General features: G+C 36.1%; 8 protein-coding genes and 2 long non-coding RNA genes across 18 annotated transcripts in view; 5 read left to right on the forward strand and 5 right to left on the reverse strand.

The window, feature by feature from the left end:
• Positions 1-1,673, reverse strand: part of LOC147759877 (uncharacterized) — a 5,368-nt gene extending 3,695 nt beyond the window's left edge. The window contains exon 1 of the long non-coding RNA XR_015331134.1: positions 1,569-1,673. This is a non-coding gene — a long non-coding RNA (uncharacterized LOC147759877). The remainder of the gene's footprint in view (positions 1-1,568) is intronic.
• A 31,613-nt stretch (positions 1,674-33,286) lies between these two features.
• On the forward strand, positions 33,287-42,209 carry LOC106160935 (CTD nuclear envelope phosphatase 1). The gene is made up of 7 exons (XM_013537739.2): positions 33,287-33,540; positions 36,400-36,466; positions 36,792-36,910; positions 37,388-37,459; positions 37,778-37,894; positions 38,716-38,827; positions 39,201-42,209. Exons 1-7 carry the CDS (start codon positions 33,442-33,444, stop codon positions 39,344-39,346), a joined length of 732 nt encoding a protein of 243 aa, XP_013393193.1. The 5' UTR covers positions 33,287-33,441; the 3' UTR covers positions 39,347-42,209.
• Positions 41,713-45,046, reverse strand: LOC106159641 (uncharacterized). Its single transcript, XM_086995661.1, has 4 exons — positions 44,965-45,046; positions 44,274-44,461; positions 43,514-43,666; positions 41,713-43,238 (listed from the first exon to the last, which is right to left on the reverse strand). The coding sequence occupies exons 2-4, from the start codon at positions 44,458-44,460 to the stop codon at positions 42,454-42,456; spliced, it is 1,125 nt and encodes a 374-aa protein (XP_086851787.1). The 5' UTR covers position 44,461; positions 44,965-45,046; the 3' UTR covers positions 41,713-42,453.
• A 442-nt stretch (positions 45,047-45,488) lies between these two features.
• On the reverse strand, positions 45,489-92,560 carry LOC106159656 (zinc finger protein castor homolog 1). 3 transcript variants are annotated; one of them, XM_013535986.2, is made up of 13 exons: positions 92,398-92,560; positions 76,495-77,758; positions 64,786-64,884; positions 57,673-57,802; positions 57,245-57,332; positions 56,740-56,904; positions 56,196-56,412; positions 55,754-55,891; positions 54,892-55,353; positions 54,371-54,611; positions 53,947-54,069; positions 53,541-53,661; positions 45,489-53,224 (listed from the first exon to the last, which is right to left on the reverse strand). In XM_013535986.2, exons 2-13 carry the CDS (start codon positions 77,693-77,695, stop codon positions 50,960-50,962), a joined length of 5,250 nt encoding a protein of 1,749 aa, XP_013391440.2. In that variant the 5' UTR covers positions 77,696-77,758; positions 92,398-92,560; the 3' UTR covers positions 45,489-50,959. The 3 variants fall into 3 exon arrangements, with proteins under 3 accessions (XP_013391440.2, XP_086851781.1, XP_013391442.2); XM_086995655.1 differs by lacking the exon at positions 92,398-92,560 and adding an exon at positions 80,862-80,942; XM_013535988.2 differs by lacking the exon at positions 92,398-92,560 and adding an exon at positions 78,448-78,638.
• Positions 92,537-99,342, forward strand: LOC106159658 (leucine-rich repeat-containing protein 23). Of its 2 annotated transcripts, XM_013535992.2 has the most exons (9): positions 92,537-92,815; positions 93,145-93,257; positions 93,581-93,834; positions 94,509-94,639; positions 95,027-95,163; positions 95,478-95,554; positions 95,760-95,914; positions 97,682-97,742; positions 98,659-99,342. In XM_013535992.2, exons 1-8 carry the CDS (start codon positions 92,720-92,722, stop codon positions 97,703-97,705), a joined length of 987 nt encoding a protein of 328 aa, XP_013391446.2. In that variant the 5' UTR covers positions 92,537-92,719; the 3' UTR covers positions 97,706-97,742; positions 98,659-99,342. The 2 variants fall into 2 exon arrangements, with proteins under 2 accessions (XP_013391446.2, XP_013391445.2); XM_013535991.2 differs by lacking the exon at positions 97,682-97,742.
• Positions 99,343-99,767: 425 nt separating this feature from the next.
• On the reverse strand, positions 99,768-116,578 carry LOC106159659 (phosphatidylinositol 4,5-bisphosphate 3-kinase catalytic subunit alpha isoform). The gene is made up of 21 exons (XM_086995656.1): positions 116,449-116,578; positions 115,087-115,147; positions 112,880-113,268; positions 112,496-112,705; positions 111,778-112,031; positions 111,176-111,293; positions 110,719-110,837; positions 110,187-110,378; positions 109,774-109,909; positions 109,041-109,210; positions 108,511-108,626; positions 107,917-108,001; positions 107,406-107,674; positions 105,718-105,874; positions 105,238-105,347; positions 104,767-104,888; positions 104,241-104,319; positions 103,758-103,928; positions 103,495-103,612; positions 103,152-103,303; positions 99,768-102,675 (listed from the first exon to the last, which is right to left on the reverse strand). Exons 3-21 carry the CDS (start codon positions 113,223-113,225, stop codon positions 102,408-102,410), a joined length of 3,192 nt encoding a protein of 1,063 aa, XP_086851782.1. The 5' UTR covers positions 113,226-113,268; positions 115,087-115,147; positions 116,449-116,578; the 3' UTR covers positions 99,768-102,407.
• Positions 116,579-116,739: 161 nt separating this feature from the next.
• Positions 116,740-163,413, forward strand: LOC106159638 (zinc finger protein 385B). Of its 3 annotated transcripts, none has more exons than XM_086995660.1 (5): positions 116,740-116,899; positions 127,468-128,177; positions 131,237-131,481; positions 136,195-136,361; positions 153,682-163,413. In XM_086995660.1, the coding sequence occupies exons 1-5, from the start codon at positions 116,881-116,883 to the stop codon at positions 153,951-153,953; spliced, it is 1,413 nt and encodes a 470-aa protein (XP_086851786.1). In that variant the 5' UTR covers positions 116,740-116,880; the 3' UTR covers positions 153,954-163,413. The 3 variants fall into 3 exon arrangements, with proteins under 3 accessions (XP_086851786.1, XP_086851785.1, XP_086851784.1); XM_086995659.1 differs by lacking the exon at positions 116,740-116,899 and adding an exon at positions 124,847-125,220; XM_086995658.1 differs by lacking the exon at positions 116,740-116,899 and adding an exon at positions 125,687-126,267.
• An 11,467-nt stretch (positions 163,414-174,880) lies between these two features.
• LOC106159654 (ephrin type-B receptor 1-B) lies at positions 174,881-281,723 on the forward strand. 4 transcript variants are annotated; one of them, XM_013535981.2, is made up of 18 exons: positions 174,881-175,070; positions 220,022-220,098; positions 257,628-258,312; positions 262,967-263,125; positions 266,325-266,532; positions 266,778-266,902; positions 268,862-269,067; positions 269,949-270,027; positions 270,508-270,658; positions 270,965-271,032; positions 274,283-274,330; positions 275,516-275,656; positions 275,800-276,047; positions 276,193-276,291; positions 276,525-276,638; positions 276,912-277,106; positions 277,420-277,562; positions 277,875-281,723. In XM_013535981.2, exons 1-18 carry the CDS (start codon positions 174,950-174,952, stop codon positions 278,146-278,148), a joined length of 3,141 nt encoding a protein of 1,046 aa, XP_013391435.2. In that variant the 5' UTR covers positions 174,881-174,949; the 3' UTR covers positions 278,149-281,723. The 4 variants fall into 4 exon arrangements, with proteins under 4 accessions (XP_013391435.2, XP_013391436.2, XP_013391439.2 ...); XM_013535982.2 differs by having other exon boundaries at positions 270,965-271,026; XM_013535983.2 differs by lacking the exon at positions 174,881-175,070 and adding an exon at positions 218,856-219,130.
• LOC147759878 (uncharacterized) lies at positions 175,649-177,069 on the forward strand. The gene is made up of 2 exons (XR_015331156.1): positions 175,649-176,049; positions 176,584-177,069. It is a non-coding gene; the product is annotated as an uncharacterized LOC147759878 (long non-coding RNA).
• A 777-nt stretch (positions 281,724-282,500) lies between the features above and the next one.
• On the reverse strand, positions 282,501-286,339 carry LOC106159646 (uncharacterized). Its single transcript, XM_013535971.2, has 2 exons — positions 286,018-286,339; positions 282,501-284,259 (listed from the first exon to the last, which is right to left on the reverse strand). Exon 2 carries the CDS (start codon positions 284,155-284,157, stop codon positions 282,676-282,678), a length of 1,482 nt encoding a protein of 493 aa, XP_013391425.2. The 5' UTR covers positions 284,158-284,259; positions 286,018-286,339; the 3' UTR covers positions 282,501-282,675.
• Positions 286,340-288,358: the final 2,019 nt, after the last annotated feature.

Below are 288,358 nucleotides of genomic sequence, written 5' to 3' on the forward strand. Positions count from 1 at the left end.
GAATTTGAGAGAGTTTTCAGTTTTGGCATCTAATGGCCGCTACTCCCGTGAAAATGCACCGATTGACCCCAAACTCACAAAGATGAAAGAAAACCCTAAGGGTAACACCTGTCCATAATATTATAAGTAAGATCTGTGAAGTTTCTGAAAATCGGCATAAAATAATAATTTTTTTGCAAAAAATTCCCATTTTTAGAAAATTTTGGCCCGTTTGACCTTGAAATAAAGGTCAAAGGTCAAATCCAAGGGCATATTTGAAATCTCCACATATGACTTTCGGTCAGCCATCTGTAGAAATTTTTCACATAATTCCTTCGGTATGGGAGATATTTAGCATTGAATTTTCAAAAATTTTGACAAGGGTGCATTATAACGAGTGCCACGCCCAGGCCAATGCACCGACTGAGACAAAAAGACCAGGGGGTTCAAGTTGAGATTATATGTGACCAAAATCCAAGAGATGGGGACACAGGTCCTTGCGGTCTAGGAGGAGAAGCGGTAACGGTGACTTGTATCCCACGCCATCCTGCGGAGCTGCATGAGCCGGCGGAGCCGCAGGAGCCGGCGGAGCTGTACGAGACGGGTCGGGACTATAACCATGAGTACCGCCAGCGTACACGCTGGTGGTACTAATAACTATACCAAAGACACTGTGAAGTCAAACTTCCCGTTAGACCGCCATGATGGAAAATGCTGAGTGGAGGCAAAACTTTTCCAGTCAAAATAACTGAGCACCTTACTTTAACAACAAAGTTACCACTTCAAAGCCACCCACCATGGTGAGAAGAAAATTGATGACCAACTGTCAAGATAAGTCTTTTAAGATTTAAACATGAAAAAGGTAAAGGCCAAAATGGTACATTTACCCATAACACTAGAGTAAAAAATTGGTATTCTGAACAAATCAGGTTATTTTTTTCAAGAAATATTGGAGCAGTATCCATGCAATATATACCACGCCACGGCCAAGATGTTCAAGAATCTAAACACACCAAATTTCTTTATAATCTTGCATTTGAAAAGTACAAAAAGCGGTAAGGCTTTTGGCCGTAACAAGCGTAACACTTTTTGATCGGAACTCATGAAAATTGTCAATTGTCGTATCCAAGCTAGACCACATGTAAAATCGCAAAAAAAACAATACTGCTCAAGCAAGTGTGTTGCACACATAACAATTAGTTAAATTTTATGACTGTCATGTGACACAAGTTTCAAAAAGTAGGAGGAAAATGTCTTTTGGAGTAATTTTTTTTCGAAATATTAACAAGATGGCGGCTTAAGCATCTGCTTGTTATTCGGCTACTGAAAGTGCACCTAAGTTTTATTCTTTGCTATTGCCACAAATTACTTAACAATTGCAACTGTATAAAGACCAAACTTTCTTCATCTGATACTATATTTATAGGCACTTGTTATGAGTGGGAAATATTTTTCGTGCAATATTTATTCTTCACACACCACCTCGCGAGATCAACGTGTAGCTGGACACTTACACAGTGAGACCCTACGACATAAAAGTTGCAATTTATCTTCATATTTCGTGTAGTTATGCATTTAAAAGCACTTACCTGTTTTTTGAAAACCTTGTCCAACGTAATATCATATAAATTATGTATTTCTCTCATTTTTTAGAAACTTGGGACTCCGTTTCTGTTTCTGTCCTCAAAAAATCAACAGACGAAGGCACAGATACTAACAAACGAGATTTAAACGAGATAGCAATTAAGCGTAACAGAGATAGGCATCCATTGTTCTCTGGGTTCTATTCATTCCGACCAATGAGAGACCGTATTACGGGCTCCGCCCCCACGCGTGTAATCTCCTTCTGTTATAACTCCTTGATTTTGCTTAATTTCAATATGCCCCAAAAGGCAAGACATAACCTTAGAGAGCAGAAAAGAGGGGAGAAAGAAGAAGAAAGAAGGGAAGAACAGTAGGCAAAACTGTATGTCATCACAAGCGTGTGAGGCAAGCGTGAAGCAAAAGGGAACTACTTTCGCAGTGCGTTACTTTCTCTTCAATAGTGGTGAGCGCCTGCCACATACGCCGGAAGCAAGACTAACTCAAGAAATGAGTACAATTTCCACGGCTATTGCACCTTGCGTCCCTAATTAAAATTAAAATCGCTAGGGCAGAATTTTTTATTTGTGCATTTTTCAGCAAAATTAAGGGCATTTTGGCAAAATCCCCATATAACGCAATGTAATAAACGTAGCTTTTTTCGGAACGCCATCTATCGAAAACGAGCTGGAGTACCCCCAATTTTTTTCATATCTTTTACTCATATGGTAAGAAGATTTTGTCTTACAATTTTTATCAAAATTGCTTGGGCAGAAATATGAAATCTGAAATATGAGAGAGCGTCCTTAAGTGCAAGTAGTACCTGTATAGACATTTCGTGAAATATTATGCCTCCTCTGCGTCCATGACTTGGCACATTCAAGCACTGTGCTTCAAGGTGTAGCCATCTAAATTGAGCATCTTGAAACCCAGGGCCCAGTTTTATAAAGGACGTTTAGCACTAACCAGTGTTTAACTCTAACCAGTGGATAAATTCTCCTAAAACCTGTAAACTATACGGCGGATAAAATTGTGTTTTATAAACAGTGTTTAAACAGTTGGTAAGTTAACTGACCTTTAAACAATTACTTTATCCAGTTTTTAACTAATTGGCTGTATGAACACTGTATATGCAACACATGTTAACCATCTTTTAGTTTATGGGTGTTAGGAGAATTTATCCACTGGTTAGGCTTATCCACTGGTTAGTGCTAAACGTCCTTTATAAAACTGGGCCCAGAAGTCTGCGGTATACTGTTTTTGTACATTTGTAATAATCTTGTGGATGGAAGGATGAGAAACCCACTATCCTTGAGAGTGCCATATGCTTTTAGACTTCTCGCCTATAGGGACAAACAGAGGCATATTATTCTGAAATATGACACACATGATAAGTATTTTGTAATAATACACTGATGTAATTTATTATGAAGTTGTTGTGTAATTCTAAATATCATTTAAGTTTTAAAATATACATGAGGATGATGATATTGACATTGTTTGCAACAGAAACAAGGCAGCAAAGCTGTCAAATGTACAGACAAAAAGCAGAAAATAACAATGCACAAAACAGGCTACGGTAATTCTCCAATCTATACGAACGCCGCTATAATTACGAACGAAACGTTTTTTTTTCTGAATCTGAATTTTTTTTACTCCGTTCTGTACGAACGATCCCTAAATCACCTTGGGCACAATTTAAATTTTCCGAACGCAAGAAAGTGTGCCCAATTGAAACTCGCCCCATGATTCGTCAAAGCGGGTTTTCAGACCACCGTTCCAAACAAAGGAACTGCCACTTGTCAGGAGAGATTGTTATCATGTATTTGTGCTGTTTTTGAATGAGACAATAGGAGGACTCAACCTGCCTGCCAGCAGCTGCAGGCCAGTTTTAAAACCCTATTGTTATTTAGAAATTATGAAAGTATCAGTACACATAAATTACTTATATTTCTGTTTATTATCATTTCTTAACTTCTGCCGGCCGACTGGATCATCAACATCCACCATCAGTGTTTCACCGATAACTAGTTTCCAGTAAAATCTATAAACGTGAAACCCACGCACAACAGAAGAGTATGAGAAATCCATAGTCAATGATCGAGTTTTTCATTTGTTTTTGGTAGTCATAAGGAAATTAATTTTCTAAAGAGGAGTTCTGTCTTGTATTCATTTTTCTTATTCGAGTTGTGATAAAGTTCATGCTTTTTTGTTTGTTTGTTTGTTTTTCCTTGTTAAAGACCTTGTCTCATGAACAACTATTAGGTAAACCTTACTGATATTGGTGATTGTGAAAAATAAAGGTGCCGTGTGACTTTATACAAATTGGCCTGCAGTTCTTCTGTATTTTTTCTAATTAAGTTTACATTGATTGCGTGCAAATTAATATGCTGTAAGAGACTTTCATAAATAGACTTGAATTGAGCAGATCTTATTTTTTATAATCAATGTATAAGTGTTTATTACCGTCAGTGATATCTACTGTGAGGAGTTTCAAGTATTTTGTTTTGGAGGAAGAAATTTATGTAGGCCTAATTGGGGGGGGGGGGGGAGACATTATTAATATTGCAAATTTTCTATATGTGAAATCATATAAAAAGTAAACACGCAATAAATAAAATATGCAACTGGATGAGAAAATATTCTTGTCTGTTTTTGACAGAAGTTGGGAAAAACGATGTTGTCCTGTCTAGGTAGAAACAGTACAGGGAAAAACGATGTTGTCCTGTCTTGGTAAAACATTACTGGGAAAAACGATGTTGTCTTGTCTTGGGAGAAATGTACCTCTTTAGTATGAAGAAATTGTTTCTTAACTTGAATTCCCGACTTTTGTTTAGTTTGTTTTAATTCTCTGCAATATTGCAAGAATAATTTGTTTGTGCTAAGAGCTGATCACAGTGATTTAATCTGAAAGTAATGCTTACACTTAGCAATGTAGGTAAGTCGAGATAACTTACGGTACAGCCGTATTCCATTCGTGTTTTAATGGATACGAACGCGTGGCAATTTTTAGTAGACTGAATTTCAAACCTTACGAACAGAATGATTATCTTCCAAAAATAATTAATTTAAATCGTTCGTATATATCGGAGAATTATCGTACTGTCAATTCTGATGCAAAAGTACATTATGATTAACTGCAAATTCAAAATTTTAATTATGCTCAACAGCTAAAACCAATGCAAGTAAAATGTGTAACAAGCATAAGGCTTGAGGTTCAAGTTCACACGTTGGAAATGCCAGAATGAGAAAAATGAAAATTTCACACAAAATTGCATAAATTCTATAACAAATGATAACCCAATTGAGCTGGCTTTCTAATTTGAACTGCCTGCATGCAAATCCTAAAAATCATACTTGTAAGTTAAAAATAATAATAAGTAACACAGTTTCCTTTTCATAATGTTTGTAGTAGCAGTGCAAAAAGATTTGTCAATTTTGATGTAACATTTCATAAATTACAGAATAATTATCACCAATTTTAATTATTGGCTATAAATAGCATGGATACAGAAAATTTGATTACATTCGGCTTCATGTCCATGGGAGCTCTGAGTCCCACAATGAATATACCAACATGATAAAAATGAATATTTCACTTAAATGTATAACTTCCAGAAAAAGAAGCCAATCAGACTGCTTTTCCAACTCAGGCTGCACTTTAGTCCTGTGTTTCTTTTTGGAAAGTTTGACAATCATAAGTAACATGGTTTTCCCATAATGGTCATCATGGCAGCAGCACCCAAAATCGTGTTTTCTTCTATTCTGATTCAATATTACATAATAGTTAACAGCATAATGACCGTCAATTTTTAATAATAAAATAAACGTATCATGGATTTTCAGAAAATGTAACAAGCATGGGTCTTCAAGCCCGTGGAGGTTCTAAATCACACCTTGAAAATGCCAATATTTGAAAAATAAAATTTTCACAAAAAATTGTTTAACTGCCAGAAAAATTTACCAAACAGACTGCATTGCCCACTGAAGCTGCATTTTAGTTCGTCACATATATTTCTTTCCTGTAAGTTTGAGAACAGTAAGTGACAAGGTTTTCCCATAATGGTTACCATGGGAGCAGTGCCCAAAATAGGGGTTTCATCAAATTTTGATGCAACATTACATAATGTTTAACAGCATAATGACCATCAATTTTTGATAATAAAATATAAGTATAATGGATATTCAGAAAATGTGACTAGCAAAGGTCTTCAGGACCATGGAACTTCAAAGTCACACCTTGAAAATGCCAAAATGTAAACAAGACAGCACTGTTCTGAAACGTTTTTTCCCCATTTTTTTAAAGCAATTTTTAACATAAAACAAAATTAACAGTTTACTGCCATTTTTATATCATCAACTAAGAGTATTGATGAGATGGGGAAAAATATCAATAGATCAGTGTTAAATGTCCAATTTCCTCCATTCTGAGATTCTGAACATAGTGAATGATTGAATCTGACAAACTGCAATGATATGAGTTTATTTCCATTTTTGACACTTTATTACACAATACACGATAACAAGTTTACCATCATTTTTACAAAATCAACTAACAATGTTGTAAAGATGCAGGAAATGTCAAACAAACACTTTTATCTTATTAATTAAATAATGAGACTGTTAACATGCCTAAGAATTGAATCTGAGGAAATGTGAAAAAAACAGCATAACTTCTAAAATAATGGCCCGATTATGCTGATTTTCGAACTCAACCTGCGTTTTAGTAAGATTGACCACTCCTGTGAGTTTCAGGACAATTGGCCTATCTGTTTTTCTTATATTGTGTGTTTACAGTGTTGCATATATGTTGAAAAGTGAAAAAAACAGCATATCTACTAAAACAGTGGCCCAATCATGCTCATTTTTGAACTTGACCTGCCTTTTAGTAAGATTGATTACTCCTGTGAGTTTCATGACAACAGGCCTATCGGTTTTCCTTGAAATGTGTTAACAGTGTTGCATATATGCTGAAAAGTGAAAAAACAGCATAACTTCTACAATAATGGCCCGATCATGCTGATTTTCGAACTTGACCTGCGTTTATGGTTATTCATCAGCTCTGTAAATATAAAACCAAAAAGTAAAACTGTCTTCCACTTATGGTGTTAACTCTGAAAGTGCACGGCGATGGCGACGAGGACGGCGACGACAGACGCAGGCGATGGCAATATGTACAGACACATCTGTGTCTGTACATAAAAACACAAACAACGAATTCAACTATGAATACAATATATTATAAACAGCTAACATACACTACATACACTAATACAAACATGCTGCATAAACTTTAACATTTATCAAATACCCTGTGCAGTTTAATTCTAACCGGTTCGTAGAAAGTTTGAAAGCACAATGTCACCGTTTTCAGAGATCCAATCTGCAGAACAGTCCTTCCGATAGTGTGCCTCTCTGTCACTAAATGAGTGTCGTGCTCCTAGGAGAATTCTATACTCTTGGGCCATCATATTGCGTTGTAACTTGTGTAGGATGTGATCCAATTTCACTGTCTGTCAATCCGCACGTGCTACGGTATTGCGCACAAGTCACTGTCACGAGGTTTGTTCACTTCAGTTGCTCAATGCAACATACAAATATGCTTTAACAATGCATTCATGGAATCGTGCAACTGTCCCATGGCTTTTTGGCATTGTCCATCACAAAGTACAGTTAATAAAGTACAGTTCTTTTACTGTAACAGTGCTACACACTGTCCACACTCACATGTTGCATCAGTTCATGTTCTCCGGAGTCTGGCACTTTTAAATAGCAGTTCCGCACTTAATTTACATTATTCAAGTATGCAAGCACATACGGTAATTATCCATATAAATTAAACAACGTAAATTAGCTTAACTAAAATAATAAACACAACAACATCACACACATCATGGCTCAGGCGAGAGAATCTGAGATTTCCTGTCCCACTGCTATTTATGGTTAACTTCTTCACCACCCGGGTGCCAACCGACATGGAATCTGTATTTTTCATTGAAACAACCTGGCATTGGTCAGACATGTAGATAGTGAAACCTGCTTCTGTAAGGGCATAAGTTATGCCACTTGGAAAGTCTAGAATTTCATTACTTTTTTCCGAATCAGGAATTTTTTCCAGCCCTCGGATGCTTCTGTATTTCGTACCATTTTCAGTTTGTCTGACCCACTTTGGCAGTCCTAATGCTCTATTAAAATTTTTACCAACTTTTAAACTAGAAGATCAGAGAGGCGATACCGCCTCTGGATACTGTACCACCAGCTAGAGTAAGTGCATTCGTATGGACCCCCCCCCCCCCCCCAAAAAAAAAAAAGGGACACCACCACCAGTTTTGTGCTTAACAATCTCTAAAAAATGCAATCAACAAGAGTTCTCAAAATATGAAAAAAAGCGAAAAAAAAGCGAAAAAACATAACTAAAAATGGTCCAATCATGCAGATTTTGGAATTGACCTGTATTTTCCTAACACTGATCACTCCTATGATTTTCTAGACAATAGACCTATTGGTTTTCCTTGAAATGTGGTATCATTGTTGCAACCGTAGTATGCTGACAAAAGAGAAAACCTAGGGGCAGGTTTTGAAGATATGACGGGAAAGAAAGTATGCAAAGTTCAGTTCTTGGTGAAAAAGTAGGTCAAAGGTCAATTTCAAGGTCACAGTTAATGACTTCCTATTCAAGTTCAATAGTAACCATGGCCATTTCTTTGCCAATTTTGGAGACATAAAGGCCAGAAAAAATGCAAGGTGCAGCTCATCATAAAAAGTAGATCAAAGGTCAATTTCAGGGTCTCAGTTAGATTGCCAGTATGTGACTTCCTATTTAAGTTCAATAGTAACTATGGTCGTATCTTTGCCAGTTTTGGAGATATAAAGTTCAGAAAACTTGCAAAGTGCAGTTCATAATGAAAAGTAGGTCAAAGGCCAATTTCAAGGTCACAGTTACATTGCCAGTATATGACTTCCTATTCAAGTTCAATAGTAACTATGGGCGTATCTCTGCTAATTTTGAATAATTCACATTGTATTATCACCACTGAATATCGCGTTGTACTTTTTTATATAGCTCCATGCCTAAACAGTATCGAAAACAAAAAAGTGGACACAACTACCAGTATTGCGCTTGGCAAGTTCTACATAATGCAAAATTCAAAAGGTCTCTGGCATTTACGGTTCCAGAATTAGAGAGTTTTCAGTTTCGGTATCTAATGGCTGCTTCTCCCATGAAAATGCACCGATTGACCCCAAAGTCTCAAAGACGAGTCCCTGTTTGTAACCCCTCACCATAATATGAGAGCTTAGGTCTGTGTAGTTTCTGAAAATTAGAAAATTTTGGCCCGTTTGACATTGAAATAAAGGTCAAAAGTAAAATCTCAGGGCATATTTGGAATCTCCACATTTGACCTTTGGTCAGACTTCTGTAGTAATTTTTCCCATAATTCCTTCAGTTTGGGAGATATTTAACATTGAATTTTCAAACATTTTAACAAGGGTGCGTTTCAACGAGCATCACGCCCATGCCAATGCACCGACTGAGACAAAAATACCAGGGGTTTCAAATTGAGATTATATGTGACCTAAATCCAAGAGATGGGGACACAGGTCCTTGCGGTCTAGGAGGAGAAGCAGTAACGGCGACTTGTATCCCACGACACCCTGCGGAGCAGTACGAGACGGGTCGGGACTTAAACCATGAGTACCGCCAGTGTACAGGCTGGTGGTACTAATAACCTACAGCATTTGCTCCATGTTGGTTAGCAGTTTGCTCATAAGATTTATAAATACTACACAACTTCATGGGCTGCATAAGTGGTCTATGGCAGTTAGCTATAATCCTACAAGAAAAATGTATATATTTTAATCATAAGCAGTTATAATTATCAGTGTTAATTATTTTTTCATTATCATTATTTTACATTTAAAAAGTGAATAAAGATGCAATTTTAGAGTTAAACCACTGATACCACTATATATAGCTGCATATATTTATTCAATCATGAAGCATGTGTAATATTAAATCCTTAGTTACTAATAATGAATATTCCAAGAATGATAATTGATATATTTTTTTATCTTTGGCAATTGTTTTTTATTCATTTATTTAAATTATTATTATTATTTATTTTTTTTTTGGGGGGGGGGGGCTAATGCCAGTGTGCTTTAATTTTGTAATATTTACTTCCTTTACCTCTTACATTTTCTTAAAATGAGATAGAGATCAGATGATAAAAAACATTTTTAAAAAATCATAGAAGGATAACGTTTTAAATTTGAATTTTCCTTTTTAATTATCGATATTATTATCAATATCAGCAGTGTAATAAAAACCCATGTTATTTAAAATATATATAATGATTGAAAAACCATTATACCGATCAGACAAAATAATCATCTGTATATTTTATTTACTTACCATGATGTAGGAGGAAGTACGCTCAATTCTTCTGATCCCTTTTCTGATACGGCTGACATTTTGACGCATACAGTTGTCAAGCAGATTTAAACATGACCTCTGTTGACTTCAACGTCAATCAAAAAATATGTGTCCAATGGCATGGCTTTTTTTTCGTAGGCACGGTGTAATGTGACCTCTGCGGTTATGTCACTTCCTGGAGAGGACCGACTCGAGCGTCAAAGTGAGAATTTGGATTGCAGTTTGATTGTGCGTATGCCATGCACGGAATTTACAAACGAGTGACGGGGTGATGTAGCCGGCAGTATTTGCGGTAAGCATGCCAAGTTTTAGGTCGCTCCGATGCCCAGCAGTATTTTATTTCGATTATTATGATTAAATTTCCGGAATCTTGTTTCACAAGCTTACTCTATTTTATTGTCTCTATGGAGGTTTATGGGGACTTAACCACATTTGGTTTGAATGCTTTAACCACTTTTTATAGTTTATTTTTGCATTGTATTAGAACAATGTGGCAGTCTAAGGTTGTTCTAGGTGGTTTTCAAGTTTATGCACCCGGTTTTAAAATCATTTAGCGATTTTACGACAATCGTTTACTATCCAATCAAGGTGACAGCCGAGCGTGATGAAAATCAAGTCTGCAATGTCGATAAAATATCCATCAACTATACATTTTAATTTAGTAAGTATAAGGGAATGTGCAGTCTTAACACCTACTTGTTGGTGGTGGAAGTATTTTCTGCCATATCTACTGAAGTCACTTCTGCCCCATATTCTCGAGTCCCTTCTTCCCCAATTTTTGGAGTCGCTTCTGCCCCATTTTTTGGAGTCGCTTCTGCCCCATTTTTTGGAGTCGCTTCTGCCCCATTTTTTGGAGTCGCTTCTGCCCCATTTTTTGGAGTCGCTTCTGCCCCATTTTTTGGAGTCGCTCCAACCTGTTGCTGTTCAGCCATCCTTGTGTTCTGTAAAATAACCTCAAGATACTTAATATATAGTACAAAAGTGCATCACATAATTATAAATAACCATTCCATTAATGATTGTTTTGTCATCTTTTATCTTATCAACGTTTTTAAACAGTTTTATATGGTCTAAAGACTGTGTAAAACAAAGCAGATAATAAAATCGTGACGTGCGTGTGTGTGAGAGAGAGAGTGAGAGAGAGTGAGGAAGAGAGAGACGTGGGAAGAAGCAAGAGGGGGGAGGCGTTGAATGCCTTTCAAATCCTGCGTTCGCTTTCTGTAATGACTTCTCCACTCATGTGGTATCGGTTACATATAGGAGAAAACGGCAAATCGGGACAGTAAATCTTTTACATTAATATTATTGTTACTTTCTTTTTTTTTCACATTTAACAATGATTTGTAAAATAAAATGGCCTCCTAGACATACAGTGTATCTGTTAAATGCCCCACAACTTTTTTCTTTTAAAAAATATATATAATCTTGTAGAGAAAGGAAAAAAGGTAAAGGAGATAAAGCAGAAAACCTTAGAGAGACAAAGTGTGTGAGAAAGGGAGAGAGAGAGAAAGAGAGATGTGTGAAGAAGCAAGAGGGGGGGGGGGGCGTTAAATGCCTTTCAACTCCTGCGTTCGCTTTCTCTAATGACTTCTCCACTCATGCGGTATCAGTTACATTTGGGAGAAAACGGCAAATCAGGACAGTAAATCTTTTACGTTAATATTTTTGTTCCTTTTTTCCACATTTTAAAATGATTTGTAAAAATAATTTTTTCCTACACAAAAAGTGTATCTGTTAAATGTGCCACAAGTTTTATTTTATTTTTCAAAAAATGTTATTTTGTAGAGAAAGGAAAAAAATTAATTGTGGACTTAAAGCAGAAAACCTATTGAAAGATCAGAGAGAGAGAGAGAGAGAGAGAGAGAGAGAGATGTGTGAAGAAGCAGGAGGGGGTCTTAAATGCCTTTCAACTCCTGCGTGCGCTTTTTCTAATGACCACTCTATCATGTGGTATCAGTTACATTTGGAAGAAAACGGCAGATCGGGACAGTGAATCTTTTATTTTAATATTTTTGTTACTTTCTTTCTTTTCCCCACATTTAAAATGTTTTGTAAAAAAGAAAAATGTCTCCTAGACAAACAGTGTATCTGTTAAATGTCTCAAAAATTTTATTTTCTTTTAAAAAATATGTTATCTTGTAGAGAAAGGAAAAAAATTAATTGAGGAATTCAGAGCTTATCCACGAGAGAACCAGCCCAGGGTGGCAAGGTGGGGGTCAGCGGATTTCAACCAAATTTGTTGTATGGAGGCATATTAGGAAGTTATTCATGAGTTAGGAAGGAATCCCAAAAATATCCTTTCTTCAGAGAATTATAGCCTATTATAGGTCATGGCTTATGTGGCCTCTTTGAGACTCCATTTTTACCTTGGAAAAATAATGATATATTTTGTGTAAATTAAACAAAAATGGAGAAAACTAAAAAATATTAGACCTTACAAACATTGAAAACAATCATTTGGCTTGTCACAGATATACAGGGTTACTACTTAATATTGAATATTATTTTTTGGCGAGTAAATTTTCTACAAAATATTTAATTTCTCTGTAACTATTTTAAATTCAAAGCTGAGGTGTCACTCCATGTGCAGCCAGGTGTGTTACCTAATTACCACACAACTCTCGAAACAATTGATGCATGCAGTTGCATGTTCTATGGTCAGAAATGTGAGGGGTGGTATTTTCAGCAATTTCTGCCCTTGTATAAAAACGCATGGGTTTGGCCAATCTTTGGAGTGTATTTAGAAAAGCAACAAAGGGATCGCTCTGAAACTTGACAGGTACCTTAGAGAAGATATGATTCGACAGCTATGCAACGCAGCTTGCTGTGGGATTCTTGCTCTCAGAGAAAATGGCCAGAAACGGACAGCCATTGCCAGGCAATGCAACATTTATCAGGAACCGTTAGTAAAGTCCTCCAAAGAAATGCTACAACAGGGGCACCTACTCCAATACCTCGACCAGGGTGTCCGCGTATCACACCAAGAAGACAGGATCGCCTTCTCCTTAGAGTTCGCCGTGCTAATCGTACAAAGACAACCAGTGTCCTCAGAAAAGAGTGGCAGAATGTCATTCAAACGCCCGTTTCAAGGTCCCTCGTGAACAAGAGATTACTGCAAGCCGGTTATTTTGCACGAACACCAGTACTGAAACCACTGTCAACAGCATATCATATACAGCGACGTCTGCAATGGGCTGGGGACCACGTGCGTTTGCAGCCAAACCACTGGAATCACGTTGTTTTCGGTGATGAGGCCAGATATGGATTTTTTAGGGTTGTTGGTCGAATCCGTGTCCACCGACGTGTACGAGAGGCATAAAACAATGATTGTGTACTGCCTAGGGTGCAAGCAGGGGGCGGTAACGTCTCTGTTTGGAGAGCATTTCATGTCAGTGCCCAGAACCAGTTGGTTTTTCTAGGAGGCAACCTCATCCAGGATTCCTACAGAGGCATTCTACAACTAACAATGCTTCGATTGGTAAGAGTCATCTTCAGGAACAAATTTGTGTACCAAGACGACTGCGCAACCCCACATCGAGCCCGCAGAATCACTGTTTTTCTTCAAAACCAATGGGTTCAGCAATTGCCCTGGCCTGCAAACTTGCCAGATATGAACCCAATTAAAACACTTTGGGCAAAAGTAACTCACAGAATTAATAGCTATGGTCATCGGCCAGTAAATAGAGATGAACTGCAACAGGCAAATATCACTGCGTGGAATGATATCCCCATCCAAACTCTAAAAACGTGTCACAGGGTAAGCCATGTAGGATGAGGGCGCTGCAAGCGGCTGCTGGAGCTCATACCCGCAATTACTGACTTTTCATGATTTACTGTAGTCAGTTCTTTGACTGTGTAACATATCACTGTACGGAGGCTATAATGTTCTTTAATATCTTAGCTTAAAGTTAATACTGACAACAAACTGTTGATATGGTTTTCTGGGGGTGTTCCTTTCTTTTGAATGGCATCTTATGTCAGATTTAATATCATCGACCAAAATATCTCACAACAGAAGACTGGATGTTTTTATCACTCAGTGACATAATTTTTTGATGAATCAAGCCAAATAAAACTTAATCAGCACTCAAAAGTTACAATGATAAAAAATATTCCATATTAAGTACATGTACCACACATCGCAGCTTAATTTCCATAAATAATAAAATCATCATTTAGTCAGAAACATTCTCGCAATTAAAAAGATTCAATATTCTTATTACCCAGAACGGTATATTTATTTTAAAGGAGGCTAGCTGCGCATATGTGGAACCCCCTTCGAATAATCCTGGATCCACCTCTGAGTTGAACTAACATACGGTTTCATTCACCTTACATAAGGATGCATGGCTCCCAAAAACAACCAATTGTACGACACGACAGATATCTGATACATCAAAGTTTAATTATTTGTTTGGGGTAAGCTGAGTCAAGTCCGTGACAAAATTCTTTGAAGCTTTGCAGGAAAAATTCTTCCTTTGTTTCTCTAGCTCCTTCTTAAACCTGGTGTCCAGGCAGAACAATTGTGCCTATACAATTGATACAGAGGATTTGTACATACAGGTGACTTTAATAAGCAGAGGATTTTCTTTTATATTCCGTAAAAAATACACCAAATTCATATAAAATCATATCATGGTTGGCCAAAAAATTGTACGCACAGTGCATCCGTGCGTATGCCTAGTTACGCCCATGACATGTGTTACTGGGAATCCACGCTCCACCGATGCTCGGTTCGTATGTACCTTTAATAATAAAATCATCATTTAAGTCAAAAATATTCTCGCGATTTAATAAATATTCTAATTTACCCAGATCGGTATATTTATTTAAAAGGAGGCTAACTGAAATATAGTTTTATTATTTGTTTGTGAAAATCGCCCATGTTACCCTGTTAGGCCACACTTTTTTATTTTTATGGATGACATCCTCTGGGGACCCCGAAATCGGTGCGAGAGGGCGAAAAAAAAACGGTCCAACAAAAAAGTACTGCTTAAGTAAAGGAATGCTGTCAGTACACAGCTGGAAACACTAATTTACAACAGAAACCCGTATCAAACTAACAATATATCCATATCCATGCTCTCAAAATATTAAAGCATTGGGAATACTCCGTAGAAAGGTAAATAAAAAGTCATGAATTGACATGCTGCATATAACTAAATTTATTTAAGGTTTCTTCATGCATTTTGTTTGTATAGCAATCAATAAAACCAATATCAAACAAACAGCGTTTCTTTATTTGTACCTTCAGAATATTAAAGCATTATGCACACTTCACAGAAATGTTAAAAAATGATGCAAGGAGGTGTTTAATACTACCAAATCTATTAAAGGACATTTCGGTCGATGCAATTTTGTCTACGTTGACTCACACGAAGCAGCCAAACTGTCGGGCGGCTTGTCCGACCTTCAGCCCATCAAATACCTCGACGCCCTTGTCGACCCTTTTTTTCGCTCCAAAAAAGCTGGTAGGCCAATGTGCTGCTTTGGACAGAATGTCACTGAAACTTTCCGGGCGATAATCGATGGCCGACGCCAGCCTTTCGTATAATTTTAAAAAGGTGATATCTCCATGCCTAATATCAATGGCATATCAATCCAAAATGACAGGCCCTGTTCTCTTTATGACTTTAAATGTCGTTTAATTTGAAAGTAATCCTAAAGATGAATTTGACGGCAAAGCGGCACATTTCAACGTGGAGATAATAAGCATGCGCAGAAAACGACTCCAACAACCGACTTCGTTGGTTTTTTTTTTTTTTTTTTTCAGAGAACGGACAAAAATCGGTGCACGCGCAGGATGTCATCCATAAAAATAAAAAGTGTGGCCTTAGTTTGGAGGTCTAAGCTGGATCAATTCGTGTTTAGATTCCTGTGAAGCTCTGCAGGAAAAATTCTTCCTTTGTTTCTCTAGCTCCTTAATAAACCTGGTGTTCAGATTTTATCTAGTACCCCCAGGTCTGCGGGAGCTGCTCTTTGAACCTAACGCACAGGTAGATTTTTACCTGAGATAAATATCGCTAGCGAGAGTGCGTTCGATACTCGCAAGACAAAGACAAGACAAAGGAGGTTCCAGTTAGATGGATGATTAAGATATGACTTGTAAAGGTAACAGCCATTGTTTACCTCAGTTTAATAAAAGTATGCAAGACGGGGTGTCAGCGGTTTAATAAAATAAATTGAATTTCACAAATAACATGGACCTCATATGGAATAATCAACAATTCAATTCAATTCAATTCATTTTATTAAAGTCTAACCCATAGATACAATTAAAAAACAATAAAAATTAATACAGAAATTAGGCAGTTCTATAGAGAGCTATGAGAGACTTAAAAAAAACTAATTACAGTTTAAATACATTAAATTTCTTCTTAATCCTAAGAAAAGGCTACAGGCTTTGGCAGTGCTAAAAATCATTTTTGGATCGTCAATCAGGAAAAGAAATTTGCTTTGTTCATCCAATAAATCAAAATCCGGCTTAAAACATTTAGCAGTTCTAATAAAATCAGTACGATGATCATTAAAAAATGGACAATTAATTAAGAAATGAATCTCATCCTCAACACAACCTGATTCACAGAGTACACACGTTCTCTCCAGGATTGGAAGTTTTTCATACCGTTCAGTTTCTATTCTGAGTGGGGCCACCCCACATCTCAGTTTAGCCAATGCCCGCCGGTGCTTGAGCGATAAAGTTGGTTTCTTAACGTATTCACTAACTACCAAGTCTTGCTTAAACAGTCTGAATAGCCTCAGCTTATTTCCACCTCCATTTCTACGTGGGGTATCATCCCATAGCTTCGCCCACCAAACGGAGTGACATTCAAAAGCTACACTCTCCCTAACACAATTAAGTGTACTAGCCTTCGGTATATCATTATCAGTTAAGTATAGGTGGCTTACTCCCATATCACTAAATTTACCTTTAACCCTAGTTATCCAATTTTCCTTCCATTGTTTGATACTGCCTAAACTCCATAAAAACACCTTTTTAGTCAACCTATTACAATAGGTGGGGCGTCACAAGCATGCTCTTGAATTATTGATTATGGCGTCGAAAATGGCATTGCCCACCACCAGCTAAGACTGACAAATGAGTCCACGAGGCTAGCAATTACCTGAGCCATAACATCGTGCTGTGCTTTAAGTATCAGACAGTAGGTGTAATAGATGGATGCACCGACTTTTTCTTTTTCTTTGTACAAAACTATCGAAACCGTGATTAAGTAACTGTTTGGATGACGGGGCATGTAAGGGGAAAGGAGTTCTGTATGCATGTAAAACTTAAGCCTGCAAGCGGCATACCCATGATATACGAATGAAATTGATATAAAACGTCTTACCTTTCCGCGCTCTTGTACTCCTATCCTCTTAACTAGATAGATCTTTAAAAAATAATTTTGTCAACTCTGCTGTTTCATAACTGGTTCCCGCGAAATAAGGCATAAGGGTGGGTCTCACATTAACTCATTCCATAAAGTCTTAGTTAAATAACAACATTGGGTATAAAATCACTTACCTCCTTCAATTAATTAAACTGCGAAACAGGTTTATAAGTTGAAATTAAGCAACTTACCTCCCCCGAGAAGCGTCTTTTCGCCTAGTTTTGCCGACCTGTGTAACTGGGTGTGCGAGCTGGTTAGATTATCTTTCTACTAAGGTGTAATTAATGTGGAGTATCGATTCTTAAACAATATCCCAGTGGCACTTGCGCGGTCTTTTGTTAAAGGACAATAGTCATAAAAATCCATTTATCGAATTCTGAAGATCCAACACTTAATCTATACTCTACAGTAATGTTTTAATCGATCTCTGTCATTTAAAAATTATAAAAACAATCTATTAGTAGACAAAAAGCGTTTTAGTAAACCTCACCTCAATATGTATAAATGAAGCAACAGATCTGGGTCACGTGGTACTGTGACGACAATGAGGATAAAGGTCTACATATATTTATAAAACTCAACTGAGCTGCAAGTGCATGCAGACAGAGAAGTTTAGGAAAGTTGTGTTGAACGGAGTTGAGCAATTTTCGTTATGCCTAAGTGTGTTAACGTTACCGTGGGATTCACCAAAATTGCAGCACTTGTTCACAATCTTTTCTTTGTCTGTGACGATCTTCCGTGACTTAGTAATTTCGGTGACAATAGTTGCGATAGTCTTTCAGATTAATTGTCATCAGTTGGCAAGCTTACTAATTGCTAATGCATTTTAAATGCATTGTAGGTGACCTAGAGCTCGTTAACAATAAAACCTGTTAATTATGCACCGCTGCACTTCCCAAGCCAAGTAATAACAGGTATCAAACTCGTCTTGGTGGGCTTTCATATTTTTCAATATATCTCATTTGTTTCATGGGAATATATTATTGGTATTTGTAAATGACGTTAAATATCAATATTTTTAACAATTGAGTTCAAACACGGTCGCGGACATCAATAAAAAGTAATTGATCTCATGATCTTGATGCATGCGTATGCCCAGGCATTACTTCCTTGGAGGAAAACGTGTTGAGGAAAAACAGAAAAAGAGGGGTATATTAAAGAAAAATTGGGAACTGCAATAAAATGGTTCGTAATCCTTATCCGTTTATGCTCTAAGGATTTGTTTCTGAAGGTTATTTCATCTGACATATAAAATAATTTAAAAGATTTATCATTTTATAACTTGAAAAGCAAGTTCTGCGTCTGTACGCAAAACTTTTTGCATATTTGTAAGCTTTCTCAAACCCAAAAACATGAAGCAGATCAAGGTAAAAGAGCATTGTTTGCTACTAGAAGCATGTAAAAAACCATTACTTTCATGCGTTTACTTAATGTGCAGTTTAACGAACGTTAGTTTATTTTGAATTATGCATGGATATTTAACCTGGTAAGGGATATAAGAAAGGCACATACGAATTTTTAAAAGAATGTTGGTTGTAAAAAAGAACGCTACTGATTACTAAGTTCATTGTTCATAACTTGGTATATAATGAAACGCGGTAGATACCCAATTCTTTTAAGTATGAAGCTACACTTTTTTAATGTTGATTTAAATCCCCTCTTCCAAAAATTGTATTATAACAGCGTGCTATAAAGATATACTCAAGAAAAAATTGCTTGGGTAAAAATTGGGTACGGAATGAACTTGAGACACTTGGTTTGTCATGAAGTTTTCATGAAAATATGTCAGATAACTTTATACTGCCCTTGAAAGAGTAAAGATTGAAAGATAATTTAAGAGAAACTTTGACGGGGAAAATATCCACAAAGAGTGAAGGGCTACTGCACCAACATCTTGTTGAAAATTTTACACTGCGATTCTATTTTAATAAGCAAAGGAACCAATTGCCAAATTTAGACTTTCATCACATAACAGGGGCGTAACCAGACCTGCAAAAATTGTACGCACAGCGCCGAGCACTTTCATTGTAAACACGATAAGTGGAAGGCAGTTTTACTTTTGGGCTTTATATTTACAGAGCTGATGAATATTCATAAAACACAGGTCAAGTTCGAAAATCAGCATGATCGGGCCATTATTGTAGAAGTTATTTTTTTTTTCACTTTTCAGCATATACAGGTATGCAACACTGTAAACACATTTCAAGGAAAACCGATAGGCCTGTTGTCATGAAACTCTCAGGAGTAATTGATCTTACTAAAACGCAAGTCAAGTTCGAAAATCGTCATGCAGCCTGAGTTGGAAAAGCAGTCTAATTGGCTTCTTTTTCTGGAAGTTATACATTTTCAAAGTGGGAACATGAACTCCCATGGGCCTGAAGCCTTATGCTTGTTACACATTTTACTTACATTGGTATTACCTGTTGAGCATAATTAAAATTTGATGTTGAATTTGCAGTTTAACATACTTTTGCATCAGAATTGACAGAAGCCCATTTTGTGCATAGTTATTTCCTGCTTTTTGTCTGTACATTTGACAGCTTTGCTGCCTTGTTCTATTTAAATTCAAATAAATGAATAATTTGGGTAAAATTGGTCTTCCACTTTTTTTTGTGCATTTTTCCTTAACTACAAGATTATTTTGTAACAGTTGCAGCATTAAAAATTAAAATAAATAGCAATCTGAAAGAAGAAGTAATTACAAATGATAGGAATTTTGGATTAAGAGATTAATTGATTAGTTTGTCAGTCAATTTATGTAGAATCTGATAATATGATTGAAAATACTGATTGAATTCTTGGCCTTGCACTGGGCAGTTTTACATTTGTGCCAAGTGGTTTTTTGGACTCTATTGTACAGTGGTAAAAGTTCTTCAATTGCCATGAAAGTTTTTAATCAGACCCTATATGGTGCTGCCATCTGCTGTTGCTATCGGCAGACAATTAGTTTGCCTTTGTTTCTGAGTGAATCTACCGTCTAAAATCACTATTTCTGAAAATATTTGCGTTTTGCTGAGGGTAGGCTAGGCAATGCACGGCAAACTTCTTAGTAAGTGTGTACAACAGAATTTAAAAAAAACCCTAGTGATATTTGGTCGGGAGTTTCTTGAAGCATAGCACAGCGTTGCTGTCTATCGGCATCAGGCCGCTAGTTTGTCAATTATCACGAATTATTACCCACGGATTGCAAACCCATTCATTTTCTTATGGCAATCTAGCAACTCATTAAAAATGCACGCATGCGCAGTGGGTTAGGCGTGACGTCATGCAGTGCATTTCTGGGGATGCTTAAGTCTTAGTGATTAACGACTTACTCCCTTCCCTGTCTTCCCTAACATACACGTTGACCATGAGTTGCTTGTTTAGTTGTTATCCATATTAAGAAACCCTTGGAACCCAAACTTGTCACAAGCATGCTCTTGAAAGTGACTATGGCGTCGACATATGGCATTTCCCACCACCAGCTAAGACTGACAAATGAGTCCACGAGGCTAGCAATTACCTGAGCCATAACATCGTGCTGTACTTTAGTATCAGACAGACAGTGTAATAGATGGATGCACCGACGTTTTCTTTTTCTATGTACAAAACGATCGAAACCGTGATTAAGTAACTATTTGGATGACGGGGCATGTAAGGTGAAAGGAGTTCCGTATGCATGTAAAACTTAAGCCTGCAAGCGGCATACCCATGATATACGAATGAAATTGATATAAAAAGTCTTACCTTTCCGCACTCTTGTACCCCTATCCTCTTAACTAGATAGATCTTTAAAAACTAATTTTGTCAACTCTGCTGTTTCATAACTGGTTCCCGCGAAATAAGGCATAAGGGTGGGTCTCACATTAACTCATTCCATAAAGTCTTAGTTAAATAACAACATTGGGTATAAAATCACTTACCTCCTTCAATTAATTAAACTGCGAAACAGGTTTATAAGTTGAAATTAAGCAACTTACCTCCCCCGAGAAGCGTCTTTTCGCCTAGTTTTGCCGAACTGTGTAACTGGGTGTGCGAGCTGGTTAGATTATCTTTCTACTAAGGTGTAATTAATGTGGAGTATCGATTCTTAAACAATATCCCAGTGGCACTTGCGCGGTCTTTTGTTAAAGGACAATAGTCATAAAAAATCCATTTCTCGAATTCTAAAGATCCAGCACTTAATCTATACACTACAGTAATGTTTTAATCGATCTGGCCTTTATTCAATTGATAAAGGCAACAGGCTCATAGCAAATACATCACAAAGTTACAGTTCGACGTTTCACATCAGTTTTCTCTAGCAATCAAACCATGATAAATAAATCTAGCAAGGTTGTTCAGAGCATCAGGATTTTTTGTTTTCATCATTGCAATATAATAATTTGAAGATGTATTATTATTATTCATATTAGGAATGTATCGAGCTCTCAATTCCTCATAACGAGGGCAAACTAGTAAAAAATGCTTCTCATCTTCAATTTCATAAATATTTTTGTCTAAGCAATATTTACACAACCTATCTATTTTTTTTTTTTTTTGTAAATTTTCATGCCTACCAGTTTTTATTGCAAGTCTATGATTTGAAGCCCCGAATCTTGAAAATGCTACTCTGTATTTCCGAATATTTACATCAAATAAATATTTTTTTTAGGTCCTAACAAACTCTTAAACAATGCATAGTTTTCACAAAGTTTTGGACTATTGTGTATGCTTTCAATCCAATTTTGTCTAGCGCAGTCCTTCAGCCTTAGTAAAAATTGGCTTACAAAGGTATTTATATCACCCATATCTTGTGCAGGCCCGTAGCCAGGGTGGGTTCGAGGGGTTCGAAAGAACCCCCCTTGGTCCACTCTGGGTAAAATTTGACCAAGGTACATGGGGATTATATGGTAAAAGGTCCAGGTTTTCAGAAAAGACCCCCCCCTTTCAAATTGCTGGCTACGGGCCTGTTGTGCTATCCATGCATAACCAAAACCATACATATAAATTATTTGTTTCACTTTCGTCTCCCAGTTAGTCCTTCCATGTTCATCTAGTGCACGCAACATATTATAGCAAGCTCTGGGGTACCTCTCTGGTTCCATCCTAATCAATTTCAGCCAATACTTAATACATCGTATAGTGTAAACTGGATACAATGATAATCTACCAGTTTCTCCGAGAACCACGACCTTTGAAGTCCTTGAACTCAGCCCCAATAATTTTTGACAGAATTTATGTTGAACTATTTCTATTTGTTCACAATGCTCGAAGCCCCAAATTTCAGCTACATAGCACAGAGTTGGTACAACAACATGATCAAACAAATATAGCGACTGAGTCAAAGGGACGTCAAATTTTCTGATAAAGTATATCAGAATATTCATGGCTTTTTCTCCTTGCTGAGCTAGGGTACTCTTAGCTTTGCTCCAGGACAAAAAATCTGAGAATATCAGCCCTACATGTAGGTACTTATAATGGCTAACAATTTCTACCTCCTTATTATTTAGGAACCATTTTTCATGTTTATTTAAATAACCCCCTCGTCTGAATACATGTACGATGATCTTGGTTTTATGTATGTTGATCATCATGTCATATTTTTTGCAGAAGTTTTCTAGTTTTACTATAAGCTTTTGCAAGCTACCAACCGTGTCACTTATCTCTACGGCATCGTCTGCAAAGAGCAAATGTGAGATGTTTGGTGCATCTTCATTTACAAAAATGCCTTTACAGCTTTCATCATCTCTTAACATATATACAAATTCATTTAGAAATAAAGAAAACATAAATGGACTTAACATGCAGCCTTGTTTGGTGCCTATGGTACAATCAAAATAATCATCTTTCATCTGTATACTTGACTTCAATTGTTTGTACATATATATATATAGATTGAATGATTTTGACTAACTTTGTGTTAACCTTGTTTTTCAGTAAGGCATATATTAATAATGTATGGTCAATGCAATCAAAGGCTTTAGCGAAGTCAATGAAAATACAACAGCATCTTCCTCTATGTTTTGTAAGATATTTCTGTATTAGGGCTTGCAATGTGAAGCAATTATCAATTATCAATTGTACTATAGCCTTTCCTAAACCCACTTTGTTCTTCACAGAACTTACTTGTATCTTCTGCCCATTTTATTAATCTTTCATTCAGGACTTTTGTAAATATTTTCCCCACTACGTTTAACAGAGAAATACCTCTGTAATTATTTGGATCATTTTTGTCACCTTTTTTTTTATAGATTGGGCATATAATAGCCTCTCCCCATTTTGCCGGGAAGACACCAGTTTGCATAACTTGATTATATAATAAACATAAACAGGGGACTAGGATGTCATTATTTTTAAATATCTCGACCACTAAGCCATCAGATCCTCCTGATTTGTTATTTTTCATTTTCCTCGTTGCAGCAATTGTTTCTTCATTTTTTATTTCGTCATCTAAATGATTGATTTCTTCTTTTTCCAGATTATCAATCAGCTGTTTAGCTTAATTTTTGAACATGCTTAGCTGTTCTAATAAAAGCTGAAAATATTGAAGCCAAGTGTCTGCTGATATGCTATTTCCCCCTGCTTTTGAAAACGTATACTCTTTGAGGCGATCCCAAATTTCATTTGGGGAACTAGGGTCTTTAAACAGGTCCTCCGTTGTCTTGATTTTAAATTGCATTTGAGCATGCTCACAAATTTTCTTGAATTTATTTCTGCTTATTTTATATGCTTGGAAATCTGCATTAAAATTTGTATGCCTAAACACATTCAATAGCTAATATTTTTCTACTTTGGCTTTTTCACAATTTTCATTCCACCCATTTGGTTGCCTTTTCAAATTTTTTTCTGCTTGCAAGACATACAGTCTGCTGCATAGTAAAGTATATCACACAAAATATCAACAGCTGTTTTTACGTTTAATTTTACAGTATCATGAAACTTTTCTATCATAGTTTGTGTATTTGCATCTAATAGCTTTTCTTGGAAAACCTCCGTAAATTTTGTTCTCCATTTATAATGGGTTTAGTATCATGTATATTTATAGGTCTTGCGCCTCTAAATGATGCTGCAATGGGGAAATGATCAGATAGGTCGCTTTCCAACACTATAAAGTCGGTTCCAGATGGAAACAGATCAGTGGGTACAATTACATAATCAATAGTGCTTTTACCTTTATGAGATACAAAAGTGAAGTCTCCCTGAGCATATCTGGCACTTCTACCATTTAACACATGTATATTAAATTTTTTGCACAAGGACAACAAAGACGTACCAAAATAATTTTGCCCGTCATCTTTTGATTTACGATTTATATCAAAAGCGTGTCCGTCATAGTTTTCACCTAGAGGCACATATTTACTGCTATCATCAATTATAAAATCTTGTCTATTCCCTATAGACCTTTTTCATGTTTTGCGGAAATACGAAGTGCGCATGACAGGAACCGCACGCCACAGGGGTCATGGTAGTCCTCTGCTGTTTCCAGCATGGCAATGCTAGGTGTAGATGACGTACAAGGTGCGCATATAAAAAGGTCGTTTGAAGAGTGCACTGCTTTCTGTCAAACTAAAAGGGTGGCTGAAGCACAGAAATGCGTAAACTGTAGGCAAGAAAACAGCTATTTGGACGGAAAATCAAGCAATTAAATGTTTTTTTCTCAGTTTAAATACGATGCGCTGTACAACTAGACTTCACCTAAGCGTCCGATCCTTGGCTGCACTTCAATAGTGATGACGAACTAAAGCTTCAGAGTTCTTTTAAATGCTTCCGATAATAAAGATATGCGAAAGAGACTCGTTATTTTTTATATATTAAATCAAAATAGCCAGTAGACTCGTACACAGCTTTCAAGAGTGTGGACAGGTGCGTAGGCCTACGTCTTCACAATATTACATGTATATATGCAAGCTGTTGCGATATCACCTCATTTACCGGCAGTATCAATTTGTTACAAATGAAAGAGTTGTATGGTGACTTAAGCCAACGCATCTCAAACATTGAGGCAAACTTGTAAAAAAGGCTGACGGAAAAACTAGAGGGCACTATTGAGGGAGTGCGGAGCGACTTGAATGAGCACATGAGAAAATTCAAACGCGATGTTGACAACAAAGTGAACGAAATAAAACATCTCCAGACAACAAAAAACTCAGAGGGTAAGAGGAGGTTCATTATAAAAAACTTACCCGAGGGAGCCAGGGAAAACAAAGACCCACAGGCCCTTAAGCAAAGTGTGAATTCCCTTATACAGTACGGGTTGAATATCAAACACGTCCTCCTTGAAAAAGCTGAACGAAAAATTACAAGAAGAAAGGGCCCAGGCATCGTTGTTGTCACAGTCTCCAGTGTAGAGCAGAAAAATGAAATTTTGAAAAAACAAACGGAAACTAAAAAACAGTAAAGATTATCACAGAGTGTATATTGAGGAAGAAATTAGTGAGGGGGAACAGAAAATGAGTTCAAATTTGCGCACCATTCTGAGACAGATAAGATGTGAAAAAGACTAAAGATTAATGAATGGACGCTTAGTCAGAAACGATTATCATCAATCTCCAGCAAATCCACGCGAAGGACAAAGACGGTGGCGCCAGGAAGACGAAGAATGGTAGGGGTGTTTAACGCTCGGTTTTTGGAACTGTGACGGGTGGGCAAGGAGCAATATAGATAGCAGCGCGTTTCGTGAAACACTCGTTAAACAGCTAGATTACGATATCTTTGGCCTCGCCGAAACATTCTTACAGGGAAATGATGAGTTACAGATTGATGATTATTTCTGGAATGGTAAAAACCGCACCAATCTGCATATGAATGCGCATAGAGGATCGGGTGGAGTCGGCTGTTTAATACGGAAAAGATTGTTATCAACCTACGACGTTACAGCACTTGACTCTGAGATGGAAGGAGTTATGTGGTTGTTTTTTAAAGCAAAAACTGAAAGGAATAACTTTTGCTTGGGTGTATGTTATCTTCCCCCAGAGAACTCGACACGCAAAGTTGACCCTGAAAAATATTTTTCACAGCTTGCAACAGATATATATGGTTACCAAAATTTGGGAAATATAATAATTTGTGGTGACTTCAATGCGCGCTGCGGACTAGATCAAAACATTATCGAAGGTGCAGATGAAATAGAACCACGTAAAATTTTAGATGAGCATACGAACAGCCATGGAACACACTTTTTAAATTTACTAAACAGACACAAACTTTTGCATGCTTAACGGTAGAATAGGCGAGAATGACTATACAGGCATATCGATACAGGGGGTTGGCTGTAGTTGATTACGTCATAGTGCCACATGAGCAATTAAACTACATAAAAGAGTTCAAAGTTAGGCGTATGTTAGATGTAATAGAAAAACTAAGACTGCAACCTCCTTCTTCCATTCCCGGACACTCCATTCTCGAATGGTGTTTTATTGACCCAGGTATCCCTACAGCGAGCAAACAAGAATGGCACGGCTATGACAATATACAGCCTAAAAAACGTCATAAACTTGATGAAATTCCGTTCTCTTTCATGAATACTGCAAATGCAATATCCCATTTGCAGAACGATTTACATGCCACTGACATTTCAGCTGCTTACAAGGCATTTACGGACCTATTGCAAAGTGAAATGGATGAGCATCTAAAATGGATTGTCCCCACAAATAACAAAATAATTAAAAGAAAGTATAAACCATATTGGAACAATGATCTGCAGAGTCAATGGAGAAAGGTGATATCAGCTGAAAGGGAATGGATCAGATGTAAAAATGAAGTAACTAAGAAAAGAAGGTTAAGAGAAAAATTTTGTGATCAAAGGCGATCTTTCGACCGAAAGTTAAAAAGCTACAAGCGTAAACACCAAAAGGATAAACAGAATGAAATTAGCCGACTCTGCGCTGAAGGTAAACAGAATTATTGTGAATTCTGGAAACAAATAGGAAAGTTGGATATAAAGAGCCAGAGGCGCAACACGGTTCCCTGGGAAGTTGTTGATGATAAGGAAATAATAACTGACAAAAGGCAAGTGCTTGCTAGATGGCAAAGAGACTACCAAAAACTCTTTAATAATGTTTCACCCGACAGCTTCGATGATGAATTCTTAAATTCGGTCATCGCCGCGGAAAACGATGAGAGGTTACACTTAACGAACACGTCATACGAAATTCAGCTTAATGGCCCTATCAGACGAGATGAAGTATATAACGCTGTGATGGGATTGAAGAATGGAAAGTCGGTTGGTTACGACGGTATTCCGGTACGACGGTATTAAAAATAATCAGAGCAGCGAGTTGCTTTTCAAAATAATATCTGCATGCTTTGAAAAGGGTGACATCCCAGACATTTGGAGAACCGGTATAATAACACCCATCCCCAAATCGGGAGAGAATGACTTGCGAGATCCGATGTCTTATAGGGGGCTGACTTTAATGTCAATCCCCAGCAAAGTTTATACAGCAGTACTTAACTCCAGACTCTGCAAATGGCTCGAAACTAACAAGAAGCTAGCGGACGAACAGAACGGCTTTAGGCGCAACAGTAGCTGCCAAGACCACCTTTACGCTTTGTACAGTCTCAGGCCCGTAGCCAGCAATTTCAAAGGGGGGGGGGGTTCTTTTTCTGAAAAAGTGGACCTTTAACCATATAATCCCCATGTACCTAGGTCAAATTTTACCCAGAGTGGACCTTTTTCCAGCAAAAAGGGGGGTTCTTTCGAACCCCCCGAACCCCCCCTGGCTACGGGCCTGAGTCTAGTTAAAAACCGCAAACTTGCCAAACGTCCGACCTTTGCGTGTTTCGTCGATGCGCGCAAAGCATTTGATACAGTAAACCGTGATTTATTATGGCACAAGCTAAGAAAAATTGGAGTGAAAGGGAAAATACTTGACGCAATTAAGTCATTATATCGCGGTAACAAATGCATGGTCAGAGTAAATGATATGTACACGGATGAGTTTCCGGTGCTCAACGGTGTAAAGCAGGGTTGTAACTTATCGCCCACTCTATTTTCTATGTATATTAATGACCTGGCAGATGATATCCGAGGTTCTGGAATAGGAGTTCATTTTGAAAAGCATACCATTGGAATATTAATGTACGCTGACGATATTGTGCTTTTAGCGGAAACAGAAAATGACATCCAAAGACATTTGGATATTTTGCATCTATGGTGCAGAATATCGGTAAACCAAGACAAAACACAAGTTGTGCACTTCCGAACAAAAACCACTCAATGTACTGGAGCAACTTTCAATTGTGGGAACATTGTTGTTGACGTTGCTGAAAGGTATAAATACCTAGGTTTGTGGTTCACTGACCATTTAGATATGCATTTTACCGTATCAGAGCTAACGAAGTCAGCAAGCAGAGCGTTATTTGCTCTACAGTCTAAGTACTTTCTTGTTGGTGGTATGTGATTTGAGGTGTACAATAAGTTATATAAGACATTAATTGAACCAGTTATGTATTATGGGAGCGCTGTTTGGGGTTTATCGTCTTTTCCCAAGCTAGACTCGTTACAAGCTAGAGCTGGAAAATTCTTTCTCGGAGTGCGTAAACACACTACAAACATTGCTGTAAGAGGGGAGATGGGTTGGCCCTCAAACTTAACTAATCAACGTACGGAAGTCTTAAGGTACTGGAATAAACTAAAGACATCGGATGAAACCACACTAATAACAAAAATCCACAAATGGTCACTTTTCAAACCTCGCACCTGGGAAAGTAGAGTGTTGTCGCTTCTGTCTCAGATGGAACTACATACGGAGGGAGACCTTGTCAACATTTCTTTGGCCAAAATAGCTTTAAAAACCGCGGATGAAAATTTATGGAAAATTAAGATGTGGGACGACAAAAAGTGCATAAATGGCAATAAACTACGAACATATAGAACATTTAAATGTGAACTTGTGACAGAATCTTACTTGCATAACAACTATCTGACTAGAGCACAACGACGGACTTTTGCTTCACTCCGCTGTGGAAGCGCACCCCTCAGAGTGGAAACTGGGCGTTACTCTAATACACCACTAAAAGAGCGCATATGCGTTTATTGTTCTTCTAAAGAAATAGAGAATGAGAAACATTTTTTAAAGATGCATACAAAGTCAATTTTTTGTCACAAAAACCAACCAAATGCCAGCATATAGTTTCAAGTAGTATAACTAAGAGAATTACCAAAAGGCATTGTTTAATTTCACCCGAAAATAATGTTTGAACAGATTTTTCTGCTGGCATTCTAAGCTGTATGTCAATGGGGCAAGAAAGTAGGTCACGGAAGTAGGTTAAATTTACAACCATAAATTTAAAGAAAGGAGCAGTCTAAAGGTCTTTTATGGCTGATCGAGTGATCTATTCAGTTTTTCCCTTGGCATGTCGAATTTATTTGAGTCATATAAGAATCTAGTAGAAGTGGTTTACATGTGTTACTGGAAATCCACACTCCACCGATGCTCGGTTCGTATGTACCTTTAATTAACTGCGAGCTCTATAAAGACATCAGAGAAGAGCTTTTTAGCCTTGCAAATCAAATAGACGAATATTTCAATGTTTTTAATGACTATGAAAAGTTTATATTTCTTATGCGAAACGACCAAATACAATTTTATACAGCGAAAAAAGTACACGCAATGATGTGGAAAAGAAGCAAAGCTTACAACAAAGAGAATGTTTGAAAAGTTTTATTTATAACATCCTTTTTTATGTATTTTATTGATAAGTAACAATTTTAATGAACTTTTATGAATGTTTAATGCAGTAGCACAGCTTTTAGTCTCTCATAACTCTTAGTAGGGTGGGTTTTATTTATTTAAAACGTGAAAGGTTAATAAAATCATTATTATTATTATTATTATTCGTTACGATTTTAGTGTCTTGTTTGAAGGATGTCTTAAGAGATTTTTGAAGTGATAAAATGAAAAGATTCCCTGCATTGTTTGACTCGTACCTACTGTGTATACAAGTAAAACTGACACGCAGATTGTTCGTCGGTGAACTGATTAAATCGTTTGGTACCTGATAAGGCATCAGGTGTTAGTTGTTCAATTGTTCGGTAAGGGGGGGGGGGCGGCCACAACTACGACCTTTCCTCTGTAATTAAAACCTTCTTATTATAAGTTTTGAATAGGTGAGACAGGAATTCTCGACTCTTTCCCAGACGATAATTAAAGTTTACCGTGCAGTGGACCTTTTATCATATAATCCCCATGTACATGTACATGTACCTAGATAAAATTTTACCCAGAGTGGACCTTTTTCCAGCAAAAGGGGGTTCTTTCGAACCCCCCGAACTCCCCCTGGCTACGGGCCTGCCGTGTCTTACTCTAGCATATGTAGAAAATTTACGACAGGTAAAAAATGTCAGACTTTTGGACTGACAAGTATGAAAATTTTGTCAAACTGAAACAAAACCGTCAGGCAAAAACAAAATTATAGCAATAGGCCGAATTATTTGATTTTTAAATGTTTTCATGCGTATTTTCATCGTTTTCAATCAAAGACAATAAAATCATTCAGATAAAGTGTTTTCCACACATTTCATACTTTTCAACTATCTAAGACAGTTAAATATACGTAGGCCTACTTTGATACTAAGCATACAGTATTTGTATTACTTTACAAATAAGTTGTAAGATTATTTTTATTATCCATTTTGTCTTTACCATACATGTATTATGCACGTGTAGCTTACAGAAAGGCTTCTAACGAGTTTGTTGGGAACTTATTAAACCTCAAATGTCGATCTTGCTTACTGTTATTGTAGCAGCGGGACAAAAAGCACGTAAACTCAGCCATAGTTTTTAGCACCGCTGTAAGTGTTTCGACATAGCAGGACTCCCCTACCCACAATGCAATTTCCATTTCCAGAAAAGATTAAAAAGGTCTATTCTAGAGTTAAAATCTCCAGCACAGATATCTTTCTCAGATAATTCAATCATACACTGCTCTAGATTATAAACACCATTTGGTTCAGGTAATGATTCATACACCCCATTTCCATAGATTTTTAGATCGATCTATCACTGTGGTAAATCTCACTTGTTTACTGTCAGCTTGGCCGGCTTTTCAATTTCAATTTATTAAACCTTTAAGCCCTACGGCTCATCAGAATATAAAACTGTGACAATATAAAGTTATATCTAATCAACTACCATGACTACAACAACTACTACAGATACAAACAATAATAATAATAATAATAATAATTCATCAGATTGACATTAATCTAAGTTCCGATGCACATTTTAGGTATTTTCCCAAATTGTTTAATTGTGATACATTGTTAAGTGATAGTAATTTTTATTAATTTAAGTGTTGTAGTAGGCTCTGTTCTCACAACTTTTAGGTCGATCTATCACCGCGGGGAGTCTCACTAGATTACTGTCAGATAATCCCCCTTAAGTGTCCGTCCCCGCCTACTACAAGCTTTAAGGGGTAATTAACTTTCGTGTCCGCCCGGCTGACAGCTATTTAGCGTGAACCCCCAGGGAGTTAGGTCGATCCAATGTAGGTCGATCTAATCTATGAGAATGGGGTGGTATACTATTTGCAATATCACGCCTATTAAGAATTCTATTTATGTGGGATATTTTCCATGACAGCAAGTTTACTGTATTTCGTTTTTTTACACCATGCTCAGTCGTGTCGGTCTGCCCTTTTCCTATATTTGTGGGTCTTGGGCTTCGGCCGAATTCCTATACTAGGCCTGGTATCCCCTCCATTCCAAAATATTCTGCGAGTCAAAGTCATATGTAAATTTCTTGCCATTTATGATCAGTTTGTCATGCACGATGTAGGCATTTTTTCTTCTTCTCTAGCTTTTACCATATATGTTCCTAGCTTCCATCTCATCTCTTTTACCTGTTTTGTGAAGTCCTGTGACACTCTAAGTTGTTTGTTTCCTTTGAGTTTTTCCTTTGCCTTTCTCTGGACAGATTCACGATCTTTGAAATTAAGGAACTTCACAATTACTGGCCGCTGAATTCCCCTTGGTCTGTTCAGTCGATGTGGCATCTTGCTAATTGTTTCAGGGGTTATTCCCAACGACTCCGCGAGAAATGTTTTTGTTTTTTCTTCGACTGCCTCCCACGTTTCCTCAGCTTCTTGCCCTGGGTCCTGGATACCATGAATAATAACATTGTTCCTCTTCGATTAGCCTTCTGTGTAGTCCAATTTATTTTCAAGTTGTGTGATTCTAGCTTTCAGGCTGCTATTTTCCAACTCCATATAGTAGGCCTATTTACCAGGCGTTCAACGCCTCTTCATGTTATCACCAATTTGTGTTGCAAATACGGATCTGGAAGGAGTTTGCTATTTGTTTGCTAGACTAAGCAGACCTACATGTACATTGTTAAACCACCTGTTTCTTTCATTATCTTTCTTTACAATTGTAAAGAATGTGTTTCAGTAAAAATTCACTAAACAATCTCAAGAAACCTCATGCGCGTACGCTCCAAAAAAGAAAGAAGTAGTCTTTTGGTTGACAACGTTATCATTAAAAATTCCTGTATTTGTACTTTATTTTCATAAGATCGATAATATCAGATAGCTTCCGAATTCATAAATGGGCCTAATATCGAGGTGTATCGACTTAAACAACGGCTGATTTCATTTAGAGGAAGCAAAACAATTCATTTAGCAGAAATATGCCTATTGGGTGTATCATATTAAGATAGTTAATACTAAAGTGAATCAAGTTCTACAAAAGGTTCACGTATTATTTACTTAAACAAAACCCCTCTCAGAGCAAACTTTTGTATTGTTGATATTCTAATGCTGCGCCAACTATTAACAACTGTCCTGATCTGCCGTTTCCGACATTTTCTGACCTGAATTGCCGGTTTCTCCTAAAGCAAGTCTGCGTCCTCTGGTATTTGTGGGGTCTGATACGACACATCCGCTCCAGTCTGTCCTGTGCCTATGAAGCGGAAGTAGGTTTAACTGCGCAAAAACTGGTGCGCAATTCTCGGTAGACTCATGGGAAAATTAAATGGCGGATCCGGTGCACGTCGGTAGTAGCTGACAAGAAGCAAAAAATTGCAATTTCTCCAACAATCTAGCTGCCCACAATTTTATAATTGGAGCCTCAACGAGAAGTGTTTTAATGCCACACGAATGTACACCTACTTTGTTATGGGCCTCAAGGGATTCGTGTTATTCGCGGCGAAAGTATGGAGTTTCATTTGCTACTGTATACGAAGACAAATTCGATCGGTAAGTGAAATAAATGTCGTGCTTGTCCCGAACGTCGCATGCATGGAGTGATTTCTGCTGACATCGAGTGATACGTATGTAAAAGTAACAGTGCCGCAATTATGTAGCGTAAGTTCAGGTGTTGTTTTTCACTGAACTGAAACTTGACCTTATTCTGGTCAGTGTCATTTGCAAAACTGCAACGCGTCAACGATTTTTTAACGCAGGCGGTTGCCATTGGTCGAACACGTAGGGACACTGATGATATGAAGATAAGACAAGGTGATTAAATGTGCCCGTGCTGCGTGACTACTAGCCATTAAATTTAGTCAACGTTTGGGCTGTTTAAAAATTGAGCGCGATTGACAAACTCGGACAAGTGCTGTTACTATTACTAAGATGATGTGCGAAGATGGTGTGCTTGGAAGTCATTAAATCATTGTACACGAAAAGTTTGCTTTTCAGCATGTTGTGCTGACTTTCAACTTGAAATAGTCATTTATTTTTTTAAAATTAGTATTTAATATTTGACTAGAGTTTACCAGAGTAAACAAATTCCACAAGATAATTGACCTAGCATTTAAAAAAATTTTTTTTTTGGTTTATAGTTTGGATAGTAGATGTGGGGATAATATTGTGAAAAAGTCAGTCAAAGTTAAATACTAAAAATACTTTTTTAAAGAAAAAAAAAAGTAAAATGTTTACCCATTTATAAAATTACAGTGCAATACTTTACAAATTATTTTACTGATAGCTCTAAATGATTGCCTAGCCTTAAATCCACTGACTTTACTGTACATAAAACAGTCATTGGTTTAATTATTTTGTTAATTTTTATTCATTGTCAAAAGTACAGGAACAGTACAGTAACGTATGACTGTTGTCAAGCCCTGAATGTACATTTGCTGGTATATTCACTTTTCCCTACTCCCTTGGTTAGTTCTTATGTAGAATGTACACATAGTGGAAGTTATGAAGTGATTTGTTTGCACAGGCTGGCCCATGTTGGTGATGTGCATATTTACAGAGTGCAGCCAACCTTCTATTAATAAAGAGCTTCAAATGTCTGGATGATGTGTGAAACATTAACCCGGGCCCCTTGCAGTTTTAAAGGGGGGGTGGGGTGGGGGTATTTTTCTGAAAAGTGGACCTTCATATCCACAAATATTGCCCTGAGTGGACCTTGTCCTGGCAGAAAGGGCCATTCATTGGATTGATTAATAGACAAAATTAGCAAAAGTAAAGTGCATACTTTATTTAAATTAGTTCAGATCATTTATCTACCTTGCCTTGTCTGAAAGCACCTGAAAAGTTTTTGAAAGACAGATGCATGATGTGGATTTTTAAAATTTACTACTCTCATTTTTCATGCTCAATTTTTACAACTTTTAAGATTTGAATTAGATTAAAGAGCAGTATATATCTTAAATCCCATTTTTGTGTCTGCAGACAGTTTAGCGCATATATAACAATTGTATCATTCAGCATCATGACAAAAGTTTTAAACTCACAAGTCAGTGGGGTTGTATATCCTGTTGTCAGCTAATTGAGGCACACATGCAAAACTTAAAAAAACTTTAATGTTGTTTAATTTGTTTTAATTTATGTATTGAAATGTCATATTGGTTTTCAGTATCCATCAATATTTTTTTATTATTATCTTGTGATATTTTCATCAGATTCATCCATTATGTCATATTTATCCAACATTTTATGGGTTGCCACTAAGAACTCAACTTAATTAGTATGCTATGAATATACACAAGCTCATGACAGTGACCATAAATGATTAAGTGGATGAGAATTTACAATATGTTTTACTGTAACGCATTCTTTTCCTTTTTCTTTGCTACTCTGGCTTAGAAAAGAGTTGGCAGTTTGTTTGTTAATGAGAATGATAATTTGGAAAGTTCTTCACAAATGTTAACGAAACTAGACAGTGAATTTAGGAGCGAAATAAGTGACTACAATTTTAACCTAACCTAGATCTCTTTATACAAATATTAAATTGTTTTATTGCCTTTTTCCTTGGTGGAGGTCTCCACTCAAGCTCCCAGGTGACAATTATGTAACACTTGTTTAACTCAAATACTTATTATAGAACACTTGTTTGAAGCAAGCTATAATTACATTGCACAATTATTACCTTTATATTGGATATGGAAAGCATAAATTTCATAGATTTAGATATATTGATTTTCAGAAGGCACAGCTTATGTCACTTATGGATTATTTCATACCTGTGTAGGACTTCAGAGTGTGTGTGTGTGTGCGTGTGTGTGTGTGTACATGTGTGATTGGTAAGTAATGGGAGCTGAATGGAAATATATGTATATATATTTATATATATTATCTTTGGATTTATGAATTCTTTATGAGGGTATTGGTGAAAAATGGAATAATGCTGTTTTGTATCGTAACATAAATCAATGAAGTGTTGTTTACATGTTTTGGATTAGTTGATAGATGGGTATGTACTGTGTGTGTGTGTGTGTATATATATATATATATATATATATATATATATATATATATATATATATATATATATATATATATATATACATGACCTCAATTGATCAATGGATATAAATATATCCGTGTGACCTCTATTGATAATTTATCTTTGGGTTTATTGACACAATCAATTATTCAGTTATAAATAGTTACAGCTTTACATGGCCTATTTATATATAATAACTTCTAGTACAACACTGAAAAACCGATTATCCTTCCAAAACCCAACAAAGATATTTTCGACTCCTCTGATACTAACCTATTATGTGATACTACCTTTACACATCTGCTCTGGTTTTAAACTCTTCTCTGTGATATTGAATTATTCAGTCATGTTATTTCTGTGGTATTGATCTATTTCAGGTGATACAACACCAAACAGTTAGATATGAGATCCTTCCCTTGTCTCCACTGTCAAAACACAGATTAAGTAAGTATTTGAAGACTGAAAAATAAAATCCCATTAGCTTTGTATGTGAGATCCATTGACTTAATATATATATATATATATATATATTTTTTTTTTTTTGGGGGGGGGGGGGTTGAATACAGAAGATTTCAGATTTTGTCCCCCTTTCAGAACTGTAAATGTGGGTCTATAATTTATTTATTTATTTTTCTGTAAAAGATTTCCTTTTTTATGATAGCACAGTGGCAAAAGTTATTTGCTTTGCAAAATGAAACCTGAAATCTTTTTAAAGGCCCTTTATCACCCCTTCCTGTATAATAATATGTGTATTTTTTCTGCATTGCAGGTATAGTGAAAAGAAAAACGTTGGTGTTAGATTTAGACGAGACGTTAATCCACTCCCACCATGATGGCGTACTGCGACAAACCGTTAAGCCTGGAACACCGCCAGATTTTGTACTAAAAGTATGTGAATCAGATTTAGATTTAAAAAAGTATTAATTATTTTACGCTTGTTAAATCCCATTTTTGTGCCTGCTGGAGTTTTAGCACACAATTATATAACATTTGCATCATTCAATATCGTGACAAGAAGTATGTGAAGCAGTTAACCTTTTGACAAGTCATCTGAGATAAACATTCTCAGTTATTTTTAAGCTCAGAATAAGTAGTGCACCATTTTAACTCACTGGAGAAAAAGTTTAATTAAAATGTGTTTGGTTTTGATTTGTGATTAAATTTCAGGTACTGTAATATTTGTAAGCAGCACTGATTTGGCATGGCATTGATTTAAGAAATAAATGATCATAATTATTAATTCAAGTCATGTTGAAAATTGATATATCTACAGTTGAAGTTGCTTTTTTATTTTTGAAGTTTGAATACAGTTTCTTATGCTGAAAACTAACTCCAAGTGTTGACATTGTATTTTTATCATTGCAGGTAACTATAGACAGGCATCCAGTTAGATTTTTTGTACATAAAAGACCACATGTAGATTTCTTTTTAGATATAGTAAGTAACCATCTACCTTCTATCCGACCCTCTTATTAATCGATGGCAAGCAATATTTCTATGTGTTTAAGATATGCTACATGTTAATACTCATAAGCTTCAAATATGTCAAAATGATGTCAACACCATTTACATATTCTGTCTTAGCGTAATTTTGAATGTTTGTTTATCTGTGTCATCCATTATCAAGAAGTGTAAAATCATATCTTCACTAAATAAAAAAAATGTTAGTGCACAAAAAATATAATTGTGCTGGTGGTACATTCCCCAGAAGGCGGTTTTCAACTCTCTGACCCCTGTTATTTCCCTATATTTCAGGTCAGCCAGTGGTATGACCTGGTAGTCTTCACTGCAAGTATGGAGATATACGGGGCTGCAGTAGCAGATAAACTGGATCAGGGGAGAGGGTTTTTAAAAAGAAGATACTATAGGCAGGTGAGTAGACGGGGGTAATATGGGGTAAGGGGGTTCAAAAGACATTTCTTTAGGCAGGTGAGTGGAAAGGGGTGTGATTTGGGGTAAGGGGGGGGGTTTAAAAAGAAGATACTATAGGCAGGTGAGTGGAAAAAGATGTTATATGGGGGAATGGGTATTAAAAAGATGCTGCAGGCAGATAAGGGAACTGGTGAAATATGGGGAAAGGGAGGGATTTTTTTAAAAAGAAGGTACTATAGACAGGTGAGTGGACAAAAGTATAAGATATGGATAGGGGTGTAATATGAGAAGATGGGTGGAGGTGTTAAAAAGAAATTGCTTTCTGCAGAGCAGTTGTCAGGTGTACCTTATCAACATGGTGGGTAGAAAGGAAGATACATTGAAAAGTGTCATGTCATGAATTTGAAAACTTGACTGAGAACTGGACAGGGTCGTTGCAGCTGTAAGAAGGATCTGCAAATTGAAAGATCTTTAGAAGTAAAACTGAGGGGTGTGTTTCCTTGTTGGGATTAATCACTTACAGCTGGGCATTTTGGTTAAGGTTAATACTAGTTATGACCGAACAGCATGAAGTAATGATGTTCTCCAAAACAGTGTTTTGCCAGATATAGTACATTATGTAAGTAGCAAAGCATAATAACTGTTGAAAATGTTGGATTATAATAATGACAAGGTATTTGAAATTTTTATAATAATAATGACAGTTTTAGATACCACTCAAAGTGCCTGAGTCTTTAATAAGCATAACTATGTGCTTAAATTCAGTGTGTTTGAGACATCTGCTTTCAATTATTTATTATAATTTTTTTTTTCAATTCCAGCATTGTAATTTAGACTATGGTAGCTACACGAAAGACCTATCAGCAATAAGTAATGATTTGTCAAGTGTGTTTATACTGGACAATTCTCCTGGAGCATACAGAGCATATCCAGGTGAGAAACTAGGTCATCGTGACCCAGCTTGATGAAAAATAGGTCAGGTTGACCTGATTTTTTTTTACAAGTGGGGAAAATGACTTTGACCCTGCTTATACTTCAAGTCTCCCATGCATGAAGTATACAGAACTTTTAAAAAACTTTTCTCTCTTGTCATTTTAGATTTAAAATGAATATTTCATTATTCTTCCAACACCCCTTTATTTTGCCCTTTTAAGTCAAATAATAACATTCCCTGAAATGGCTTGGAAATAATGTTTACATGTTGTTTGTAATCTTATTAATTTATATGAACTCCACATGTCATGTATTAAGTTTTGCTGAACTGTTGTGTAATTACATATCTTTGTATATCGTAATTTTCTTGCAGACAATGCAATACCCATCAAGTCATGGTTTTCTGACCCGACAGACACAGCACTTCTCAACTTGCTCCCTGTGCTCGATGCTCTCAGGTTTGTCAGTGATGCGCGATCAGTGTTGAGCCGGAACTTACATCTACACAGGCTCTGGTAGCACCCAATGTACCGAGGTGGTACAAATATTATATATAAAATAAAAAAGCATAAAAATTCCTGGCTTGCTCTGCATCAGCAACAGCGGGACTGTACTTGGAAACAGCGTGTGGTTTCATAATTGCGGAGCAGCTGGGTTTTTCAGAATGAGGCTGCATTGCCTGGAGCAGAATGTACGATATTGAATTCAACTGAAGAATAAGTAAGCATGCAATGCAGCACAACCCTGGGTGGAACTGACACCGATGGAGGGTTTGATATAAATAATAGTCAATATGGCTTGCCACGTAGAAAAAAATGGATTTGAAAAAAAAAAAATCCTTTTGCTTCATCCTTATATTTATGGTGAGATGCTACATTGGCTACTTTATTGCACTATTTTGAATATAAAAAGATGAATGTAGCAAGAAATATTAGTTACAGGTCATTCCATAATATTTTTTCTCTTGATTAAATCTCCTCCCCCCCTCTTACAAAATCTATTCTTCCATTTGAGGCTTAAGAAATAAAAAAAAAACAATCAAAAACCTATCAGAAGCAGTTAAGTTTTGTCTTTATTTTTTATTTATTTATTTTGAACAGATTGGCTAAATCTGTCAAAAAGGCCAGCAGTTACATTGGGGGTTAGAGGACAGGGCGCAATGGAATGACCCTCAGTTGATTGCTTTTAACAAGCAGCCTTCAAAACCCATGGCAAGGTGTAATATAGTATTAACTAGTAGTGGACATGGCTAACTGCAGAACAGGTAAAGATGTAGCAAGTTCCTACCAGTAGAATTGTAAAATAGGTATAAATATATAAATATAAATGTAGACAAGTATTTAATAGTGAAACAAAGATTCTGAACACATGGTACAGGAGGAGGATGTCGCTGGGCTATTTGCACTTTTTTTTCTGTCACTTAAATGCTCTGCACGTTCAAGTGTCAAAGAAAGAATTTGTCAATTTGATTAAGTAAATATGTTGCATTTGGTCATTCTTTAAAGTGGACACGGGTTCATATGTTTGAAAAAATTACGTTTTGCTTTGAAGGTAAATTATTCCCAATTATTTCATAAATCTAAAGTGAAATTATTACTTTTTTCTACAGGGAATTATGACGGGCACTGCATTTTTCTCTTTGCCAAAATTACATTTCTGGCAAGTTTAATTGTTGAGCCTCATTAATGCGTCATTGTTTGTGAAAGAATCAAAAATTCATGGTACTGGACACTTCATTCCCCATGCCACCTTTCTCTCACCGTTTCCATAGTAAGAAGTGAATATTTAAGCAGTTTTGATTGGCCGTCTGGTGCTTGCCAAATTGACCAATCCGGTTGATGTAAAACATGCTGCTGCCCTTTTGGGGGAAAATTTCCCTTTTTGTTCAGTATCTGATAGTTATATATCACATTAAGAATGCCATTGGTCATATATGATGATAATAGTTTAGTTTGAGATAGATATGGTGTTTTTTTAGATGATAAAGTAGAATATCAGTAAAACTGAATTACAAGACAAGTTTCTGTTTTTAATTTGGGCCGTCTTTGAGCCCACATTGTCCAGAGATTGCAGCATTAATTTTTGTACTTAGATAAAATATGGTAAATATCAAATTTATTTTTAGACGAAAGTAGTAAAAGCTATTTTGGTTAATTACTTATTAATAGTAAAAGTGGATAGGAAAGTGTATTGTCAGTTAAGATTTTTCACATTTTTTTGACAATATCTGACTACAGATGTAGTTTTAGTCCAATGTTATTGATATTTATACTTTCTGGCTGCTGTGTACATGACATTCAAATATGTTTTGAAGTGGCAGTAAAAAAATTTTTTGTGAAAAATAAATTAAATGCTGAACCACAACAACACATTGCCATAGATTACCCATTTGAAAATTTTATGACACATTAAAAAAACAGATTCCAAACAATTATACACACATTTTCAATTATTTTGTGCAATCTTAATTCTCACAAAACAAGTGCTAATATTTCAGCCTAAGTTTTGAACTTCTCAACTTAATGAAATATAAAAAAAGACCATAGGAATGAGAAATAAAGTTGTCAATAGTAGAATTGACATATGGGCAAATGATGGCAATACAAAGTGGAAAAGTGTGTTAACTTTTTTTTTTGGATTGGGGGGGGGGGGGGGGGGAGGGGGTGACGTCACATGAACTTTTGTGATTATTATAATAATTGTAAAAACCAGTGAGGGACAGTTAATGACATAGCATGTCTAAAACATTGGAGAGTTATAACTTGTTTTTGTGTGCTACAGGGCAACTGTGTCTGCAGTGCTTGCAAATTGTTGCCAAAATTTTATCCTTGTTTTCTGTTTCAAGTATCTAACTTCATAAGAAAATCAGGACATTTTGAGGTGCATTGATAATAAGTAGGTGGATAACAGTTAGTGTATTTATTCATTAGCGATACAAATACCTTGCTGTCAAACTAAACACTGTAGGTTTTACATGTTCTCCACTTAGTCCTGTGTGGAGATTTCTTAGTACATTACAGGAAGCTGGTTTGTAACAACAAGAACGTTGCCACTGTCCACATGTGACAAATATTACAGTTACACTTTAAATGCCATCAGATCAGTTTCATAAGTATAAACAAGATGGCCACCATATTCAAGATGGCCACCTGGACATGTGCTATATAACCTGCCTGTAAATTTCAAATAAGTAATTTAGTGATACATACAAATATATGATTTGTGTCCAAGTTGTGACATAATAACTGCTCTGCCCAGCAGACCAGTAGAATACTAGGTTGTTTTATGTGAGGAGCAGAAATGTAGCATAATTTATAACTGCTTCATTGTGAAATTATGTACAGAAATGAACTGAATAAATACATTTATATGAGAAAGATGAGTCGGTTTTAGTTTGTTCTTTGAAAAAAAATATTTAAAACGATGTATATGAAATGAGTGAATTCAGTTTGTAATTGTTACCAGCAGTAGCAATATGTTTACCATGAATATTACACATCTATCTTCATATAAATAAATACAAGAAAACATTTTGCACCAAAAATTCTGAACCCTGCAGATTAAATTTACACTCAAATATCCACATTAATCAATTCCAAAGAGTTCTCAAAATCCCAGTTCTCCTTCTAAAACAGGTTCCCTGCAGTAACACTGTCTTCATTACTCACAAGATCTCCACAAGAGGTCTCCCCGGTAGCCAGCATCTTCAAGAAAGGACAAAAAAGTATGTGCCTCCTCAGGCTTGATCTCCACCGAAACTCTTTGCCACACTGACAGATGTACCTACGGCTCCCATGCATACCTTGTTTGTGTTCATTCAAGGTTTTCTGTCTTTTGAATTCTTGGCCGCAAAGATTACACGTGAAACTTGCCGTCTCTGATTGGTTACACTCTCCACTGCTCTGGTGCTGCAATAACGCTGCTTTCTGCTCGAATTTTTTGTTGCAAAATTCACAGTGTAGAGGTGCCTCCACATTACCTGTTGTCTCATGACACCTCATGTGTACCTTCAATGCTGCTAGTGACGCAAATGCTTTGGCACAGGTGTCACATACACACTTCATCACCTCCTGCTCCTGTCCACCATGACACTTGCTTTGGGTATTTATTTCACGCAATGTTAGCTTTTCTGATTCCTCTCCCACGTCACGACTGTTTCCATACCCCTTATGCACCACGATTATGTGCTTTTGCAAAGTTGCCTTCTTCCTGAACTGTTTCCCACACAAAACACAATGGTGTTTCTTGGCAATTTTTCCATCTTTTGATGGAGGGGATTTTACTGACCTTGACCTTTGACCTTTAATGGACTTCTGATCTGAAGATTTAGGAGTTTTTGAAATGTCTGCCCACATGTTGCCATCATCTTTTTTATCATGGAATGAAACTGGTGTATTGTCTCGAGGACTCTCTAAAATTAGACAGATATACTTAGAAAATTTCATGTCAAGTTCAACCTGGACAGGTATCTACTTCAGTGCTCCCTTTCACAAGTTTTCGCCCAATTGCTTTTTTTTAAAAATCCAGTTTACTAGTTGAGTCAGGTGCAGAAGCTTTGCTGAGATGAGTCTCGTGTGCATTACACAGACAAAATTATCAATCTCTTATACCAATCTCTCAAAAAGAGGTATATAGAGAGCAACAATCCCACCCACTGTGATAGGGTCCTAACAAAATCAAACATACCAAAGTCTTCCTCTGTGGTGTCAGTATGAGCAACATGGTTCAAGGCATCTCTAAAAACTTTCTGCAGCTGGTCTGTGCTAAACACAAGATGTCCTTGCGAAAACGAAAGACTGGACAAAACTCCGGAAGGAGAGGATGCTGGGGCCTCTGAATCTGAAAGCAGAATATTATAATCCTAGACAAAAGATAAGTTAAAGAAATGGAGAATGTGTGTGTGTGTGTGTGTGTGCATAAGTGTGGTGGGGTCCTTATTTCTTATGACCTTCAATGTAATTCAAGTTTTAATACATAATACCTAAAATAGATGAAATTTAAATAATGGGAGGGAATTTCCAAGCTCCGAAGAAATTCAAATTGAATTTATGTAACAAAATAATCGACATATTTTATGTTTTTAAAATGTTAATAAATTTTGTCGTAATTGTGCCATAAACTTATCAGCTTACTGGCCATTCTGACCACCACTTAACCAAAAAATTTCAATAAGACTGGACATTTTCCTCTGTTGCATCAATGTCAGTAATAACAAGACACTGGGTCTGTCAAACTTCATAAAAAAATTTAAGAATCATCATGTAAAAGTAACATTTCAGAAAAAATTACTATAAGTAGAAAGCCCTGCTAAAAACTTACAGAAAAAATCTGTTATCCTTGTCGGACTACAACATTCACACATTCTGAAAAATCTACCAGTCCAAACAAAGTTTTACTGGCCATGGGTACAGGACCAGGGTATAACGCCACACACTGCACACCTTACCTTCAATATCCTCCTTATGAATATCCTCATCTAGAGTAGCCACTATCAATTCCTTATCTCTGTGAATATTGAGGACACCCTTGATCTGTAGCCTGGAGCTGAACACCAAGTTCTCCTTGCACCATTTTATAACAGTCTTGGTCAAAAGCTCAGTGATCATTGGCAACCTGTCTACTTGACTGGACATACTGAAATAGTTGAATTCTTTTAATGGAGTTTAAATTTTATTGCAGTAGATCTATTAACTAAATGGTACTAGTAATAATTAAGTTATAGCCTCAGTCGGTGTAAGGCTTTGTGTGTTAAATATAGTAATTAAGTTATAGCCTCAGTCAGTGTAAGGCTTTGTGTGTTAAATACAGTGTATGTAGCAGAGCTAGTAAAACCTTACACTGATGCATGTTTGAGAGAGAGAGAAAGAGAGAGAGAGAGAGAGAGAGGCACAAGCACTGTGTTAAAGGGCCCTTTGCATCTACGTAAATAACAGGGGCAAGTACTATGTAAACAAAACTACAGCCAGGTACCCAGTACTGTACATTCATACATGTACTTTGCCCCTAGCATTAGTAATTTACTATTTTAAGTATGCTACAAATTTATCACAAATTCATATCCCTATAACTTAAATAGCTACTATCTTATGCTATTAATAACGAAGCAGTATAGCACGGTAATTTAGCTCAAGTATTACTTGCAAGTCCAGTTGTATCACATCGAGTTTGGAGTTCTGCTGAAATTGACAGGTGTACTAACTGGCAATCGATACAACATAATTACTATACGCAACAGGACAAGACAGCATCACACGAAATGAAAAGATCAACTGTATATTTGTTGATTTTTTTCATCTTTATCTCGATTAAAACGTGTGTAAATGTGAAGTTTGAAATAATCGATTTTTAAATAGAAGGCCGGGTCACCAAAAGAGTCAAAAAGATACTAATTTAAAATGTTCATTACTTTTCAATCTGAACACTTTTTCACAATAAAGAAAAAAATTTTGATACAAGACAATAGACATACGAGAAATTTGTTTTAGTAATCCTTAGTACATTAATACGATATGTGCCCTCTGCACCATGCCCAAATTCAACTTCATCATATTCAATTATATATTTGAAAATAATTTAAAATGCTAATTAAAAAAAAAAAAAAAAAAAAACATTTTCATTAATGAATTAATTACTAGTACACAAACAACACACAACAACAATATAAACTTGTTTGTATAATGCTACATTTTATTTGCATATTATAATACAGTACTTTCACCCAAGCTTTGCATAAACTTCTGTTTCATAATACTGATAGATTTGTTTGGTCTTGAGAAATGTTTCATGTTAAAAATTAAAGAATTATTCCATACGACTTTCATGGTGAATCTATTACACTTTATGTCTAATGCTGTATTTTAAATTGAAAAAAAAAAAAAAAAAAAAAAAAAAAAAAAAAAAAAAAAAAAAACTGCAAATTCTTCAATACAGAACATACACTTATACAAATCACAATTAGATTTAACACTGATACTTCTATAGGTAAAAGAGAAAAAAATGTCACAGCAAATCCACAGAGATCAAAAAGCTAAAAAAAAAAAAAAAAAAAAAAAAAAAAAAAAAAAAAAGATCATTAAAAGCAGTTTTCTTACATGCATAAATGATACAGAATCTATTGCATAAACCAACAGGCCTATCTTTTAAATCATATACATAACAATATCCTGCATCCTTCTAATGTCTTAGGGTCTATTCCCACAACTTTAGATCGATCTATCACCGCGGGGAGTCTCACCAGACTACCTTCAGATAATCCCCCTTTAGTGTCCGTCCCCGCCCACTACAAGCCGTAAGGGGCAATTAACTTTCGTGTCCGCCCGGCTGACAGCTATTCAGCGCGAACCCCCAGGGAGTTAGTTCGATCCAAAGTAGGTCGATCTAATCTATGGAAATGGGGTGTTAGGTCCCGAATTATGTATCTAACTATTATCCAGAAGGAACATTCGTGACAAAAAGTACCCACAAACTTAGGCAACCAACAGTATTTATAGATTCATGCATATTCTTCGATCATCTATGAGCCCTATTATATAGTGAGAGCCTTACTACATGGACACAATTTCAATAAATTACAATATGGTAAGAAACACAGTGAACCAAACTTTTTGTATACAGATGAATCCTTCACTAAAACAATAAAATGTGAAATTTCTATAAGCCTAATTGTGCCAAGTGCCTTAAAACAAGTGCAAAAATGATGCAATTTATATAAATACCTATTGACCACTACTAAGTGAAATAGTATAGTACAGAATCTTGTTGTATCTTACATTAATATTCTACTCGTACATGCAGCCATGAAATATGCCATTCCTCAACAACAGCAAAATACCACCACCAAAACATGGCAGTCTGTGGAATGCTTCAACAATCAGAATGTCGTGATTTGCAAGAGGTGGGAGAATACATGTTTTGCATAAGGTAGGACACCATGTTGCATGAGGCGGAGTTGAGTGGCATGAGGCAGGACACTGTGTTGCATGAGGCGGGACATTGTGTTGCATGAGGCGGGACATTGTGTGGCATGAAGTGGGAGATTGTGTTGCATGAGGCGGGACATTGTGTGGCATGAAGTGGGACATTGTGTTGCATGAGGCGGGACATTGTGTTGCATGAGGCAGGGACATTGTGTGTTGCATGAGGCAGACATTATGTGTTGCATTACACAGGAGCATCCCCAAAAGAAAAATATGCCAAGAGAATACAGCTTTATGTCACTTCACTCTTTAGAAAACAGGTTCTGAACAATTAAAAACAATGCAAACAAATGTACACACTTGCATTCTCATTTACTGATACTGATGAACTATACCTACATAAGGTAGAGAATAATTTCTTAAACTTTTGTTGGGATTTAGGAATAAATATTAATCATAAACTTAAACGATGTACAATGTAAATATGAAATTGCATCCTTTCAAACACTGGTTCAACATCCAATCATTATCATTGTAAATACATTCTCCTCCAACATTATTCTTAATTCACTATGCTATATTAAATCAGGCAACTAAATATGTAAAAAAAATGCATTTCAAGGTATTTTGACTTGGAGCGATATAGTAGTAGCTTTCAGCAATTCAACTGTACCAGAATGTTTTGAGAGACTGACAACTCAAAAGCCTGACTATAACATCAAGTTAATGGAATCAGTTTAATGGAGCCCAGCAGCCAATCAACAAATGCTCTTGTCGAGAGCCTGAGAAATAAAACTTTATTGAGCACTACGATATTAACAGATAAATTTAACAGGCTCTCGACACTACTGTTTTATAAAATATGCATATACAAAATAAACTGAGTTATAATGTATGTCCCCTGTGGTGTAATTATACACATGGCAGCTCCCTCTCAAAACATACTGGTATGGCTGCATCCCTTAGATATTATGTGTGATGTGAAAAGACTCTACTTTGTAAGACGCATTTCATGGTGATAGAAATTTCCACAAAAAATTAGTAATTTCGACATGGTGCATCTTAGAGTGAAGCCTTCTGGAAGTTGGTATTTACCAATGATATGACTTGGAAAAATCGTAAGACCAAGTAAGGCACCTAAGATTTAACAGTCAATTAAGAATCCTTAAATGCCCTAGATATGAAGGTACCAGTATCTCGGCAACTACAGGCCTTATAAGCAGATTAGGCATTACCATAATAAACAACCTCTACTTAGATATAACAAAACTATTTTTTAATATCACTTATACACAAGGAAACATCAATACTTCAGTTCTCTCTCTCTCACACAGTATTTCATCTACTGGTACCAGTATCTATCAAAACAATTATTCTTATTAATTCATACTGTGCATGCTTGAAATTGAGTATACTACAGAAAAGCAGCTATAAGATTTTTCATCGACCCTATTATATATAAAATGCCATATAACTTACAATGAAACTTTTATGCAGTTTAAAAAAAAAATCCATTAGCTATATAAGTAAAACAAATTCTTCCTTTTTTGGACTAATGGTATATAGATATCTTGAAACAGTTGCTATATACATGTATATATATATATCATGATATAACTTTTCTTAAGAATTCACAGCCAAATGAGCAAATATACATTATTATCAAATAAATCCATTATCTTCAAGTTCCTTATGCAATAAACACTTATCATTCATCAGTATACACCTTGCATCACTACTCACGTAATGTACATTAATTTAATCAATCAACTATTGTTTCTGATATTAAATATATTAAATAATATGTACATAAGCATGTCTATAATCAAACTGTTATCCTTATTAGAGATCATAATCATCATTGCATCTTAAAAAGTTCATTATATTTTTATTTACTGTATTCTACCTAATGTTTATGCACATGGATATATATTCCTGACATACAGCAGAGGCACTCACTGTGTGAAATAACTGCATGATCTATGGTGTAATTTCTTTCTTCGGTTACTCATTTAAAAGAAGATATTGACCAAAGCCAACAGTTACAGACAATAGTTAATTTTTCGAAAGTTATAAATTGCTAAGAAATTAATATTTAAAACAAATCAAATGATAGAAAAAAAATTATTTAATGGAAGAGTGACCACAGACAGAAATAAACTTGATATTTTAAATTGGCAATAATCTCTGACCACAATTAAGCATAAACTTCATGCAGTTTGAACATTATCATTTCCAAAACATACAGCAAAAACACACAATCATCATTCACACATATTCTAACCTCAAATCTAACAGCAGTCAGCTTTGCAGTGCACGGATTCAAAAAACGTTCTATGGCAATTATCAAAACATTTACAATACCAAGAAACAGCTATCAGCAGCTAGACCCAAAATCATTCCCAAAATCATTTCATGATGTTTTAAATTTGCTAGTACATGTGCAACCTGTTCTTTTAGTTCAAGATAAATAATATTGTTTCAAGGTTTAACAAATACGTCCTGTTGAACTGAAAAGTTATACAAGACAAATTCACATGAAGCACTAAGAATGGTTAAAACTCCCCCAATTTGCTTCTATTGGTGGTTACTTACAAATCCCTTTTTTTAAAACATGTCTTTATTCTATTAAAAGATCTGTAATTTCAAGCAAGGACAAAGGCTGTAACCTGTCACACCAGAACTGCTCTTAATGATCAACATTTTTGAACCCTTCTTTCCAAAGAATGTACAAAAGAAAGAAAAAAGTTCAGGAAAATATATAATTTTGCTTAAATTCTGAGGAATCACCTTTTTTTTTGCGGTCCCAAAGATGTTTCTGATTTTTTTTTTTAAATCTCCACACATACTGATTATATTTTTAGACTCTGGAATGCTAAAAACATCCCCTTAAACACTTAATTTCTTTCTGTCATTGGCAAGCATGCCTAAGAGAGCAGATACTTGTTATATTGCCACGAATCTGGATTCTAGTATTCTATTTTAGAGATCTTCTTACATATTGCAACAATGCTTTTAAATGGATGAAAAAAGCATTTTTTTCATGTCTTTCAGTATTGCATAATTACCACAGAGAAATCACTTAACTTTAGCAGCAATATATAAAAACTAACTTGCATCTCATCAAAAACTTTCAGGCAAATATGACCTCAATCATCAATATACAGGCATATATCATAAGCCAAACAGCAGTCTAATAAAAAAGATTACATAGAAAGTAAAAAAGAAAAGAAAAATCTCTTCATTACAATAATTATAATAATTACAGACCACTAGGGACTAACTCTTCACCTCTAAACCTTCCGAGCTGTAAATACACTTCTAAAATCATCACCAGACATTTAAAACACCAGGAGAAATAACAGGCATAAAGGCTTTTTTTCAGTGATGTGCCATACAAAACCTCAGACACAGAACCTGTATCAAAATATATCTTCTGGAAAGAATATCTCCACCATTAAAATCCTACATATAAAGTGTTTGCATCATCCCTGACATTCTAAGTATAATGTATTGAACAAACTTGCAAGCTTGGGAAAAGGTCTGTGCAAGATGGGTGTAACTCCACAAATTCAATGTCTTCATCCAATAATATATCATAAATTTGAAAATAAAATATACTTGTCACATATTCACTACTAAGTATATGAAACATCCTCCCCCTTGCCTCTTCATCTCTTTCCAGAACCATTCAAACCTCCTCCATCCTTTCTTTATTCCCCATCTTTCTTTTTACCACATGGTTTGATGTTGGTGCTTACTAGTCCACAAGACCAAAGTTCAGTTTTGCACGATATGCCTCCTCACTGAAGCACTTCTTCCATCTTCCTATCCTCTCTTTTTATAGACTATCTTGTGTGCTGCCATTAGAACAGTTTCAAATCATACTGCATTCTCTCCTTGTAAAAAAATTCCCTCTGTCACCACTAGCACGTTCTCCACACATCCTGATGAATATATTATGGCCTCCTGCTGAAATATGTCATGCCTTAATTATGATAAATTCCAGATATTCCTCTGAACATCTCACGCACACCATACTATGAGTTTCTTTCGTGCAGCACGTTATTCCATATACGCTGAAAGGTCCACCCAAAGTGCAGATTTGTCAAGGGAAAAATAGGGCCTTTTCCTGTGTGCATTTCTTTCAGCACTACATGAAGCAGCATGTAATACTACACGGCCAACCATTGTATAAGATATGTGGAGGGAAGAATTATGCCACTTCATGTTTGCGTTTGTGCTGCGCCATCTGGCAGGGACTGAGAACACAGTGAGAGCAACCAGCATACACGCAGTGGTAATGGGTCTGCTTCTTGCTATGCGGACAATTGGCCACATCACATTCTGCAGTCTGAGAGATTTTCGTGAACCCCTGCGAGGCAAACTTCTCCATCTTAGAATGCTGTTTCCTGTGGGCTGAAACTTTGCTCGTATCTGTGCAAATGAATGGACAACGCAGACAGTGGTAGTGGGATGACTTCCCTGCATATTGGCAATCAGGACGTCCGCATTCTGAGGTTCCGCGATACTGCTGGAACTGGCCTCCCATTATGGCGTCCACACGCTCGTGGCGTATGCTGTGCTGCACGATGCGGGAACGGTCGGTGAATGCGAACGCACAATCAGGACGGGAGCAGTGAAAGTGGGTCAGGTTCTGGCGATGTGCACACTGGGCGTGTCCGCAGTCCTCGGAGTAATGGTACCGTTGGAACCCGTCTGGTAACGGATCGGTTTTACTGGGCACTGGGTTAGAGTGGGATACCTTCTGCTGCTTTGGGGCCGGCTCATCATTGGTGATGAAATCCTCCATGTGGGTGGAAATTCTCTTCCGTCCTGACCGTCTGGAGCTGTCTTGGAGAGACCCCCCGGTGGAGCTGATGGACAAATCGAGCGATTCCTCCTGCGGAGTATCTGCTGCCCCATTGCATTCTGGGACACCACCTTTTGCCTTGGAATGTGACTGACCTGACTTCTGCTGTTCATCGTAATTGTGCTGGTTTTGTTGGGCTTTTTCTAAAATGCTTGTGAAAGCTTCTGGTTTCAAGGTGAGTGAAGACGAAGCTTCCACATCATCTCCATCTTCCGCCTTAGCGTTCCCACCAGATGTTGCTTCTGTGGTTGCTTCATTCCCATTAAAAGTTACTGGAACATTCTGATTAAGTGCAGCAGTGGGCATTATGCATATTTGCTGGTCTTCCTCCAGTTTCAACCCATGTTTGGCAATGTGCACTTTCAACCTGTCCTCATAAGAGAAAGCCTGGTTGCACTCCTTGCAGTGAAAATGCTCACGCTTCTTCAGCTTGCAAAATGGCCGTCCACAGTTCACATTCGCTGGGCAATACATCTGCACCTTCATCATGTCCCAGTTGTTCTGAGGCATGCTCTGCATCGCTTTCTGCTGCAGAAGTAGGGCCAACGGTAGGAAACCCTGAGTTGCCGAGGCAATGGTGGCTTTCTGCTGCTCTTCTTGACTCGTTGGGCTAAGAGTAGGCGATGTTGTTGATGAAGACGCCAACTGCTGGGGAGCTGCCATTAGTACCGGTTGAGCTACGGCAATTGGTCCTGCCGAAGTGTAGATGATTTGAGGCATCATGTGACTGATCATCTGAGTGCCCATCATGCCAGCAGCAGTGTTGGGAATGCTGACAGGCATGCCCCCACTGGTGGGAAAGAAGGTACCTTTAGCTTTGACAATGTTCTTGGCCTCATTATCTTTTTCTGGGGTCAGCTTGTAAGCCAGTGCCTGATTGGCTGTTACAGTTGATGGAGGAAACGGCACACCCTCTTTTGGAATTGGGACTTTGACGGGTAAGGGAGAGGAGCCTTCTGCCTGCTTGCTGCCCTCTTGGTGTTTTTTCTCGTGTTGTGCCATGGTTGTTGGTCTCACAAACGAATAGTCACAGCGTGAGCGTGTGCAGTGGAAATGCTTGTTGGCACCGTTATTATGACAATGTGGACGGCGACAGTTGATGTTGCGATCAAAGAACTCGTAGCCTTCGAGGATGTGGATGTAGTTGTGAAAATCGCGGCAATGAAGATTCAGCACGTCAGCCCGGTCACTGGCGTGATGACAACGCGGTCTAAGGCAGTGGTAATGAACCTTTTTATGAAACAAACAGAGATGATCTGGGCAGGGCTGAGCTTCATCGAACTTCATAAAGCCCTTAATGACCTTGGTTGTTGCATTAAGGCTTTCCAAATCCTTCTCTGTCAGCTCTGTCTTATCATCGACATAGGTGCCCTCTTTCAGCTCTACTTTTGGCACCACGGGGATGTGGGTTTTTGGATACTTGGGAGGTCGACCTCGACGGGTTTTGGGAAGAGTAAAATGGTTGAAGAGGTTCCCGCTGTCCCCGCCTTGGGATGAAGAGGGTTTGGACTTCCTACAGAGAACAGCACTGAGGTATTCGTGTTCCCTGTAGTGGGTAAGACGGGCAAATATGTCTCCTGTGCTGGAGATGACACGCTGACAGTTAGCCTAGAAGGTAAAATAGAAGAAAAAATTCTATCAGTTTTATGTTATTTTTAGAGATATGATATTGTGAGGCAACCACAAAATCAGTTTGAGACACAAAAACTGGCCACAGACCAATTGCCAGTCAATTAAATTAGAAATAAACACTGTAACATCGTGTAGATTTGTTTAGTTGAATTATAATAAGAAAAAACAAATTAATAAATATAATCAAAATTTCAATAATTACACAGAATGCTCTGCATCCCAATTTCCCTAATTACAGAAGGCAACATGGGGTTCAGAGAGAAGAAAAAAATAATTTGAATATTTCTCTTACCCAGAGGCAATGATAGTGCTTCTCCTTCCTGGCGTATGGACACAATTCCTGGCTACACTGCTCAGACTCATTGAACTGCATATATGTGAGATCAGAGATTTTGTCCTGCTGCTCATGGTTTCTTTAAAATAAAAACAAAACGTTAATGTTATATGCAGAAACAGTTAATTTCTTGAAGGTACTCTATACAGGATTTAGCTAAAGTTGAAAGATAAGTACAAATAAAAAATATGACTTTGGGCAATTTAAAAAAGTGTACAGTAAATGTACATACCTTAAAGATACTAACAAAAAGACTACATTTCTACTCAGTAGTTTGAAACAATATCTTCCATTGTGTTAGTTGAGAATACTAACACAATGTAGCAATTGTATCGATTTAGATTGTGTTGGGTGATATATTTACCTTGCATGCTCCCTGACACCTTCCTTGGACCTAAATACCATATTGCATCCAGTGATATTGCAGTGGTAGTGGTCTTTATAGAGATATTCACAGCGGGAGTTACATGGGTCATTAGCAGTATACCTGTATATCATAACATACATATTTTATTTATCATTATTACTATTTCTATAAATATAAATGGCATCACCATTATTAGCATTATAACTATTATTTCTAGCTTCTCTTTTCCCCATTTCGCTCTTTCTCTTTATGAAAAAAATTTCTTATGTTGGAATTAAACCTCAATCAAAACCATTCATCACAACATACACACATGCACAAAAAAGATGAAATGACAAAAATTCAGGCAAAAATTCATAATACTCCTCTCGTCCCCCCCCCCCCCCCCCCCCCCCCCCCCTTTTCATTTCTAATTTCTTACCTGGTCAGAATGCCTTTCCACGAATCATCTTTGACATTATTCTTGGTCACCTGGAGCTTGGTGGGGTCAAAGGTCATCTTCTCAATGGGTGATGCCTCCCCGGGTGTTACTTTAGCTGCCATGGAGGTATTGTGGGTAGGCGTGGATGAAAATGAGGCTGACTCCGTCTTTACCGAACTTTCTGTCTTCTTTTTCTCAAAGGTTGGAATTGGTAAATTGAGGGAATTGTTTAAGTCATCACCTGTAAAATAGTACAAAAATTATTTACCAAATTTTACAAATCTTAAGATGGAATAAGTCTGATTATAGAAAGCCAATTTAAAGATATATAATGTTAAGTTGAATAAATTTATTTCAAAGGTGTCAGTAGTTCAGGTAGATGATTATAGAAAACGTACTGCTAAAAATGAGAGAGAGAGAGAGAGAGAGAGAGAGAGAGAGAGAGGAGGAGGAGGGAGGGAGGAGAAAACTGATATTAAGGTAGTAAAAGAAGAAAACCACAATACATATTTTTTTTTTACCTGTAATGTCTCCAGCACTTTTGGTCAGGTTAATTGAGGAATCTTCTTCTTGTGGCGAGTTGGTCTCAGAGCGAACACTCATCATGGAATCTTGGGTATCCATATTAATCTGAAGATCTGACCCTATGGAGGAAGTGGTAGAAAAATCCAAGGGGCTAGATGCTCCAGAGGGGGAAACTCCCTTCACTGGTGTATTTTCTCGTGACAGTTTCATCTTAACGAGATCATCAATGTCCACATATTCCGCCTCCTGCTTGATGACAGGAAGTTGGAAGTTCTGCAAGGTGAATTGTGGGATACCACTTGTAGGCATAGGTGCGATGGGGACAGGTCCCACGGAGACACGCTTTTTAAAATGTTGCTCCTCTTTGAAACGCTTGTAGGCATGTTCGAAGTCACGACGTTCATGCTTTCGCTTGTGGGAATAAAGTTGTCCAGTGGAATGTAGTACATAGTCACAACCTAAAAATTATTATGAAGCATTGAAGATTTGCTAAATAAATACTGACCAATGTGTATTGGAACAAAAGTAAAGTAGTACTGAACGAATCACAAGTTTCTGACCTGGACTTATTTTAGCAAGGCATGCTTCAGCATAGCATATTGTCTAAGATATTGTAATTTGGCTAAGTAAGATGTTAAATAATTTATTTAACCTTTTCAACCAAATAAATAACTTTGTGCAAAAATTTAATTTGACTCAAATTATCAAGCTGTTTGGCTTGAAGAAATTTTATTAGTGTGAATAGAGCCTGGGTCAGTACAGGCATGCAGTAGGAAAATTTTTTATACTGGGGTTAACATTTTTTTTTTTTAAATATGTATTTGTAAAAATTATTCTTCACAAGAAAAATCCACTCACCAGGTCGAATGCAGTGAATGTGGTTACTGACTTTGGAGTACTTGCAGTTTTGGAATGTGCAGTGTTCATATTTCATAAACTTCTTGAATCCATCCTTAGAGAGAATTTCATCCTTCTGGTGATATGCTTTGTGTTTTTCTGAAAAGAAAAAAAAAATTGAATTAAGGCATTAACATGTATTTATTATTATTAGATGACTTAGCCATGCTTTAAAGAAAACACATGGACAAATACACAAAATGTGTATATTTCTGTACCACATCTAAGCAAAATGGAGACCCAGTATGTGTTCTCTCTGCCATATCTCAATCATGAAGTAAATACGGTAAAATTTAATAATTTAATATAATATTAGCTTGAGGAGGTGAAAATCTTCATTCCAAATGAGGAATATTCCAGTCTATTATCAAAGGAGAGCTATTGGTTAATTTTAGCTTCTTACCCATATCAGCCTTGTTTTTAAAGGTGAAATTACAACTGGAGCGGCGGCAGTGGAAGTGGGTGGTACGCTGCCCATAAAACTGACAAGATGGCGTCCCACAATCCTCTGTGGCTCGAAATCTCTGAAATCCTTCCTGAATGATGGCGGAATCTTTGCGGTGGTAGTTGGCATGCATCTGAACATCCGAGGTGCTGATGTAGACTTTGTTACAGCCAGACTGTTGAAAAATTTTAATGAATATAGAATTATTTTAGACATGTATAGATATCATTTGAACATATATCTTGCATGGCATTGTAACACAAACTGGATATTGGAATAATTGCATAATTCTGTAGGAAAATTGAAAGAAATAAAAGCAAAGAAAAAAAAATCAAAATGCTGGTTTTGGAACGTGGCATGCAGTTATATCCAATAGGTGACTGTGAAATTAATTAAGTTTTATTGAAATCCCATTTAATACAAAATGAGAGAGAGAGAGAGAGAGAGAGAGAGAGAGAGAGAGAGAGAAGGGGGGGGGGAGAGCAGAGGGGCCATTATTCACCTGTATGCAGTGGTAATGAGTCTGCTTGCCACAGTGTGTGCAGTTGCCAAACTTAGCGAAGCAGTCATCCATGGGACTGTAACGCATGAAACCATGCTGCAGGGAGTCATCTCGCTTCTTGTGCCACTTGAAATGGCGGATCATCTCTTCTTTCTTGATGAAAACCTTGCGAAAGAAGAGATGAAAACATTGCAATTATTCAATTAGGAAAAACCCGTTTTCAAATTGATGATTCCATTTTATCTCTAAAGAATAGAACAATATACTGTTTTGGAGATGCCATTAAAATCCTTAAAGTAGAAATGAATTCTATTGCTTTATTCAAGAACTCATGGCAAACAATTTTCAAGCTTAGAAATATAAATGTGCTAGATGAGACGTCAATTGTGTTCTGAGAAAAAGAAAACCATGCCAAGCTTAAAACATCTGCTCTCTTCAACTAAGAGCCACACCCCCGAAGAGTGCTCGCACATGTGCGAGTAAGGAGGGAAAATTTTTCCCTCACCCTGAAACTGCAGTCCACACAGTGGTAGTGTTCCTTGTATCCCATGTCTTGGCAGTGGTTGCCTCCACAGTCCGCAAATGAGACAAACCTGTAAGGCAAAAGAAAGAAGGCATTATTATCAATGCATTAAAGTGTACTACATGTATCTAGGTTCTACTGGCTGTTTTTTTTTTATATCTGCAAGCATACTGATTTAGCAATACTAAATCAAGTCACACACCCACATGCACGCACGTGAATGCATGCAAGCACGAACCCAAACACACATAAAAAATAGTGTTCATCTGTTTTTCTTTATTTTGAATCAATAATTTAAAAGTTTCCTTTACAAAAATGGACTAAAACAATTATTATAAAAATTAATTTAAATGAAACAATTTAATAAAAACCTTTATTTATTTATTAGTAAAATTGTATCTTATCAATACCTCTTGATATACTTGCTGTAGTCGGGGAGGAGTTCCCCGGCCAGTTTGGCGGATATGGTCTGAGGAGAGACATCTGGTGAGAAAACAGCCTTCACGTATTCGGCACTATTGGTGAATTTCTTCAAAGAACCTGTCAATAATACAACACGATACTTACAACAGGAGATAATATCAAGAAGCATGCTTTTACCATTTAAGTTATTTTTCAGAGATTGCGATACTTGATAAAGATGAAAAAAACAAAGCCGTTAAACTGATAGAAATCACAATAGATATTTTAATGTCATAGAGGTATAGCGACTTTTTCATCTGAGGAAAACAGAAAACTACATTTTCATCTGTATCACATCATCTAACTAAATATGGGCATAATATGAATTATACATGGTAAATTTAATAAAAAAATTTTGACCACAATAAACTCATATTTCAAAAAAAAAAAAAAAAAAAAAAAAAAAAGGCAAAATTGTTTTTCATGAAAAATCACCTACAACATTCCCACCATACTTCCTTATCTGGAAAGTTCTGAGTCACTACAGGATATTATTCAGAAAAAAAAGGAGATAATTTTCAAAAATGGCTTGTCCATAGCAATAATGGTCCCTTTTGGTCAAGTCATACATTAGTCAGAGTACTTTATACATAAATAATCATAGGAATTGTGGGAGGCAAGGAGATAATGAAAACACAACCTTTTTAACCTGAGCGTTTAACTTGATACCTGATGCACAAGATAAAACACAGGGAGGCTCATCAGTTCTCAGTCAGGATTTAAATATTGAAGCATTCAGGCTTATACAGATATTTAAACAAAATATAACATGAGATGTTGTTATATAAATATCAGATGTCATTTTTTCAATATCCATTTTATTCCAGGGCACAGTTTTTACTTGGAGTGACACTTATATAGGCATAATTATAGTTTTTTTTCTTTTAAATTTCATTATTAGTAACATGTTCAACAACACGTTTATATTATGATAAGTGCAACAATGTGTGTGTGTGTATGCACACGCGCGTGCATGCATGCATTCTTAGCTTAACGAAAATGAACTAGACGTACCTCCCATCTCTGAACCAATATGCAACCTTGACCAAAAACCATCTATCATAAACGCATTGGTCATCATTTCCTCCACATGACCACGCTCACACAAATGTTGGTTTTATAATAAGTTTGATCAGTATTCCTGGACACGAAAAACACAATAAAACAAAGCCCGCACTGTCGAACACAAATCAACCATTTCCTGCTCAAAAACAACAAACTTAACATATCTGACCTTAATAGGCTAAATCCCATCAGGCCCCCTCCCGCCCTGTCATTATATAATGTAATAGGGGAAAACTGTGACAATGTGCAGTTTTCATAATTTATGGGACGGAGCAGGAATCTGTACTTACAGAGGGATGACATCTTTTCATTTTGGCGGGAAAAGTGCCATATAACGGATTTTCCTGATGTAAATGACAATTTTCCCATACTTTTAAATGGTTTATGAATTTGTTCAGATATTCAAAGTTAAGTGATTGTTTTTTTTTTTTTCATGAGTGGTTTTTGCAATAATCTCTTAAGAGATTATTATGGAGGATAGCCATCTATGAATGTCTACGTGGTCAGATGGCAAGCACAGATTTCAGAATAATTGTGATAACCATGGTTCTGGTGTTAAAATAGAATTTATTAAACTTTTATGTGTTGTTTACAATGTATATTTTGAGGAATTTTGAATCTCATATGAAGAGATGTTAGCTGTTTTCATATATATATATATATATATATATATATATATATATATATATATAGAGAGAGAGAGAGAGAGAGAGAGAGAGAGAGAGAGAGAGAGAGAGAGAGAGAGAGATGGTTTTGCCCAATGCATGACGAATTCCAATGAAAATTGATTCTTATTTTTCATTAAACTTGGTGGGTGTTTCCTCATAAATGCACCCCATTATTCTTTTAAACAATAAAACCTCTTACTGTCTTTATTAAATATTTTATGATTATTGTTTTCAGACAATAGGACGAGGATATTAATCTTTTTGGTTTATATCTACAGCTTATTGTAATCAGTGATTTTTTTAAAAAAAAAGTTGTTCTTGAACTTCAAAACACTTCAAGATATATTTTTTTTGGAAAATTCCATGATATGACTAAATGAACGACATTTTTTTTAAACATTTAGCTTGTTTAACCAGCAAACTTAGCCTAATAGATAAATTACTGACAAATACGGTTACCTCTTACACTTGAAGATTTTTTTAAAGACAAGTACCCTTGAGAACAAAGGTTCTTTGAGAGAAAAAAGTTCTCTGGTGCAGTTTTGAAAGATAAAAGGACATAGTTAGGTAACCCTGAGGTGACACCTTAATGATTCCCAACTTCTTGAGAATATTAATTCTCTTTTAAGATAAATGGCCTGTCTTATTAACCAGAGGTCAAGGGTCTTACCCTTTGGAATGGCAATTCTTTGAGAAAGTTTGAAATATGCCTAAATACACTGTACTTTGTAGCCCAAATGTCTAAGGTGACACAATATCTAAATTATGGGGAACTGTTTAAGAGGGACTTTTAAGAGTTAAACAGTGTATTCCGGTGCTCCTTTAATTATATACCAGCAAATGGTCCTTTTCCAGTTCAATTTTGGCTCTCTTAAGTTTCTGTATAAAACAAATTTGGGGGTAAAAATATTTAACTACATCAAAAACCTAAGTCATTCATTCAATGCTGTATTCTTTCATTCATTCCTTCATTTTAGCCAAAACTGTCCATGATTAAGCACATGCACCAGCTTATGTTCCAGCTATCACAACTTCACCCTGTGATAAGTGAAAACTTACAAGATCATTACCATCTCCAAAACTGTCCCTCTAAAACAGTTCCCCATAATTTACAACAAATCTAGTCAGGTTTCACTTCAAAAGAATAATGATAATGATAATTATCTTCAGGGCTGAGCTCTCAGGCATCTAGGCATCTACGTAACGATCTTGATTTCCATTGTGAAAGTTGTCTTAATTCATGCAGATGAAGAGAAGCATGAAACTAATGAAATTGTAGAAACAATGGAAAACCTGTGTTTTACCATTTTATGAAATCCCCATTATTTTTCCATTGCATGACTACTTTATGTTAGGAAATGTGGAATGTCTTTTGTTTTACAAAGTATTTTTCTTTTAATATGTATCCTTTTGCTCCGTCTGATGTGAGAGATAAGACTTACAAAAGAAAATAAAAAGATGAAATCTTGACATTAAAATATGCAGGCCACTTTTAAGGTGATTGACTTACAAAATAAAAATTGTCCAGCACAGGGTACAATTTCTTACTAAACCTCTAAGTCATAAATAGTTTTTTGAAAAAAAATAAATAAATAAATAAATAAATAAATAAATAAATAAATAAATTAATTAAAAAATAAAGAAAAAAATTCTACATGATATATCTTTTAAAGCAAAATGCTCAATGAAAAATTATCACTCCAAAAATTTCTTCAACTTTGCTTACAAAATAATAAAAAAAAAAAATTGCGCAAGCATGTGTTCATACACACATGCCCGCGCGCACACACATACACACACACTCAAACAAAATGTATTTAAAACCACTTCACACATAAAAAACAAAACACAAACAGCTGCCAGCTTTGAAGCCATCAAAAAGAAGAAAACCAGATTTTCCTGCATTTTGATCCAAAGAGCAACCCACAAAGTCAACAAAGGTGCTTTTGATGATTTCAGCCCAGGTGGCATATCTTTTTTTCACTCTTCTCTTTCTTTTTCTTAAAAAAACAAAAGCATCCATCCCTACATGACAAGGGTGACTTGTTAAAAAGAAAGCTTTACTCTTTTGAAGAATAAAAGGACCTTTATCTAAAATACCTAGTGGAAGACAGTGCTGGGGAGTGAGAGAGAGAGAGAGAGAGAGAGGATGAGATTTGGGAGGGGGGGGCAGGGGTAATTCAAGGTCCGTTTCTTAATGACATCATCGCAGTCATTATTCCTCAGACCAGCAAACCTCTATCTGTACTGGTACCAAGTTGGATTGAGTGTTTTTAAAACATTACATGTCATTGACTTACCTATACCCATTTGCTGTTGTTTTCAAACATTACGTAGCTACGTCATTAATAAAATACTATGTCATTATTTGTAGTTGTCATCTTAACATAAATGTGCTAAGATCAAGTTCAAGTTTGCTCACAGGAGTATGTGCATGAGCATGTACATATGTAAGCACGAGTGTCTGTGTCTGTGACTCAAAAGACTTAATTTGCAATCTGCATTACAATCTTTAGTATTCATCTACACATCAAACAGTCTCCATCTTTTCCACACAAACCATACCGTATCTATCATACATTTCATAAATGACAATTAAGGGTTGTCTCTTCCTACTTCTAACTCTGTACCTTAGAGGAACCAGAGTCATGTATGTATTTAAAAATACATATAAAAGACACAGATTCCTGGCAAGCAAGACGTCTCATTCCTATTGATCCAGAGTCTTCTGATCCACCCTAAAACTTATGCTAAGGCATTTTGATTAATTTCTAACAGAGAATGAGAGGACACCCATTTTTTTTTTTTATTTTTCTTTTTGGGCACAAGGATCCTGCAGTCGTTTGCTCAAGATGCTTCCTTATTTTAACATGAACATCAAGAATGAAAATCATGAAAAGCGTCAAATATACAGATTCTTATCCACCAAAATATCCAGGGCCCACAAAGAAGGTATAATGTTGTTTTTAAAAACTCTCATTTCTGATGACATGTTTATTGCTCTGTGTCTTAGAGCAAATTGGTGCTATTTGACTGGGGCAAGTTGGTCATGCAGGGAGAAAAAAAAAACATGTATTAAAGAGAGAAGCGAATCCAATTTATTATCAGTTGGCAAGCAAAACAAAGTCAAAGGGCAGAGCATTATCTGCCGATGTGCCAAATTTTGGGTTTACGACTTTTTCATCAGTGGAAACCATGCATTCCAATGGAAGAACACAAGTAAGGGTCATTGACAGTTGTTATTATGAAATTAATAATGGAAAAAAAGTAGTTTGTGTCCTTGACAGTTAGCTAATGTTTTCAGTGATAGTTTTCAAAGCGAACAGAAAATTTGAAAAAAAAAATGCCTTAAATAGTCAAAACTACATTCATCCACTGGCAAAAAAATAATAGAAAAAAAAATAATAATAAATGATAATAAATAAATAAATATGCAAGAATGCGCCAAAATGCCTAAATCATTTGAAGCTTATGTTGGCATCCAGAAATGAACAAAAATTCAATCTAATAGTGAAACAGATGAAGAGATCAGACAACTCAGTAAGATAAAACATTTTTGTATGAAAACTCAAGCTGTGAACCACCTTAAATTAATTACAAATTTTGTGAAGAATTTAGGAAATAACACCCTTCCTTTAACTGAGCATCATAGGAAATTCCACAATCTTTCTCACATTTCGACTTGGAAAAAAAACCTTTTGATACATGTCTAATCAAACAGTAATAAAATAAATATAAGTGGGAAAAAGTCTCTTACAAAAACAATTATTCTTCACTTTTAGTGCACTAATTATCATTCCTTAACATGTCTTTGTCTGTCTGTGGCCTCAGAACTATGTTTAATGTAAAAATATTCATCATAAAATCTTACCTTTCTTTGGCATTTTCGTTCTTATATCACCTTATACAAATTAATGAAGCATGTAAGTTTCTTTCATATCAAATGTTTCCTGTCATAAATACTTGAATGAATCCTAATATATGCATAGTGGTTTTAATGATGTTTTTAAGATTATTTTAATGTTTTGACTCTTAATCCAGAATATGTAATTCTTGGCTTTTTTAAGGAACTTAAAAAGTTCTCAATCAATCTATGACCATGAGGATTAAGAAAAATCCCCTTCTTCTTAGAAAAAGGAAATAAAACCAACCATCTTCCAAAACTGACCAGTTTTACTCAACTTAATGTTATCACATTCATAAATATCAGAGGAATAAACGAGAGATATAATACACTTTATATTAAAATATGATGCATTTATCATTTATCAAATCACCACAAAAATAGCTCGCTTCTCCCAGTGATCACGAAAGAAGAAATAAAAATGTGACACACACCCATTTGTTGAATAAGCTTGCTCAATTTCTTTTTCAAAACCATTTCATGCAATGTGCTTTTATTCATGTCATTTTACCCCTAAAAAGTCCCAGACGCTGTGAATGATGTCTTCTTATCTCTAATCGCGTCAGCAAGAAGACAGTTTCTATGCAAACCATCAAATTTTGTCCAAGAATGCAACTTAAATTGTCATATAAAACAAATTAGGGGGTTTTACTCAAATAACTTGAACATACATTTTCTTCTCCCATAAATTCCTTGGTAACCCTGTATATAATCTACATTCCCTTAAACGAAAAATGGACCTAACAAACTCAAAGTCACTTCAGGTTAGAGAAGGGTCTATTTTGATCAGACATGGGGTTGGTTTCGAAGCCTTCGAAATACTTAAAAAAAGCACCTGCTGTAATTTGCTGCTTCATTCTAGTGCCATGGAAACAACAGCATGAAGACATTCACTTTAATTCTATCTTCTCCTCCAGCAAACCTTACCAGGCAACAAATATATAAGGCCTGCCACCAAACTTTGTACTTATAAATGATTTTTTTCCACTGAGTATTTCATCTTAACATTTATATAAAAGCAATTCAGAAAGACACTTTTTGTCCTTTAAAACTGTTTTTTTTAAAATCCCTATTGGGTTATTTTAAATGAAAGATGGAATTCCTCATCCATATTTAAAACTGATAAACTGGAAAGGGGGTAAGACATAAAATTACACAGAAACTGGTTCTAGTGGAGGGTTGGACTGATGAGTGGCCAAGGGGGGTGGGGTGGGGGGTGGAATGCTTTCACTCACCCAAACCAAAACTCAATACAACTGGGATGTGGTCAAGAAGGGAAGAATAAGGGTCATGAAGACCTGGCATGGCAACTTTTCTGACCCCCCCCCCCCCCCCCCCCCCAACTGTCCATGGAGGTTTGTGTGTTGGACATGAGAGAATATCAATACATATGTATGTGTGTAAAGAAGGGTGTGGTCACTTACCTGAGCTGGAACTGGCCGGAGAAGCGACACTGGACTTCGGGGTCGGACTGGAAGAAGGGGTGGTCAGTTTAGGCACTGGGGGGCTGCCCACTAGGACACCTGTAAATATAATATACCACTTTATATCATCATACTGGAATAAGTGCTTATTTATAAAACATACAGCATAATTGACAATAATATACTAGAAATTAATTGTAATGTAATGTTAACATTATGAAAACTGCTTTTTTCTTTAAGCTAAGTGAATAGCCCCATGCATTCTTTACATTTTCTCTTTGTATACAAGTGCAAATGCAATTGTCACCTTTTATTCTTTAATTACTCAGGGTGTAAAAATCCCTTAGATATTTATCCACAGGTAATAATAAGATAATATGATGATTTCAGGTCACAAAAATGTTGTATAATTAACCTCTCTAACAGATGATAAAATACACAGATTGCAAAAGGGCAAATAAAAAGCCCTCACCAATCTTAAAATCTAATGGTTACATGATCACCCACTGATCAATGAAAACATACATTTTGCATGAATTTGACACGTAACCCTGGCAACCTTTTTATAACAAGCCAGACAATGAATAATGGGCAGAACTCCACAGAATGATCATCACATCGATACCAAATCCATTGATTATACAGCAGGGACATGAATTTTATATGAATTTGTTCTGTAACCATGGAAAAGTTTTGGCCTGTCCCAGAGATTACATAAGCCATTTCTAAAGGGGAGATTGATTTTGTACAGTCAACAGAGCATGGATATTATAAACATCAATAAAACACAAAAGGCAGATTAAACCACGTTATAAACTCAAGCTTTCCTCTTCAGCTTTAGTGAACAGAAAAGTCTATGGAGGAGGGTGAAGATAACTGCCTCACTTCATTGTTAAGATCTGTGATGATTGTTTGTAAATGCCCATATTGTTTTTGTCTAATGATTTGAGTAACTCACTGCATGATAAGTTACAGAGGAAGGATATAATAGAAGAGAGAGAGAGGGAAGGAGAGACAGACAGACAGACAGCGCCAGACGAGAGAGAGAGAGAGAGAGAGAAAGAGGGAGAGGAATGGAGAGAATGATCTTTTCTCTTAGTCTGGTCTTCAACAATCTCAAAAGCAAAAGAAAAACCTCGTCAACACTCTCATTTCAAAGTATATTAAAAGACATAATGGACAATATTGTGTGTTGTACTCTCCTTTTAGTTAACATGAGAGTAATACTCATGAATCACCCAAGGCATGCTATGCCAGTAACCATGGCAACACAATAACTACATGCGGCCACGTTTTGTCAAGATGGTTTCTTTACAAGGGCAAAAGAATGACAAATGTAGATCATTTTTGATCCTGCTTTAAGTTTCATTCTTCAGTGCACTCTATTAGTCCCCAGAGAAGAGCACAGAAACGCACTTCCCTTCTAAGAGGGAATGTGTACATCCAATAAATAACAGGCAAAGTTATGGCTCTTCTTCCTTCGGAAAGTTGTCTCCGCCTACAAGCTGACATTGTGTTATTTCCAGTTGTTTCTGATTGTACACCACAAAGCAAAGTTCCATTATCAATTACTGCTTACAATTTTGCTACAGTCAAGAAGGGCAATCATACTCATCTTGATCTTATTAGACTTAGGTACTTACAAAATATTACTAGTAATCTATTGGTGGATGTGTTTCATAAACTGACTGAATGATGTCATAAAAATTTTCAGAAAGTTACTTATGTAAACTAAAAAAAACCCCAAAAATCAATGACATCATTGACAAGTAATGCTCAAATTCCTTCAACAATACCTTGACATGGATCAAGCTTTAACAATAATATCATGGACAATTTTGTCATATTGGAGACCCCCCTTCCCACTGAAACTCTCTCCACCCCAACAAACATTCATATCTCACTCACTATCTACCATCTCTACCTATTCTCTCCATTTTATCACTCCAAATTTAATCAAAATTGTCCCTGCTCTTGAGCCCTTATGACCTCCCAATCCTCTTATTAAAAATAATACTTCCGTTTCCCTCTAAAACAATTCTCAATCATTCCCAAATATTGATAATTTTGTCCAATTAACGCCTGTTGCTACCCAATACAAACTTGGTGTCGAGGACAAGATGGTGTTTTGTCCTCCATATGAATTGATTTTTGGAGAGGTCCTTGCTCGGCGGGGGTGGAAATAATGCAGTCATTCTTGAATTATTTACTTTTTTGGGGCAGCGACATGGAAACAGGGCCAGCTATTATAGAGAAACATGGAGAGGTGCTCCCAAATATTATCAATACAAATCACAGTATCTAGGCATTATTATAATCTGTTTGTCATGATTCCTATTGACAGTTACTGTGATATGGCACACCTGAGAGAGTTTTAATGGCAGTTATGGGGGGGAGAGGCGTCTTACTGAAAATTATAAAATGCTCTACTTTTTTTTTATTAAGAATCATGAATGAAAATGAGAATTTTGCATGATATTATGTCATTGATCAAGGAAAAAAAAAGGATTTGGTTTCAAGCAATATTCAGTTGAATGAATTAAGTCGTGAGTAAGCACGGTTAATTTTTTTCCTTTCGTAAGTGTTTTTTATCCCACAAACTGACCTTTACTCCAAATCAATTTGTAAAGAGATCAATGACAAAGTGGCAAAGTTAATTCACAAAATACTCTATTACATTCTTACTACCAAAACTGTCACAGTAAGAACAAGACACAGGTAAAATTTTACCTGCCATTTTAAATAAATTGTCACTTAAAACTTTCCTTACCAAAACATGACTCCCCTGTTGCCAGGTGTAATGTTTTGAATGCACTAAGATCTAATATTTACCCAAAGTCATGGTTTCTGACCCACCAGCTTTTAATTGTGGTGCTCATAGCATCCTTCTTTCTTTAGGAGCTTTTCTTTGCTTGGCATAAAATTTCAGCAAAAACTTGTTTGTTTGTTTTTTTTTTTCTAAAAAGATGCATTTACGAATAAGCAGTAAGTCAAAATACTTGGCTCTAAAGCGTGTAATTTATACTCTCAGCATAAAATATCACATTCTTGTCGTTTTACTTATATAAAAAACCTTCACAAAAAATCTAGGTGCACTTGAACCAGAAGTGGTAATTCTTCTCAACACATTTAATTCCCTTTTTTGAATGATGGGGAACTTTGTTGAAAGTCACAATTGTGTTTTGACCTTGTAATATGTGTTTTAGCAATTTCACCATTACTGGTGTCTGAGCAAATTTCTAAACATAGAAAGTCCTTGAAAATTTGCACTTCATCTGCACCTAATCAATATTTTCTGACTTTAACATAGTATTAAGAGGTCCAAGTTAAAATTTATATTTTTTTCCTTACATAATTCATAACCATAATGAGAGTGATGTTTTCATATGGTACAGATTATTCATATTTATTTCCTTAGAGCCTAGATCCAAATATGTGTACTAGCCTTTACAATGTAAAATTCAAGTTAAAGAAAAGGAAAACTGATGAAAAAATTATATGTTTCTAGCTTAAAGTCACTCGATTAATTATAAAAGCCATAGTCATAAAAAAATAATAAAAAAAAAAACATGTCAGAGACTTATAAATCTGAGTTATAAAATTTCCTGAAAAAATTCGTCTTTATTTCTTTTTCTGTTTTAAAGCCCAGGAAAGCTTTATTGAACAACAGAAGTGGAAAAGCATTCCATTCATTGGTGCTGCCACTTTTAAAAATATTGCTCCTTATATGTGACAAGTCTGACCTTGAATGGTGTTAAAAACAGATGGTCAGAGGTGTCTAACTACTTTGGTGGGGCAGCAGCCAGGAAGGGGGGGGGGAGGGGGGGGTTAAGTTGAGATGAGCTGACAGTATGGTGGCTCTTGTACAATTAAAGCTGACATAAGATAACTAATGAAATTATATCTTTAACATTTTCACTTCGCATGTTAATATTAAAATATCTTAAATAATTCAGGCTTAACTGACAGACTGTTTTATTTTTTTCATTTTGCCTTTGTATGTAAATCCATTAACAGTTTTGGTATTTATGTAAGCAATTACTTATATATATATATTTCAAAATTAGTTTAAAAATAGTAATAATTGTAATTCTAAGCTAATGATCTAACACCTGGCTATATGACCTATTACTCTTTTTTATTAGCTTTAGGGCCAAGGCACTACCTTAACATTCTCAGATGCCATAAATAAAAATAATTCTAATGAGGACTTAATAAACCCCACCCCAAAAGTATTTTGCCAAAGGGTCTTCCATTAGAAAAAAAAACATATAAATAATAAAAATATGAAAAAATAATAAAAGTCTAAAATTCAGAAATGAAACAAATTTGAACTTTTTAATAATCTAACCAGAATTTATCTAAAATGGCAAATATGCTACAAAAGATAAATAGCTTTAGTTGTCTTTGCATTTTCTTGTTCTCACACAGCCATTCCTTGTGTTTCTGCCTTGTTGTGTATAATTTATTCACTTCAAACAATACTCTGTAGTCCCTTCCCAGTGAGTTAAGAGCAAAGACATTGTACTGAATGTGATAACAGATCTTCATCAAATATGTGGAAATACAGATTAATATCCATTATATATAATTATCAATAATATTTACTATACTGCTTCCTACAATGCATTAGAAAATGAGTTTTGAATGCATCATACCTAGCCATAAAACATCCCCCAAAGCCCTACCTCTGTATATCATATATAATGCCAAATTCTCTTGATCTTTAACCACTATAAAAGTGATTATTCAAGAAAGTTTTTTTCCCAAGAAACTCAACTTTCTTCAGGCTGGAAAAGACAGGATGTTGGGCCTATTAACTTGGGATATGCAGGCATCTCATGCACTTCACGCACAGATGTAATGACTTTGTAGCAAAGAGCTGAATTATTATATCGAAAAGAATTTATCTTTTATTACTTTGTCATTGCTGTATGCCCTCAGCAAAATTAGAACAGCCGATTATGGATGTAATGAAATTTTCAGCAATTTCCACAAGCAAAGTTCACACCGGAGCAGGCTAGTGAAGGCAGCTGTTGTTTTTGAATAAAATGCTAATTTCATCTATCAATTTCATATCTTAAATGAGTACACATGGTCAGTACTACTTGCTAAGCCAAGGCATTCCAGGGTAAATTCAAATTTCATGTATCCTTAATTTGGACTAAAAACATTTCATACATATTATCATTTGAAAAGTGTGACCAAATGACAAAATTACAAATTCTGCCTAGTTCTGAATCCCTTTAGTGTGTGGTTTGAAAATTAACCAAACAAAGGCCTTTTTGAAAATATTTTAATGGACTGAAGGCTCTTATATATAACATAGATTCTTTTAATGGCACTGCACCCACTATCCAAAACTGCACAATTAGGACCCTGTTATTTTATCAATGGAATCTGTCTAATGACCTATTCATTCTCTTTATTACAGCCCAAAGAAGCCTTTTCTCTTCCCCCTAAATCTTAGTACATCAGGCAATTATGATGGTTTTTGAATAAAATGTAGATTTCTTGAATTTTTGGCATACAATTACAGCCTGTAAGTCTTGGATCTTAATGGCCACAGCTTAATTATACTGAGGACAGCTCATAACTTTTAGCATAATGCTCAGAGATTGTAATCAGAAAATATCTATTATATGAACCTTTTAACATATTAAAATATGTTACTTTACAAATCTCATAAAATCATCAGCAATTAGGACAAAAATGTATAATATAATACAAGGGCACATTGTAATTCTGTTCAGCTAACCATCACACTGACTTAATTATTATAAAAGTCTTCCAGATAAAATAACTTTGACAGAAGAAAGTTAACAATAACTGAACATTTTGGGGTATTTTGTCATGGGTTCATTGAAAATCATTAAGTTATTTGGATAAAAAAAATAAAAATATGTAGTTGAAGGAAATAAATACTGCTGCTTTTGTTCTCATGTTCTCATTTCTTCCATCTAGTCCGTTTATCCAATTTACCTCCTGTCTACTTGTTCAGCATATTTCCGGTAAAACTGAACTACCAGAAATCATTGGCCCATAAAACCATTTTCTAGACCATTTTGCCATTGTACCACCAACAGAAACAGTCGAATAATTACAGCTACAGCCTTTATAACATGGTATTCCTCCTTAGTATTCATTTCATTACATTTCCCATTACATTGTTCTGATCATTTTTTCTGTTTGTAGCAGAGCAGTCAGGCTGTGTTCAGAACAAAAGATATCGTACTAGCAGGATCAATCTTTTCCAGTGGAGATTTTCGATAAGGCCCAGTCAAATGTCATCAGGTTTACTGTCTGGCATTCCCCTCCCCCTCCCTCCCCCTGGCAAAGCAACATGAAAAACATCACAGACCACAAAACTTTTCTGACTCAAGTACTTGAAGTTACGAGGGGGTGTGTCAGACAATTAAGCTTTTGACATTGACTATGCCTTAGTGAGAATCCCTGCTGAGATCGATTGATCTTGCTAGTATGATAACTTCTGTTCTGAACACAGCCTTAGTGCAGTGTCAACAATCAACATGGTAAAGAATGCATAAAAAATATGGTCAGGAATGAGGGGGGGGGGATTATGGGTTTATGGTGAAACCTTAGATGTGCATGCATGCTGTCGTTTATGGGACGCTAATAGGTTCTGATTAACGGGATGTTATGCTGGTTATATTTTAGAAATGATGAATTAGATTACAGTATAGCTTTCTGAGGTAGTTATCACCAGAAGTGCCATCAACACCAGATTTCAATAGTTTTTTTTTTATTTTTCATTTTCAGTAATTTGCCTATTTCCACTAGAAGCATGCTGCCCTGTAACAAACCTACATGCATGTGAGACATGTCCATCCATGCATGTTCTTATACTAAAAGCAATTTCCTTTTTCAATTTCTTAAATTTGTTTTCATTCTTAAAAAAATATTAATTGGCTTTGACATCGATTAATAAGAAAATACCCAGTTTGGCCTTGACTGCTGCAGCCAATGAAAATCTCACTTGAGCGAAAGCTGGACGTTGAACCCAACTGTTACCCTGGTTCTCAGTCAATGATCCTGACAAGTTTACATTTCACATTAACCCCATTGCTCTTTACAACAGCAAAGGTTAAGTACAAGTTAGGCAGTACATTTTACATTCTTTCTTCAAAATTCTCTCCCCTTAATTTCTTTTGTTATTTTCCCCAGTAGATGATCGTCCTGAAAAATGTTTCATTAGAACATAATAAACACTGGATGATTTGTTTTGAGCTGTGGGAAATATGGTAGATGACTAAGTAAGGGCATTTTAAAGTGTGACAGGTAGGAGGAGGGGGGGGGGGGGAGGGGAGGCAGCGTGAAGGGGGGGGGAAGAGATCATAAAACTTAATGACCCATACCATAATCTATATTCCAGGGTAGCCAAAAATGCCTTTACATTCATAAATAATGTTGACTTACATATAAGTAATACACCCATCCATCCACTCCCTCTCAATAAACACAAGCACACTTAGAAAAAAGAAAAAAATTACCAAACATAGATGAAATAAAAACACTAAAATTCAGACATAAAAGCACAGCCTAAGTTCTTTCTAGAAGTCCATAAAAAACTGTGGGGTAAATGAATAATGCTGTACATACTTAAAAAAAAAAAAGAAAAAAAAATACCAAGTACAGATGAAATAAAAATCACTGTAAAAGACAGTACATGAATGAGCCCAGGTAAAACCCTCTACGAAAGTTACAGTTCTGGACTGTGTACCAATCCATTACATCTAGTTATCACGTACGGGGTAACTGTTTCTTCATGTGACGACAGCTCTTATCACCACCCCTATCTAGTTGTACAGCGGCTTGCCACCAACTCGGGTCACTTGCGGTTTCTTTGAAATAAACCACTCAATATTTTTTATGTGAAAGCCTGTCTCAAGCTTTTAGGTAAATGTTGTCATGAAATAGGGTCTTTAGGAAGTATAATGGTTACATTTCTTGGATATAATAGTTTATTTTAAAATGTTTTTTCTCGTTTTTTTTTCTTTAACTTGTTTTTTTTTTTTTTTTTTTTTACAAATCTAGTATTTGGTTTGGAGAATAAAGTTTTTAAAAGATAAAACAATAAATAAATTTAAAATAAATAAATAAAACACTGTCTTCTCAATAAACTTAGTCCATGGCTCAAAGGACCAAATTCCCCATAAATTACCAGACGTCCTCAAGGTAGTTTGCTTACTCCCCCCCCCTCCTCCTCCCCTCCATTAAGCTCCTGCTGCATTTTCGCTTTTACAAGGTGCTCCAAAAGTTTGAAGGATTACAAGCAGTGGTATGTGTAACAATTTCCAGTTTCCCGCCCAGTGAAGTGGAGACTAATACATGACATCAAAAACTGTCTAAATCTTTCTTTTCCTGACTCGCCCAAATCCTTAACCCCATTTGCTGTTTTTAATATATATTTTATTAAAAAAATAAAGTCTTTGTTCACTTGCATACTTATTATCGTGAGAGAGAACAATAAGTCATTATAATCTTCCACATTTTTTTTATCTTTTACACTTTTTTAAAATGAGTTAAATCTGTGAGTTGTATGCTAAACCAAGTGACTGGAGAAGTACTTAATATCTATAAAAACATTCAAATCAAGAAGAAACTATATTTTGTTAAGACTTACACTGTTTAAGATTTGGTGTTGGCCATTCACGACAAGACAACATGGTATTTTGAGTCAATATATCAATATGTGTTAACTGAACTTGTTCACAGAATATGAATAAACAATTTTTTTTTTTAATAAAGAGAAAAAACACGACTTGTTATTTCAACTATAATAACGACTTTTTCTTTGGAAAAACATCATGAGCACTACTCGTACTAGACAAAACATGGGAGAAAATGATAAATACATCATTGCATCACCATAGAGATTTGACATTTTAGATCTCCCAAAAAAGCAGTGCTTGCACTGTTGATATTATGGCCTACTTTGTGTAATGTCACAACATTACAAAGGTTGGGTGCTCTTTGTAGTAACAGAATACCACTAGAAACAACAAATACAGAAAATCAAACAGAACATCTTTTTTCCCCCAAAAAAATAAAAAAATAAAATAAAAGATTTACCGTAATTTCCTGAGAAACTTTTCTGTTTCTTACTCGCACAAAAAAAAGAGGACTTGGTTCTCAGAATTGAAAACCATTATGAAAAAGAAATTTTAACATGACTGACAGTAATGGACAACAAGTAGTTTTTCGTCTGATGGACATGGTATAAGTATTCCATTTGTTAAAATAAAAAGGGGAAAGGGTAGCATGTATTTATGTGTATTTATCGTACATCTGTTGAGGACTGTATGTGCTTTTCTGCTTAACAACATGATGAAGAAAAATTGCCAATATACAATGTAACATTGATTATTCCACTGTCACTGTGCACAATCACAGAATGGTTGTCTTTGTGTGATAATAAAAAGAATACAAAAATTAAATTTGGAAGAACTGCACTTTTTGCATGTACTTCATATCATAGCTTCATACAAAACACTTCATTTAGGTTTCTGCGAGTGCTATGGTGTATACTGGTATGTGAGGCCATACATGCCAATTTTTCCTTTTTTTTTCTAACTGAAAGTAAATGACAAAGTCAGCAGACTTAAATTCAGGCATAACGCAAAAAAAAAAAAAAAAAAGTCAGCTGACTCTAATTCTTAAGAAAAAAAAAACATTTACATTTTTTTCTGTTTACATTTTGAAAACCACCACCACATTTAAACTGCGGTCTCATGTAAATCATCCAAGTTTAAGTGGAAAAACTGCAAAATAACTCTCAAATTTTTCTTGAGAAATACACCACTTGTCACATACTTAACTGCTGCAAAAAATGTTCCCAAATCCCACAAAAAACCTATGAAATAACTCAACTAATGTATTACATCAGATAACAAATGTTAGAACCACATTTCTGTGACCGCACACACTGTACGAAAGTGCAGAAAAGATCAATCACAATAATAAAAGCGCTGCAATGGATTTTGCACACTGCCAAATCTTTATGAGGACAGGCAAATGGATTTGCCATTCTTCTGGCAGAAAAAAAAAAATGAGCGGTGAATGGCATTGAAATCAGTTGTTCTAAGCCAGGGATATCTAAGTAAGCAGATCAGGGGATATTTTGCATAAACGAAGTGTCAAAAATTAACATTAGACTGCAACTGAATAATTTTGTACCATTTTCCAGTGGGTAATGATAAAACTGTTGTCCTATTGCAAAAATGAAAACAGCAACTTAAGGGGTGGGAGGTGGGGTGTCAAACTTTTAATGCACTCTAATCACTTCCCACTCGTTTCTAAGAAAAAACTAAGAATCCCTACTAGTATTTAATATGTCACATGTACTTTTGTATCATGTCAAGTCTACGCTACATCTATCATAATTACGTACACGTTAACTCTAAGTCAGTATCTTAAAGCCATACTGTTTAGACTTGTAGTGCACGAACCACAGTTTAAGTCAGTTAAAGCACTGCTCGCGAAGCTTTATGCAAAACAGAGGGGATAATCGTCTCAACTCCATCCAGTCAATTAATTACATACTTTGTTTTACGCAAAGCTCCCTGACTAGATCATACTCTATCTAAGAGCGCATTCAGAACAGCAGACTAATAGATCCGCAGATCAAATATGGCGACCCACTAAAAAGTTTGCCACTCAGTTCCCGAATAGACACTGAACAGATTCCCTGCTGGGATTGCGCAACAAGCATACAAGTGGGTCCGCCATATTTGAGCAGCGGATCTGTTAGCCCGCTGTTGTGAATGCGCTCTGATACTCATCACACTATTTCATTCACTAGGATTAGCCTGTCTCACCATGATCATAACAAGTATTGACCCAATCAGTTGGATGTGTAATTGAGTGGCAACACTTCTCATTATGTCCCAGTCAGCTCACACAGCCACTTTACAGGTGGCATGGAGAGATGAACTGGAGGGTTGATAGATTTCTATGTACATGACTGAGGTTCAAGAAATGGGAAGGGGGGGGGGGGGAAGAGGTATGACGGTTCATCAGATAGACTGACTGACAGACTGATAAAATCATGGATTAAGCACCAAAAATAGAAAGAGGCAGGAACTTAAAAATATGAATGCCAATAGAAAAAGTCAGAAAGATAGAATAAATGAAAAAAGGCATACAGAGAGAGAGAGAGAGAGAGAGAGAGAGAGAGAGAGAGAGAGAGAGAGAGAGAGAGAGAGAGAGAGAGAGAGAGAGAGAGAGAGAGAGAGAGAGAGAGAGAGAGAGAGAGAGAGGCAGAGGCAATGACCATAAGAAAGACAGAAAGGAGAGAGATGAAATGACTGCCACACATTTTTTCTACACACGGTAACACACCCATAATTTTCTTTTATCATTTGCCAGAAATTCATTTCGAACATGATATGCAGGTACTGGACTTAAATATGTTCAATACAGCAGTGACATTATCATACAGAATTATCATATTGGATATGGCAAAAGAATAATTAGCTATTAGGCTGTATTAGCTATTAAATACACAATGGAAACTTTGTCTTCCTAACTAGAGAAAGTCACAGACAGAAAACGAATTATTTCTTGCCCAAGTAGGAAAAATGAAATAGATAATTGGAAAAACAAAAAAAAGAAAAGAAACAAAATGCGAATCAATAATAATAATAATAATAATAATAATAATAATAATAATAATAATAATAATCTTACCTGAAGGCACTGAAGAAATGTTGGCAAACTTGGAATATATGGTTTCAGTCAAGGCAGATTTACTCAGCATAGCATTACTGGGTTTTTTGGACGGGCTTGTCTTGGGTGATTTCACAAAGTGACTTGTCTTAGCTTTCTTTTGGTTGCCATGGGTTCTCTGCAGAATTTTTCCCGTGCTAAAATTCTGAAGAGGGACACTATCAGCGATGGACTCGGCCTCTTCTTCAAGTCCATAAAAACTGAGCAATTCGTTCATGGTGGATTCTGCATAGTTCTTCAGCGCAGCTGCATCAGCGCTGTTTGACAACACCGCTTCTGAGTGTTCACCACTGCTGCTACTTGCATAGTGTTTGTTTGCATTTTCATTGATTGCCGGGGAAACTAGAGAAACTGTCTCTCTAGGATCACCATCCACGTCTCCATTGATAAGGTCACTAGTAGAGTCGTCCATAATGTCTTCTACTCCCTCCTCCTCTCCCTCCCCGCCATCAGAGTAATTCATAGAGCTGTGGCGCACAGAGGCGAAATCGGCAGACATATTGGATGAATTGCACAAAGATAAATCAATGGCCTCTTGAGCGTCCCCATTCATCATAGAGGTCCCTGCAGGTTCTATCACAGTTGTTTGTTTCATATTGCTGCTGCTGGTGCTGTTATTATCATCATAATTCAATAATCCCATCGCTGCCACCGTTGTTGCACCCCCATTGCTGCCAATGTTAAAGTGGTGGTCCCGATTTCGGAACCCATCAATCTCTGAACCATCAACAGTACTGGTTTCTTCAGCAGATAGAGATTGGAAGTCTATATCCTTGTTATTGATGGCATACTCTGCTAGTTCATCTTTAAAATCTTCCTCCTCATCATCATCCTCCAACGCGAACACATGTACCTGAGCTGCAATATTACGAGGATTTGCATTTTTCCTTCGCTTCTTTCTCGATGAGGACGCCGTAGTGGTTGGTGCAGCGAGTGGAGAGGAATTTATATTAACATTTGGCACAGAAGAGGCTGAACGAACCTCCATTGAAATACTGCTACTCCTATTTCCCATTCCGACTTCATGGTCTCCACCACTGGCAGAATCTTGGGAGGTGACACCTGTGGACAGCTGGCCGTCACCCTCCATCTCGTCCTCCTCTTTGACACTGGTGTGCAGTTTGGCACATATGGCATCCAGTTTCTTCAACTCTACTGCCATTGTTATCTTCACCTCTTCAACTCTCCAGGTGCCGTATTGTCATAGTAGTTGCATGCTATTATCCTGAAATTTTTGAAAAAATGGATACATTAGCATCTGGTTTGCATCTTAAATCAGTGGGGTTTAATTTGGAAGGATTTGCATAAAAGAAAATTTAAGTGGAATATTTCTTTAAAATAAGTGATGCCTGGTGGAAAAAGTGCTCATTGTTTCTGCACACCAGTTATAAGAATTGTCGTTTTCACTTGACTTCAGTGACGTACAGGCATTCTGAAAAACACAACTTATTCAAGCTGTTTTACAGAAAATAAAAATCAGCTGCATCAAACCTTTGTTGAATTTCATCTAGGTTCCATTTTTTGCACTACAGAACCTTACATAATACTTCAAAATCTGTTGTTCTATGTCCCAAACATTCCCTTTCAATGCTACCTTTAACTTAATGCTAAAATTCCCATATGTATAATTCTAGGCCTGAAGCAAATATCTTAACTACATAACAACCATTTAAAACAGTCTATTTCCCATTCCATTCTCATTTATCTCTGTTACCTACACAGGAAACATAAAAAATGATCAAATGTTCCAAAAAACTGGAAAAAATTTGCCCTTAGCAAAAGAAAAAAAAAGTGACCTATGTTTTTCCAAGTTAACTTTTCCTGAATGTATTACTCGTATTCTATTTATCTATTTCACTTTTATATTTGTTTATTTTTGGACGGAAAGAGGTGGAACTATTTTATATGGCTTACCTGATATGGCAAACTTAAAAGAAATCAAAATAAATCACTATAGTTAATTGTCCCTCCAAGGGCCAGTAGTATCCGCAATAACAGGGTGTATAAAATGTACACTCTCAGCAACTAATGACCATGGTGTGACCATCTCTCCCTTATATCTCTTTTTTATGTAAATGCCACAAATTGTACGACGCACACGGAAAAGCTACATTTCATTCAACGTTTCTCTAACTGAGTATGCATATTTGGGTTAGAGGCATGATAATAATGATCTATTTTTCATGTTAATTTCTCAAGTTGTAAGACAAAAGATGAAGGCAGCATTCCTTTAATATATGTCACTATGGTTTAAGAGGACTGGGCATATCTCTTATTTATGCTAATTTTTGGGAGACATATGAGGAAAAAGAAAGACAATAAAGCAGTATGAAAAGATGAATTATAAGATATGGCTTTCATTCAGAAAAGATAAAATTGTGATAAAGAACAATTAAATGTTTTACTTAAGTAGCTTTTAATAACTGGCTGTAGAATTTCACATGGACCTAATAATTTGAAGACCCCGATTTACTGCACTTTAATAAAAGTATTTAATAGTCATATTGACAGTAAACATGACTAGAAGTCATAACATTTTGAACAATATAGATATTTTTTATGAAACATAACCTTGTTGAAAAAAGAAAAAGATTGCAAATAACAATCTTGACATTTTTCGTCAGAAACTGACAAAAAAAAAAAAAAAAAACTTAAATCTAAGCCAATTTAAGTTTTATGTTAAGATCACCTTGACACACAAATCAAAACTGAGAAAAATTACAGTTACCAAAATAAAAAAAAAGCTACTTCATCATTATAAGCCAGTTAAAACTCAGTAGCCTTGGCACCTTTTCAGTGTGTGGCATGCATGGATAGGAAGGAGCCAGTTAAACAAAACTACAGCCTCTATTCTGAGGCTCTATTCCCATAGATTTTAGATCGATCTATCCCCGCGGGGAGTCTCACTAGATTACTTTCAGATAATCCAACTTAAATGTCCGTCCCGCCTACTACAAGCTTTAAGGGGGTAATTAACTTTCGTGGCTGCCCGGCTGACAGCTATTTAGCGTGAACCCCCAGGGAGTTAGGTCGATCTAAAGTAGGTCGATCTAATCTATGGAAATGGGGTGTAAGGCTCATTGGTCTAAAATCTTGGATCAAAAATAAGGCCTGCTTTAGGGCCCATTCCCATTGAAACTATGGATCACTGTAGATCGATCAAACTGTTAATCAGGTTTCATTCAGTGAATCCCAACAGAGTTGGTTTGAACCACCTGGTACGACAGTTTTATTGTGAACGGACCCTTAGACAGATAATGGAAAAGTGACATAACCACCTTCTTTGTGTTGAGATTTTAATGCCTTTTGGCAAGAAAAGATCATTGTTCTGGTAGATATTATGCAGATTCCTACCAGATGTAGAGATATGCTGGTCCATCTTTATTGTGATTTCACATTAAGGGAAAAATAATGCAGCTCAATGGGAAAATCAGTTTAAACACATAAAACTTGTACATGTATTATATCTGGTGGAAAATTAATATTAAAATTATACAAGTGCACTGAAAGGTATCTTGGTTGAATAAAGGAACTTCTCATTAAAGGGAGAATTATGGTTGAACCTATCATAATTCTTATGGAATTGTGATTTCACAAGTAACTTTCCATTCTTTCATTTTAATGAATTAAAATTCCATTAAGCTCAGTATAACACAGGTAACTGTCCAACCATCAATGTTTTTGGACTGCTATTTTTCTGGTTTTTTTTTTCAGAATTTTAGCTTTGAAATCTATGGAGCCCAAATGGCATACTGTAGTATTAAAAAAAGAATCTGGGACTCCTTTTTTCAAAATCCTGACTAAAGCCCTTGTTGAGCTACCCATTCCCTCACCCATAACTGTAATTTCAAACTAGCAACATGCCCAATTAAATAAGACTTTTTTCTTATTTGTATAGATAATTGAATTCTATTCATTCCCAACCATGTGATTTTAATAATCCTTGTTCAAAAGTCAGGGGAAGCACAAAGAAAAAAAAAACATAACATGTTTGAATACAAGATCATGTACACATGAATCATGGTACAAACTTCTTAAACGGATGTTACCATAGCAACCCAAATCCTCTGATGTGGAATCGGGGGGCATTTAAATTAACTACAAAATGTCACATGCATATCTGTACGAGTTGCTCAGAATAAAAATCATTCTCATTTGTAAGTTGTGAATATTTTTTTGTCAATTTGTGACTGATGCACATTAAAATTCTGGTAATGATTTTTTTTAATTCAGAAAGCTGTCTCCTCTGTTTTTAAACAGTGATAATATACATTATTATCACACACCTTTACCACACAAAAAAGGAAAAAATGTTATAAAAACAGTACCTTCTAAGTGGACCAAGTTCCTTCTATATTCCAAAGCTCAGCAACTCATATAGATAAAATCTGATTATTATCACAAAACACAGGGAAGACATCTGTGTATCCCATCATATTTATATAGGACCTCCACATGTGCATATCAGGTTTTCTGTAATAATTCAGAACTCCAGAAAAGAAGCACTTATCGCCATAAGAGATATGGGTGGGGCAGGCTATCTAAAACATAATAATATTAACAGCAGGGTACAAGCCTGTATGTAGCAATTTCAAAAGTGGGTAAGGGGAGTATTTTTTTTTTCCTGGAAAATATAGACCTTTTTATTTTACCCAAGATGAGAAATGACCAAGTCATAGTAAGTTATTAGTCAGATTGGGCTAAAGGACGGTCCTCTGAACCTCCAGACCCCCCTCCCACTTGCCTACAGGCCTGAGGGTGTGAACTCTGGTACTTTGGTGGGTGGGACTCGCTCTCGCTCTCTCTCTGTGTGTTTGGCGGGGAGGGGGGGGGGAACTTCTGGACTTCCAGCTGACTCTGTGACTGCATGAGTGTCACCCTGTGTAACTGAATTTGAAAGATAACACCATCTTTTATAAAAACTTGTCAAGGCATCTACTATATTTCGTCTATTATGTTACTGGAATAATAAAAAATATATTCACCAGATGGATCTAAAAAAAGTTTGAAATTGTTAGAAACCCCAGGGGGGATTATTAAATTGCACGTATATAATCTGTATATAGGTACATATGTATAAATAGGCACATCCCTACCATGCTTGAGGGTAAAGGAAGAATTTTATTAGTTTTGTCTCTAATGCTGGAAAACAGAAATAAGTCATTTCCTACATAATAAATTGAAAATACTGAGCCATCTGGGGCATAGCTAACAACACAACACTTATACAAACATCAGAAACATATCACACAGTGTGAAATTTCACAAGCAAGATCCATCCATACTCGCTGTTAATTTTTATATATGGAAAATATACTACTATCCATTTGGTATCCATAGGCTAGTAGGCTAGGAGAGGAAGAGGAAGAAGAGATGCTGGGAGGAGGAGGGGGGGGGGGGAGAAGAAGAAATAAGAGATGCTGGGAGGAGGAGGAGGAGATGCTAGGAGGAAGAAGAGGTGTAAGAGGAGGAGGAGGAGAAAGAGATGCTGGGAGGAAGAGGAGGATCAGGAAGACTCAGAGGAAAAAAGAGGAGGAGGAAGAGGAGGAGATGCTAGGAGGAGGAGGATGCATTACGCTAAGGCAGCACATCAGATGACATTAACAGAATTAAAGCACCTCCCTTGCCAGCTTAGCCTTGGCCTTCCCATTATAAAAGCCTTCATTGCTTTATGAGTTAAAGATGTTAAAGATTCTTATCTGACCTATGCTGGCTGGTTGAGGGAAGAAGAATTCTAGCCTGGTACTGTTCACACTGGCACTAAACCGGTCATGAACCTCCACTAGAACAGAGTCCACACAGAATAGTGGATCCCATGGCCAGATCTGTGTTCCAGGCCTGTGTTCAGCAATTTCCAAATGGGTGCTTTTTTTAAATGAAAAAGTGGACTTTTTCACCCCATGATTAGTTGATGCGACTTGAGAAATGGCAAAGAACCTTGATCAAAATTTGAAAGACTCAAAATTTGAAGACTGGACCTTTTTGGACCAAAAGGGTGGTTCTTCCTACCCCCCCCCCCCAAATAAATAAAATAAAATAAAATAATCCTGCCTGTGCTCTTTCATGGTGGGTGCACAGCTTGGTACCAAGCAATCAGCAGTTGATGCGAGCAAAAACAGTTTATGCAGTTAGAAATACAAACAATTGCCGGGTTAGGCTTTCCAAAATCAACCCAAAGAGAGGAAACATGATCACTATGATGACAAAAAGTAGATGGCCGAATAAAAATTTTGTCATTTACCTTGGAGTCAAATATTATACAAATTAAGATCTAAGAGTAACATTTTAAATCGAAAAGCCACAATAATTATCTAGATTTGAGTCAAATGAAATTAGAGTAAGTAGGGTAATTTCCCAGTCAATGTGTGACATCTACATGAGAGAGGGATCTTACTCCTACAAGTGCCCCCCCCCCCCCCCCCCCCCCTCCCCCAAGGGTGCCCTAAGGCAAGCCATACACTACATTGGCTATCAGAAGTGGATCTTCAACAACACCAGTGTGAACACTTTCCCGGTTATTTAATGGGAGATGTTTTATGGGCATAAAGAACAAACTATCGCTAACCCCCATGGCAAAATGGTATAAATTCTGCAGTTTTTGGCTAGGTTTGTGCTGCATGTGACTGATTCAGACTTAATGTCTCTGCTTTGTGATGCTGCAGTTCTAATAAAAGTAGTAGTCAGCTAAATCTGTGTAATAGGATACAGATTTATTTTAAACACAAATTGTTGCTTAATGGTATCTGATTTTCCTTTAAAGATTTAGATTTTAGGAAATATAACTTGTGCCGAGTTTTCAACAGTGTGTGACTGAACAAGAACTTTCTGGGTGATAAAAAAAAACCCCAAGACTTTGTAAAATCATTCTTTCTACAGTTAAGAGTGTTTTCGTTCTTTTCAAGAAGTCAGGTTTACTGCAGTATACTATAAATCTTAAAGCATATTACCCCAGAAAATCAGTAACCCATACAAATACTTAGCAAACAGTTAATAGAGAGAAATAAAAATTACAGAACGCTACATTTATTTGTGTCTTATTTGTACGCATGCTGTTTCACTCATCGTTTATTACTGAAGTGGAAAATGTGTTGAGGACACGCATGACTTACTAGCAAAAATCTTGGATATATGTGTGAAGAAAAAAAGCTGAACAATATTACTGTCCAGAAGAAAGATAGCAAAGTGTGTAGGAAGAGCATGGAGGTTTTCAAAGGAGAGAAAAAGGAGAAGGGGTGGGCAGGGGAATCAGGTAGTGATAGAAAAAACAAACAAACAAACAAACAAAAAAACATACAATAAAAATTTGACAACATTTTATTTTAAGCTTGAGTTCTTGGTTTTTGGTAACTTACGTTTTGCTTTAGTAATTTAATTCTCTTTCACACAAGTTAATTGTATGTCAAAATTGTCATTCTGTTAATCATGTTATCTTTAAAACTACATTACTTTTCTTAATGCCATGTGTGTCTGAACTTTGGCCAGGTGCACACTTATAAACTGTTGAGAGGTTATTCACCTTTTGAAGCTATTGTTTTGTGCAATTAATCCTATTCAGAGCATAGGAGCTTTATAAAACAAGATGAATAAATATTATCATAAATGCAACAAAATGCACTAACTTTTGTCATTCATATTCTTCTGCAATCATTTGAGGGGGAGGTTTTAAAACACCTCTGAAGTACATAGAATTCCCCCCAAAAAATATGTTACCTCTTCATAATTCTCCCCAATTTAACATACCCTGAGAAAGCAAAAAATCTAATGCCACATTTAAAGTGAATAAAATTCACCAAATTCTTGATCAAATGGAGGATTCAAAGCCATTTCCTCAAGTGATGGAATGAACTGTTTACTTAAAGTGAACAAAATTCAACATTTCTTCCCAACGCATCGATACATCTTTATTTAACCACATTTTCACACAAACACAGACACAAAACTGAAGGTTACCAAAATTCCACATTCCCTCATTAAACACAAACACGCCTTTATTTTTCCAAAAGTGAACAAAGTCATGAAAATAATGAAGAAAAATCCCTTATTCACTGCCTTAACATTGGGCATATCGTGAAGTGTGTACCTTTCTTTACTTTGAGCCCTTTTAGGCTGATTCTCAAACTGTTGACTTAGCATATAGTTGCACTGCTAGTTATTGGGCTGGGGGTTTAAATGTGACCAAACAAATCATTCATGTTGCCATAGCAACAGCTATATAGACTCGCCAAACACAAATAGAATGTGTAGTCGGTTGCTACGAGTCACAGGTAAAAGCTTTTTGCTATCCCAATACAAATGCCTTGCTTTCGTCCAAAATTAAGCACGGTCAGAATAAAAGGTGTTTTGTCGGTTTTTCAACACAAATAGTGTTGGTTTGGGTGTTATTAGGTACTGGTTAGAAACAAAATAGAAGAAAAGGTGTCGCTTTCTCCATTTAAAAAGCATGTTGCAATTAAGCATGACAGACACAATGGTACTCTCGCACATTTTTTAACTCGGTAATAAAAGCAGGTGTGTGCCTTTGGAGTGTCGACTTGTAAATGAGAGAACATATTTCCACTTCTTTGGCCAAAATTGAGAATGACGATAAAAGATGTTTTGTGAATTTTCTGAAATCTGGCAACATGATTTCGTCATCATTCATTTGCAGACTAGAAGTCTCCTACGATGTCACATCTATTAAGTACTTGATGAGATCAAAAATCAGTCTTGGGTTCTTTATCAGATGATTTATATTTTCTATCTATTCCTTCACAACAGCAAGCCCTAAATATGCACAAGAGATTAACTCATAGTTGGAGAAAACCGCCACAATTTCAATAAATGCAATTTTTTTCTCTTTGTTTTATTAAATTACATTCTGTGGAAATATTTTTGTTGGAAATAGTAAACAATACTGCCCTATTAAAGTGCAATAAGAAGAAAGGGGTTTTATCCCTGGGACAGCTTTTTTTAAATCATCTGTGTTTAAATAAAAACAAGCAGAATACAATGTATAAAACATATTGCGAAAGGTAATTTTTATGAAAAATTGATCAAATTCCAGGTTACCTTGGCTCTCTGATTGCACAATTTAGTCTGATATTCAACTTAACACAATAATCCCCTGCTGAACAGCCTAATCTACGAAGGAGAGAAGTACAATTATCCTCACCATGCCATTAAAGCCCAAATTATCCCTAACTTATGATGGTAACTTCTATATTCTCATCACATATCAATGCACATTTTTTTGGTATTTGTTAGTTACATTGGAGGATCATAAAATATACCAGGAGAGAAGGAAGCCCTGAAGCAATTCACGTTTGTATTTTGACATATATTATGCTAGAATTGATCTCTACATGAAAAATGTGTAAATATAAGTAGTCGGGTTTCAGGGTATTTCATTACAATTGGATGATGTGTCTCATAGCTGGTAGCTGCAGAGTTAGGATTAGGTGATTTTTTTTTATTTTCTTTGTGCTGCAATGGATTGAGAATGGCAAAAATATGACAATTGTACAAAATAATATAGAAAATATGCATTTGGTGGCTGAAAATTAAATAAGAGAAGCCCTTAAGCAAGAGAGAGGGGGGTAAGAATAACTGATAATATAAAGAGTGATATATTGGGAGAGAGAGGGTAGTTGGCTCTAATTTGAGTTCCTGGCAGACCTGTTCTCTCTCTCTCTCTCTCTCTCATGCACACACGCACATACACACACACACACACACACCATTCTGATAGCTTTTTTAGATCATATAAAAAGAACCATGAAGAAATGATGTAATAATGGTCCATGAGAATCATTTATCTAAAATATTCATACAACACATGGCTCAGCTAGTAAATACATCCATATATTCTGTATGACTAACCTTAAAACTCAAGAATGTTAGGTAATAAGTAGGCCAGGCAGAAATAAAAACCTAATCCCAGCAAAAGAATAAGTGCATATTTGTGGATGTAACCATCCTAATCATACCAAAACTATGTTTTCCCTTCAGATACAGATGTCACCAATACAGTATAATACAGCTACATGAATGTTATTCAGACTACTAACATTGCTAGCTCTGTGAACACTTTTTAGAGGACAAGCCCTATTAAAATAAAGATAGCTAAGCACCGTGATTACTTTATATGCCATATAAGTTTTTATTTTAAATACATATCTGAATTTGGGTAGCAACACTGCTCAGATATGATTTGCATTGAATGAACAATATTTTACCACACATTTTACTGCATAATTTCCAGGCCACTCAGATAAGTTTTGTTCAATATAACCGAAACATAAATTGTGCTACCATCTAATAACTACCTATAGTCTGTACTGTTGGGCGCTAGCCCTTGGCAATTGCCTACTAGTACTATAGAAGCAATAGCCATTATGGACTAGTAAAAAAGTTAAAATTTTACATAATACTGACGTAGTAACCCATGCCACTTGAAGACCATTGGCCTAAAATGCTTTTGACAGAGACTGCAGCATTGTGCTGATCAAAATTTTGAACATATTTCTTACCACTTCTCACCTCTAGAAAGAGATCAATTTAGCTCTCAATTGGGCCACGTGTGTGTGTGTGTGTGTGTGTGTGTGTGTGTGTGCACGCACATGTGTATGCACATCTGAGTGTTTGCATGTATGCATGCACATGTGTGATGGGAGACTGGCTCTAATTTCAGTTCCTGGCAGACCAGTGTTCTCTCTCTCACACACACACACACACACACACACACACACACACACACACACACACACACACACACACACACACACACACACACACAGTTTTGACAGCTTCTGTGTGTGTAGGCATGCGTTCACATGTGAGTGTTTGCATCATACAAGGCATCGTGCAATCGGGTATATGGCACAAATGAGGAACAACTCCTACCAGCACCTTATCCTTTCACAGAGCACCTGTGACAATGTCACAGAGCAGCTTATAACAAACTAAGACATGAAACCTCACTGAACCAAGCACTATCATATTTCATTTAACCATGCCTCGGAGATGGTTATCTTTACTCGAGCGTTTTTTTTTTTTTTTTTTCACTTCTTTAATCTGATGAAATTATTTGCTGGTGTGTTGATTGTAAAACCTGGTGGAATGAAATAGTAGTAACTACTTCATGGATTGCAGTTAATTAAAATTGATTAGCAATTATCACCAAATCATTATATTTAATTTTAAATTAACTTTTTCATTAAATAGAATTAACACGACCGGTGTTTATGAACCATGATGAAAATGAATGAATTGTATACAAAATGTGATAGACAGACTAGCTTATTATATAATCATTCTTATTTTGACCTTGAAAAAGTACTTTTTTACATTCTTCTTAAAAACAAAGGCTGCCAACTGACATGTGTGCCTATGACTAATTTCATATAATGACAAAGATCAAGGAATTTGTTTTTTTTTTCTGAAATTGCACACCCAAAGTGTTAAACATGTTTCACATTTAAATCTGTGGGTTCTGCCATACTTGTACTGTATATATATATATATATATAGAATATGATTTCTGTAAATACCTGATCTTTAGAACTGATACCACACATACTAGTAAGACCAATATATTTCCTCGTACAGTCACTCATCTTTGACAATTTCACTTTATTCTGGAAGACACACTTTTGGGAACAATCCTATAACTTTCAATTGTAAATTTTTGTTTTTCTTTCAAAATTTTCGAAACTTCCAATTTAAAAAAAAAAGCTGTTGAAAGGTGGGGTATTCAGATTAACCAAGTATAAAAGGATTGACATCACAGAAAAGCTAATATCATCTAAAACTATTTCACTGACCCCCACCACCATCAAACCTAGCGCCCCCCCCCCCCCAAAAAAAAAAAAAAATTAAGTATTTGAGAGTTATAATAATTGTTACCAAATTTACCCAAATTTACAATATATAAACACAACCATAGAAACACTTAAAAGCATGACATCAAACAATAACAAGGTGTATAGATACCCATGTAAAAGGTATCTTAAAGGCGTGACATGTACAATATACTTAACATGGGAGTACAGGAGTTTTAAGATGTTCATTTCTGTGTTGACATATCACTATCTCCAGACACACAGTACCTCCCATACTGCAATAAGGTAACCAAGTTGAATTATGGAATGTTTTAAATGACACTGAACAAGTCCCAAGGTTATACCTTTTTTTTTTTTTTTTTTTTTTTTTTTTGGGGGGGGGGAGGGGGTGCAGGGTGTGTGTGTGGATTTAGGACTCCCAAGTAAAGAAATGGGGATCACTTTTAAAGCTTTTATACTGCAGTGAACTAACCCGAGTTGAACAATGGATATGCTTTGAAATAAACAAAAATGTCAGGGTTAGGAGTAGATTCTTAACTTGGGGGGTACATGGGTAGAAGTCCGACAAATTAGTCTTCAACATAAAGAAATAGGCATCATCTTTACATAATCTGTGAGTCATTATGCTAGAAAATGGAGAGTAACTTTTCATGAAAGTGCGTCAAGGACCCTTTAAAATTTGTGTTAATGGAAACAGGAACAGTCTAGCACTGTTGAAATACTGATAGTTGTGCAAACATCATTTAAATGAGCAAACTCATGCATGTTTCTGCATTGAAATATCTTCATTCATCCTCTGTAGTACGTGAGGGAGTATTTTTGTGTTCATTTATTTATTTATTTAGAGAGAGAGAGAGAGAGAGGTTACATAACCATAAATTATAAAAAATACAAAATCTTATTTAAAATCTTTAAACTATACAGAAAGACATACATTGGTATGCTTAATCACCTACAAACAGTCACTTAAGTACAGAACCTTTCTTGTATTTAGGGAAAGAATGGGACTGCTTATGGGCTAACATGCTCTTTAACTGCACACCTTTAAATCACCACTTAAAAATGATTACAATATCTTCACTCAGTTTATAATGGGAGCTTTCACAATTCCTTCCAAAGTGGTAGAAAACACATACACTGTTCACACTGATTAATATTTTCAGCCTTATCTCTGTGCAGGGCCTACTGAAAACTCTTTAAGTTGTACACTTATACCTTTAAATCACCAGTTTCTGTATTGATTAAAATACCAACACCTATCTTGTAACCACGGCAATGAGACAGGTACAACGTCAACCCGTTCAAGGTTCAATTCGTATCAATGCCAAATTATTGGGTTTCCATGTAAACAAAGCACCCATTGTCCCCCTGCTTATTCGAGCACTCCATTGTAAGGGGGGGCTTATTTGAACAGTTGCCGTGGCAACACAAATATGGAATAACAAGGACGGTGAATAGAATCAATGACGGGAGCTTAAAACCAATTTTCTATGCCAGCAGTTTTATTTGAAGAACAAAGCTGACTTTCCTATTCGCAGTGTTCGATATGGCTTTAAGATGAATAGAATCACATTTAATGGACCTTTCTAAAGGAAAAGACCAAAAACTTTTACTTTTAATTCTAAAAGGCTCAAAACTGTTGTTTTGACTAAGTGAGATGGTGGGAGCCCATGTTTTAGCGGGAAATAGAGCAATGGCTTTTCATTCAACACTACCTGCTGGAATTACATTCATAACTTTAGATTACACAACACTTAACTAAGGATTTAAAAAAGTTATTTATTACTTTTCAGAATAATGGGGAGAAATCAATTTGTCAGTGATATGAGGAGGGGCAAATTTTTGGTCATTTATAATAATGCTGCTGTGAGCCAAACCAATTTTCCAATCAAGAATGACTGACCGATACTCTTGTCTGAATGTATACATGAACCTGTGGCAAACCTGGCTCTCAACTATTGATTACCTTAATCAATTATGATACACATGTAAATTGAATCGAGCAGTGAAGTAACCACTCAATTATATTGACATCAAAGTGTGAATATGATTAGTGCAAGTGGCATCTCTCTCTCTCTCTCTCTTTTCCTCTCTCTCAATCCTGCATAAAATGAATGTGACATGTCTGACAGTATCTATAGCCATTATATTAAAAGAAACATTTGCATCTTTCTTTTGTCAAATTTGAAGTAACACAGATATGTTATGTGTTTCCCAATAATAATTTTACTCTAATTTAATATTTACCAATACCATAATGACATTTTTCCTCTATAGGGTATGTTCTTATTTCTTAGCACTTACCTTTTCTCATCAGACTTAAAGCTGTCCATCTATAATTTCAATATCTTAATTCATGATTATAATGATATCAAAACAAGAACCTCTTCTCTGAAGTGGAACTTCTCTACCCCCCCTCTTACTTCCCCTTCCTCCCTCCCTCCCGTCCTCTCTCTCTCTCTCTCTCTCTCTCTTTCTCTCTCTTTCATCTTTTCTGTCATTCACACTTCTGATGAAAAGACTATTTCAGCCAACATTTACCTTTAGTTGCAAAACATAACAAAATGTAATAATGTGAGAAAAATACTAGGGACAGCTTGTCTACCACAAGTATTTAGTTTTTAGTTGTGACAACATCATATCACTGGATGCTTAAAAATTATATCAGCTTATCAGGTCAAAGTCCTTCATTTTTAAATAATAATCTGAGAACAATACTGCCAGTTTTGAAAATATGGCATTATATGGCAAAGTTAAAGATGCTTAATTTCAATTTGGTCCAAAGTTCTTACTGCTCACTAAATGCAATTATGATAATGACTAAGCCATCTAAATCAAAAACTTTAATATGGTTAAATATGAACCAAGATTAAAAACAGCATCTTTAAAAATTATAAAAATCTTTCATTGCATGTAAGATGTATTTCATTGTAGTCTACATCTTTTATGTCAGATTCTCTTTGAGATGCCTTTTTTTGTCAGAAATAATAAGAATATATAACATAATCTTAAACAATATCAGTGACTCAAACACCAATTAGTTAACAAATAATTTCAGTAAATTGCAACTTAATAAATTCCGGAGTAAAACTGGCATAAAATGCTATCACTGCTTAACAGATATAACAGTACTATAGGTTCATGTAATATCTGTATAAAATCTTTTTTTCTTTTTTTTTTTTTACAAAAGTAACTTAAAAAGATTTTTTTGAAACCTCACCTAGGCTAAAATAAACAAAACACTTGATCCCTGGTCGAACTTTATCATTTTTCTGGCCCATAATGATAAATCTGAAATTAATGTTAAAATATCCCAACACAACTGCTATTTATTGCCTTTGAACCCAAAATCTTATCACAAGATAGAAGACCTTATTGCATCTGGGCCCTTCACACTAGGACGACTGTCAAATTTGTTGGTTCAATATAAACGTTTAACCAGGACAAATTTGATAAGAAAAGTCTCAAAAGGCCCATTTTTATCTCTTCTCGTCAGCATTCCTAACTGCATTAAAAAAAATCCAAACTTAAAAAAAAGAAGAAAAAAGAAAAAAAAATGATATCAACTAAAAAGCGTGCTTGTCAATGAAACCATGAATTAAAACAGCATAAAGCACCTGGGCCACTTAAAAGAGAATGTATTCTACCTACACTGTCTGTATATTTCTATTATTCAGACTACCCATCCTAATTTTGGATAAATTCATTAAAAACTAAGAAAACGTGTAAAAATATTTAATATCGATCAATGGCACAATAACAGTTTATCCTATCGCATTAAATGGGATTGACAAGGTCAAAGTAGTACGAAACAGCGGAAAACGGCCCGTGTCGGTTACTCATAAAAATTAATCAATTTGGGTCGAAAAGTGCAAAAATCGCCCCAAAGTTTAATCGGACTTTTTCGGCTTCTGTTCTCGGTCGGTGGCAACTGTCTTGGATATTTGGGGCTCTTATTGGCACCTGTTTGCACTAATCTACTAGAGAGGTAGTCTCACTTCACACCTGATTTTAATTTTGATGATAAAAAAGTGAGTTTACTTACTAGCCCAGGTGAAACACTCGTACCCATTCTCACACAGCTTTACTTCTGCTACAGGTGAAATCTCGCAGATTCTCGTCAAACTGATCTCCAGCAATTTGGAAATTTGTCACACGGTTATTGTATAGCATACAAACGAAGAGTTTAGAACTTATTGGTAAAATGTGGTAAACAATGCTACTTTGAGGTCGATGTAATCTTTCAAGCTAATATTTATCCCAGGGCACCTTGTGGTAACTAAGGAAACAGCCGCCATATTTGATCATCAACAACTTGGGAATAAGTGCTTCTCGTCTGCTACATATCAATTTTTTTCATTTACAAAATGTCGGACCAGGAGGATTTTGGAGAACAAGAGCAAGAAGAGGAACAAGAAGCAGAAGGGGAAGAAGGTGAAGAAGAACAAGTAGAGGAAGAAGAGGTGAGCTTGATAACCGAAACTGAAAGGAACGTCAGTGCAAATTGCCACACTGATCGAAAACACTCACTGCTTATGCGACTTGATGGTCAAAGTTTCAATGGAAATACTGTAATTTGAAACTATAGGATTTCGGTAGATTTGATAATTCATTCCTGTAAGAGTCCTTTTTTCAACTAAGAAAAAAAAAAATCAGTGTATGTCTGTAATTCTCACGTATTTCTGGCGTGCAGTGTTGTTATTACTACATGTACAGGTATATATTAGATTCTCATAGTATGATTTACGTTAATGCATTTTACTTCATTCATCATTATATATTTGCCATACAGAAAATTGAAGAAAACCCACTGACACAGGAGATCATCGCAGAATCACTTTCACTCCTTTGTAAAACTGGAGATGGACTTGCACATGCATATGTCAGAATAGACCTTCATGATAAGTAAGTTTTCTGGAAAATTGGCTCTCTGACTTAGTTATGATGCCTTGATATCCATATCCCATGCAGAATTTTAGAATACATGACTCTGTGTGAAAAACCTTTCATACATGTAGCCTTTATAAAGTAAAGAATTTGAATTGATATCTACCTAATGAAAACCATGGTGTACAAATTGTATATTAAAGACAGAATTTCATATATAAGTATAAAGTGGACAAAACTGGTTTCATACAATTTTCTCCTCTGTCTTATAAATAGCCCTTTTTATGTCACATATATGTGTAATTTTCTTTTTCTACATGTATGTTCATTGATCATTTCAGGTCCCTTTCAGACATCAGCATCTTGAGTTCTTTCATTCATCTCCGATACATGGATATATCTAAAAATAATCTCAAGGACTTAACCCCTCTCAATTCCCTAACACATTTGCTGACACTGAAAGCGGATGCCAACTTGCTCCAGAGTGCTCAGATGGAGGAGTTGCCATATCTTCAAGTGGCTAGTTTCAATCAGAATAAGATAAAAACCACAGAAGGAGTGAATCACCCACTTCTGGAACAGTTGTCTTTATCGTGTAAGTGAAACAAGGTCTCCATCATGAGGGCAGCTTATTTGTTTATTTATTTATTTTTTTTTGTTTTTATCTTAGTTTTTTCATTTTTATTACGGAGGGGTGTTAATGCATCTAATGGAAATTACCTCTGATTTTTTTTTTTTTTTGGGGGGGGGAGGAAATTATGAACATTACTCCTTAATGAACAATACTCCTGTTTTTTTTTTTTTTTTTTTTTTTTTTTTTTTTTTTTTTTGCTGGGGGGGGGGAGGGTAGATGCACTTAATGAAAATAAATTAATTAGAAAAGATTTTTTTTAGATAATTTGCCTTTAATTGATTCAGCTGTTAACATCAACATTATGAAAAGTATTAGCAGCCCAATGTTAACAATTAAGATCAACAAGCCATGATTTGCCAATGCACCTACATCCAAGAAGAGACAAGCTTATAAATAAAAAGGGCTGGATACAATAAGGGGAGGGGCAAAAATAACTACCTTTTGGTTGCAAAAGGATCGATCTGAATCAAAATCTGATCTAGGTTCTACACCATTTTTCAAGTGGGGTCAACTAATTAAGGTAGCAATAAAAGGTCCAAATTTTCAGAAAAAGACCTCCCCCTTCTGAAATTGCTAGTACCAGGTCTGGTAAAGATTTTCTTTATGTTATTGACCTGACTTATGTTCTCTTACAGTCAATGAGATCACATCTATCAGTGGTTTTGACCCCAGCATCCTAACCAGGCTTCACACCTTGGAGCTCAGAGGGAACAAACTCAAATCTACAGAAGGGCTGTATCTGCCGAATTTGAAAAACCTGTTCTTGGTAAGTAACTTAATTCATGGATGGAATAGTTTTGCTGCATACTTTCCTGTTGCTCATGCATTTCGGTTTCTGCTTTGTGTTCCAAGATCCAGAAAAGCTTGTGAGAAAAACTAAGTTAATTTTGATTTATGTAAAAAAATGATATATTTAATATAAGTATGTACATTGTATGGTGAAAACATGAACTATGAATGAAAAAATATAGAAACTAGGCAAGAAATTAGATAACCAGAGTTATTTTGTTGTCTGTATTGTTACCCTGAAGCTAAAGCTTTGTATTGTTACAAATTTAAATCAAAAATTGTTTGAGCTTTCTTCATGAAAAGAAGCTAGAAATAATGTGGGTTGTTAAATTGTATTTGAATTTGTAAATATTTATTTCTTCAGGGTGCAAACTTGTTGACAGAATTGACAGGTTTAGAGAGGCTAGAAAACCTGCAGACTCTTCATCTGAGAGACAATCAGTTGGAGGCTCTGGATGGTTTCGCTGATACAAACAGACGTTTACAGTACATAAATCTACGGTAAGAGCAGGTGTCAGACAAGGGAAATAATTTTATGAAACTCATGTAATAAGTTTGGGAAGAAAAAGGGTAGAAATTGACCCCAATTTTTAAAAGTTTCTGTACTCCTTGGAGTGGGCACAATCTCACAGTTAATTGAGTGCCTGAAAACTGGAACTCTTTATGCTTGCCCACCTTATACAACAAACTTCATTATTAAACCCTAAATATTCTTGATATAAGCAGCAATCCCATTTATATCAATTAACTCAAATATATTTGTTTTAATCATAAATTCATCTGATTTTCACGTTTTGTATTTGTCTCCTCTACAGAGGTAACAATATAGCAAGTGCAAAAGAAATGAAGAAACTGCAGAGTTTGCCAATGTTACGAGCCATTGTGCTGACAGGTATGCCCTTCTCCCTCCCCTTCTCTCTCTCTCTCTCTCTCTCGTTTACACATGCCAGTGCTTGCATAAACACACACACACACACACACACACACACACACACACACACACACACACACACACACACACACACACACACACGTAGCCAATAACGTGATATTAGATATCATTTCTAACTTCAACTTTAAAACTTGTCTCTATACAGAGAACCCATGCGAAGATGATGAACAGTGTAGGATAGAGGTCCTAGTTCACTTAAGACGGCTGGAGCGTCTAGATAAGGAAGAATACAATGAGGATGACAGAGAGGAGGCACAGCAATTGGCAGAACAACGGCGACAAGAGGAACTTGCAGCAGATGTAAGATTTAAAAAAATTTAATGGCCAATTTAAAATTGCTGAGCAATTATGTCATTCTTAAGGATACCTTTTGAATTCTGTTTTGCTAACAAAAAGCTCTCTGAGACCGAGTACAGCAACTGCTGGTCCAACAAAGTGTGGTGTTATCATATTGATTGTGGTAATTGTGCCGATGCTGTCGCAGCTAACACATTCTTCACACCTACACCCAGGCTATAGACACTAAATTGGAACTTTCGACAAAAGTTTTCTAATATTTAATATTCTAATATTTATTATCTTTTCTTCAGTGTAACATTTATGTGTTGATATCATAATGACCAATTATCTACTTGGAAATTGCATTCTCTTTTACAACCTCTGATACAAATTTGCACTAAATTAAGTAGCTAGTTGTTTCCTTCCTTTATTATATGCATGAAATATTCCTATCCACATTTTAAAACTGAATATTTCATGCTGTTTAAATTGATTGATCTTATGTTGCTTATTTCAAATTTTTGGACATTTACAGTGGTTATGTACTATTTACTTCATTATTACAAATGCAGAAAATGCAAGTTCCAAGCTCTCTCATTGTATGTAAAATCATGTTTTAACTTGATGACTACTCATGAACTTTTGCAAGTACATGTGGTTGCTAAGTTACTGTATTTTTTGTACATAAAAAGAAATCCTCCACCTGGTTGCTAAGCAACCATCTGGATTGCCAGGTGACTAACTCACTGTTACAGCCAAAGCACATTTATAATCTGGAGCAATTTATTCCATATAAAATATTCACTGTGTCTGAGTTTTGTTTTCATAGCACAGGATGAAATTGTCTGAGAAGCCTTTAGCAGCAGTGCAGTTAAAGACTCACATAGACTTTTAAAAACTTTGTCCAGTGTTTGGAAGCAAAACTCCAGATACATGTCACGCTAATGTTGATCAAATGCTTCACATACAAAAATGTCATGCTGTAGCAATAATGTTTCAACTCTATTTTGAATTTTAAGGTTCTTTTGAATCCTTACTTAACCATATACGGTTATTTGGAGTAGCTATTATCGTGTTTGGGATTTTTTTTTTACGGAAATATGTCTAGGATCTGCAAAAATATTATTTTTGAAAAATCTGTATGTTGTAACATTATTGAACAACAGTATCTTGCACATATCACTGAGGCCAGGTTGATGGAGTTGTTCTGGTTTAAAAAGATGAAAGTTTCAACCAATGAGCAAAATCTGCATAATAAAATAATTATTCATTTGGCACTCTAATCACAAACTTCCCCAGATTATATAGATAGTAAAGATTTGGGGGGAGACAACTCCCAGGCAAAAGAAACTTAAATATTTGTGAAAAAGTAGATTTGCTTAAAAAGATTAATTAATTAATTAAAAAAAATAATAAAAGAGAGAGAGAAATTGAGAATAGTGCTCTCTTTTATCACACAGGCCTCAGTATATTGTTTGCTGCACCATGTTTGTTCTACCCTGAGATTCACAGCTTTGTATTTAGACTCACTTTCAAGTATTGAAATTGATAGGGTCAAAGCATGATACAACCTGCAAAACTCGGGGCACATCCAGTGTTGGATTGCCTGGCGTAAGCAGTATAGTATCACTCAATGTATAGTCAATGATGTGTTGTCATTTTGTAAAGAAGATTGCAAAATCTTACTGACTGAAAGCTGTGAGACTCGGGGTAAAATCGATGTTGTATTGTCATGTTTATGCACTACTGTATCACTGACTGCACGCTTCCTAACTCTTCCGCACACAGGATACTAAAGCTGATGGGGAATAGATAACACTACTGTCACTGTGCAAGCACAAGCTATCAGGTTAAGTATATTCATTTTGAGGATTTAAATTGACATCCACAGGTGGTTCCAGATGGTTAATCTCTGGCTCCAGGCAGACCCCTTGCCGAAACAAAAATTTGTTATCACCCTCCTTTCCCCCCCCCTCCCCCACCCCCCCCCCCACCCCCCACCAGAAAGAAAAAAAAAAAGGACATGAAAATTAGTTATACAAAACCCTGAGGTCTACAGAGCAATGCAGTACAATTATCTTTATTTGGCCTCCTCCTCTCTCCTAAAAATCCTGGAACCATCTGGCTGGATATATTGTTTGTGGGCACTCATTATTTATCAAAACAAGGATATTTTACTTCTAATTGCACCATATGTAACTTATGTAAGTTTTGATTTGCCTGAATAATGTCTGTGCAGTTTCTTCAATCTGTAGCTATATGAGAGTACAGTATTGCCTTCAATATTTTACTGGCCATTTGGTCTTAGTTCCTACTAATATAAGGAGAGTTCGGATATCTAGCTGTTGATTGAAGAAACTGAACGGACTACACCATGCAATTGTTTTAATTCTCTGCCCGGTTTTAGCAAATTGCTCCAAGTGTTGAGTTAAATGTTTTTTTTTTAATTAAAACTGTTACTAACACCAGTATGGATTCATAATGAAAGGTTCTGATATTGGAAGCTGAAAAAGATGAAACTGTTCTGAATCTCTTTTTGAAAACTTGTATTTTTGAACATAATCAACAAGTATTTAGAATTATTTACTTCACCATGTAATGTTATGTTGATGGTTCTTGAAAATTTTCATCATTACATTGTACATTTTTTAAGTGTATTTTGCAAATTTATAAAAAAGGTTTTTGTATGGAGCATTGAGAGTTTACGGGGTGTGCCATATAAGTAATTATGTTAATAATTATTATTGTCACAATTATTTTACCAGGTTGGTGATGCAGAGATGATTGAGGATGAACCAGATGATGCGTGAAGACAATGACAGTGGTTTCTTAACATTGCCATTGAAGAACTGAAGACTGTTTACACACGAAGAAACTGGATTGCTTCAGCATGAGGAGTCTTAGTCATCTTTCAGTGGAAATGTGGACCTTTTCTCATTTTCCGTCTTTCTTTCATTACTCTGGGCAAAAAATATTGTTGACATAGAACAAAACTGAATTTTTTTAAATTCTTATTTTGAACTCTGGTACCAGCAGTTTATAGATGTAGATGCAAAAACATCTTTGGAATAAGAGGCCTTGGTTTTCCGATTTGCATGGCATGTGAACTTTATAAGGAGAATAACAGGAAAGAAAAGAAAACGGTCATGTTAATATTGTACAAAAATGCATAAAAAATGTATTTTGGAAACTGACCTTTTACTTTCAGAGTAAACAATTGCAATGAACTCTGGAAAAATTTACCCTCATTATTTTCAAAGAAAACGTGAAAATAATTTAGTCTTGAAAATCAAAGTTATGAACAGAAAGGAGGTTTTAAAAATTTTTGTATGGCTGTGGTATTATGATAAGTATTTTTTGCGAGAATTACGGAAAAAAAGGCACTCTTTTTTATTCTTGTACAGAAATGTAAATATTTATATATTTGTGAAATAAATTGTTTAAAGGTCTTTTTGTACCAAAGCATTGACTATTGATCAATTTTACATAATGCTGAACAGTAAAGTCACTACCAATATTGTAGTAAGTACTACAGGTAACATGGAAACATAGCTAGGAAAGGCTTTCAGTCCAATGCAGAAGTCCACTGCCTGAAAACGCCAATATTTGATAAATTAAAATTTCACAGACAACTGCATAACTTTCAAGAATGATAATCCAACAAGCAGGCTGGTGAGCAAACTGAAGCTGTATTCAAGTCCCATTAATCAATTCTGTTAGTTTAATAATACAATTTTTTTCCTTATCATGTTTATGAGGGAAGTGCATGATAAGGGGGCAACAGACACAGGTGATGGCTACATGTCCAGACACTGTGTCTATCCATAAAAAGTAAGAAAAAGATATATTTAATGACCTGATCAGACTTGGTAACTTCGTTCCACAGTTTATTTCCAGCACAATGTCATTTTTACACAGATAAGAGTATTCTTTACATGTTTTTGCTATTGTCTCTTTGCTTTCAGGTACTATACTGCTTTTAAGTATAGCAAGATAAATAAAAAAAAAAAAGATATTTGATTTGTTGATCAGACTACTTACAACTAATGACTAAAATAACTAGACAGTAACAATGGCAAATATACAGACACCCAGAAACAATTTGGGCAAAATATGCAACAGGCTTTTGAGCATCCACTGTGATTTTGTTCAGAAATGTAATGAAAAATTTGTTAAAAATACTTTTGGCCAATGCAATACCAATAAACAAACTTAATACAAAATAACAAATATAACAAGAGGAAGGTTTACAAACAGTTGTGGTGTCTTTGAAATCTATGCACAACAAAAAGGAAGACAACGATGCAAAAGTATGCATTTCCTTAAATACAATAATTTAAAGGCCTTTTCACAATAAGCATGGCATCTCAACATTGTATCACACCACAGGGGACTTAATTGCTTGAAGACGTTTGCTGCTTTTTTGGCAGAAAATCTATCTGTAATCCTGGAGGATGAGGGACCCATTTAAAGATTTGCTTACAAAAATGCCAAGCTACTAAGCAGTCACAGAACGTTCAAGTTGGAACACCAAGATAAAATGCATGATGTGGAAAGACCATAAGTTAAAGCTTTTTCTCATTTTTAGCTCAGAAATGCCGATAATCCACACAAGAAATCATCTTCAACACATGTTCTAAGATTATTATGAAAATTCACAAAATTTGTAACATGTCTTCTCTAATCACAAATACAATATCGAAAACTGATTCTCTTTCAATAAGCCATAAAAAACATCTTTAACAAAATACAGAAATAATCAACTAAATGCATGACAACAATTCACCAAAATTTTGTGACTCAAAATCCAAAATTGCACGAATATTTATTTTACAGAATAAAGAGTACAGTACAAAACTGCCATGGAAACCCGAAAAAGATTTATGTAATCTTTATAGCTGCTCTTGAAATAAATGAAGCATAAATAAATGAGCTAACAGCATCTAGTGCATTTTACGGCCAAATATTTTCTACAATAATTATAATAACAGTTATTACAATAAAACTTCAACAAAATTCCACCAATAATGCAATTTTAAAGCTTTTTAAGCTGCACATGGACAGATAAATACATCTTCTTGTTTTAAGTTATATGTTAAAAAAAAAAAACTTATGGACACTCTAATAAACAAGTAACAGGATCATCAAAATAACAATATCCCCAACAACAACACCCATTCTCAGCTACAATACCTTGGTAGATCCAGGCACTGAAGAGCTATCTAATGTAACATTAACTGGTGAAATTTGAGGTATTCTTTTTTTTTTTTTTTTTGCTTCTGTGGGTCTCAACGTACATTCTTCCCCTTTTGGACCTAGGGTTCTCCACAATTTCTGGGAGCCCCTTTCTGTTACTCTTATTTTTTCTTTTTTTTAATATCTTAAGCATATCAGGTCAGTAGCCAGCAATTTCAAAGGGGGTTCTTTTTTTTGAAAAAGTGAACCTTTTCTCATAAAATCTTCATGAACCTTAATCAAATTTTACCCAGAGTGGAGCTTTTCCAGCAAAAAGGGTGGTTCGTTCGAACCCTTGAACCTCCCCTGATTATGAGCCAGCATATTGTAGTTTTCATACATCAGTACACTAATATTGCCTCAGTCAATATAACAATTGGTTAAATACAAATTCTTTAATCTGATGATTTTGAGGGATGATTTTGAGGGCTACCTCAACGGAAAAGGTCTATAAATAATGCACTCTCCCATGTTTGTTTGTTTGTTTGCTTTCAAATATACAATTTCAACCTTGTACATCTCCATCAGACCTTTTTGCTATATCAGGTCTTAATAAATCAATAAATAATTTTATACATTCACGACATTATCACTTTACTTTTATCAAACAGGTAATGCTGTAATAATCTGACATGTGAATGAGCAAAAAAAAAAAAAAAAAAAAAAAAAAAAAAAAATAGAAATAAAGGTATTTAATGAATTTGAAAACATGATTAGCTCAATCCACTGATAATGGTGCACTTTTCATCAATTCAAATACCCACGTCCACATTTAGAATGACAGTGCTGAGGTCTTATTGTTTATCATTCTTACTGTCGACATATATATTACAACTCTGCATGGGAAAAATTCAAGCCAACTTGCAGGAGAACTTTTTATCCTGCTCAGATTCTGCTGAAAGTACATTCCATACCTTGATGTCTACAATTATAATTCAAGACTCAATAAAACATGATGAAAATTTGCTTCTCTTGTTTCATCTAAGAGGAAGCCAGTCCCTTTCCCATCATACATACAAACCTAGATCAGACTTTTGTGTAAAGTAACTGCCATAAGTACATGGAAGGATAATGAAACCCTGTTTTAAATAACAGCTGGTTCTTGTACACCAGAACTTGCTTATAATTCTGCACAAAAAAAGAGTTTGTAAGCACATGACACTTTTTAAGATTTAACAGCAACGTCTGATGGTTCAAGACATAGAAACCAGCATGCATGTCATCTAGGCACCAACAACTTCACAAATTTTAACACAATGACGATGTATAGGCAAGCAAATTATGAATTCCTGTGCTTCAAGTAGTGGAAAAACCAGTCCATTTTCGTTGTCCAGGCACCGCCATGAGCCTCGTTCAGGTTCTGCTGGAAATACTCGATGGCCTCTTCCTCAGATTTTTCCACTGCCAGGGTCTTTCGCAAGTACCCGATATCATCAGGAGACTGAAGTTCGGGAATCCCACAAGACAGCATCATGGAGAAGAGAGTAATGAAGAGCTGAGCGTGTTTCCTCAGAATAATGTAGGCCTTCCCACACAGCTCTGTGAATCTGAGAACAAAAATGAGTAGTGTGAGTTAGCTTGTAATTGATTTAATAATCAAATTTTAAAATCCCCTTTCTGTATAACGTGAAGAAAATCAGAAGGCACACATATCATGTCTTTCACTATCATTTGCAATGTAGTTATGTACAAGAGATCATTCCAAATTATATAGTAATCATGTCGTAGTTTAGAGTTTTGTATTTTAATATAATGTCACATTCTTATATCCACAAGTTCATTTTCACCATTACATGATGGTGCAAAAGATACCAGGCCCATAGCCAGCAATTTCAAAAGGGGGGTTCTTTTTCTAAAAACAGTGGATCTTATACCATGAAACCTCTGTGTGCCCAGATCAATTTTACCCACAGGGGACCTTTTCCCAGCAAAAAAAAGGGGGTTCTTTTGAAACCCCACCCACCCTTTACAGGCCTGGATACATTAAATATTGTCCTGTAACCACGCTTGGCTATGATCTTACTTGCCAAACTCCTCAGTTTTCTCAGGGTTATCAGCACCTTTAGCTATGACATGTATGAAGTCTTCTGTGAGGACGAAGGGTACCCTCTCCCTGTTGATCCCAAATTTCTTCTTCCTATGGTCCAGAAAATGTCCAAAGTCTATATGGAATACCTGGAAAAATGATAGTAGAAATGTATAATTGGTTCAATTTCAAGATACTTTGTTACTTACAGATTTTTTCATCAGCTCCTCTTTTGCCATGCCTAAACTTACTTTAAACATAATACAACATATTGCATCAATTTATTCTTTTTTTATTTTGATTTTGCCTGTCCCCTATCCTAAAGACAAAGAACACTCACCTGTCCCTCCTCATTCACCATGATATTATCAGGGTGCCTGTCACCTATCCCTAATACAAACGTAGCCACACAGTACCCTGCACAAGACTTGGTGAAGGTTTCTATGGCCAGCTGGTATCTGAAATCCAATATAGTTCAGCATTATATTATGTAACTTATATTCTTATCAGGCATTTCATTCATTCATCTACTTCTTTTTTCTTCCTCTCTCTCTCTCTCTCTCTCTCTCTCTCTCTCTCTCTCTCTCTCTCTCTCAGACATACTTGTCCCCCTTGTTCTTCTCCTTGATCCACTTGTGTAGCTGGGAGCTGTCCAGCTGCATGGCCGACTTCTTGCCACGCTTCTTCTGAATTCCCAGCACAGTCTTTGAATTCCTCACGGCTTCTATCATCCCCACATTGGACCCTGTGGACAGGCAGCCATAGGGGCTCATCCTGAAATAGAAAACAAGAAATCTGGTAGGTAAATGTAAGAGAGTTAAGCTAAGTGATTATGAAGAATGACCTGGCTTCGCACAACAACAAACAACACACCTCAGCAGCAATTTTCACAAATAGAATCATGACCCAAGCTTTAGAAATGATTTCTATTTTTTAGCTGCACTGTAACCAATGGAGTAACTATCCAGTGCAAAAATCGATAAAAAAACTGACATCTTGACAAAACAATACCCTCACACTAATATACTATATCCCTGACAGGGAGATGATGTCCAGTCAGAGGATAATTTGCCAGATAGGACCTACCTCAAATCTAACCCCTCCTCCTGCCATATATTGTCCATGATGCCAATGACCTGTAGGGTCAGCATGTCCTGGCGCAAATCTGAAATGTAGCAACAGATACTTTTGTACACACAGCTTGTATAACAGCAAAGCAATAAATGCATAGTCCTCCTACTAAGTCGGCAAATGTTTTTGTAATTATATGCATATTCTTACAAAAAAGAAATCTGCTACCAGGAAAATCAACAGATCTTTTTGCAATTATCACATGAACTTTATTCTTTAAGAAAAGAGCCCTAATCTACAAATAAATTTAGTGTTTTTTATCGGTCTTACATACACACTGACATATTAGATGTATTATGCATATTATAATATATAGTATTGCATTGTGATGTATTGCATCAAGTGGAATTGTAATAGCTTTGTCTTGTACTGTGCTGTTTTAGATTAAGGCAGTTTCCCTTTTTTTCCCCAAACATACTTTTTCTTAATTTTTTAATTCACCATGCTCTACTTTCAGCCATAATGAAAGAAAACTACTCACCATCTCCATTTTTGAAGATGATTTTCCAGTCCTTAAAGAGGAGATCAGCCATTGGGTCCGGATTCTTCCAAACCAGCCACACAGGGCGCTTCTTTGATGTCTTCACCTCGCAATGTTCTATCCTGCAAGATTTCACACATCAGTCATGAAAGTTTAAGATTTATTTATTACCCCATATATCCATAAAGAAAGTCAGATAAGCCTTTGGTCTATTCAGTAGACTTTAGTCAACTTTGTCCACCAGATGTCACTGCTCCCCTATCTCTCATGGAAATCTAAGAGCACATTCAAAACAGCCAATCCGCGGACCAAATATGGCCAAGTCACTATGACATGCCAAGATTATGCTGAGTCTATTGCTAAAAACCTAATTCTGATACAGGTTTACGGTATTGTTATGGTAATTGTGTAATAGTTTATCAGATATTTGTCAGTTGTTGTATGAAGATATATGAAACATCAAAGACTTACTCCAGATCTCCCAATATTTCACTGTTATTGAGTGGTGACTGGAAGGACTGCAGGGCCTCCAGGTAGTCCATTTGTCTAATATGGTCTAGTAACACAGCTTTCTGTTGATCCTGAAAAGAATTCCACATAAAAATTCATTAACTTTGCTGCAACAATTCATTAACTTTGCTGCTGCTCAAAATTTTCTTAGATTTTATATTAAACAAGGAAAAATTCTAATTTAAAAAAAGTGACTAATAGATGACTTTCTAATTTGACTTAAGAAAACTGCAAAAGTTTTTTTTCGGCTCTTTTCCTTTTTTTCACACTACAGTGAGCAGGGTTGAGACTGCAATCTGGTAAAAAGTCAAAAATTATAGTGTGGGGTCCAGGGGGGGTGCCAAGGCCAATGAAATATTTGACTCCAAAAAGTCGGAAATCTGCTGATAGTTGGAAAAAATCTCATCCCTGAGTGAGGCCAGCTTGGCCAGTCAAACCCACCTCTCTCTCATTCTTCAGTTTATTGGTCAACATGGTTAGTTTGTCCAGAGCTTCCACCTGTCTGACCAGTGACTTGAGGTATGCTCCACACCCGCGACAGAACGCCTCTAACATCAGCCCAAAACGTTGCCGCGTCGCCACCTGGTACAGTTCCGACCTGGAAGAAAACAAGAAAAAACAAAAGTTTCAGTTCGTTATTGATTTGGTCCTTTGTGTCTGTACATAAAAAAATAGGAAAAAAAAAAAAAAAAAAAAACACATGACATCCTGTTATGGAAATCATATAAGCAACTCACATGGTGGGTCTAAACCTGATTAATCTGCCTATATAATCACCTCTCCAGCTTCGACATGGCAAATGTCGACGTGACAAGTCACGCTGACATGTCCTCCATTCTTGGCAAGGTCACTTTCACACCATCTTAAAATAGCTTCTGAATCAAGCTTTTTTTGAAATCTCACCTTCCTGCACCGTACTTAAATAGTGCATGTAGGTCCCAGGAAATCATACAAGCAATTCACATTGTGGGTCTTCTCCTGATAAACCTGTATGACAGGAATGGTAGTCTTAGGAATAGAAGTCTGGGGTCCCATATGAGAAGTCCAGGTAAATATTTGAAGTATTGGGGTTAATTTATGCGATGAACATTGCCTGTACAAAGTAATGGGGAACAGACTACAGTTCCTAGTGGACTACCATTCCTGTCACACCTGCCTATATAATCACCTCTCCCACTTAGACAAGGCAAGGGTCAACCTGACAAGTCGTGCTGACATGTCTTCCATTCTGTGACAAGGTCACTTTCAAACCAGCTTTTTTGTACTCTTCTCCCCTTCCTGCCCAGTACTTCAACAGGGCATGTAGGCCCAAGCACAGTCACTATCTTTGCTAAATTTCTCCAAACATTCACAAACAGTTCAATATCAACCAAGGCATCCACATCTGACTAGACATAAACCATCATTTCTAGACCAAAAAAATATGAATTTTCTCTTAGAAAAAGGAACAAAAAATGAATATCTAAAAAATTAAAAAAAAAAAAAAAGAAAAACACCTGTACACCCTGTCAAGGAAATCATATAAGCAATTCACATGGCTTGTCTTCACCTGATTAACCTGCCTATATAATTAATTCTCCCACATTGAAATGGCATATGTCAACCTGACAAATCACGTTGACAAGCCCTTCATTCTTGGCAAGAAGGTGACCTTCACAACATCCTAAAATAACCTCTGAATCTAGCTTTTCTGTTATCTTCTCACTTTCCTGCATTGTACGTCAACAGGGCATGTAGGTCCAAGCACAGTTAGTCAATATCTTTGCTAAATTTCTCCAAACCTTTGTAAACAGTTTAATATAGACTAAGGTATCTTCCTTTTTTTTATGATAACCAACATGACTTGACACGTAACATCATTTCTAAATCCCCCAAGAAAGGGGAAAAAATAGGGGGAAAAAAAGGAATTTTCCCCCCAAAATGGGAGAAATAGGCCAATGTTAAAAAAAAAAGGAATTAATAAGAACTTGATGCCTGCATTACAGGAAGGGTCCAAAATCATTCCAGTTAACAGCTTCCTTTTTAATATCGTTGTGTCATTGATGTGCCTTTATATAATTTCAACTGAAGAAACATTACAAACTTTTATGTTGTTTAATATACTAAGACTAATAAATAAGAGCCCTTACTTGAGGTGCCAAAACAGAAAATGTCCAATATTCTGATTGAGCAGCGCCCTCTTCAGTAGAAATCTGGCCAAATCATTGTCTAAATACGGCTCATACTTGAGGACTTGAACCAACTGAAGCAAGTAGCGTGAAAGACAGTCGTCATCCAGCCCCTGGTCTAAACATTTCACAGCAAACCTTCTGACGTAGAGATCATTGTAGGTGAAGTCTAAGAGCTCTAATGCAATTTCTGGCGACACAACGGACCACTCTCTCAGCAACATATACAACTGCAAAATATAGCAACAAATTTACAACTAATACATATTTTCCTTGTATTTTGTTGCCATAATGCTCTCAACAGACAAATTCTGTATCTGACGTATGAAATCATGTATGGAAAAGACATTAAAAACTCAATTCACAAATTACAAAGTGCTGTCTATGTAATTTATTATAGTCCTAAATTTCATGCTATTCCTCTTTTTCAAGTCATAAATAATTGTCATAATATCTAATTTAAAAGCCGTACTTGTGCCACATCTTTCCTAGAGTCCCATTTTACAGCTGCCAGTAATTTTGGTAGAGAGTCCGGGTGATTCTTCTTACAGAAGTTCCTGGTGGATAAAAAACATTAAAGATAATAAAAAAATTGACAATCAGACATTCAACAGATGGATGTAAAGTATATTGATATTATTGAATCTTTTGACATTGCACCAGTTTTTTTTTCCTTTTTCTTTTTTTTCAATAGTCATTTGTCATTTATTCAATTGTCAATCTTAGCATTGTTAAAACAGCAAATAGCCAATTTTTGACATATTAACTGTAACATCAAATTAGCTTTAAGAAAACATCCCATAATTTTATACTTATAAAGCAAATATTTCACCGAGGGGATTTTGTAATACCTGGCAGGAAGAGCAATTTTTCCATGCCATATTCATACATTTCAAACATCACATGTGACCCCGAACACTCATCTATTATTGAAAATGCAACAGATTATGCACATCTTACAATAAATGAAAGTTAAAATAATAAAATAAAATAAAATAAAATAAAATAAAATAAAATAAAATAAAATAAAATAAAATAAAAATAACCTTGATAATATCTCACTTACCTCATTTTCCAGAGCAATTCTTTCTCCTGTTCAGAGATCTCAGCCAGCGGATCTCTCTTCAGGACCTCGATGAGGTCTTCCTGTAAGTTCTTGTCCATGTCTGGCCATGTGTTTTGCTGGAAGGAACGAAACATATCACAAGAAAAAGTCTTCAATATAGACACACACACACACACACACACATACACACACACACATGCATGCATGTATGCATGCATAGACACAGATACACATTTGCTTTGTTCACTGACTTTACACAGAGAAGACGAATGTTCATCAGTATAACAAAATATATGCTGTTGTACAGAAAAATTGTACTTGTAGATTCCAACTTTCCCTCTGTTCACAGTGCCATCTAAACCAAGGGTTTCTCTTGCAATTTTTAATGTTTTATCACAAGATCTCCAAATTGGCATAAATAAATGAATCATAAAATAAATAATCAAGTTTTTTTTTTCTTTACTCGAATTTGGTAACTTCGAGCACTTGGCAACTATTTTATACTTTACAAGCATATCCAGAAAACTCACAGGTATAAGAGGTGCCGTCGTGGAGCCTCTTGCGTGTATGGAGTCTGGATTGAGATTATTGATCCAGCGCGCATATTCCTCAATCTGTTGCTCTTTGGGGAATGACACTGGCATCGCAAATCTGTCAAATTCGATCTCAAGACAAGCGGAGTCTTTCCTAGGGTTTGGCCCTGAGACAAAAATGATATTGAGCTAAAGCGCATTCAGAACAGCGGACTAACAGATCTGCGGATTAAATATGGCAGCCCACTAAAAAGCTTGCTGTTTAATTCCTGATTAGACACTGAATAGATTTCCTGTGAGGACTACACATCAAGCATTCAAGTGAATCAGCCATATTTGATCCACGGATCATCGACAGCCATGTTGCAAATTTTGATGTTATCTTGGGAGGACTTATACATTTAGGGTTTTGAAATATATAATACTTCAGACTTTCAGAATATGCAGACTTTCAAAAATATATTCTCTTACCAGGAGTCCTTATTGGATTGAGCGTTTCATCCGTGTCTGTACATAAAAAATGTGTTTTCTCTTACCAGGAGTTTCTATAGGATTGAGCATTTATCTGTGTCTGTACATAAAAACTATGTATTCTCTTACCAGGTGACCCTATAGGATTGAGCATTTCATCTGTGTCTGTAAATAAAAACTGTGTATTCTCTTACCAGGAGTCCCTATAGGATTAAGCATTTCATCTGTGTCTGTACATAAAAACTGTGTATTCTCTTACCAGGAGTCCCTATAGGATTAAGCATTTCATCCAGACCGTGTGGTACAGGCCACAGCTGTAGACTGAGTCTGTCACTCTGGAGACGGTGATTGAAGTCAAACAGGTTGATATTGCCCCAAGCCAAAGGGTAGTGGACCTGAAAAATAAATATCACATTAATATAATGATGATTACATAGATGATAATATTAAGAAGAAAAAGAAGAAGAAATTCAAAAATATTAGTATAAATAATGTCAATATGTTAGAGATTTATAAAGGGCACATTAACTTTTAACTTATAAATTTTTCACGACATATTCTGTTACACCTATACAAGATATGAATTCTGATGACATGTTAGTTGAGTTAAAAAGTGTAGTTGTCTGATGATGTCAGTGTTTGGTAACAGGTGCAATTCCAAAAGTACCATACCTCTTTCTTTTTGTGCTTCTTGGCTTCGAAACAAATGGACATGCAGAGTCTCGCACTGCGCGGTATGTCTGGGATGTATAAGTCGTAATCCAGCCATTCGCTCCAGCGCGGGTTCGATGACGTGACGTGCTCGGTGTCCTTTGGAGGACACAATGGCTCCGTGCCGTGGTATATTCCAGTTTTTACAAATATCTACAACAGAGTCATTATATCATTCAGTTCATTAAAATTTGCCAGTCACAATAGAAAATCTGTACACTCTTTTTGTCAAGGATGGGAGAACATTTAGTAATCAATCTTTAGCATGTGTGTGCCCCAACATGTCAAAAAGAAGTGCACATTAATCTTGGATAATTTTTTTTTCTAAAATGTGATTTTTTTAAAAACCTAACCATATATTTAATCTATGCATGTTTCAAGAAGCACTTGAATCACCAATCTCTATGTCTGTCATTGAAGGGAAATTTTTTCAGTGATAAAATTAAAAATCCAACTGAGAAAGACGCTAAGGTAAGTTTATCCTTTTTCTCACCTTGCCTAATTCCTTAACACTGACATTGGTGGCACAGTTAATTTTGATCCTCAACATGGCTTCCACCTGCCACAGTGACATGGTCTGCTGGTTATTGATGTCTTGTAATGCACTAATACCTAGAGAAGATAATTACTAATTAACGTCATCATATAATAAGTTAACCATGCACTTATTCCTAGAGAAGATAATTACTAATTAATGTCATCACATAATAAAGTTAACCATCTTATATTTGGGGATTTGCTGTGTGATAAAACTACATATTTACCTGTCTGATATTATCAAAAACATAATCACTACTTTTGATGACCCTATGTTATTGTTAAGTAATGTCAGTCGTAAATGCATGACAACCTATGTCAGCGCAAAATTTTATTTGTGCATCAACGAAGTGAAGAACACTGACTTATATGAGAGAGAGAGAGAGAGAGAAGGGTGGTTACTGTAAACATACCTCTTTTCACATATGATGGCACAGTATAAACATTCTTTGGCAACGAGGCATAGACCCCATCTTTGGACATCAACATCAACTGCGGAATTTGGTTCCTAGCTATGCATTTCCTAATGTGCTGTGAAAAAGAAGAAAAAAAAGTCAAACAAGTTATGTGCACCAGCCTCTTCATGTATAGATGTTCAAATTAATGGATAATGGTAAGAGAATCAAAAAAGTTTGCTCAAATATGAAAATGAATTTGAAAGGCTAAAAACAGCATACAAGGAATTGACTTGTTTGTGTTCTTACCTTGAAAAATTAAATCAACAATCTTTGAAATTCTTGGAATGAGTTAATTTTCTGATTAGCAGGTCTTGTAAATATAGACCTGCTAATAACTTTTAACACTTTTTTTCGTTGGTAATTAACACCTAAAGCAATTAGGCGATGTTTTCCAATTCATCAGCACATGTATCTTATATACACATGCCAGATTTAAATAGCATCAGCAATTTACATCCATTAGTCTTTCTGGGTATTGTTTCACCATCAAAAAAATCTCCCCTCAAATTTAACTCCACCTCTTCCTGTCAATCATTCTGCTAACCACACCTACTCACCTTATACTGACATATAGGAAACTGTTCCAGAAAGAACTGATCGCAGCCACACACTTTGAGCACGTAGTGCCCCTGATATTCCTCCACGCACTTCTTCTGCTCCTCGGGGGACATGTGCATGCTACGCGTCTTCTTGCGAATGGCCTCTGCAATAACCATTTCTGGGAATTCCTTGTACAGGACTTTTACAGTGTATTTCTGTCGCTCGCCCGTTGCGGACACGACCCATATACAAATGATTATGTGCTCAGCATCTGAAAATCCATGTATTAAAAGAAATCAATTTGATCATAGTCAAAGCACTTAACAACCGAAGAAATTTCATTGACATATTCTGATAATTCAAGGAAACTGACATTTCATAACACATAAAAAATGGTTATGTGATGTTGGTGTAGATCTCTATCAAGGACAGCAAGTCTGTCAGTGTTTTGGACAATCTAAGCACCTAACAACTCACCTTTGTTAACTCTTCACTAAAACAAGGATGAGACTGCCATTAAGAGAAAAAGTCGGAAAATATGGCTTGGGGTACATGGGGCCTAGACCAATGATATTTTTTGGCTTCCAAAATAATCATTAATTCCCTGTTAGTCGGAAAACTTTCAACCCCGCCTTAAATATTCTGGTTACTCTTTTCAAGAACTTCTGGACATTTCGAGCTCCTCAAAGCTCACCTTTGTCCCGTACTGGCTATTGCATGTACCCTGAAACTCACCTTTGTCAATCTTTTCCTTAAGATGTTCTGGCAACTCTGGATTGCTCACTATATCAGGGGGGTACACATAGATAGCCTGTGTGTGAAGACCTTTGCTGTCTCTCCTCTCCACTGCCTCGTGACACACGTTGAGGACGTTACGACGAAAGGTCATGACCTCCAGGTCTTTACACTCGTTGAATTCGTTGACTGATATTCCTAGGGCAAGACCTGAAAAACGACAAAAGCCAAACTTAAATATCTTTAGAATTTTTATCTACCTTTTTTTTTTTTTACAATATCAACACCACTTAGAGTAATAATTTTACTGTAAATATACATTTACTTACTCAATACAGAAAACATAATAAAAAAATGTGAGCCAGACAACCACGCAATACTAACTAATCTCAGAATTAAGCATCTTCTCTGCTCTGTTTCCCTTGGGCTCCACAAGCTTGAGTATTGGCTGAAAAAGTCGAAGGTCACAAAGCCTCCTTGTCTCATCGTAAAACTCCTCCCTCTCTGCATCCTGGGTAATACTGACAAAGATATATGACGCAGGGTCTGACAATAGGTAAAACAAGGGGTACTTTTTAGCCTCTTTCCAGAGATCCCCCTTGATGCTCTCCAGTGTGGCATCTCGATTGCAGCGCAGACAGACTATAATCCCCGTTGGAAGTAGGCAGTCCACATTGATCTGGGTGGGCATCAGGTGGTGCCCCCATAGTTCTCCTGAACTCGGTGGCATGATGGAGTATAGGGGGTTGGTCAACCCTGGACCACAGTTGTACCTGGGGAGAAACAGAAGAAAACTGTTTGAACACATTCAGAACAGATGATCTAAAGACTAACTGATACGCTGATTCCTCACATTTGATCATAATATGTTGTAAATTTTAATACTGAGTTTCAGTATCAAACCCAGGACTCTCCTACATAATACAAGTAGTCTACTGACTGATACCCTGAGTTTCAGTATCAAACCCAGGACTCTCCTACATAATACAAGTAGTCTACTGACTGATACCCTGAGTTTCAGTATCAAACCCAGGACTCTCCTACATAATACAGGACTCTCCTACATAATACAAGTAGTCTACTGACTGATACCCTGAGTTTCAGTATCAAACCCAGGACTCTCCTACATAATACAAGTAGTCTACTGACTGATATCCTGAGTTTCAGTATCAAACCCAGGACTCTCCTACATAATACAAGTAGTCTACTGACTGATACCCTGAGTTTCAGTATCAAACCCAGGACTCTCCTACATAATACAAGCAGTCCACTGACTGATACCCTGAGTTTCAGTATCAAACCTGAGACTCTCCTACATAATACAAGCAGTCCACTGACTGATACCCTGAGTTTCAGTATCAAACCCAGGACTCTCCTACACAATATAAGCAGTCCACTGACTAATACCCTGAGTTTCAGTATCAAACCTGAGACTCTCCTACATAATACAAGTAGTCTACTGACTGATACCCTGAGTTTCAGTATCAAACCCAGGACTCTCCTACACAATACAAGCAGTCCACTGACTAATACCCTGAGTTTCAGTATCAAACCTGAGACTCTACTACATAATACAAGCAGTCCACTGACTGATACCCTGAGTTTCAGTATCAAACCCAGGACTCTCCTACACAATACAAGCAGTCCACTGACTAATACCCTGAGTTTCAGTATCAAACCTGAGACTTTCCTACATAATACAAAATGGAGGAGAATGACCCATGTAACTCTGACTCTCAGGGAGAGGTATATTTTACCTGACATTATAAGCAAATGGCATTACTGTCATATATCCCAAGTCAACAGGCGTCCCTTCTTTACTGTGTTGAAAAGAGACTGGCAGAATCAAGTTCTACAGAGAAGCTTAATCTGATACATGTTGCCATGGAAACAGAATTTAAGACTTCATCCTGTTGAACTTTTCCCGCAGGTGTTTTATAATCAGCAGTTAGAGAACATTAGCAAGCAAGGTGCTAATAAATTACGAAACCTAAATACAATATTCAAGGAAAATCACTCATGACAACATCTAATTTGTTTTCAAGATTTACAGATATTAAAAAAAGACAATAATCTAACTTAATCGTCTTTTTCAGAAAATACAACCAAAGCCATTTTGTGAAATAGAGACCAATTCTGTTGGGCCCCTATGGGGATTCTTTTGCACTGAGACTACCTTTCAGCCAAATCACTTATTAAATATTCTTCACCAAATGCATAATTTTAACTTGATAATAACCCTTGCCTATTAGCATCTATAAAAATACTTCAATCAACAGAAAAATGTGTTATAAACAGGAAATTGCATGTAGATCCCTTGTTCATAATTTGCCATAAGCTCAAAGGGGGCCATCTCCCAAACTGAAAACAATTTTTTTTTAAATAACTATTAAAAGTGTTGGCTTTTCAACTTGGAGTACAGACTTTTCAATGGTCAGTGCTACAGAATCTCATATGATATATTTTTTATTTTTATTTTGCAGTACTTATATTAACTTATGCTCATGAGACAGAGAGAGAAAGAGAGAGAGAAAGAGAGAGAGAAAGTGTGCATGCATGTGAACACTTGTCACTTGTATTACATATCTTACCTCTTTTATCTGATAAAGATGGTACCGTTTTTTCTTGGAGATGTTCGCTGAACAAATTATCCTAGAAGTTAAATGAAATTCCATTTCTAAATCAATAGCACATTATAAATATTAAGTTATTTTGGAAAAAAAAACTGACACACAGTATTAAGATTTAGGCTTCATTCACATGCAATGTCTATTTTCTAAATTCTATTCTCTATTTGCGGTATGTCTTATGATCACGGTCTGTGCCCTGAATATCCCGCGGCGCAATTACTGGCAGCACGAGCCAGTTACTATAAGTTACTATAAGTAACTGGCTCGCGCTGCCAGTAATTACGCGGCGGGATATTCAGGGCACAGACCGTGATCATAAGATAGCGCGAATAGAAAATAGAACTTAGAAAATAGACATTGCATGTGAATGAAGCCTTAATGTTAAAACATTCTTGGCTATCAACTTGAAAGGCCACATTGAAAACAACTTGAAAATGCCATGCTTGTCTACCATAGTGAAAAAAAATTTTTTTTTCAAAATCACAATACCAAATACCCAAGGCACAGTCTATTATATAATGACAGCTTCAGAAGATTTTAGCTAGAAAAAAAAGCTTTATACCATACTGTATATAATCAATGAAATATGTCCCATATACTCTCTCAAATGACACCAATAAGCAAATTATATCAAATCAACCAGACGGTAAGTTCTGGCAGGCTTTATCAAATTCCCAATTTTGTTTATTTCAAAAAGCACAATTTTCATGAATGCCCAGAGGCTTGACACCTGTCCTGGGCTATGCTACACTGTCCCATTTTTATGTTTGTACTTCTTACAAGATATCTACATGAAATCAGGAAATAAACCATCCTGTGCTACACCCTCAGGTTGGGTTTTACAAATAAGACTCCAGGCCATTGAGCTGACATTCTTAGATAGACCTCCAGTGGTAGACTATATGGTAGGCTAGTATGGTATTCTAAAGTCTTTTTATGTGGTCCTTAGGTTATTGACAATCAAAGAGACAACAGGACGTAGAGTCGAGATGACAAATTTCCCTGGTAATCATTTTGCAGGGAAAAAATAGGATTGATTTTAACAGAGACCGAACTTACAACTCTACAGGGCACTTGTCTATCAAATAAAACAGAGCACCAAAGTTGCATTTCAGGTATGTGTGACAAATACATAAATTTCATTTTCCCAGTAATTAATTCAAACCTACAAAAATATAAATATAAATCCAAGCAAAATGATACATGTATCACTTTCACTGAGTGAAATATGAAAATACGGTTTATTTTCAAGAATTTCATTCTTCATTACTGCTTCTTAAATACAAACAGATATGCAGCAGATTATCATGAATGCGTACTCACCTCTAGAAAATTGCTTGTTCCATTTCATTATCAACTTATCAAAATAAGGTAAAATAAATACAACAGGGTAATTTTTTTGTAACAGCTACCTCCATTTTGGCTTCGCAGTGAATCTATTTCTCATTGCTGATTCGCTAAAAATGTAGACGTAAGGCATACATTATATATTTCTTTAAATATTATCCTCATGTGACGTTTTTATTTGCTAAAGATAATTTTACAGGATATAGAAATATTAATAAAACGCCATAATTCCCTAATACGTAAAAAAGTAATTTAACCTACTTCTTGGCCAATGAAATCTCGCTCATTTTTGATCATTCAGAAATGCCCTCGATACGCCGTGTGTGCCCGTGACACTAAGTATGTCTGCTCGATTTTGTACTGTTTTCATCTCAAAACAAGGGATTTACTGGCATTTGTAGACAGGATATGGACCTGGGTCATCAAGGTAAAGTAACCTTTATTGACAATCTATTGACTGTTGTCTTTTATTCTATACATCACGTTTTCAGTGTTTGTATTTTTCCGTGTCGGGAAGCACGTCTATGCTTTGGCCGTGTACTCTATTTTTAGCTCCTCGCGCTCTAGATTGCGGCGGCGCTTTGATCAGCGCTTGATTGGTTTGTTTTCAGTTTTTGTTTTCTTTTTAAATCAGACTAGTTAAGGATACAGTCTAATTTTTTTACAGTAACAGCAATCACAGCAAAAAATCTTGTGGGGTCATCAAAAATAGTTGCCAGTGGTCTGTGTTCTTTCTTTTACTAAAATGCATTAAAGTAATTTGATATCGCCTCCATATATTCGTATTAGAAATATTGTATCAAAGTCTGAGTGGCATTTGATGATTCAGCTTCGCTTCAGAAAGAAATTTTGATCAATGAAATTGCAGGGGAATTTTCTTACCATTAAATACTAGTAGTTGTATCCTATTTGATGTAGATCTATATTGCTAAATCTCAACTTTGCTATTAACAGATAAAATTAACTTATTAAATTGATCACTTTATAGATGTGAGCTAAATTCAGATTTAAGTTGAAGTTGAATGTTAAAAAAGAAAAAATCATGTGGAAAATTCCCCTTTTACTGTATGACATAAAAAATGTTGATGTCAGCTCTGTCTGAAGCGGGTTTAAAATCAATATCCAAGATTAACAGACCTGAGTATTAAAAGTGGAAGAAGCCTCTGAGGCATAGCTTTATACTGGTAGGGCTGATACGTATTTTATTGTGAAGTGTGAGTCTGAAATTTCTTTTCTGTTTGACATAAATGAATAAAACATAATTTTGGGTTAAATCAACAATACTGCTCAGAGTTTATATTGTAAGATTATATAGCTAGTATGTATGTAAAAAAAGTGTTTTTCTATTTACCTGTATGTTTTTTAGTTAACTGGCTGACAATATTAATGTCACAGTAAAAAAAAATTAAATATACTGTTCACCTATACTAACAATGCTTACGTAAGAAAAAGAATGAGGGAAGTTATTTTTAATCTCTTTTGTTATGTTAATAAAAGAAAACATGAAAAAAATTAACTCTTCCTTCAAGTTACAAGAATTCGGACAAAGAAAAATGTGCGTAGCTGGCACGTACTGGTTGTCAATTTTAAATATGATGAATGATTTTTTTCAACACGATCCTCTTGGTTCAGGTGGTAACTCACAACCCTGTATTCTGCTTTGACCTTGATGTATGATAATCAGGGACATCAACTTCGACTTGTTATGATGGTAGATATTAAATAGGTCATTTCAGGTCATTGTGTGACCTCATTATAATTGCTGTGCTAGGTCAACATATAAGAAGGGCGCGATAATGCTGATAAAATTGTAGCAACTATTGGGGTGGATCGCTGATAATTGTTGTGGAATAACGGAGTTGCCAAGTACCCATGTTTGTGCTTATTTTCCCTGTTAAATGAATTGTAAAATAAGAAAGTCCAATTGTATGCATTCTTTTGAATGAAAGATGGAGAGATTATTACTTAAGCCCATATTGTACTGTTGCATAATTTTTTTCAAGCTGAATTGATATCCATTTAGAACTTTTTTTCTTTTGGAAACACTGGTGTATATTGGATGGTATATTTTAAAGCAGATAAACTGAACTTGTTCAATATTATGTCATATTCTTAGAATCTTTGTTCCTTTCTTTTTTTACTTTTTCATATAAAACAAAATGTTAGTGTATTTATCATTTATCAGGTCTGAAATAGAAAAGATAAGCAGCTTTGAAGGATTTTTTAAATATGTAAATATGGCTATGGGACATTTTCAAACATGGATAGTATACCCTAAATCAGTTTAGAGGTATCAGAAATGTTATAAGAACCGTTTCTTGTACATGTAACAATGGCAAAGACAATGGTTGTTCTTAAGAGTAAAGCTGTATTCCCAGAGCTTTTAGATCGATCTATCCCCACGGGGAGTCTCACTAGATTACTGTCAGATAATCCGGCTTAAATGTCCGTCCCGCCTACTTCAAGCTGTAAGGGGGTAATTAACTTCCGTGTCCGCTCGGCTGACAGCTATTTAGCGTGAACCCCCAGGGAGTTAGGTCGATCGAAATTAGATCGATCTAACCTCTGGAAATGGGGTCTAAGAGCGCAGTCAGAACAGCGGACTAACAGATTTGCATATCAAATATGGTGACATACTAAAAAGCTTGCCGTTTATTTCCTAAATAGACAACAAATAGATTCCCCACAGGAATTACACATCAAACATTCAAGTGAGTCAGACATATTTGATCCACCGATCTGTTACTCGGCTGTTCTGAATGCGCTCTAATGAAATTCTGAGAGAATAGGTGTTTGTACATACCTATCATTCTCCTAAATAGGACAGAGTGCCATTAATTAATTTAATTCTCTTAGCTTGCCAAAAGTTTTGACTCGTATAAAACATGACAGGTCCCTGAAATGGTGATATGTGCAAAGTATTTTCTTCCTTGTTAATGTTTCCCCCTCCTATCTGTTTTGCACATCTCTTTATGTTCTATGTAAAAGAGAAAAAGAAGGTAGCCTAATTTACCTTGATGAATATTATATTTGTAATCATAATTAATACATATTATTATTATTATTATTATTATTATTATAGCAATAAAAACAAGAGAAGTACCGTTGAAATAGAAAAATGAGACATTAAAAGAAAAAGATAAAAAATAATATCAAAGCGTTTTTAGAAAGGAAAAAGGAACTACAGTACATTCCACACATCGAGAAAAATACCTCAGAACATTCTCTATGCACATAGAATTTTAATGAACATTGAACTCAACAAGGATCCTGTTCTCAGAGGTACTATAGTATAGATGTCAGTTCTCTTTTCCCTTCTGCCAGAGGAGCCATCAAATCACCTCCAGGCTTGATTGATCTCAGTTGGTCAGTTGATGACCAGTGTGTAGGTTTTGTTTTCACTAACCATGAAGTCCAGATGGTCAGCCTATGTCCACTATACATATATCCATTTGAGTACACATGCTGGCAGGCATATCTGATTGATTGAGCTACTGGTGCATGTAGATTTTGTTAACTGTAACTGTGAGGCCATCTTTAGATGTATTCACAGTGAAACTCGATCGGCTATCGTTCCAGGTAGTTCAAACTTACTCTTCATGGACTCGCTGAATGCAATCATCTGAAAAGATTAGCATATTCAAAAGATGCACATACCACGTCTTGTTTTGGTAATTTATGACGTTCAGTTAAGGACTTTTTGAAACACTTATAGTATACCTTTAACTGCAATTTACCACTTTTATGTAATTATTATTATTATTATTATTATTATTATTATTATTATTATTATATATGTACATCTTTATTGTTGTATAATGTTGTCAGGTATAATACTGGTAGTTAAATAATGTGTTAAAATGACTACAGACAGTATTTTACATGGTAAATATATTATGGAAAAAGCCTTTATTTAGAAGTTGAAGTCTGTAACTTCTGTATGTGGTGTTGCAGTCTTTTGCATTGCTGTTTCATTGATTTAGGAATTTTTTAGTGTGCACCCAAGTTTATACCTCATGCATCCACTGATGATCCACGCTCTCTTGCAAAGCAACAAACATCTACTTTTACTGGAATTTCGCCCATGGCTGAATTAATAACCATGTATTTTTACTTTGACCTTCTAAATCTACATCATCCTGCTAATGGCTGTAGGAGATCTCTGCCTCTCTCTGCAAACATGGGGTTGTTATTCCTATTTTCGAAGGCGTAATCAACAGGATTAAGTTGTTGAGAGGGCCTGCTCCCCGCAGTGGGAGACTTACTATCTGCTCTAGAAGTGTAATATTTCCAGGTGAAGTGGGAGTATAATGGAGACTGTGTTTAGTGTTTAGATTGAAGGTATGAGGCTGTTGACTCCTGAAAATGGGTGCAAGGTGTTGTTAAAGACTTACTAGTAAGGGTCTAGAAATGGTTATCTGTGGCTGGAAGGAGAAATGATTCCTTTTTTTTTTTCTAATTTCCTATTACCTCCCTCTCCCCCCCTCCCTGCCTTTATCTCTCTTGATCTCTCTCCCAGTACTTTGTACGCTACTGATTTAGCTCAGAAATTGAATTGTCTAAAGTATTTATCGTATTTAAAAAGAAAACATTTTACTATTTTTACCCCTTCGATGTATTTTTTGGCAGTGTGCCATTGGTTTACTTCCAAAATTGAATTATGTCAAAGATTAAAACATAACAAATACCGGTAAGTATGCATGTACCAGAATTGTGTCACATTGTTTTAAATCGGTTGCTCTACCTCATGCATAGACCATGTCATTCTCTGTCAGAGTGTGGGTTCTTTTTTAGTCAAATATTTAAGAAATTATAATTGAATCAAAACATTTTTATATTAAGGAAATTATTTAATAGGGATTATCAGTTTTGGTCATGCTTTTCTTTTTTTCTTTTATAATAAAGTTCACATGAATATGCTACTAATTATACCGGATTGTTGCCTCAGATTTGCCCCACATCTATGAAGGTAGAAAGAGCAAAATTCTTTGACTCCTTTTTTCCTGGCCAAATTTCAGTGTTTGCTGGGAGACGTCGTCATGCCTGGGATTAAGCTGCTTTCATGGGTTTTAACATATATTACATGCGGGTACACAGCATTCAGTGATTTATCAGATGGTGTTTTGCTTGCTAATTAGGGATTCTAGCTGTGACGTAAATGTACAAAGTAACATATGGAATTTAAGTCCATGCAATACTATTCAAAGTGTGTGGATGGAGTGTTTGGAATAACAAGTGAAGCCATGCCCTTGTTATATATAAGTAGTAGATTGTGAATGTGTTAAATGATTATTCAATGATCAAATTTTCGGGTTTTTTTATAATCTTTTTATGTATTTCCTCGGTAAAACTAAATTGCACTGTATTGCCAGCAGATAAAACTCTTTATTGAATGATGTCACTGAATTACATTAATTGGGCTATATTATCTGTGATGAAATAAAATTGTCCCTCCAGCCCCTTACCCTCCTCCCCCTCCCTCCCCTCTCCCATAAGCACCATATCCTTTTTCTTTTGGTGTCATAGTTGATGCAAAGGAAATCGTCATAAAACAAGAATAATTTGCACATAACCTTCCAAAAGTATGTGCAACGGTTCACAACAAAGTTTATTTCTCTTTGTTCTTATTTATTCCATACCATCTTGCTGTAAATATATAAAGAGCGATGAGACAATAGAAGAATGTGCGATCATCATAATAATGTTATTAATAGCTATAATCTTAATATATAATAAGTATAATAATAATAATGATAATATTCATAAAAGAATTAAACTATTGACCACGTACCTGTAAATACATAAAGAGCGATGAGACAATAGAAGAATGACAGAAAAAGGCGGCGACGATATTTATAAGCGACGAAAGGCGGGAAAGATGACCAATGGGAATGAGAGAGTAAGATGACGCCCACGTGACAAAACAAAAGACGAACACGAGTAAAGAAAATACATTCATACGGCTACATATGGAATTTTAAAATAAGTTTAGTTAATCGGCTTTGTGATAGGCATTGTATGTGAGGTAGACAGAAATGTACTGTAATTGATTTTGGACCAAGTTTTCCAAGGATTAACTGAGTGGAAATCATTATGGAAATCATTGGGTATTGCATTTGTTTCTTTCATTAGAGAAGTCAGTTTTGCCCTACTTTATGGCATGTTTTTGTGAAGTTGAGATATGAGAAACTCACCACAGAAATGTGTCTTTTAAAACATGAATTTATCTTGATAGTCCAATATATATCTACCCAGGTAAACATAAGAAAAAATTGATTTATATCTTTTTTTCTGTCTTATATCACAAAGTTCGTATGTGTTTTATTTTGATATATACTTTGATGATTTTATAAGTGAAAATATTCACCTCAGCATTGGAAAATTTTTTGTAACAAGTTTTTTTTCTATTGCCATTTGAATAATTGAGCAGAAAGTATTAAATGAGATATAGTTCTTAAAGATACTCTGTCATCTCAAATTTTTGAGCCCTTTTGATGAAGGTGCATTAGTTTGGATGGATTTTGTCTACAAGAATACCAAAAGGATACATGCAATGTAGGAACATTCAGATATCTTTCCCATACACAACATCAAAACTAAAGTTTTACTGCAGTAAGTTAAAGTAAATCATGAAAACCACCCCCCTTTATCTGGAATTATTGAACCAAAATTTGATTCGTAATTGCGGACTCAAAAAATATTCATCGTGCCAGATGAAATCAATTTCAGTGTATTGGTTCATAGGTTGTATGAGTACATTCAGTTCTTTTATGTTAAAGATGAAAAATTATGAATGAGCTTACTGTGGGAACCTCAGTATTTTTCAAATCATTCACTCCCATTAAGGTTTACTATTGAACACTTTAATACGTCAGCCATATACTAGATAAATAGATCTCAAAGAAAGTTATATAGCAGTGATTGTAAACTGTGAGGACTGCTTTTTAAAAAGCGCCTCCATAAATTTCTTTGGGAATGGTTTACATAGGAAACTACAGGTACATAAGCCATTCACAGGGTTGTTTGTACATTAGTCCTAGTGAGTAGAGCGAGTCAACAAAGAGTGAATTAAATGTCTTCTACGATCAATGAAGTGGTGTTCATTGGGTATAGGAAATTTCCTTTTAAAAATTAGGTCAAGGTTTTTGCTTACGTCAGAGTAGAGCATTGTACATGCAGGTGATTTTTTTGTTATTTCGTTTTTTATGTAGATCATGTTTCAACATTTTACATATTTAGATTTTTTTTTTTTTTTTTTTTTTTTTTTTTTTTTTTTTTTTTTTTTTTTGAGATTGCATGAGTTTTAAGAAATAAAAGTGTTAATTGAAATAGGACAGAAGGTGTTGTTTTTTTCCCAGTTTATCTGAGTTAACTGGTCCAGAATAGTTGTTATCCTGTATTGTAAAAAGAGAGGGTTGTAATAACAGAAAATGAGAATGATATAAACAGCAGCTGTTAAAACTGGATGAAAACATGCTGAAATGTACTATATCATATTTTTTTCTACATTATTATTATTATTATTATTTATTTTTTTAGTTGGTTGGGGGAGCATTTTTGTTCTCAGCTCATTAAAAAATATTTTTCAAGTAGCTCATGATGCTTAACTTACAAACTTTTCACTTCCAGTCCACATTTCAAGTTCATACTTAATTCAAAGTTGGTTTGACTCCATATCATTCATTTTGTAACATGAGCATCAGGTGAATCTGTTAAAAACGCACAGATCTTATAAATAATTCAATAGAGTGAACCAGTATGACAAATGCTATATTAAGCTTTATAGTTGTGTTTATGTATTTTGATCTTAGATATTATATATGGAATTCAACTTATTATTTTGGATGCTGTACATTTTTTTTCTTGTTTATAGTACATACCCTCATAGCTATCATTTCTTTTATAATCAGACAAATTTCACCTGAACTAACCCCATTTTTGTAAACATACCCCTCCAGATCATCAAATGCCTATGTAGGGCAGCAGTATATGTTTGTTGCATTGTGGGGTAAACAATGTATAATCAAAAGGTGAACCAGCTAAATCCAGTTTTTGCAAGTTCTTGGAGTTAGGTAGATATATGTAATGGTCAATTAGTAGTTTTATTCCGGAAAAATCCAGTTCCGACTGCCAGCTGCCAAAAGCGGGTCCCCCTAAAAATAGGTATTTTTGTTACATAACATCACCCCTGTCAGGACGCCAATTATGTCATAAAAATGTGGGGTGCACTCTTTGTAGGTGCCTGGCGTACTTTGGAAAATTGGAGATACAGTTGAATGGTATTAGCCAATTTGATTTGTTCTTATCTAGTAGATAAACAATTAATGGGCCAGGCTTGCCCTTATGAGTGCTTGGTCGAATACAAATATGTATATATGGAATATTTGTATAGAATTAATCAGGCCCGTAGCCAGCAATTTCAAAAGGGGGGTTCTTTTTCTGAAAAAGTGGACCTTTTTCCATAAAAACGTCATGTACCTAGATCAAATTTTACCCAGAGTGGACCTTTTCCCAGCAAAAGGGGTGGTTCTTTCTAACCCCCGAACCCCCCCTGGCTACAGGCCTGATTAATGCATACAAAAGTGATGGTTTTCAATAATGTATCAATTTTTAATGGTGATGAATGGAAGGTTATATTTCAACCTGCATATTTGAATGACAGACTGTTCCTGAGCCTTCAGATACATGTTCTTGCTGTGCTAATCTTTACAGGAGTAGCTTTGGTTCTTATCTTTCATATGTTGACAGGTAAATTTGATTATGAAATCCAAATGAAAAATCACTTGAAAAACGATAGAATGTCAATAATTTGAGCCCCTGAAGTTTTAGTTATCTTTGATTTTATTCATTAGTATACCTAATGATTTGTCAGTAAGAATATAGAAAAGCAAAAATATTTAAATAGAAAAGAAGAAATATTTTTATTTATTAACTTATTTAATAGTAATGACAAATCAGAAGAAACTTTCACAATTTTCTGTTAATTTCTCCAAGTCTCAGCTACTGATTTAAGGAAGGGGGGGGGGGGGGGAAACAGGTTTTTTTTAAAGAGATGGGCAGGTGTGACCTGTTCAGGCTATTTGTTTACATGCACAGGTGATGCAACGTGACTATTCTTCAACTGAGGGACTGTTGACATTCTTATTAGTTCTACCAGCACATGTGCGTGTGCTCATACTCTCATAGTGGCTGGATAGTTCCGGTTCAGTTCAGTCCCCTAGATCCAGTCCCACAGTGACTCCTATAGCCTTGTACTAAACAACAGTTGATGTAGTACATGTGGGATTACACTGCAAAGCTTTTTAAAGCCACAGTGCTCTCTATCATACTAGTTGTCAGTACTTGTAGAAAGGGTGTTTTGGAATATAAGAACCGTGATGTATAATACAGATTCACAAAGGAATGAGCATATGCCAGGGCATGTCCTTAATGGAATTGATAATAGTCTTGTAGGGAATGTAAACAGTGGCGTGATAGGACGCAACAAAAACCATGATGCTGGAAGTGGTTCTTTGATTTCATTTGAGGTGAATCGAAACTGTTACTCCCCTCTACAAAGCAATGGAGATTGTGAATTAAGAAAAGCTATTGCAAACTATATAGATCATCTGGATAGGGAAAGAAACAGAAATGATTATTGCTGGCCTACAAGGATGATTAACTTTGAGTTTGTTAATCAAGGAAAGTATTCTTCTTACATGGGACCTGGAGTGGCATTTTCTCCCAGGGTCTGTGGTGATCAGACTGTCAGCCTGAGACAAGCCTACAGTGGTCCTGATGTTGGAGAACATGGGGGTTTGTGTTTGTTAGGAAATACATCATAGAGATAAGATTGCTGAGGGAAAATATTAGAGAGATTAGATTTCTGTCTTGGAATGAGGTCATGGGTGGGTTTTTGTGAAGAGATGAGCCAAAAAAAAGTTGTGAGGAAAAGTGTTCTTTGTGTAAAGGGACTTTCATATTTTTTTTTCTTTTTTATCAAAGAATTGTTTAAATGCTGAATTCATAAAACAATTGTTATTACTCCATTTATAAAATGCTGTAATGCCCTATCTAAATTAATAAAACATAGAAAAAATTAAAATTTATATTTTAATTGATTTGTTAGATTTAATATTTATGTATAAGTAGCATCCCTGTCTAAGGGCTCTTTCCCAGTGAAACATTTGTTCCACTTGATTGATTGATTTAACTCCAAGGGGACTCTTGCTGAATGCAATCAGATTAGCATATTTAATTAATACACCTCCTGTCCCTTTCCAACTTATATAATCACCAGCTTTTCTGTATTCTACTCAATGCCAGGAGGAGGCATGTTAATCTGATTGCATTTAGCGAGTCCTAATGGTGTTGGATCGATCTACATATGTAGAAGTTGAATGATCATTTCATTGGGAATCAGCCCTAAAAGTAGGCCTCATCATGACAGGGGTTTTGCTTCAAATTTTTATTTTTGCAGATTGCATGTCACCTTATTATATAATTTATATATATTTTTGTCATTCAGTTGCTTGATAAAAACTAGTGTGTGCATATTATAATTATTCATGCTATCTTTGTTGCACTTGTCCTGTCTTTTCTTTTATATTATTGTGTATATTTGGAGATTGTATATGGGACTTTGACATGAAAAGATACTATTACTGAAATAACTAGGGACCTTGAAAAAATGTTTTCTTGCACTTAATGACCATTTCTCTGGTCACTTCCAACTGCAGAAATACCTTGTGTATTTTTTAAGACTTATGTTTCTTGTCACGAGTCTAGAGAATGCCTGTATATGAATAATAAATGTATTTTTGCATAGCGTAGAAGTGCAACTTTGAGCAGGGGTCGAAAGTTTATTTCACAAAAAGGATACAAGATGCATTTGATCACGAGGGTCCCTTAAAGGAAAAAAAGTGAAAATTTAAGACACTATAAATTCTTTGTATAGTTTTTTATGACAATATGATGTACAAAAATTTAATGACGACTGATATTTATATATTTCAGGATATCACCCACCATTACAACCAAATCAGCATCACCCGAGACAGCCCTTCCACCACGGTACCAACTTTCCACCACCCCCACCTCCACCCCCTGGGGTTCAGCAGACCACCCCTCTGAATTCACAGTCAGCCCCAGGAGGAGATTTTCTTGGCAACAGACCCAGCATTGCCTTTGGAAGACCGAACCTCAATCAGCAAAATTTTTCATCTTGTCATGGGCATTCTGGGACAGCTTTTACAGACAATAGGGGGAGCCACTTGCAGCCTGCCAGTGCTGGTAACAATGGTGGGAGTGGACGGAATAATAATTCAGATAAAAAAGCAAAACTGAACTTAAGTTGGGATAAAGTTGTGCCTAAGCAGGCAGCGAAAAGAAAATGTTCGGACTGCGAGAATGTTAATATGACTCTAAGCATGGATGAACAGCAGAGGGAGGATGCGTCCAGCATGGAGAACATCGTCAAAGGATTAACGCAACCTCTTTTCTGTAAAGTGTGTTCCGTGAACCTGAATGCGCCGTCCCAAGCCAAGCAGCATTACCTGGGTAAAAATCATGCGAAAAAGTTACGCATGTGGTTAAAGACTCAAGAGGACGCTGGCAAAAGCAATTTGAGCAAGAACGTTGGTACTATGGTAACTACGATATCATCCCTTTCGGACTCGGACAGCACTAATGACAGTACAGATCCTGGATCTGAGTGTTCTAGACAGGTGTGTGTGGTAATAAACTCTGTTATCAAGAGTTACTAATTACCTTTTTTTTTCATTAAAAAAAAAAATTAAATGCAATCTGCTCTTTTTCTTTTCTCCCTGTTCCCATACCTAGATCGATCTAGCTGAAATGACCCATTTCTGAGAGGTTTCTCGCTTAATTGCATTCAGCTTAAGCAGCTCTGATGTCTAGCATGCCCACTGAAGCTGTTAGGGGGTAATTAACTATTGTTAAGCATTTTAACTTCACTCCAAAAATGTTTGGGCAACCTTAAATATATTTTATAGCTAAATTTGTAAATCCTGGAAAGAAAAATACCTCACACCATGAATGTATTTCAAAGTACAACAGAAATGAGAACCAGCATAGATCTATTTTTCCACTTTTTTCCAAGTTCCGAGTTATTTCATTATTGATGACTAATAGTCAGCAGAGGATGACACAAACATGGTAATAATTCACAAGTTTCAAGCACCTTTTATCTCAATATTTTATTTTTTTTATCATCACTTGAGGTGCCAAAAAGTTGGAAGAGATTTTTTTCCTTCTTCTTCTTCTGACTCTCTCCAAATGGGCAATTTCCTTGTATGTTTTTGTAGGTCTGAACCCTATGCTGGATCTTATGCTAATTTAAATGTATCATTATTGATTATTAATATCATTCACTCACACAAAAGCACCCTCCAGACCTAATGCATGTAAGTCTTCAATATTTTTCCAGCCTCTATAAGCAACACATAGTTTTTGGAAATAGGATAACTTAATTTTGCTCTATTACCTTACATCAGTTATGGAGAGACATGAAAATAAAAGAAAAGTGAAGCTTAATATTAGGATAATGATTTTTCTAGGAAAAGGGTTTTTAAAATGTTGTATTGATAAATAGCTCTCAATAAAGTATGAGAATACTTTTATTTCGTTGTAATGAAGTATGAAAATACTTGTATTTCATTGCAATGTATATTTACTATTTTTTTTTTTACTCTTATTTATAAGACAACATAACTGGTGTGACATTATTAATAAGAATTGTAGTGTACCTGACTTTAATGATTTAGACTTGTCTTGCAATTTTCAATTTCTGTGATGTGCAGAGGAAGACAAGAAACACATACAGTTCAACTTTTGAAATGAAAAACGCCCTTTGTTGATAGTTTTCACAGAATTTATACTCAAACAAACATGATAAGATCAAATTAGAAATTTAAAGAGATAAAAACCATGATATATTAAGTTATATGCACTTGCTTGCGACCTCATTTCAGTAATCCCTGTTATAGCAATTAAAGTTGCCATTAAAGTAATTAAGAGTTCCCCACAAGAAATAAACCAATTTATGTTAAATTAGTTGCAAGGCATTTTAGCAAAATTAAAAATGAATCACATGGATTTAGAAATTTTGAATTTAATTAAAATTTAAAATTAACTCACAGGGAACTAAAATGAAAAACTTGGATATGAATTAGAGAATAGGTAATTAAGGAAATAAAGCTAGTAGTATTTAATTTTCATTGACATATGAGCACGATATACTAGTGCATTCACCCAGCTTAATGCATTTCCGTGGAAAAAAAATTTTTTATAAAGAAGTGGAATTTTCCTATTAGTCCTAGTGTGTAGGCAGTTTACAAATTGAAGAAATGTCTTCTATTGATTTTCAAAGCTAGCTGTACTCATGCTTTAGACTTTTTTGCTGCTGTTATGTTTTTGTGAACCAAATGAACAGGGCATGTAGACAGCTTTTAAATTTGCTGCCTGGGACCATTATCAACCACTTTAGATACACAGCTGGTATGGAAAATAATGCAGAGCAAGTATAGTTAATTGAAACTACTACAGAATCTTTTAGTATGCTCTCTCTCTTCTCTCTCTCTCTTCCTCTCTCTCTTTCTCTCTCTCTCACACGCGCACACACACATACACACACACACACACACACACACACACACACACAGCAAATCAGTCTGAAAAACAAATTACCACATATTAACTGGATAATTTTAGTTGAATTGAAATTAATACTTAAGTAACAATACATTTTGCACTTTTTCCAAACCTGAATTAAATTATGGGATGTACACTGTTTGCTAAAATTAAACTATGCTAGTGCGGGGCCAGATAGAGAGATCACCAGGCCCCTGTGGGCATCAGTAATCCCACTACTAGCTTAACAGACAATTGGATTATGACCCCATTTCCACAGACAACATAGGTCTATGCGGATCAACCCAACTCTGCGGGGACTCTCGCTGAGTGCAATCAGCTTAGATGAAAGACAGGTCTCCTCTTGCTCCCAAGGTACTTAGATAATCACCAGCTTTTGTGAATTCTACTTAACACTAGGCGGTGGTGCGTTATTCTGTTAAACTGATTGCAATCAGAGAGATTCCCTGCGGAGTTGGGTCGATCCACGTAGACCGATGGTGTCTATGGGAATTTGCCCTTTGGCAATGTTGTAGAGATGATTTGATTATTCAAGTGAACAGATAAACCCTGTGATGTATACACACTGAATAGCAACCTGATAACCTGCTGGTATCTGTGTGTTGTTTTGCTGAAAGATCATCCTGTGATATGAAAAAAAAAAGAAAGAAAAAAGGGAGGGGGCAGTTTTTTAAATGCTCTGTCCACAAGCACTGTTATTTATTTATTTGGATGAAATTAGTTGTTTGTTTTCCTTTAAGATTTTTCATTATGTTCAGTTGCTGTTAGTCGATTGAAAAATGTTTAGTCCAAGCAATAGCTATTGTATTAAAATATATACGTTATGTTATTTTGTCCAATTAAGCAAATTTGTTCTTATCATGCTCCTTGTAAATCATTTTAGACACATTTTTTAGAAATTAATTGTACCGTAAAATATTTCAAAAAAAAAAAGGAAAAAGAAACTCAAAATCTTTTCCATGTCCTAAACAACATCAGACAATTGCAGAACATGGAAATAAAAAATCAACTGCAATTAAAACCATAGCATTTTCAATGTCAGATACATATAGGTAGTTTGTGCATTACATTACATGGTCTTTAAGAAAAAATCAATTTTTTTTTCAATTTTCAGTCATCGTCATCGTCCTCATCTGTATCATCAACAACAGCAGCTTCAGCATTAACAGTGTCCTCGGCATCTGCACCACAGTCAACCCAGGAACTTAATCCTGACATTTATTGTAAGATTTGTGAGGTTTCCTTCAACTCCCCCAAGCAAGCAGAGCAGCATTACCAGGGGAAGATGCACGGGAAACGACTGAAAGCGTCTCACGTTGCAACAAATCCTGTCAGTAATGAAAGTGCTGGGAATGTTAAGTAAGTAAATGTTTGTTTTTTAAGAATTTTAAAAGTGGAATTTTTTTGTTTCCTCTTTGTGCCCTTTTCAAGTCCCTGTGTTTGTTTGAGAGAGAACAAGCTAGTGTGTGTATCTCTGTGTGTGTGTGTGTGTGTGTGTGTGTGTGTGTGTGTGTGTGTGTGTGTGTGTGTGTGTGTGTGTGTGTGTGTGTGTGTGTGTGTGAGAGAGAGAGAGAGAGAGAGAGAGTGAGTGTACATGAGCATGTACTGGTATACACCTCTAAACATCTAACTGTGAAAATACACACCAACATAAAAGCTTGCATAAGAAGATGATACATGCACAGGTTTCTGAAAAAAAAAATCATAATTAAAAGATTTCAATTAAATCTGTTTCCCAAACATATTTGTTAACAGTTAACAAATCCATTCGTTTCCTAAATAGCTTTTCCCTTTGGTTGAGGTTCCGAAAAATAATTACTACTGCTCTAAATAATTCAGTGTTATTTTGTCTGATGACTGGCACGGGAGAGCTTTCCTGAGAAACCTGTACCTCAGGATAATACTCTATAAGTGCTTTTCCTGCTCATTATTGGTGTTTTTGCAGGAGGAAAGAGCAGGCTCTTCTAATCACCTGACTTATTATATGGAAAGTTTGCTCATTGGAATCATTTTATTGAAGATCATGTAAGGTTTTTTTTTTTTTTTTTTTTTTTTCATACTTTTTCTCATAAACACCCAACTAGAAAGATAGAATATTATATTTAAAAAAGTATACATTTCTCTGTTAAAAATTTACACACACACACACACACACACTATTGATAAAAGAAACAACACAGTCAGAAAAAGGTGATGGTTTTCATGCAACAAAGTTTTGTATTTGATGGAAAAGATAATAATAAATGAAGAAATAAGAGGCACTTGCAAAGGTCAAAAAGTCAGACATCCAGGTAAGCTCCTGCCTTTATGTGGTTAATCAAGATTGGGCGACTTCTTTTCCTGCTTGTAAAAGTGTATGTACACAGCTGTATGTCAGAAGGGCTCCGGATCAGCAGCTAGAAGCTAGAATATGTTAGAGGGCATTCCCAGAGATTTAGATCGATCTTACTAGATTGACCCAACTCCCTGGGGGTTCACGCTAAATTGCAGTCAGCCGACCGCGCATGGAAGTTAATTACCCCCTTACAGCTTGTAGTAGGCAGGACAGACATTTAAGCCGGATTCTTTGACAGTAATCTAGTGAGACTCCCCACGGGGATAGATCGATCTGAAATCTATGGGAATGCGCCCTTAGTGATTCCTGCTTTGGTGAAATACCAGGGAAGACCCTTGTATCACAAGCGGAGGCTCTGGAGGTGCTTTTGTTTTGGCCCGTGACCACAGAAGCCACTGCAAGCTGCCGGAAACATAACCTTATAACTGCCTTGGTTTTGATCATGGACTTCATCTACCTGGGAAAAAGGCCTTGTTGCCTTTCTACTATGATCTCAACTACATGTACATAGGCCTATATATGCATTTTTGTTATGGTGTTTGTGTAATTTTTGCTGGCCTTGTTGATTTGATTATTTATTGGGAGTTGCTTTCATATAAGTTTTAAAAGCTATAACAATATCTTTATAGAGTACTTTATAGAGTAACATCTGAACACAAGATGGAGAATTGCTAAAGCAGCCAAGAAACCAGCCAAACTAGTGTCTGGAAGCAAAAAAAACTCTTGAATTATGTGACTATAACTAAATATAACTGATTTACATGAATAAAGATAAAGTGCCATGCAGCTGCATACGCATGCACCAGGAACGGAAATCATTGTTAGTATAGAACGTGCAAAAATGAAATACGTGGTAACTTTTTTCCTCCTTTTTTAAACCATAAAACAGAGAGAATTGTGGTAAAAATTAAGACGTATGTTGCACATTGATTTCTAATAATCGCCATATTCATAATAAAATACCAAAATAATCTGACAAGGTGATTACACAGGGGCTGATTATCTCATAACACCAGGGTTGCCAACATAGTTACATGGATCTCGTACATTTTTCATTATCAGTTACCACTGTTTTTAGCACTTATCCCATCGTAAATAACATATCATATAACGAGAGTTCTGGTAGCTCATTGTGAGGGAAGTGTAATTGGAGTCCAGGGCCCTGTTTCAGAAAAGTGCTATACAGCTCAAAAATTGGTCTAAGCATTTGGACCAGTGATGTCTACGGCAGTTTAAGATAAATACAGAGCAAGTGCACATAAAGGGATAACAAATCTTCGTATGAGATTTGAAATTCCACAATAAATACATTGTAAACAACATACAGAAATATAATAAATTTCATTTTGCTGCCACAATCATTATGAAACCTGTGCTTGTCATTGGACCACATGTACGCTCATAGATGGCTACCTTCCATAATAATCTCTTAAGATATTATTACAAAAAAAATGTTTAATAAAAACTAAAAAAACAATTGACTTACTTTGGATGACAAGACTGATATATGAACCATTAGTAAGTATGGGAACATTGTTGTTAAACCCCCAAAAATCTGTTTTATGGCACTTTTTTTGGGTGAAATTAAGAGTTGTTATACAATTATGTATTGTCTGAGACATAAGCAGGTTTTGACTAAGGTTTTTACTCTAAATGCTCATAGTTCTTGTAGCTCAATTAGGTACAGCAGATAATATATTTTATATCGCCGAACTTTCTTTATTAACCCTCAAAGCAATATTATATTTAGACAATTTTGCACAGTCGACTATCCAGTTTTAGCAGTCTGTGCTTAGCCCAAGGACATTTGTGAAACAAGGTCCTGATGATGTGAATGGATGATGCAAGCATGAATGCTATTTCTGTGCCTCAGTGATAAAGATGAATTACACCTATTACACAGTGCAGGAATGGCCGTCATTTTTATCACCTTGATGAGCTTACAGCTGCCCAAAAATATATGTTCACTGCTAGGTGTTTTGGGGTTCATTTGGTATATTTACATCATCTTCATAGTGATAATAATAATAATAATAATAATAATAATAATAATAATAATAAATATAAATATAATTATTAGATTAGAAGGAAATCAGAAATAATGTAAACCATCCAAAGTGGTCTTGAATTTTCCTCCATTTTTATTTCACTATTTTATTGATTTTATTTATTTATTTATTTATTTATTTATTTATTTATTTATTTATTTATTATCTGAATTTGGTCAGAGCACAAGGTTGCTGTATCTTTTACATCGATTAGCTAGAATAGAAAACGGCACTAGATCAGATGCCAGGCGTCTAAGAACTCTGCACCTGTCTCATGTGAAGCACACATGCTAGATGAGGTGCTTAGATAAAGCGTTATGTTATAAATACTCTGGGAATATATTTCTGGAACACTCTGTAAAGGCACGTGAAATAATAATGATGGTTCGTGAAGGGGGCATGGAACTCATGATAACATTCTGAGAATTTTTTCATGTAATGGCATAGGTAGCGAGAGCGGTAATTAGATTAGTAGTCTTCTGTTTATATTTTTTGCATGGGGAAATTGGTTTTGTGGTTCATGAACTTCGGAATATAAAGGATATATTTTTTCCTTTCTTATTTTTTTTTTAGACCAGTAACCTTTGGAAATGTCTTTTTGCATTTGAAAGGTTTTTCTTTTATTTTTGTGAATTCATCAGGTGAGAATATTCAGCATACAAACAACTTTTTTTCAGCATTGGCACAGTGATTATTATTTATTTATTTATTTATTTATTTATTTATTTATTTATTTATTTATTCAGCTATTTTAATCATTAATATTAAAATTTGACTAGTTTATCATGGATTTGGTAAAAATGTTTATATGTAAGCATGATTTGGTAGTTTTAAGGTGGTTGGATGAGGGGCAATCATAATGTTAGACCCCATTTCCTTAGACCCCATCGGTGTATGTAAATTAACCCATCTCTGCAGGGACTCTCTCCTAAGTGCAATCAGTGGAACTGTATGACACGCCTCCTCTTGCTTCCAACACACTTGTAATCACCAGCTTTTCTGTATCCTACTCAAGGCCAGAAAGAGGCATGTTTATCTGTTAAGCTGGTTGCTCTCAGCTAGAGTCCCTGCAGAGTTAGATCAATCTACGTAGACCAGTGGTGTATACACGAATGGGCTCTTTGATGCATTCAAGGGTGTGTTGCACTGCCATCAACTTCTCTTACATTCGCTGATTTATGTTCTGATTGCGCTAGATGTGACATTAGACACATTGTGTCTCAACCAAGCAGAATTCATTTGACTCAGGATTGCTGGGCAGTGAATAAAATAATTTTCCAAAGTGTGGTATGATGCGGGAAAATCTCTTGAGGTTTAGTCTCTCTATTTAAAACAGATACAGGGATTCATTTGAGTGTTTAGATTGTTTTTCTGGTGTTGGAGTTGTTAATGAAAAAAAAAAACTTTGACAGTATATTACCCATACTCATGAAGGCTGTCTGTTAGAAGGTAAGATAATTCAAAATGTACTTTTGCTGAAATTTTCAGGTGAGATATTTGTACTCAGAAGGGCAAGAATTGTTACATTCATCAACTGAAACAGGTTTCCCTATCACACACACACATACACATACACACACACACTCTCACACACACACACACACACTTTCTTTTTTCCCAAATAATTTTTCACTGTTTTTTTTTTCTCTGTACTCTAAACCTGTAGTTTAAATTCTTCATCTGTTCCAGGCAAGGTTCAAAGTTCATCTGTTTTGTGTGTCACATCCACGTGACGTCCCAGGACCAGCTAGACTGTCACCTCCAAGGCGCCAAGCACCTGGCCAAGCTCAAGATGCAGGAGAGATCCCAGAATGCATTGCAGGGGAGGTGGGGCGGGGCAGCAGAGAAACCATCAGGTAAGTTTTTTTTTTTTTTTTTTTTTTTTTTTTTTTTTTTTTTTTTTTTTAGGTACCAAGATACTTATTGAAATTTTGAAAATAGTGCATGTGTGTCCCAGAATGCATGGCAGGGGAGGTGGGGTGAGGCGGCAGAGAAGTCATCAAGTGAGTTTCTTTTTATTTACAAAGTTTGCCAGGGAAATTTTGGAAATGTTGCTTGTGGGTTTTTGAATTTGATGAACTGATCATTAGTGGGGGAGAAGTGGAAGTGAAATTAGGGAGTCAAGCAGTGCATTACATAGGGTAATGGCTTGATCTTTTCAGTAGGGTAAATTATCAATTTTTCAGATACATTACTTGCGGATCATTAGCTAGAATGCCATCTGCTAGAATGTATACCCTTGGTTAAGCTTATCTTGCTCACTTTATCTCAGAAATTACTTTTTTATTATGTACAGACACAGATGTGTCTGTACATATAGCCATCATCTGCGTCCGTCGGCGCCGTGCACTTTTACCGATAACACGATAAGTGGAAAACCATTTTACCTTTTGACTTGAAACTTGCAGAACTGATGAATATTCATAATACGCAGGTCAAGTTCGAAAATCAGCATGATCGGGTCACTTTTAGGGAATTTATGCTGTTTTTTCACTTTTTTCAGCATATATACAGCACCGATAACACGATAAGTGGAAAACCATTTTACCTTTTGACTTGAAACTTACAGAACTGATGAATATTCATAATACGCAGGTCAAGTTCGAAAATCAGCATGATTGGGTCACTTTTAGGGAATTTATGCTGTTTTTTTCACTTTTTTCAGCATATATGCAGCACCGATAACACGATAAGTGGAAAACCATTTTACCTTTTAACTTGAAACTTACAGAACTGATGAATATTCATAATACGCAGGTCAAGTTCGAAAATCAGCATGATTGGGCCATTTTTAGGGAATTTATGCTGTTTTTTCACTATTTTCAATATAAATACAACACTGATAACACAATATAAGAAAAACGGATTGGCCAATTGTAATTATACTCACAGGGGTGGTCAATCTTACTAAAACGCAGGTTGAGTTCGAAAATCAGCATAATCGGGCCATTATTTTAGAAGTTATACTGTTTTTCACATTTCCTCAGATTCAATTATTAGGCATGTTAACAGTCTCATTATTTAACTAATAAGATGCCTAAAAGTGTTTGTTTGATATTTCCTGCAACTTTACAACATTGTTAGTTGATCATGTAAAAAACATGGGAAATTTGTTATCATGTATTGTGTAATAAAGTGTCAAAAATGGAAATAAACTCATATCATTGCAGTTTGTCAGATTCAATCATCCACTATGTTCAGAATCTCAGAATGGAGGAAATTGGACATTTAACACTGTTCTATTGATACTTTTCCCATCTCATCAATTTTCTTAGTTGGTCATATAAAATGGCAGTAAAATGTTTATTTTGTTTTATGTTAAAAAAAGTGTTAAAAATGGAAATAAACCCATTTCAGAACAGTGCTGTCTTGTTTACATTTTGGCATTTTCAAGGCGTGACTTTGAAGTTCCATGGGCCTGAAGACCTTTGCTAGTCACATTTTCTGAATATCTGTGAAACAAATATTTTATAATTAAAAATTGATGGTCATTAAGCTGTTAAACATTATGTAATATTGCATCAAAATTTGAAGAAACCCCTATTTTGGGCACTGCTTCCATGATGACCATTTAAGGAAAATCATGTCACTTACTGTTCTCAAACTTACAGGAAAGAAACATGGGACTAAAATACAGCTTCAGTAGGCAATGCAGTCTGTTTGGTATTTTTATTTATTTATTTATTTATTTTTTTTTTTTGGCAGTTAAACAGTTTTTTGTGAAAATTTAATTTTTCACATATTGGCATTTTCAAGGTGTGACTTTGAAGTTCCATGATCTTGAAGACTTTTGCTTGTCACATTTTCTGAATGTCCATGTTACTAATATTTTATTAATAACATTTGATTGTCATTATGCTGTTAAACATTATGTAATGTTGCATCAAAATTTGAAGAAACTCCTATTTTGGGCACTGCTCCTATGATGACCATTTAAGGGAAATCATGTCACTTACTGTTATCAAACTTACAGGAAAGAAACATGGGTCTAACATACAGCTTCAATAGGCAACGCAGTCTGTTTGGTAAATTTTTGTGGCAATTTAACAGTTTTTTGTGAAAATTTAATTTTTCACTTATTTGCATCTTTATTTTCTGTTCTTTGTCTGTACATTTGACAGCTTTGCTGCCTTGTTTTACAAAATCATTAGCATTTGATATTTTTATGATCTTGTGTGGAATTTGCAGAAGCTGATAATCAAGAGTACTCATTGTGATTATCATAAGATACAAATAGACATTGCGACAATTGAGATTTTTTTATTTTACAAAATAATTAGCATTGGATATTTTTATGATTTTGTGTGGAATTTGCAGAAGCTGATGATCAAGAGTACTCATTGTGATTATCATAAGGTACAATTTGACATTGCGACAGTTGAGATCTCATCCCAACACATTCTGCTCAACCAGTTTTGCTGGCCGCCACAGCAGCTCTGGAATATGTTACCCTCTACCAGGGCCAGAGTGTTTCCTCTAATGTTATTGTCAAGTTTTTGGACTAGATGCCTCTTTTTCCTCCCATTGCAATAACTTGCAATTCAGATTTAAATTGTAAAAATAATTACAAAGGTGGCTCACAACGAATGTAATTAGTATAAAAATCCCCAGTCCTTTTAAGTTATCAAAATTGATCTCTTTCTTATCTGATTTGAACACGAATAAAGTAATAAAGCTTTCCCCAGTATTATTAATCAGCTACCTTTTATCACAAATTGAAGATGCTTATCAAGTTATTGTACAAGAAAGGGATATTGGCGGCGCTTTTGATCTGTGTGAAAGGACCCAGTTGTTACATTCTTTCTGTAAATGTCAATATTAAGGGCAGTCCAATCTTGGGGTCCATCGATTGTTGGTGTGTGTTAGAGCCCATTCAGAATAGTGGAACAACAGATTCGCAAATCAAATTTGGTGACCCACTAAAAAGCTTGTCACTTAATTCCCATTTAGACACTGAATAGATTCCCCCACAGGGATTACGCAACAAGCATTCAAGTGGGGAGGCCATATTTGATCTGCGGATCTGTTAGTTCGCTGTTCTGAATGCACCCTTACTGTGAGAATTAGAGGTTGAGGTTTGGTTTGTGAAATGACAAACTATTTTAATGCTGTGTTTCCAATGAGTTTGCACCAGAGGTCTGGGTGCGAATGTGTTTGGAAGGTGTGTTTATAAATTGTATGGTTGTGCTGAGAAAAGGGAGAAGGTATATTTTCTCTCTCTCACTCTCTCTCTCTTTCTTTCTCTCTCTCTCTCTCAGTTGAGTTTAAAAAAACAAAGAGTTCTTCAACAAAGTCTCTAGTAGAGATAAAAACTGTACTCAGACCAGGATTATCTACAACCAAAATTTGCCCTTGATATCCTAAACATTAGGTTGCCATAATGCAAAAACAATAGGGTTATCCTCTGGGTCTCTTTAGACAGATATCCAGTCCAAAATACACCTTGTCTGAACACAACTTGATATATTACCTGAGTGGTCCATTTCCTTATCACCATTCCATCGCTCTATTACTGCAGTAATTGCTTGACCACTGTCCAGTATCTATTGCTTGACCACTGCCCAAAGGTGGCTACTTTGTGGTAATGGACAGAGGCCACCATGGTGAATTTAACAGATAACATACAAGGTAGTGACCATTAGGGCTGGACATTGATGGTAGTATGGCCAGTATACTCTTTGATGGTCAAAATCTAGGGGCAGGAGAGGATGGTAAAGGGAGGGGGTGTCAGTTATTTATTTATTTATTATTTTATTCATTTATTTATTTTACATTATGTAGCTGTGAAAATTTGTATACATGTTACATAACATAGTTTGGTGGAAGCAAAACTGAAAAAGATTGAAAAAAATCTGAATGAAAGAGAGAAATGAGATGAATAAATCATTATACTGAATCACCTGAGCCTTACAAAGCTTCAACCTTTTGGCGAATTTATTAAAAGATAATTATCAACATTAATAGATCATTAACATCAGCAAATTAAACACTCATAGCAGGGATGTTGATACCACTGATTTTTTCCCTTGTTGTTTTATCCAGAAATATGAATTATCATCCAGTGGAAGACCCCACCTGCCATAGTTAGTACACACCGTCTGGACTGTGCTATGGTCTGCTTAGTGGCAGGTCACTCTTGATAAATCTCAAACCTAATAACAAGAGAAGTTATTTCATGATCCGCTGCCTCCCTAAATGAGATAACAATTTCATAATTAAGAATAAAAAAAGGAGTCTAGCTCCACCCGTCAGTCTTGATTAGCCGTCTTTAATTACGGACGGGATCGTGTTTCTTTTTAATGACAGAATAAATTCCGCTTTGAAAAAATCTGGGAATTTGGTTAAGGGGTAGAGGTGTGCCGGGAGGGCTAGGTGTCCAAAGCCATTAAAGTCAACAGATAATTGGCCAGGCAGAGTTTAAGACCCAGTGTTCTTTGAAGGTCTGGGTAATCAGTTTCTGACTGTAATGTGCTGACATCTGGTGACAGACTTGGAGTGGATTGTCTGGGAAATTGGTGGAGTTTTCTGAATTCAGAATAGTAGCAATGGGCTAAATCTGAATTCTACTTTGCACCTTAGTTGGTATTGAGAATTAAGTTAATAAATTACTGGAGCAGAAAAAGGCTGAGAAAGTATAAAGCTGGAAATGCTTGTATCTTGAAATGCTTGTACCTTTTTATAAAACAAAGGAGAATAGAGAAAATAATTAAAAATAAGAGCAGTATTACTTAATGTGAGTTCTTTTTCTGAGTGAATGTAGCACATAAACTGGAGATGCTTAATGAGGAACAGTAAAAGTATGCTGTTCAAGTTCCTCAGAATTCATCCATCTGGAAAATAACCTGTAATTAGACATTTCTGAGAGAGCATCTGCTCTTTACCTTTTTTTAAAAAGAAATATGATGCATGGCTCTCTCTCATAGAGTATACACAAGTAGTATGAAAGAAATTGGTTAAAATGGGTCTCTAGTGGTTGATTTTTTTCAGAGACAAGGTGTTACTGGGAAGCCAGTAGCACTGGTACCCTGTGTTTCAGAGTACTGAAGAGACTGTTGCCATACACTCTGTCATATTTATCATTGCTTTGATATTCAGGGTACAAATTGAATAGCATCTCTTGGAGATTCCTATAGAATTTTAATTTAGTTTGTAGTTTTTTGAAAGATTGTCTGCCATCCTGGGAAGCCACCTCTCTCTCTCTCTCTCTCTCTCTCTCTCTGCCATCCCTTGAAGGTATTCTCCCCCTCCCTCCCCTCCTTTCCCTCTCTCTCTCTCTCTCTCTCTCTTTCAGGTTTCTCCCAGCTTTCTTCCGCTTTTGCCCCAGCTACAGCTGTTGTGTATGTTGGGAAACCTGACATAACTGCCAAAAGGAACATGAAATTGTATGTCTGGGATTTCACTTGGACTCTGAGTCTCTGACATGGAGAATCGATGATCCATGATTTCTAAACCTTAGGCGCCTTTAACCATGCTACAGCCCTGTATACTGAAGGCTGGCATTTTAAGAGTCATGTCACTTTGAATGTGTATATTGCATTAAGTGTGTGTGTGTGTGTGTGTGTGTGTGTGTGTGTGTGTGTGTGTGTGTGTGTGCATGCATGAAAGGGGTGCTTGGAAATGGACTGGGTATATGTACATGTAGAGTATCCTCTTTTTTACAATTTCATTTTTTGCAATATTTGATTTTCACTAAAATCAATTCAAATTTTACAACCCTCGTACCCATTAAGTACTCGAATTGCCTAACTCGTACATTGTGGAACATTGTGACTCTCATCTCAACTAGAATTCACACACACACAAACGAGCACATAAAGTACACTTTTTCAATATTGATAAACATTGATAAACCATTTGTAACACTTGGATTTCGCACCCTCATGTTAATCGGCTCACTGTGATGAATATCCCCAATCTAAGCCAGCTAATACTGGAAAATGTTTGAGGTAACTTGTAACACACATGTATCAGACCAGGTGCTAAGTGGTCCATTTTGGTAAATATTTACGCGGGTAATTAATTGCTGTCGGACCCATGTTTTATCAAGGTTATAATTTTGTCTTTCACCCCAGAATCACCCTGAGTATCTGAGAGCCAATATGGCTGTCTTGTTGCTTTGGGCTCTGTATGTTCAATGTGTGCAGAAATAAATAATTTGCATGGGTCCCAATAATTTGAGATCTCCATGCATGTGTGCTGACACCTACCTGTACATATTAGTGCAATGCACATATGTAGGCATATGTTTACATAGGCTCTCTGTTTCTCTCTCTCTCTCTCTATCTCTCTCTCTCTCTCTCTCTCTCTCTCTCTCTCTCTGTTATCTGTCACTTTTATCTTAAAAGATACACAGCTGGTATGGAAAATAACTCACACAAGTAACTGACGCTTCTACATGTCCTTTAAGTGTGCTCTCTCCCTCCGTTTCTCTCTCTCTCTCTCTCTCTTTCTCTCTCTCTCTCTCTCTCTCTCTCTCTCTCTCTCTCTCTCTCTCTCTCTCTCTCTCTCTCTCTCACACACACACATACACACACACTACCATGAACCATGGTCCCCAGGGTGTGTGTCCCTTGTGTTGGACCTCCTAATGTATCAGGGTGTGTTTGTGAACATAACAGTCAGTCACCTGTGTAGGTGGCACAGACTGGTTTAGTCTGGTAAGAGAGAGCTTTAGTCAGATTGCTTTTTGATGCCCTGGCTGATTGTTGAACATGAAGTCCAACTTAGCCAGCTAGAGCTTTGTTACAAGATTTTAGTAAAAAAAATTACTAATGATTTTTTTTTTCGTGAAATGGGGACCTGCTTTTATTAGACAATTAAAAAAGAAACCTGTGTAATTATACTTTTTTTAAGCAGAAATGTTCGTTAGCTTGGTAGTTGAATATTAATCAGCATTTTTAAACACTAGCTGGAAAAAAATTCCAGCTTATGTTAAATAATTAGGATTTATATACTTCTTTTTTTTTCTTGTCTTTTGCACATGTACATGTTAATGACAGGATATAGGAAGAGGTGGCTTAGATTTATTTACTTATTTATTTTTATGTGAACAAATTAATGTCATAACCCATAAGTTTTTCAATCAGTTATTTTTCTCTAACTGACCTGCACTTACAAAGTATTACATGTGTAAGCTTAGAGCTTGAATATTTGTATTGTATCTATAGATATGATGATTCTTGATAATAGTTCACAGTTGAAGATAGAAATGTTTGCCAAAACGTTAAGCTGAGATAAGAATGAATGCATGTTAGCTTGAGGCCAGAATTTAATTTTTAAAAAGTTACTATTAATATATTTGAAAAGTCAAACAGAGGCACCACATAACTAAAAATAATTGAAAACTTTTGACAAGAAATTTTAAAGTATTTGGAAACTTGTGCATATACCACATAACAATAAATACTTGTAAGTTTTTGACTCAAATTAATTTTTTTATTTTCAAAACTCACACATCCCTACCACACATACTTATAACAAATGACCCCACCTTCAATAATTGTCAACCTCGCTCAAGTATCCATCTCAGTATTTTAACAATTTACCGCGCCGCTCGGTTATCAAGGTGTTATTGCTCGAGCATCACAGGGTGACTCCCGCTCTCGCCACCAACACCAACCAATTATTGAACAGAGCAAATAATTTCTACCTATCTTCTCATATAGCAACTATAAATTATTATAAGGGTAATATTGTAGAAATCATCCGAAACCATGTGATAAATCTTGTTAATTAGTCATGAATAAAGGATATAGACATTACATATCAATATCAGGGCGAGTGGGGTGTCTTGAGACAGTGCCATAAGGACACTGGATATACCCCAGGGGATTAACACCTAGTTTTCAAGTAGGCAGGTTTACACAAAAATAAATCTGGTGCGATCCTGATGCGAACCAAGTATGGTGACATTAATTTGCTTGGATGCAGTAAAACACAGTGGGTGAATAAATAAGAAAAATTTTAATATGCTCATTTCTTGTACAAAGTTATTAACTGACAACTAGATATAAAGTAGCCAAACATTTGCTCTTGTTTTGAAGCTTTGCCCGAGGTTGATTCAGTTTGTTTGGTGTAAACCCCACCTAATGACATCATAGGTGCAATGACATCATTACTTAGGATTACAGATTGAGTCAATATTAAGTGGGAATGACGTTAAATTTTCTATGATTTTAAGTGCATCTTTATGGATGAAATGTATTTGTATCAGATTATGCTGTTACATCACTGGGTGTTATAGGGGTATTATATTGTTCTATGGGTCAAGAGGAATTATGGCACGGAAAGTGTGTATGCTGTAACAGCTGTGACTTTCTGCAGTTCATGGGAATAAGATGAAATGATTTTGTAGTCCATTGGTTGAATTTTGCATGCTTTCTTTATTTCATATCCAACCTTCTCAGATCTCTCTCTCTCCTCATACACACACACACGCACGCACGCATGCACGCACACACACGAACATATGCGCATACACGCAAACATGCATGTGCACACAAACATGCACACACATGCATGTACGCACACATACCATGTACACGCACACATACATCAGCCACACATTCCTCAAATGTGCTGAAGTAATTGCTACTCGCTCATTTCCTTTGTACATCACCATTTATCAAAGATGTACACAGGATCCCCAATGGGCTGAGGAGATCATAATTATTGTGTTTAATGCTTCATTTTGTGCCTAATGAAGTGAAAGGACTCCTGCTGTCAGATCTGAGGATTAGACAGACAGAGACAGATTTTGTGGGGAAATAATATTTTTTTTATCTAAAGTGTGTTAAGATTGTCCTGTTGAAAAGTTTTTTGTTTGTTTATTGTATGTTTATTTTAGCATCTAGATATTTTATTTGGTAACTGATTTAATTACTTTTGAATTAATTCCGTTATGATGACACGTTCTTTATTTATTTATTTATTTATTTATTTTTATTCTATTTTTCATATTTACATGTGCATACTTACCTTTGCGAATGCACATGCTTAATAAGTCAAAAACCGTTGGCTGTTTTTCAGTGGGTTGGAAAAGGTCACCTTATTTAGTTGAGATAATAAAGATTCAGGATGATAAGTTTTTTGGTAATGAGTCATAAGGATTGCTATCCTTGCATCTGGTTGAACCAATTTGTTGTCTAATTATCTGTGTCTCTTATCGGCTGATTAACTTGACGGGACGCGGGGCATATTGTATTGAAAAACAATCTTGAGACTGGATCTTAAAATTTGACTGACATGGCCACATGGTGTGGCATTTTTTAAACAAAAATATATTCACCAAAGATATGCATGACTCACATAATCAGCTGCTGTTCTCCTTGTCAAATCATATTTTTTTAAAGAAATTAGATTTAAAAAATAATTAGCTTTATATGTATCTTACTTGCGTATCTCTCTTTAATTGAATTTGGCCACTGATGAGGTTTTATTGCAGTTGACATACATAGAGACATAGACTTCTCTCTAGGTTTCGTCTTTTGATAAGTTTTGATATTTTTTAAAGTTTTTGCAACTAACTTAGTCATTTGACTTAATAAAATTGATTTTTATATGGGAATAGTTAAGATTTTTGATAGGCAGTTTTTGTTTCCTCATTTATAACATAACGCTGGGAAAAATAATTCTTGAATATTTCCTTTTATTATATTCTCTCTCTTTCTCTCTCATTGAAGATAGGTGTCAGAGAAAGGTTAAAAATTAGTTCAGGTGGCTGGGGTTCAACCATCTGTAATAACCTCAGAAACTGAGCTCTTTTCTATTTTTGCACCTAATATTATGTATAATATTTGCTCTTAACTGAATTACCCCAGTGTAGCGAATATCCCATGAGAAGGCCATATTTACACAGAGTTGACAGAAACTAACCTGGGGCAAATGTTACACAGTAGAGATATAGGAACAGAGAAATCCACAAAGCAAATACGGCACTAGAGAGATAGGGAGGGAGAACAATGGGGCGAGGCTGAACACAATGGCGGACAGGCACTACACTGCTTGTGGCGGTGACTGGGGTCTTTGATGTCATGAAGCTGTCTCTACGTGATCGTAAATCATGTGCGTTTTACGACAATGGATATTTGTGTGGAAGTTGAAGGATTCAGCTTTCTTGTTGTGGAATTACTCTTGCAGTTCATTGGTTCTTTTTAGAAATTGTAGCTTTCTTCTTTTTTTAAACCCCTCCAATGTTGTGTAGTGTCAGAGGTCTGAAGTCATTTTTTACCTCCTTTTCACAGGTTTTTCACTCCTCAAGAAGCATCGGTTAACTATGCGAGACAAAAGGTCTTTGATCTGAAGAGAATGTATTAGCTTTTTTTCTTCAATTTTGATTTGGAATTTTGTTGAAAAATTGGTGATAAATCAGATATTTAATGATATGATTAGATACTTGAAGATATTCAAAAACAGCATTTCACTGCTCATTTATTTTAACCAGATGAATTTTTGTCTGAAACTGAACAAAGATAAATAGCACTTTTTCAGACAGGAGAATTTCACCTATAATTTGGTAGGTATTATTGATATCTTTTTTATTTGTTAACATATTTTAGATACTTATAAAATGCCCTGCTAGACATACCTACACTGTAATTTTTAAGGCACCAAATTTTTTTGTATCAGCTCGTGTCATCACTCATTTTCTCACCTTTCTGCACATTTTATTTTCTCAGAAAAAAACCCATCTAGCCAGCGATAGATTGAATTTTAATGGTGGTGAACAGTTGACAGCCTTTTGTATCTAACCAGACTGTTATTTTATTGGGTGTCTTTGAAGGAAATTGTGTCTCGTTTGGATTGAATTTTATAGCATTTGGGTGTCGCCACTAGGTGGGGCACAGAGTATCTTGCATGTCGCATTCAGTTAGGAGTTTTTGTCCTCCTCTTCCATGCTCCTTAAGTTGATGATATTTGGCAGATTTATTCTTTTTTTTTTTTTTTTTTTAACAATCGACAGCAATTGAAATAGTGCCCAAGAATGAAAAATGCTCTTTTCATCGCAGAATTTTTTTTTTTTCATATGATGTACAAATTTTTTTAGTTTTGACTGAAATTGCTTTTACTTTTTTTTTACTAAAAAAAAAGTTTGCTTTCCTCCCTTTTCACATAGATTACATGGTCCAAGTAGAAATTTTTATTTCTCGTTTCTCTTTATTTTCTTTTTCCTTTTCATTGACATCAGTTTTGTTTAAGCCTAAAACATTAATGGTTTATGTTTTGCTTTTTACTTCCTCAAATTTTTGTAATGACTTTCATCAGGTCTTAGTAATTTTACATATTTTTCTTCTCCTGGTATTGAGGATAAAGAAGCAAGTTGGCTTCCACTTTTGCTTCTGTCTTTAAACTTCTGTTCCAGAATACCAATATTATCTCTTTGCCACTCTGATTATGGTCGTTTATTCTACAGCTAAGAATAAAGAGACTTTGATAATCTCTTTTAATTTCAGTTTACAAGTTGTCATACACTCCCTTTTTCTAACTTTTGGCCGTGGATGACTTTACCACTACCCTGTGTGACTTGTGCTTAGAAGTTTCTTAACCTCTTCCCAGGGACTTTAGACACAGACCACTTTCATGTTACTGTTTGAAGTCTCGTTTTGTCCATTTTTTGTGGGTTGGTCTGGGAAATTGTTCTATCAGTGGGACACTTGAAGAAGATATTTGGTGGTTTGGAGGTGTAACAGATGAAAAAAAGTTTTTCATTTACTGGAACACTTTCAAATATTAGGCACATACCTGTAGCGGCGTCTCTGAAAGGCGCTCTGAAAAGCAAAAAAGTGAAATGAACGAAGAGGGTAGTTAGTTGGAAAAAAATGAACACTGAGATGATTGTACTCTTGCCAAAATCACCATGTGACAATAGAAAAATTCCAAGTGGAAATTTGGCATATGAAGACTGGAGTGATTTTATGCAGTGACAGACATTTAAGAAAATTTGCCTGTGAGGTATTACATAGGGATACACGATCCTAGGCTTAAAGCACTTTAAAGCTGCAAGATAAACAAAAAGATGGCTTCTTTGAGAGAAAAAAAAAGAACAACAAATAATCACTGTTGTAATACAACCTCAGAAACCATTCAGATCTCGTTTGTTTTTTCAACGTGTCTTATCTTATCAAACTGCAGGGTATTATTTTACCAACGAGGCATCATTTTTGGTCTTAACAGGATCTAGCCTTGTTTGTCAAGCAGGGAAAAATAATTTACTAATGCACAATTCATGTTGGAGCTGTCGTCCCACTCCTGTGTCAGATTTATAGGCGTAGAATGTCTAAGCTCTTCCTAAATTGCTACAGGGAGGGATTTGTAAGGTTTGGTGTCTTCAATGTGTAGCCCCACGATGCATTTTTTTCCAGAAGGAAAAATTAAAAAATAAAAAGACAGCAGCGAAATCATTGTAAATTGGCCAAAAAAATGTGTCTTGTTCTTTATTTCCTTTTGTCAAAATCACTTATTTTTATCGACTGGCTAAAATTTCACATGTTTGTGTTTGCCTGCAGCACAATATACAAGTTACAATGGTATATATTGTGGAGGCTGAGTACTTTCTATTGAGAAGTGGAGTCAAAATGCACAACTCGTGCTGCCAAAGGGGTAAGAAGGGTTCGCTAAGCATGCGTGAGATTGGTGAACAGTGTCATATCTTAAATCCCCCCAAGGTGAGATTGTACTACGCCATAATGGAAGGGTTATGGGTTGAAAAACCTTTGCTGAAAGATTTATAAGATGTATGTAAATTGTTGTTTAAAATATGGAAGACTGGAAAAAATGTTTTGGTTCAGCTAATATGATGATCACTTTGGTTTTAAACTACAAATTGTACTTGCAGTAGAATTATCTTTTAAAAGGATCTGCATTAACATCTTCCCTAATACATTTATTGAAAAAAAATGTTTTGATCTAATTTAATCTGGGGAAGTAAGCTAAAGGATTGATTTTGTTTTGAATGTTTACACACTTAAAAAGAAAAATTACATCATGAAACTCCGCAGGAATTTAATTTGGCAAAATTGAATCTTTTCCACCTCAAACAAATCGTACATGTAGATTAGATCAAATACTTCACACATTGTACTCAGAGGATGGACACCAAAATGTATTCTTTGCACAAAAATTCTCTGTTTATGAACAAATTTTCATTTGGTATCAACAGCTGGTGAACAATAGAAATCCCGCAATTAAAAAATCATCCGTCAGGATTGGTCATGACAACACACCTGGTGAAAAGATGCAGCTAAAAAGGACAATCAAACCCCAATATATCTAAATATACTTTTAATAGCCCTCTGGGATTAAGCTAGCTGTCGTGGCCCTCAGGGTTATAACCTAGAAGGTATCATGATGGCGAAAAGAAGAGGATTTAGATCGATGAGATGATTGGACTGGTATCTTAATCTCCGAAAGAGCATGTGGCTTAAGATAGTTCTTTTCAGCTTTGTATTTTTTTTCTGTAATTTAAGGAAAATTGGTTTAGAATTTGTAAGCTTGGCTACAGAATAAGGGAATAATCTGCTAACAAACCTGTGGTTCATTTAAAGGCGGGTAAATTAATGCAAAGGACACAATGGATTAAGGAATGGGTGTCATTCTTAATAGATATATGTACACTGTGCTTCTGGTTTATCCACAAAATCTGTAGCAAAATTAAACAGTTTCAGCATTTGAAAAAAAAAAAAGATTTGTCATCTCAAGATGTGCATGTAAAATAATTTAATCAAATTGTAACCCTGCCCCCCCCCCTTTACCCGCCATATCACTTACCCAGGGGCAATTTGTCTGGGCATGGACCCTTTTAACACATAACCCTTAATTCCTACAGTTAATACACAAAGTTATTATCTTAACATAGCCTCAAAAACAAACATGTCAATACCTCTCAGATCTGAAGACCACGATCCATGGTTCTTCTTTAATTAGAATATGGCTACTATGGCTACCCTTAGGATGTGAGATTACTGGAAACAGCAGAATGATGCTGGTAATGGAGCTTATAAAATGATAATTGTGATGCTTTTGTAGATATTCATTCCAGTATTAGACATGGGTTCTTTTTTCTCAACCTCGAACAATTTTCAAAATGGGAGTTGAGTGCTCTCAACACTCTCTGGCAGATTATTGTTTCATGATTTGCATGGCGGTGCTCATAACCCACTCTCGCCACAACACCAACCAGTTATTGAACCGAGCAAATAATTTCTCCTCTCCTACCATATTAGCAACTATAAATAAAGCTTGGGTTTGTCTCCAGGAACCTCAGAAACCCAGGGTGAATACTACAGACATGATGATGACATGCACTTCACAATCCATGTGTTTAATTTGACCCGAAGCACTCTGCACTTCTTTACTGAAATGTGAATAATAAGCATGATGTTGAACACGGTCATGATTCAACAGAAATATGATTTTAATGAAAGACAGCAATGAATCAGATTTGTTAAGTATAATTTCCCCTAAAGAGTGGAAATGGGTTGTTTATGATGTGTTTGATGTTAATGGGAGTAAATGGGCTGTCTTTGTCAGAAGAAGAGGGCACCACTTACAAGATGTCTGAATGTAATCGTATGATGTAAATTGATTTTAAAAAGTTGAGACCTTGAAATTGCTGTCTATACACCATCCTGACTTATCTCATTGACTAAAAATGGAAGTGAACTTGCAGTCTTCTAGCTATACTGAATTACTGACTAGGCAAGCAGCCATGTCTCAGTATGACAGACAGACAGTCAGACACACCTACACAATGATCAATTCTGTTTTATGTACACACACACACACACACACACACACACACACACACACACACACACACACAGGAATACAGGAAAAGCAAAGAAAATATCTCTCTCTTTCACACACACACACACACACACAGAGAGAGAGAGAGAGAGAGAGAGAGAGAGACAGAGAGAGAGAGAGTGAGATTTTGGAGCGATTAGTGGATCTCTCTCTCCCTCACACACACACACACACACACATACACACAGAGAGAGAGAGAGAGAGAGAGAGAGAGAGAGAGAGAGAGAGAGATTTTGGAGCGATTAGTGGATTGGGAGCTAGGGTAGAGAAGAAGGTGTATATCAAATGATGAGTGTACAGATACTAGATCCTGGGTTTACTCAACATTGCAAAATGTGATTTGAATTGACATATTTCTTAGGCTGTCCTTTTAAGGACCCCAAATGGTACAAATGATCTTTGAAAATCATGTTGAAATGTCACGTATTAAAAGATGTGTTAAGTAGCGAAAGTCATCAAAAGACGAAGTGATACTTAATTTTGTTTTATGTGTAAATTTTTTCAAGTCTAGTTTTTCATAAGCCAGCTGGTCAAGTGCAGGGAAAAACATTCAATAGTTATAATTCAAGGTAATAAAGTAGAACTGTTTTGAACAGTATTTCCTTAGGGCGAAAAGAAATGCAGCTTGAAAAAAAATTCATCTTCTTTGAAGTTGGGTATCACGTGCTGATAAATCTTGTAGACAGTGATGGCAAAGCACAGAAAAAATAAGGCTAGGATTTTCAAAGATAAACTCTTCAGATAAGTGTATTATAGTTGAGAGATCCCATTAGTTCTTCACCTTATTGAGTAGTTTCTAATGAGATCATCACAACGGCAACTGTAAAAACTTCATCACCATTTTAACATTTGCCGTAAGCTATTATTGGAAATTGAATGTGAAAATAAAATCTAAAAATTTTACATTTAATGAATTGAATGTTTGTCATATCAAATGAGAAATAAGGAACTTTGTAGGAAGTTAATATTAGTGAAATTATCAATAGGTTGTTGTTTATTTTGAAATTAGTTTTTGTGTTTTTTTTTTTTTTTTAATTCAGTAAGATGAGGATATTAAACCTTTTCCTGCTTGTGCTAGTAATCATAGCCCTCAAGATCCAATCATCTCCCACCACCCAGAGTTAATGAACAATATCCCAGTTGGAAAATTAGTCTTGACTTGTTTATTTTTTTCTAATATTCTCCAATAAAAAGAGGATTGTTTGTGGACTTTTTGGTGTTTGTTTTGCAATTTACAAAGTCCTTAGAGCATGGGAGGTTTGTGCTGAGGGCATTTTGTTTGAAATAAAGAATTTTTGTGAGTTTTCTTAATGTTTTTTAGCGATATTTACTTTGTAATTCATGTTTTGCCAAGAGCTTAGCTTGTCTAAGTTGAGGAGTTTCTCTTCTACAACCGATGGTTTATGTGATAGGGAACTTGCTTTAGATTCCAATCTTTCTGTTTTAAGTGTAAATTCTTCAATGACTGCAATGAAAGGGAGATGAGGAAAAAAAAGTAATTGAAGGACCCTTAAAAGAATTATCTGAAGACGATTCACTTACAACAGCCAATTCAATGTTACCCATTCATTCATCCCAGCGCTGTAGGTTGTGTACATATTGGATTCAGAGAAGGTGTCTTTTGATAAGTAACAGAGTGCATAATTAGGATTTTATGAGGAAGCAGTTATTAATTTGTTTTATCTTTATAGTGAAATGAAGCCAAATTCCTGGTGCATTCTTTTTCAATAAACCGTCCCAAAGGAGAAGATTAACAAAATAAAAGTGGTGTATGGGATAAGTGATAGGCATTTCCACAAAACCATTGTCTGGTATCCAATGTGGGAAGGTGAACTGGGGTTGTCTTGGCCTGAGGTCAGCTTAATCCAACATGACTTGTGCCTTTGTCAACCTATCTGCGAACCTTGAAGGAGCGATTACTGTTTTAAAAACTGTCAAACGATGAATGTTTGTTCAAGTTCTGAGAAGAATGCACCTGATATGTGGTAGTTGTGGTGGCAGCGAGTGGGATGAAATTGTTAAAGAGTGATGTGCATTTGTGTTAATGTATTTGCATTGCATCATGATGACACCATTATAAATAAATCATCACATATCTGACTTTTTTGCATATTGCTAATTTTATTAGTTTTTTTAATCTTAAAAGATGTTAAAAGACATAAGAACAGTTGCCACCTCTGTCAATTAAAGTGCATTCTCTGTATTTTAACAAGTAAAATTTCATTGTGTAGCAATTTTCTTATATGCTGCAAGTGCTGTTATGTTTCACACTCAACATTAGAGTCACACTTGAGCTTTATCTGTGTAATTATGCAATATAAGGTGATGTATTTTGTGATCATCAGAAATTTAAATTATTATGATTGATTTCAGGTTTCTTTAAGAACCTACTTCCCCCAGGTGTGGGTAAGATCCACATGAGTGAAAGCCAGACAACATCATCGTCATCATCTCAGTTTTCTCCGCCACCGCTTAAGAGGCCACGTCATCGAGATTTCACAAATTATCGAACTCCCAGTGGAAAGTTTTACTGTGGAGCCTGCAATGTTACCATGAACAACGAGGTTCAGTTTGCTCAACATGTGGACAGTAAAAAGCATAAGGCGAACAGTGCTGCGATGAGGAGCTCTGCTTTAGAATGCTAAAGACGGAGGCCGAGATATGGTGGCAGTGCTGGGATGCTAATTTCTGCACAATTGCTCCATCTGTAGTATCTCTCAGTGAGAGTTTTTGAGGATTTTGCAAGAAGATGGCAGAAAGGTTTGTGATGGTAAAGAAATTTCCCAGAAATATAAGAAAATTCCTGGGACATTTGCCGGATGGGTGCGTAAGAAATCTGCTTGAAAGGGTCTTCTTTTATAAGTTGCTCATAGCGTGAAAGAAAGAGTGAGTCTTTCAGATTTTCACTGCCTTGGGTTCTCCAGTTGCTGAATGCTTTTAAAGCAAGCACTGGGTAACATGTTAAGTCTTTGATTTGACCTGGTTGGAAATCAAACCTACACCTACTGAGGTCATTGCTTGTCTCTTGGCCACTGTCAGCTTTAAGGTGATGTACGGTAAAAACTTGAAAATTTCTCTAATATTTGAAAATGCCTGAATCCAACATGGCCATATAAGTTGAAGAACTTTTCTAAATTATCGACAGGTCCATTTTCAAGTTTGACAAAATTTTCTAAGTGAAAAAAAATTGTCAGCATAGAATCATCTTCTGAAAAAATTTTCAAGATTAAATTTTCAATTTATTACCGTATATAAACTGTCCAGATACCATAGCGTGTTTGTATATGTTCTGCTTTTTCCCATATGTTTGCATAAGTGTGCAATGAATGTATAGTGCTATCAGTTTCAAGAAGCTATATAACACATAGATATAACTAGTGTTTTACATTTGTCAGAAAGAAAAAATTAGGTAAGGTTTTTTTTTTTATTATACTGTTGCTCATTTCATATAAATTTTGTATGACCATTGATATTATACCCAGTTGTGTATTGTTATTATCCAAAATGAATTCTAGCGACTTTTGGCTTTTGTTAAGGTTGATTGGTTATGCTCATAAAATCTGAGAAAATACTTTAGAAAAGCTTTCATTCCAGGTATTAATTGCCTTGGCTGATATTTGAAATATTGCAATGAAATATTAGAGGTTTGGTGGCCATAGTTTAATTGGAGGCCATTTTGGGGAAAAAAGTTACATGGTTTTATTTTGACAGTTATAACTGTTGGACTTTCTCTTTATGTAAATGTATGTTTTCAATACTTCAGGTCCTGTTATATACATATATTGTTTTTTTAATTAAAATATTATATAACTGAATATAGCATTTTATCAGCTTCACCCAGACAGGACTGAGGATTACTAACAAATTTTAAATACCAATTATTCAAGGGATTTTATTATTTCAAGATCACATAGCTTCTTAATATTAGTTGCTCAGAAAAATAAATAACTCTCTGACTTTAAGCCATTTACCATTTTGAACGTCCTATTTGAAAAATATTAGGAGTATACATGCAGGTAAACATTATTTTGGGAGAAAACAATTTGGTTTGAATTTGGTGAGAAGTATTAGTTTTCTGATAGACAAATAGTCATTCAGATCAACTGATCATGAACAGATAACAGAATCCCATGTTGCAATTGATTCTGCTCATTTTGAGGTAGGATTAAAACAATTCATTATTTCTGAACACTGCTTATGTTAAATAATGTTGCCCAATAATTACCTTGTCAGCAAGCAAAAAAAAGAAGGAAAGGGAAAGAATGAGGAGAGAAATTGGACTTTAATTTGTACACCAACCAATAACTCATTTTGTTTATGAACATTTTAATTAACCCTCATTTATTTCTATTAAAAAAAAAAGCTCAAAAGGTTTGTTATTGTGATATCTGGGTTTGTATTTATTTCCATCATTTGTGGCTCTGAAATTCACTCAGCATTAAATGTTATTAACTTATTGGGAAATAACAAATTAAGAGAGAACAGTCTGTCCATTTGAGATATTTTTAGTCACAAACTAAATCCCAAACTATATTGTGTATATTACACATAGTGTATAAAAGTGCCTTAAAAAGGATAATATAATAGTGAGAATACTAAAATACTGTTGCAGTTGTAGGTATTTTAATATTACACATAGATATTTAACAGTTTTAATGTGAGCATTACACAAAATTATTGAGAAAACAATGTTTTGGTGATCTTGCATGTAAAATAGATGTGTTATTACGTTAAGATGTAGTGTTGGTGTTGCTTTTGTTGCATAGCAACATTGCTTGTATTTGTTGTAACAAATTTGATGTATGAAAAAGCAGAAGAGGTAATATTGTTGTAACAAAAGTTTTCACCTTTCTCTGTAGGTAGAAAAGTTATAGTAGTACAGGAATGCACAGCTTTGAACTTGGCTTTTTAAAACTTTTAAATGCCACGTGGATATTTTTTTCCTCTGTTCTACTGGTTTCACAATATTAGAACTTTAAGGTAGATCAAGTGAAATTCATACAAAGTTGGAGTTGCTCTGTCAACAAGGAGACATTTTTATGATTTGGCTGTGATTAAAATCAAAATGGATTGAAACAGGGGAAAGTCAATGACCGAGTCAATCTGTAGTAACATTTGGTGGTGCTTGCCAAGACTTAGTTCTTACAATGTTAGTATCTGATTTGTTGTCTAAGCATTATAATTCTTACCTGATACTTAAATATTTGATGTATCTGAACTATCTATATGTACCTTTTTTATTTTGGTCATTTTTTGTTACGCTGCAAAATTACAGTTAAGATTTTAACAGTGTTACAATAAAGTTAATAGATTAATAAAAATAAAATAAAATTGGGTAAAATTCAAAAATCATCGTGCGGTATTTTCCAAGTGCACATATTGCACCTTTGAGGTACCGTGCCTCGGATATTTGCCTTGAATCTGTTTCCTTCTGGCCTAGCTGTGGTTTAACAACAGAGATGCGATGAAATAACTGCCTCTGCTCAAAAATGATACTTGGTACATGAAGTAAAAATGTGAAAAATGCACGCAACCTTTTACTCAGCTTACGCGAAGTAAAGAAAAACAGCCTAAATTGTATATGCATCTACTGGTTGGGTATGGATGAGTTCAGAACTCAAGAGGGCAATTATCTATAAGTGAAAGAAAATTCTTCCCCTCTCTCTCTCCCCCCCCCCCTTCCAACCCAATATTTGAAGCTCGTGTCAACCTTTGCAAGCCCACTGTCACCACCACAGTAGGCTATTTTGAAACTCTTCTTTAGTCGTTACAGGAGGCAGATGTTGCACACGGGGTGATAGATGAGGGTTTAGGATCTGTTTATTCGTCCATGCTGGTTAATTCTCTCAAATAAATTGATCCAATAGTGTTTTAGTATCATGTAATCAGATCCTTAGTCGTTTAACTTTGATCACGTTTCGACACAACTTGTCGCTTTGGTTACAGCCACAGGTGGAATGGAATCGGAAGCCAAGAGATGTTACACTTTGGTTTTATTTGTACACAATTTGTAATGTCCCAGTCCATAATATAACAGCCGGGGAGTTTTTTCTTTTCTTTTCTCTCCTTTGATCATGGTTTTGGAACAAGCTTCCTTGGTTTCTGATCTTAAAATATAATGCAAATGAAACAGAAAATTCAGAAGTGGTGGCCAATTTGGAAATCTGATTTTCGCTTTGATCATATTTCCTTTCAAATTGGGAGTCCTCTTGCACTTACCCCCTTCCATAAAAAAAAGAAAAAAAGATAAGATAGTCTGTGCCACTACAGTATATCCTATCCTTCACTGATACTGGAGAAAAGGGTAATTAATTTTCACAGCGAAGTTTTTTTTTATTCCGTCTCCTCTCTTGCAAGGTGAGAACCTAGGGCACCTTGTTCGTTGGTTTTAGCTGCAGGTTTTAGATTTCGGTGCTGATGGTTTGCGTGTTGTGAAGGGAGGAGTATTCAACTATTGTAAAAGGTGCTGACTTGCCAAGGTATATGGGATACTCTTGTGAACGGAAAGTTGTTTCGTTGCGGCTGTTTTTATGTCGAGTTGTGATATACTTTGACAGTTTTTGCCTTATTTTTTAAGCCACAACCTATTGTATTATTTTTTCTTTTTTTTAATTTCTTTTAGACAATCAGTGTAAGTTCTGTCTTAGTGACAATCTATTGTGCTTTGAAGGGGAAATAATGCCATTGTTTATAGTGATGTTAATTAGTTGTTTGTATTTTTTTATTTTTTTAAAGATAAGCTGCTTTATATTACAAAGATACTCTTACAGTCTTTTTGTTGGAATTCAGTCAACTTCAAGGAAGGTAACTTTTTTTAGCCTTTTTGGTGCTGTTCTTTTGAATTTTTAGGGGAGAAATGTTATCCGTCATATAATAAAAGTTTTATCGAATCCTCAAGGTAGAGTCGTTTCAGTAGAAGAATTCTATTAAAGCTGTGGGAATGAGCCTTTTTAGTGTCTCTCTATTGTATTCTCTTGACAAGTTGTGTCAGGTTTACAGATAGGTCAACAGAATTAATCACGAGTGATGGGTAGGATAAATACAGAGAGAATAAATTTACTGAACTGTGACGCGACTTTTCAAGACTTTCAGGGTAAAGGTATCTTTTTTGTTGCCATATTGCTCCCCATTGCTCTGACGAGATCACTCTGGCAATAAAACTTTTCTTCTGAAGCTTACTTTATGTCTGATGGTCTATATAAGATACGACATTGTTGATTGTTTATCATCAATTTATTATAGTGATTTGAATGAGGAAGTTGCTACAAGTGTTATTAACCTACATACGTGATATACAATTAATATCTGCCCCTCCCCCCCCCCAAAAAAAAAAAAAGGAAGGAAGGGAATATTGGACAGATAGAAGATCTGAAACCAAATTTTAAGATTTTAAAGCAGTGATGTTTTGATTTTGTAAGGTGGATTTTTGAAATAATGCCATTATTTAAAATATAATTAAATATGAAATAAATGTAGAAAATTTATTTATAAATTTATTTTTGTCAGGTAGTGACAGATACAGGAAATAAATCAAAATAAAGAAGTAGATAAACTGCTATTTTCATTTAACTATTATTATTTGTTTGTTTGGGAGGTGCACTTGTCTAAACATTAAATTTACCAAAGGTGTAGGAGTTGAATGCAGCATTGTAGCAGGCATGCTATCAGCTAACTTTTTAAAGATCTGATTCCAAAAATTAAATTGACTGCAAAATGATTAGAATTACAGGAGCCAAAATAAATTGGAAGAGACCATCAGCTGCATATGTTTTCATCTTTTTTCCCCTCATATCTTAGGAAGGAAATGTTTATGGAATTAGCAGGCCTACTTCATACCACATCAGGGCTTGGTTTGGAATTCCACTCTTTTCAGATTCGTGCTTTTTGTGGAGAAAAATGCTTGATGTCTGGAACTGCCTGTTCCAAGATGAGATCAAAGTGTCAAAAACGATTATGTTTTTTGGTATTTTTCCTCTCTGTAGTTTTCTCCTCTGTCATGACATTTCATGCGCCGTTTGCTGGTGATCCGGTGTGGATAAACGGAGTGGACACATTTGCACGTGTTATTACATGCTTCTGTAGAAGTGAGTGAAAACTTCTGCATTAAGGGGAGCTGATATATACTCTGTATGTGGTCTAATTTTCAGGATGTAACTGACCAAGCTTGACCAAATCTTGCAACAACATATCTTCTCCGTAGCCAGGGGGTTTGGAGGGTTTGAAAGAACCCCCTTTTTGCTGGGAGAAGTTCCCCTCTGGTTAAAATTTGATCTAGGTACATGGAGGTTCTATGGTAAAAGGTCCACTTTTTCAAAAAAAAGAACCCCCTTTTTGAAATTGCTGGCCACTGGCCTGACTAGTCGCTTATCCTCCACAAAATTCTTTTTTGTTCAATTTTTTTCAAATATCTCCTTTATCTGGGATAAAATATTTTTAAAAATAAGGTTCATCTGCATAGTGCTGTGCAAATAAGACAGAGAATTATAATAGTAACTGGAAGATGAATGATTTAGGAATGATTTAGGATATAAGGCAGTGAGAGATGGGGTGTGGGGGGGGGGGAGGTTGAACCAAAGCACAAATTACTCAAGTTACCACATTACCTTTATACCATGTACAGTAGTCTTTGTTTAGACCTCTTTTCATATTATTGTTAAGTTTCTGATCCTATCCATGGAAACCAGAAACTGCACTGTATTCATGACAAACTAAAATTTATAATAAATTTTTTGCTAGTGTAAAATGTTTAGATTGGAGAGAACTTAATTAGCTGTAAAAGACAGGGAAGAAGGGGAAACTGAAAAGAGACGTACTCTTTTATACACAACTCTTTAGAAAGCTTTGTCCAGATCATGGACAAAAATAATTATATTATGTCCAAGTTCAGATACATGTAGATGATTACTATGACTGTGACAAAATTTATGGACAGCAAAAAATTTTCACAGTTCTTTTTAAACGTTATTTCAACTAAACCCCTACTGTTATTATATTCTTAAACTTAGAATGACAATTAACACACCTGGCCAGCACATTTTCTTAACTCTTCTCCATTTTGCCATGCAACAGACTTTTGCCATATGCTAGTTATAATAAGTGTGAGGCTTTCTTCACACCTTGCTCTTAGAGGTGACAAAAATTACCAAGATGTCACGCCATCTTACCTGTTACTTTTGTTAATAATGTCACCTGTTCAGGTAAACAGAAACTAATTAGCTCTATATATGTCCACCTGGGGAAGGTTACACAAAACAATTTCAGACTAAAAAATTGGCCTTAACTTTAAATAAATTTCAGTCTACTTTGGAGCAAAATACATCTTTAGTATTCTATGGTATTGGTTTGAAACATAACTATGGTTCTCTCATTATGAAAAAAGGGCCATATTTTAATTATTGGGTCAGTTTAAAAAGTAAGGTACAATTTTGGTCAAAAGTTTAGACCAAATTTTGGTCTGAAGTTCCTTTTTGAAATTGGTCCCTGGTATGCTTTTATAACATATCGTAATTCTTTATAGTTTTATACTAATAACTAATAAGTATTTTCTAGATTTCCTTTATTCTATATTTTATAACAAATGTCCGTCTTTAGCCATAGATCTTCAACATCATATGTTGTCTTGATTTGAATTGAGGGTTACATAAATTAATCTTCATTTATAATTTCTTGTTTTATATCTTCTAACAAAAATATTACTTATGAATAACTTGATATACTTAGAAGTATAAAAAATATGTAAGAAAATGATATGTGACAGACAAAATGGAAGTTCACATGCAAAACATGCAAAAAAAACATTTTATGTTACATAGCTTAGATTCCATTTGCAGTTACATGTACATGTATGACAATCACTGTACATATTCATAGGAATTGTAAGAGGTTAAAGATAATAATCGTTGCTCAAGACTTAAAAGTAACCTTGTTTCAGGTATAAATATTACCCGGTGACTTAAGACTTAATAAGTTAAGACCTGTCCAACAAGAAGTTAAATAAAATTAAGCCTTAATCAAGTTTTCAAACCCACCACAACAGAGATATTTTGAAATCGAACTTTCCATTCGCTTTAATGAAGCTAGTTTTCTGTGAGTTTACAACAACTTTTCTCAACCCTGGATGAAATGTGCTTACTAATAAGCAATTACACAACAAAAATTTCAATCACAAATGATTTTTTGAATGTTGTACAAAACAACACGTTTCAAAATTAATCTCTTGATAAAAGAACCACAGTATACTCAATGTTGGCAACATTCCCATTTCTCTTGGGGAATTCATTGGATTTCCTTCATGGAAAAAATGACGGCTAATGTCCAGCAAATAACTGACCAAGCTTGACTGAAGTTTGCAACAACTTTCTCTCTCACCTGCCCAGCCAGTACAATAAATTGCTAATAAGCTTTGTTCATAAGTAGCTACCAATCTAGGGGCCGCTGTTAAATTCATAATAACAAAATCCAGGTTCGTTGGGCTCATTTGGAGCCAATAAGAACCATCGCTGGGGCTTGTTTAACAAAAGATTTTTAGACTGAGAATTGGTCATGACTTTAAATCCAAAATTTTTGTCTGCTTTGACTTAAGATAAATCAGAAGTAATGCAATTAAATGAAATGAATAAATAAAATATTTTGTCTGTTTTGTAACAAGAGAGTTGGTTCTATTGTCTCAGACCAATTCCTGTCAGTAATATGATTGAGTTTGAACTGAAGTACAGTTTAGGTACAGATTTTAAGTCTTAAATTTTAGACCAATTTTCGCAAGAATGACATTACAGGCACGAAGTTTCTTGTAGAGAAGATAGAATATAAGGGGCGGAGGCAGTGAGGCAGATGAGAAAGAAAAGAGAGAAAAAGTCTATCCATAAGTGGGCGACATATGTACAAGTGTTTTAACTAGTAACGATAAGTGCATCCTCAGTGGTGAAGAAAATAATGAATCTGTATTGTGAAGAAGAGGTGGAGATAAATTGGACTGGAGTGACATCTTTAAGTGGATGGAGGAGTCATTTTCTTTTGTAAAAAAAATTCACAGCTTGTCACTGTCAACGAAATGTTAATTTGGTAGGATGGGGTAAAGACAGAAAATATGTGTTTTGTGAAAGCTTTTAAATAGCAATTTACCTAAAAATGATAAATTAGTTTAATTGCGCTTGCTGGCTAGAGTGGTATATGACAGTACGTAAGATGTTGAGGCTATAAATTATACTAATTAGTAGATGTTTCAGTCCTATTTCAAAGATTTAAAAAAAAAAACAGATTAGCAAGAACATTACATGTATGGCACTTTTCTATGGTACTTACATTGATCAACAGCTTCTTCAGACCTAATAATTCTCATGATTTCATCAGGCTCATCCCAATGTACAGACTTCTTGCTACCTAACAAAGGCTTGACAGAATTGTCTTTTTGACGATGTTATCATTATATATTTGAAGTTGAAAGTGGTTTATAAGCAAGAATTATTATTGTTATTGCATCTGGAAATAATCAAGAGCATTTTTAAGGGAGTCTCCCACTTATTACGCCCTGAGTTTCAGGATTTACTGGAAACAAACCAATATAATTGTATTGTGCTTATAATGGGAGTAAGTTTCCAATACTCTCTAAAACTCAGGGTGATTCAAACCCTTCATAATAATTCATTACAGACCTTACTGCTCTATTGAGGCTATAACCTACCATGGAAAAGTGCATAGGGGCCAACACAGAATCCCCGGGGGGTGGCTGGCTATATGACAGCACTATAAAAGGTCAATAGTCCCTGAAAGGCAAGGCACATATTGTGAGTAAGATGTCTTGTGTTATGTCTATATAATAGCTGATTATCCACTCTGCCATCCTAGGGTAATGGCCATTTAGTGGAGACACTGTCAGAAAGTGATAGACTTCTGTTGTTGCTGGCGTGTTTTGGGTTTTTTGAATGGAGGAATATAGGTGACATGGTCAGTCTGACAGATCCAGGGTTTGCTGTAGCCATTGGAAAGTGGGATGGAGGGGGCACACTGATAAAATCAAAATTTTTCTCACTTAAACTTATCCCCCTTCCCTTCAGTAAGTAGTAAGGATTTTGCTGAAATGGGTGAGGGCTAACAATGAGCCCCCCCCCCCCCCAAAAAAAAAAAAAAAAAAAAAGATATTTTTTTAATCGTCACACTCATCCTAATTTTTTTTATTGTCACACTTCAAACCATAGTAACATATATTGTCTGTCTGTTTATCAGTTTCCCTACATTATAGATATTAGAGAAGTATTAGATATAGTTTCAAACGCCTTGTTGTTGCATGTATCTTCTCTTTTATCTTTGCAGCGGGAAGTTATCTCCCCTTTAAGCAGTATTCATTTGTATACGGAGTTTCGTTCACTCTTTTAGATACACACTTTTGTTGTTTATTTAATAAAGGGGTTGACCTTTTCTGTGAGATACCTTGGAGATTAAAAGGTTACCGTGGCAAAGGTTGCCATGGTTGCTATGAAGGACCCAAATGGTCATTGCCATAATGATTTTAGATCTTCTCCTCATATTAGGCATTGTAAAAGTGCTGAATTAAGCAAATACAAGCCTTATGCTTATATGTGTTTGTTGTGAACAGTTCTGTAAATAATTCCATGTTGTGAATAGTATGGCACTAAACATGGAAACAGTTACCATGGAGATTGTAGTTATTTATTTGCCATAGCAACTGAAGATATCGCATGCCATGAAAAAAAAGCAAATTTTCACTTGTTTTAGATACATGTATTAGCATTGATAGTTTGCCTTTTTAAAATACTTATCTTTTCTGCATTAAAAATGCTGTATTTGTTCTTGAGTGTTATTCATTAAGTGAAGTATTGTTTGTGCTTAGTGTGATTTATAATACTATGAGTAAAACAAAATCTTATTTTCTCAAAAAAGAAAAAAAATTAGCAGATATGTGCATGAAAGATGTATTAGAAATTAAATGTTGAGAAAGTTTATGGCGTTAATGACATTATTATCTGTATCAGAAATTGGTGTAACTTAATTAGGTCACAGTGACCTGCTAAAAATGGGTCACATTAACCCAATTTGTTAATAAATAGTTAAAAGGTTGTAATGACCAGAGTAGGTAATTTAGAATTTTTTTGCCTGACCAAAACAGTTTAATCTCTATGCTATAAATGGTCATCATAAGTTTTTTTTTTTTTTTTTTTTTTTGGTTTCCTTCTGAGAATGATAACCCAATGTTATTTAACTATTCAGTGGACTGCCTCTTAAATATACTAGAAATACAAGGCAATACAGCAATATTTTACAAATAAACAATGTATGGATGCTGCATATATCTATATATCCAAGATATTAGCTGTTTTAGAAGTCCTTTTGTAAATTCTAAATTATCTTTAAAGATAACTTTATTGTACATCTGTAAGTAGCAAAATCAGATTTTGAAAAATTATAGTGTTCTACATGTAGATTTCTAGTCCTCATTTTAGGTCTTCTTCGTTCGTTGTAGTTTTACATCTTAAACGATATAACATGTTACAGATAGTTGAATTCCCATGAACTGTTTGATATCTACATAGACCTTGATATTTTTTCGACAATTAAAGATTTTCAGGTACAAAAAGATTTTTCCATCTAAGAAGTATCAGCCAGGGCTAGAGCATCCAAATATTCCCATTTCCATAGAATATTGACTTATTGTATTGGTCAATTTTAAACCAATCATAGAATAGAAATATTTTGTGAGCATATTGCAATACCATTGCCATATAATATATGTATGAATTTAGTGCTATAAGTGTCTTTACGGTGGCTTCAGCAATGAAAATAAAAAAAAATGACTTCTCAAATACCTTATCGCCTTTGTTTTTGTATATTTTAAACTGTCATATGATAAAATCATCATTTATCTAAACATGTATGTTCATTAGAAGAAATTGTTGGTACAGCTGGAAATAACCCAGAACAGTTTTTTCCCAATTACTTGTCATGATTCTTCATTTTAGTACTTTTACTGTTTTTTTTTTTTTTTTTTTTTTTTTTTTTTTTTGATGACAACAAATCAAAATAAAATACTATTTTATCATACCATTTTTCTCATTTGTTTTATAACTAACTTTTGTCCCTGTCATTCCACTCCATATCTCAATCCCACTTTTTCTCTCTATCCTATTCTGTCTGACCTATAAGTACCTCAAGAATTATGAGGGATGTCATTTGTAAATTGAAATAAAAACTTAAAAAATATATGTTGTGCGTGTTAATCAAGTCATCCTTAGGTTTGTGTGAACTCCTTCGCATACTTGCACACATTTTTCCGCTTCTTTTCTTCTCTCTCTCTGTCTCTCTCTCTCTCTCTCTCTCTCTCTCCCTCTGTGTTTACCTATTATTAAACCACCGCGACCTTTTCTCCAATCACCCGCCCTAATAACCCAGTATCATTTTCTCCTTGTTATCCCACCACTATACTGGTGCACGAAATGTTTTCGCTCCAATCACTTAAGAGCTGCCTTAAAAGAAGAAAAGAGAGACAATAAAAATCAATTCTCTTCGACAAGCGATACTTAGGCGCCTAATGTACCTTTTCAGCGAGACTGAATATGCAGCTATGCGAATGTTTGCCCTGGAACGAAAAGAAAAGAGCAGGGTCGGTTCTCGTGTTTCAAGGAGACAAAAATACGGGGAAAAGAAGGGGTATCTGTTACCTTTGGTTTTTTAATCGATTCTTCTTGTTCGCAAAACCGGTAGATTTGTTCTCCACAAGAGGTTTTCAAGCTTTGTGTTAACTAAATAACTATTGGTGGAAATTTTTTGAAGAAAAAACATCTTGAATTGCGCTCCTCCGACCCCTTTTTACAACATGAGTTTGTTTGTTGCACAATTAATGGTTTGAGCACGAGGGACGAAAACATTGCCAATTGTTCTGGGGTGACATTTTAACTAAATTTGATGTTAGCTAAATAAATATGGCTGTAGAACCATAGGCGCGTCTCTCATCCCTATAGAAAAAATTCCCCACCCTCAAACAACCTGAGCCGAGTTTGTTCTTTCTGTTATTCTGTTAGCCTTTTCACGCCTGCTTTGTTATTTTGTCTGTATTGCTCACCCTTGGTCTACAATGCTAAAGTTTACCTCGCCTAGCGTCCATGTTTGCTCGTTTTTCTGTTCGACAGATTTTTTGTTCATTTGTTGTTACAACTCTGTATCACGGAGCATATTCGATCCTGTTTTTGAAAGCCTGTATGAACACCTGCGTCTCGGGTTTGATCACGAGTCAGAGCCGCTCAAAACCATCAGAAATGTCTCGCAGTACGACAAGCTGTATCATGTTTGTATTTGTATCTCTATTATGGATTAGTACATGTCATTATTACATAATTGTTTGGTCAAAACCTTTGAGAAAAACATGCTGACACCGATAAAAATTGATCTTTGATGATATGAAAATGATAGTGAAATAACATGAAAATCTGATTTTCTTTTTCTGGAAAACTATGAATTTTCAATATGACGAAAGTTATTTGGTCAATGAACACAAAACAAATTTCATAATAGAAAATGTTAGGTAAAAATTGACAATTTTCATTGCTAAAATAGCGCAAAATGTAGATAGAAAGAAAAAACAAAGTTGACTAATTTTTTATGCATGCCATCTACGAATATCCATTTGGCAGTCAATATATATATACCCCCCCCCCCTCCGCCTGTTTCGTCCTTAAACGTCTGTTTTATAGCTTCTCAAACTAACACCAATATGACAATGTTATTGTTTCTTTGAAATAGAAAGAAGAAAACATTGCCATAACTGCCACTGCAGCTGCGATCACATTGAAATTTGGGGACGCTGTGAGGACTTTCGCTTTGGGTGACATTACATTGTCATTTATTGTCATTTATTGAGCTAGTGCAGGTGATGAAATATCCAGAGAGCAAAGTGTCTTGTTTGGAAAGAATTTGTGAGATTATTTTTGCAATTTCGTAAAAAAAAAAAAAAGATGATTGAGAATTTCATGCCATCGGTTCGCCTAATTTTCTCTTTGAAAGTTTTTATCAGTTCAGTAGCTAAAACTATATTTAAACACACACACTATAACTATAACTCCAGTTATACATCCATGGTGTTTTCAGCCGGTTCAATCTGAGTTTTTTTTTTAAGCTTGCGGCTGGGAGCGAAGATGGGGTCGGTTTGTGACACGTCAGGCACGGTTGTCACGCGGTTTTGTCTTGGTGACACGATGACAAGGCAGGTTCCCGACGAGGGGGTGTGCGTCACAGAACGCCTCGGGGCTCCTGGCGGTGATTCAACGGGGATGGCATGTACAGCAGTACAAAACGTGCCAGGGCACCGTTTTTTAGTATATATCTGTCAGAGATAAAAAGCCTCAACGATAAAAATTAAGGAACACAGGTTGTCTTTGTTGAATTGACCAAAATTAACGGTACAAAACGCTCTGCAGGTACCGGTTCTCTTTTGTGTCAATGACAATAAGAGACACTAATTATAAAGCAAACCCTGACTATGGCTATTGGAAGGGCTATATTATTTCTTTCCGCCATTTAACTACAATACATAAGCTCACAAAACCGTGACATAGGAAAATATCATTATTTTTAATAATATATGTTAAAACACTGAAAAAGATTCCTCGCCGCACAGAAAAACCACAAGCCGGGCAATCACACTATTCACGAAGTTCGAGTGTCAAATTAACAGTTGTAAAATTCAGTCAGCCTTTTTTATGTACAATTTCCGTCTAGCGTAGAGGCTAACACACAATAACCATACATAAAACAGTCGTTTGTCTTCACTGCACTTTTCGTAAATAAAAGCAGACGACTCATCATCATTGAAGAATTTTGTGTAAAGCACATGTTCAAATAAAGCGACGCCCAAAATTTAGCGTAAAAAAGGGTGTACTTATCACGAAACCCGTGTCTAGTCTGATAGTCGGGTAATTACTACGATAGCTGGCGACACTTCATTATGTAAAACTTACATAAAATACACGACTGCGTTCCAAGATATTCGCGTGAGATAACAAGCTTTATCTCCGTTCTTTTAGTGACTTTTGACATTTTGTAATTTTTTTTGTAATAACTTTATTGCTTCAGCTCACGCAAACTGAACATTTTGAAGACCTTCACTGCTGATAAAACCACTGACTATGTAACGTTAGAACATTGTGCCATTTTTTTCATTTCTTTCTCTTCCGTTTTATTATGAATTATATCTGAATTGGTTTTCAAAATTCCACCCCATAGTTTGATTCACGTGTAGGCTAATACACGAAATATAACGAAGAGGAGGGAGTTTCTACACTTAAAGAACGCGAGATATTATAACAATATTAACATTGTTTAATTAACCGTTTTGAATTTAAGCCAATCAAAATACATTTGAATAGATTTTAAGGAATTATTTAGCTTTCTCTTGCTTAATTAGAATCCCGTTTAACCTCTGTTTTGAATAGCTGTAGAAATATTCTATTATGAAAGGTATATATGCGTCTATTAGTTACATCCTATTAAGTTACCCAGTCACTGGCTTTTTCTCAGATGTCTGACTGTCACGCACTAAAACACGATGCCTTAACGGGGATTGCATTTCACTGTTCAAAAACACGACATCTGCATTGCTGTCAATTTTCACAATATATGGTGGTGTTCTCTCGCCCTATCGTCTGCCCCAAAACAAAAGCGCCAAAGATTTTATTGATTCTAACAAGGGAATGCGACATCGGCTCAACTTCGAATTTGCGCCTTTTTCTGATTAATTAGCAGCTTTATGTAACCAGACCGTGATTTTCACAAAACAAATCTAGCGCGCCTTTTCAGAGTTATTAGCGACTTCGAATTGTGATTTTTACAAAAACAAGTCAAGTATCATGACGTCCTAAGGCGGTTCGAGGTCCATTACGATCCAAACTTCCCATAAATCACTGCGACTTTATTCAAAAGATACAAAGGCGTCGATATTTGTCCAGGAATGTTGGGGTTTTTGACGCCTATCTAGTTTCTTAGGCTTGCGTAATGCTTTTTGAGTCATTTCATATCTACATTAGTCGATGAATAAGACCCATGAACAATATTCAACGACTGTTTAATGATTCAAAGGGATTGTTTCGTGAATTATGAGCTAGCGACATATGCTATTTCAGCGGAAATTAATACGCAAAAAGCGTTTGAATTGTAAGCGCGTTCGACTCCGTTTCCATAAATTTTCTTATACTGATATATACATGTAGCCATGTTTACATGTCACTTGTTTGTTTTTTGGTATTTTTTTTTAAATCACAAGTCTCTAAAGCTTATGTATGGATCAAATAAGCAAATATATTTAAAATATTCTTCGTTTGTAACAGCTACATCAGGAAAGTTCTTATTGCCGCTTATTGTTACCTGTTAACGGCACCAGGGCAAGATGCACAAATTTGCTGAAAAAAAACAAAAAAAAACAAAACGAAAACAGACCTATGCATTACAGTATATTTGCACTGAATGCAGAGTTCATTGTTAAAGAACAAAATCGTTGAGCAAAAAACTTTTATAAGGTTTTCCCACCTATAACCAAGATCTTTACTTCTTCCTTTCATCCATCCCACCAAATTCTTTACACATACTTCGAAACACATTCGATATTGATTGCTACTGTCTTATAGATTGTTATAACAAATTTAAATGTTAAAAAAATGCCCTGCAGCGATAACTAATTTCCAAATTTCCTCAGTCCTATCCGACTACAAGACGCCTTAGAACAAACCCAATGCATTTCCGGAAGAAATCGAAGTCGGCAAATGTCCAGTTTCCTCTCGTAGGCTACTATCACTATGCACTAGCTCGTCGATATGTTGAAAACATTTCCATTGCTGCCAACTCTTCACTGAAACCGGTTCTACATGTGTCCACACTTGCTCACAGAAAAAGACTCATCTGCCTGCCACTGTCAGTTTTACCACAAAACACACTGTCAACACAAATCCCCCTAAGCGTCCATCTCCTGCAATTAAGACGCCACCCCCGACGACCTTGATTGCAATTAAGTAATTATCAAACAATCAATTAAGTGGCGTTATCTCTTGGTTACCTGACATTACCTCGTTAGTTAATTGTCCCCAAACTAATTGTCACCAGCTTGATGACAAGATGATGACGGGTGACAGGATCGCCGGACCGTGGAGGGAGGATGGACTGAAATGAGAGCAGTGTCTTCAGGAGAGGAGGGGAGTGGGGTGAATTGAATCCCTTTCTGATATGATTTTTATCATACTTTAGCAGCGGGCATCTGGTAGACACATTTTTGTTGTGATAGTATATAATTTCTTGGGTTATAAATGTAAAAGCTCATTAATTATATCACTTGAATCAAAGTTGCTGCCACGGCCACTCTTTATTAAAATGAACAAATCAGTAAATGAAGAGTGGATAAGCAGACAAATGAAAAAAAAAATAAACCAAATCAATAAATAAAATATACATGGATAGATAAATAAAGCTGCCAAAGTTAAAAAATCAAGAAGATTTTCGAAGATCATGGAAGTATAGAATAAAAACAACATCAACACAAAATCAAAACACGTCTGGTGTCTCAGACCCGAACTCCGGGTGGCAACCGCGTTGCTTAACTACTCGTGAATATCAGGCAAGTAGGCACGAAATCGGATTGGAAAAACCGAGCAAGACTGATACAGTGAAAACGTGATTTACCAAAAAAAAAAAGTGAAAAGGGTTAAGAGTTAAGAAATAAGACGAGCAGCCATCAACACAGCGCAATAAGCTCCAGTGACTGCACGGTAGATTAGAGCATTTTGAGCGCAAAGTAATAATGGGGAGTGATAGTTCAAAGAGAGAAAACTCCAATTAGTCCAGGAAAGAACGACAGTAGGCGAATGGTTTACTAAACGTGCCCAAAAGGCAAACAAAAATAGCTTTAAAGGAAACCTATGCTTATATGTTCGCTCGTGTGAAATGCGCCCGGGTCGTGTTGGCTACGAATGGTAGTTTGCTAGCAGGAGGTTTGGGTTGGGACGCAGACAGCGATCACCGTTATAAAGACATCAGTCCATAACAAAGAAATGGGACGCTGAGATTAAAAGCGAAATGATTATGGCTATTAGTATAAATGGGCGTTGACAATAGAGTGGACGACTGGGACGGGGTTTAACCTTGGAAGATACCCCTACCCTCACCACTCTTCGGACAACTCTTACAGCACTCATATCACGACACTTTGGAAAATGGCAAGCTTCTGGACGCCTAGGTGCTTAGTAAAACAAGACACGAAAACGGTTCGGATATAATTTTGGGATCTATTGTTATATTCTTAAGCAAGCTTTGGTGGTGTCTGCAAGTCTAAATAACGTTAAAATAAATAAATAAATAAATAAATAAATAAATAATAATAATAATAATAATAAAAATACGATAACTATAACAATATATTTGCCACAGGCCCCTGTTAAAATGGGCACACTTACGTCAGACATGCGGAATTCGGAATATTACATACATCTCCCCATTGATCAAGGTCTTTATTAAACCTAATCATAACGCACCTCGGACAATGGCTGAGTGAAATGACCAAGGTGAAATGACCGGTGCCTAATGGTACGATACTATTGATTCCCCCTAGAGTTAACAGTTGAAGGAGACCATAACAGGGCAGAAGAGACAGTCTTTTTACACCTGCGTCAAAACAGCCCTTTTGTATTCAGAATGGAAATGAAAATTTGCCAAATGCAGATTGAGTTTATGAGAAATGAATGTACATAAAATCTATATCTTAAACATACTCTTGAAAGACTAAAACTGAGTTTATTCAGACCCAACCGTCGAATTTCGTTTGAGCGTTGCGTTACCACAAAAAATAGTTGTAGACGAAAAGAATTATCGTATGTTACAATTTGTACTACGATAATGAGCCATTTCGTAGACTTTACAATCAAGGGGGCAAAAACATTGATTCAATGATATATAGCATTAAGAAATGACCGTCAGACAAAAAAATCACGAGTTATAGACTTACCGTGCTTTAAGTCTCAGTAAATAAAGTTTTGTTACAGCTACTTATAATGACCAAGCGTCTGCTCCCTAAATTGGGAACTTAAACATTTTAAATGCGATCTAAACAAGGGCAAAGGGTCAGTTTTTTTTTTTTTTTTTTTTTTTTTTTTTTTTTTTTTTTTTTTGCACTGTGACTCCGAAGGTTATGTTTTACCTACAAAACATCCTTATGCTGAAACATATTTCATGTTTCCGCTTGTAATTTAAACATGGGAAAGGTGAAATGCTGGCTACCTTGTTGTTTCTTGGTTGAACGCTGTGAAAAATTGTTGAAGTCTAGCAATTACAAAGTGAAAAATGAGAGACATATGAAAATAGCTTTGTCTTTGGGACGCTGTTCATTTTATTTCGACGGTCATGGGTAGTTCACGTGTCGGCGGTTGAAGCAAATATGTTATGTTTTGAAAATGGAATGTGCAACATCTTTTTCCTTATCAATTTATTATTCGTTTCTGTCTGAAATAAAGGGGAAAGAAATATAAAGAAACTGTTGTAGAAAACAAGGAGCATGGTCCGTTTCCAACCGCCTTGTCTTAATTGCCTTGTATAAAAAAGTTCATAGAAATGTATAGAATTCTTAATATTTTGAAAGAAAATACTTTTAAAAAACCAATTTCGGACGATAAGTGGAGAATGACTTTGGTAATCCAAACTCAAAAATGAAACAGATGGCCTTGTGATGAAAGTTCGTAGTGGACGCGATCGTCTGCTCATACCGTCTTCTCTCGCCGACATAAACAAAATCTGGAGAGATTTCATTATTTGCTCAATCAGACCAGAAATTAATTCTTTCTGATAGTAACCAGATTAGCGCACTGCCAGATTTATCCAAATTAGTTTTTCCTTCTCAGTGATGAGATAATATAGCAAAGGATAATCAAATCAACACTTCTTCCTCTCCATTATTCTTGAGACGCGTGCGATGATGGCGCGCGCTTACTTAGTTACATGTTAGAAACTGTGATAGATTTCATATTGAATTTCTCGGATTATTTTGCGGTAATTGGACGGATTCATTAAGTGTCCATCTGGGCAATTTGGAGGAAGATACGGATCACAACGAGTTATGCCAGACCTTTATCAGGCATCTTAAGTTTTATACTCTACAGAGCATTTAATTAATTTATTTATGTATTGTTAGGAAATGAAGCCTGCTATACGACCAGGTATCCTCCTAAATCTTGAGATGTGCTTTGTTTTTGTGGGCACAGGGAAAAAAGTTCAAAATGCATTTACAAAAACTGTTTCTCCTGAAGTTTTTTAATAAATTCCTAAATGCCCAATCTAAACTTCACTCATGGCACTGCGTTTCCCAAATCGAAATTTTATTTTTAATTAGGAAAGAACGAATCCACCCGGTATTGTGCGTAGTGAATTATTATGTTTTTTTAGAAACAATTAAGTTCCAATGCCATTAACAGTTTTCTCTTGTGTGTGTGTGTTTATCAATAACAAAATTAACTTCATTTTGACACAACGTTCGGTTCGAATCAACCGTATTAAATGAACAGAGGTCAACATAAACAGAAACGCACAAGTTATGCTACTCTTCTGTCAGGTTCTTCCTTCTTCAAAAAAATATAATAAATAAATAAATAAATAAATAAATAAATATAATGGTAATAAATAAACAAGTGCGCCATTTTCAAACATCCACTTTTCTTATTTTTCGTCACTACTTGCTACAATTTGCAAATCACCATTTAAGTAATGTTCTGTATAGTTATCATCTTTTTCCACAAATGTTTAGTCCATTTTCCCATTGCAATTAATCGCACTTCCCCCCTTTTCACCCAATGCCCCAATTTAACCAATTTCCTCAAAAAAGTGTGAATTCCAAGTGCCGTGAAATCGAAATGACTTTTCTTCCTTTCTCTTTCTTCGTGCGCAATGCTATCTTAATCATCGGTTGCTACTCGTAATTACATCAAAATTACACCAAGGAAATAACTGTCCATTCCGTTACCCAACGTCCATGTAAAAAGTGCCCAAGTTAATTGTTTACACCGAATCGGTCGAGCGTGGATTTTAACTGTCCGGCACCCTTAATTATACCACTAATTACACGCGTAGGGGTGGATGCTAGGTCGTAACGGGTATATTTACACACGAACGAACGATCATCAAATTACGTCGACTCGAGCGCGCGTCAATGCTTACACCTACAATAGCAAAAATGTTGAAGAACTAGTTAATGCACTTTTCTTTCTCTTCGCCAAGGAGTCAATTATCGGTACCAATGGTATCGATTTCGCTACTAAAACTTGGGTCAGTAGCTTTATTATCGGTTTATGACTAATTTGATAGTGCTTAGCAATGTGTGGAATAACACTTGATGACAAAAATGATCGAATAACACGATAAAAAAAGTGAGCTCAAGTATCCCATTTGTTGTGAAATCTAAAAAGGGACCACAACAAAAAAAATTAAAATCTTTTAAAAAGGACGAATTACTTCGCTAAAAACCAGTTTCTGTTGCACCAATCCACACCATTTATCATCGTAGAAAAACATAGATTAGTCCATCCTCAGTTGGCCTTCAACAAGATAGAGAGTACGGAGGCTCTCCTCATAAATTATTCATGAGGCTCACTGCACATGCGCAAAGTGGGGAATGTTTTGGTGGAAGTCAGTCAGAGTGAAGATGGCGAAGGGGAGCAGTACGTTATCTCGGGGTCTCCTCCTATTTATTGGATTAATTACTTTTACAGACAGATTAACATATGCAATACGAGGTAAGTGAAACTGCATCAATGTTGAAAGCCTGTGTGAGCGAGAGGTTGTAGTTGGTGCGATGTCGGAAAAGTTTTGGCGAGTTAAATTAGAACAGTAGCGAGTAGTGTCTCACCTGTTGTTAAGCGTGCTAGCGCTCGCCAGACACGGTTCCATTCATTCTTTGCACTCGTGTTCAACTTTCCCCCGACTCCAAAACGAAGAGTTTGCACTTTGAAAATATGTGTCAGGAGTGTGCCCCAGACGCTAGGCGTTCATAGACGCACAGGCCACCCAGCTATCAAGATATTTGAGAAATTTCGCAGTGATTGAAGCCTGAATATGCATGCATTTCAAGACCTGCGAACCATGAAATCGCCGAGGGTTGAAATAGACATGGTTGTACATTACATTTCGCACGGCACAGTTTTCATTCATTTCCAGTTTTAAATCGTATAAAATTATGAATAAAAATTAAAACTAATATTAGATTTAATTATTGATTGGAATTTGAATTTTTGAAAAAGCTCATTGAATACGGAGAAAAAGAGAGATAAATAGGGTTTTTTTTGTATTATTGAAGTTGTATGAGGAGATTGATGTTTATTGACCCATTAGAGCCTGCGTCATCAAAACAAACGGCAGCCATACTGGAGGGAGACCGGAATCGTCTGCTGCGCATGAACAAGCCATGTCTGTAGTTCAGTTTTCGTTTTCTGTATTTTCTTTCATATTTAACCGAGCAAGATGATGAATTACTGCAGGGTATTTGGTCGAGAGAAGGTAACTAACTTTACAAGCGTTCACAGACTGCCTGCAGTGGTAAAAATCCATGGTGAAGGAACTAAAACCATAAACGGAGGAGAGACGGCGAGGTGGCTTTGAATCAAGACTCTTCGGAAAAGTAAAGGATAAAACTAATTTATTTTATAGCAAAGAATGAAGAGCCAACTGTGCAGATTTTACCATAAAAGAAAAAACAGTAGAACACCAAAGACCTAGGTGTGTATGTTTGGGGCGCACGTATATATTTAAAGTAGTGCCCAAAAAGTGTGGGTGGAGAGTGTGTTAATTTGTTAAAACGTGTTGAAATACCCAGGCAGGGTTTCGACTTTTATAATGAAGACTCACCTATTGCCTTGGGTGTAATTTGTTATCAGTTACGGTGCTCTCTAGATTTTATCGGCTGTCACCTACCTCTTTTATACCTGGTTAGCATTATTCCCAATTAGTGTCAAGGCTATATTTGTACTGTACACAGCTGAGCTGGGCCAATTAAATCAATTACCTGTATGAAGTGTATTTGGAAGTTAGTGGCTTAATTTTCGATTTGGTGTAGTGATAAGAGTAATTTTATTTTGCAAGTAAATTCTACCTCAGGTGTAATTGACATATAACTTTAATAACCTAGCTCATGAAATAATTTTGCACTTTCCTCTGTAAAAATGTTAAATTCTGCTCCTTTCAGCTGTAATGTTGTAAGTTATAATATGAATAAAAATCACTATTGTTATCTTTCTATTAATTTACATTTAGGAAATTGATCAGGCATTTCCCACCAAGCCACACTCATTGGGTGCAAGTAAATTATATATATTAAAAAAAAAAAAAAACGGAAGCTTTTGATGACAGGTACAAAAGGCAGCTAGATGACACACAAGGTAGAAGCAGCAAAAAATATTCCTAGATCTCTGTGACCAGCTGAGGAGACAGGATCTGAACATCAGGAGAGTGAAATCCAGTGCATGACAGGAGTTATTTAATTGAAGCGACACTCAGAACTCAGCATTTCATGTTCACTTTTATTCATACAAAATGTGCACTTTTCCTATATGTTTAAGAAAATTGTTGTAGAAATCAATTCATGAACTGAATTATTGTTATATTACATTGGACATCATAAATACATAAGTGTGAAAAATGCCTTGCTTCTGTGAATGACTGAATAATAATAAAATCCTAACAATGTTGCTTATATGAATGGTTGCATTCATGGTGAATATTAAACTCTCTCAAACAACAGTCTCGTTACATGTATTTTCTAATGAACCAAAATGAAGTACAAGAATGCTGAAATAATTTAAAAAGTTGATGATGGTATAGAGCAAATGTTCTGCATACTTTACTTCTGTATAAACAATAGCATCTGAAAATCCCCAATATTGTTAGGCTTTACATTAAAAAAAGAGAACAACAAATACCTGATATTGCAGTTTTAAAGTAAATTTAAAATATATGAATTTTGTTCACTGAATACCTAGCAAAATATTTTCAATGCAAATGGTATATTAAATTTTATAAAATCAGTTTGATACAATACTTTTTATGACAGTAGATGTATTTTGAAAACTTATGTACAACACAACTTACCACCTTTATTTTGATACAAAAGACACGTCTTTTTCATCATTGACATAGTTTCTATTGCTCCATTGATATCAAGTGTATAGTCCCATGGCAAATTCCCATTCTCTAAGTCCCACGTAAACTGAGGTTTGAGGATATTTGTAGTGCCTAACAAATGCTTCTGTGAATGACTGAACTAATAATAAAATGCTAACAATATTGCTTATATGAATTAACAACAGTCTTGTTACATGTACTTTCTAATGAACCAATATGAAGTACAAGAATGCTGAAATAATTTCTGACAGCTTCACGATGTAAAGATAAGTCATAACTAACAGCAATATTTCATGTCATAAGACAATCATACATTCTTCCTTGAATCCACAAGGGTTTATTCTGATGATCAGCTCAAATTTCTTATATCTATCCTTTATGAAAACAGTTGTTTCTATTTAAGGTTAAACTTATGATTACACATTAAACTCTCTCAAACTATAACTGCTATTACCCAATGAACAAGAAAAATGAAGTACAAGATAACTGAACTATCTTCTGACCTGACAACACGATGTTGGGTAAGTAGCATTTAGTAGGATTTCACGTTTTTAGACTGTCTTGAGTTCATATCGGTCGATCCCGCTGAGCAGCTGAAGCCTCAGCTTGTATATATCCTTTTCCCTTTGGTGTCCTTGATCGTGATATGAAGTTTACTTTATTTTATTTGGTTTACCTATATTTACGCTACTATTCCCCGTCGTTCATTCCCTCCAGCATGGCCGCGGGACTAGTGTTACGGAGCAAATATGACGTCACTGTAATCGGTTAATAATGTACCAGTTTTAAAGAAAAAATGATAGAAAAATATTGTTTAAAAAAATTCATTTTTGATATCAACTACAAGATTTTCCCAAAATTCCCTACCAGTTAAAACAAATATACACCAGAATGGTCAATTATAGAATTCATCCTGTGAATAGAATTCAAACTGAAAAAAGATCCTCTAATTGAAAAACCCCAAGAGGCAGATTTTTCTGTCAGCTGGACTACAACCCTACAAATTTAGAACAGTTTCGTATAGAACATGCCAAAATGACATAACATTCTCCAGATGGGAAAACCAGTGAAAAAAAAGAACATGTTTTTGCACTTTTTACCAACAACTCAACTCTTCAGCACAAACATAATTCCAGTGTCATGTTATTTTAAAACTAGCTTGAAACATATCAGTCCTCGCAGCTATAAAACTCTTGAACTCAACTTAAGTAGTGGTTGGTGTGGAAAGAACTGAAAAATTAGCACGTTGAAAGAGGCATGTGTTAAGTTTGATTTTTATGGCTGAAATGGCAATTAAGATAAGATTAAAGTTCTGTAGTAGGAAGTGAAAAGCACTTTCTGAAAAATTACTCTGTTTGTGAAAGCACAAGTTTAAGTTTGTTTTCATGGATGAAATGTTTAAAGTCATATTAGGATGAAGATATGGTAACTATAAACTGCAGTGTTGAAAATATCGTGTTGGACAGCATGTTTGACTTTATGGTTGGAAACAGCAATAAAATTCATATTAGGGTTTAGAAATGGCAAAAGGATTCGCTAAATTTGGAGTAAGTTGAAAAATGGCCAATTAAGAGACTAAGGCTTCGTTCACATGCAATGTCTATTTTCTATTTTCTATTTTCTATTTTCGGTATGTCTTATGATCACGGTCTGTGCACTGAATATCCCGCGGCGTAATTACTGGCAGCGCGAGCCAGTTACTATAAGTTACTATAAGTAACTGGCTCGCGCTGCCAGTAATTACGCGGCGGGATATTCAGTGCACAGACCGTGATCATAAGACATACCGAAAATAGAAAATAGAAAATAGACATTGCATGTGAACGAAGCCTAACATGGAAGCATGCTTTGCTGAACCTATTTATTACAAGGACTGATGAAGAATGGAACTTAGAGTTTTGAGGTACCAGGGGATTTGTGCTTTGCTTTAGTTGAAATGCTAGAATTGATATATAATTGGAGTGAAACTGTGGAATTAAAATGATGGATAAACAAAAAATAGCAACTTTATTGGAAATATGTAAATAGGTTTATAGAAAATTAATGAAATTTTGATTGGGCATTTTTTATTGTTATCCAAGTTAAGAAATGGAACCTTTGAATGATTTAGAAAGTTCTCATAATTGTATGTGACAAATGTTAGGAAAATAAATAAGAAAATGGTTAACTCAATAACAGAATTGCTAAAAGGCACACTTTTTTTAAAAAAACTTCTTGTATGGATTATATACATCCATTCTTCATGGCTTCAATTTTCACACAAATGCAGAATTAATCCTCTGAGAAATTTTTGTCCATTTCGACTTTAATAATCAGATTTTACGAGTGTTTTTTTTATGGAGTCCACATCACAGTATATATTTTATTTCACTTCGGGAGTTAATCAGAAGAATGTACTGCAATTTAATGGCTCCATTCATCATGTTAGCAGTTTTAATTTCCCCAGCACTTGTAAAGGACTCTAGGTGCACGTAATCGTTATCGTAATGCAGGTTGAGACTTTGCGAACCAGTTGGAATCTGTCCTACAACTGTACTGTTGTTCAACTTTTAAAACAGTTTGATACTTTCTCGGCACTCATCAGTAACTGATTTGCATGTCATTTATGGACTTGTTTTTAAGACATTTTGGCTGTGGTAATCAGAATGGAAAAAACAACAACAATCGGTCAATATTGATTTATTTTAATTAGCCAGCATTTACAGGAGATGTACAGAATTAATCAGATGTTTCTAACTGCTTTTAGATGGATGCCCTTATGCACAATACCCATACATCATTACTGCCAGCTTATTGTGCACTATAAATGTGCCCACCTCTCTTGATTAACTCTTTGCATTACATCAATGAGACGCGTCACCCTTGCTCAATAACACAGAATGACCAGTTGACCGCTGGCTACTAGGGTGCAAGTGACCATTACATCCTGCCTGTGATGAGATATTTGACAATTGGGCCATATGTAGGGCTTGTGTAAAATCACCTGCCTTTTTTAGTACAACCTTGGTTAGATAGAGGTATCTGATTTTGATATGACTCGGGCCTATCCCCGAGAGAGTGTGAAAGGGATATATCTGGCTTCTTGTTGTTACATGATCCAACAGTCTAAATAGATGGTAATGTGACTCTGTCAGTTGTATAATTTAGTTAAAGAAACTGCTTAAATTTAATCTTTATAGTAATTGTGTGTGATTTGAGAATGAGGGATCATTTACATGAATCATTCGAGTCCGTGCTTCTTAAAGTTGTATGCAGGCAAATTTGATATGGGCAACTTGTTCTATCTCTGATCTCTCTTTGCAGTAATTGATATAACAAAAGTATGTAGATTGCTTATAATAATTGTTCACTACTTCGATAACATTGGTTTTAATGTTATATTTTAACAAAGTTTGGTTCATCACATTATTTTCTGTGTGGCTGGAAAACATAATAACGTGAAACATTTTAATGGACAGCTGTCTTTTGGTGTAGTCTTAACCAATGCAGCAGTAGCTGAACTCTACCAATCTATTACAACAATGTTCGCGTGATTAGAATGGTATAATCGACAGGTAACATTGATACATATGTTATATAAGAGCTCCATCTGGTGTCTAATCACTGGTTATCTTGTGGTTATGCGAACAGTGCCGTCATTTTCTGATGGATGAGAGCAGGGAGACCATACATTTTAACACGGAAATAGAAGGTGTTGAATTGAAATGGCCATCTGTTCTGCAAAGTTCCAAGTTATGTAATTGAGTTGAAGATTGATGGGTTTTAGAAGTTTAAAAATAGCAGATAAATGTATTAAAAATAAACTTAAACTTTTCTGTTATTATTTGATGGCACATATTTTTGTTGGCTCATAGATGGGTGAAATTTTATTAAGCAGATTGAATAGAAAATTGAAAATTAAGAAATTAACCAGTTTGAAATGCGGGCTGACTCCCTTTGTGCTCATCGCTGACATCTTTCAAAAGCAGGACATATTTTCAATTGCCAGCGACAATTTTCAAGTTGTTTATCTGCTCCCTAACTACAGGTTGTCTATTGGCATGACAGCCTTTCGTGAGCACCGAAAATTGTAAAATTGGACATCTGCTTGTTAACTACTCGGTGGAAATATGGCAATCATCCTCTGAATTTTTCACACCTTTCTTATAATATATACCAAGTTTGCGTGTGTCTTATTCACGGCTTTTGTTGTGTTTTATGTTCAGAATTTTTCAGTCCATGCACCTTTTCTTTCTAAATATAGGTTGTAAACCTCAGAGTTAATTACCAAAGGGAAGGAGGTGTGGGGGAGGGGGGGGGGCATAACACATGTTCATGTGTATACATATTCAGACTTGGTAAAATTTTTCAATAACTTTTGTTCTGTTCTAAATCAGTTTGTTTTGTGGTCATGCAATTGACTCTGACAGCTCCTTATTTATGATGTATGGCGATAGATAATGACACCAGGGCCTCCGCATAATGACTTGGAAAGCAACACTTCCGACCATGTCATACCTGATGGATGACACAACCAAGTGCGAGGTTATTTGTGGTTATACATCCCTGGGGCACCCTTTGTTTCCATCGTGGCCCTGTCCCATATAATGTTCATTGTTTTGGGATGACACTTTAGCAATGGCACATATCCCTTTGATAATGCACTGTTTGGGGCAGCTTATCAGACTCTTCTGGGCCCTAATATTGTGTTAAATATATGTATGGTCATTCTCTTCTTTCTCTTCTTTTTGAGTCTCTTTTTGTTTATACCAGGCTATTCCTACCTTAAACAAATTCCCCATAAAATTATACCCCAGTTGGGCACCAAAATCGATAAATAGGGACCATGATATGGATAATTGGTGTCTTCAAGATGGGGCCCCTCACTGTATGACAGAACTCTATCACATACACCAACCCAATAATTACCCCAGAAAAGGGTGCCATTTTACATGGGGTGAGATTCCACAGAGCAGAACAAATTCTTTCTTTATGTAGTTGGTAGTAGTTTGGAAATATCTAGGATGAATTTTGACCTCATGTTTTTTTTTTCTTACAAAATCAACCACAATTTGAGGAAACTTTGAAATGGAGTACTCTTTGCCTTAAATTAATTTCATTCTAGGAAATAAATTTAAAAATCAAGTTGAGAATAGCCTAATATGGCTAAAACAGGGGATATATTCCATTGTGTCATTATTTAGTGGTGGGGTGTGATTCACCATACCTGCTGTCCCCTTGGGGAAACTTGGTGACAGGGGGAGGGGACGTCACAGCCGTTGAATGTCTCTGGCATTGTCTGAGGCGATGTCGCAGACAGGGTGGTTTGCCAACCCTTTGGGATTTTGATGAGAAGATGACCATGTGACTGGTCAGTAAAGTGAGGTGTCTTCTGACCCTCGGGCAGGGACAGCTGACCACCTGTGATAAATTCTGTGTTCGTGCCTCATGGGTAAAAATTGTCAGAAAATGGCTTGTGTTGGACATGAAATTGATTTGTTTTTTTTTTTTTTTGTAAAAAGTAGAGGTTCCAAAGATTTTGAAAGGGGGGGGGGGGGGAGACTATCAACAACAGATGAACAATATGATTTAAGACATTCTTTGGAAATTATTTTTCACAGAAGAAATTTTGCTATGTTTTCACCTTTCATGAATACAGTTTACAGAAGCCAAAAAGATGGTAACAGCTCTTCAAAAATCATCCCATTTTAGAACAATTATCATCATTACTGTCCAGGTGATGGCAATGTGCTCCTTCTGGGGCTTGTCACAGATCTTCACATGTGGCAGGTTCTCTCCTTGTGTCACCATATTGTCTCCATATGTGTGCAAATGTCACAGTCAGGTAGTTGTTGAAACAATTTCCGTTTGATCCAAAGACCTATTTTTACCTATTTGAGGCCAGAGATGTTGCTGCCACATCTTGTCATTGTTATGGCATTGGTTCAGCTATGTGTGATAATGACTGGCGTTCTATTGTTTGCTGATAGTGTTTTTTCGTTGTGATGACAGTTATTGTTCATTGATGATATCTCTAGTATTGCATATCACACAATAGATTATGAAGGACACATATCCTACCACAGCTAAATTTTTTTTTTTTTTGTAGAAAAAAAGGAAAATTTTGTTAGAAAGCATTTTAGATGGTATGTTTATTTTTATTTTTTTTTTATCATAAAAATTTTTCATTTTTGATATTTTTTCTATTAAATTTTTTATAAGCGGTCTTGACTTCATTTTGTCGTACACATAGAAATGGACAGACTTAGAATTAAACTATCTCTGATAAGGACCCAACTTCAAACCCACAAGAGGAAGGATGAAATTACAGGCAAAGTTCTTCCAAATTATTTTGAAAATGAGGGATTTATGGATTTAAAGATCTTGTCATAGTTTCTTTCTCAGATTAAGTGTATGAAATTGAAAGGGTAAAGACACATGTAAATTTCTCGATTTTGCTGCTTACAAAGAAATAGTACTGGTTACCCTGTCAAAAATTCTTCTGGTCACTTAAGTACGATGACCAAGAGTTTTCAGAATCTCTTAGATCATGTTGTATTAGTCTTAACCCCCTCCAGTCTTTTCCATCTGTCGCCACGAGGACAAACACAGCAGACGACACCTGAATGGAGAGAATCAAGATAAGCCGTTGGGTTAAGCAACGACTATTTGTAGAGAGACCCAGTGAAGTATCGTTTTCATAAACGGATTGATCTTAATTTATACGAATTCGATAGTTTGAAAGGGAGGAAGAACACATTGGCTGTGGCAACTTGAGACGCACTTAGAAGTTGGTGAATGAGCTGAAATTGTGTGCTGAGCAAATATATTCAGTTTTGGCATTTGTGATTCCAAATGGCTACTGGACGACTAAATTTTGAGCAAACGTGACTAATTTAATACCCTCTTTGTTCTACTGGAGTCAGTGGACTTTCTGAGCGTTGTTTTATTGGCGTAGGGAAGTGCCCAGTGCTGTTAGTCAATTTTCTGTTATTTGTATTATGATGTGTGACATAAGTGATGGTGTGCGGTGTGTTCAGTAGTCCCCCTTTCTCTTTGCGCAAAGGGAAATGCCTGATTCATTGATCAATTTTCTTCTATTTGCGTTATGATATGAGTAGGGTTTCTTCCCGTGTGTTCTCACCTAGTGTGTGTGTGTGTTGGCCCTCTTATACACACACACACATTTAAAAAGAAGCACACATGCTCCCCCATATATTAGATAAGTAAATAAATACATAAATGTTGAACCATACCAACCCTACAAAAATACTCCCATAACAATACAAATGGAGTTATAGGGCGAGTTCTTTAAAGAAGGCAGACAAAACAAATTGTGAGCATGTATAATGGCGTCAATAGAATTGGTGCCCGATTTGGGTATTTACTTTCCAAAATGGTGGTCACTATTATCCCCTGCTCCAATGGATTTTCTCAAAGCGATTTTCTTCCTTATTAAGCAGTCATTATACCTTAATGGGCGCCCTTTGAACAAGGGGAAGGTTTTGCTGGTGGTTTTTCCAGCCTCCGTAGCCTCCCAGTACTTTTGTTTGTTGTGAAGGTGGCTCATTATGCATTTATGAGTTAACTATATGAAATTTTCATGTCAAATAGGGGACCTCTTAAAATCTGGTGGTCAGACCAACAAAAGGGTCAGGGTCAGGGTGCTAAGTGGCCTAGATTGACCCTCATTTTGTTGTTTGACCCCCATTATTTCGCATATATTTTTAAAAAGCTCTTTGCTAGAAAAATAAAGTGCTCTTTTCATGATGAAAACTTAACCAATGAAATGTGCTGAAAAATGATTTCAGTCCAATTTTGAACTTCGCAGGTATTCAAGTTGTTGTCTTTTAGTCATGTCACCTGGTGTTTAAAAGTTGTTAGATCAAGAAACAAAGTCAGAAACTTGTTGAGAAAATTGTAAAAAAAAAAAAAAAAAAAAAGGAAAAGAAGCCAAAGCCAAATAGCTACCATCTGTTATCTCTTTGTATTACTTTTAGTTGAGAGATCTTTTTTAAAAACTTAAAATGTTATTGCAGTTCTTACAGTTGAAAAATCTGCTCGTTTGATGGTGCATTTGGGTTCTGATTTACCATCCTAAAATGGGAGTCCGTATAAAGGCAGCCAGCTCATGCCTTGGGATGCCAATCCAAGGCAATTATTTCTCAGGAACATACAGTGCATTTTGCAGTGAAAGTGAAACATAATACTTATCAAAGGACACAAATTGTGTCTGAGAGAGGCTTGTTCACTCCCTAGGATACCTTATTAAGGCTGTGAATAAACTGGTATTGACAGCCTCTAAAATAGCTGACACCTTTCTTTTGGTTCAACACTTCAAAGGAAGCCGGGCTTTAAGATTATTGGAATTTAATGTCGCTAAAACGGGCCTTCATTAGAATAGAATACCGATCCAATTAGGGCAGAATGGGTAGATAAACAACCCAGGAGTGAAATCAAACTTTCTATTGACGATCGTCCTTTGATATTATTGGGTCGATTCCTAGAAAATGTGTCCTGGGGCAGACACGGAAGGACTCTTAGAAATGTGACTGGTGTTGTTGTAGAGGTTTAGAAACTACAGTGGTGTCAATACGTTCAGATTCCGTAGTTAATCTGCATGCTATTCTGGACAATTGTCAAATTGTGCTGTTGAAATGATGCTGAAAAGGGCAGGTTAGTTGTTAGAAATAGGACTGATAGTTTTGTTAAATCATGTACCTTTCAATATGACTGGTATACAAATAATTAGATATTATACTGACAATGTTTTTCATCATATATGCCAAGAAAATCCTAATTTCAAATATTTTTTTGTAATAATATTAGAATTATGCAGTGAAAAAACAAGAAAGTTCGTAAAATGACACAGGTTGAATTTGAACCCCCTGTTTTCAATATATGTTCTTAATTTTGAATTGATTAAATTAAGTTGATTCAAATTAGAAAGTGCTAATTGGCTAAAAAGAATCCAGGAGCAATTTTTCACAACAGGTCCATTCATACCTTGAATCTCTCAGGTGCCATAAGCTGCAAGTCATCTCAGTATCAAAACAAGCTGTTAATACTACATCATTAAGCAAAGTGTGATACAAGAAGCAAATATGGCAGGTTGTAAGGGTTCTTGGTGAAGGAGAAGCAAATAGTATGAAGCAATAGACAATAAAGTAATAAATGTGGTATGGTATCCTCTTGTCAGAAGGTGTTATGAAAATTGATTTTAGAATTTATGACCCCAGCCCTAATTGAGGATAGAGTTGGACCTGATAGGGTGGTGTTTCTTACGCTTTCTTCCTCTTATATGGTAGGAAAATTGCTTAGGTTAGACAGCTAGAATCATAAAGCTGATTCTGAAAATTTATGGCTGCAGCTTTGAGAGATAATCTAATAAAAACAAGAAGCAACCGATTCAAAAGTTATTCACTTGCTGTCACAACACGTAGATGGATAACTCAACAGGTCTGACAATGATGATCGTAAATTGATTCTGTAATTGACAGCTGATGCAATAAAGAAAAGACAGGTGTGTGTGTTTGGGGGAAGGGTGGAGCAGAATATGTTTAATTTTATCATTAATCCTAGAATATATGGTCCAAGCAGTGCAAGATAGTCGGTTCCTTTCACATCATAAGCAAAGTAATTATCCGGCTTTGACGTAGAAAATTGATAAAATTGTTCCAAAATTTATAATCTGTGTGCAGTGAAAGAGTTGACAGGTGGACCTCAAGTTTTTAGGAAGCCATGAATGATTTGATAGTCTTAACAACTTTATGGGCAGCCGTAACTGTGGTAGCCGCGTTGTCAAGATGGTAAATAATCCCCTTTGAAGTTGTGGGAATTATAAAGGATTGTAATAATTCAAAGTAGATACCATTGTTTTCGTTGTGATTACCTGTATCGTAGGTGTGTATTAGTCAGAATTAGTCTTGGACTAGTTTTGTCCTCTGATTTTAAGTAGCTCAGTGTTATCTGATAAGAAAGGTGGCCATCATTGACGGCCTGATATAGCTCTGTGGTCAAAAGAGTAGCATTTTGTGGTCAGGTGTTTTTTGTTTTTGTTCTTGGGTTTCGTTGAAACTGGTGCCTTTATTGTAGCAATAATTATTGAAACATTTTTTATTGGTCAGTTGAATGACTTGTGATTTCGTACCTAACAAAATGTTTCCGTTAGAGTCTTTTGCCTGTGAATATTTCTTTAACAGGATCTCAATGAACAAGTTACTTTATAAAAATAGTAGTACAATGGTTGAGATAATCTATGGTAGAGATAGTATTGAAAAGGGAAGTTGGTCATGAGGTGTCACAATTGTGGTCATGTGGTTTGCCATTTTGGCCCTTTGGGTGTATTTTGAGGGTTCACATTTTTACAGGTACGATGAAATAATAAAACTAGAATGCTCTGTGACCATATTTGTTGAAATGCACTGGTTTTACAGAAATCAAGATTGTGATCATTTTCATCTTGGTCATCTGCTTTTTCCTCCCTTCTTTTCAATATCCTGTATGTTGCAGTTATTATCACTGTTGTCTCCAAAGGAAAACGGGACTCGGATATCTAATGAGTAAGATAGGTAATTGTTCAAGATGAGGATGTGACGTTTGTTGTGTTTGATACCTGATCGTAATTACAGTCTTGTTGACCACAGGTATTGTATAACAAACCCACACACCAGAGAGAGAGAGAAAGAGAGAGCGAGAGAGAGTGAGAGTGTATATATATGAGAGAGAGAGAGAGAGAGAGTTTTGGCAGTCATCCATGTTGAACACACCATACCAAAATTAAATCTGAAAATGAAATTCCCTGAGACAAGATACAGCCAAATTAGATAGAACCCAAAACTGTAGTGGAATTTCACTTAAAGATGTATAGATATCTAAAAAATTGAACCATGAAATTTGCTGCACCTGACACAGATATGTCCTAGATTGAGTTTGAAGGTCCAACCCTGGTATAGGTATGGCAACATTTGGTGTCTCCACTTCAACCCTCTTCTCTGATTACGCCTCTAATTGATCTGTCTGTCTTATGACAGGTCCAACGATACGGCAGCCACAACATACACGCTTGGTGATAAGGTGAATGTATTCGGCTACTTTGAAAGGATCCTTCACATTTCTTCTAAGAAAAATGATAAATGAATGCAAGAAGAATACATTTTGCATAGATTCATCTATATGATTATTTTTTCAATGATTTTAGCTAAGAGTGTATTGAATAGTGGCACTCCTCTGTCAGTTTTGATCGACGTGAAACACTTTTTAAGTATACCCCGAGATTCAGAGGTTGCTAGAAAATTTGCCTGAGCTGTGCTCTTCAGTGGCATCTTCCAGTAAATATTCGATACTCAGGGTAACATAAGCTTTTAATGGTAGATTATTATATTAGACATATTACAAGTCAGCAGCGTTTGTCACTATAATGTCAGATTTCTCACTGGACTTTGTGTAATGGATAGAGTGGTTTTACTCCCTGGCTAGTCTACAGTTTGACCAGTATTTTTTTATTGTGGTAAACAGTGACATCTTCTTAGATTTGGCTGAAAAACTCAATCTTGAATTTATTATCCCTATTATATTTTCAGAAAATTTTATAATATAAAAACAATGAATTAGCTTTGAATTAGCTCCCACTGTTGTCATGAGTTGCAATGACAGATTAATCCTCGTTGACACTTGTGAAATCTATGACATATTACCCACAGTTCCAAAGTCATCCCCCGAGATGGTGAAAAAACATCAGCCATAGTTTAGCTTAGAAGTGAATTGGAATTCGTAGCATGATTTTCATGTTTGCGTGAAGCGTATCGTAATTAATCAGTTGTCAGATTTTAGCATGCTGTATGTGATAACTTGTATTCACTGGCAGAAGTGGTATACCCATATGTTTTTTTAGTGTGCATAATAAAACTACAATTTGTACCTTGTGTATGCTGTTTATTTTTCATTTAATGAAACTTCGTCATCTTCCACATTTATAAGCATATTGTAACATTGAATGTTGAAATCATATTTTTCATTCAACAACAATTGAATTTTATAGGCAGTAAGTGAAAATTAGATGGGCCATTTGACCCAAGATAAGAATTATCAGGAAAGTGCTGATTATTGCGATGAAGTAGCAATGTGGTGTGTGTTTGACTATTATCACTTCATGATAAAGTAACTACTGTTGCTGATTTGAAATCAAGGCACAGAGACATGCCATGATATGATGCGATATGGACAGTTTATATCGCCATTCAGTCCTGACCAGAATGTAAGGCGAGAGTTTAAGTGGGGAAAAAAAGCAACATATTTCTTCTCCCCCCCCCCTTGTCTACCCCTACCACACACCTGGGTAAAATTTGTCAACTACATGTGAAAAAGGACAGGTATGCCTGTTTACTCAATGCATAAACATTCCCCAAAAGTGGCAAAGAATCCATTTTTGTCTATGTGCTTCATATGAAACATTTATAATTGATGCTCGTGCTTCCTTATTTTTGCTTACCTCACCTCTATGCAAAACTACTGTATATACATGAGACGGAAATTGTGTAATTCACACATCTTGTCACCAGTGGGGAAAAGATAAGTTGATGTCTGTCGTAACAGTAGGTTGTCAGTAGGTAGCTGATGTAAGCTGGATCTTAACAGTAGGAATGACTTTAAAGGGACACTGCTGTATAGACAAACATGCAACCTTCCAAAAATCTGAAACGTACTTCAAAACAATTAATCCTAATTTTAGGACTTTTCTTGTGTATTTCATGACATAAACTGTCAGTATCAGCATTCTTTTCCGAAATTATCTACATCCCTTACATAATGCATCTGTTCCACAGAAGTTATCTTATGTTGTTGCTATGTTGCTATGTATTTCTGTCATTTTACATCCTATGAAAAGGCAAAGGTAATTCCTTGAGCTAAGAAGTTAAAAAAACTTGAGGCAAAAGATTTTACAAGAGGGGGGAAAATTATTACTTACTAAAAGGGGAAAATATGATTGAATGACATGCTTCATAAAGGACATCCCAATCATAACTACTGTAAGAATGTAGGTGTGGGTTGCTGACAACGTATCCCTCATTGTTGTTTTAAGATATCCAATCAGATAGGAGCTTCTGTCGAATATTTCTGCAGACTGAGCGGCCATTGTGGAGGTTGAATATACGGCTGTTTTCTCTGTTTTCTTTTCCTCGCAGCCTGTCTCTCTCACCTGACCTTTCAATATGTCTCCCGTTTTAACCACAATGAATTGGTGTTCAGCGGGTATCTGGTCATTTAGTGGATAAATTGAACATTAAATAGGTTCTCATATTTGTAAGGGACAAGGTAGATAAAATTTGGCTGCTATTTATGTTATTTTGGGGCTGTTGTCAAAAAACATTTGGTTTTGTGTTTAGATAAGAATGTTGAAATTTAAGATTTACATGGTGTCATTCTCCAATGGCATGCTTCCATTTCTTCTCAATTTTTTTTTCTTTTGAAATCTAAAATTTTCGAAACTTAATGAAAGATTGCAAGTTGGAAACAAATTCTTTTGAAAATGTTAGCTAGTTTTTGGATGAAGTAATGTACAACAGAGTGCAAGGGCATTGACCAAAACTTCTCACTACTGCCACTAGGACCCAGGTCAAAATCACAATAAAAGGGAGCCTCTTATTGGTGATGACATTTACGCAAACATCAACTGGGCATCAAAACGCCACAGGAAGTCAGCTTGAGCATCTTGTTTTCTTTCAACTTCTATCAGATCTAGGAGGCACCAGAGATGAAAAATGATGAAAACAGTGAATAGATTGGTCTTTGTCTGGTGCTAATAGAGTAAATTCTTGGTTACATGATGTTTGTTCAGGGACCACTGATGTCACCTTGAGATATTTGGTTGGGATGTGGGGTGAAAATTTTAGGTTTTAGTGTCTCTATCCTTACTTCCTGCTTCTGTTAGTAAGGGTAGGGGTAACATTTTTTCTCAATTACTTGCCCATTTGATGACTTTAATCCAATTGCATTCTGAAACATTGTTCAAATCCCTTAAATGTCTATTTTATCTTCAAAAAGTTTTAGGTATCTTCCTTTTTTTTTTTTTTTTTAAGAGCAAGAATAATGTCATAGAACAAAATTTATTTGTACAAAGTAACTTCTCCTGAATGCTTATGTTTGCATGATTGCATATACACGTTTGAAAAATGAATCCTATATTTTCAATTTCCTTACAGTTTTCAAATTCCCTCCTGTTCTAATTAAAATTTTCTGCCTAATTGTGTGCATTTTGAAATGGACATCCCCTTTGGGCATGCCTTACAGGCCACGGTGACATTTATTGCATTGTATCTGACTTCTAATTAAGCCCCACCCCCATAATTTCCTCTGAAGTATTCAATTTAAGAAACCCTGTCCATTTCTTTTCCAAATAATCCCCCTTTATTCTGTGTTCATGGGGTGTTTTTCCCCAAAATTTGGCAGCAGAAGATACCTGAAGACAAATGGCCGCCATAGGGCACAGGTTTTGTGTGTGTCCCATATGACACATAAATAAGTATCAGGTTGTAAGGATCCACCCCCTCATCCATCACACTAGGACTTATTGTCTTTTATTTTGCTCCCAGCTATGAGACGGACTGAAACTGAATTTTATCTTGAAAGGGGAATGTTTGGGAAAAAAGTCCTGGTTTTTCATGTTAGACATGTTTCATTGACGTTGTTATGGGCTTTTATATATTTTATGTTTTACCTTTTGTTACCCTTTTTTTCTTTTGCTTCTGGCAAAGAGAAAGTTACTTTTTTAAAGAAAAATAATTTGGGTTTATGCTGCAGAAAGGCAGGCTTAAACCTCATTTCGTTTGGTTTTGATTTAACCTCTCTGTATTATGTGTGTAGAAGATTTTACCCCTTATCTTGATAACCAATGGCTTCAGTTTATATTGTGTGTGTGTGAAGAAATTAAGACGCACATAGCCATGTTGCCTTAACATGTTAAGATTTAGTTTTGTGATTTGTATTATTGTAAAATTCTCTCCCCAAGCGGGTTTTTCTCTTTTACTCCTCCCCCTCTCCTTCTTTGTGATATTTTAAAGCATGCAGGCACACGTGTATATGTACTACTGGCACACTCACGCACACACGCACACACAGACACACACACACACACAGCATAAATCAAGTATACAAAACTTAATAATATGACATGAAAACGACAGCTGTCTTTTATCACAACGTAAAGAATGGTTATTGACACAGCTTAGCAGGTTAAGCCATCTAACACGCTAAATCATAAAAATATCACATGCTATTTGAACTGTCATGAAATATTCAAGTCTGTGCTGCCCTCACTTTTCTGCACTTAATAGATGAGAACAGAAAATTCACTTAAACCCTGCTCTTTTGTTATTCAGAACTTAAGCTGGTAGATCGATATAAAAATAACTCCTTTCATCGTCTTTCTGCATTGCTTTTGTAGGTTATAAAAATATTTCTACATAAATATTTCATGGGTAAGTTAACAAGCATTTATACATTTTTCCCAAGTTATGTCCAGAGTAAATATGTTAGTGCCAGAAATCAAAATTGAAAATTTGAAATAATTGACTGCATTTAGCAGGTGTGCTTTATTGTGATAATGAGGTGTCACTTCCTTGTTTACTTAACTCGTTTTGTCATTTGGTTATTTTTGGGAGAAAAAAAGCGCTGCTGAAGCTGAACTTTGAGTACTGTAAAGGATACATGAAACATGGTAGTAGAAGGGGAGAGGGGTAGATATGTGCTGTCTTCCACATTGGTTAAACATTTTTCTGTGCATTTGACAGAAACAGATAGATTTTAAATACTGGTCAAAATACCATTGTTGGGAAAAAAATCTGCCCCCTTGTACATCTTCATGCCCCCACAAAGTCAAATGAAGAACAATTTTCTTAGTTATCCAGTAATTTTATGAAATTGGATTGAAAACAAAGGAAATTTGTCTTTCTCAATGCAGGCCCCCATGCCTCCATGACAATCAGTCAAGGATACAGATCAATTATGTATTTGCTCTCTGAAAATAGGTTGAATCTTCAAATCTGACTTCTGTTTCTGAAAAGAAATACATAGCATGATAGGGCCTTTTTATCACATGGTGCACTTAAGTTATATCTCACAATTAATTTTTTAGTACAGAGGAAATTTTTTAAAAAAATCCCTTGAAAAAACTTACTTTCTGGTAATACGCCCTTCTGTTCTAAATTCGCTACCCCAATAATTATTGTCTTTACTCTTTAAAGACAATGGATAAATACACTCTGATCTGATTTAAGCAAAGTATGAAACGCCATTAATATGCCCTTCTATTAATAATACAACACCTCAATTATACCCCTGCCTTAATAACACAATAGAAACCCACTCTAATCCAATTGGTTTTCCCAAGGGGGGGATATGAAATCTATTCATATAACACATTTATCCTGTATAGATGTGTAATTACCCAGATATGTGATTGGTGAGTTTTGTTAGGCTACCAGTTCTTCGTGGACATATGGCATGGTTGTCGTGTTACAGTATGTGGTGACGGTGTTATTGATGAAACGGTTATTGTTTCTGATGGTAATGGAGGGTTGTCGTTGGGGATGGGTCTCCTGAGTATCAATATATATGCACAGTGGGTGTTTGAATGTGAAGATTTAGATGTGATTGGTCATAAGGGCACTTCGCTGCATGTCTTATTGGGCTCACATGCATGTGCATACAGAAAAACATATGCAAAATGTGCATACAACAGTGCATGCATGTGCCCTTTAAGAGCATGTTATGTGCACATCTGCTGGCATGCGTGCACATGCACCACGTTTGCACATGAGTGTAAGCGTTTCTGCATGCACATGTTTGCAACACACAAAATAGGCCAATACACACAAACTCTTGGTCTAGCATTCCTAGAAACTTTGAGACAACGTTATTTATTTCACAATTCCATCCTTATCACTTGATTTATGTGATCTTCTGAGCTTTTGTTCTGTAACTTGAAAAAAAATCTGAGCAGCAAATATTTGTCCAGGGTTTGTTGACGTCCCTTGAAGACCTGGGGGAGGGGAGAAGGACGCACATTTTGGCGACAATTATGGTGCAGGGGTAACGTCATACTTTTTATACCTCCATGGGCTATCTAATAACACTGTGCCATATTATATTTAAGAGGATATTTTTTGTAATTATAGTATTTACCTGAATGCTTACAGAGAAATTTTTTAGTCTTATTGTTGGATAAGGAATATCAGCTTGAAAAGGCTATTGAAGTGCTACTTTCTGCAGGGAATGGGTGTAACTTGTTTGAAAAAGATATTTTCTGAAAAAAATGCGATAAACATACAATTGGGAATATGCCCTAGAGGAACAAGTAGCAGAGAATAGAGAAAACAAACAATAAAAGGCCACCCAAGTTATTAAACCTTGGGTAAAAAAAAAATGGAGAGGAGCAGTTTCCTTTGAAATGTATGGCACAGTTTTGTCAACAATACAACAAAAAATCAAAAATTAAGTAATATTAACTGAACTGGAGGACTTTTTTTAGGGGGGGGGGTGAAGAGGTCAAAGAATCCCAATTTGTTTCTGCTGTGTCTCACTTTGAATTAAGTGTCACCTAGTCACGTTTTTCTTCTTATCGAATTTGTCCATCTTGCCTTATCAGAAATTCACATATATCACAGGAAATTATCATACATGTCATCTTTTACCACTGAAAAATGTCTCCAGTGCCACCCCTTCATAGGTGAAATAAGACACACAGTCCTTGATAACACAAGAACTTCCAATTTTGGAGATTTTTGTATGTTAAACTTGGGATTGATTAGACATGATTGCATCGATGTAGGTAACTTGAATTATTTTACGCTAGGAATTCCAGTGGCATTTCTGAAAATTTTTAAGTAAAAGGACCAGGATTGGCTAAAGAATGGTCCACCAAAAGCCATACATATATACTAGTATATATATTTTATCACCTTTAAGAAACCTTTTGGAGAATAATTTCTCTACAATTAAGAAACAGTTTGTGGGAAATAATTTCACATCAGTGAATAGGTTGTCTCCATAAATAATTTTACGAATTAAGGAATTGTTTTTGGAAAAGAGGTGCCAAGGACACTTTAGGTACTGGACAGAATGAAGCCGGTTTAAAGTTTCCAGTTGAGACAGATGAGACAATATGAATGAGACACTAACTGCCATTGACACACTAAGTCTGTGCCCCTTACACCAACCATATAAAAGCTCTCAACACCTCTAGCTCCTATTTCTCTCTTTAAAAAAAAGGGCAGTCATAAAGAATATCACAGATGACTGCTTTAAAGGCATCAGGTCAGGTATGGTTTAAGTAGACATTGTGGACAAAGAGCCCCCTTGGAATCAGTGATCAGTTGATACCCAGTGACTTTTATTGGGGTATTCTTTGCTAAAATGACGGGGATCCAGTTGAAAGACATTCGGACAGGCCTCATCAATCAGAAAGTGGCTCCATTGCCGGAGTTGCAGATCAGCCATGGTGGTTTTTGTCTATAATGATCATTTAATGGGCCCCTCATAAAGCTCGGGTTTTTATGAATTTTTTGGATTCTTTATCATTATTGGAAGCCCTGGTGGCAGATCCTCGTTGGTGGTATTATATTGCCCCATTGCTACTGGATATTAGGATGGCTCCCGTCTAGGTGTCGTATTTTATTGAGGATGGTTTGAGAATGAGGGGCCTTTTCAAAATTTCTCCAGTTAAATTTTAAAATGGGATAGGGTTTGAATGTTTGTGTTTTTTCTTCTTTGTTATTCTATGTTTGTTGCCCCATGAAATTGCAAGGTTTATTACAGGAAAATGTGTATTTATTTTCTGGCAGTTGACTAAAAACCAGTAAATCACATTTAAACTAGAACTCTTTCATTCTTTGTATCACTGATATATTTTAACCTATGCTATTTGTATAGCAAGATTAATTGATGTCCATAAAGAAATTTTTGAAAAGATATAATCCTGATTATCAAAATTAAAAGCATTGGTTTGATTTAAAAAAGATTAATCTTTTGACCCACTCCCTCTTAGCCTGGCGGCAAAGCTATGGATCCTCTGTGCGAAAGAAAAGGTACCCCCACTGCGCGAAATATGGCAACATTTGTCACTACATTTCTTTAGGAAGGGCACCCAGGTGGTTTGAATAGACAGATTATGCCTTTTCATTTGGCACATAAAAACCTGCCTTCCTCACCAGGCAGCCATGACAGTAAGCTCTCATTTCTCGCCTGGCAACCTCAGTGGACGTCAAAATTTGTCAGATAAAAATTTGCGTTTGATTGGGCAATTTATATCCTTCATTTCTATAGAACATCTATGCATGTCAAAATTGTTCAATAAAAATGTCTCCTCTGATTGGACTATTTATTTTCTGATTTTTCAACACATTGTCCAGTGATGCCCCAATTTTCAGATAAAATGTCTCTTTTGAAGGGGTGATTTATTTTGCTGTGTTTCAACTCTGGAGTATAATTGGGAATTGGGGAAAGGGTGGGTTTAGTGCATTCCTGCTTTCTTCCCATGCCTTAGCATTATTAATCCTTAGACATACCTGTCCGACTTTGCAGTGGTCAGAATGAAGCTTATTTCATGTCCATCTGTGAAGTAATCGCTGTCCAAATTGGAAGAAAAATCAAAACGTTGGCATGCTGAATCCATATGGGTTTTTGTAGCTTAATTGGGTTGAGTGGAATTGGCTAATTATATTGTATAGAGGTCGTGGATGGGAGCAATTTTGCTCATTTTATGTGGTGGAAATTATGGGTTGTGTCACAAATAGTGGTGACATCTATGTTGTTTTCTTGGTCCCAGGGGTCGGACAATCAGTTTATTATTTATTGGTGAAAGATGTTTTGATTTTAAATCTTCCGAAGAATGATGACATGTTTGTGACAGATGAATTCAAGTCAACTCATGTGTTGATGTGATTTTTGTCATCAGATTAGTTGATTACTAAGACATTCTTGTGGCGATGATGACTTACGAAGAAATTGTCCACTATTTGAGAAGGCAGAAATGGGTTCCTTATGTGAAGTTTGTACAAAAGTTGGAAAAAAGCCCAATTATCCAAGATTCATTTGACAGACAAGCAGATCAGGGTTAATCCGTAATTTGAAAATTTTGAAAAAAATTAATAGATAAATCAATGTTTTGAATAAAATAAATGAAATATGTTCTGCAATCTTGTCTAATATGTCACTGTAGTGGACAAGTTCAGATGATTAGGCCATTGTAGGAATTCTAAAAGAAATAACAGTTTTTGAATGCTTACGGTTTTGATGAATTTTTCTCAAGACTACAGGTTGTATCTGGTGCATTTACTGTATGACTGCTTCAGGATAAAAGGGAGGCAAATTTTTTTTTTAAATTACAAAGTCATCTAAAAATTTTGACTGTATTTCAATATCTAATTTATATGTTACCTTGTGTTATGAAAATGTGCATTATCTGATTAAATTATATCATTTTTGATAATACTCTACTACCAGAAAATTTTAATATTTTTATGAATCATTTTGAAATATTTTTTGAAAGCTTCAGGTTTAGTACAAAGAATACATAAACTAGGAAAGGCTGGCACGTGCATTATGTCATTGCCAAAAACATCCAACTGAAACTTAAACCTCAAAATGAATTGACCAATGTGAGAACAGGGCATTAAGTCTCATTCGCTACACCTTGTATAACAGAACTACCTCTTTATAACCATAACAAGATTACCAACCCATCCCTAAGTTTATTTACTTAGACCCTTTCTACCAGTCTCTATGATATTGTTTTGTCTGTGGAGAGTTTTTGTTGCTAATCAAATGTTGTTGTAGAGATTATCGTATCATTGGGAAGTTGATTCATTAGGAAGTCGTGTTTACCCCTGACTCTATCTGGACGCCTTTTGATGCATGCTGGGATTGTACCTAGAAGTAACCATTTTGGCTGAATTTTGGTACACAATGATTGCATACTAAAAATTTACTTGCAGAATATGAGATCACCTTGAGTTATCCCTAGTATAATACCATTCAAGGATATGTAGTCAGTTTAAATTTAAAAAGTTGGAATTTAATCTCAATGTCATGTCATCAAGGAGTAAGGCAAAACAGTAAGGTTATATGTTGAAACAAGAAAAATTTGGCAGAGGAGTAAAGGAGATGTTAAATTCTTCTCAATGGTTACACTGTCTGTAATATTTATTGTGTGCTGTTTGCTCCTAGTTCTCATACCGTGGGATATTAATGGAGTGACGTGACTGGAATTGCAGACTGAAAACAAATCCAATGAATGAAGTCTGGCCAGTCGTTTTCTTATAACAAGAGTTATAAAAAGAGTTTAGCCCCCCCCCCTCCCCCCCAAAAAAAAAAAAAAAAAAAAAATGGTCAAATCTTTTAGACCAGAATTCTAGTCTACTTCAACCAAAGGTTTATCAGTAATAGTCCAATTATATGATATGCTGTTCGTGTCATTTAAAACAAGAATAACATTGCTCATGTTTTAGATCAATACTTTCTATACTTAATTGAAGTACGATTACTTTTATCTTGAGCTGAAGTGGCCATGTTTTTTGTCTAAATGTTTAGGACAATTTTTTGAGCTTAATTTGTTATTAAAAATGATGCTAGTCCCAACTGTAATTTGATGAAATAAGGGAGAGCATGGGGTGGGGGGTCAAGGTGCAAATCCTTTTGTTAACTTACATTCTGATATTCAACTCCCTGCAAATATAGCCTTCTGTAGTATTTATATGTTGGAATTTCCCCCAAATAAGCTTCATCTGTTACTAGTTTGTCAGGTAAAAAGGCTAGTCTTTTGGTCAGTGACAAGAGTATTTTAAGTCATAAGTTTCTGTATACTGTGTATTACAGAATTTTATGAAGCTGCCCAACTTTTTTAATGACAGGGCCCTTAAAGATATCTGAATCCTAAAATTTGTATTTGGTTGAAAGACCAGAGTTTAACTGCTTGCATGAGTAAAAATCCTAATGTAAAAAAGTTAAGCTGATACAAACGGAACATGGGGTCCTTCAAGCGAAAAGATTTGGACCATGTAGTTCGGGTTCAGTTTGCAGAAAACGATTGAAACATGATCTAGATTGCCCAATACTTATAAATCACTCTAAAACACAATATAGGACAGCATAGATCTCTCCGTAATTGGTTAGAAATAATAGAAACCCAGGTTTATCGCTAGCCAATGGTACTGTGCACTTGAGGATCTTGACACTGGAGGAAACTGGAATGTGTGCATTTATCTGGAGCTTGATTAATTGTGTTGTTTTTATGGATTTTCTTTTTGATGCTATCTGCTGTTACATTAAGTGCAAGTGTATGATGGTATTAACAGCAACATTTGGAGAAGTAACAAATTTGTTATGATTGTAGCGGGTTGCATTACAGAAAGTATGGTAAAAGTTTGATAAAGTTTTTGAAGAAGGTTGTCTTTGTTTACAATACGTGTGCATGTTAGACCTTGAGTTTTGAAAATAATCCTGAATTGATATATATCTTCATGAAGAGGGAGTCTTCAAAGTTATAAACCATACAACATAAATATCAGTCATCCCAAAGTGCAATTCTCAGTCTGGATATTTGACTTAGCTAAACTTCACACCATAAAAATCATTCAGGCACCTTTTAAGTGCTGTTGACCTTTTATTTATTGCACCATATAAAAGTAACTTCAAAAAACAATGTACTCTCGCTACTCGCTTTGCCTGTTGACCTTCTGCGAAGGTGGTCCATCAATAAAATATCAGATAAAAGCGAAACAGTTTTTAAGTACATATTTTATTGGCACAGACTCATGTTAATTAAACTTTGTAGACTGCTGGTATGTCTTCTGGCTATTTGCACTGAACAAGACAATGCACTTTGAAAGATAGTGTGATGTTTAATTCAGTTTGCAAAACTTCAATATGAAAATTTAGTTATGTTGTAAAATATTTATCGTTTCAGGCCCGTAGCCAGCAATTTAAAAAGGGGGGTTCTTTTTCTGAAAAAGTGGACCTTTTCCCATAAAAACTTCATGTACATAGATCAAATTTTACCCAGAGTGGACCTTTTCCCAACAAAAGGGGCGGTTCTTTCGAACCCCCCGGACCCCCCCTGGCTACGGGCCTGCGTTTACTCGTCAGAGTGTATGGACCCAAAAGACTACAGTTCTGTGTGGTGCTATATCATGGTACATTTGCGAAGGAGTTTTGCTATTCTATTTGACTGTATATGTAAATAAAAACAAGATAGAAAAAAATGTAAACCAGAATGTGAGACAATTTGTTTAAGCTAAACAAGTTATGGAGAAAGAAAGAAAGATGTGTGGCCAAATAAATATTTACTATTGATGACAATGTCAAATGTTTCTTGCAGGTGAAAGTTTTTGGAATTTAAAAAATAGATAAGGTTGATAGTTAAAACTAGGTAAATATGGTCTTGCATACTTGGAGACTATATACCCATCAAATAGAAAAATAGAACATTTCAACCTGGGAAAAAAACTTAGCAGTGAGCAAACATGTCAAAGTAAATTGTAAGAGCTTTAAATTTTCAAAAGAAAAGTGAAAAAAAAAAAAAATGCTCAGCCAATTTATACATTGCAGTAAAAAAACACAAGAAATGAAGATGTATAAGTATCAAAGGCTACAGCAGCATGTGCTGAAAAAATACGACCGTCCTCCAAGGGCCACTTAATTAAAAATGAGATTATTTTCTGAGAGCGGCCAATTGATGATATATTATGATTGAATGTGAATGGGGATCATATTATACTCCACACTGTACATGAACAAAGGAAAAGAGTGGGGCTGTAAAAAATGTCGAACTGTGTTTACAATTGTTTCCCCCCAAGCTACAATGAAGTTGTAAAATCAAGGGTCTATTGTGAGTTTTTTTCAAGGGGGTGGGAAGCTAGTATTTCAAGATATTGGTATGATGTTTTTTTACAAGACCTTGCCGACCTTGCCGTCCATATTGAATAGGGTGACGTGGGAAGAAGGGGTGGTGCAATAATCACAACTGTTTAAAGATGTCAGTTTGTTGATCTATCCAATATCTGTATCAAAGAAGAAAAATGGCTGTAAGAGAAGAAAAAGCCACCAAGAATCAAATTGTTACTGGAAAGAACTGCGATCTGGTCGCCCCGTGATCAGGAATAAACAAAATCCACACACCATGTGTTATAATGTGGGCCCCCTTCCCCTGACCTTTTGATATGAAAAAAGCATGATTTTTAAAAGAGCCATTAGTTTGTAATTTACCAAATTGCCTTGCCTTTGAACATGTATAAGGTGAAACTTTTTGCACGGGATTAGCACCTGGGGCTCTTGTATTTCCGAAATTTGTTCAAGGAGTCGGTTCTGTTAATTGGCAAATCTGAACCAACTTCTGAAGTGGATACAGCTGGGTTTTCATTAAGAGATTTCTTCGTTTGTTTGTAGATTTTTGCAAAGCTAAAGAGTTCTGTGTTTTACCCCACCCTCAATCTTTGACTATAAAAACTCAACAAGAAAGAGATTTCATCACTGTTATGTATATATGAAGACTAACACTGAACTGAAGACTAGTGTATTATAACCTTACACAGATGTTACATATGTGTGTCTTCTATGTTTCATGAGTTGCTTTGAAAACCAGGGCAAAACCTTCATGCAATATTTAGCCTTGTAAATACTGGTAATACTGCGACAGTCCGCTAGTGAACAGAAGCTCCAGATGACAATATGGCAGGTAATTAGCTTGAAAATTTCCAAGTAAGCGTGCCACAGCTGGATACATCTTCAAAAACTTAAACCAAAAAAATTCCTGCACTTAACGACGGGACACAGAAAATGCAGAAAAGCCCCAAAAGCTGTCCATTTTTTCTCAAATAGAATATTTCACACAGTTTCACTTACGATTTCAAGAGGCATACAGAAGTTTCAGGTGAAAAGTCAAGCAAAGTCGGACACCTTTTCAAAGCACAGTCATAATTAGCGAAGAGGAAAATCAGTTGGACCAGTGGGCTAAGTCAATGCCTCTAGGATTTTTCAGCGCTAAGGTTCCCTGTGATTCTGGATTTCAAGCTCGTTTAAGGGTTTGAGGCTAATTGGTTCAGATAGAACCGCAGCTATGTTGAAATGTTTTTTTCAAAATATAAGTATCGTTTCTCGTATTAACGTAAGTGAATGTTCCTGTCTGCGAACGAGAAAGATCAGAAGAGGAAATATTCTTTTCTTCTTTTTAGTTGTGGTTAAGCCATTTCTCATGTGAGTTTGATTCAAACAGAGCTGTCCTTCCTTCCTGAAATTGTTGCCAGATTGGAGTCTACTTTTTAGGGCTAAAAACAACTTTGTTTTGGCTAGGTGCAGAAGGAAGCCTTCGTAGTTCATTCAGTTTTAAGACAAGTGAACAATTTCTTCCTAATTGTTCTGCATCCACCCGAGGCATTCCTACATACCGTTACCTAATAGTTAGCAACATGACATGTGCGTAGGTTCCATAGCATTAATACTTTTGGATTGTCTTCGTAGCTGGAGTATTTTGGGTTGTAAATGTGCTTTACACTTGCAAGAAATTGGAATGATATGGAATACGACTGACCTGCTTTTAGAAAAATGAAAAACAATTGAAATGCTGAACATCATGTTTAGTTTTAGAAAAATCAGTGTAAGACAAATTTTTAACAGGAAAGGAAAGTTTACAAGATAAGTTTAATGTTTAATTGTTTTATTTGTTATATTACAACAATCAAACAAGATCCATTGAGTTTTTGGACTGATCAGTGATGTAAAACAATTTGATTCAAAGGAAACAATGATTAAAAAAATGTTTTCTAAAAAAACATATATTGACAGGCACATACACGCACGCTCAAACACACCCAATCATGCACCTATTGCCCAAGCATTCTCAGGCTGCCTGCTGGCTTGGTAAAGAGCTAAGTTCAGCAGTTACAACTGAACTGAAAATGCATCTTTATATGTCATTCATTTTCCACAGCACCACAGTAAAAATGGCCTACCATGGACTACTTCGTAGTCTTACTGGGCTCAGCTTGTTGTTGGCCTTTGAACATCTGTTGCGACTCGTTTACTGTAATTTTTAGTAATTTATGACGAGCACTGCTGCCCAATGCTGCTGACATAAAATACAAGTGGGATATTTGGTATTCATGTGCAACACTCCTCATTCCACCAGTGTTTTGTCTGTAAAAATGCATATTAGATAAAAGATACTTATCCGTTTTTCCTGAAATATGAATATATTTAAGAACGAATAACTTTTCACGCCTCTGTGCTAATTCCCCTCTAAGAGTATAGTGTGTTAGTTTTTGAGGAAAAAATGTGGTTTTGTGAGACTTTGATGATATTTGGTTATTTATTGTGCCCCCTTTGTTCTTAATATTTGTGTAGTTTCTCGGGTTTCAAAGGGAATGTGTTCTTAGGACCATTAATGTTTGTCACTCGTCATGGATATAGAGATATTAGTCTCTGTAATGTAAACAACAAAAGAGTTACATAAATTTTTCACTTTAGACATATGTCAGACATTTTCAGTAAAAAAGGTTACTACCGAAATAAAAGATATCTATTACTTTTGTGCTGAAAAGAGAAGTGTCTTTAGGTGTCTTTTTTCTTATCTGATTTAGTCTGTTAATAAAGAACAAAGTTTGATTCCACACTCAATTTCACTTGGTTATGCTCCATCAGCAGACAGAAATTTAAGGAGGGGAAAAATGTCCTCTTGATAAGTGTCTTTGTACCAGTTGATTCTTGTTTAAAATTGAGAAGAGGGAGGATTTGGAAGAATGAAGCTGTAACTTGCATTCAACCTATCTCCATATCATATTTAGTTTTTTGAATTGTTGTAAGACAATTTTTAAAAAGAAAGAAAAATGTTTACTCTGTTTATAGCAATGAAGGAAAATTGCACTTAACAAAATATAAAAAGTTTTTTTCATGTACCAAAATATTTTCTTATGGCAACAACCTAGTAAATTAAGGTTGAAATGGATGAGAATTCATAATATATAGATGTTCCAGCTTTCAGTTTGAGCTTGACATGGAAAAAGCACCACTGCATTGTGCTGTCCCCTATTGGCCACTTACAGAACTAACAGTGAGTCATGGCCACTTACTGCATTAGAGGCCCATGTTCAGTGACATAACTTGCTTTTCTCTCCATGCCGGGAGGCAGATACACTGCTGTTACACTTTGTGCCTCAATTCTCTACTATCCATTACAATTATCCAATCACAGAAAGAATCAGAGAAAAGTTTAATGGCAATTTATGACCCTTGAGCTGTTCAAAAAGTGTGTCACTTGTGAAGAAAAATGTTCCCAGCAGCTTGAACTGAAGGACAGTTACTGATTGTTTTTCATGAGGCTTACGTTTGAAGAACCTAAGAGTTATTTCAGAAATGAAAATAAGAATAGGTATTTATGCAGACCCATAGTCCATAATTATGATTAATCTTTTTGTTCTTGAAGCTTCCATAAAACCTGTCATTCTGATTGGCAAATCTGCTATTTGTATAATTCTTGTTTTTTTCCCCACATGCATTGAAATATATTATTTACATCGGATTATAATGATCTCTGTTAAACCTTAGGTCAGAACAAACGCAAAAAGTACATAAACTATGTTATAAATGGAGCTAAATACTGAGCTTAGTTAGAGGTCTTGGTAATGGGGCTTGAAATTCCACAAAGTCATGTCAGTTTTACTTGGTTTTGGGGTTGAGTGGTTGGCAGATTGCAGATTTTGAAATGGAGTAACTGTGGTACCAAGTGTAACGAGAAATAAATAACAAATGATGTTGAAATTAGCCCTAAAACTGTCACATTCTTTTCAAAGTGGCTTCTTGAGCAAAAGTTTCTTGTTGTTTAAACATGGTAGTGCTGTTTAAAAATTTGGAAAGATTTACTACTCAACCGACTTGATTTTGCCAAGCACTGGGGACTAACAGCAAATTTCCGTTTTAAATTTGGATACTTTGTCTGCCACAGAGACTTTTTTTGAAATTGTAACATGAATTTCCACTGTGCAAAGGAAAGAAATTTAATGGAAAGAGTCAGAAATTCTTAACTGGGCTGAGCTTGTTTGTATTTTTTTTGACTTTCTTGTTCTGTACAAATTATGCAGAGAATATGATATATAGCTACTAAAATTTAAACATCCCACTAACAAGGACTGTTAGATTTAAATATGTTAAAAAGTTTTAAAAAAAATGTTATTTGTCTCTCGCAATAATTTTTGGAATTTCAGCAGATAAATCGTTTCCTTATGGATAAATCAACAGTCTTGTGTTTTCAGACAAGAAATTATACAGCGCTGGATATTTTTAGATGCCTATTAAAAAGGCCTCATTCAAAATTTCCAATCATTCTGCAAGTTAAGCAGACGACCCAAGCCCCCATCAAAAATCATCGATACATGAACACTGTTTGCACACAGTACAGGTGCAAGGACCTATTGATTCCCATTCAGGCCCTATCAAAAACTAATCGACCATCATATTTTGGTTGGGAGGCCCGGTAGTAGCTTACACAAACACGAAACCAAATCAATCATTATTCGTTATTAGTTGAAACACCAATGAAACTCCAATGACTGTTGCCTTAGGTATGTTACGTATGTACGATACGAGTGCCCAGGAGAGAGCCCGTGCCCGTTTGTGCTGAGATAACAGTTGAAGGATCATATTAGTCCAGTGTCTTTGAGATAAAACATTAATGGAGGCTGATAAAAGCCTTTATTGACCCCTTTTGGTCATCTTATCTCGATCCCCAAGTCGGTCAACTTTAGAAGTTATAACTCTTAATAACTAACTATTGTCTGTTTTGTTCTTCGGTAGATTAATTTCTCCTTAAGACAAACACAAGATAGAGGCTCAGTGATAATTTTCCCAGCAACAAGGCTACTGGTTAGTATGTAAGACAATAAGAAAGCCATTAGGTAGCAAAATAGACGAATAATACCTGTACTCGGGGTCATTTAACAGAGTGAACCCTGGCCTTGCTTAGTGGACCATAATTTGTAAGAAGTAATAAAAATAACGGGATATTGATTGGCGTAGTTATAGCGTCCATTTCCCCTAGATTGTTTTTCTGTTACTCTGTTTTACTTTCTCAAGGTTTTATATCATTGATCTCTGTTTGTGCTCTATTTGGCTGCTTCTGGTTTTCTGTACTTGCACTTTACTTTTATCAAGATTTTGAGTCATCCTCCTATGCTGTTAGGTTGAGTCCTGTGTTTACTTTAAATTTAACTGGTTCTTAGGTTACCTATGTACATTTGCATTTTTGTTTGGAAATCTTTTTTTTCTCTCATATAGTTTTTTGATAATGTTGATCTCTTTCTTACGCTCTCTCTCTTTCTCTCTCTCTCTCTCTCTCTCTCTCTCTCTCTCTCTCAAAACACTAATGGGCCGGCAAAGATGCACACACATGAGTACAAATGAGTAAGACTGCTTAATGTGGCGAAACAGATATTGATCCGAAAAAAAAGTCCTTCTTCTCACAAAGTCTGTGATGCAATTTGGATCGTCTACAGTACTGCTTAAAAAGTGCTAAACTCAAGACAGCATTACCAGGAGCAGGCCAACATTCAAGTAGATTTACAAGAGGTTTTGTCTGTATGAGCCCGATGATAGAATTAAAGTTGGTGAATTAGATAAAGTTAATCTCTTTAGGGAATCATCCGTGTAATGTGCTTATGAAATCTACATCCATCTTCATTCCGAAGAGAAGATAAATGAGAGAATGATTTCGAAAATGGCAGGGATTTGCGACAACCAAAGCAGCTGCTTCATTAATTCATTAATTTCCAGCAGAAACAGTTGTAATTAAAAAAAGAAAAGAAAAGAATTAATCTTGGTTGGATGATAATATTGAATGGAAAATTGAGCTTCTTATCCACTGCGCCAATCCCTCGCCTTTTGTTTCTTTCCTTCCTCCTGTCTTTGCATGTAATATTGATAATCAAAGGTAAATTCAGCTTTAAAGACTTATTAGAAGTGATACAATTTATCAAAGATGGAATTAATTTCTGATAAATTCGTGACATTATTGTTATTGATGGGTCTAATTTAGTCGTGTTTGTTGATAAATAGACCTTTATTCAAAGCCCGACAGCTCTTAAGTAAGACCCTTAAAAAATTTCAACCCATTTTATTAGTATACTTACTACAAAATGTATGTTAGTAATGAAAATTTCATTTAAATTAATGTGAATGGAAAGGTGGGGGGGGGGGGGGGAGGCCTTAAATAGATGTTAATGCACAGCTTGCCCCTCCTCCAAGGCAAAAAGGGAGATGAAAGACCCACCCCTGTGGTGTAATGAGATAATTTACAGTGCCTTTGGTCCCTCTTCACCCCTCCCCACACACATGGCACCCCCTTAGGTAATATTACACATCTGATGAGACTTGATTAAGTATTGTTAAGGTCTGTGATAGACTTCATGATGTAATAGGCCTCACACCTTGAGAGTTTCTGGTCAGTTTTGGGGAGATTTTTCACCTGATAATGCAATACAAAAGGAACCTTTCTTCAGTTGTGCAGTTTGTGAAAGGGAATCGAGGTTTAGGTTGAAGTTAAACTAGTTGGGCAGATGGCAATTTGGGAAGAGAAATTTGAAGTTGATAATAGAATACAGTGAAAAATTTTGCCCTTTTGTTCATTTTGTGAAAGACAGTTACAGATAATGGCTGACTGTTATGTGGTCTTTGTATAGAATTTGCCAACAAAAGTTCTTATATAATGACTTTCATTAAAGCTACAGAGTTAATTTCCATATGTTCCATTTTGAAAGAGAAGTGAAGACAATGTCAGTTTATGGAAGAATTTTTGGTTGAAAAAATGCCAACTAATTCTGCAAAGCTCAGTTTTGCCTAAGATTAATTTATTTCTGGAATTCCTCATTTTTGGGGAGGTCAAACTGATTTTAGAGTTCATCTTTTTTCCAAAGGTTAGTCTTGAAATCGCACAAGAATAACTATTATCTGTGATTTGTACAGACATCTAATTTGGAATGGAAAGTTCAGAATTAATGACCTGATTCTTATGCAATCCGTCTCGTCATTTTAGCAAGAGCAGGTAATGAAGTTTTGTTGAAATAAATGTAGCAAACGGTTACGCTGACTGCTTGTTTTGACTGAGTTTTATCTTGGCTCCAGACGGTCAAGTAAAAAGGGGCATTTTCTGTTCAGGAATTTTTATTTTCTTTGACGTGAGAACCATTACTGCTACAACCCCTTTTGATAGGAAATATGGTTGTTTAGAAATTCTGCTTCAGTAATGTTCACACAAGCTGTTTACTGTAGCAGTTTAGATAGAGAAAAAAAAGGAGAAAATAAAAAAGTGAAAGAAAAATGAAATATCTAGGGCCTTCCTCACAAGAAAATGATCTGGCAATAAAGGGTTATCAATGATCATAATAAAATAATGGATAATGAATAATGTCTTTCATGGTTTGAAAGACCTGGGCAATCTTGTCATCAAAATGGTGGATTTCGCACCTCCCCTTTCCCTCTCCCTTTTAATGTTTTTTGAGAGCAAAACAAATAACATTTCTAAACGTGATGAACCGTGCATTCGTTTCCCTTCCCAACAGCACACTTCAAGACCAAAATCAGTGCCCGGGACACTCTTTGAGTAGTGTATAAAGTTCCCTCAATAAGTAACTTTTGATTGATTTTGATGCCAGACTATAAATTGTTTCTGCTTGCCTATAGTCCGTGTAGCACCCCGAACTGACCTTACTGTGTAAAGATCAGTCGTTGGATTCCCCGAGCTGTGTACCCCAGACTAACAGAGCGAATTAAGGCGAGACGCATTTGTATTGTTTGTGAATCGATGTGATCTAAAACATGAACCATTTCTGGAACAACATTGAATTGATTTAATTAATATAGACAATATGTTTATGTATGGCTTATATTTTTTTCCAAATGAAATTTTCACTTTGCTTATTAGGTTATTATTAAAGATAATTTATCTTGTGATGAAAATTAACAAATTAATGCTTGGTTTTACTTTCTATTACCAAAAAAAAAAAAAAAGTTCTCTTATGTAAGCAGACCATATCACAGTGGCCCTAGCAATAAAATAACATGTAAATGTAGCAAATCAATAAATACATGATGATTCTCATAATTATTATTTGGCTTCTTGATTTCAAGGTAATGTAGGTAATTCAGATGTGAATGTGCCCAGTGTTTAAAGCTCGGTCTCCAGTTTCCCTGGGCTGTGTGCCCCAGACTAATAAAGCATCTATTTGCCTAGTACTTAAAGTAGGGAAAGACTATCCTGTTTCAACACACGGAGGTTGTATCTTATATTTCGGTGTCGGGAAGGGGGCCTGCCACTAAAGAGGTGTATATTTGGAGGTGGGGATGGGGGGGGGGGGGGGGGGGGGGGGGAGGAGGGGGGTGAAGGGAGTCGGTTTAAAAAAGAAAAGCAGATTTATCAGTTAAAAACTTAAATTGTGTCAGTGGAAGATGGAGTGTTGAAGGGAAAAGAAAAGGAATGTTGTTTGTTTTAGCACTCTGAAGTTGTGTTGTTAGTTTAAGCTGTTTATGCAAGTGCTTAGAAAAAATTAAAGGTAAATATTGAGCCCAAAGAGGGTACTGGAGTATCATGAAGTTGAGTTATTGGTAGAATGGAAGAATATTTCTATTTATTGATTTATTTTTAGCAAGGGTATTTGATTAGCTTACTTGTTTTCCATGTAAAGTGACTGGATCTGTTACACATGGAACTTGGACTCGGTTTGGAACAAGTTTAATGCATTCCAAAAACACCTCAATTAGGTACAAAAGAATGAGTAAGCCATGTTGGGTGGTCACGGTAATTAAAACACCAGCCCCTTTAATTAGGCTCATTTAAAGCAGGTAGACATTGCAACACATGCTTTGATGATTACATGTTGTAATTAACACTTTGTGCTTGATTAAATGAAGGGCAACAAATAGATGGAGGAGAGGAAGTGTGCATAATTTCCGCCGAGTTCTTTTTGGAAATCATTTCTAGTTCTGGTGTGGTTATACCTGCCTTAAGGGACCCTTTAACGCGCCCCCCCCCTCTTCTTCCCACCTGTTTCCTCTTCTATTAAAAAGCCAAAAACCCTGAGGGGGAAAAATAGATGACAGACACACTGACTTTGTGCAATAAAACCACATTTCATTGTTGGTGCACGCTACCATTGTCAAAATGCTGTTTAGTTTGTTGAACAAGGGAAACCAAATTCCATTCCAAACCACAAAAAGATGGGATGCAAACATCCTAATGAAGTTGGTATAATGATCCAGAAACTTTGGCACACATAAGGGTCATTGAATAAGGTGTTTGTAAGCATTTGTAAACAAGTGTACCAAATGTGTATATTGAGTGATAGAGTTCAGTTAATATTTGTACCACCAGCGTAGGCGCTGGCGGTACACATGGTTTTAGTCCCGACCCGCATGTTCCGCCGGCTCCTGCGGCTCCGCCGGCTCCTGCGGCTCCGCCGGCTCCTCTGGCTCCGCCGCCATCTCACCGTTACCGCTTCTCCTCCTAGACGGTAAGGGCCTCAATACCCATCTCTTGGATTTAGGCCACCTATAATCTCAACTCGTTCCACGTAAAATTTGGGCTTTGTCGGTGCTGGGGTCTAGGTGTGGCACTCATTGCAATGCACCCTTGTCCAAAAATGGCAAAATTAAATGCTAATTATCTACCCTACGGAAGGAATTATGGGAAAAATTTCTACAGACGGCTATCCAAAAGTCATGTGTGGAGATTTCAAATATGCCCTTGGATTTGACCTTTGACCTTTATTTCAAGGTCAAACGAGCCAAAATTTTCAAAAAAACGAAATTTTTTTCAAAAAAAAAATTAATTGCGCTGATATTCAGAAACTACACAGACCTAACCTATAATATTATTGGAAGGTGCTACCCTTCAGGTCATCTTTCATCTCTGTGAATTTGGGGTCAACTGGTGCATTTTCCCGGGAGTAGCGGCCATAATATAACGAAACTGAAAACTGTCTCTAATTTGGGAACCGTTAATGCTAGAGACCCATTCTTTTTTGCATTTTGTAGAGCATGTAAAGCCCAACACTGGAGGTGGTCTCAGTTTTTTTGTATTCCATATGGTTTTCGAGTTATGCTGTATCAAAAAGTACATATTGGTGGTGAAAGCAAAATGTACAGTACGGTAATGGATAATAAATTTTGAACTCTGGAAAAATAAAACATAAGGCTTGGCAAAGCAGACAACTTGTGGTTAAAAATGACATTATTTCATCAAATTTGAACTTCTGGAACTTCAGAGCACCTCCCATTTCAAGAATTTTGACCAAAATGACCTTTTCTTAATTTTAATTAATTTTTTCTGTAGGAAATTTATGGTAACTCCAAAATTATAACATTTAGTCCCTTATATCTCCAAAACTGGCAGAGATAGGTCCATAATTACTATTGAAGTTGAATGGGAAGTCATATACTGGCGATCTAAATGTGACCTTGAAATTGACCTTTGACCTACTTTTCACCATGAATTGAACTTTGCAAATTTTGCTTCCCTTTTATCTCCAAAACTGGCAGAGATATGTCCATAGTTATTATTGAACTTGAATAGGAAGTCATATACTGGCAATCTTACTGTGAGCTTGAAATTAACCTTTGACCTACTTTTTATCATGTATTGAACTTTGCAAATTTTGGTTCCCTTTTATTTCCAAAACTGGCAGAGATAGGTCCATAGTTACTATTGAACTTGCATAGGAAGTCATATACTGGCAATCTTACTGTGACCTTGAAATTGACCTTTGACCTACTTATAATCATGAACTGAACTCTGCTTATTTCTTTCTCTTTTAACTCCAAACCTGGCAGAGATAGGTCCATAGTTACTATTGAAGTTGAATAGGAAGTCATATACTGGCAATCTTACTGTGACCTTGAAATTGACCTTTGACCTACTTTTCACCATGAACTAAACTTTGCAAATTTTGCTTCCCTTTTATCTCCAAAACTGGCAGAGATAGGTCCATAGTTACTATTGAACTTGAATGGGAAGTCATATACTGGCAATCTTACTGAGACCTTGAAATTAACCTTTGACCTACTTATAATCATGAACTGAACTCTGCTTATTTCTTTCTCTTTTAACTCCAAACCTGGCAGAGATAGGTCCATAGTTACTATTGAACTTGAATGGGAAGTCATATACTGGCAATCTTACTGAGACCTTGAAATTAACCTTTGACCTACTTATAATCATGAACTGAACTCTGCTTATTTCTTTCTCTTATAACTCCAAACCTGGCAGAGATAGGTCCATAGTTACTATTGAAGTTGAATAGGAAGTCATATACTGGCAATCTTACTGTGACCTTGAAATTGACCTTTGACCTACCTTACGATGAACTAAACTTTGATTGTACCATTTTTAGTTATATATATTTTTTGCATATTTTGCAAATTCTTGTTGATTGCATTTTTACAGCTTGTCAAGCACAAGACTGGTGGCTGTGTCCCTTATTTTGTGTATGTGGGGGTCTATACGAATGCGCTTACTCCAGCTGGTGGTACAATATTCGGAGGCGGTATCGCCTCTCTGATCCTCTAGTTCAAGATGGAGAGAATAATGTATTACAGGGGCGAACGAGGTCAAGATGGATATTTTTTAAAAACATCCTTTAAATACAAGTTTGAATTGATTAAGGGTTTTCTTTTGATGTTTATTAGAACCATGAAGGATCTATTAATGAATCATACCAAGAGAGTGCCTCTCTGGCTGGCAAAATTAGAAAGAAAAACTAGGAGATTATTTCACACACCCATTTTTAAATTGAGTCATTTCAATTAACTAAATTTCCTTTGAATGTTGGCATGAAGAGGGCAATGTATTGGTTCAAAGTGATATTATTTATTGAAAACACGAAATTGAAATATATATATTCAGTATCATTTTTTTAATGGTGTGATTCATTACTACATCTATCATTTATAAGCATCCATGCAAAATCTTGCATTTGGATTTTTAAAAAGATTTGGGTATTGTTGATGAAGTAAAAAACATGCCCAATACACTTGATAATTTCCAACAATTCTTGTCTCTTTTCATTATTTCACTGACCTCAAGTTTCACCATCATGTACGATGAAAAAGACCAAACAAAGAGAAAAGCTCCCCTTGGTAATTTTTATGTACAGACACAGATGTGTCTGTACATATTGCCATCACCTGCGTCTGTCGTCGCCGTCGCCGTTCATGTCGCCGTTCATGTCGCCGTCGATGTCGCCGTCGCCGTCGCCGTCGCCGTGCACTTTCAGCGTTAACACCATAAGTGGAAGACAGTTTTACTTTTTGGCTTTATATTTACAGAGCTGATGAATATTCATAAAACGCAGGTCAAGTTCGAAAATCAGCATGATCGGGCCATTATTGTAGAATTTATGCTGTTTTTTCACTTTTCAGCATATATGCAACACTGTTAACACATTTCAAAGAAAACCGATAGGCCTGTTGTCATGAAACTCACAGGAGTAATCAATCTTACTAAAACGCAGGTCAAGTTCGAAAATCGGCATGATCGGGCCACCATTTTAGTAGTTATGCTGTTTTTTCACTTTTCAGCATATATGCAACACTGTTAACACATTTCAAAGAAAACTGATAAGCCTGTTGTCATGAAACTCACAGGAGTAATCAATCTTACTAAAACGCAGGTCAAGTTCGAAAATCGGCATGATCGGGCCACCATTTTAGTAGTTATGCTGTTTTTTCACTTTTCAGCATATATGCAACACTGTTAACACATTTCAAAGAAAACTGATAGGCCTGTTGTCATGAAACTCACAGGAGTAATCAATCTTACTAAAACGCAGGTCAAGTTCGAAAATCAGCATAATCGGGCCATTATTTTATAAGTTATGCTGTTTTTTCACATTTCTTCTTGATTCAATTCTTAGGCATGTTAACAGTCTCATTATTTAATTAATAAGATACGTTTAAGTGTTTGATTGACATTTCCTGCATCTTTACAACATTGTTAGTTGATTATGTAAAAATGATGGTAAACTTGGTATCATGTATTGTGTAATAAAGTGTCAAAAATGGAAATAAACTCATATTATTGCAGTTTGTAAGATTCAATCATTCATTATGTTCAGAAACTCAGAATGGAGGAAATTGGACATTTGACACTGTTCTATTGATATTTTTCACATCTCATCAACTTTCTTAGTTGAACATATAAAAATGGCAGTAAACTGTTAATTTTGTTTTATGTTAAAAAAGTGTTAAAAATGGAAATAAACGCATTTCATAACAGTACTGTCTTGTTTCACATTTCCTCAGATTCAATTCTTAGGCATGTTAACAGTCTCATCATTTAACTAATAAGATACGTAAAAGTCTTTGTTTAACATTTCCTGCATCTTTACAACATTGTTAGTTGATTATGTAAAAATGATGGTACGCTTGTTATCATGTATTGTATAATAGAGTTTCAAAAATGGAAATAAACTCTTATCATTGCAGTTTGTCAGATTCATTCATTCATTCACTATGTTCAGAAACTCAGAATGGAGGAAATTGGACATTAAACACTGTTCTATTGATATTTTTCTCATCTCATCAATTTTCTTAGTTGATCATATAAAAATGGCAGTAAAGTGTTAATTTTGTTATATGTTAAAAAATTGTTAAAAATGGAAAAAAATGCATTTCAGGACAGTACTGTCTTGTCTACATTTTGGCATTTTCAAGTTGTGACTTTGAAGTTCCATGGGCCTGAAGACCTTTGCTAGTCACATTTTCTGAATATCCATGATACTAATATTTTATTATTAAAAATTGATGGTTATTATCCTGTTAAACATTATGTAATATTGCATCAAAATTTGAAGAAACCCCTATTTTGGACACTGCTCCCTTAATGACCATTTAAAGAAAACTATGTCACTTACTGTTCTCAAACTTACAGGAAAGAAACATGGGACTAAAATACAGTTTCATTAGGCAGTGCAGTCTATTTGGTAAATTTTTCTGGCAGTTAATCAGTTTTTTGTGAAAATTTAATTTTTCACATATTGGCAATTTCAAGGTGTGACTTAGAACCACCTTGGGCTTGAAGACCCATGCTAGTCACATTTTCTGAAAATCCACGATACGTATATTTTATTATTAAAAACTGATGTTCTTTATGCTGTTAAGCATTATGAAATATTGCATCAAAATAGAAGAAAACACAATATTGGGTATTGCTACCATGATGACCATCATGGGAAAACCATATTACTTATGATTGTCAAACTTTTAAAAAAGAAACACAGGACTAAAATGCAGCTCGAGTTGGAAAAGCAGTCTAATTGACTTTTTTTTTGGAAGTTTTACATTTTCAAAGTGTGAACTTGAACTCCCATGGGCCTGAAGCCTTATGCTTGTTACACATTTTACTTACATTGGTATTACCTGTTGAGCATAATTAAAATTTGATGTTGAATTTTCAGTTTAACATAATGTACTTTTACATCAGAATTGACAGTAGCCTATTTTGTTATTTCCTGCTTTTTGTCTGTACATTTGACAGCTTTGCTGCCTTGTTTTTTCATTGATTTGGGCCAGCTTTAAGTGGATTAGGGCAACCCATGTGCCCTATATTGTGTTTGGTTAAAAAGTTTGGGATTTCAACCTAGCAGAGGTTGGGGCTATGGAGCAAGTTAGGAAATAGCACACAATTCCTCGACTTAATTTGGGACATATTGGAAATAAAAACATTGGCGGATAATTTTGTAAATGTTATCGGTTGCCCTTAGCAGTACTCTGAGTCAGTATGGCAAGGAAATCGAGGCAGGCTTCCAAACGGATCCTCATCGGGATAAACTAACTAGGATGTCATGTCTCCTGTTCAGTGCTTTAACAAAATCTACACCAAAATGCACACAATTCTTTCTTCTAGAAATAAATGTGGTCGATCTTTCCATGCCAAACGTAGTGAGCATTTTAAAAAATGCATATAGGACAGATTCCATATTTAAGCTCTTTTCTGTGTAGAAACATTCAAAGGTGTAGTCCTATTTCATGACATTTTTTTTTTTTTTTGCTCTTTGCCCCCCATCTTACTACTTTCCTTTCCTTTATCCTAACACAGGCACACATGCATATATACCATATACCCACACATGCACACGTCCATCCCCCCCCCCCCCCCCCCCCCCCCACACACACACACACACACACACACACACTTCCATGTCTATTTGTACATAGAGTATTGAACAGATACGCTGACTGGCGCGGTGTGTATCATCTTTATGTTATGGCAGCAGTAACACACACCAGGCACGGATTAGCAAATATTAACTGTTTACCTAGAGAGTAGCATCATGTCATTGGGTTAGCCTAAAGAAAATAAGGGCACATTGTGTTTGTTATTGAAGTCTCTTCTCTGTCTGATCACTACATGCTTGGGATGTTTATGAAATGGTTTGATATCTGTTGGGTGATGTTGCCATTAGATATTGTGTAGATTGTGGCGTTTGCTGGTTGTTTTTCTGATAAGATTAAGAAAATGAAAATATGGTAATTCAACTTGTGTGCCTTTGTGTATTTAATAGCCTTTAAAGAGAAATATCTTTGTATTGCTTTGAACCCCTTACCTTACATAAAAATGACATCAGTATCATTTTATTTTTTTTCAAGGAAACATGTTGAAAAAAAAAAAAAGAGCTTACATGTTTATTCCGCACTCTTTGTCCCCATGTATTACCACTAAATATCATCATTCGGAAAAAAAATCTTTCAAACTCTCAAACCCCCACCCCCCACACACGCATACGTCTTAAACACATTCAAACAGGTAACAGTACCACTCCCTTTACTGATCCAGCCAGAGAGACAGATGGTTCTATTGTATCACATTAAGTCTATTTAACTGACCCCCAGGGTTAATCAGAGGGCTCCTTGTTGTCCACAGGTATTCAGGCCAACCCCTGTATTGTTCTCCATATTTAAAGTCTACCCGGGGTAGACACGCCATTGCAAGTACATTGAAACTCCAACTGCATTAGATCATAATGGCTTCTTCCTGGTAGTTCGGTATTACTTATACGGTGCTAAGTATCCTGTAGATAAATGGATTAGCCTTGAAATATAATACGATATCGAAATGCTGCATCAAATATATGGCTGTGTTGCTAGGTCTTGATCATTTAGAAAATGTGCAATCTTGCTATCAAACCAAGGAAAAATGTGGAATTGTGGGAGAATATGGATTTTGGCAATGGCAATGAAACTATATGTATTCTGATAGCATATTAGATTAGTGTTAAGCAAACTATCTGATATGGGTTACTCTAAGCTAGGATTGCCTAGTATCTGATCAAATCAAAGAAAAGACCCTGAAATTAATATGGTATTAAATGTGATGTCGCCTCTGACTGTGTGAATTGTGGGGTGGGGGTATATCCCCAATAACAATAGAAACATTTGAAATCCTTTAGCATAACACTCCAGACCATTTCTGCCACTGGAAAGTGCCCAGATAAATATTGAAATGTAATATTACCAAATCTTGCACTTTGGTTGTTGAGTCTTAAGGAAGGAAATATTGGCATTGGATTAAAGATATAAAGTTGTTATGAAAGGTCTCCTTGCTATTGTGCACTCATTTAACTTCCAATGCACAATTTTTTTTTTTTTTTTGGGGGGGGGGGGGCACTGTTTTATGTAGTTAAAAGTTATTTGTTGGGAAGAATGAGGGGTTGGGGTGTAACTGAAGGGGGGGGGGGGAGAGCAGTTATGGTGGTCACCCCGGGGTCAGTGTTGAAAACTAAACGCAAAGAAATAATACAGAAGTTGGCTCTAGTTACAATAAAATCCACTCCATCAACTGGTCTTCTGTGTTCTTTTTGTTGATCTGAATTGTTTCGATGAAAAATATGGGAGGCTTATTTGTCGCCTCAGATGGGGTAATACACTTTAGCTTTCAGACATGGCATTGTGTTGGACCCAACCTTTGCATTTACACTTTATAATGATGTTTGGCAACTACTAATGTAAGCAAGGGCTTATTAGGTAACTTGTGCCCCTTTATCAAATAGTGGAAGAGTCCATGAATAGAAAATGGAGTCTTTGCCCAGCCAGGGCAATTAAATCTACCATTCATTGACTGTAAGCCATGTTGCACCCAATGAAAACACAGCCTTAAAGTTGCACTATTTGTGAATTAGGTTTGAATAACAATAGAAGCCACATCACATCATGGATTTATTGAGTTTAGAGTTTAAGATAACCTTTCAATCAAGAGCTGGACAAGCCTTTCTCTCTATTCTCTTAAAGATTAAAATCTTTTCCTTTCTCCTCCCCCCATTTGGAGCTTTAGCCAATCAAACGACTGCATTGTCTCCATGCTTGACTTCCCAGCCTCCACTTGGGGAGAGTTGAGTCCAGCATAAAGTTTATTATTAGGGTTAGAGCTACTTGAGCAAGCGCAAGTAAGGGAGCTGGAGAAATATAAGTTACTGGAGTTTTTGGAGACTTTTCACAATCAAAATGCATCTGAAGTAGACTTACCTTTACTATAACAAGGAGGATACATTTGTTGGATTATATTTGTGAATGTTTGCTGGAGCCTTCAGGATGAAAATGTGGAGTTTGGAGGTGTTTTTGGCTGTGTTAGTGACTCTTAGTCTAAGACAGTATTACTCAGTGGAGGCTATTGATTTCGGTAGGTTTAAATACTCAGATGATGCTGTTTTTCTACCTGGGGAGCATAAAACAGCCTGGAGGTATAGAAAACTACTTGCTATGTCAATCAGTTTCATTAATGAATAGGAAGCTGTTATGAGATAGCATTGTCGGGGAGTCCAATACAAAACTTGATTAATGATGAAATTAATGCAATCCGCAAAACAAAAGGTGATAGACCAGGTGAAAGGGAATTGTGAATTATGAAAGTCCCAATGGATTTCTGACAAACTAGGATGCAATTTGAATTGTTAGAGTAACGGGGAGGTCTATTTTGGTTTGGTTAATTGGTAAAATGAATTGATAATTAGAATCGTGTAATAGATAGTTAATCGGTTTAAAGCTAAATGTGATTAAAAAAGAATAGAATGAGAAGGAGGAGAGAGAAGGCGTGAATGCGTTGAATATATTGTGTGTGTGAGTTTGAGTGGCTTGGATCCATACCTGGATTATTGGTTGCACTGTACAATTTCTGCTCTTGCATGTTATTGTCAATATTTGGATAAAATGTTTGAGTAGCCATTTTGCATAAGGATCACGGAACACTGTGAAAAAAAAAAAAAAGGGATACAAAAATGGCACATTAGAGGTCCTTGTTTATTCTTCAGCATCCTTTTTCTGTTGTATAAAGATAGCATGCTATTAAATGGTTATGCTTCTTGAAGTTTTATAGTAAGGTTAATCAAAAGCAGGGGCCAAATATGAAAAATCATATTCTGAAATTTCTGGTATCAAGCTGAAAAAAGGCATACCCTTCCAAATAAATTGTAAATAAAATCACAAGGAATCATATATATGCTTCAAATATTTGAAATCATCATCCAAATTATTTCTTTACAAGACTTTAAATATATGGTTTATCTATTTCCAGTGGTCTTGTTAGACACAACCATAGTGGATGGAGCTCTAAATTACAAGACACATCGAGGAGGAGTTAGCGGTTACGGGGTGAGTACTATTACCATTATAGCCACCGTGATTGATCCTTGATATGACGTCGAGTCAAATATTTCTCCTGCCCTTAAAAAAAAGCCCAGGTTCTTAGTTCATGCCACAGGACAATGTGTTTCAAAATCACATGGTACCAGCCCACTGTTACCTTAATATATGTTGCCCCACTTTTCTGTAGATTTTCCACAGGCCTGACTTTTGATAAACTACTTTTATTTTTCCTTTGGCATTTGTTAACCTCAATTTTTAGCCAATAAATAAAAACCCATAATCTTCAATATTGTCACTGATTTAGAAATGTATGACTTTGTTGGGCATTACATAACGGCTTAGATAATAGATCCTTTTCTTGAGCTCTAATCTCAATGAAATATTTCCAACCCAGATTTTGCAAAAGGAATATCCTAGCTACCCAACATCTCATTCAGCCCCAATTTCATGACGAATTCACAAAATTCAGATTCCCCCATTGAAAAGGGTCATCATGTCTGACGGGGCAGCCATTTTTCTTGTACCTAGTCCCCATTATACCAAAGTCTAATTATGTGTGATTGCTTAGCTGGAGGATAGAGCATACAAATGGTTGTAAGGTAAATCTGGCGTCATTTGGATCTGGCTGGAAGAAAATGAAGGCAATTTTACTGAAATTAGCTTGTGGATTGTACTACGAAGCGTAAAGGCGAAGATTTTCTTCGTGACAATTTCATAGTTTTCTCCCCCCTGGATATGTGTGTGACTTGAGGCGTGTGCTCCTGATGATGACGACGGTCCTCCTATTATTCTTGACATTGTTTTTCTTGTTTTGACAAGCCATCCTATAAATATGACAGACGGTGACATATCTGTCTTCGTCCAAAAATTCATGTATCTCACAGGGCTGTCAAAATGTAGCAAATATTTTTTGTCTGTCTGCATTCCATGGTCTCCACATTTTGCTGCGGGAGATGTTCTGAACTTGGTTTTATAATTGCAAGAGAAGGAATAAGAAAAAGTGAAAGAATGCAAGCTGTCTTGGATTGGAGAACAATGGCTTGATGATAAATTCTTTCAAATAATTCAAATTTATTTATATTTCAAGAAGAACAAAAAATGCAATAAATTTTATTGAATTCATTTTTAAATCACTTACAAATTAATGGAAGATAAAGTAGTTTTCAAAACAAGAAGTTATTATTACAACTATTTGCCTTCCTCTTAACCAAATCATAAAAAATGTACTAGTACTGAATTTATCTGTCATGAGCCCCAAATAATGAACAGCATCTCTAACAGCTGCAAGTGAAAAGAGACAAGATATAATAAAGAGCCTGGCAGAAGTAGAGAGGCCTCTCTCTCTCTGTCCATACTCTTGGACAAAGGACCAAGCCTCCATCATTTACACGTCCATCTTAAGTGCCTCAATGAAGAAATTAATATACAGTATTCTGTCATATAGATGGATGCTTTCTCAGTAAGACCAATATAGCCGAATATCTCTGCATCAACGGTTCATATGGAAAAGTACTGGACTATTCCATCTTACAATGTATTCTGCCTTACAATAATTTTTGAGAACCTGGATGTCGGTAAAGGAATGTAAGGCCCTTTAAACTCATATAGATATATACGTTTATTCAGCCATATATGACAAACCCCCTCACTGACGTAGAAGAAAAACATGACCATTCAGTCATATATGTAGCATTCAGTTCTACGCCGATGAATTGTGTTTCGTGTAAAGGACTTGTTGGCAGTGAATGCCTTGACCTCTCTCTGTCTGAAAGGTAGTTCTAGTAATAAGAATCAAATTAAAAGAAGAGGGGTGTTGGTGCAAGTTGAGTAGAGGTCATATCGCATAGACAGGTGAACAGGGAGAGTTCTTATACTTCCATATTATTGTTATTATTATTGTAAAGGGGAACAAAAATCTAATACTGGGCTTAGGAAGAAATCATGTAGTGACTGGATGATTTACTGTAAGAATCAGAAAACGTACTCTTTCTTTTGTATGAAATTTTCTTCTGTATTTTTATTTATAATTTTTTTTTTTTTGGGGGGGGGGAGCGTCGTAATATAGTGTCAACATAGGTCAGTACAGTAAACTCACTTGTTCAAAATTATGTCTGTAATGAGAAATATTCATAGCAATTAAACAAAGCATGTAACTCCTCTAACTTAAAAGCACAGAGGTTCCTTAGGTCAAAGATGTACGCCTCTGCTGTCAATTAATTGAACAGACGACAGATGGAATATTCCAGCAGCGTACAGCTTCTTACGAGAAAAATGAATTCAGCCTAGGTCTATACAGTAGTCCCCAAGTCCCATGCTGTTTAACTGTGTGTGAACCGATCTCGTAATTGTAGAGCCCGAGACGTGGTGACACTGTTCAACAGAGACCGTTATTCAATGTTTTCCCTCTTACATTTGTAGTGTTACGCGAGGGCCCCATTCTTCCTCCCATCACTTAACATTCTCTTTAACCAGTTAACTTCTTAGCCGCTGTGTAAACTGCGTTGGTTAGGAGGTAATGATGTGGTGCTGTTACTGTGCTTTTCTCGTCCCTGCAGAGACTTGGGAGCTGTTGCATAAAGAACTTTGTTCTGTGTTTTTGTCGTCCTTTGTTGCATGGACTAACTGCTTTTCTTTTCTCCCATCATAACAGTGAGAAAATTAACAACCCTCTTTGGAAAATAATCATCCAAAAAGGTTATGCTTTATAAGTGGCTGTGGTATATTTTAAAACTCCTGTTAAAAAAAAGGAAAAAAAAAATATTGACCAAAGGAATCTGAATAAAACACTTCAGTTATTCTAGCCAACAAAATAACTGGGTAAAATGTAGTTGATTTTATTTCCTACTTGATCTATGGATATTCACCCAGGGGCATTGTACCCGAGGAAACTGATTTAGGATCGTCTTTCGTGCAGACGACAGGGAAGGATGTCATGGAATAAAAAACCATTCACATATGTTCTAAACAGTGGGCTGCACTCTCCATTTGTCAAAGTCAGTTGGCCATTGTAAGAGGAAACAAAGAAGATGAAAAAATAACCTGGAAGTGATATTCAGCTCCTTAATTCTAATGATTCCCTTCCATTATCAAGTTATTTTAGATGTTCTTTTGCTCCGGTGGAGTCAGTTACATGATAAAAAGAATCACATTTTTCTGTCACAGTTGGACACACATGCTTCAGATACATTTCCCCCTCATTTTTCAACCATGGCATTTCAAGGCTGGAGAGGTTACAGTTGGACTTCTGAAAAAGAAAAAAGTTAGAAGAGGTGAAATGATTTGAGAATTGAAATTTTTATTACACACGTGTCCAGTGTGTGCATTTTATTTTAAGTTGATAAAAAAATTCTATTTATTTTGGACCAAAACACTGGAAGGTTCAATATCCTCTTGTCAGACCAACATGGAGAGGAAAAAAATTATTGAAATTGGACAAAAAATGTATAATATGACACTTCTTTATGTACATTTTGAAATTGATAGACAGGACAGTGGCCCATCAGTATTGAGGAAAATATTCTTCTCACACATCAAGCTATATCTATGGTAGGAAACCAAAGAGACAAACTTATCATATTTCCTTTGACTTCGCACACGGAGAATAAAAGAAGTTCTCAGTTCATTTAATTACGCAGAGATAGGATGACGGAGAGAGCAGGGGGTTCGGAAGGATGGGTATTTGCATGAATAATGAACCTTATCTCCTTCTGGTCTGCCTTGAAATAACCCATGTAGCAGCTGAGGAGGTGGAGAGATGCATACTCCAGATAACGTCTCAGAAGAAATATGCTGATTAGTACCCCACCATGGATGAATTTCGATCACCGTAGCAGACTGCCTTCAAGTTTTTAAAAAAGGGACAAACTTGATAGCCATGATCTGGCTGACAACTTGATTTTATAGTGACTTGGTGAAAGTTAGAAGTTTTCAGAAATCAGGAAAGAAACCCCACCTTCTCTTGGGCCCATTGCGGATGACTGTTGAATCTGTGGTACATACTTGTTACTTTTGTAATTTCCATATGATTACCATGCCACAAAAGATGTCATATCTCTCCTGTAGGATCTGGCGGAACTAATCAGTCACAGTTTTAATAACTGAGAAATGACGCACAAGTTGATAAAATCAGGTTTGCACGGACAGTTTTGTAGGACTTGGAACTGCTATCATGTGTTTTGGGTTTTAAGAAATGCATTGAAAACAACTTGTTGCTTTTACACACATTTTGCTCTCTTTGAAAACATTTGGAGAGATGAAATTGGATATTTGATTGGCTAGCTGGTAAATATGGCTGAAGGAATGAAAAATAAACCATAGCCAAAGAGACCTAGAGACCATAAAAAAAATACATATTTTTATAACAAATACATCACTCAATACTGCTTAAAACTTTTTTCTTTCAAACCCAAGACAAGTGTAAGTCAAAACAAATTTTATCTTGGAGCTTGTCAAGTTGTAAGTGATAATTTTAATAACTATGAGCAATGAATAATTCACTGACAAGGCTGATAACATCTAGGGGGTCCGCCAACAATGTCATCAAGAACATCAGAACCGACTTCTATCCTTCATCTCGCAACCTTCGAGTTTCCACCCACCCAAAACTATCTTCCTGCTTGGAAACCAAAGAGTTTTCACATTTGATATGAAACTATTGAAGAGTAAGTGGGTTCTAATCTCAAACTGGGCACGTTATGATTGAGAGGAGCCTTGGGGTGTGTCTACACTTGAATCAGATGGATCATATTTGATTCGATTTGTATGATGTTAGCAGTTGTTTTTGTACCTACACAGGATACATCCTAGGGTGAAATTATGTTACCTTATTTTTCATATTTGACTGAGATTGAGCTATGATCATTGTCAAGAAATCTGTGCAACTGTGATTTTATCTAGTTGACAGAGTTCAAATCGAATCAAATTTGGTCTGTCAAAGTTTGGGTGTGAACAAGATAAAATAGGGGGAAAATATTGCGGTCCATCTGCATAGAAACAGGAGTGTTTATATGAGGGTCTTAAGAGATAAGAGGACTATGGGACTTCAATAGAAATGGTTTAAGTTTTGATAATGGGGGTATTCAGCATTCAGGTGCTTTCAATGGGTTCAATGAGATGAGGTCGTATTTCACGGAGGAGCAATAGAATCCTTGTCTCTGAAGGTCTTTGTTGGAGAGGGTTAGAATATTGTTATTGGTTGACAAGTAAATACTGGCCCCCATCTTGATGTAGACTGTTCGCCTTTCATGACGATGTTGTTTGGAGTACTCAAGACTGGTCTCCCCTCGAGGGATATACGAAACTAGAGCAGGTGGAAATTAAATGAGGAATCTTGAATACGTTTTGGCCAGGCCAGCTTTTTTTTTTCAAACTCGTCACCTGTACTTTTGCATCAGCTTTGAATTTCATTTAAGAAACCTTGATGCCCCTCCCCCCCAAATGATCATATAATATGTCTTTATGATAATAATTTGATTTAAATTAAAAAAATAGAATCTCTTCTGAAGTTCTGAGACAAATCCCACACCTGTCCTATCTTTCTGTAACACAGGGCACAGTACAGTCACATTGTCTTCTTTAAACTTCAAGACAGAATACATGTAAAGGGCCTAATATATTCACAATTGAGGCCCTGTGAATGCACTTTAATGTCCAAGTTGAAAAATAACCCACCAGGGCCTCTGTGTTATGATTATGAAGGATATGAACATGGATTTTGATGACAGTGTGGTGGCCCACTGTACAGGAAGGAATATAGGAGATTCTATCAAGGCTTGTTCTGGCTCTGAATTCGACTCCCCTGCTTATCAGGGATACAATTTGAGATACATTTTTAAGGTAATTGCTTTTTACCTTCTTCCCAGTCTCAGGTGATGGTACCCCGAGGATGGTGAGGTCTCCTGGGTATATTTAGGCAGAGGTCCTAAGGGACAGCACACCTGGAGATAGTGTTGAACCCAGGGTGCAACCTGAAGCCTAAATAAGAACTTGTTTTTGTCACTTGACAGTGGAAGTCTTTGTTCTGCTCATAAAATGATTTCAGTTTTAAGTTATGGAAGCACTTTATCTAGAGGCAAAACTGTATCATTGCTCTTCACTCTGGATGTTTGCATCTTATTTATGGACGAGAGCGTTGGGTGAAAAATTAACGTGTTTACAACGGAACTTTCATTCTTAAAAAGCTGAATCTCCAGATGTGATGCTGATATGATGTAAAATGTTACATGCTGGTACCCTGTATTGCACGGCCTAATTTACACAGGTTGTTTTGAGAAATCAGGTGTAGCAAATAAGACCCTTTCAGCTGATGTGTGTGTTCTATTCATTCTACATACCAGTTAATAGAGAAGGCTTCTTTTTAGGCAGAACAAAGGCATAATTGCACGCCGTTGTTAGCGTGGACTCTTTTGTGAAATGTTTAATTGAGTGCAAGGAAAGAACTTTGGTGCTGGGTTGGTGATCTTGGTGGAAATTTTGGGGGGAGGAAAATTTGGCTTGGAGGTCTCTGAATCGCACAAAGATGTGTTTGTTGTTGTCTCCTGTTGGGAGCAATATGGCGGAAAGTATCGAAGTCGAAAAAGGGGGAGTTTGCCCAGGTTCAGTCTGCACGAGAACCAAATATCGACACCCAATACGGGTCGATTGGGTCAAATACTGAATGTTTTGACAGTATTAGCACTACCTGTTCAGGCCCATTGTGACTGGCGAGGGGGGATTGTGTTGGGAGGCAATCTGCTCAGTCAGCCATGTGGAGGGGCTGCGTAGAAGGGTAGTCAGCTGAAAATTGAGGAAAATATGACCGAGTGCTCATTTTGACTTCTCTGGTATGGCCCTTCTGACTGGCTTCTTTACTTTGTTTGTGTTTTATAGACAGCACATTATTTTGGAGGACATTGTCATAATAATACCAATTACTAGGGAAGAAGGGATATCCCAAAGTTGTTTTTTTATTGTGTTAGTTACAGCTGATTTGGCTGTAAACTACTTTCATTTTTAAATAAAAAAAGAAAAGCCTCGGTACAGAAAAATTTAACAACTCAACCCAAAGGGTGGGTTCTCATGTGGGTCCATTTAATGCTAAGATTTGGCAAAAATTAGACCCTTTTGCGTCATTGGGCATAGCCTGAAGAGGGTGGCGATTTACGTATACAGCATAGTAGGAAACCGTGGCCTCCTCTCGGAGCTAAACAGGTGTTGGGTCTGCTCTATTGGTGTTCTCAATGAATCAAGTGTTATGTTTACCTGGGGTAAGGGGAAATCTGCATATGAAACACAGCCTTTCCTACGGTGCTGTTTTTACACCAAGCTAGAAAAACACATGGGTGTTTTGCCTGGTGGTTTGATTATGAGATCTGGGGAAAGTTAGGCGAGTTTACATTGGGATAAAGTAAGGAAAATAAGCCATTGTTTCCTCTTCATGTCTGATCGAACAGCCAATAAAAATATCAACTTAAAGATAACATACACTACTTCAGACTAACTTCACTACAATCTTCATCAGCTTTATTGCTTATTCACCGAGTTTCTGAATTATCGTAATAAGCATGGGTAGTTTTTGACCATTCGCCCCATTATGATTTTAAGCAGTGGTTAATTCTGGCATTGCCAGTGTTTTGAATTTGTAACAACAGATGCTTACTTCCCTTAGCCTAATTTGTGCCACAGTCTTTCTTTCCGTTTGTCTGGGTTTTTGAGTTGTGATAATTGGAGACATTTTTGGGGTCAACTTGAAGGTATTTGTCCTTTCACACCTGTGTTGGGTGGTGTGTCATTGGCAGGTAATAAAATCAACAATATTGTCAATGTGCTGAAAAGGGTAACGGAAAATGTGGGTATACCTATGCTATGGCGAAGTTGAGAAACAAAAATGTGTCATTCCAGAAATGAAAACAAGCCGTGATATTTGGGGAAGTGAGAGAAATGGATCGGTGTTATTTCTCGTACAATATTGATGTTAATGAGTAACTGAAAATATGTCCATGCACATTCAGGAAGAAAAGAGAGTCAGACTTGAAAATGTGACAGGCCAGAAACAAAAACATGTCTTCATATTTGGAGTGAAATTGTCCATGAAAAGAACAAGTTCAGTATTGGATTAATAGCTGAGTAATAAGGAATAGAAGAATGTTTCCAACAATGAAATACAACCATGATGATTTGGAATAATGTGCGAAAAAATTTTTTATAGTTTTTTCCCCACTCATAGCCATTTTCTTTCAAAATAATGAATAATTAAATATGATGATTTTCTGATTGAGAAAAAAAAGTAGACAGTTTGAACACTGAATGAAGAACCATCTACCATCAACCAAATAAAGCAGTTTAACCTAACATATCTATAATGACACAGACTCTGCTTCTGATTTTGGTTAATCAACAATGTCCCAGTAAGTGAGGAAATTTGGTGAAGAGCTACGCAGACCCCAAATCTAATTAGGATGTTGATAATTGGGTTATGATTGTCCCTGGTGTTTCTCTGATTATGACACTTACTGTAATTAGACTGGTAGGACTTGATCTTGGATTATCAAGGGAGAAAGTAGATGTCTTCCTCTGTGTCTCTGCTGATCAGTCAGAATGAATTTGGGACGGAAATTTAGTGTTTTGTAGCGGTCAATGGGAAATCTTTCAGTATGTTCATATTTGAAAATTAAAAAAAAAAAAAGATAAAGACCCAGAGTTGCACGAACATTAATCGTAATCCTTAGGGGATTCGGACACCTGCGGTTGACCAACACCTCGTACCCTCAGTCCACTACTGGTCACTTTTATCCCTCTTTTGTGTCCACTTTTGTTACACCTGACCATTTCCTGAGATAAGAGGTTTATTTGTCAGCCTCCTGGGTAGTTACTCTATCTCCGTCTTCTTTTAGGATTGTTGAACGTTGAAAGCAGCTTACACCTTGGCCTAGCTAGTTATGGCACCTGCTTCTGAAAGGGACTTTAGCCTGAAAACTGGTCTAAACTTAAAACTTTAAGACCAAAATTTCAGTCTGCTTTGACCTGAAATAAATCAGTAGCAGTCCAATTAAATAAAATACCCTGCCTGTTCTTTTACATAAAGGGCATTGGTAACATTTCGAACCAATATTTTATTAAGTAAACCACTATGGATTTATCTTCAACTAAAGCAGACTATTTTATGGTTTGAAAGTTATAAAGTTGAAAGCTGAAAATTGAGACCAATTTTAGGGTTACTAGTAAAGCCCTTTTGTGAAACCAGCCCATGGAGCTAGGGTTTAACCCTCCTCCCTTATCCCCTCTTCATCCTCCCTTTGTTTGCTAGGGCCGAGACCAGGATTTGTTTGCTTGTGGAAGTGCTGCTACAGCTTGATTTGTTGACAGATCCCAAATATCGTACAAGGTTGTACTTCACTGGCTTTTGAATAGTACACTGACCAGGTTCTATTAGAACACATGGTCTTTTAAGAGTTCAGAAACACTGAGAGATAGGTTGAAAATGCCTGTATAAATGTGTCATAATCTAAATCTTCACTTCTGTTCTCTTTTCCTTTATTTATGTTTGTGTACCTTACTGGTATGTCCTGTATTTGCAGTGTAGTGCAGAATTGAACCGAGTTACCCTAAATCTTTGAAGGTATTTTCACTGGTAATGGACAGGACCTTTTTATCAGATTAAAATCAGTAGGGATGCTCTGTGTTTATTATAGTTTTCCTCTGGTGGCTTTCTTTACCTGTGGGGTCCAGTTCTTTAGTGGTAGGAGATTAGATATTTTGAAGACTTCATATTGAAATCAGCAATCAGAATAACATATGGGGCCCTTTATGGGGGATACGAGGCTCTGCAGGGGGAGATGTGATTTGAATGTATGAAAACAAAAAATGTTTTGAAATTCCAAAGCGGAAAGTTTTCCTGCAACTGCTTATCGTGTATGATCTGGAAGATCTGAAGGGTAGTGGAAATGAGTTTGTTAATGCAATAAATGAAAGCATATGCATTGGATTGATGTCTTAACTCCGCTGGCGTATTCCTCATCATGTGCTTGTCGACTTCATTAATGGACTTCTTGTGATGGGGAATTAAATTATTTGTTTATGAGTAATTAATTGTTCATTATGAACTGGCCAGGGGGCTCTGAAAGATACTTGGAAAGTTTGAATTTTTACTAGGAGCAGATGTTCATGGCAGCTTTCCTAGCTCAAATTACGGACCAATTAAAATGGAGGAATTATGTAGGTCAGGGACATCAGAATATGACTCTTTGGCTACATTTTAACGAAAATTTAAGGAGGGGGGTGGGTGTGGGTGTGGATGCAGAAAGGGGGAGGGGGATTTAAGGAAGAGATGTCCCTTTCACCATGGAGCGTTCATAGGCTCTCAATAAAAATTGTCAGTATAATAAGGTTTTCCACCAGTTGATTTGTGAAGAAAGTTTTCTTATTGTGTTAAGAAATAGATGAAAAGACAAGAATTGGATTTTTTTTTTCATAAGTCAGCCTTTTTATAATGTCAGCAGAGGCAGGGGTGGAATTTGAATGGGAAAAGGTCAGAATGATATTGGAAAACAGAAATGATTTTGATTCCATCTTCCACGCGTTGACAAAATAATCCTGACACATAATCTATAGAGGGTTAGAGATGAACATCTTGAAAGATTCACTTAGCGTCTGTTGATCAATTTTCGGAATAATCCAGTACAGTGTATTTTCAGACAGTAAGCACATGTCCAAAGTGCCCTTGTAAGATCTCAAGGCACATTGGATAGAAACTTCAAGAGATTCTTAAGCAAACCACATTGTAAAGTGATGACAGCTTAAGAATGAAGAAGATGGACAGAAAACAGATTTAAAAAAAGATACCCCAAACATAAGTCCTGTCTCTTAATCTGTGTATTTTTAGGGTGTCAAATTATGTCCTCCCCTCACCTTCGTCCCTCTCTCCCTGCCTCCCTCCTGAACAATGCAACCTTCACTATATGTGGTCGGGATAGAATGTCTGTCGCCAGTGTTTAGATGGTTGAACAAGTTGGAAGTTCAGCATAGCTGTTTCAGGTTACAATAGAAACTGCAGCAACATGTGAACTTTTCAGGACCCGAAACTTTTCAGACAGAAACCTGACCGTCTGCTTTCTCTGGTTTGTGTCAGTTTTATGAATTCAGGGGACAATTCGGACCTGGTTTTTCTTGTGTTACTATGAGCTAATGGGCGTAAGATTGCCATGCCTTTGGCTTTTTTTTTTGATACAGCAGGTTATTATATCAATAGAACATGATTGGTGTTTTTAATGTTTTGAAAATGAGTCCAGTCTTGCTTTTAAGTATGTTTTAATGGATATAGATGACCAAAGAATGAAGGGTCTTTGAAATAAAGGATGTGGGTGTCTGTATAAATCATTTCATGATGGTTGTCTAGTTGGGAAAGAAATTGTCTTAAAAGTTTCAGGGGTTGGGTGGTAAGTAGAACTGTTCTGAAGTCTACCTAAGGAAGTTTCTTGCTGTGTATTTTCCTTTCTTTTTCCAAAGATCCTTTTTGATCTCTTGCTTCTCGCCTGGTACAGTTTCAAAAAGTAAAGACGCTTCAGGGCACTTTGGTGTCCCTGTAACAGATTCCTGTGCTCTCTGTGTAATTCATTGGCAAGAAAAACACTTTCTGCTATTGTTGACAGGCCTAAGTAGAGCAAGGAGCCTTGCCAGTTTGTTCCAGGCAATTTTTTTGTTGTTGTTAGTCGGTTTCAATTGGAAGGTTCCGGGTAAATAGGCTCTATATTTCAAGAACAAGGTAGCACTATGTGTCTTTAATTTTTGTGAAATATTTCTCTGCAAATGGCATAGCCACAGTCAATGCCCTAAATCTAAGTTTCTGGTTTTATACTTAAATGAACAAAATAATTTTCCCCGGTGTCCATGAATGTGTCTGTAGACTATTCTACAATATGGGGGATATTTTTTTTGGTTCTCTCACTTATCTCATCCACATACACACAGGGTACTGATTTTTACTTGAATGATGGGCAATAAATTGTCTGAGCTGGAAGGGTCGAGATTTTTCATTCAAATTGCAGAAGCCTTGGTCCATTGTTTTGCTCGGAGAATAGGAAGGCAGAATCTCATTTCATTTGACATGCAGTGACATACTAGTAAATCCTTATTTGTTGGCTAAGACCTCTCTGTGTCCGAGTTATTAAACTAGAATTATCTACTTATGGATAGTGTTTAATATTAGGGAGAATATATCGAGTAGGATAATGATATGTGACTCTGTCTGTGCGTCTGCCTATCTGTCTGCCCATCTGTCAGTCTGTCTGTCGAATTCTCTGCCCAGCTGTCTCTAAAACAAAGATTATGCTTTGGAATTGGTTCTGATGGATTCACACATAGTAGTATGTCATAATATATCCCAAGTAAATCTAGATACAAACTGAACAAAACTAAACCCAGAATTTAATTTGACAAATCTACACAATATTGACCACAGTAATCTTCATTTATTCACAACAGATTAAGGAAGAATTAGTCTGCACGACTGCGATAACGTGAAGTGTGCACTGATGTGCGAAGATTCCGTAACATGCTCTATTAACTCGAATTCCCCATCCTCTTCCACATATAGTAGTCACATGGTAACCGATGTGGCCCAGAGTACTTAAATAAGTGGCTCTGGGATCTCTTATTACTCACTTTGATGAGAACTTGAGTGCATGGAGATTTTTCTCATTGAAAATATTGAGATTAGGACGACCCAAAACAACTGGCTTGATCATAATCCAGTTTATCCCGAGTGGGACTTGGCATTTTCTTGTTGAGAGACACAAGTGAATTCGTGCAATGTGGTTTATTGTCAAAGTTGTGAAATGCTTGTATAATATGGGCGGCTTTGATAGAACCTGCTACTAACCATTAGGTAGACTGAAACCTTGTAAATATTGTCATGTCAATCATTTCTATAGCCTAGAATAACTTTGTGCTACTGTTAAAACTCTGCTTGATAGTAGTAAAGATATGTTCAGCAATATTGGGGCTACTATTGGAGAGTTATCAACTGATTGGCTTCATGAGAATTAATTCATTGATTAATCTGACATGATAAACGACCGAATAACTATAAGAAGAAATTTAATTAGGAGGGAGTATTGCTAGATTGACACAGTGAGAGTGCAACACATGGCAGTCTGGCAGGCAAAGAAGTAAACATGGTCATGAAGCAGTTGTTACACACACACACACACACACACACACACACAGAGAGAGAGAGAGAGAGAGAGACGGTGAGTGCTAGCTGAGTACATGAGTACAAATCACTCCAGTTACACCTCACATTGGGCCATTGTTACACTGCTGTGGGTTCCTGGGCAAGTTGACTAGTGAAATACAGTCACAACATTCTTCTTGTGTTGGACGTGTTTTTGTTGAGTTAGGAAAGGAGACACGGTCTCCACACCTTGTATACAAAGGCGTTTGATTAGTTAGTGCCCAGGTTGTGTGTATTTGGGATACTCCTGGTGCAATTAACTTGAAATTTGGAGTGTCAACCAGTGTTTTCAACCCCCTCCCCCTCCCCCTCCCCCCTCATCCTCCCCCTTCCTCTTAAAAATTATTCACGTCCTTGTGTAATGGATTGGAGTAAAAGCCTCCCCCACTCCAGTTCCTAATCTTTTTGGGGAATTAAAGCAGATGAGGCCAGCACTTTTTAAAGCCAAAAATGCAGAAATGTTTGTTCTTTTTATTGGTAATAGAAGAAATCAGACTGCTCTCAAGATAAAAGGGAAGGTTTGGATATTTTCTTCCTCTCTGCTTTAACTTTTTTTCAGCCATCCATTTAAAATCCATTATATAATGTAATCGCTAACAAGTCTTATGCAAATATTTGAAAAAAAGGAAGTGGAAAAAATGCCATCCTTACATGTAATCTATTAAGTACATTATTCCTCTTCTATTATTCAGTAGTAATCGAGGGGCTTTATCCCGCATCCATAATAAGCCTGTGTCACACCATTCTTACATTCATCTTTCCTTGATTTCATCCCTCTGCTGCGGTTCTAATCGCCACGGAAATTGGCGCCGTCGGTGACAAAGCGATGGCATTTTTCACGCAGATAATTTCACTGGTGAAATCTGGCATTGCAGGGTTGTTGTCGGCAGCGTTGGTTTCGTAGATGCAGAACCAGGAATTGTGATTGCTGGTTGAAGTGGTGATTTCCGCAGGGTGGCCTTAATAATTCCCATCATTCATAGTTACATGAAATATTATTCAGCTGTATATATATTTTTGTCAGGTCTCCAGGTTTTTTAATATAGACTCATGTTGTCAGGATGTTGCATAGATTTTTCATGATAATTTGATCAAACCAGAGTCTGGCTAATAGATCTTTCGTGTTTTCATTGAAATAAACCTGGAGCTTTTCTCTTGGAAATCTGTACCAGTGAGAGGGCTTCCATATCCGGAAAACAATTAATTTGCCCTGATCACATTTCTGTAAAATACCTAGGTTATTGCTTTTTAAGGGGAATGTATCATTTGGGATTTTCGTGTTTTATCCTGCTCAAATTGATATGCGTGTGATAGCACGAAATGAAATGGGCTCACAGAGATTGGTTTCTTTGGTGAGATTATGGAGCATCCACATGGGTGTTATATAAGTCACAAGGGGTTTGAGGTGGAAAATGGAACCATGATTTTTAATGGTCACATTGGTTATAAAGGGTTATCATTGTGTGCGTGTCATCCCTCGTGGTCACAATTTTCACAATTTTCTTGGCATAGAGAAAGTTTTTCAACCAAGTAGCTGCCCCACCACTGAAAGTGGAACATGATTCAAACGAAATTTTCTTTTACAGCAGAATATTGAACCAGATGAAATGACAATAGATTTGTGCAAAAAGGTCAAACTCATGTTGTTTTCTCTCTCTCTGCTGCATATATAATATCCATTGGAAACAATACACATGCCAGTTCTTGGTGTGTTTTTCCACATGTGTCAGCCAATTCTTGGCTCACTAGGCAAATTGAAAACTGCCTCGGCGGCCATTGTTCTGAAATTGATTCGGGATTGATTATTGGATGGGCGTAATTTGGATTCATTTTGTGTTCATGAAAGAAACTTGGATTAATTATTACGGAAATTAGTTTTCTAAATAATTGAGGTCAACTCCTTAGCCCCATGAATTGGAATCTACTACTTTTTTTTTCTGTGCTAAAATTGACATGTCCACTGGTTATTTTTGGAAGCTGTGCTTTATGAAGAAGGAAAGAATGTACCCTGATAACAAGTTTTTTGAAAATGCTTGGTCGCATGTTGATAATGCATGATCCTGACTAGTTATTAAGTCTTGGGGAGTTTTTTTTGTGTGGATAAGGGAGATTTGTACTGAACAGATGCCAAAATGTCAGTGCAGATCCCCTTAAGGCACTATTGGTACCATGTTTTTTATTCAACACCTCAGCGAAAGAAATGAATCGCAAAGCAAAGATTTATTCACGCAGAAGGGTATATTGAAAAAAGGAAATGCGAATTGACATCCACAAACACAGCTAAAACCATCTCTTAAATCGTACCTGGCAGCCTAACTTACAGCTGAAGTGGGCGATAATATAATCTTGTATAAATAAAATAATCCAATCTAAATAAGATGAGGCTTTTTCTGCTGGATACAGGTCTTTGTTATACGATAACAAGCTTTGTTTTTGGACACTGGTGGTATGGGGCAGCCATGTTTGATCTCGGATTAAGAGGCACATTCCGCTCAGTTTTATCGAAACTGTAAATCAGAGGATATTTTTCTTGAAAATTCTTTACTGCAGATGGTTTCTTTTGATCTTGGATTGAGGATTGGTTAAAACTCTAGAGTCACCTTGATATCATTGTTAATTGAATTGTATGAAAAGCATAAGAATGTCTACATTGTGTTCTGTGCTTTTTGAGTACAGAAGAGATTTGACGAAAAGTAGCAGAGGTTAGATTTAAGTAGCACTTGTATTGCTATTCTCACCCACTTGCTATAATATACGATTTAAATTCTTTCCATATTTTATTGTGAGTAAGAATCCTACAATGAGGTGATCTCAAAGTAGAATGGAAATAGAATGGCCAAAAAAATTATATTGATATAAATTTTTTGGCATTTTCTATATTTGTCTTTTTGAAAACTCTGTGTCCAGAACAACCACAATAAAAAGGTTTCTGTTCATGACTCATGAGAACAGCAGGTGTAGGTAGGAGACTGAGAGACATTGAATCAAAAAACCAATAATTTTAACATTCTCACAATTTGTCCCTAGGAAAAGATATTGGCCCTTCCTCCAACTGGTGACATTAATGGCTCATAAACTCCAATAGCTAACGACAGTTCAAAATGAGAAATGAGAAAGACATGCAGTTCTTAATCACGAAGGGGGAGGGGGGGGGAGGACAAGTCATTGGGCTTATTTCCGATCAAAAAGCTCACAAATTGAAAACTTACGAGAAAATGAAACATAACAGGTAGTGTACCACCTGAGAGTAGTTTCAATCCTGAGGGAAAATAAACCAGACGTTTTGTTATGTAGAAATGCAAATTTAGTCACAAATGCAATTCAGGTAGTGCCATCACAGTCTTTTAACTAATATTAGAGATGACATTTGAGTGGAGAAAGTACTTGATTCTAAAGAACCAGTGAGACTGCGCATCCATATACTAATGAACAGACAGCAACAGGGGTGATAGAAAAAGATCAGTAAAATTTTGTTATCGCAGCTGGTAATCTTCACATCAGTATAAGATAAAAATGTACGAATCAAAAGGAAGAAATATAGACCAAGAATTCCTGGATCAAAATGGAAAATGGGGGGGGGGGGGGGATTTCTAAATGATTTCCTCGTCTGAAAGAGGGGGGTAGGGGTGGGGATGAGATAGGCAAGAAATCAATAAAATGGAGAAATGGCAGGGAAGGCTGTAAATGAAATCATGATATTGCAGCTTCAGTATGCTCCTACATTATTAAATCATAACTGAAATCATAAAGTCGTTTAGTCAGTCATGGTAATAAGGCATGATGAGAGTATGGCTGCATGATTGAAAGCACAAGCTCTCTGGTGCATAAGAGCTATCGATATTTTGGCAGAGTGAAAGCACTGAGAGCACACAAGGCAAACGGGGTATGGCATTGTAGATTTATCTCTTTGTTAAATCAAGCGAGCTTTTTGAATGTCTGGTGAATTTTTTTGGACTAAAAGTCTAGATCCTTTGTGGCTAGTTGGTCCTCTCTTTTTAACCCCATTCACACGAGACACTTTCAATCGCGATTAGTGCCAAATCGCGATTCTATCGATGTAAAGCTTCTAGTGTGAACGCAGTAGAGACGCCAGATCGCGATTCAAATTAATCCTACTCGAGAGGTGGATTCTATCGATGTAAACTTAAATCGCGATATAAAATTTCCTAGTGAGAACGGGATCGGTGTAAACACCGGAAGTTGAGGACTTAAGGCGCGTGCATGGTTTCTATCGAAAGTACAATACAATACAATACAATAAATTTTATTTCATGTCGGGTATAAATTGAAACGAAACACTAGCTAAATACAGCTATTCGCCGACTGGAAAGTGAAAGAAAACAAACTGTCCACGCAATTTCAAGTTTCTTCGCAGTCAGCAAAATGGCCAAGAGGAAGTATGGTCTGAAAACTCAGTGGCAGCATAAACAAATATTTGGGCCGATGAGAATATTAAACAGAAAATAACACCGTACACACCGAAAGCATGGTCTTGAAGGCAGCTACTGCGCATGATCAACAGGATATACCGTGATTCCCCTAGCGAGCACAGTTGCAATTACCAGATCTAGCAAGGTAAATCGCGATTTCGTTTTTACATGTGTGAACGCAAAAAAGTGAATTTAGCTAAGCGCGTTAGAATCGCGATTCCCTTAATCTCGATTAACCATGTACGTGTGAATGGGGCTATTATTGGAGAACTAGAGGTGCATATATGCAAAGGCATTTCTTGGTAATCCCCTTGAAAATTGAAAATGTCAAAGAAGAACAACATCTGCATATGCTCCAAATGTAGTGATTCATTCTCTCTTCTTGGTTCGTGCCATCTTTGTAACTTTTTTGAGAAGGGAAAATTGATCCCTTGGGGTTTGTGGTGTTTTGCATTTTTATTGCTGAGAGGGGAAAACAAAGAAAAGTATGGATGCTAAGTTTGTTATCAATAAGTCAATTCTGACTAATTCTGGTATGGTGTATTTTAAAACTTTTTCAATGAAAATAATTTATGTTAGGTGATTTTATCCAAAAATTGAAACTGATCTTTTCCTGATACTGCACCAAAGGAAACGGCTGTTAGTGTGACTTGTTGTTATCAGAATATATTACATCAAAACTTGATATACCCAACAACAGTGAAAGGAAATGTTTGGCAAATTTGTTTTTGTGATACATGTTATTTTTTTCTGCCTCAGTAATATTCTCAAGTCAGGACAAGTATTGCAAATCAGTTTTAGTGATGCAAGCGCAATTTGTAAGTTAATTATTTGTGACTAAGTATTCTTGACTGGCTTCAAAGATGAAAAAAGTCTGAAAAACTATAATTTTTGGACTTATTTCAAAAATTCTGCAAGCAGCTCAATCGATCTGTGGAAAAAAAGCAATGAACCAACCGCCTATTTGTAAAAGTCGACATTGCAATCTCTTATCGCATTTCATATCTCGCAGCATGGAGATGTTATCAGAGATGAGAGAAATTATTTTTTAACTGCATTCTTCTTTACCAAGGGCAGAACAATCTTCATATATCATTCCTGCTTGGCTTCTTGTTTTAATGTGTCATATTCGCTTGGGTGAGGGAGTCCAAAAATTTGTGGGACTGGGCTGTTGTGTAACAGGCTAGAAGTAATTTGTCATGGTCAGGTGGTCAGTAAGCTGTCCAGCTGTGGTCATTGCGTGAAGCATATAAATTGGATAATAGACCAACAAAAATCGGATTTGAATTTTTTTTCACCCTTCACTGTGTGAATCGTTAATAGGCTGTCATGTGAAGACTGCATGCTCGTTTAGAGATCTACGATTGTATGTGTGCACAGGAATGCACATGCACATGTGTGCATATAGGGACTTCCACATTTTAAGTCCTCTGTTTATGATCAGTTCATTGGCCTCCTTCTCAATGTCCAGAATCCATCGTTTTTCTCAATCTGAAACTAATAATCATTCGAGACCCACAGATGGCCATAGGAACATTTCACACCAGGGGACAGGGTATTTTCTTGTCATCAAACAGTCTCAATCAGTAGGTGACATTTCCTTATGGTGACAATTATGACTGCCCATATAGTCCTTAGTAACTGACCAGGTATGATTGTGTCCCAGTGTAAGCCATGCTTGAGGATGGAAGAAGAAGTAAACCTTGGGATCATGATTATAACCCTGTTAATTGTCCCACAATTCTAGAAATAAACCTAATAAGAAGTAGATTGAATGATTATAATTATGACCAGTTAAATCTGACATCGTTGGTGTTTAGTTCTTAAAAAAAAAAAAAAGACAAGAAAATTGTTGATATAGCGTTTAGTTATTGGTGTGTATATTGATTATTTCATTGCTATTCCAGCATCTTTGAAAATGTTTACATCCTTAACCACTGTTAAATACCACCCATATTATTTCTACTATAATACATCTTTGATTCAACAGATAAGCTGAAAATTGAGCATCTTGAGGTCCAACCAATTCCATTTAGTGTCCCCTTATATCGTATTTCGGAGCATCTGGACCAGCATGTAACTTTTTCCCATAATCGTACCAAGATATTAAAGACCCCTTTGTTCCCTCAGCTGACTTGGAATATCATGTTCTACTGTCCTTGGACAAAGTGTGCCATCTTCCAAACCCTGTCTATAAAAGCCCAGTGTCCTTATTTGTAAAGCGATCCATAAACACAACACTTTCATTATGAGCGATTACCAGGGCTTAAAAGACACGGGGACTGTGATCGGGGACTTCAAAGAGATCGAGACAAGAAGCAGAGTTGAAGAAGAATAAAGTGCCTTTGAAAATAAAACTCTATTAGATAGTCCACCTACAAAGAGAGAGAAACCCTAACAAATGACTTCTGAGGCCTCCCGAATTGATTTTGTTAGTGCAGGAGTCGTAATAACTTGAAGGCAATTCAATAATGATAAAAAATAACAATAATAAAAAAGTGATGCTGTAAGATTGGAATGTCTTTTGTTATGTAAGCATGTTTCATTTTGTTAGGAAAAAGTTATATAAAATGCATGATGGTGTTGTTGCAAATCTTTTCTGTTAGAAAAAAAAGACAAAAAGAAAAGGCCAATAAAGATACCAAGGTGGAAAATAAGCCTCATAAATCTCTGGATGATTCAGAATTTGTAACCCCTGAGGGCGGGAGACTTGGAAAACAATGTGTATGCAGCAGATACAAGACTACCAGCTCGGAACACAAAGACTATTAAAAAGTCTTCCATCAATTTTTTTCCCCATATCTTTCTCTGCGGCAAATTACAGTTGACAAATTTTGAAGAGGAAATTGTTGTTGTGGCATTCAGGAAGTCCGTGGTGTCGGTTGACATTTAAGATTGTCCACTGAGAGGTTGACAAGGTCTTTATCAGAAGATCTGATTTTATTAAATTTTCTCAGATTTGTGGTGGATGAAGTAGATATTGCACCAAGAGAAAGAATACATAAAGAGAGCAATACATGGATTATCATTAAAGGCTCCATTTTAATTTTCACTCATACATTGTGGGTAAGAACTAAAATATGTTTGAAATTTTTTGAAAAATCAAAACTTCAAAAAAATAATCTTCAACCAGGATTTTAGGGTCATCGAATTGCCAATTTATCAAAACCATGCTGTCAAAAGCTCTTTGTGTCTATTCACATCAATATATCTTACATCCTGAGAGAAAAGTTCAGACCACCTCTGCTCTGTAATTTTTGCATAGATGTTATCTTCACAGCAGCAGTAGTAGCAGCATCAGACCCAGTCATCTCACCTGGCTTGACGGCATAAATTTTCTTCCCCAGTCACCCAAAGGCAAGCCAATCTTAATTTTTGCTGCTACTGGACCCCAGCCTGCCTCTGTCTGGTTGCTAGGCAACATAGTTTAGGTTGTATTTAAATGTGAGTCCAAGCCAAGAGTGGTGCCACTGTTTCTTCTGTGCCTGTCATACCAAGTGGATGCACACACACACACACACACACACACACAAACCTTGTAACATTCACACAGGTAGCTAATACAAAGCACATATCACACCTCCCCAAGCACCTGCCTGTATGACTTCTCAGTTAATTAGTGTCTTGTGTCCTAATTATCTTATCCACAGCCTGGACATGACATAACACAGACTTCTGGATTACACTTAATACTGGGTGATTTTCACAGGGTAATTACAGTATGGAAGGTCAGGTATGGAGAGAGACTTAGGCAGGTTTACACATAGGGACTTGTTATTGGATTGAACCAAAGTCATTCACAATTATGGCTAGACTTCTTTGGTTGTCTTGAGATGGATTTTTCTAAATGATTAATGTTTTTGGCTTTTCCTTAAGTAAGAAAATGGCATCCATCGCAAAAATGTTTAAGTAAAAAATATGAATATTTGCTGAGATTAAAGAAATGTACATAAGTAAATGGTTTAACTGTAGAAAAGCATTTGGAATTGTAGTATAAAGTCAAACACATGAATTATACCATTGAAACTTGATGATGACTCAGAAGGATTCAAATGCCTTGGCATAATCTATTATCTCATTCAGCATAACAATACACAATGACCGCATGGTCAAATCTCAAATAATTCAATACCCAGGAAGCTGACTAACTCCCACTAGTACGAGTGACCAACTGGCCGCACAGCTAACTGACCTCAATTAACAAAGTGATTAATCAGATTCCATCTCCTCGTTAAGACTCATTAATTTCATGGTTTGGTCGGATATTTGCTATCCCATTGTAAAACGGTTGATGGTTTTCCCCCCTGACAATGTCTGATAAGAGAACAGAATTAATTCTTGGGGTAAGGGCAGTGTGTGAATGCACAAATTGTTGCCGGTATATTAAACATGTACTCATTGATCTAGTATTGAAGTTTTGCAGTAGGTTGTGTCATCAGTAAGGATTTCTGGGAACTAAGGTGTTTAACACGTCCCCTCTCCCATTTATGAAGTAGAAATTGTATGAACTTTCCATCTCTCTCTCTCTCTCTCTCTCTCTCGACCAAAGAATTCCTATCACATTGCAACCTACCTGAAATTAGTTAATTGAGGTAAACAGGATGCCATGTTAATAACAACACATTTTACCTGTGGATGACATAATCTTATCAAGCAAGTGACTTCATCCATCCTTGTAAACAGGTGAAAATGTGTGCTCAGAATTAATGTGACAAGTCGGAGTAATTAAGACAAGTTGTACTTTCATGGCAGAACTGGTATTTAACAGTCTGACACAATGCTATCTCTTCAACAACCTTGTTCTGCATTGCCAGCCATGTTAATTGAAAAGGGAAGAAGTTAAGTCAAAAGGGGCTATTAAACTGAGTTATGCAAGCTTCTTGTTAAAAAATTTCACCCTGTAACACCACCCATGCGAAACGCCAGTGGGGGACTTAATCAGATAGCACATTTTTACCTGCTGTGACATCACCCTATTACTCAGGTAAACCCTATCATTAAGGAACCCCCACTGTATTATTACCTCACACCCATCGCATTTTCAATGGAAAATTGCTGGAGTGCAGTCAGACAAGACCGTGAAATTGTTTTTGTTAGGTTTCTAGCCTTTGATTCCATTCACAAAGTCTGCCATAATGCATAGTTACACAGGGGATCCAATTTGGACGTCTGACTTTATAGTGATTTTTTTTTCAGAAGAAAGATATCAGTGTTAACTGTTTGAATATAATGATGTTATTGATGTGATTACAAGACTGAGATGTTTTTGCAACAATTTGTGGCGTGTGATTACATTCAGATTGTCTGTCGTTACACGTATGTTTTCGTTCTGTCATCTTGTTATGGGTTGCTTCTTGTTTCTCATATTTCAAGATGTCAGAATACATCTCTATTAATTCCTGTGTAACTTTTGTTCAATAACAGCAAGCTGCAAAGCCAAAACGAAGATATTTTTGATAATGAGACATGTAAATGACATGGCCACAAGTTAAGAATTAAATTAAGGAAAATAAATTAAAAGGAAGAGACAAGTTCTTTTTCATCCGAGACAGAACTGTCCATTAACCCAGCGTTGCTCTCTCCAATGGCTTAAAAAATGCTTTCATGCTTTCCAAAAATAAAAAAAAATGGGAGGGGCAGACTGTCTCCTACATGGGTCTTCATTCACTGTCACCAAGTATACCTTATCATCTGGACAGAGGTTCTTAATATATCGGTCTACACTCTGAGATTAATGACAGTCTTTTACAACCGATAACAACATTTAAACTAGTAGTTCCTGTGTTTCATTATTGTAATCTGTATACGGGTTTGGGGAACATCAGCTCAGGCCATGGGGGCTGGTTATGGATATTTATGATGATGGTGGTGTTATCCTTATGGAGGGGAGGGTCTTCTAACACTGGGGTCTTGGATTATGGATAGATAATGAAGATGTTTTTTTCCTCTCTTATTGATTCACTTGGCTTGTCAACCATATTGGAAACTGGTGCCATGGACTGGACATGTCACTTTTTTTGGTAGAAAAATGTTTTGCAATGGAGAAGTTGATGGTCATAAATGGCTGTAGGTCATATTTTTGAAAATTGTGATGAATTTTCTCGTGACAGGAACGTACCATCCATCTTAGTACCGTGTGTCTGGATCAGTGTTTTAATAGGGCGTAGCTGGCTTTTTCTTGCAGCGGAACCACAGATTTACTTGTTTTAAATGACTGCAGTGCAATTATCGCCAAGTAAAAGCCAGTGTTATCATGGTGAATTCCTCGTGATGGCTGCTTTCTTTCTGTCATCTTTGAGGGCTGCTGTTACCAATATTGCTGGTCTTTCAGCAATGATGAAAAAAAAAAATCATTTTCGTTTTATCCTATCGCTGTCACAGCAGCAGAGCTCTTTCTGGTATTTACTTCACATTAAGTTCTGCACCTTAATAATTGCTTGTCAAGCTCGCCTTTTGTGAAGGAATTATTAACAATCACAAGTTTCCATCTGCTGATTGTTTTCCTTTTTCATTTCCTTCCATCTAAAATCAATCTCCCAGTTACTGATTTGTAGCCGATCTGTCAGATTATATTGTTTCTCTCTTCTTTTTAAACGAAAGTGATAATCTTTGGGTACTTAATTTGTTGCTGATGGGGGGAGATTACAACGTTTTTGTCTATGCCATGAATTATTGGTCTCCAGGTGGGAGATTTTTGGGTCCATTTTGCTTGTTATGCCAAAAAAGTTGTAATCTTAAAGCAAAAGATCTTTAAGCCAAAGGCCAAGATTACGCAGATCTTTGATTTAATCACCTAAAAAAGTGATCTCTCGGCGGAAAGTTTTTGCACTGATGGACAAATTATGGTTTAAAAAATACAGTCTCAAAATAACAGATCATTATGCCGATGGCAAAGATAATTCGTTTCTTTCTCATACTTTTTCTCCCCTACCCCTAACTGCCAATTTACAAAAATAGTAATGAAAGTGAAAAAAGTTGAAGGCAATCTTGTGACAAAACTTTGCAATGTGATGAAGAGATTGTTTGCATAACATGGCTGTTTTAGAACAGTTTAGGACATTATTGAACTTAATGTCCTGGTAAGCTGAACAGCAAACAGTCTTATAACCCAGGTACCTGGGCTTATTTAGGTTTTCATTATATTAGGCAGCCAGTGCTGTTAGTGCTTCAGACACCTTGAAAACCGCCGCAATGGCTTCTCTGTAAATAGACTGCTTCTTCTTGCTCAATAAAGGAGAAGGCAGAACCAGACTTTCTGTTTGCAAGGGCATTGATATTAAGGGAAATTCTTTTTAAAGTTTTCTTTCTTCTCTATGTTATGTGAACTATGTAATTAAGTTAGAAGAAGTGTCCCAGTTGAGTTGTTCCGTACAAATATGGTCATTGCTTATGGTACTGGGTTTAAAAATCGTTGATTGGTTTACTTGGGTTTTGCTGTCATTTTCTTGTAATAATGATTTCTTTTATGTCAGTGAAAGCATAATTGAATCTCCCTAATAAGGAAAGGTATGCAGTTTGCTTGATAATAGCACTTATTAGCTTCTTGTTGTTTTTCAATAACTCATAATAACGCGTAATAAGTTTGGGAAAACAACTGCTGAATACTTCTCATTTCTCTAATTATAAAAGGAGATCGGGGTGATTGGTTTTTATGCATGTTTATTCTTCCTCTTTGTCTCGCATGAACTTCATATAAGCTTGTCATTATACCTTGAGTGAATTTGTAATTTCCCTGATTGTTCAAGGTGTGCCTTTCTGTTGATATGCATTATTCTGCTTCTGATTTTTCATAGTATGGTACATGCATGAATTCCATGTAAGATCAAGTTAACAATCCCCAAATTATACACAGGGGATTAACATGGGGATTAAAAACTGAAAGCCTGGCTCCCTTACTTATATTTCATTACCAGTTTATGCATCAGAATAACATAACTTAACACCCAAACTATTGTCTTCATCAATCCACTGTTTATTCAACATGGAAGAAAGTCCCAGGGTGTTTGATAGAAACCCAAAAGGGCTATGGAAGGGATCAACACTTCTTACCTGATACCCAAATAAGGAAGGTGTTCAAATAACATATATTTGAAGTAAGGGACCAGTGATTAATGTTGTTGTTATTGGCTATATTGTTTTATATATTTATATCCTACCACTTATGAGTTCAATAATCTAAGATTTGTTTGATCACAGCCTTCATTATGCTATATACCAACAAGTGCAAATAGCTACAGGAGCTTCCCGTGTTTTTCTCCAAACCAATCACATATGGAAAATCCAATATCAAATTTTACAAACATTCAATACATGAATAATTAAAAGCTACAAGCACTTGCATATTATGGTTGAGTTATTAAATATCAATATCAAGTGGGATTTCGAGTACTCTCGTAGGTTGTGCAGTTAGCCTTGCAGCTGGTGGCACTTTTAGATGATAGCCAATTTGTGAGTGAAAAAATATTTGCCCAAACCCTTAGACTAGTATAAAAAAAGATAATTTCTCACAAATTGCCCCTGCCTATTAAACTTAAAATCCCATTTTGATAACTGGGAAAAAGTGTGGAATTAATTGGAGTGGCAACAACAAGATGATATTGAAAAAAAGAAACTGAACTTTTAAAAAGGATTGGTGTTATTTATAATCCTGGGTATTTCAACAGGCTTCTGCAAGCAGAGGAATTTCCTATTAGTTATAATTACATGTTTTCTGTAGGAAAAAAATCCTGAGTGGGAAATGAAAGGATTTGGTATATGGTTGAATCAAAGCCAATCAAATTGCGGGAATGTCATTTCCAATTTTGATTGCTTTATCATGTCTTCTATTTTTGCTTCGGTGCATCTCTGGTCTAAAAGCTGTTGGCAGTGTAAAGAAAACAAAATCATATAGAGAGGAATACTGAATTCACTGTAAGGAAATTGTGATAGAAACTGATGACCTGAAAAAATTAGGAACTTATTATGGTCTCGTTAGATTTTCAAGGAAAACTATATCATAGCACGAACAAGAAATGTAGGGTTTGAGAATATAACAAATTGGGACTCTCAGAAATGTTTTCAAGTTTTTAGGGTATTGAAAAAAAGACTGCTTTTACATTATGTCAGTTACCATATTTTATCTATTCTACAGGATTTAAAAGTAATTGTTCAGTGCCATCTGCAGCATCCTTGTCAGCAATGATGGAAGCTGTCCCTGACCTCGACAGAGAACCCTTTTCCATTACATGAGTGGTTTTTCATGTCTCTTCCATGTAATCAAGCACAGGGATTGGAATTTATATAGATTGTGTTGGTAACAAGCCTCCGTGTTGATTGCTCTTTGGTTTAGGTCTACACGAGAAAGGGAATATGGAGCGATGTTGTGTCTAATGTTCAGGTCGAAATTAGTCTGGTTGCGTATTCATTATTTGTAAGTGATGGCTTTGCCAGGTTGTGGAAATCCATGTATATGTTTTCATATAATACAATGGTAAGAGAGATTCAGAAAAAAAAAACAAGGGAAGGAAAAGTAATTTGTAGTTTTTTCTTTGGAAAATGAGGACATTGAAAGAGGCATGTTTTTATTTTTTTGGCTTCATTGTCTTATTATAAAAACGTTACTTTTACTCTACATTGCCTGCTCCATTGGTCGACTGCCATATTTTTCTTTCCCAAACTTAAAAAAAAAAAACTTGCATGAGATGACTCATAGGCACGCTTTCATCACAAACAACTTCTTATCTGCCGACAATATTCGATAAGAATCTCGCATCACCCTGCCATACCACATCAGTCCCTGAAAAAACTTCTTGAAATTCTACCGAAAAATGCTGAACAATCTATAGGCTCGATCCTTGTAATCTAAATCGAATCAGACAATAGGTGACTTGGAAGGAGGATTTTTTAGAGCGGCAAATTTCTTTTATCCCATTGCTTGTGCATAGGAAGCAATTTCCTTTCATAAAGAATTGTAATTTGTCAGCGAAATACAATGCCCACGAGTAAGGTTTCGAGAGATTGGGGATGGATTGAGAGCTTGTTTTGTTTGTTCAATATAGCTCCCCATGTCCCACCTCACTGGTTAATTTTGGAAATGTCCACAGAATTGTAGCCATTATTTTGGCGATCTTGTGTTGCAAAGTGATTTCCTTGGCAAGGCCGATTTGGTAAGATAGATTTTCATGGAGATAGGGGAAAGGTCGACAAAGGAGAAGCATAGTTGACGATTTTAAGCCATGAGGTATTCTGGACTTGTTGCTCTCTAGTCTATGTATCCATGTCATATTGCGAATGTTGATTATGAAAACATTTAAGCAATTATTCAAAACTTTGTTTTAAACAAGACTTGTTTTTCTGAAGAGGGTGAGAAAAAAATCCTTTTTTGCCAGCTCATTTGATACTAGATTAAAAGCAAAAAAGGTGTCTCTGTTTAGAAATGTCTCCTTCCATAGAATAAAAACTAAGGTATAGATGGTTTGAGTCACATTCCGACACTTCGGGATCTTAAAATTGCAACATGGTTGTTGTTTGATAAGGCATGAAGGGATTTTAAGTTGCGTCTTATCTCCTGTGAACTGTCCCGGATTCCTGGGTCGTCCCGGAAACTTCACATGGTCTGTCGCCTCTTGTCAAGCAAAAAAAAGATGAGCTCGCCAATATCAGGAGATTGAAATGAGTGTCCACAAAAGAAGACGTCTGATTTTTTTTTGTCTTTTGCAGAATTAATGATTTGTTTCTTTCAATTGCATTTTTCTCCTCACACACAGTAGTGAAGCATTCCAAATGTTTCTGTGTCGTTATTTTCAGTAGTGCCTTTAAGAGCGATGACAAAGAAAAAATAGTGACATGAAATTATGTAAATGGTGAATTTACGTGTCCTTTCAGCAGCATTTCTAAATACATTATTGCAAGTCATTACTGAAGTGAAATAAATATTATGTGCGGGCTGGGAGGAGGCATGCATTCATTCCCATTATATGAAATGTGTATAAAAACCCAGTGTATTCATTTTGAGAAATAACATGCATGTTAAAAGTTGTTAAAATGTTAAATTGAATTTTTTTTAATGAAAAAGAAAGGTACAGCTTGAAACTTTCAAAATGTCGGAGGATTTTATTATTCATGAACAATAAGCTTCTCAGGTTAATCAAAAATAAGCACTACCAATAAAGATATAGGATTGTATAGGACAACTCTGTAGTACCTAAAGAAAAAAAAAATGAAGTAGAAATGTGAGAAATAAATTCACCAAGTTGCAGAAAAGAACAAAAGTTTTAATTTTCAGACTCACAACAACAGACGGATCGTCTGTCACATGAAATGTCTCATTTGTCAATTGCTCCCCAACCTCTAATAGAATCCGTTTCAAAAACATAATACTCTAAAGCACATGTGATCATCTCATATGTGATTTGTTCACTGACCCCGAAAAAAACATGCCGGTCTCGGACCTAGGAACAACAGTCAGAAGTGAAAAATTACTGTAAAGTATATTAGGATGGATATCTTCGGCAGAGATTCTTATTTGGTATCTTATTTGGTTTTGTGAAGGAAAACATTTGAGGTCTTTTAATGCCGCCAAAAATGGAAATAGAAGTTTGAAATTACTGAATTTGTTTGGAATGGAAGAAACCATTTTAAAATGTCTTAAAATGTGTTTAAATGTTTTTGCATCAAGAATCTTGCATTTTGTTCATTATTGATGAGAATATTTCTTAGTATATCTTCTCATGTTGGCCGTTGTCACACACCAGTTTTCTCGGAGAAATAAGTATTATACGCACTTACAGAGGGCTGTAAAAATAAAATAAAAGAAACAATCAGATCAAAATGGCCTTACTTCCAGGTGCTCACAATACACAGTAGAAATTAAACCCTGAATCAACCAAAGACAAAAAAAAAAAAAAAAAAAAAAAAAAAAAAAAAAGATATCCCCTCCAGCTTGCAGAGTTTTCATGTGTGTGTCGATTATTTATTACCCATCATCGAATTATTAACACCAGTGATGGGACTACCCCACATAAAAGTCAACTGGAAGGATTGTGTTTCCCCTGCATTAAGGGTTCAGGTGACAGTTAGTGGTCCATATGGGGTCAGCAAAAGGAAGATGATACTGATAGTACCAGGATGACTACCATGTTTTAGCACGGGAGATCACAAATCATCGATGGGTCTTGTTTTACTTGGGTATAAATCATGGCTGTCTTGAGATCTCTGTCAAAATTTGAGAAAGGGGAAAGGCTTTTTAAATAATTAATTTATATTTTTTATGTCCAAAGTATAAGTCGGCATATGGCTAAGTAAATGTGTTGGTGGGGAATGAAATTTTCGGAGATACTGATATTTTAATTTCATGAGATCATTTGACTTGAATGAAGAAGGAAAGATGTATCCTTTACATTAGAGAAAAAGTTCAGAAAAAAAAATACAATGAATTTTAAAAGCAAGATACTTGTAAACTTCATCAAATCCCAGTGGGGTGTCTAGGTCAGCTCTCAAGATAAAAGGTATTTTTTGGAAAATGAAAATGAAAAACAGACGTCCCATATTTTGAAGTCCCAACACTTCCCCTTCGCCACGGTAGCTATCCGGACCATCTCGGGTCATCCCAGACACAGAACAAGCATCTTGCATGTTACCTTTATCTAAAATGATTCACAATTTGAATAGGAAGTATCATAAAACAGCAGGGTGAGCAAGGGAATGCTGGATTTAATTCTTGCGTCTACGTGTTAGGAGCAAAGGTAGTTGTAGGGTCACACCTGGTAATAACTCGGGTTGGCGTATCAGTACATCTGATCTGAAAAAAAAAAGTCTTTATTCAATTGCTGTTCTCTTTTTAAAATCCCACACATTTCAACGACAAAAGTTTCAGCTTTGGAGGTCTAGCTTGTCACTTAAGACATGCTCTCAATTTGCGTCTTAGTTTTCACCGTTATGGGAGTTTTGATGAAATGGAAACACTCTTCTTCGTACTTCTTGTCTAGGTGATTTCAAGAAGCCTCGTGAAGTTCTAAGTTCACTTGTTATTGGTTAATACACTTTCAATCATCGCTGAAAGAAAGTTGGCAGAGAAAGAAATTTGCACTTTTTTTCTGTAGTTTAAACGTATAACTTTTAAGAACAACCCTATAGAGAGGAGAACTTTCAGAATTAAACAACCATGTCCCTTAGCCTGCCTTAAATTCTAACGGAGCATTCAGAATAGGGGACTAACTAGGCCATTGGCCAAATATGGCCATCCACTACAAAGCTTGCCTTCTAATCCGCAAATAGACACTGAATAGGTATCCCGTGGGGAAGTATTTAAGTGGGTCGGCCATATTTGACCCTTGGACTAGTTAGTCCCCTATTCTGAATGGGGCCTCTGTCTGACCCTGATGACCCCTGTCTCTCCATCCATAAAGATGGCCGTCACATCCAGTCCCTGACACAACATTTGATAAATACGTCACCCATCAACAAATTTGCCTTCATCAGTAGAGATTAAACATGCACTCTAAAGCTGAACCTTCTTGCGCTTGGGTGGCTTTGAGAGGCAGTAATGGATGTTCATTCATGTGCCACGAACCACAGCGACGAAGGTAGTGAGCAATATTCTGCTTTTTCTATAACAGGGAGATATTTTATTGTAAATTGCAGTATTTCACTGTGAACTGCCACTGCATATTGTTTTATTGCCACTAAATCAAGGTGCACAATGGGTATCTTTTCGGTTGAGGTGTGAGGTGGAATATGGTACTAAAAACCATGACAGATAATTCCCAGACATAAAAGTGAGCCATAAAAAAAGAAAAAAAAATATGTATGGCAAACGTGGTTAACTTCAAAGGAAAAGGTTATTTACCCAATGGCAAGAGTAATAGCACACTAACTACAAACACGTTTATCAAGTTTGATATTAAAGTAAGACAAAAAGATTAATATAATCAGTAATAATAATTCCCCTTTGCCCTAATGTTAGAGACAATTCATAAAGGGATTCAATATTTTCTCAGTTGATTTGTCTCTAATTTGTTTGTCGCAGATGCTATTGGAGGCTCTGATAAAGCCACGCTTCTGTCATTGACTTCATGAAACGATGGCGCTACTTCCTAGCCTTATTGACCTATTGCATGCGAGAGACCAATCAAAAGCCACTTTTTTTAGTCAACTTGATGAGTCTGGACGAGACCACATAAGAGACAGAGTGTGTCATCTTGGGAAAGTCCTCATGTGTTATGGGGTTTATTTATTCCTAGATGCGGTTATGGAGCCAGGCAAACTGACAGCCACACTTTTTCTTTTCTCCTGGGCAACATTAGACATGTAACAAAGGCAATAAATAGAAAGAGATTCAGTATTTTTTGGCTGTTTTTTTTTTTCCTTCAGTCAACCTTTTGCCCTTTGAATTTGCTGTTTGTAAGCTGTTGTCTTTAACATTCTCATTTTTCCCTGTTCGATAATTTATTTTGTAAAAGTTAATGAGGTTGTATTGCAATATATTGCTATAATTTGTAAGTTGCTGGTTTTTAGATACATTGTCCATGAATTAAATTTGAAGTAATTGGAAAAAGTACAATAGATGGGTCTTCCTTAAAGCAAATTCCTTATTTCACTTTTAAAGTACTCTACACTGGTGGAGACAAACACGAAAGAATAGGTAGTAGGTTCTCAGTTTCAGATTTTTTTTGTAAAAAAATAAAGTAGAAATGTTTATACAAGTGCAACTGAAACATCAACCAATGAACCATACCCTACCTTTGGGTAATTACAGAAATTTCCATCCTTATGGTGTTTCTAAGGAATCTGTGCCATTGTTAATAGTAAAAACAGCTATTGGAAACCGTTTCATCCCCAGGAGAGGAGAAAGAAATGAAACAATTTGCCAACAGGTGGAAAGAGAGTTGTTATAACTATTGAATTGACCTCTAGGCTGTTCCATTGGCCTCCCCCCTGCTGCAGGTGATATTGAATTTGACCATTGTGGTCATAGTGGTCATTGTTGTTAAAATTTTTGTTATGGGAGAGTGGAAAAGAATTGACCTTTTTGAGATGGTTGTTTGAAAAAATCAAGAGAGGTATTTTGCTATAAAAGCTTCAATAATAAAATGAGACTGTTGGAACCAAAACAATTGGTTGACTGTAGTTTGATATGTTGTCAATGGAAAAAAAATTGAAACGCTTTCCAAATGTGAAACTCTATTTAGATGATAAATTTATCACCTGTATGAAGAACTATTTTTGGAACTGAAAGCTACCAGAAGTTCAAAAAATCCAATTGTTTTTATTGCAATGAAAGCCAGATGCTCCATTTTGTTATTTAAGCATGTGCAATTAAGAATCAATCTTTTAGCAAACTGGCCAAACTCCAAAAATCACAAAAGGACGAAATAAAACATAAGCTACAACTTCTTAAGTAGCACATTAAAAGTTAGGAGGCTACAGTTTTAACTGGCCACAGAATACAACAATCTATCCTCAAATAGGCTGTCACTCTTGAGTGTGTCCATTGCTAAGAGCCATATCTGAAATTTTATTGGTATTCTTGGGGATGATTTTTCAAACAAATGGCCAAAAAGATTTTCCTCAGAGAACATTAGGGAAACCAGAACAAGGAGAGTCATCTTGTAGTTTACTCATGCAAACATATCCTTTAATAGTAGTAAAAATCCATATAACTGGTCCTTTATATCATAGAACAATGTCCGGAATCATGTATTGATATGTGGAACATTTTGGTATCCACAACACTGCCTTAGTGTTTTTGGGATTTTTGCCCCGAACATGGACATGTATGACTGTAACAAACAGAAGCATAGATCAAGTGAAATGTGCATCTGTACAAGTCTGTAATGCACATTAACAAGCCGAAACCCTCTTTCTGAGCGAAACACGAGATGGCCACTCCACAAAATGGCAGCACCCAGGAGAAAAGGAATACACAAACATGATCTGTAAAAATCCAATCCTTCTCAACATGTCAGAATCAGTTTTCAAATAAACAAACACAAGAAAGAGGCTGGTCACTCATTTGTATTCTTCGTGAACTATATATTGCATTCAGGAAAATTGACACGGTGAGATTTTTTCACACCCGCTGAGCCCTTGTTTTGAAAAAATAAATAAGCGCAGTGAGTAGCTTGTAGGCTATTTCTCTCTGCTCACCAAGTTTTTCTCCCCAAGTTTCCAACAACTTACAGCTGCGGTTTGGTGGCTGTATCTAATCACCAACTGAGCTAATATTCCGTGAAAGTTTATAAGATAAACAGTATGCTGTGTGTCTAGACAGTTGCTTGTAAGTAAATGTACAATGCTGGCTTTTGGCGTATTGGTTTGATTCAAGAAAATCTGAAGAATGAGGTTTGAGGTTCGTAAGACAGTTGAAGGACTTTTACTACCTAATTTCACTCTGGTGTGCTTCTGGCTTTCTTTCGACAGGAATCACTCAATCTTTCTTTCTCTCTCCATTCAAACTCAGGAGTCAGAGTTGCCAAAAAACTTTTTAGGGATGACAATGTTATGGCAAGGTTAATCCATCTTTTACGATGTCATTAATTTGTAGAGAAATAAAAAAGAAAAGCAAGAACGGCAAATACATCAAACTAGAAGAAATCGTGCCAGTCACAGCTGTCATCTCTACGAATATGCCCCACTCTTTAAGTACTTGACCCTATGTTTTCCTGAGTGACGGAGCCAGCTAATATGACCAGGTTTTATTTTGACGGCATGTCATTACGAGATAGACCAGAACCCAGCCAGTCTTCACCCTCTGCTGCCCCCTTGCTCTTTCTCTTAGTTCAAGTTGCCATGGAAACCAGCTGGAGCTCCAAGCTGAAGTTGGGATTCTCTCTCGCTCCTGTGGATTCTAGCTGTGCATAGAGACAAGGGAATACATTCCAGTGTTGTACACAGACTGAGAAATGATTTGCCTGAGATAATCATAATATAAGCTGAATGTTTGAAAATAAAAAAGTCTTCCATTCTTGGAATTTTATGTAATTGCAGAATACAGAGATGAATAACAATATTTGAAACATATCTAGCTCAGTTTTTTTCTCCTGGAAGCTTTAGCACCTTCATAAATGCTAAATTTATTGAAGTTATGCTGTTTATAATTTACATACCAATTTGAGAATTAATTCATTAACTATGTTTAATTATTACAAACCATATGATTGTGAATCAGAATCAGGAGGTAACTCCTGTCCAAACTAGAACACTCATTGATCAATAAAATAGAATTTTAACAGTAGCTCCCTGTAAAGATTGAAATGAAGGAACTGAATTTGCACTGGGGTGTTCTGGTTACTTGGCATTGTGAAGGTGTTCCCCCAAGTGTCGTCTGCTTCCAATATCTGCCGTCTGCTGGCAATGTCAGACGTCTGCTGAAATTGGAAGAAATTGACTGATGGTCAGGGGTTGAATTCTTTCTGGAAATTGGCCACAGGGGAGAGCACTAAAAACTTCTTAGATAACGTAGATATTTTTTTCTTTCTTCGAATTTTTTTCTGCGTGGAGGAATGATATTTGTGGTAAATAGAGGAGGAGATGGAATGGTTCATTAATTTTATAGACACGTAGCAGTTGCTGATGTCCATCAGTTAATCTCTAATAATCCGTGTCTATTTTTTGGATTGCTAAGTTTTCAGCTGTTGGTGCTCATAACCTTATAACAAGTCTGTGAATAATGGGGTGATGTATTGAAAAATTTCTGAAAAAAAAATGGCGTAGTTCATCGTTCATTTGTGACAATGAATTCTGAGTAAAAATCATGATTGCTGACAGGCTTTGGCATCGTGTTGCATGCATTGCTGCTTTTTATAATGCGGCAGACGTAATCTTCTGTCATAATGGCAGCCATGTTGTCTGGTAGCCTTTCAAATTGGCTCATCTTCTAAGGCCAATTTTCCATGGGATTTCTATCCTCAATTTGCTTTGTCGCCTAGAAATTAGATGGGATTACCAGACATAGAATGGATTTTGTCTGCATTGTGATTGGGAATTTTCATTTGTCAGCGTTTGTCTGTATCAAATCTCCAAGATCTTATGATGTTGCTGGTAGTTTCAATTCATGGCAAAAAAAAAAAAAAAAAAAAAAAAGTGCAAGGCTCTTAAACTGAATTAATATTTTTTGCATAGTCATTTAGTAAGATTGAATAAGTTAAGATAGAGAAAGAAACACTTGTTTTTATTGTAATTCTAAAATGTCAGCTGTCCTAAAAGTATTTCAGTATGAGAAATTTTAGACTATCAGAAACAGCAGTTGCTAGTTTTGTTTTAAAAAGAAATTCCACCCACAGCCTTTTGGCAGACTCATCTGTCCAAAATGTGTTAGGAAGTCGGGAACTTTAGCCTCGCTAAGCTAGCAGTCGCAAGATGTGGGCAAAATCAAAAATTCCATCTCTCCCCATGTGGTCCCGTTTTGTAATCATTTCAGAAATAGAAGAAGAGCAATTTAAAGCTTTTGTTGACTTTTTAGAATGATAGTATCAGAGAATGATGCAGCCTCCTCTTAGTTTTTCTGGGGAAATTTATTTGTTTGAAAAAAAGAGAAAGATCAGTCGTGGAAGAAGAAGTTATGAAGCAAATGCATACACATTTACAAGAACACTTTCATGTATGCAGGTATTGCGTGAGAGCACGCAACAACACACACATGCATGACTGTGCACATACACACACACACATGGGAGTACATGCACGCACACACATAGTTATCAGTATCTCAGCATCAAACTTACGGGATAATCAATCACCAGAAGTGATTCTTTATGTGATGGAGCTGAGTCAAATGTATTGATTGCCATTTGATTGATTTTGACTTAGTCACAGCCAAGTTTAATGTTATACACTCCAGCAGGGCCATCAAACACCCCGCCCCAGGGGAGACCCTGGATTCCCTAAGTGCCTAAATGAAGTCATGAATTCTGATCATTAGGCCTCATTTGCCGTGAAACGAGGGGCGATTTTTCATTCTGAGGAGAGAATTTTTTACTCGTAGGAGCAATTTTTCTCTCCCAGTGCTCCCGGTTGTGGTGTTAATGTCAAAGTGATTAAATACGGGATTTTTTAAAGTTAATTAAAGCATTGTTGGAATTGAGGTATTGGAACCTACTAACGCTTCCATTTTTGCTTTGGTAGTTATATAATTTTGTATTGAAAGTTTCTTATTTTGAGATGATATTCCCTTATTTTTTATACTTGTAAGAAATAGTTTTCTATGTTAGATTTTATCAGTATGGAGTAGGGAAGATGAGATGATTAAATGAGCTATGCAACTTGCATTCTGCCAAGTTCTTCAAAATCCTTGATGAAAATTAAGACACGCACACAACAATGAAAGGCAACATTCCTCAAATTTGCCCTGTTGATATGTTAGCATCTCCACGGGCACTCCACGCTAGCATTATTCCATCAAAGCATCCCTGTGTGATAGATTCTGGTAGAGATATACCCTGAAAAAAAATGCCATTAGCCATACATGCTTTTGCTGTAGGTGGTGCTTTGATCTGTGGCTAAATTGGAAGTGTCACTTTTGTTTTCTGATTCAATTAAATTTGAATGAAGATTTTAGCATAGTGACAGTGTGTGGTGCTGTCCTTTCGCAATGAAATTTCCCAAAGATTTCCATGTGTATTTTGTTTTAGTTGCTCTTACAAATTGTTAGAAAGAAATGTAGACCCTTATTTTCAAAATGACCTCTCCGTCTAACCAAGACTGTAAATGATATAAATTTTGATGATTATATATATTTGAAGATGTGAAATAGTGTAGTAAAAAATAGCATTTAAAAGTTCAGTTTTTGATTTTATATTAACTGGATAGATGAAAAATGTATGTTTTCTTTGAAATATTATTTTATTTCTAGGTTGAGACATTATTTGTTTTTCTTCTATGATTAATTGTGTACCTAATGTTAACCCGTCTTCTCATTACAGTGGCGAGAAGGAAGCTTCAACGATGGTGAAAATGTAAGGAGAGTGTATATGGCATGCGACATCGAGCACTCAGAAGTCAGCAACTGGCTTCGCCTTCCATACATCCCGCGCGGGGACGCCAACAGACTTTACGTGGAGATAGAATTCACAATGAGAGACTGTTCCACACACAGAAAACCAGAGGAGGTGTTTCAATGTAAAGAGACCATTGCATTGTACTATTACGAAGCAATGTCTGACTTTGCCACGGACACGCTGCCAAGATGGCAAGCGGAGCAGGGATCTTACCAGATGGTGGACTCAATTGCTGCAGATTACAAATTTACGAACCTCAGTGATTATCAAATCAACTTGAAATACAGGAGCGTCCCTGTCTCCAAAAATGGAGTCTACTTTGCATTCCTCGATGAAGGAGCATGCACCTCCTTACTATCAATTAACGTGTATTATATCACATGTCCTGCAGTGCGTAAAAATTTCGCTTTCTTCAACACGACTGCGACAGGTCGCGATGTGTCGTCAGTCGTTAGTAAAGAGGGCGTGTGTGTTGATAATGCAGTGAGAGTAGGAAATGGACCTGCGCCTGCCTACCTGTGCAAGAGTGACGGGACATGGGTGTGGCCGACGGGACAGTGCTATTGTAAGGCGGGATACCAACCTAATGTGGATAACACTGAATGTCTTGGTAAGTGTAACAACCCTCTAACAACCTTGCATTTTGGACTGTCTCCTATGTACAAATGAAGAAAAGGGAATGCCCCAAATTTGTGTTTGTGTTTTGGGGGAGGGGGGGAGTTCATATATTGAAACGATCCCCATATAATTTATTCATGAACAGCTAAATATATATGCTCATCATTTTGGTTCCATGCACTGGAAAAATCATCCGAGTGCAAGGAAAGTCTTCTCTGGCAGCCTACACCCCTCAATTCCTTATGTGCATTTAAAGTTTTATACATTTCATTCTTGAGATAATAGACCTATTATACACTTTGCAGTAAAGAATCCCCCTGCTTCCTCATTATACATCCAAAACTCCCACTATCAAATCAGCCTATTGCATGTCTCTTTGAAGATGTTATTAACAGCTAAGTAGGAATTAGGGTAGGGATGAGAAATATAGACCAGAAACATGCAAAACATGAATTTATAGAGAACTAGATTTTTTTTTCCATTTTTCGCCTTTTTATGCTTGAGCATGTAGGGGAAGGGGTCAATTTAGAAAATATATATGGAATTTCATATATTGACCCTTTTGCCATTTAAGTTCAAGAATATAATATTTTGGCTCTAAACCCTAAGGTGATAAAAGCTAAATGATTAACTAAAGAATACTGTAGTATTCCAAGAACAAAATCATGGCAATTGATAAAATGTTTTTCTAAGCTCCATTATATTTCATCAAAAAACATTAAAATCAAGACAATGTGTTGAAATAAATAAGATGAGGAACAGAGACTGAAGTGAAAAACTGACTAAAGACTGAAGCAAATAAACTGACTGTCTCTAGTGAAAAACTGACTAAAGACTCCAGTTAAAAACTGACCACCAGTGCCCATTCCTCAGACCACACATCTTGTGGTCAGTGAAGCGGCTGTCCACTGCTATTATCTCCAGCCAGACAAATATATAGAGAGAACTCACATCAGCAGAAGTAATGGGCAGAAATATGAAAGAATTTGAATTGCACTGGTTCCTGGGGTGAACCTGTGTCTGTCTGTCTAATGTAGGTCTGTAGTGATAGGACTGAGACAGCGAGAGAGAGAGAGAGAGAGAGAGAGAGAGAGAGAGAGAGAGAGAGAGAGAGAGAATGGAGTGTGTATGTGTTTGTGTGTGACATCGAGAGAGAGAGATTTAGAGTGAGGTTTGTGTGTGAGGAAAAGAGAGAGAGAGAGATATGTGTGTGTGTGTATATGAGAGAGAGAGAGAAAGAGAGAGGAGGGGAGGGGAGAAAGAGAGGAATGGTGTTCTAAAGAGAGAGATTAGAGGTGGGTAGAAAAAATAATGAGAAAAAATGGGTAAAACATACAAGAGAAAAAAATGGGTAAAACATACAATAACAGGTGCCCTAATAGGCTATATAGCACTACCAGTAAATTGCATCTCCATGTTTAAGTCCTATCACCTTCCTTCTTCCCCCCCCCCCAAGAACACTCTCAACCAGCCCCTGTTCCCCTCATACATACTCTTTTGTCTCACAACATCTGAACACATTGTCGCTGCCACTGTAACTGCCGCTACCCCCTAAACGGATCAGTTGCAGGGGAAATAGAATATCATGCATACAGAATCACAACATTATACTGTCGTAATTGAATTCTGAAACAAAATTCACAAATCCACCTTCCTAGCACGTTTGGCTGTCCAACTTCATTGACCAACCCGTGAGTTGAAATGTTCCAGGAAAGGGTAGAAAAAAACATGTTTGATGTATAGAAAAAAACCTATGAAAATCCAATGAGAATGAAATGGAATATGTACACTACAGTATAGTACTTAAAGAGGAATTGCTTAACAGACCCTGCTGTTGAGATGGCTTTGATGTTATTTAAAACAACAACAAAAAAATTAATAAAAATAAAAAAGTAAATAAATAAATGTAATGTTGATAAAAATGTTTATTTTATAGTGAAGATCATGCCTTGTCATTTTCTCTGCCAGGTTTATCTTTATCACCATTTGGTCATTAAAATTTAGGTAAAGAGGAATTCGCATTGAATTTCAGCCATTGATACTGTATTCCTATACCCGTCTATCTGAGCAGCAGCTACGAGCATCCAGGCTCCGAGCATCCAAGCTCAAAAGTTAAATCTCTTCAGTGAAACAACTGAACACCATACAGGGGTTAAAAGGGGGCTGATTAAAACTAAATCTGAAAAGTCGAGAAAAGAAAACTTTCCTTCTGAAAAGCAAACTGACTTCCATTACCTGTACGAACTGAGTCAGTGTTTGCTTAAGGGAAGGCCCAATTGTTTTGAAAATTCACGATGATGTTTCTCCGCACGGGGCGGTCTCTTTGAGTTATTTTACTCTCCACCACTAATGGCTGACAATAACACTAAAATAACAAACACACGATGCGTGTAACAATGGCCGCAGAAGAGACGACACAATGGAAGTCCATGTTGACCATCTAAATATATGAGTCTATGGAAACCTTTTACTTAAATAAACGGACATTTTAGACGTTTGCACTTCGGTTAAAGGTGTCTAGTTTCTGCAGGGGTAATGAGAAAGCTGGGAAGTCTTCAGAATTGGGAAGGCAGTTTATGTTACATTGTAAATGATTTGGGAAATAGAGTTGCATTGTTAGGGCTGAAGGGGATGCAGCGAGTGAAAAAGAGGATATTCTCTTCTTAAGTGCAGTGATTTATATAAATATATGTAGGTTTTGAAGCATTGATTTTGGACAAGAGGGGAGTGAGTTAACTTATAAACTCTTTTGTAAAACCAACTCCACGGTGTTTGATTTGATTTTGAGTGCAATTAAGGGTAAAGTTCGCCCTGAGGAGCCTTCAGTTAACCCCTACCTGCTCATTGCTTGCCCTGAGTTTTCAAAGACTGCTGGCTTCTGTTTTATCAGTATGTCTCTTTCATTTCCAGAAAGTTTCTTGTGTATTCTGTGAAATGCTGGTGGCTTGTTGTACTGAGAAAGATCCGAGTTTTTTTTTAATGGCCATACAAGGAAGATATGATTCAAATGTTAAACTTTTCAATTTCTACACTAAAAATAAATTTCCATCAGAATAACAAGGAAGATACATATGAAGTTATTTGCCTAGTTGTGCAATTTAAACTACTACTTATCATTTGGCTACACTTGTTTGGAAAAGAAGAAAACCTCTAGAGCCACCTCAGGATCTGACCTGTGATTATCCCTCAATGTCACGAAGCACAAATTAACGGAGAATAAAGCAGAAACAAAATTGCCAATAAATGTTGACTAAATAGAAAGGCTAATCGATACAAGGGAAAGATACTATTGATCTTCTGTTCGTAGGAAAATTGATTTTTTTTCTTCAGCAGAACAATTTCTGTTGTTGCTTTAATTCGCTGCTATAAAAAATGTTCCATAGAAAGTGTGCAATTTCATGTATGGAGGGGCAAATTGCAGTATGCGAAAGAAGTTCCTGCTATATCCTGTTCCATGTTGTATCATTAGCACCGGTATTTTGAACAAAAAGATTAAAAAGTGTTTTATTTCCACTTGTTTTGTATGGCGCAAGTGACATTCCGTAATAATTAAAATAATTTGCCACTTAGCTATAAATTTGCTTGAAAATCAAATGATTTTTTTTACCAAATGCTGAACAGTTTAAAAGAAGGACAGTGTTTTTTCATTTGTAATGGCCAAACAATTTATATGACAGCAAGGAAAGAAGGGCACCAAAGAAAGACCAAAATTGATCTCTGTTTGTTGTGCCATAAAAAAAAAAGTATAATCCCATTAGAGAAAATCCTGTCAATATTCTTAATGAAAATCCAATTAAGATGTAGAGACACATGCAATCTCAACACACCGTAGGAAAGACTAATGCAGTTTTCTGTTCAGTCTTTGTTTTAGGCACCTGATATTTTTATATGAAAAATAATGAGAAACCTTATGGCCATTGTTTTAAAATGTACACTGGAGAGAAACACAGACAAATCAATCTAGAAACCCTGCCTATATTGTTTTAACATACGCACTCACAAAGGGAAACATTACAAAAAAGTCAAACAGCAAACGGCAGAATTCATTGGGTTCTAATTATCGCAAACCACCATCAATAGCTTGACACTTGAAGTAAATGCACCATCGAACGACGTGAAAAGATATTTCCTACAAACTTCTGCGAAGGAAATTGCTAATGTTGGGTGCATTAGAATCTGTTGAGCTAAAAAAGAAATATTGGAGAAGGGGCAGACAGATGGGGAAGCCAGTCAAATGTCTTGAATAGCTCCCATATAAACAGAATGTAGTGAATAGTTATGTTGCTTATTTTCATCAAAAATAATGTGTCAAGGTTAACGTGTTCTAGTATAAATATTCACTCTTCGACCTGACAATTTTCTTGTCAAGGAGATGTGACCTTAAGCGCCACCTGATGGCAAAAATGAAGACTAAATTTTGTTTTTAAAGTCTGTATAACAATAAGAAAACTAAATTTTCTTTGAAGAAAATAACCAAAAAGCAGAAGAAACAGTGCATGATCTTTCCCCTTTCATTCTTATATTTCACATGTATTTTTTAATAGTAAAGCCACAAGTTTTAAGAAAGTCTTAGTATTGAAGTATTGATACATATATTTCATGCTGTCATATTAAACTCATATAATCTTGTGTTCTTTTCTTTGCAGCCTGTCCGTCTGGCACATACAAAGCTACTATAGGGGGCGACACCTGCCACAGTTGTCCTGCTAACAGCAATGCTGATGGGAAAACTCATGCCACGATCTGTGATTGCAACCCAGGTTACTATAGACTACCACATGCAAATGCTTCACAACCATGTATAGGTACGTCCAAACACACTTTTGGTCTGGCGGTGAGATTTTCTGTTGATTTTTATCATTAAAACAATAACAACAGCCAAGAAAGTTCGAGCTGTAGTTAAATCATTTTTGAAGACGTCAAACGATATGGATTTGAAATGATGCTTCTAAGCCAGTATTCCCATAGAGGAGCCTATTTGTGTTATCTTATATTGTTTTTTGAACCTTTTTTAACAAGACTGTCTCAAGTACAGTTGCTAGCTGATATAAACAAACAGCGTCCACTGTATACATGTTTATCTCGGTACCATACAGGTTACTTCTTCACGATATTGTCTCATTCACACAGTGTTGAATAGTCCGATTATATTATCCAAGTAAAGGCTTCACTAAGGGCTCTTGATTCAAGTGTCACTTAGTGTGGGTTTCAAGAGTTCTTCGGCCATTATCTTGGGTAGATTTATAAGCTCTCTTTGTAACATTCTTCAAATCAAGGAAACCTGAAGTCGAGCCGTCCGTTTCTTGCTGGCAGGCTCTTCACAAATCAGCAGGAAAGTCTGCAAATTTGAAGTCCCAGGTTGTATTTGGCCTCTGGTTGGATTGGTAGAAATTTGTTAACTGGGGTGGTGTTGCTGTCCTCTTCACTTGTTAAACACACTGGTGCCTTTGTTGAGTAAATGTTCTAAAAAAATTTATATTGTCACATTTGAGTATTTGGTGGGTGACCTTTTTTGAGGAAAATAGTATGGTAATATCGTGAAATATGCCTCAAATTTGCTAGAAATATGCTATAAGCCATCAGATTTACAATGATATGGCTTCTAGAAGAATATTGGAGTAAAGGGATTACAATGTGGTTATTTCCCCCCTGTCCTTAATTGTTTTAACGTCTTCCGGTTCCATACCTGATTCAAGCCAAATTCAGGTACATGTATCTGCGTCTGGAATTTCCGTTGTGGGTTTGGCGAAGGGGAGAGTTTGGGATGTGGGGGACAATGTGATATATTACTAATAACGTTACCATTTGCCTGCGTTGGAGTCTATAATTTATGTCCAAGGTGAATCATATAGGGTCACCTCTCTCTCTCTCTCTCTCTCTCTCTCTCTCTCTCTCTCTCTCTCTCTCTCTCATAGACAGACCACAAAACACTAAATTGTTAGTATCTATATGTCCAGGGGTAACAAGCTTGGTAAATGTTTCCTGATCTTCTTTTGTGTATCATCTAAAACCGTTGGAAGCGGTCAGTATGCCCCTTGCGCTTTTGCCATTTCCTTTTAAACCAGCATCGCATATGGAAGTAAATTGTGTAGCATGTAGAGTTGATGCTGTACAATTGCCATGGGGAAGAAGTTTACATGTATCACTAACTGTGGTGATGAACTCCTAACCCTCTGTGGCATCAAACATGATGATGACCCCTGGGATGGAGATCTGGTGCCCTTTTGAACTGACCACTGTTAACCCTTGACTGGTCACTCTATGGCTTCATTCCCATAGGCACCAAAAGTCATTCTTGATCGATCCAACTCTGTGTGGACAATCGCTAAGTGCAATCAGCATAACTAAATGACAAGCATCTTTCTGGCTAGAAGTCAAATACAGCAAAGTCATAATACGAGCACATTGGAAACAAAAGGAGGCATGTCATTCAGTTAAGCTGATTGCACTCAGCGAGAGTCTCCAGGTAGTTGGATCGATCTACATAGACCGATGGCGTCATGGGGAAGGGGTCTATCTGTTGACTGGTCATTGTGATGGCCCTTTCTATGTCCAGGACTGATGGTGCCAAAAATGCTGCCAGCCAACTTGGAAATGGTTATCATAACAGTTAATGCAGGCTGCTTCTATTCTCTCTCTCTCTCTCTCTCTCTCTCTCTCACTGATATTAAAAAAGATATCATTTTCAGGCTATTTCTACTCCTTTTCGTCATTTCAAATTCTTAGATCCTTTTCTGAGAGACGGAAATTACTGATTAAGAGATCTTGGCAGAATCGGGGTTTTCTCTACAAATGATTCTATCAGAAGTTAATCTTCTTTTGGCGACCCCTAAGACCTAATCAGCTTTAGACTGATCTTCTTGACAATTACCTACAAAATTGCCAAGGTGTTCTTAATGGCAATCAGAATTTCTCCCTAAATAATGCTGTATAGATTTTACAGATGGTTTGAATCCAGCTGCTTTTGGGCATCACATTTCTGATAACTAGTCATTTTTCACTGATATCCAGACTGAAGAAAAAGATTATCTAAAGCTTTATTGCAATTCTGCAGGAGGGTAGAGATCTTCTTGTCGACAAGAAAAGTCCTTTCTTAATTTTCAGTCGAGACTACTGGATAACAGTTTCTTAATTACAAGCAGCTGAGTGATCTTACAAATTGCTCTACCCCTTGATATTTGATTTGGATCGCTTAATGACAGGCAAATTCTATTCCAAGTTGGAACTAGAGATATATCTTACAAATTGTCTCTCTCTTGATGGCAGTAGATTTCCATTTCAAATCCTATTACCAAGAAAGATAGCAACAATCTTGATTCATCGCCATTCTGACAGCTACAATTTCTCACAAGACACAAGAGCTGATTTGTCCAAGGAATCTTTATAGTCAAATTGGTATTCTGGTTTGGAAATGAAATTAGACAGCATTGGGAGTATGAGAATCACGTAGCATGTGAACCAACTTTCCCTATTTATTGAAGGCGAGCAGTAATTGCGTTTGAAAGTTCTGGAATTTGTTTCCTCCTGAAAACACCAATAAACTGCCCCATATATCAAAAAGAGAAAGGTTGATTTCATTCATTTAATTTTCCTCTTTTGTCTCTTCTTTTATTTGTAAATGATCCTTGTTTTGGTTTAAAAAATTTTTTTTTTCATGTTATTCTGTCTTCAGTTTTCCATAATTTAATTGTTAATGGTGTATTTTAGATGAAAACAAAATATTTTAGTGTCAAATAACATAAAAGTCAAAGAGAGCTATTGATCCTTACAAAAATTTTGAGACTGATGGCCAACCAACAAGTGATAAGTCCATTTTTAATTTGAGAGCAATTAATACCAAATGAATTACCATAGGACTGGTTGAACTCGGTCTTGCTGGAGACCAAAGTTTTGTTCTGTTTAGCAGTATTTTTATAAATTTATATATGAGAATACTTTATTATTATTATTATTATTATTATTATTATTATTATTATTATTATTATTTCATTCTCTCTGTTTCAGAGCCTCCTGAGGCACCCAGTAATTTGGAGATCCAGTTCAAGGATCAGACAACCCTCCGCGTGGCCTGGATGGCTCCTGATGGTGGCAACGCCGCACATATCACGTACCACGTGCAATGTCTGAAGTGTAACAGTCAGCGCGGGCAGTGCGTGGAGTGTGACAGCACGGTGCGCTACGTACCAATACAGACAGGGATACAGCAAACAACGTAAGATGGACATTTTATATTTTTCTCTATTCTTCTGTATCTTAAATTAATGGTTCAGCAGTGTATTTGCAAAACTTAAAAGAATTTTTTTTTTTAATTTTTTGGTAATATTATTTAGACAAACTAATTTTCCTAAAGCATTTGACAAAGATTGACAAATAATGGTCATGTTTATTTATTTATTTATTTATTTATTTATTTATTTATTTATTTATTTTCATGTTTCATATATATCATTTATCCAGGGTCACCTTACACAGTTTGAATCCTAGCACCAACTACAAGATCAATGTCTACTCCATGAATGGCATTTCCATCCCAGTGACTGATTTCAACCATGCCACCATCATAGTGAAAACCATGGATGCAAGTAAGTGTGAATTCTTACAAGTAGCAGATGTTGTATATGAATTTTGTGTTCATCTTAATTGGGCAGACTTTTAGAAAAAAAAAAGGAAGGGGGACAGTTTTTCATTTTCAAATACACAAACACGTGCTGTTGTCTGCATTGTAATAAATTTTTATGCAACAAAGATACTGCCCTTGAGATTTTTTTTCTGTTGTCCGTGCTCTCTTTTTGTGAAGTGTTTGCCCAGCCAATCATCTTCCAGAGAGGGGAAGTACTTAACCAAGACAAGCCGTATCTCTATGCCTTTCGTGAGTCAGAGATATTTGGGTTCAAGATCAAAGAGACGTATAAGATACTTCAGGTTCACATTACAGAGAAATAAAAAATAAATCCAGAACAGGAATTGATACCAGGAAAAGCAAACATTAGCAGCATTCCCTGAGTAAATATGTTTGCTGGAGTTAATTTTTTTCAACAGCTCTCGGAATGTTGGGCTGGGTCCGTTTTATGGAAAGACATCCAGCAACAGGGGGTTCTTGTTTGCATTTTAAAAATGGTTTCTGTGTTTTCTTAGGGTTTGAGTAACCAGGATGGGAACTTTTTTGGCTCTGTGGAAATTCATGTTCTTATCAGTGGTTTATTTATATGATTGAAAATGAGTGAAAACATTCAGTGACTTTTGATTTTTAAAGGTTTGTAGGAACCAAGACAGAGTTCAAAGATTTGGAAATAATTATATTTTTCTTCTGTTATGTAAGAGCACTACCTAATTTTGTTAAGTTTAGGAGTTCACAAAAGGAATTTCTGACACAAAGGTATGATTGGGTGCAGTGCTTACTTCCTTGAGGGTGGTTAAGATTACCATGAAAGATCTTGTGAAAAAGTTTTTTTATTACAAATTAGAAAATTGGAAAAATTATACTCTTATGGGCTAGGGAAGATTAGATAATGGGGAAGTTATTTAAGTACCTGGGGAGTCTGGTATGAAGAGTGCCCACAGCTTGGGGTGTCACGCAGTGCGCTCTGGTCAAAACAGTTGTTCTTGTCCATCTGTCCATCATCAGCAGGGTCCAGCTGGTCAGATTCCTTCAGATGGGTCATTTTTGGGGTCTCTTTTCCAAAGGCATGGGTACTTGTAAGGAATTAAAAAGGTTTTGGGTGATTTTTACACATACTGCATCTGCTGAATTGGTTGTACTCATTTGATCAGTGAGCAGTATATTATTCTTTGTTTCTGAGATTACTTACAAAATATAAGCCAGAGTTTTTATTTCGGTTTAGAAAATCTGATAAGATCTTGGTTTTATTGCCAGGAATTCCCAGACAGGAGAAAAAGTCAATTAGTTTTCAAAATATATCTCCCAGATGTAACAAAGGACTATTAGCACAGACAATTTCCTTTCCTAGAAACCAATCTCCGTGCTTTGTTTTTGACATCTCCAGATAACCATTCCATGTGATTTATCTCCGTGCTGTGTTTTTTGACAAATAACTCGATAACCATTCACAATGATTAATTTCCCAAACTTTAAATTTGACGTCTTTTGGGAGAATGCATCCTCTGATAAATGCTACATTTACTTTAGAATCAAGATACCTATCTTTTCTGACTGACGCCTTTATTAAAAGGTTGTCTGTGCCCATTAAAGCTGCCCCTAATTAACAGGTGCACTCTCAGTAGAAGCTACAGGTATTCACAACATGCCTAGCTCACCATTACTTAATGCCCACTTAATGTCTGTCAAATATATTCCTTGGATGCTATAAAAGTAGGCAGTGTCCATGCTTACATTGTGAAAGTCAGTTTTATGACACAAGGCACTTGATGAATATACTATCTGTAAGGGACTATGTTCATTTGATGACAGAAAAAGAAAAAGATAAATAGTAATTTAACCAACATTTTCCATGGATTTCAGGTACAAAACACTTATGTAATATATATATTAGAAAAAAAAAACTGATGATTTCTTTTCACAGTTGCTTCCAAAGTGGACAACGTCCGAGTGGTCAGTAAGAACCAGACGGCCATCTTGGTGGCCTGGGACCGCCCGGTGGAGCAGCATGAGCAGTACGAGGTGAAGTACTTCCCCACAGACAATCCTTTCAACGCCCTGAGTGTCACCACCACCTCCTTGAGGGTGATCATTGGTAGCCTGCAGGCCAGCACCCAGTACTCCTTCCAGGTAAGCAGGGTATGTGTGGTGTGGTGGATTGCGTTTGTTGAGATGGGAGAGATTGTGTTTGGAGAAGACCTAGATGCAATGGCGATTGAATGGGCTAGTAATATTGTTATGGTGGTGTACTGGACAAGATTTTGAGTGTGATAAAGTAGGTAGAATTTGTTTGGAGATAATGTTATTTAAAGGTGGAAAGGGATAGTGTTTTGCCTGAAAAAGTTGATGAAAAATAACAATGAACAGATGAAGTAAACTTTGTGAAGTTGTTCAGTTGGAGAAAATGCTTATGTCTTTTGTAAAAATGAGATAACAGAAATTAATTCGTTTAAATCAAGATTATTTAAAATGTTAGACCAGTTCCTTGTCAAAAAAAAAAAATTGTTTGATTTTTGTAGTCACTGAAAATTTTCCTTAGCTATCTTTTGGTAATATAATTTTTTTTTTTTATGGCTGAACTATGTCAGGCGATATTGCATGACTAGTAGCAATAAAGAGGGTATTGTATGGAGTGGTAGTTTTATCAGTGTCATATCACTTGTCTGTCACTTTTGTAGTAATTGTGGGGAACACCGATAGTAAATTACTGCAGTATATCTGATATAAGTGGATATGATAGAAGTGGTTTATTTCAGTAATATAGGCCACCAGACAAAAATTCTCTCCACAGGTTTATCTTGACAAAACACCGAGTGTAATGAGCTTAACTGAATGACGTGCCTTCTCCTGGCATTAAGTAGAAAACAGAAAAGCTGGTGATTGCACTCAGCAAGAGTCCCTGCAGAGTTGGGTTGATCTATGTAGACCAGTGGTGCCTGTTGGAATGGGGTCTAAGAAAGAACAAAATGTACCCCCATTGTTGAATGCAATGCTATTTGTTTTACTTCCAGGTCCGTGGTAAAGTGTTCGAGGGCTGGGGCGAGTGGACCCTTCCAGTTTCTGTCTTCACCGAGGCCTTCATAACCAGAGGTAAATTTAAAAAAAATAAATAAACAGAAATGAATTTGCTCCTCTGTCACATACACTGTGGTTTTAAATGCAGTGAGAAATTGCAAACTAGGTTTTCAGGATTTTCAATTTGTACAACGTTTCACGCATGCATACACAGGCATGTGCATTCCATGACTATGTATGCAAGCATGGAGATAACTCGCACACAAACAGTCAGGGGCGGATTTAGGCCGTCTTCTGGGTCTTCCGGAAGACGGTCAGATTTTAAAGTTTACATTGACGGGTATCTAATATTTTCTGTCGGAAGACGGTCAAAAATGGAGGATGGATTAACAAAAATAATTTGGAAAACTGTCAGAAAATATCTCTGGATCCGCCCCTGACAGTGATGTAAAGAATAACACAGTATAATTTAGAAATCACATGAAATTAATTAAAAATTAACAAAAAAGGAATACAGTGGAACTTTTTCTTTAAAATAACATTTTGGCCTTTCAGAAGTTCCCACAACAACTGTTTCGCTGGCTAAGGATGACAAACAAACTTCACCTGGATTCGTAAACACAGATGGCATCATCGCTGGAGCTGCTGTTGCTGTCATTGTCAGTCTCATTATCGTAGCTGTCATGGTTGTCATTTACCTGAAGAGGTTAGTAACGTTGTACTTTAAATGTTATACTTTGTGTAAAATGTAAAGACATTGTATTGTTATTGTTTAAATTGTATTGAAAAGGTAAAGCCATTGCAGTCAACATTCTTCCGTTTCTAAAGAGAGTGACAGTTGTGCATTTTTATTGTTCAAATGATATCCAAAAGACGCTTGGTTTGCAGTCATCATTGTATTTGTAATATTACATCTTGCATTGGTATGTTTTAATGACACTGTATTATTATTGCCGTAATGGTGTCAGACCATAGGGGGATTGTAGTCAACAATATTTTGTTATTGTTACAGAAACAATCAGCCGTGCAACGAGAAGAACAAGAGCGACTGCGACCAGCTTCACTACAGTAATGGTGAGGGTAGGATACGTCTTTGCATGCTTTAGTATATAACAGTCTTATAGTTTGTCACAATGTCACAGTGTCACAGACACGGGTATAAAGGCAATGTAGGTTCAATCCAAGCTCTGAGAGTTGGTCCTTTTTCTTCATCACTGAAAATGACTACTCTTTTGAAACAAGTTTCTTGATGGACCTATTTTTTACGTGAAGAAAAGAAACTGAGCTCTTATAGCTTCGTGCGATGAACTACTACACTGCCTTTGTATGTAACAAGAACCAAAGACAAGTTTCCAAATATTGGTAATCTAAAAAATAGGAAACTGGCTTTGTTTCTTTTTTTTATTTGGTAAGTAGAACGGTTGGACTGCACACCCAAAACCACCTCTCCCTGTCCTCTGTTTAACCAGTTTTGATTTAGCAATTTAATTCATAGAATTCTACTGTTTCCCATTTGCACCAATCTGACATCAGCTGCACTTTTTTCAACAGTGTTTAGACAGGTTTACAGCGAACTGGAAATGGGTCCGACTTGCGCTGTCACTCCAAATGTAATTCTGTCTTTGGATGGTAGCAGTTGGACATATTTCCAGTTGATGGTAGTCCTGTGTGAATGCGGTTTTAAGGAGTGTGCATGGCAAATTAACTTCTTTAGAATGATTGTGCATTCAACTGTTTTCAAAGTTTACTTAAAAATTAAATGAAGTGAAAATACCAAGCTAAATGTTGTCTGCCAAAGTGTATTTTCATGTACAGAAGTGCCAAAGTTAATTTATGATTACAGAATTTTTTTTCTTTTTTTTTATCATTAGGCCCCACTTTTTTAATTTTATGGATGACATCCTGCGCGCGCACGGATTTTCGCCCGTTCTCCAAAAAAAAAAAAAAAAAAAGCCCCCCCAGCCCCCAACGAAGTCGGTTGTCGCAAACGTTGTTATTGAATTTGCAAGGAAATGAGCTTTCTGCGCATGCGTATTTTCGCCACGTGGAAATGCGGCCACTTTGCTGTCAAATTCATCTCTAGGATTACTTTCAAATTACACAACAATAAAAGTCATCAAGAGAACGGGCGCCATCGTTTTGGATTGGTATGCCATTGATATTGGGCATGGAGATATCACCTTTTTACAATTGTGCGAAAGGCTGGCGGCGGCCGAAACATTTCTGTGACATTCTGTATAAAGCAGCACATTAATACCAGGTTTTCTGTAGCGAAAAAAGGGTCGACAAGGGCGTCGAGGTATTTGGTGGGCTGAAGGTCGGACAGGCCACCTGACAGTTTAGCTGCTTCGTGTGAGTTGAAGTTGACAAAATGGCATCGTCTGAAATGACCTTTAATAGATTTGGTAGTATTAAGCATATCTTTGCATCATTTTTAAACATTTCTGTGAAGTGTTCAAAATGTTTTAATATTCTGAGAATACAAATAAAGACGCACTGTTTGATTGATATTTGTTTTATTGATTGCTATACCAAATCAATGCATGAAATAACCTTAAATAGATTTGGTAATATGAAGTATATCAATTCATGACTTTTTTTTACATTTCTACGAAGTATTCACAATGCTTTAATATTTTGAGAGCATGGATAAAGACATATTGTTAGTTTGATACGTGTTTCTGTGGTTAAATTTGTGTTTCCAGCTGTGTACTGACAGCATTCCTTTACTTAAGCAGTTTTTTTTTTTTTTTTGGACTGTTTTTTTTTTTTCGCCCTCTCGCACCGATTTTGGGGTACCCAGAGGATGTCATCCATAAAAATAAAAAAGTGTGGCCTTATTATTGTATTTTGGCTTATTGATTGAAGGTACTGAGGAACAACAATTGAGGTTGACACATTTAGCTGGTATTTTTCATTTTACTGTGGTCTTTTGTTATTAAATCTTTTCTAGTGAACAGAGTCTGTTTGTAGAATAAATTAGAAATTGTCTCCATCTTATGCCCAGACCAAAAATATTAGAGAAATAAGGGAAAGATAATATGTATGCACGTAAAAATACTAACTGTAATATCTAACCAAGACGGTGATTAATCCGATTGTGGTAGGGTCGATAAAAATAACAAGATTTTCAATGTTTTTGTGAGTTGTGTCAAAAAATTGTCTATTAAGTCAAAATGTTCTGTGTATACAGTTGTTGGCTATAACACAGCGAGGGGATAAGGTGTAATAATTCTACTCAAAAATTGGAAAATTAGGAAACAATTCTCAATCAAGTGAATTTACCTTGAGGCTTAAACTTTTTCTAAGAGAAGTGGCACAGGAAGTCTATTATCCAAAAGCAATTTTAAAATATAGCCAAGCAAACATAGTAATAATAGATTTATAGATCTAACTAACATCTTTTTGCATGTGAGGCTCTTTATTTTTCTCAAAAAACTAATTGTTTTGCGTGTTAGCACACTATCGTAGATTTTAACACATGGTAGATTAGGCAGTGTGCAGTCACACCCATGCACGCACCTGCACACTCTAATGGGCACGACTTTTGTACTTGTTGTCTTTGCATGCTGCATGTGTTGTGGTTCTTATTATTGCATGTTTGTACAGTAGAATATATTATAATTGTTATATTCTGTCATTGTGATCAGAATGCATGCGTTCAAAGGTTGCTTAATCCTAAATATTTATATGTGTAGATTGCTGCTTTGAAGATTTTAAAGATCAGATTGAGATGAAACTATGCTTTAAATGTTTAGCATGCTTGCAATAAAGAAATTGTCTCCTGTCGATTTTTACTGCATCTCTACAAACAATTTTATTATGAAGGTACTGGTTCTATAAGGACCTTATTAATAATAGATAGAGGTGTTACCATGTGGAGATAACTTGTGAATGTTACAAGAACACAACATGAGTTTTAAAAAATTCTTTCAAGAAATTAATCTGGAAATTTTTAATATGAAGACATTTACGCTTATTACCTATTTCTTCCCTATTGCTCCACTGTAGCTTTTATACATTGAGTTTATATTTTTGATGAGGTTACTATACAAAATTCATTTTCACTTAATTTTAAGTAGGTTTAGACTTTTCTTTTTTAGTCTACCTGCTTCTACTCCACAAATAATTCCCTTTTGTATTGAAAATTCATACATTTTTAGTGAAAAGTTAGGTCTGATTTTGGAAGCTGTTGGCCCCCTGTATTGCCTAGGTTCATTCATTGTTTCTCCACCTATGGTACATCTATGTCTATTATTTATTATCGTAAAAACCCTGTGAATTCCGGGTTTCTTATGTTGCGTTTCTTTTTTCTCTCCCACACTAACAGTTCAGTACCCGCCTCCTGTTATCGTTGACACGCACATGAATGGAAGTTGTAAGTATTCGCAGAAAAAAAAAGCGTTTTTGTAGAACGCAACATTGCATGCAGTTGCTTTTTTGTAACCAATGCCGAAGGTAAACTGTGCTCATTTCATCATTCACATTGGATTATGAAAATTTTTTATTGTGAAATTAAATTCAAAATAACAGAAATAGCAGATAACTGAAAAGAATTAATAAAAATCATTTTATGGCCAATCAAAACAAAAAGATGGAGTGAGCCCAGTCCTGTAGTACCATGTTTTGCTGACTCATTTATGGAAGTTTGTATAATGAGTGTATATATGATTTGCATATATATATACACAGAAAAATAATTTTTTCCCCAAAAACTTATATTTCAAGTCAGCCATGGTAACTACTTGACTGTCATATTGAGGGTATGGGGCTTCAGTAATACATATGAAACCACTGAAATTTTTGAACAAAAAATGGTTATTTTCTTCTGTACTTACTGTGGTAGGCATTGTATGCCATTTTCAGAACTTGAATAAAAGAATTATGATTGAAATTTTCAGTGGCTTCAATGATTAATTTTATCCTTGAACTGAATTGGCTTAGAGTGTATAGTTTATCAGGTGCATAGGTCAATAAGTGCAAAGGTCAGTGGGTGCAATTTTTTGGTCTATGTAGAGTGTGCTTTTGGGGATTTTTAACCAACCTATAAGGCTCTGATATCAAACAGTTCGTGCAAAAATATTATTGCAGGCTTAAGAAACGAGAGATCTAAAGGGACAAGAATCATATATCATGCATAAGAATGGTGTAATATCTTGCTTTGTTCGACTCTAACTTTGAAATTACACTTTCTACTTTAATGATAAATGTATAAATACTTTTTGAAGAAATTTGCCCCAGTCCCTTTCATTTGGACTATAGAATTTAATTCAAGGTCTATAAAGATGTTAGAGACTTAACATTATATTTTTAAAATCTTGAGTTGCTCTACAATAGTGAGAGCCATTGAGACTGTGCTAAAGTATATTTTAACACAATGTAGCAAGCTTCATAACTTGTAGGTAATAGGGAAAGATTTCAAACTGATCAGGATAAACTTAGTTAGATTTACAAATACTATAACTCTACTTTTACTTTTTTAGTTGCTGTGTCATTCTGTGTATCTTAAATTTTAAGAAAAATTTTTGAAGACTACATGGGCATTGTGTCTTTAACTTTCCAGTGACAATGCCTCTTTTTGCGCCCCCTGGTGTTCGTACCTATGTCGACCCTCACACGTACGAGGACCCACAACAGGCCGTCAGAGAATTTACCAAAGAGATTGATGCTTCTTTCATCACCATTGAATCTGTAATTGGAGGAGGTACGTAACTGTTAGATTTTATTCGAAATTATAGATTTTTGATTTGTTTTAGCAAAATAATTAGGGAAAAATTTATAGATTTCAAGTGAACCAAGAGTTTTATATTTTAACAAGGAAGTATATTGGATATCTTAAAATCATAGGTGAATTTGGTGACGTCTGCAAAGGCAAGTTGAGAGTTCCTGGCAAAATGGAGCTGAGCGTAGCTATAAAAACCCTGAAACCTGGTGCATCAGACAAGAGCCGCATGGACTTCCTGACAGAGGCAAGCATCATGGGACAGTTTGACGACCCAAATGTGATCTATCTGGAGGGAGTGGTCACAAAGAGTAATCCCATCATGATTATCACTGAATTTATGGAGAATGGCGCATTGGATCAGTTTTTGAGGGTATGTAGATTTGATCTTTTTTCTAGACATATTTCTTAGATCATTCTATATTTTTTTATTTGTTTAAAACCTGCAGCTTCATCATTTTTAAATGATCAAATGTGAAATAGTTTTTAAAACATGCTGTAAATGTTTTTATTTCCAGACCAATGATGGTAAGTTCACCATCATCCAGTTGGTGGGGATGCTGCGAGGAATTGCTTCTGGAATGAGATACCTCTCTGAAATGGGATATGTTCACAGGGTAAGTGAAAAGAAAACCTCCTTTTGCAAATATATATTCATAATAATTTATTTTAAAGTAAATTCATGTCCTTTTGTATGTTTTCAAATCGCACTTGCTGGCAGTGCCTTGCTGCTCATGAAATATAAAAATCTCAAACAGCATGCCAAAGTAAAATACATAAATAAGTCTTAGTTAAGTTTGTTACTTTTGCATGGACATAAATATGATATGTTTTATTATTTGATTCCCAGGACTTGGCTGCTAGGAATATCTTAGTCAATGACAACCTTGTATGCAAAGTGGCTGACTTTGGCTTGTCAAGAGAAATTGAGAGTGACACAACCGACGGAGCCTACACAACAAGGGTAAGGCCATGTTGCTTTTTGAAGATATTTTGTAAAAGTGATGTAGTTGACTCCTTTCTGGAAATTTTATTACGCATATTGCTGTAAGTTTTGAGCGAAAAGAAACAATCTTATTATGGAAAAATACTTTGTTACATATAGTACCAACAGCTTTCTTTGCCTTCAAAATGGCCTCCACTCACCAGGTGGGGCTAGTGAGGTCACATTGTGCAGTTTGTGTAAGATGTGACAGGACAGGACATGACTTATCACAGATAAAACTCTTCTTTACAGGGAGGTAAGATTCCAGTGAGGTGGACAGCACCAGAAGCAATCTCCTTCCGCAAGTTCACGTCGGCATCTGATGTCTGGAGCTATGGAGTGGTTGCATGGGAGGTGATGTCATATGGCGAGCGGCCATATTGGAACTGGTCGAACCAAGATGTTATCAAAGCTGTGGACAAGGGATACAGGTTGCCCCCTCCTATGGTGAGATTTATAGGTTTATAATTATGATGAAGGGTTTTTTATCTAAAAGCTCTGATTAAATGCAAAATGATTATAAATATTAAGTTTTATAAATGTTATGAAGGGTTTCATTTATAAGTGTTTTGTAGAGTTGTGATGATGTTAGAAATTTGTTTCACAAGTTTACCTTGAGTTGGAAAACCTGTTATTTATCATTTTGTGATGTCAGATAAGATAAAATTTCTGTGAAAAAATGCCATTGCCAAATTAAAATGAAAAAATAACAGAACAATTGAAATTTTACCAATAATAAACAATCTTTTATTTGCTGCAGGACTGTCCCGAGGCCACTCACGTGTTGATGCTGGACTGCTGGCAGAAGGAGAGGAACCAAAGACCAAAGTTTGCCCAGTTGGTGAAGACTCTAGACAAACTCATCCGCTCACCTGAACTCCTGAGAAAACTCGCTAAGTCTAGGTCAGTTTGCCACAAGTATTGGCAGACAGCATGATTAAGAGGCAAAAAAGATTGTAGTGTTTACATTATGACAAAAGTTAAAATGTTAACATTTCACTGAAAAAACTGAAAAGAAAGACATAGCTGGAAAGTGTATTTCAAAAACAGTGTTGCTCCTTGTTCTTGTTTGGTTTTAAAACATAGGAAATATGATATGAAAATACAGCATGACACAAAAAGCCTTCTTAAACCTTTTTTTTTTCACCAAAATGTATCAAGTCATCTTTCTGATACCTGTTTTCATACGATAACCAATAAATCATGTATTTTTAGGCCTCATAACATCTTCGATCCAAGTGTGCCTGATATGACTCGCTTCACCAGCATCGAGGAGTGGCTCTGCAGCATAAAGATGGAGCGTTATTTAGACAATTTCTTGCAAGCAGGTTACGAAAATATGGAACAAGTGTCCAGGATCACAGTCACGGAACTGGCCCATTTGGGCATCACTCTCGTTGGACATCAAAAGAAAATCATGAATAGCATACAGACTCTACGAGCACAGCTAAGCGGTGCTGTTCAAATGTCGGAAGGTTTCCTTGTATGATGAAAGTGGAACAGGGAGCGGAATTTAGGTATTACTGACAAGTCCGAGGTGTCCAATATGGTGACAGTTACTCATGGTTGTGTGTACGTATGTGAATAGATATATACATATACATAAAGAAATATCAAAAACAAGACCATGGATATATTTATATATATATATAGATCACAGATTATGGATATTATCAACCATGAAGTGGATAAAATATCCACGTTGAACTATGGATATGTCATGGATTCTTCACATATGTATATATAATTCTCGGGAACTTGTCAAACAAGTAGAGAAATGAACTACAGCCTGTCTTGCACAAATTTCACAGCAAATGGCTCCACCTGCTGAGCTGTGTCCTGTCTTGCACTGATCACACAGCATGGCCTCGCTAGCACCTCCTGGTGAGTGATGGCAGAGACAGTGCCGTGTGCAACAGACCGTAACATGCGTGGTGCGATTACAAAGTGCTTCTTAGCAACCCTGACCACGCACAAATATAAAAAGCAAGTCCAGATGGAAGGATCACACGATAAATAAGGACCACTTATTCCAAGTACCATCCTCCAAAAGGGTATGTGGATATATTAGCCTGTAGGATAAAAGCGCAGATGGAGATTATTGTAACTCGTACAGGTCAGAGAGAAACCTGTTATGCGCCTGTTCCACATAGACGCTTATCCCAGTGGTAATAAGGTGGAATGCTTGAAACTGCAGCACCTGTTGCTAAGAGTGGGACAGAAATAAATCATTATTAATTGTGATATATCAAGTGTGATTAGACAAATAGGCACTTTATTATGTTATTAGAAGCCAGTGGTGAAGACGAGAGAACCTGTCAACTGATGTTTTAAAAGCTAGATTGTTAATTAGCATAATTATGATACATTCTCTAGGCTTATTTCATACAAAAAATAGATATTAACAGACTATGCCATAAAAAAAATTAGTGTATATGTTAAGTACTTGTTGTTGCCTTAAATATGACGATCATGTAGTTGTTGACTCAGACAAGGATGCCCTATGTAATGGTACATGACTGGTTTCAATGTATGGACTGGTTTCAGATAAACAATCTAGGGACAGAAATAGTTTCTGTTGGGGGGGATTGTTTGTAAAGGATGCTGCCTAGTGGAAGATATTACTTTACTGAAAGGAGGGGTGAAAGCTGGTTTATATGGGCTTGGTGTCAAATAGGTGTTTTACCCTTGGGGGGGGGGGGGGGGAAGGAACTTATTAATTACTTAACCCTGTGACAGAGATTTAAGTGATTCCTTAATGGATTAAAAAACACCACAGCTAGAGAAACAATTATAGAGTGATACATTTGTATTTCGGTTATATTGAATACCTTCCACAAGTTATCAATTTCTTCAAGAATGATGGACTAGTTTTTGGGACTGCATATATTCATATTTGGTGAGGCGGTGTAGAAATTGTGAATCACCACTGGCCACAGCACCGTTTCTCTCATAGAAGATCATTAAAATGTCAGTTATTTTCACGCAGTTATAACAGCACAAATCACTAATAATCAGTTGCAGCAGTAGTGATACAACAAGGACTTATACAGTGGTATTCCGCCTTGTGCCTTCTGGAATTTCTGGAAGATTTTTTATGGTCAGCTTTATGGAGTTGACCATGCTGTGTATGATTTGGATTAAAATACACGGGAATATATCACCTGAAATACTGAAATAATTTGTATACTTTTTATCCAACCTTTTTTAGGAAGGCTACATTAAATATTCAATTAGTTAAATCAGTAAGAGAATGTAATAAGTACATGGCAATATGACATAATTTCCAAGACTTGTCTTTGTATTGTCACTGATGCTGTAACTGACAGTTGTAATGTCACATGCACTTAGGAACAATGGACTATGACAGTGCAAATGCTGTACAGCACACAATGTTACATGTAACGTTGTCAGCAATGTTGTACATATTTTAATCAAATTTTTTTGTGGATTTTTTTTATATGGGTGCCAGCATATACTGCTACTTGTACATAAGTATTTCCATTTTGTATATAGTTATACATACAGTATCAAGGGTATTCTTTTTCTTTGTTGTTTTAGATGTATATATGGTTTATTTATTCCAGTTCGGTATACATGGAATTTTGCAATGAATGTCTTGAAAGGTGAATTACTTACAGGTTAAAACTCCACCAGTGCAAACTGTTGTAGAAATGTTGGCTGTAAATGTACACTATTTTTGATGATGTCATCTTTTGTTGGCAACTTTTGATGATGTCATCATTGCAGTGGTTTGATGATGTCTTCATCATGGATATATTTTGATGACAATTTGATAATGGTTTTATTAGGTTAAGTGTCACAGTCAAGGTGTCAGTCACAGTTTTATATAATCTGTGTATTTTTGTTTCAGTTTTTAAAAGGAAGCGTGTAAAGCTTTATCATGATGAAATGTTTAACTTTGACTTGAACCTCTGTCTGAGATTTATATCTTTTTGTATATTTTTTTCTGCATTTGTTAAAAAACAATGTACTCTTTTAAGAGCATTTTGCAGTTGTACACTTTTAAGTCACAATGCTAATAAGGTCATTATTTTCATGTTTTGTCAGATGCCACTGGCAATGTTTCCTGTAGAATAACTCTGAAAAAAAAAAAACTTATTTAACCAACAGATCTTAAAACATTGACAACACAATACACCAAGAACGCTGGTAGCATTAGTAATGTACCGAAGTGATCGGAATTGTCTCCTTAAATATCTTGCCAATATGACGAACATATAGAACTGGAAAATTATGAGATTTTTTTTTAATCGGATACAATTGAACATCACAAATTGATCGGTTAATAGATAAATAGACTTAACCAATAGATTAATTCCTGATGTTTGATCACTTTTTGCTAAGTATATTATTGTTCTGTTACTAAACCAATATCATACATTTCATAATGTTACCAGTCAATTCACGTGACAAGCAGAATGGTCTATGCAAAGAAAATGACTTAAGAATTTATATCAAGTTCTGTTACCCCAAGTTAATACCAAAGGGTAATGGCTTTTATACATATATACTCCTTCTGTGTATCCAGACAGTGTTGTTGATTGATAGTATATCAGTTTTTGGTCTGATTATGTTTATTCTTCATTAATGATATTGTGCAAGATCTCACCATTATTGAGCATTTTTGAGGCATTGTGAGGCTAACACGATTTAAGTATCAAGTATCCTGTATTATGGAAGAAATACTTATAAATGATGCTGAGTCATCAGTATACAAGTTTCGCATCAGTTGATTTGAGAGGAAATTTGCATATCATTTTAGAACATTGTTTACCTTAATTATACACTTAATGGACTTCTGCATGTCGGCTGAAGCTGCTTTAGTAGTGCTGTTAGAAAAAAAAAACAGACTTGCGAATAGATGATATTATATTGCATCATGCTGTCTGAAATATGAGAGAAATTGTGACACTGTCATTTAACTTGTATATGTGGGCTGCATGTATATACTATTCATTATTTGATACTGCGCCTTGTTGTTCTGTATATGTTCATATCAGTCATTATACATATTGAATAAATATTTTGTACCAAAAAGAACGTTTTTTTTTGCCTGTGGTTCACTTTTCTCTCTGTTTTTTTTTTTTTTTTTAATAAAGAAGAGTGTCACTTTGTTGAACCTGAAAATGAATACAAGATGATGTCTGGTCATTTGCACTTGCTTTCTGTGCATTTTGACCACTTCAGGGTACAAGGGGATTATCGTTATGGGTCTTGATGTCGTTGGCGCGACGTAAGAGAGCATTCACAACAGCAGACCAACAGATGCGAGGATCAAATATGGCTGAACCACTTGAGTGCTTGATGCGCAATCCCCACGGAGGATCAGGGTACTAATGCCCAAATTTTAGTGTGCTCACACATTCACCACTGCTAATATCCCTTTTAAAACGGTCACCGTAATGGGCTATGAATAGCGATTAACACGAATATTCAATTAAACTCAAGTTAGAAGAAATAAATGAGTTAAGCAAAAACTTAAAGGACCGGTGTAACGAAAATGAGGGTCCGTGTAACAGAAAGTCCGCCCTCCGTATAGTTCAAATGGTTAGGATTAACCTGACCTAAGTGGGCCACAGCCTAGGGTGAGGCTTTGGCCTACCTGTGAAAAGGAATGGGAAGCAGACTGTGTATCGTTGGGGAATCTATGTCACGTTACACAGGCCAACCCCCAATACCAAGCATATGGTTCTACCAATATTGATCATAAGTCAACGTCACATTTGAAAATACATTATAAAACATTACAACCCCATTATTTCGTTTCGATATTGGGGGGGGGGTCTGCTTTTTAAAAATCGGTTTACAAGCGTTGAAAAGCCAATTATGAATGAAAAGAAATATATTTATATATATATATATATATATATAGTCCAGCTTAATTCAATCTGAAATACACATTTCAGCCACTGCTCTGTAGTTTGAACAAAAAAAAATGTATTTCTAAATACATTTCTTATATGTAGGCCTATTAATATTGTTAAAGAAACTATTAAAAGTGCTGATCAATCCTATCCAAAACCCGGTCCAATTTGACAAGGTCAACAATAACGTCACCATTCCGTGTTTCTGCTTTATTATAAATTCTCCAATACGACTGATTCAACATATTGCACATGGACCAAAAGATCGAGTGAGCTATACCCGGGGGGATTGGGTTACCCGCACCATCTGACGGAAGTATTTCTACAACGCTGACGTCACTTGAGGCAAAATTTAGATTATAGAGGGCGCCTCCGTGAACACCAATCAGGACGCGCGCACGCCCAAAAACGCTCACAGATGTTGTGAGGTTGTACCTTCCCGGGTAGACTATTACTCTGTCTTTCCGGTATCTTTTCTCTAGGAATGCTAGAACTTCTATCTGGTTCAGCATATTTCTTCCCCCATTATGGCTCTGCTTTCTGGTTAACAAAATGATATATGCCTCCTCACGAGGTACAGGGAGTTTTTCAGGAGCGTTCATGAGTTTGTGTGCATTTTGCCACAGGGTCGGGTGTAACGGCGGCGTAATACACGTGTAGATCATCTTCCTTGCTGCATAAATTCTACCAGCGTGGAAAAGAATCTTATCTTTCCCGATTCCAAGTGCTTCCAAGATCTCCAATATAATTACATCTCTACTTAAAGGTATCAAGATTTTTACGCCTTTGTTCCGCAACAAATCAAGCGCTTGGACAATCTTGGGTAGAATACCGTCTAAGAAATGTTGGAAGGAGGATCCACCGGGAACTATAAGAGGACAGAGAATGTCAACATGGACAGCAGCAGTCGAGGATAAATTTTCTGACTTTATTTCATCAAAAGGGCTCTTCCATCCACAGTTGGATCGACTTATTGACTTATTGAAGATGCCATTGTCAATTATCCGTATTACTCCCCTCAGTTGTTCGGCGCTCTGTTGCATTAGTTCAACGTTGAGAGGATGTTTGTGGAACTTTTCTAAGTCCTCCTCGTCCACACAGTTCGGTTCGGCCATTTTGAATGCGCCATATTTAAATGTCAATTCTCTGGGGAATGTTTCAATTGAAATTGGTTTGCTGCGTCCAACTAGAGGTAAACTTATTTCCGTTTGCTGCACGTGGCTTTTGAAATTGTGGGGTTCGTTAGATTCCTTTATTACTTTGTCTGTATTAGAAGCTTCGATACGTTTGGTGTTCAGATTGTTTAAGGCAAATTCGCTGCCTCGTGTGTACCGTTTCCTGTGTCTGCTGTGTACACCAGGAGAGTTTCTCCTTTCTGGAGTGTCCTCGAGATCACGTGACTTATCTGTATTGTCCCTGTTCATTTTCATATTAATCAATCGAGCTTGAGAGTACATTTTAGTGGAGTCATACTGCTCATTATTTTCCAAATTAGACATACTTTTCTTGTCAGTGACAATAAAGACCCCACTTAGGTAGATTTGTACAAGGATGTAGACTAATAGCGCTACATAGATCACTTGAAGAAGGGGGGCATTTTTAGAAGACATCTTCGAGTAATTTCTGATTGGAACTCTGGAAATGTCAAACGAGTGTCGTTATGGTAATTGCTTTATGGGCCTTGAAACGTCCAAATTGCAAAGCCGATCCTCCTGCAAAACAAGGTAGAGAATTATGAAAATTTACTGAATTAAACACTATACGGTTTTGGTATTGGCGCCGACTGGCATAAATTTGTTCTCATAATGTTTTTATAGTACCATCAAAACGGATCAAAAGCAGGGCGTGGACAGTTTGATATTGACGTAACACAACGGCGACGTTACGTTTCCAGGTTCAACTACTAGAAATCCTCTTATAGCAGTCAACTTGAAGCTCTTGGTAGAAATTCAGCTAATTTGTTTTTAGGGAATTTTCAAAGCCACCTTTAAATGAGAGAACAGGCAGGGTCCAAAAAAGGAAGAGGTTGTAAAGATCACATTTTGTTCACTGACGTAGTATGCCGTTTGTTAGAGAAATAATCTATATGTGAGTGAAAATAATTTTTTCTAAAGTTATAGATAACCTGCGACTGGCTGCATGCTTTGCATCTAATTGAAGATAGGTCACCATGGAGAGAAAGTTACTTCTAACTTCAACATCTTGTAATCATTCTGCACACGTTTGGGAATGGCAATTAATGTTAATAGGCCTTAATTCATGGAAATTTATGTTGACTAGAGGGTCTGGATGTTTGTGTGCCATTATTTAAATGATAGCAAATGTCATGTTTTTATCGCAAGCCTTATAGACGTATTAGTCAACAGCAATAAGACCCCATCCCGATTAGATTGATCTAGCAGGATGGACCCATCTCCGAGGGGTTTCTCGCTAAGCAACATTCAGCTTAAGCGGCTCTAATGTCTGGCATGCCTACTGAAACTGTTAGGGGGTAATTAACTTATCGTTAAGCAGCTTCAGTAGGCGTGCCAGTCATCTTATCCGCTTTAGCTGAAGCAATTTAGCGAGAATCACCTCGAAGATGGGTCGCTCCTGCTAGATTGAATTAGGGGTCTATGGGACCATACCCACATATATTTGGATCTTGTCTTCCTGGGGAGTGTAACTAAATTGCTATCAAACAAACCGGCTTAAACGTCTGTCACGCCTAGTAAAGCTCTTAGGGGGTAATCATCTCTACCCCTAGGTAAGTCCCGTACCCCTTGAAATTGATGACTTTAAGCCTGAATTGAGATCTTACAAAAATAATTATTGATAAAAGTAAATAAATAAATAAATAAATAAATAAATAAATAAATAAACATTTAATTGTGATAGGTGTGTGCCCATGAATTATCAAAGGGGATTTTTTTCTGAAAAGGTGGACTTTTTACTATGAAACCTTCATGTACCTAGATAAAATTTTTCCCGACAAAAAGGGGTTCTTTCGACCCCCCCCCCCCCTCCACCGGCTACGGGCCTGTGTGATAACAGAGTTTCTCAGTCAAACACTGCGGCCACTTTACAGCCGATCTGGCTTTGTTTAAAATCACATCGCCCTCTTAATTACTCAACAGACTGATTTTAATTTACCTTCGTTAAAGCTATTTCAATGATTGTTAATGATGTAATAGAATCAGTTTGTCTCTTTTGTTTCAAATGCGTTTGCTATTTCACTCAAAGCCAAACATATATTCGGTCCTGTTGCCATCGGAATGCATTTATTATATTCACCGAATACTTTTGTCCGCATCTTATATAATTTCTTTTGGGACTAAAATCAGAATATTAAATCGTTCATAATTCTTTGGAAATAATGCAAACTAACTAACTTATGCGGACGCCATTTTGTAACAGGTATGCTCTATGGAATAGTTAACAGATGATGAGGTTTTACTTAAACTAATATTCACTTTAAAGGGTGTACATACCTGTTCTTTACCAAGGACACTATCCCAAGTCGACTAATCAAGTAGTTCCTCTTTCTTAGTTCCTGAAAAAGAGGTTTTAAACTGCCTCAGGTACCCAAGTAAGCCTAAGCCCCCTAGAAGTCACCTGGTTAAAGGGATAACAACCGTTCGTTTCGGGGAAATAACTTGGGGGAAAATGACGATTTTTCTTATTCACCAATGGTTAATGAATCCATTTCGACATTCAAAGTGAATTCATGTTTTTTTTCCTAAAAGGTTTGTTTTGTTTATAATGAATTCTTAATAGATTATTACGGAGGTATAGCAACCTATGAAAGTCCATGTGGTCTGATGGTAAGCATAGACGGCGATAACTGTTGTTTTGTTGGTAAAATGGAGCTTATTATATATATATATATCTGTGAGATTTTAAAAGTATTTTTATCGTTAATGTGAAACTAATTGGAACAATTGTTGTCCCTTTAGCTTTGGCGATATGCTTATTCAAGTTAAGCATGCTCTTATGTAATTTATGTGATTAATTCAAATTAAAAACGATTATGTGCTTGTGGTTCTTTTCATCTTTTTTCATGCCGGCTGTGATTTTCTCTTCCTACTAAGCAAAAGAAATGGCCTGGATTTTTCCATTCCCGGATGTACATTTTATTCATCACATTACATATTTTCCAATTGGGTAATTTGTTTTTAAAGTGCACATCAATGACTAACGAATTCATTAGTGGTGTAATTAAAATACTTTCATTCCCAAACTGATTTTTAAACTCTACCTAAACGCACTTAACACCAGATTCAGTGAAAATTATCCCTAACTGCAGAATTAAAATCAGACCACCTGTAATCACTGTGTAGATATCTAGGTAAAGTTTTAAAAATAATAGACGAACTGCTATGCGCAGAATTTCTAATGTATTCTGCATTTACATCACATAACATTAACGAATGATAATCAATCCAGCCAGCCATTGGTGTTTGTCACGTAGACGTCTCTGGGTTCGTTCACAATTAATCTATCGTACCAACTTGTGCGCACCAAGTCCACGGGGAGACTCTCGCTGAATGCAATCGGACTGACAGCAGGCCCGTAGCCAGAAATTTCAAAAGGGGGGTTCTTTTTCAGAAAAAGTGGACCTTTTCCTAAAAAAAAACTTCATGTACCTAGATCAAATTTTACCCAGAGTGGACCTTTTCCCAACAAAAGGGGCGGTTTTTTCGAACACCCCGAACACCCCCCCCCCCCCCCCACACACACACACTGGCTACGGGCCTGGACAGATAAACACGCCTTCTCCTGGCGTTGAGTGGAACTAAGATCTAATATATCCGTTTATTAGATCTTAGAGTGGAATAAGGAAAGGTTGGGGATTATTTGCCTTAATTTTTCGGCCTGACATGCTGACGGTAAGGGTACCGTTAGCAATGGCTAAAACCTCCCTGCACTCCTAGGTCTAGGCCATGTTTTCTGTCTGGCATGGTAAAAAAGTGCATTTTATTCCGATTCCTTATTACTATATTCAAATATGTTTCTTTGCGCTACATACGCTACGTATACATTTGTCTGGTCTTGAACTTTCGTAAAATATGCTAGAGCTTATGAAGACCATTTCTATTATCATAAACGATACCGACTGTGCTTAACACCCAGCACGTAGGGGTTAAAGCAGAGATAAAGTTTCTGGTCTGCCAGAGAAAGATATTTTCATTTGTTATCTGTCAGCGCTTCATACGGCATGCGTCTAAATCCGCCACTGCACAGTAATGGAACCGACCAACGGACTGCCATTCCTGTCACAGCGGCATAGATTGTCATCGCCTTGCAACACTCTGAGTGGCACAGAGGTGACACAAAGGTGACAAGCCTTGCAACACTCTGAGTGGCACAGAGGTGACACAGAGGTGACAAGCCTTGCAACGCTCTGAGTGGCACAGAGGTGACACAGAGGTGACAAGCCTTGCAACGCTCTGTGTGGCACAGAGGTGACAAACCTTGCAACACTCTGTGTGGCACAGAGGTGACACAGAGGTGACAAGCCTTGCAACACTCTGAGTGACACAGAGGTGACAAGCTGAGTGGCATAGAGGTGACATAGTAAGTAATAAGGTCAGGGTGGACAGGCTGCAGAAAATTTATGGGAGTGGTTTATGACAAAAACATGTTTGTGAGAACTGAGGGAAAGATGTCCATGACGCGTCTGAGAGCATGTATGCTATATGGGATGGAAAAAAGTAAAAGAAAAAGCAAAAAAAAAAAAAAAAAAAAAAAAGGCTTAATTTATCACCATATGTTGAACCTGATTAATTCACACCAATCACGAGACAGGAAAAACACATGATTTTGTACCAG

The sequence above is a fragment of the Lingula anatina genome, chromosome 9, assembly GCF_051362555.1.
Source record: "Lingula anatina isolate TDL-2025a chromosome 9, LinAna3.0, whole genome shotgun sequence".
NCBI classification, from domain to species: domain Eukaryota; kingdom Metazoa; phylum Brachiopoda; class Lingulata; order Lingulida; family Lingulidae; genus Lingula; species Lingula anatina.

Bases quoted from the DNA above. Each gene is read 5' to 3' on its own strand.
- LOC106160935 (XM_013537739.2), top strand. From the start codon at position 33,442: ATGTACACCTACTTTGTTATGGGCCTCAAGGGATTCGTGTTATTCGCG. The intron at 37,460-37,777 runs GTAAGTAACCAT...CCTATATTTCAG, and splicing joins TAGATTTCTTTTTAGATATA to GTCAGCCAGTGGTATGACCT. The intron at 37,895-38,715 runs GTGAGTAGACGG...TTTCAATTCCAG, and splicing joins AAAGAAGATACTATAGGCAG to CATTGTAATTTAGACTATGG.
- LOC106159641 (XM_086995661.1), bottom strand. From the start codon at position 44,460: ATGTCCAGTCAAGTAGACAGGTTGCCAATGATCACTGAGCTTTTGACC. The intron at 43,667-44,273 runs GTAAGGTGTGCA...TTCTGCTTTCAG, and splicing joins TCATAAGGAGGATATTGAAG to ATTCAGAGGCCCCAGCATCC. The intron at 43,239-43,513 runs GTATGTTTGATT...GTCTAATTTTAG, and splicing joins CACCACAGAGGAAGACTTTG to AGAGTCCTCGAGACAATACA.
- LOC106159656 (XM_013535986.2), bottom strand. From the start codon at position 77,695: ATGGCAGTAGAGTTGAAGAAACTGGATGCCATATGTGCCAAACTGCAC. The intron at 64,885-76,494 runs GTAAGATTATTA...TTATATTTACAG, and splicing joins CATTTCTTCAGTGCCTTCAG to GTGTCCTAGTGGGCAGCCCC. The intron at 55,354-55,753 runs GTGAGTGGATTT...AATAATTTTTAG, and splicing joins CATTCACTGCATTCGACCTG to GTTGTGACTATGTACTACAT.
- LOC106159658 (XM_013535991.2), top strand. From the start codon at position 92,720: ATGTCGGACCAGGAGGATTTTGGAGAACAAGAGCAAGAAGAGGAACAA. The intron at 92,816-93,144 runs GTGAGCTTGATA...TTTGCCATACAG, and splicing joins AACAAGTAGAGGAAGAAGAG to AAAATTGAAGAAAACCCACT. The intron at 94,640-95,026 runs GTAAGTAACTTA...TTATTTCTTCAG, and splicing joins ATTTGAAAAACCTGTTCTTG to GGTGCAAACTTGTTGACAGA.
- LOC106159659 (XM_086995656.1), bottom strand. From the start codon at position 113,225: ATGCCACCGAGTTCAGGAGAACTATGGGGGCACCACCTGATGCCCACC. The intron at 111,294-111,777 runs GTGAGTAGGTGT...TCTTTTTCACAG, and splicing joins TTCCTATATGTCAGTATAAG to CACATTAGGAAATGCATAGC. The intron at 110,838-111,175 runs GTATGTTTACAG...TATCTTCTCTAG, and splicing joins GCCATCATATGTGAAAAGAG to GTATTAGTGCATTACAAGAC.
- LOC106159638 (XM_086995658.1), top strand. From the start codon at position 125,850: ATGTATAATACAGATTCACAAAGGAATGAGCATATGCCAGGGCATGTC. The intron at 126,268-127,467 runs GTTTGTGTTTGT...TATATATTTCAG, and splicing joins TGATGTTGGAGAACATGGGG to GATATCACCCACCATTACAA. The intron at 131,482-136,194 runs GTAAGTAAATGT...CATCTGTTCCAG, and splicing joins GAAAGTGCTGGGAATGTTAA to GCAAGGTTCAAAGTTCATCT.
- LOC106159654 (XM_013535981.2), top strand. From the start codon at position 174,950: ATGTTTTGGTGGAAGTCAGTCAGAGTGAAGATGGCGAAGGGGAGCAGT. The intron at 274,331-275,515 runs GTAAGTATTCGC...TTAACTTTCCAG, and splicing joins CACGCACATGAATGGAAGTT to TGACAATGCCTCTTTTTGCG. The intron at 276,048-276,192 runs GTATGTAGATTT...TTTTATTTCCAG, and splicing joins CATTGGATCAGTTTTTGAGG to ACCAATGATGGTAAGTTCAC.
- LOC106159646 (XM_013535971.2), bottom strand. From the start codon at position 284,157: ATGTCTTCTAAAAATGCCCCCCTTCTTCAAGTGATCTATGTAGCGCTA.